Source organism: Bombus affinis, unplaced genomic scaffold, assembly GCF_024516045.1.
Source record: "Bombus affinis isolate iyBomAffi1 unplaced genomic scaffold, iyBomAffi1.2 ctg00000166.1, whole genome shotgun sequence".
Lineage (NCBI taxonomy): Eukaryota > Metazoa > Arthropoda > Insecta > Hymenoptera > Apidae > Bombus > Bombus affinis.
The window spans coordinates 3,221-291,578 of record NW_026108879.1 but is presented as its reverse complement, the minus strand read 5'-3'; the positions used below and the strand labels follow the sequence as shown (position 1 = coordinate 291,578).

Here is a 288,358-nt window from a genome sequence, read left to right as displayed (position 1 = left end):
CGGTGGGGGTTGCTTCCTGGGTCGCACTTTCTGGTGTGGGTAGAGCAACCACCGCCAGTAGTATCACGGTGACGAGCAGACGCGGTTGTCTTCTACCTTTCTCGCCGATTTCTTGGTTTTCGTTCAGTATCCGCTACGGCCACCCTCGAAACGACGTTCATCAATCGTAAGTAAATTGTCACTATTCTACGACACGTAAATTCCTCGAGACATTTGAATCTTCCTTCCCGGATTTTCGCCCCGTTTGTCACTTTGCCTCCTTTTGTCCTTTCGCGCGTCTTGTGTGATCAATGACGGGACGTGGAAATCAAGCGTAGATCAAAGTAAAAGTGAGGAAAAGTTTGTGTAACGATACTCTGCTCTATTGATATTTCTAGGTATGTGTGGAATTTCTGGCGCTCAATTCAAAAATAAAAGCTGCACGTTCGATCGGTAAAACAGTCGATCAACTCCTAACGTTCCGACGCAGTTACGTTGCACAAAGTGTACATTTTAATCGATAAACTTGCATGTATCGCGTAAATGATGTTTTTGTAAGAACGGTGCGTGCTTTTCATCGATTTTATTGGCTACGGGCAATCTGTTCCATAGAGTCTATTTAGATTAAACCACAGTTTTTTCGTCGCGTGAGACCAGACCGCAGCATCTAACAATGCGATGTCTATAGTCACGTCATTGCATTACACGCCCCCCTCGTCGGTTAAACGATCAATTTTAATTACGCGCACGAAATTGTGCCGCTAATTTAACGAGTAACTGACATGCCAGATCTCGTCACTAATCTTCTTGTTCGACACTCAATGATGTCTCCTTCGTTTTATTCAAATTGTATGCAAATACGCGTTGGATAGTTATCGCTCCGACGAAGTTACCGCGCGGACCACGACATCTATGTTCGATATCAACGTGAAAATTCAACGACACGAACTTTGAATCGGACACAAGAGGTTAGGAATTTGCAGTTTGCTTTGCATTTTTCTAACTAATATAACTAGACAGAAGCTGAACTATCTAAGGATGATAGAGCGGATGACTATTTCTGGAAATTGAATTATTATTTTATCGCTAGATAAAAAGAAACATTCACTGGCGAACACTCCCTTACCCTCACGCAGGCACTAGCTGTACACACATGCACATATCTTAACCTAAGCCTACGTGTCTCGTAAGAACTGTACCATCTCGTTGTTGTCTGCTGATTTTAAAAACTAAACAGAAGCTGTATTCCTTTAAACTATTTACAATGTAACATTTATCCTAACTCATACATTAACGCTACAATTAATAAATTCAAAGAACGCCGTTTCGGGATAGCAGAGCGTAGGTAGAGATTTCTACCAAAGCTATTAGTCGAGAAATTCTGATTAATTAACATTACAAGTGGCAATTTCCTAGAGAGAAACAAATCAGAATTATTTTGTCGAGGACTGTTACGTGTTAGAGTACGTAGGGGTATTTTGTAATTTGCATTTATCCGGTATAACTTAATATATGGAAATTTATATTTTTATTCGTGTTTTTAAATTTTGTTCATTATATTTGTCTTAATCTTGTTTCGATTAAGATTTTCATTAGAATATTTCTATACGAGTCTACCGTGTTATCTGTTTGACAGATTCAATAACAAATTAGGATTGTTCTTTCGAAATAGAATTGTGACACGTTGAATAGGAAATTTTCTAACTTGCATCCTTGTGGTGAAAAATTTATATGCTTTTCAATCTGAAAATTTTACTTAAAGGAAACTCGCCTTTCCTTTAGAACTTATGCTTTTCGTTGAATTTTGATCGATTTTCATTGTGAATTACTACGCTAATTTTGTGCAGAGAAACAAACACAGATTTGTTCTTTTGATAGAGATCTGTTTTATGTTAAATGGAAAATTCCTACGTAAAGGTTTCGTCCATGGCATTTTCCTACCGTCTTGATCGTTGAACCTCGATCGATAGAACGTCTCTAACGATATTTTAACATTCCGGTTATTTTGATAATTGAACGTTCCACGGGAGAATGATTCTCCATGACTTATTATCGTGTTTGGCCTCCTTGCTTCCGTGACGATCAATATTTGGATCGTGGCTTGCTTAGGATGCTTAAGGTTAGATTAACTCGTATTTTTATGCGTCCCCAGCTCGCGTTATCGGATCGCGCACCTTTTACGACCAATTTCCCGTTTCTTTCCGGCATTCTGCACCCGATCGCCACATTTACGGCGTCGAATCGATGAAAATGTAACACAAAGGTTGCAAAGATGGACAACGAATTACGTAACACAAAGGTTGCCAGCACCGACGAAGAATTCCGTGATGCATTCAGACAACGCGTAAGAAACCGACTCGTTCTCTCTCAGAAGCACTTTCGATTAATTTAACATCGAACTGGTCTATGAAAAGCTTTCAGAAATTACATTATTTAGGAAACCGGTGGTGAGATGCATTCGCGATTCGAACGAGATCAAAGGAATTTTCTCGAATCTTCTAATTCGATTTTAGAAAAATACGATCGCGAGCTGCCTTTATTGTTACATCCTTGCGTTCGTAGTGTCGCACGTATATTCTAAAAGTGTCACAACTGAAAACTATGAGGAAAGAACACGATAAGTTTCTTATTCTCTTTTGATAAAAAACAGCTTTATAATTCAGTACGCCGTCGATCAGCCTATTACCTCAATTGCTTTTTGACTCTGGAAGTAAACATACGTTTCCCCATTCTCTTCGCAAATTTTCGAAATTTATCTTGTTTCATTCGTTTATTCATACGGGCAATACTCTTTGGTTTAAGCATAATCAACACGAACATACATTTATCAACGTTTTACGGTTTTATCCACTTTACCCGGAAACACGTGCGTATCTCGAGAACAATAAAACAGATATTACACGATTTCGAGGGGTTTATCATGGTGATGTTTATTTCACCCCGAAGAGTCCTTGAAAAGCCCAATATTTTCTTATTCCACGTTCCTGCAACCACCATACAACATCAAAACATTTTCAGAACATTACCTGCTTCTACTACTACGTACTTTCCGCATAAAATATTATCGAAATATTAAATCTCAAACTTGATATATCGACATTATTGGCGTTATCCATTTCTCCGGTAGACTTTATACATCATTGATGGTTCTAAAAAGAGCTGTTTATGCGAGTACGTGTGTATGCACCGAAATACTATCCCTGAAACGACTAGTCGTTTCTAGATGTTTAATACAACTTCGCATCCTTCTTAAGAATTAATGTCCGGATATGGGTTTATGCAAAAAATATAAATAAGAAGCGCTTCAACGTCAGTTATGAAAATATGAAAAAAAAAGAATATAGTTCCCATTTAAAAAACACAAGCGTTACTTTCACAGGGCTTTTCAAAGTTATTCCAGCATAAAATAAATATCGGCATAATATGACCCCGTCAAAATTGTATAACATTTGCCTGAAAATCAATTTTCTTGTCTCATCTATAGTTTTCGAAATATTTCCAGATAAAACTGACACACTGTATAATTGGAATATGGCGTTTGTCATACGTGATACAAAGACGAAGACGAATGTCAAGCGTTTTAAATGTATTCTTATAAACGTGGGCAACGATTTACAGAAAAAGCGTAGCTGGCGCGTGAGCGAGTGGCGTGGTCACATATACGTTTAACACAACTAAATATCGGATGTATAGAATAAGGGAAATTTTCTGAATGTCCCCGGAGAAACATCGAGCTCCGATAGCTGCAGAATTTCCCAGCAATTTATAATATAGTCGTTTGCAATTTTGAAGACAAATGTAGTAGCATTGGCAATGAATCTATGCGGTTCCAACGTAAACAACCCGAGAGACGTTAAAAGTAAATCGTAGTTTTAAAAAATTGCTGCAGCGGAGTCGCCAATTTTAGAAACAACAAAACGAAGAATTCTATGTAGAGAGAACAGTGTTCGAGATGCGGGACAAACAGAACGGTATAGAGTTCTCTGTTAGAGGATTTTAAAAATTTGCCGACGGTCTAGCGATAATGGCGATATTCTTGTAGCTGCTTCGCAATTTGGAAGATTAGGCGTAAATATAATTATTAAGACAAAGTACTATTTTTATATTCTCATTTTATATCTCCGATTTTCTTTTAATCTCTCTTTGGCTGTTTTCTTATCTAAACTCTGTTGAAAGGATTGAAAGTGAATTAATAGATGACGTACGCTAAGAACTCTACTCAAAATCTCAGTCTGTATCGTAAAATCATTTGCAGTGTACATGGAATCGAATAACAAGTGATACAATAATAATATAAATATCAGAATTGATGAAAATTGAGATCAAGAAATAGAAGTATAAAAAGAATATTAATTATGTTACATCAGATGGACGAGAGACTTCATCGTCTAACGTTTTAAATGAAATAACAATTCTTAAACGTTTCGATAATTTCTTAGTGATTCTTCAATTTTAATCAAGTTATCATGTTTCTGTTATCTCAATTTGTATACATGTCTGACATGTTAGTGCACGTTCCATTCGAGATCGGAAGCGGAAAATTACTTTGCGCGCGATCCAAATCAAACGTGAATCTGGCGAATCGGCCAGTTAAACGTACGTTGAACTTAATTATAAATAGGTGCAACGTCTTTCGTCGTTCGATGTTCTGCGTTAGAAATTACGACGATGCATGCATTGAATTTTATTCGGCTTTTTCGGATAACAACGTTTATACGCGTGTTTCATATTTATGGAATTTTGATTACGCCTTTATGGGTACCTACGTGAGCTATACTCTCATTAAATCAAATGGGTGCCGTGTAAACCAAACGAGATTAGCTGAACGTCGTTTTGGAGCAAAGAGACTTTAAATTGCGATTATTTCCACATAACATGCAGAAAATCGTTTTCCCTAAGTCTAATCCTTGAACGAGGTGGCACGAACTTTCGTAATATCGTGACTGTTTAAGAACACGATAATTTTTTCCTCGAGAATGAATAATACAATCGTGTTGTTTGATTTTCTACATTGTGATCGATAAACTTCGCAAATGTTGGACGATAATTTTGAGCTAAATTAATCGACATCGATAATATGGTGAACGATAATGTTACGATCAGCGTGCAAACCACTAGTTTGTTCGATTTCTTTCTCGTAGAGTTTATTGGATGACAAACCTTTTAATAATTCACGTTTCCTTTGTCAGAGATGGAAGAAAGGTTGTAATAAAACCTTTTCGCATCATCTTTTGGATTCTTCTTTTCTGGCAGATTTAAATGATAATTTAATATTATTTGTCGTTGTTGATTTATACGTCAAAGTTCAGAAGCACGTAAGCTTGTTTCGAATAGAACATAATATAACTGGGAAATTAGAAATGGAAACCAGGCCAATTTTATTCTACGTTAAAGCTATCGTGCAATATCGCGATACATTTTTTTTCAATAATTAATATGCAGTAAAAGAGATGGTTTCTGTATGTGTGAAACATTGTGATACACATTTTACATAAACAATTTCAATTTCGTATAATATACATATCCAAAAAATATACATCGCTGTCCATGAGTACTAGGACACGTACAGAAAGTTAAGTAAGCCTCGGAAACTTTATTTTAACACTTTCACATCCTGTAGCATTAACGTGTTGTCCAATGCAGACCAAGTGTCCGGTGACACCACGTTGGTATTACGAGCAAATCGATCCTTTGCGTAAACTTTACGAATTTGAAACTCCGGTTGCTGATTAAAATTACTAGGAAATTTGTACACGTTGATAATATTTATGAACGAGGTCGTATGTTGAGTTCACAAGACGACAATAAGTTACAGTGATATTCATCATTTACCAATTTCAAAATGTACCTTTCCTACCTTATTTGACGCATCTAACAGTCATCTATAACAGTCTCGCGTTCCCTTAGCCTATCACGACAGCAACCATATCGAAGATAATATCGGAATATGAGTCGCGTGTTCGTTTTCACTGGCAATAAAAGGGCAGGAATTACCTGGTTTCAGAAGAAACAAACCGTATCAAAGCCTAGGATTTTTTTTCTTATTTTTAATCTCGTTGAGGATGTTACGCCGCGCAACACATCTGCACGCCATCCCGCGCGGCTTGCCAACCAACGGTCTACCTGTCGTCCTTCTAACACTCCATAGGCCCAAGGACCCACTATAAAGTTGCAATTCTAGCTGCATTGTTCGCACACATGGTCTAAGCACATCTGTTTGCCAGAAGACTTTCTAATTCCAGAAGTGTTTTCGGCCGGTTTTTAGAAAGGTCCTTGGGTTTATTATGTGCTCTTAAGAATTACGAAGAAAGCGGAGATATACCTAACGGAAAATCTGAGTTTCCCTATAAACAATGTCGCCTAGGACCCAAGTTCGTAGGAGGTTTCTTCCTCCTCTCTTCCTTCCTAACATTGGTCCCAACCAATCGACATCGCGGATTATTTCCCTCACTTTACTAACTGAAAATGTAAGCAACGAATCCGCGTTCTTCGTTCAAAGGGCACACCCATACCAAGCTTTCCTCCGTATTCACATTAGAATAAGCTTCAGAGATTGATCGTCTCTCACGGTGTCTAGAGTTCCCACAATCCCTATAACTCTCACCGTTCCTGTATCTTTCTGAGTTCCTTCATCATTTCTCAAGGTGCCTACACGGCCTAGAGTCTTCTAAGGCTCTCACTTATCCAGAACTCCGACAGTTCCTATAACTCTCAAGGGCCTAGAGCGCCTAAAGCTCTCCTTCTCTCATCCAAGACTAACCCTTCTCTCGTTATCTGTATCTTAATCAACGGCGTTACTACTTTGTGTGATTGTATAAAGTGTTGGAAATATACATTATTATAACTCTGACTCCCAGTGTTATACCGCATTAACCACCCCGATTATCCTAACCGAAATACGGGGATCGAACTATTCGTGGTGTCGATTATTCCAATCGTAACGGGAATTTACGACTCCCGTTGACGCGTATTCCAACGACCGCGTCTCCCCGCGATAGCTCGAAAAAACAGAGGAGTATCGCATTTATTAGTCGTTGCCACGTTCTATGTAGCTTATTCGTCGGGAAATTTTGCTGTAACAGAGCGCGAAACGCGTTATCAGAAGCGTTAACGTTAAGTAAGAAATAAAAACGAGTTACGGTTTCTTTACTGTTTAGCGACTTAATTTGCTGCGGATGAAACAACTTTGTTCAAGTATATATTCTAGGAGGAAAGAAGTTTTCTATAAAAAGCAAAGTTTCAACAAGGGGAAACTGAACGATCTACGATCCTGAATGGATTTAATAAGTTTCGTACGGGTGGTAAAAGAAAAGAGCAAAAGGATAGTAACCCTAAATCTTGAGATAAACTGGTAATGTCGGCAAAAATCCCCTTTGTATACGTTCCACGCGAGAATTTCATAGATTATCCTGCGAAATGAGAATTAACGTGCGCCGAAATCTAGAAGAGCAACAAAACAGCGTAGGAAAAAACGAAAGAATACAAAAAGCATTTGAAGATAAATATACCAGGTCCGGAACTTACGTTCAGCTTTGATTTCCTCTAATTGAGTATGTTGAGTATGGCGATTTGTACAACTTCAATTTCGCTACCCGTTACAGCTGGTTTATTTCCGACCTAATTTCCAATGTCAACAGAAGCTACGAGAATAAAAAAGCGAAACATTTTTAGTTCAGTTTTTTCCTCTAGCTCAATTTTGCGAAAATTCGTATCGTTCTCGAAAAAAATAGAAACTATTACAAACAATTTTTATTATTTTCTTTCGAATAGAACGGGATCAGGTTCGGTTCTGTTTGATTCTAGTACCATTTGCACGCGCAAAATCCACCCTTTACGAGCTTCGGCCGAGATTTTGCCTTCAAGGCAACTCTCGAATTACGCGACCGGTTGTAAAACAACACTTCTCCTGCAACCGTGCCTTTTTCTGCAGAACGATTCGTAGAAGCAAAACTTTTTCAACCTTTTTTATAGATGGTTTTCGCGTTTAATTCTCAGGGAGCGTGAATTTTAATGTCGACATCTTCTTGACCCTTTTCAACCCCTTCAAGTGACCCTCTTGCCAGCGAAACGTTCGTCAGAGGTTAAGAATCTACGCGAATCCGTGGATTCGAACAATAAAAGCGAAAGCCACTCCTCGAAGGAACGTCATTTCCAACCAGCCGTCCTTTTACATTCCGATTTTTGTTTTAACGTTGCGCCTTAATTATCGCGATTTAATTTATTTCAGCGTTACCTTGTCGTTCAAGCTGGTCCAGTTTCGAAATGTTACGGCTTGCCAGGGTTGTCGCGTGACGTTCGAATCTATAGCTTCGATAAGAAAGTTTTTTTTAGCAGGAACATGAATGATTCATCCTGTGACCGCAAGAGTCATCATTCTCGCCACGACAATTGCGGTTGAGTGATTAAAACGGTTGAATGAGTTCCAGCGAAAATTCACGAGAGAAGATTCTGAGGATTTATGGCAGTTCGGAATTCCGTTCGTCCAGAGAGAATCAACGTTCTCACGATCCGACGTCTTTAGGATTCTTCTCGCTATGGAACGTGCTGACTTTCAGGTCGTTGAAAATTTCACTTGGCACAAACAGCCGAATTCCGGATGGTAATTTATTGAATTTTTGACGCGAGCGAATCTCCAATATTTTCGTCCAGACATTTTCATCCTTTGGTTATCGAACTAAAACTTTCGAAATTTTGTTGCTCTTTTTCTACTAGTTTAAAGCATACGAAATGTCATGTATTCAAATGAAGATCTAGTTGGACATGATTTAGGACAATATACTTTTTCAACGACTTATCTTGTTTCTCGTTATTCCACTAGATGTTACAGGGTCCTCTAGCTATTATTAATATTACGAGGGAAATTTTACAACTTACAAAGTACCAGTATAGATAAATACTCTCGCATAACAATGACAAGTTTGATAATAAAACGAATGAAATTTTACGAGTACTTAGTATCTAGTGATAATATGCACGACCAACAAAATTTATCTCATACACGCGAAATGTGTATATACGTATAATATATAGTAATTATAACAGCCAAATTACTGTACGTGGTCACAGTCCAAAAATCGTAAACTGTATTATTCACAGGTAAGGGAAACTGTTGGTAAAAAGTTTCTACTGATAAAAATTTCGTTCACGGAGGTAACCACGTATCTGTGTCCACGTATTTCATGTTCCTGGATATGTAGTTCACCGGTACATGACGTCTATGAGGAAGCATCGCTACAATACAGTCCGATTTTCCCTACGTGTTACTCCTCTTTGTCTAATTCAACGCGTTCTTCTTTCGTTTTATTTCGTCTCTCCACGACGTCTGTCGTCTCGATTTTTGAGCAAGTCCAAGGATATCGACGTTAGATCGCGAGATAAAGGTTTCTGGACAGAAAAAGAGTATCTTGTTTAATTTACCCTCGATGATTAATCCATTCTCTGTCTGCAAAATGATTAATGGCCACGAAGAGGAGAAACTTTTTTCGTTCGCACTTAGACAGTGTACTTTCGTTTGCTATGATGTTGATCGGATAACTAAAACACACAAAGTTGCGAAATGGAATTGTGCAGAATGTTGATGATTTATCAGAAAGTTCGTTTGTTGATCGTTTACCACGCCGTACTCGATAAGTTAATTCCTCATCAGTTATGGATCGTTCGGAACTCCGTCAATTTTACTTTTTTTATAGAAAAAAGGCAGATCCGTCTTAGGATCTAACAGACATTTTTTTCACTACTTTCGCAAATTAATTCTGCAGCTATAATCAAGCAAAAAATGTGGTATAATATAAATCCAGGTTGTTGGAAGCTTTATTAAAAAGGTATAATAAAAATACGAAACACGAAGTGGAAAATACTTTGACCTTTAATATGCACTTTTATATTAAAAAGAAAGGTACATCGAACAAATATTGATACACGTGTTTTGAATTAATACAGAGAGTTGATTGATACATTGAAATGAAGCACGATTAAAATGAGTTTTACGAGGAAATAAATTTAATCTTTTATCGTTATTAGGTTGGTATCGAACGGTGAACATTTTGAGATGGAGTATCTACACCAAACAAATAGTCTAATAGTCTGACTAGTGATTATAAAACTATTCTCATTTTATAGCACAGTAATCGCAAGTCCATTCCGTGACTTTTATTACAACTTTTCAGTCAAATAAATATTTTTTCCTTGATTGTAAACATATCGTATTACAACATAATGCGCTAGAAACGTTTGGTTATTGAATTTTAGGACACCCTGTACATAAACAATTAATACGCTTGTCGCTAAAATTATTTCGATATCAATTTATTTCGATATTAATTTCGTAAATCAAATTTCGCCATGCGATTGTACATATATGGAAATATTTGTATTTAACAATGCAAACTGGCGCTGTTGTAAAGATTGCTTTTATAAAAAGAAATGAACGTGTTTTTTCTGAAATTCGAATTACGGAACATGGAATATGGTGACACAATACAACGTGGGGGGAAAATAATTCTATGGGTCGAGGTTAATAAACATTGTCATGGAAGTGACAGCATAGGAGAGATGCGTAAATATACGTAATTCGATCCGAACAAAGGGAATTCGTTGGATAAAATAGAGATATAGTCGAGTAGTTTTTCGTACGTGATCGAAAAGTTATAAATATTTCGCGTCAGCTTAAGCTCCAGCTTGCTACCGGATTTGACGAAGATATCGAAACGTTCCCTCAATGAAGTTGCCGCGATGTACTTCGAATTACGATGGAAATGCAAATCGATCGACAGTCTAGCAACTAATTTAAACGTGGATTTCTTTCTTCCCCTTTAAACATTACCATTAAACCTGAATTTGATAGATTAATGTTACACGAGTGATGTTGTAGTTTCGTCAGAGTCGAAAGACTTTTGTGGAAATATGGTTTTTGATCAATCTTCTTCCAATTTTCGAAGGAACCCTGTTGGAATAAAGCTGAGTCTCATTTATATTTAAAAGAGATTTTCACGGAGAGTAGGCGAGATCTAAAGATTTTCACAGCAAAGCGTATCTTGGATCACCATAATTCTCCGTCGAAACGCTTTCGCCGCGAAAAAGAAAAAAAGAGCTGATTTATCAATCAGAAAACGTCAACTTGGTCGTCTTTTTCGAAGCTTATACGATCCATTGTAATCCTACCGAGCGAACTTCGCTGTAGTATGTATTTGAAACTCGAATAAAGTTCGGGATGCATGATAAAAAAAAAGCACTTCACCGTTCTCTTTCGATGTATGCCTTCATCCCTTCTTTAGAATGGGATTTATTAATTTCTTTTTATCCACGAATCTTTCTAGAACGAAATAACGAGACGTGGAAAACCATTCCATCGTCCTTTTCCGATTTACAGTTGCTTCTCTCCTTTAAAATAAGATTTATTAAACTCCATGAGTCTTCGTAGAACAGAATGGTAAATCGCAGGATAAATTATATCGTAGAATAAATTATAGCGCGGACTGTTCGATTCATATTACATAGATTTTTCATTCTGAGTAGCGATAAAAATCATCGAGCAGCGAGGAGAAATTGAGTTTCATCGGCTGTAGCGATTCGTACGACGATTAAAAATATGAGGAGAAAAAATATTATTTGTTATGAACAACGTTAATTAGAAGCATATTTTTCATTTCATGTCTGATCGGTGATGTAATCATTCGTGTTCTTTGGTTGTTCCCGAGAAATGTTAAAGGGACGCTGTCGAATGAGATTAACGATGTCAGGAACGACGACGATCGTATCTTCAAAGGACGACACCAATTAACATAGACTAAGGGTGTAAGTTTCATCTAATTACATCGTGCTGCGTACAAGAATTAAAGGAATTAGTAGGTTATTTTATCGTGAAGAATTTGGATGCAACATTCTAATTGAAGATTACAACATTAGAAATTCAATAATTGGATGGTTGAAAGAAAATTTACAATTTGAAAAGTTAATTACTCATCGTTTTGTAAATTCGTTGCTGTTACTTTTCTGGAAATTTCAACGATATAAATGACGATATAAAGTAACGACTTTAAAGATACAACTTTAAAGTTGGACGCTTCGAACTTCGACTACTTTGGCACTGTTTTGCAGATTAAATATTCTCAACTGTTGTTTGTTCATTGTTAGAACTCGTTACTAAAACAATTAATCCTCTGTTCTCTGGTTTATTTTTAATATACTAATTCATTACTACGAAACTCTCGATTATTTTAGTTATTCAAAGTGCTGCAAATTTACTAATTTAGGTCAATAACAATATTCTTCGCTTCGACAAAACTTTCATCACAAGATTTTCTGATATAATACAATTGTATGCTGATTACTTTTCAAATTATTTGTTTCTTAATTAAATCTAGCTGTTACAAACCTTTGTCTGAATCAAAATCTTTGTACACGTCACGAGACATGGTTACACAGTTCATCAAATCAATAGTAATATGAGACTCTCGATTGGTATTAAGAGTGGAACAATATGAAAGGCAAAGTTCATCGGTTACAGCTATCTAGATGCTTCGACAGAATCGATTTTGGTGGAAACTGGTATCCAATAGTTGGCTTTATGTTCTTCCGGATCATCAGCTCGATACGTGGGAGAAAATCGCTCGATTAAAGCCTATTTGAACTCTCGAATTCGATAACTAGCTATTACGACTGTCAACTTCGAATTAAGTTGCTTCTCCCACGACTTTGATCTTTCGACCATTTTGTTTCCAATCGTTGGTTCGTTGGATAAGCGATACTAATGATTTTTTGATGAGAAGTTCGATAATAGGATTGCAGGTATGCAGCTATCGACGATAGCTGCAGACGAAGGCTGAATTTATGATGTCGAATAGTTGAAGCGCCGATCTGATGGAAGTTTGCCGAAGCGATTAGAATTTCGAAAGCATTACAAAGCGGTTAGTTATCTCTCTATCACTGAGAAATATGCAATTTTAATAATTGTAAAAATAAAAAATCTGGAACCTGTTGTTTTATCATTTTTGTCATATTGAATTTTATTGCGTTATGGTACCCATTTTTTAAGGCTAATTTTATTACTAGTACGCTTTGTATCAAATTTTTGGAAAATTTTATTGGATTGCAAAAAGGGATCGTATATGGCGCAATAAGGTTGATGCACAACTGTAGCATTAAACATTTCTCCTATGAATCTAATTTTATTACTATCGTGCATCGAATGTTATTACAAAGTTTACAAATTTTCATCGTTATCGCATTTGAAAAAGAACCGTACAGGTGTAATAAGCTTGGTGTATCATACTAACGTCAAACTTTCTCTTTTGAAGTCAGCATCTTGCAATTACGCTTTGCTTTAAATTTGTTTAAATTCCACCGCAGTCGAATGCAAAGAAAAATCATATACAAGTTATAATATGATTGTTGCATCGTTTGTTCTACTCTTAAGAGGAAACATTTCGAGTACTACGTTTCCAAATTGCGACAGTTGTTTCTAACGAATGAATGAAGATGACTTAACTGAACGATTAATAGACGTATTACGCGAACCTGCACATTCCCGCAGGAGATTGTCGTGTTTGTTCAGACACGAAACTTCTGCAAGGCGCGACTCGTTTGTTTGGCTTTGACGTTTGCATTCACGTCTTTGTGTTGTGCAACGTTCCCAGCAAATGGTCGCGGAAAAGATTTATCAACTAACATAATCACTGACTGGTTCGAAGTGATACAAACCTTATGATACAACATTTGGCAAGATGAGATGTCCAAAAAGATTAAAAACATTATTTTTATCATATTCGTTGGAATTGTAAGGTACATGGCAAACAAAATGCTTGCCAATTTTTTTTTTAATTCTATTATTAATCAACACAAAGAAGAATCGTGCTTTTGAAGAAAATTTTTCATTTCTGGACACTCTATCGTTTCATTTTTTAGATTATAATGCATTTTATGAGTTAGAAGCTAAACCCACGATATAGTGCAATCGAGATTATACAGAATGATCTATATCTTGACTTATAGTCAAACAACTGTTACTAATGTTACGAAGTCTTTTGTAATAACTTCATCGTTTAATTAAACATCATTTTTCTACGATTTAATTCCAAATATATTTATAAGAATTGGGTATTCTAATGAATACTCTGTTTAAAAAAATGTGGAATGTATCGAAGAGAAATTAGAAACGCTCGAACAATCCATTGTTTTCCTGAGAGAAGAAAGGCACGGGCAATATTCGTTGCAGCTCTTCGATTTTCGATAAAACGTCAAATCACCTTTGTATCCTACAGAAAATATTTCAACGATTAAATTTGCATCGAATTCGAAGCCGATGGATATTTCCGCATGATCGAACAGTTTAACGAACAGAAACTACACACTGCAAAACACTTCGTAGTAATTCATCGTTGGCTCGCAGTGTTTCACGCGTTCAACAACGGGTGAACAAGGCGATCTTTCACAACCAGATACACTTTTCCCCTTCTTGTTGGCCCGTGTCATCGTCACGAATTTCCAAAAATGATTTATAAACTTACCTCGCCTTGTCAACGAATTATTCATCGAAAATCCATAAAGCGTCCAAAATATGGAAGGATCCAATTGGAAAAATCGCGTTTATTATTCCACTTCAGAAACATGAACGTCGTTCCACGAAGCTCCGCCATAACACCTGCTGTTGTCAACCTTTTCAGGAATATATCGTTACGTTCTTTCGTTTCCTTCCATCCATTGTACATTAATTTTCCTTTGGCCGAATAACCAACTTTCTTCCCATATATTTCGTTTCTCGATTATCCAACTTTAAACAGTCGTCTCTGGCCTGTTTTCTCTCTAATTGCCGAGTAGCCGTCGGCGTGATTGCAATCTGTTCCGGTCGTTTTAATACGAAAACGTCGGAAATCCGAGCGTTGAACGTGATATTAAAATTTCTTGGTTCACCACTCGACTATTTCCCTCCTCTTCGTCGAATAGCAAATACCAACCGACCGACGAAGAATACGCAATCAAAACGACCGGGCGAGTGTAAAAAAACGTCTAGAAAGGTTGCCATTCGAATAAAAGCTACCAGGCGAGGCTTGGTTATCCCATGTTTCCATCCTTTGGGAACGTTATTTTATCCCGTTGCCTTTTTTCTCTTTCTCTCTCTCTCTCCCCGTCGCCTAGAACGATGAGACGGCATGATATCAACGACGAAAAATGGATCTGTCGGGTGTAGGACGAACCTTTCGAACCAACACTTTGAGACAAACGTTTCGCACGAATGAGGGGAAGGAACGTTCAGAAGGAACAGTTGGAACGAATACTTGGAACGAACACTTGGAACAAACGGTAGGTTGTTTTCACGAAAATAATCGGCCACCACGCTTCAATCTTGTTCTACAATCGTGCACCAAGTGTTCTTCCTATAATTGAATATCTCGTTCCGTTGTATCGGTGTATCGAACATCTTGAAGAGGCCAGGAGTTCTCTGGTTCTCTCTAACTCGCTACCGTAACACGATTGAAATATGCAGAATACGGTGTTCAGCGGTGGGAACAAATATTGGACGCTCGAAGTTTGGTATCCTCTACAATAGATGGAATGTAAATGACACGAATGTACCTATCAAATAAATTCCAAACTGTTCGGTATTTAAGCTTCAAGAGCACCAATTCATCACACCGGCGCGCAGCGTTGGATTTTATTTGTCAGTTCGAAACAATACGTGCTTTGTTTTCCTTACGCTGCTTTGTTCTTTTTATTCATCCTCTTTGTTTCAGTAGCCCAAAGTAGGGTTTTATAGGTGGGTAATTGGAGTATTATACTCTTTCTTTCTCAAACAACAGTTCGTTTTGTTCGAAGTTTTTATTCTTCTTTGGAAGTAGGAAACGGATTAGGGAATGTTTAGTAGTCAAGGGAATGTTTAGAGATTGCCAGGAACAGTCGGTACTCTCTTCAATTTCCTAAGGAACTATCCGCACGGTTCCCCGCCTTTATTTTATCGAAAGCTGAGGCACGTTTCTCAAACGAACACGACGGAGATCCACCAGGAAATAAACTTTGAAAGAGCAAAGGAACGCGACGGATCTTGGGACACGTCTTACTAAAGGATTCACTATGATTTCGTGTCGCTTTTACTGGCGGATATTGACGATGAATACTAATGCAACTATTTGATCGAATCGTGTAAAATACCTTTTGTCCGATCATCTCCATCTAATGTATTTTAATATACCTTAAAATAATAAAAGCTTAAAAATGTTCCAACGTTCAATCAATTAGGATGCAATTCGTCCATAAAAATTACGATCAAGAGATTTGCTATGATTTCAGTAAAGTAAAGCATTTCAATTTTATTATCTCAGCTTTCTCGCGCAATAATTTGCAATTTTACAATTAGTCAACTGACTGATATCCTTAAGTTTATTTATCAAAGCTGCTGGTATAGACAATTACATAGTTCAAGTTTAAAAAATGTACGTAATATCGTTATTTTTCTCTGCTTTTCAATTTACGGAGTTCATCAGCATGGTTTTCAAGCGATTAATGCAATAAAACATACTTTAAAAAGTTCTTTATCTTCAAACCGCTCGTAAACTACGAGTCAGATAAAGGAGGTACTTCTAAACTCACGCGAAGATTATTAACGCTGTTTCCAGCAGAATTATCCAAAATCCGGAAGTATGTCAACGTGATAGTGTACTTTATCTGAGAAGAAGATTATTTTTTATTTCTATAACGTCAGAACTATCAGAAGAGCCAAGCGATCAATTCATAATTCTTCGTAGACAAATTTCGTAAATTTACAACGACGCATTTTTTAAAGAATATTGATTAATTTCAACTTTGGTTCATTTCTTTGTATTATATATTTTTTCATCCTGATTCCTTTAATACGAGTTTCATCTAATTCTATACGCGATCCTCGTTAACAGATTATTTGCGTTTATAATCTTCCAATTTCACGAGAACACACTAATCACCGTCTCTAGTCATTGATTTGCCATTAATTTATACATTTTGGAAAAATTGGTATACCATTACCGCAAGTGCACATGGCAATTCAAATGGTTCCGTACAATAGCGTATATTGCCTATTAAAGATGTTAATTTATATTTCGCCGGCAGGCTTCATTTAATTACTTAATGGAGATATTGAAACGTCATATTGACATGCAATCTCGGTACTGCGCCGAATATCTAAATTTTGTGGCGTACTAACCACATAAATGTTCTCTGGAATAATACCGCAGTCTAAACAACAGAACGTACACTGGTGGCAATGCGCAACCCTCTATTGGCAGTTATAGAGGGTGGATCAACGCCGCCGACGGTCAAAAGCAGCCACTTTCTCAACTTTACGATCCTCCCGCTCGATGTTTACTCATAGCCTGGTGAAAATAGCTTTAAGACTACCGGAGGTTTCAGTTCGATATTTTTATGGGGGCCACCCTCAAGAAAGACGAAAGTCAACCTTACCGTCACACTAATTACGCAAACATCGCTGATGATTCAGTTTCTTATCTAAAACTGTTCTTTCAGTAATCGCGAGAAATTTATTTTTACGGTTAATAATTTAGTAAACAATAGTTGTGGACTATATAACGATACATATATGTAGTATCTAAATGGGTCTTTATGTTGGGTAATGATGGATTATTATGGGTAATGATGTTTTGATTTAATAAATAATATTCGAAGCAACGAAATGATTACAATGCTGTCGTACGTCTTATTTTCATACGCGGCTTTCGACTTCCCGATTCACACTCTCCGGCTTCTACACTCGCTCGCTCTCGCTTCTCACTCAAACTGCACGCTTTTTGCATCCGTTCTCTCCGGCTTCTCAACTAACACTGCCTTTAGCGTTTCTGTGTCTTTTCTCGTCCTATCGGACACGTGTCCCGAAACGCCCGTGACCAGGGTCACGCAGCCCCTTTCCGCGAAACTATCCACTTGAAAGGACCGCATTGATGTACCCGACGATGCCGCGGCTTTCGCGACTTTGTTTACGGTTCGGCCGATATCTTAGGCCTTTTGTCCACGATATTACATATATATTCCGAACGAAGTTTGTTAAATGTTACATAGGAAAAATATGATAAATGCTTTTTTGGTGATTTTCTAACTTTTACGCTACTTGATGATCAAAAGGAAACGCTTTAATATAACGGTAGAATTTTAGTGAAAGTAACGATTTTTCGAATTCAAAGAAATCTCGTTTGGAAAGAATGTTTAAGGCACTGCCGAGATGTGACAGATGTACTACAAATTAAAATGCATTTCTAGATTCGTTAAATATCAACTAACAAGCCGCTTGTTATCAAAACGTTCGTGTTCACAAAGTAAATAACAATTGATTAAACTGTGTCATTAACTATTTAATCCGAGTTCTTAACACTTAACTCGATTCTTCGAACGAGCTTTTCGAGACGCTTTAATTAAACGAAAAACCAGTGTTCCGTATTCACGTGACTTTCTAGTTAGCTCTTTGTACAATCTAGAATGTATTAATTAAGCCAGAAAGCGTAGAATTTGCTTGTAACTTTTGTTGTAATGTAACTTCCTCGGATGTAGAGATGGCGTTTTTAATTTACCCCCGTCACGATGCTAAACCGTAAACTCATTTCGCTCGCGTTTCCCTCGTCCATTGTTAAAGGTACGTAAATACCACTGTAATAAGAAATTTAATTCAATATGCCATTCTCCCACACGTTTCATTATGTTTCGAGCTTTCTATTTTCGCTTAAAGATTCTACAATGTCAATGATGTCCATCAAATTTTGATAAACTGGTTGAGAAAATGAGACGTTTAAAATTAATTTATCGACGATAGAAATGATATTTGCTGAGGGATAACCAGACAGAATTATTGGGGCGGCTTATTCGATTTCTCGAAAAACATACTGCCAAGATGTTTCTATATATATTACATATTACATACTAGTTCGTTGTCCGACGAATACAAAGAAAAAGTCGAGCAAACCTAACTAATCCTTCTATTCGTTATGGTGTAGCATAGTCAAGCTCGTAAGAGGGGTTAAGAAGCTTAGGTTAGTTCAACTTTAAGCCTATCGACATATTTCCTCAAACCAAATTGTTTTTTTTAACGGCATGGTATCTCCGTGTCTTTTGTGATTCTTTCGAGAAGATATCATCGTCTTACTGGGATTAAGTTTGTTTAACGTCCTCGGAACTCCATTTTATCATCTAGCTTTACAGTGAACGCGTCAATCGAGAAAGGATTGATGGATTGAAAAAATTGCACTTGCGTGCGATGAACGGCGTTGACGCTTGACGGCCAAATATCGTGATATTTTTCAGTTTAAAAGGACCAACATCTTTCTCAATTTCCCGTAAACCTCTCTTTTTTCGATATAATATTCAAAATATTCGGACGTTGTGTTGTCACGAATTACTCAACATTTTTATCCTTAAATATATGATCTTTTAAGATACATATAAAACGTCTGTGTCAACGATTTTGTGCCATAAAATCATTGAGAAATAGTTTTACAGGCCAGTCTCGTTTTTTTTACTCGCGATTAAAAAAAGAAGCTACAGTCATTTGAATAAAAATTATTTTATATTACAATTTTGAATTACGTATCTGAGAGATATAAATAGGTTACCTGATGACAAATTGTATTCGAAAATTGTATTCGAAATCCCAGAATTTCCGGAGTTTTTCTTCAATCAAGCTCCAAATAAGCGAATTAAAATATAGAATATTAAAACCAGCTGTGCCACCGTAATTATAATCAGTCCGGTCAAAGAAGCACCATTCATTCGACAGAATTATTAAGCTCCAGAAAAACTTGCACGAGTTCAGAGTTTTGAAACGTTCCAAGTGATATGGCGATCACAGTTCTCTCAGATGATGACGGAAGAATTCAATTTGTTAAATTTGATACACACTGTAATCATTTTACCCATTTATTACAATTATCCTAATACGATGAATAACAAGAGATCAGAATTCAGGGGACTAGTTCAAAGGATAGGTTCCAGTACAATGGATATCGGCGAAGCTGGATGAGATTAGTAGTAGAAACCGATATTAGTCAGACGGAGGACAAAAGCGCTGACAGTGCCGTTTAGCAATGAAACAGAGGATTCTTTGTACCCAAGGGAGAGTGGACACACGAAGACTGTAAATACTCGAAGACTGGATTACCTTCTCCTTTTCTTTCTTATACTGCAATTTCATAGAAACCGAGTCTGTAAAATAATCTCGGTTCTCCCATGCTGCTCTTATCTTCATATATTCTGCCGACCACAGATAGGAAATTTTGTTGCACACGCATATCGTCCGACTATAAAGATAGGTAATGCAGTGGAATCTCACTTGTCCGAGTAGGGACCATGGGATTTCGGATAATCGAGCAGTTCCAATGAAAAAGGTTCACCAGCTAATCCTCTCTATTTCTTTTTATTAGTTTGGGTAATAGGAACTGTCCACCTTGCACGATTGAACTAATGATACTTTACAAGTGATCGATAATAATAAATTATAATTTTAAATGTAAATTTTGGAAATTGCATGTTATGCAATTATCTTATATCGCGTAAAACTGTGAAATTGTAAAAAATACATGTACAATTTGCAGCTTGTCAATTGGCTAATAGCATTAGGTTGCTAAATTATTCTGTATGGAAGAAAATTGCTTCCGCATCGCGTTCTTCCGCATCTTATTTACTTTTATTTTACTCGACAAGAACAATAATGCGGCGAGCAATAAACTCGATTGTGAATAAGTCTTCAAAATGAACTCTCTTTTAATCGAATATTGATTGAAAAGTGTAATCTTCTCTGATGATTTGGAATTATACAGTCGCTGGAAAAATAAGACTATTTCTTTTCTGTTTCATCTCTATTCATGTTTCCAATCTCCATGGTTACTGACCGTTTACTTCGCGCGTTTACACTTAATATAATATTTAAAACAGTACTATTTTTAACTATTTTAACAGGAAGAAAGGAATCAAGGATTTTACTAATCGATTTGACCGGTTGTCCGCAACTAGCAATTATTTACAAATTTAGCAAGTGCAAATGAAACGAATAACGTTGCTTCGATTCGACCATGTGTCCGATGCATGATTATTTTGCCAACGCCCCAATTAGTAGCCCCCATGCGATTTCACGATTCTTCTTCTACGAAATCGAAATCCATCATCGGAAGTCGTTAAAACGTTGCTAATCTTGTGCGGTTCTTGATAGGAAATCCGAGTTTTTTCTCGCAATCTGCTCTCATCCATACCAACCACGTACAATCCAATTCAATTTTCATAACTCGCGTCTTTGAAATAATTTTACAACTCGCGGGTATTGTATCTGGTATAAAAGAACCACGTAATAAGAAAACCTCTGCGAAATAACAATGTATTGTTACATCAGCGGGACGCACGTGCATCGTTTCGCTGGTATTGGAAAGAATCGTAGTTTGATTATTTCATTTGTGCCTGTATGGAGAACCATGAAACGAAGTAGAGCGGTGCAATGCAATGTTTTCAGAATTTTCCGCCGCAGTAATTAATCGATTTTCACCGGGTTTTATTAAAACTTGTTAGGTAACATGCGTGGTACCGTGCAACGCATTCTACACGTGCCTTTTTAAATGATACACGAGCAATTAATTATCAAAATATCCAGGAAATGTGGTGCTGTGAAGATTTCCATGGAAATTAACTTGCGTACAGGTGATACCGGAAAGATTGAAAATATCAATTCGACGAATTAATACCAACGATGTAAATTATTTTCCCAATCGAGTTCTATGTTTGCTTATTTAATTGAAAGTTAACTCGTGTGCCTCATGACGATCGTGATAATTCTAAATCCACAACTTTTCCGTTCTTCTGTGTGTAAGGATTCGAATATTCCATCATTCGACAAAAATGAATTCTGCTCTGTTATTTTGAGGGCTCTTCGCCCAAACTATATTTCTCTATTATTAGAAAATTTATCGAAAGTGAGAGAGGAATTATTATCAATAAGCGCGCCCCCGTTTCAATATACTATAATAATTTTTCCATATAGTTGAAAGTTCTTTTTTCTCGGTTGAAGCTAAAATAAAATTCAATTATCCAAAATTTAAACCGTAACAAAGTTAAATTGCAATGTAGAAAAAGCTCGAAAAATAAAAATTCTCTATTAGTTCCTCTTCTAAAACAAATAGGCGCGATTGTATTAATCGATAAAGCGAAATTTTTATGCCCCGGGGAATGACGTCGCAACGCCAACCAACTTGAAAATCGATAGTCGAAGCTTAATGACGCCAATGATATTCCACCAACGTACGTAGCACCGTCCACGAAACTTCCTAGTTCAATTTACGCACGAAAAAGACTGCTATATTCTCGAACGAACGAAATCGATATTTCCAAGCGTGAATCACATCAACCAGAGAAACTGTATCTATGCAGAATTTTATTAACTGCAGCCGTGAGTTGAAAGATAGAGAGAAAGAGAAAGAAAGAAAAAGAGAAAGGAAGAGATTGTCCAGAAGTATTTTACCCGTTTTAAATTGTAATTTCCATTCACGTTGCTAGATTGAACAACAGGCTTTTAGTAACAGCTGCCATGGACGCTAGTAAATTGATTAAACGAACGTTTTCTTCACGCATTCCCGTACCTTCGTATTCCTGGAGTTTCATCTCGTTATTTTTAATGCGAATACTTACAGCTCGCCAGATTGTCGAATACTTAACCATCGAATAACGATCGAAATTTATTTTTCCACGTAAAAGTGGCTTGGAAAAAATATTCTTTGTCCTCGTTATTGTTGTTTCCTACTATATTACATTCTTAAAGTTTTGAAATTCCACTCAAAACGTACACGAAACTTTTTTCGAAATTAGCAGGTTCTGTTCTTTATGCAATCATATTTCGTCAGTGTTTACGATGTACTTTTGCCAAAATTACGAGACGCTAAGTGGTCTCTCCGCTTTATTATGTATTAATTCATGAAAAATGTGGACACACATTATACACAAGCTTTAGATAGCCAGGCCACTGTATATATCTTGTTTAATCCTATCACGGCCGCTATCGCACTTAGCCTCATTTAATATGATCCTAAATGTCTTGGGCTTCGATTTACGAGGTGCTAGCTCTGTCTTGTCGCGTATGGATCCGGTCGTCGTAACGGGTCATCATCGGGAATAAATACCATTGTAACGTGATATCCAATCTGGCCAGCTTGTGATTGAAACCGTGTTATAAAAGGGTTTATAGTCAACCGGTTTTTATTAAATTATTTTTCCTTTTCCAGACGCGTCTCGTCAAATTCGTTTGGCCAAACTGTATCTCGCTTCAAGGTTCACGCGTATACGTACACCACGAATAAAAATATAGAGCGATCATAAAATGAGCGAGAGCTGAGATTTACACGTTTCGATTGCACGTTTCCTTGCAGATGTAAGGATTTTGGTAAGTGTTTTTTTAGAATGCGAGCAATATGAATTCGCGAAGAATGATATCACGATGAATTGGAAAAATACTAGAAACATACAAGAATGTTAGGTGTATTTTGAAAAACAGTTCACGAGTTCCAGGTGGGAATTTTCGTGAGTCTATCTATTAAATTGTTTTCTAATGAAGAACGTATTTCATTCGAGACAAACTTTTATATTGTCTGTGCGTAACACATTATCGTAAATTGTGACTATACCGATAAGAGTCACTTTCGAAAGCTTTGATTTAGCATTCCGTTGATACACTGTTTGACTGCTGTTACGTCGCGTGAAAAGGTCCGCGCGACGTACTTTAATGTCTGACCGTCCAGACCCAAACGTCATTAGAGAACCCTCAATAAAACTAAGGCCCACCATAAACCGATTCTCATTAGCTTGCAGAAACCTTGAATCCTGCAAGCATTTTCGGTTTATAGCGGGTACTTAAAAGGTCCTTAGGTTTATTGAACGTTCTTAAATATTACGGAGTAAGCTGGTAGTTATGACGGGAAAAATTGTTAATTATATGACAGGGAAAATCAGGCATTTAGAGATTAGAAACATCTGGGTTTTCCCACGAGTCATGCCGTTAGGATGCTTCCATATCCCAACTTCAACCGTTAACGTCTTAGCTAATGGTAACGGGGATCTGTGTCCTCATGTTCATAACGGAAAGTACGAACAACGAATCAGCTTACTTCGTTCAAAACCTCCATCGTCATTGACACAGGTAGACGTACGAGTCAGTCGTTCGTAGTAGTACGAGTTAGTCGTTCGAGTAGTACGAATCAGTCAGTCGTTCGAGTCAGTCGTCAGTGCAAGCCACCCAAGTCAAACAGTCGGAGTCAAGCAGTCGACGTCTCCTCATTCAGTCTTTCGGTTGATCCTGTTGATTCGATTCAGTCAAAGTTGGATCTGATCAATCGCCACATCTACTACGACCCACGAGCCTTCCTCTCTCAGATTGGCAGTCAGAATCTGAGCAAGATCCAGGCAATCTTCAGACTCAACGACGTTACTATTGTGTGTGATTAAACGAAGCTGTTGGAGAAAAATATAATCATAACCCTACCAATCACGGAGTTATATTAATTCAACCACCCCTATTATCTTAACGGAAATCAGGGGATCGATCTACTCGCGGCGTCGATCATTAGAATCGTAACGGGAATTTACGACTCCCGTTGACGTGTTTCCTCGCGATTGCGTCTCCCCGCGATAGCTCGAAAATACATGGTCCTTCGAGCCGGATCACGTGCCAGTGTCAAGTAAGTGTCCACACACAGTGCCACGTGTTCCCTTTGAATCCAACAGCGGAAGTGTATCACTCCATTAAGGTCAGCGACGTCAGGAGCAACACCTTCAAAAGATATACACACTGGTCGAGGCACGCAACCAGGCAGCGTCCCGACGTAACTGAGTAATCAATTTAAGAAGATTTCAAGTCGATCCACATCCCGAATCATGCCGACCCCAGCTAAGATCAACAACTTGAGGAAACGACGTGATAAATTGTTCGAAGGCACGTTAACGACTATAAGGGACCGCATCGATAGATACGAACAGTCAGGCATGCAAGATCTTGCATATTTGAGATCATCTCAAGCCCTACTCAAAACCGGGTGGAAACGATTCCTATCACTCCAGGACGAGTTGGACGACATCGAGGACGAGGATATCGTTCAGGAACGCGTAGCGTCGGAACAGTACAGTTCCCTGGACGAGAGAATACAGCATCTCCGGGAAGGAAAGCCATCTTCAATCCCGCCGCCATCAAAGGGCACCGATTTTCCCGAAGCGAAAATGCATTTACCAGAAATGCGGCTACCAGCATTCGACGGGAAATTCGAAAATTGGAACGCATTTTTTAACACATTCAACTCGACTATCGACATGAACTCTCACCTAACCACCTTACAAAAATTCCATTATGTGCGGGCTTCCTTAGTAGGGGAAGCCGCGAGTTGTGTGAATTCTCTAGTTTTCCATGAGGAGAACTATCCGAAGGCGCTGAGCCTTCTCAAGCAGAGGTACGATTGTCCGCGACGCATCGTGTCATGCCATGGATTTGCAATCATTGACTACTCAAAGCTGACGCATTGTTCTCCAATGGCCCTAAGAGACTTGGCCAATGTCGTAAGACAGAACCTCGACGCACTAAGCAGTTTGGGACAAACCGTACATCCGAATAGCCTCATTCTTAATCTCATCAGCTCCAAACTACCCGATTACGTCAGGCAACAATGGGAGCTAACCTTGACCAACAAGGAGGTGCCTCAATACACCGATTTGCTAGATTACCTCGAGAATCTAGCGCTCACAGGCATCTCACCTTCCGATATCAAACAAATTAAAACACCGGACCAATCCAAAAGAATCCGACAGCGTAAGACACGAGGACAGACATTCACCGCATCCCGGGTCAAGAATTCCTGCCATTCTTGCAAGGGCCAACACTCCATTTGGCATTGCGACGCCTTCAGAGCCAAAAGCGTCAGTGAACGCTTGAAGGAGGTCAAAAGTGCACTCCTGTGTCTGAACTGCCTGAGTGCGGGACACACAACTCGGGATTGTCATGCCGGGTCTTGTAGGGTGTGTGGAGGTCGCCATCATACAATGCTACATCGGGACAGGCAAAAGGTAAGGTCGACTTCCTCCAATTCAGATCAAGGTTCCTCCCCTTCCAGCAGGAGATCATCGACATCCCCGTCAAAGACTCGGAAGGTCGCAAGGAAGCACAACCCAAGGACTTCACGGACTTCAAGTCCATCAACCAGTCCGAGACAGACACACAATTGACGCCAGGCACGCCGAACCCCAACAAGGACCGATCAAACCCGACCATCAGATCCCAAATTATTGTGCAATGACCTAGTAATTACAGCACAAGTTAACATGCTGACCGACAAACGGCAACCTATTCGTTGCCGTGCGTTGCTCGATACTGGATCCAGCATGAACTTCATTACTAGAAGACTAGCCGATTCCCTTGGAATAAAACAAAAGAAGTGTTCGGTCCCAATTGGGGTTCTCGATACTTTAACGACGACGGCAAGGCGATACATAACGGCTACGATCACGTCAACCGACGGCAGCTATGAACGTACAATAACGTTCCTCGTCATTCCGGCTATCTCGACCCTGATCCCAAGTCAACACATCGATCGCTCGACATTGGAAATACCAAAGAATATCAATCTGGCCGATCCACGATTTCATGTGCCAGGTCCGATCGATGTCTTACTGAGTTCAGGTACGACACTTGCTTCGATGTGCGTCGGACAGATTAATCTGACGCGACCAGACGAGCCGGAACTGCGTTTACAGAAAACCCGATTCGGCTGGGTAATCGGGGGGAGTCCAACTTACCAAATCGCGACAAATGCATTCCACGCCTCCACAACGGCTCTGCAAGCTGATCTCGCGCGGTTTTGGGAAATCGACGAAGGACCCCCGATTCAACATCTCTCAGAGGCAGAGCGACGATGCGAAAAACACTTCCGAGATCACGTCCGACGCACCAGCGAAGGACGATACATTGTCGCCCTTCCATTTCACAGCCAGCTCCCATCCCTTGGATCAACCAAGGCACTAGCGATGAGACGACTCGCATCACTCCACCGCCGATTCCAACGCGATAACTCATACGAAATCGCGTACAGTAATGTGATCCAAGAGTACATAGACTTGGTTCACGCGACGAAGATCGACCCTGGTCACCTCGCTAATCACGAGTATTATCTGCCACATCACAGCGTGATCAAGGAATCAAGCGACACCACTAAGCTCCGGGTTGTGTTCGATGGATCAGCGGCAAGCAACACTGGAGTATTGCTAAACGATACTTTGCTCACCGGACCAAAGTTGCAGGAGGATCTATTCGACATCCTACTTAGATTCCGGTCTCACCAGTATGTTCTAACTGGCGATATTGAAAAAATGTATCGCCAGATATTGATACGCCCAGAAGATAGGAAATATCAACAAATTCTGTGGCGCAATTCCGACGGTGAGATCGACTCCTATCAACTTAACACCGTGACGTTTGGGTTGTCAGCCGCTCCATACTTGGCCATACGGTGTCTGAAACAATTGGCAGACGACGAGGGACACCAATTCCCGCGAGCATCACTGGTATTAAAGCGAGACTTCTACGTAGACGACGCCCTCACCGGAGCTGATACGAAGGAAGAGGTACTGTCGATTCGGAAGGAGCTCACCGACCTTCTGCAATCAGGCGGCTTCAATATTAGAGGATGGGCGTCCAACGATTCGGACGTACTGAAGGGGCTATCCGAACAAGACAAATGCCGGAAGCTACAATTAGGTGAGTCTCAGACCCTAAAAACCCTCGGGGTTTTTTGGGAGTCCCAAGTTGATTCAATCCTCTATTCGGTCGATACCCTAGCTGATCTCCCACGCGTTACAAAGCGATCAATAAGTTCGGTGATCGCCAGAATTTATGATCCATTAGGATTGCTAGCTCCAGTGATAATTCGAGCAAAGATTATTTTGCAACATATATGGTCATTAAAGATCAACTGGGATGAATCACTTCCCGCGGATTTGCATACGGAATGGAGCCGGTACTACACCCAATTAGCGTTGATAAACAACGTCCGGTTTCCACGAAAAGCTGTAATACCAGCAGCGACTAGGATGGAACTCCACGGGTTTTGCGATGCCAGCGAGAAGGCTTACGGAGCCTGCGTCTATCTCCGCACCATTAGTTCCGACGGCTCCATCCAATCCCATCTACTCACCGCGAAGTCAAAGGTCGCTCCGCTCAAAACACAGACGATCCCACGACTCGAACTGAGCGGAGCACTCCGTCTGGCTACCCTGATCGCATCAATCCAGAAAGCCCTGACGATCGAGATCTCTCGGATCGTATACTGGACTGATTCCACCATCGTGCTCCAGTGGATCAAAACCTCGCCGCATATGTTAAAAACATTTGTGGCGAACCGAGTAGCCGAGATCCAACTCAAGACTAACCTCTCCGATTGGCGTCATGTACCCACCGCCGACAACCCAGCGGACCTCATCTCACGAGGTCAGACGCCCAAGGAGTTCCTGCGCCCGTCCATTTGGAAAAATGGACCATAATGGCTCCAGCAAAACGAAGAGCATTGGCCAACATGGAACCCAACTACGTCGGGCGAAATTCCTGAGCAACAGAGGTCACCCTGCCTGGCAGCGAACCCAGTCGACCATACGATATTAGAAAAATACTCGTCATGGTCAAAACTAACCAGAGTCGTCGCTCGCTGCTTTCGATGGAGACAGAAGCAAAGCCGGGCAGTATCTCTAACAGTAGATGAGCTCATTTCGGCAGAAAATAGATTGCTTAGACTCCTACAAAACATCCATTTTTCGAAGGAGATTCGCTCACTACAAAAAGATCGGACCACGTCCGTGGGAGGGAAACTCCAACGCCTAAATCCTTTCCTCGACAATGAAGGGATAATACGAGTCGGAGGATGACTCACTAACTCACAGATGCCCTTCCACCAAAGGCATCCGATCATTCTGCCAAAATCATCAGTGACTGAGCTCATTATCGACCAGGAGCATCGACGCAACCATCATTCCGGAACCCAGGCCACACTATACGCTATTAGACAACGTTATTGGCCTGTCGACGGCCGAAGCCAAGTATGGCGCACCATCAAGAACTGCGTCCGTTGTTGCCGAGCCAATCCACCATCAGTAGAATATCTGATGGGAGACCTGCCGGAGTCACGGATCACCGAGTCGCGGCCCTTTACGAACATCGGGGTTGATTATTGCGGCCCGTTCTATGTCAAGGAGAGAAGGGATCGTAATCGCCGAAGGGTAAAGGTGTACGTCGCCATATTCATATGCCTGGCTACCAAAACCGTTCATATCGAATTAGTGAGCGATCTGACAACCGACGCATTCCTTGCCGCGCTCCGCCGGTTTATCTCTCGGAGAGGACATTGTGCGACCATCCTTTCGGACAACGGAACTAACTTCGTCGGAGCAAACAGGGAGTTGAAAGAACTTCACCTCCTATTACAATCCGACGACCATCAAGAAAGGGTGCAGACCTTCCTCACCGATCGGCAGATACAGTGGTCATTCAACCCTCCGAATTCACCACATTTTGGCGGTTTATGGGAAGCCGCGGTGAAATCATTTAAACGGCATCTTATTCGCACCGTTGGCACGGAACTCTTGACCTTCGAGCATCTCAATACTCTGGTTATTGAGATCGAAGCGATGTTGAATTCCCGTCCACTTACTCCCATCTCAACAGATCCTAACGATCTCCCAGTCCTCACTCCCGGACATTTTTTGTTAGGCGACACATTTACCAACATTCGGGAACGAGATCTTAGGACAATCCAACCAAGCCACTTATCTAACTGGCAACGTATCCATCAGCTTAAGCAGGAATTTTGGAGTCGATGGCACCGAGAATATCTCAACGAATTAACCAGCCGTAGCAAATGGTACAAGGGCAAACATGGCATTCGTGAGGGCACAATCGTAATTCTCCGAGAAGACAACGTTCCACCTATGCATTGGCCCTTGGGCCGCGTCATTAAGGTCCACCCAGGAGCCGACGGAATTATACGGACAGCCACGGTGAAGACAGCGACGAGCATCCTGGATCGCGGCGTCAAACGATTGATTCCACTACCCTGTCAACCGGAATCGGAGGAACCCGGACAACCACGAACAGCGGAGAACGCAGACGAAAGTTCCCCCTGATACCATCCATGGACTTTTGATCGGGATTCTCTCAACGGGGGGAGGATGTTACGTCGCGTGAAGAGGTCCGCGCGACGTACTTTAATGTCTGACCGTCCAGACCCAAACGTCATTAGAGAACCCTCAATAAAACTAAGGCCCACCATAAACCGATTCTCATTAGCTTGCAGAAACCTTGAATCCTGCAAGCATTTTCGGTTTATAGCGGGTACTTAAAAGGTCCTTAGGTTTATTGAACGTTCTTAAATATTACGGAGTAAGCTGGTAGTTATGACGGGAAAAATTGTTAATTATATGACAAGGAAAATCAGGCATTTAGAGATTAGAAACATCTGGGTTTTCCCACGAGTCATGCCGTTAGGATGCTTCCATATCCCAACTTCAACCGTTAACGTCTTAGCTAATGGTAACGGGGATCTGTGTCCTCATGTTCATAACGGAAAGTACGAACAACGAATCAGCTTACTTCGTTCAAAACCTCCATCGTCATTGACACAGGTAGACGTACGAGTCAGTCGTTCGTAGTAGTACGAGTTAGTCGTTCGAGTAGTACGAATCAGTCAGTCGTTCGAGTCAGTCGTCAGTGCAAGCCACCCAAGTCAAACAGTCGGAGTCAAGCAGTCGACGTCTCCTCATTCAATCTTTCGGTTGATCCTGTTGATTCGATTCAGTCAAAGTTGGATCTGATCAATCGCCACATCTACTACGACCCACGAGCCTTCCTCTCTCAGATTGGCAGTCAGAATCTGAGCAAGATCCAGGCAATCTTCAGACTCAACGACGTTACTATTGTGTGTGATTAAACGAAGCTGTTGGAGAAAAATATGATCATAACCCTACCAATCACGGAGTTATATTAATTCAACCACCCCTATTATCTTAACGGAAATCAGGGGATCGATCTACTCGCGGCGTCGATCATTAGGATCGTAACGGGAATTTACGACTCCCGTTGACGTGTTTCCTCGCGATTGCGTCACCCCGCGATAGCTCGAAAATACAACTGCTGTTCCACACGGTTGAAGGTTCTTCCATCTTCGAATGAGATTTCGCGTCAACCGGGAAAGATAGCGGCGTTCGAGCGAATCCCAGCGTGAAATTGTTGGATGATTAAAGTGGCCGGAGATCGGTTTACCGGCTCTCTGTCGAATTAAACGAGACACTTCGAGTTTAAGGGATGATTCAAAGTTTGAACAGTTTCATTACACCTTGTGTTCATCCGTTCTGAATATCTCGAGTGGGTAAAATAGTAGATAAGTGAATTCAATCGACAAAAGTTCAGTTAGTTGGATATTAAATAAAACTTCCTTCCAACAAATAGAGTCCAAGTGAATGAAATCCTGCTTCTATTTCTGCAGTTCTACTTCTGTTCCCAAAATTCTATTTCCAAAAAGTTTATTTATTTAAAAACAGAATAATATTTTCGAGTAATTTCTATATTGAAAACTCCAACTTTATGACACGTCGTTGAACCACTGGCGATGATATAAATTTTTAAAATCTGGGGCAGACTCTTACGTACGGCCTTAATTGTAGTTAGATCAATTAGTGACCTTGCTTAACGCTTTACGACCCTACTGAATTGTATTTCACCTACTACACTTATCGTAAATTGTCTCAAAGCTGAATGACGTCAGATTAATTGGCCCCCAACGACATGTTTTTTTGGAAAAAGGTGCATTATTGCCAACGTACACATTGCTAAGGCGATAAAATCGGGAGAGAAATTTCGAGAATGTAACGAGTCAACAATGGCTACCTTGGAACGATATCAATTGCGCTCGAGAGGCGATGAATCGTCAATTCGCGTGAACTATCATTTACAGGCATAAATTTGCTTAAATTCCTTTGCCAAAGAATTGTGTACATGTTCGTGTGTAAACACGAGTTTGCATTGTCTTTCGTGGATCGAGGGACGCCAATTATCAAGTATGCTTTTACTATTATGCAGCTCACAAAAGACCCTTGCCTATAGTGCCTGAAATACTCGAGAGTATTCCTTTTTCCACGACATTCGCGAGAATGCGCTCGCCTGGATTTATGTCGGCGCCTACTTGATTAAATTAACCGCATAAAATGCTCGCACAATTCCTTTGAATATCCTTCAATTGTGTTACATCCTTTAGGACATTTTCGTTCCAACCATTATTTTTATTGCTATGAAATTGGTTAAATATCTTAAGGTGAGATTGTCTCGTGTAACAACAACAAGAGTAGTGATTATTATGAATTTTCTTTTTAGTCTAACTATCGGTTACGCGGTAAATACTAGACCTTTTTAAGATATAAATAGATAGTTTTTAAGTACAGATGTAATTTGTTTGCTTTATTTTTAATTTAATGATAATTATTTTTCGGGTCATTATTATTTCCTTCCTCTACGTTAAGGCTGTCTCTATATAGTCGTCTTTGTCCGGATAATCCTCTCTAAATTCCTATAATCTTGGTGCTTTTGCAACACTAAACTCAAAGGAAACATAGCGACACATCTACTATCGATGCCATTAACAACCAAAGTTTCACTCAAGCTCCTCCTACTCATATTTTCTACGATACTGTACCTATTCGCGTAGGAATTTAGTAACGCACAATTGATACTGTTTTCTACGGAATTAAGAAATTTCAAGGTTCTCTTCTCTGATGAAATTTCCACATTGACTTTGTTAAGGATTATGATGGAATGAAACATTTGGTCAAAGCGAAGAGAAGTATCGTTAGCTGGAAACTCTGCTATCGGAAGCGATACCGGTGGAATTATAAGCATCAAAGCCACTCATTACGGTGGAATTATGCAGGCACGATAGAAAAAGGTATTACCACGAAAATCCACGTGTTCGGTTAACGAGGTCACCCAGCACCGCCGTTAACGTTTTTCACACGGCAGAAATGCACTCCTTTATATTCTCTTTCTTTCCGTGAATCGTGAATTTTTATTGATGGCGGTTTTATATAGCGTACGTGAAGGTATAAGCAGCGAAAATCTCATTAGATCGCTGTTGGTCCATAGTATCCAAGTCGTTTCAAGTTGCTTGTTAAAGTGCGCGCAAGAATATCGTCATCTCTTTGTTATCCTCTTATACATATACCGTTAGCTCAGCTTGAAAATAGATAAAAATCCATAATTGTTATAAAACTCCGTAAGTGCAATAATTAAAGTTCCGATAATTCTAATTAAATTTTGCCTATTCTCGCCTATTATCGAAAATGAGAGAGGAATTATTATCAATAGGCGCGCTATCAATAAGCGAGACTCTACTACGTGCGCACGTAGTGTACTCTTGATTTTGAATTATTACCGAATAATGTCGTACCTTTGAGAAGCAAATAATAATCAGTTAGAAGATTTCTAACGAACGTCATTAGAATTTTACAGACGATTCGACGAAATAGTATCTTGTGTTGACAGAAATTTTGTCTCGAGGTTTCAATTTTATCTCGGATAATGTATTTTTGAAAAACAAATAATAACCGATCAGAAAATTTCTACTATTAACGTCAATCGAATTTTATAAATCAATTCGACGAGATAGTATTCCGTGTTATCAGAAATTTACAGGAAATTTTTCAACTGTGACTCGACGTACGTAAGTCCGTAGCCAATGGAAACGTTTAGACGCTGAACAACGAGCCGCGATACGCCTCGTGAAATCGCTTACGCGTGTTCAGATTTCGTTGTTTGTGCAATCGGTACACGTAACAGACTTATTGAAGTCAGGCGCTAGAATTTCCTCCATTAGAAGAGCTGATGTGCCTGCCTTATGAAATCCATAATGTTCAATGGGAATGTCTGTCTTTTATGATGATCTTATTGCACTGTTTGAAAGCGGTATGATTAAATCGATAATATGGAAATTCTCATGAAATAGGAAATTCTTGTGGCTTTCGAAACAATTTCGATTTAGGATCGCCAGGAGTTCCGCGGCTCGGGTAATTAGCAATTGAGTAACGTGTGCTAGAATTAAGTAATCAGCCAGCGTCTCGGACACAATGCGAGCCTGGTGCAATTAAACACGCCTTAATGAAGAATAAGTCGCGAACGCTATGCTACAGCTAAATTAAATCATCAAGCTGGATATTTCTCCGTATTCCTGCTAACGTCGTTGTGTTTAATCGAGCTGATTTTGCGCAAGAGAGCGTGTAACACATTACAGAAGAAAAATAAATATTTGATGTCGGCGAGATATCGTGGACAATAAAAAAAAAAATACTATCGAGAGAGCGGAAGGCGTTAATAGTAAAAACGTGGAGGAGATATTGCGTGAAAAGGCTTGGAGCCTTTCATAGGATGTTCTTCGTTGCTCAAACACTACCAAACAACTTCTTTATACACTGTGAAACTATCATCTTCCATATTCATCTGATTGTTCAAAGGAAATATATGAAATAGCTAAACAAATGACGAAATTTATCGAGTACTCTTTTTCATGTATATACATGTCGGAGATGGAAAAACACCGGAACCTCTCCTTGGATTCTCGGGAATACCGTAATGTCGTAATTTAGATTAAACAAATGTCGCTCCGATTGTTCGAGGTTTATGATAGTGAGCTTGGGCTCGAGGCGACAACCAGTCGCCGAACGTAGCCGCGGTCAAGGGATGAACGTTTTGTCTAACAAAGGCATGAAGTAACTCTATAGCTCTCCTTAAAAGAAATACTTAGGACGGGGCACGACGGTAAGCATTTCAACGATTTCTGTCCCGTGGCTCGCCACACGCAGACTCTATTCTTCGAGTAAGATGATTACCAGATGTCGACGCGTCTCCACAGTACATGTTCAGCTAGCCCGAGGACCTGCTATAAATCTTAAGATCTGTTTAACTAAAGTCCTTCAAACCGACAAACAGTCCTCGTCCCAACTACGAGAAAATAGGAGAAATCTATTTTCTCACGAACGACGCTTCCTCTTCTCGAACTTTCTTTTAAGGGCGACTAGCACCCTTCCCTAACCACCAACATGGAAATTGACCAATTAACAGTAACGCCAATTTCCCTCACTTTCCGAATGAAGGCAGAAACCAGTGAAGTTCGGTGACGATGTTATCGCAGAGGAAAACTATTGCTGAGTGTTGGTCGCCTAGTGAGGTCGCTTGTGGGTGGAAAGGAACGTTGAACGTGAAAAAAACCCCGACCTTCCCATTTTTACCTTGTGCAGTAATAATCATAAGGAACGTCTCGACTTGCATATATTTTATAACAATTAAGGGCCCTAATGGTAAAATATAAATGTTTAGTTTTATAATAGTTCCTTAGGATTATTGTGGTCCAGCTAATTATATTTGCATAGCTAATGGCCGCCTCGACCGGGGAATGGATTCTGAGTCACTGGACGTAACAATAGATAAATATAGAAAATACCTAAAATACAGTAATCATAATATAGTATTTGATGAGCGAAGAAAATCTCTACATTTTTATTCAAGTCTATTTATTCAATTGCGTCGATAAACATGTTGATGAGTTGCATAAACAACTATGATCGATAGATAACAAACTTGCACAACATTCTCTCACAGGTTTTGAAAAGAAAAACAAAGAAAAACGGAAGAAATCAAGAAAGTTCCAGGAATATCTCTTTCCTCTTCCTCTTTTCTTCAAATTATATCTTTAGCGGTTCTAATGGTTTCTGGTATCTTGTGAACACACATATACATTCCACGTTGTTCAGCACGCACGTGCGCATACAAGTTGGAAAGGTTACGCAACAAGTTTGTATTCTACGAAAAATGGAATAGGCACTGCCGTGTATCAGCGCAGCTAATCGAGCAGCTTCAGCCATTCGCAAGAAAAAATTAAAAAAAGAAGGAAAGAGAGATTCTCTGATGAGGGTCGGTTATGTAACTTGGACAAGCATTACACGAAAGAGTCCAGGGAATGCAGGTCGTACTTGCAACTGTGGAACTTGCACGAGAGAAAAAAGCGGTGCAATTTTGATGGGCCCATACGTGCTCAGAAATTGTGTAAATGGCAGGGATTCGATTGCACAAACGTGTTTATCACTTCTATGACTATTACGGTGAAGGAGATCAGCCAGAAGTGATCCAGTCGTTATATCGCCTCACGATTTCCGTTCCAATCGACCGCGAAGGCGTCCAAGATTAATGGACACTATAAATTAAATCTAACGGAGGAAATTGAAATAGTTAAACCATTCTATTTATCGTTTTGAATATATGATTAAGCGGACGTAAACAAATGTGCGTTTCAGTGGCGATTTTCCGTGTTTAGTGAATCTATTTTAGACATGTATCTATATTTCAAGGTATAACTCGAGGAAAATAAATTGATCCTTTAAAGATAGATATAAGATTTTAAAGTTGGCAATAAGAAGTTAAGAAATTAGGAAATTTGTTGCACGTTGCTGAAATGTGACAAAAATTGAGTTGTTGGTAGCTAATGACAGAATGCAAAGTCAACATGACACTTGTTTATTGATTGCACGGAGATGTGTATGTATATATGTGTTACTTCCACCCCGAGAAAGCGAAGAAGGGGAGAAAGTTACGAGAAAATCATTGGCTTCCCGCGTGCGCCATCGCGTCGTCTATGAAGATACGAAGACAAACAGACATGAGCATCCTGTCCAACTACTTACACCTCACACCAAGTCGAACATAATTTACAGTACGTTCGTCTGTTGATTTATGATTTAAATTACCCGTGAGAGAGTACATTCGAAGACACTTAACGGAAAGAGACGTCCTGTAGCGGAAGTTCGCCATATCTCTTCACCATGAATTTCCCCGTATTTTCAAGAATAAAATGTAAATGACTAATTGAGAAAATGAAACAAGTTCCGAGCACGTGTCTTGAGTAAATAGAATTTCGAAAAAAAAAATAAAAGTAAAAAGATATTCAATTCTTTGACGATTCTCCTAACGAAGTATGAGATTTTCAATTGTTGGCGTCGATAAAAAAAAATGGAACTAAATTGCAACTTACAGTTACATGTTGATGTCGCATGACAAACTTCCTTTTATAGAGTTGATGTTGCAATATGAATTTCGACGGTTGTTTCAAGTTTATTTGTAGACATTGGCAAAATGAAGTAAGTAGATGCTGTTTAGTGTAGGAAAAAGCAGATGTTTAGTGCAGATGGAACAGGAACTGCTAGATAATGTGGAAAGAAATATTCTAAAAAGTTCGAAATGATGCATGATATTTTAGATAAATATTTAAGTATATATGGAAATATATGTATTTTGATATGATAAAAGGTTTGTTGTGTATTACTGCATTATCGTATGAAGAATTTTTTGTCTTCACTACGATGATTAGAAAAATATGTAAAACGTATCCAACATAATTAAACAATTGGAAGCTTATAAAATAATATAAAAATAAATAAGAAGTGATATAGGTAGAAACAACATATATAAATACTGCTATCTTTTAAAATACTTGCAGTACAAAAATATGCTGAAACACGATATAATAAAAAATACTTTACTCTTCGATACAAAAGTAAAAATAAAAGAATGTAATTTTGCGTTTATGTACATCACTTTTCACAGCTCATTGTCCTTTTATTTACACCATCAATCGTTTCTTTCACCCAAGCACCAATTATTCACAATTATTGTTACGATATTTAGGAATATCAATGGAACTGCAACAAACAACATATTTGTGTTATATTTAAATTTATTATCAAACGAATTAAAATAATTTGTATGTAATTACTTCATGCCACCGTTCGTATGGACCTAATAAGGTTCAAAATTTGTGACTTTACTGTAGGAGGTTCTCCGAAGCCTTGAACATTTTGCCACGACGCCCAACCAACTGTAACAATGTTTAAACAAAAATTAAGTAATATATTCCAACATACAAGTAAAAACATATACATATGATTTATATATTTTTCATACTACGCGATATATGTAAATACAATAAATAACATAACCTACAAATTCTTCATTTCTATGCAGGGGAAAAGTTCAGTATAAAAGAATAATACAAACAAAAATATGATGATATTGTGTACCTTTTGCAAGAAATCTTTCTTCGTTTAAATCGCAGATCGCATTCAAACACAACACAGTCGCTTCAAAAAGTGTCCAAAGTGTAAACGCCACATTATATCGATATGATGAATGATAACATTGAGAATATCACGCAGCGCCACTATCGTAGGGAAAGGTAAAACAGCTTCATACGCATCAAACAATCAATTTGTATTGATTAGGAACCGTCCTGCCATCTTCCGTGTTCAGATGGAAACTAGCAATTAAAAAAGTGGCGTTATGCGGGAAATTTGAATTAAAATTTATTTTTACTATGTCAAAATATATTTAGAGTAATCTCGAGCGATTTAAATATCGCTCGAGATTCCAAAAATAAGATAATCTTGGATTTCATCGATAACGTTTTACAAATGCTTGCAAAAATAGTACTATATGGAAACTAAGAGCCTTAAAACGATATTCGAAAGAATCGGTAGACTTTACAAGTAACTTAACAACGCGATAATACAACGGATGGTTGGGAGCATTATTCTATTTATAATAATTGAACGACAAAGCGCACCTTCTTGGCACTAACGCTTTTGGAACAGGAGTACGAGTGTTTCTAGACGATTCGACGCTCTCTTCTCAATTGAGTTACGTTAACGATTCATGTGTGCCGATTTAGTTATAGAACTTAGAGTTCATTTCATGCTACCCTCGATCGTTCATGACCTCTATCATCATTTTATCACGCGCCGTTCGAGGCACACGTTTATCACGTGTAAGGAAATTCGTGGATTTTAATATTCTGATATCGTTTTGCGTATGCAAAGAAAAGTCGGAATCTTCCATATCGTGATGAAAGTCACGGACGTATTTGACGTGTGCAAAAATCTTTCTTGTTTGTAGACGATAAGTATTCAGCAAAAGCTATGCTAACTCACAGCCTCGAACAAGTGTTGTATTACTGCAAAAAATTGCAACACAGACTAAACTCGCGTCGGCGGAAAGTATGCGTGAATCACGTGTACCAAATGTCACGTTTATGCAACTGTAGAAAATATTGCATTATACTAGGTTTAAAAAAAAGTTTGAGACAAAACTATCATTAATTTCAGGAAAAATTTCCAACCTGTACAATGCACGTTTTATTTGGCAACAAGACAATATAGGAAAATTGTTCCAAAGCCAATGTTTCCTCGACTAATTTAGATCTTCCACGAATTCATTCAAATCATTCATCATCCCCTAACAGATAATAATATTCTTCATATACAACGATAACGACTGCCTTAATTTTAGCTATCTATATAAATCACAAGATACTCTGATTCATTTCTCCGATAATTACGCAAATCGTATGATTACAGATCTTCTGTCACATAAAAATGTGTACTTTTCAATAAACTAGACGCAGCAATAAACATACATTATAATCAAACTTAGAGAATCAATACTAAGAAATCGTATGATTCAAATCCACATCAGTGTGCGAACTATTTCCATAATTTATGCCGTATTAGACTGTACCTGCTGCAATTTCACAGGGTAATAACGCGTTACCATTCACCGACTGAATTAAATGACGCTGAATGTGAAGTACACGAGTCTGACCGCTCATGTTCGCTAAATATCATCGGAGAAATAGAAGAAACAAACGTGGACTTTGGTCGGTTAACGAACGAAGAAAAATGAGAAGGTCGATTTGTGAACGTTAGATACCGATCAAAGCAAATATTATTTCAATCGTCGCATAATTGCAAAAGAAATGATATTCAAAGCTTGCATCTTTTCATCCAAGTAGATTGTAAATAATTATCATTTGTTATTGCAATCCTGTTTTCAGTCCGAATCATGTATTATCTAATCTATTGCCTGCAATAAATAATACTTGGGTGACGTCGAAACTGTTACCCAGAAAGCAAGAGTAAAATGCTTAAGCCGTGCAATTATGAATTACGTGATACGTTACGGTAACAATTTATGAGGCATAAGGTCCAATGATGGAACGAGAGGAAAGAATGATTCTGGTATCAGTTCGTGTGAACTGAAGGCGTGTACAATTGTACACTTAAGAACGAAATTCTATGTTGTCATCGTTTCAAGAATTAATACGTTAATGGTCCAAATTAGACTAGTTTTTATAATACAATGTCTAAGTAATGTCTATAATAATGTCTAAGTAAAGCGATTATAGTTAATCGACCAAAATAAACGTAAAGAGCACTATAACGGTGATTCGAATTTGGTGGAACGTAGCTCGCGTCTGTCGAAATTATAGTTTAGACATTGTACGATGTTATATAATAAAGATTCTACCAGATTCCTCCATGACCGCTGTTGATATTTTCACGCAGATTTGTAAAATATTATGTAAAAAGTCGCATTGTCTAAGGTTGCAGTGGCCCAGTAAATATCGACGTTTTGTCCTCAAACGTAAATACATTCGACGTGTCCCCAATATGATTGCTGTATACTAGTAGTGGGGTAAGCGAATCGTTGATTGGCCAGTTTCAACAGAGGGAGCCTACCAGGTCCGGATCGATGTTGCTAAAAGCTGCAGCAAATGGGGGAATATCAGTCGCTAGTACCACCTCGATCTGACTAGAGACGACCGTTTTCACTTCACAATTTTACTTCGTTTTCACTTTGACTTTTAAACACTTTCGTATAACTTCAGTTACAGAACGTTAGGCGGATTTGCACGCAACATACAGTGAACAAAACATCAACAAACGCAGAGATTAGAATCAGACAATAGAGAGTCGGCAGTTATATTCGAAGGTCTTTGGTGGATAAAATTAATCTGGTAAACCGGTTGTACGAGAACTGATTCTGCAGAGGCAACTCCACAGATTGTCCGTGTGAAACCACGTTGTCGTGAGCGGTAAAGGGAGAGAAAAGGAGCTAAAAAGGGTAAGGAATACCTTACATATAAATATACATAACCAAAGCAGAGTTGAAGTGGTGGCGAGAAGGGAACACCAGTGTGCTGGAAAACGGTGAGGCAGCACCGTGACTATGTAAACTACTAGGATATACTTGTGGCAGCGCGTGCGCAGAGTCGGGCAACGTCTGTATCGACAATATTTATAAAGGTACATCGTAACGTGATAGATAGATCGTCGACGATCAAACAATCAAGTGAATCGAGGGTAAAAGAAGATTTAACCAAAGAAGAGGACAAAATCGGAGAACTGGGCTTTTCTTCGAGCATAGGCAAAGAAGCACGCAAACTGGCTCCAGAGGTGAGGATCAAGCAAATTGGAATGAGGGAGGACCTGTTGTCCATAATACGGCACACAAGTAGCGATCATTTTTCGGAAGGACTCTAGTCGAAGATTGAGCAGCAAAACGGGTAAAAAGGAGACTAGCAATAGACCACTGTTTCCGAGTATTTTATACAAATAGAGGGCTCTTGTTTGCTGGATATTTCAAGCAAAAGCGTTACCAGGATCACTTTCATTCTCTTCCTGTAATTATCGACTTCTCGACTGGTCTACCTGATGACTTGTGTTTTCCTGAAGGGAAACCAAAGACCCCAATTTGAATAGTTCACCGTCGGGTTATGCCCTGGGTTGCCGCTTGTCTCGACCTGTTGGCGGCACCGATTCTGGGTTACTGTCTGGCCGTGAGGAAACTTGCACTGCAAGCCGGCTTTTTCCAAGAAGAAACGAACAAATCGATCGTAACACAAGCGGTGAACGCGATCAATACGTCGACTATACAAAAGGAGACTGCGCCGTGCGCTGATACGATGGCACCAAGCGTCGAAGAACAGCGCCAAGGTAAATCGATTAAATGGAACACTAGTAATATGAGTTTCATCTAATTGATATTATTTACTCGTACAATCACAACATGTTCGATATATTCGATAGGTGACGATGTTATTGAATAGCAATTCAATCGGTAATCAGGTTGCGAAACATTCGATGGGAAACGTTATTTATTTCTTATCTATCGAAAACGAAAGCATCGGATTACTGTGCGTTATGCAATGCAACAGTCGTCATAAAAAATTGCATGGAAATGCAATATGCAAACGAAATTAAAAAATGCCACCTGCGGAAATACCGGATGAAATAATGGCTTTTTTCATCGTTTGTTTTTCTCATTGAAACGCATTACGCTTTTTCGCTCGTTCTCTTTGAATTTCTCGATTCGTGTCAGCTAGATCTTTAGCTATTACACCGAAATTACCACGAAACCAGGCCACGGTTTCACGAATCTGTGATCTCCACTTGTAATAGGAGTGGTGACTATAAATAAAACACGATTTAAATAGATATCCGTGTCGTATGTTCGAAACGCGTGCGACGAATGAAAATTCAGCATGTAACAAATAACTTAAAATTGATAAACTTGTTGTTTTCATTCAGAGCACGGTGGTTTCTTATCAAAAGTTTCGTTTCTTTTTTCTATATCTCAGTAACTAAACGATCGTACCAGGTCCCACGAGTATCTCATCTTATCAAACTCAAATGCTTTCGAATTTTATAAAGCTTCAATAATTTAAGCTCCTCTCTATCGTAAAATTCTGACAAGAGTTTTCGAGTACGATGAGTTCCAGAAATTATTTTGTTTTATCTAGTTCAAGTAGCTGTCAGTTCAATTTTTCTTTTTCCTTTTTTTTTTTTTTTTTAACGAAATTCTTTGGCAAATTTGGTGAAATGCGATGTAGTGGTAGCTGACGTTACAGCGCATGTTCCAATGCAACAAAATGGTTTTCTCCACAAGACCGATTATTGATTTTCTGCCACTGAGCTTGTTCTTATCCTGCGCATGACAGCATATGGAAATGACCGTGATGAATCTTCGCGAAGACGTAACGCAATTTTCATAATTAATTACTGTATTCTGACGTTACAAATTTCATTGCCATTTGTTCATAGATAAATAAATATTATCGACACGATATTCCATGGAATAATTTAGTATTCACGCATACGTTGGTAGCCGTAGCGTGGCGAGAGTACATGCGTTGTTACAATTCAACGCTTGAATAATAAATCGAGTGACGACACGTTTCAGGTCAACGTACCAACGGTTAAAGCTGGTTTCATGGGGATTCTCGATAGGTGATAGTACATCGTTCGGTATACGCGAATGATCGGTATTGATCGTGTATCGCGTGCAACAGTTTGGTAAATACGACACTCGAAGCTGCACTTTGAATTATAAAACAATATACATACATCGGTATATAATCCGATTGTTTGGGTTGAAAAACTTCCGTTTTCAATACGTTTTATTTTTCAAAGCGAAACGTGCGATTCGTTTGTATAGTCTATAAACGTGCATCGAAGCTCTTTTATCCACGGATCAAGGGGTCTAATTCGTAATTATTTTGTTGACACGCGTTAAGTCGAGAAAAACAGACACGCAAATAAAAATGAAGACAGATATCGCGAACGACGAAATCGTTTCGTGGCGTACGTGCTTTTGCTTATGGTAAAAAATCTACTCAGAGATTCGTTAAATTAGTCCAAATGTAATGACCTTTATCGCTTTTCGACCTTCGATTATTAGGCACAAGGGCATGCCGATTCGAAACAACACGCGATAACGCATATTTCTATCGCCATGTCGAATTTCGTGAACTCAGACAATTCGATAATTCTTACTCCATTTCAATTTTTTATATTGTAAACAACGAGTTAATTATAACGTTACAGACAGGTCGTCGTACGTATTTTCGTACTTGAACTTTAATCCTGTTTTGTACTTTCATTCTATACACCGCAATATATTGCGTACGATTACATATCGATTACGAACGACTACACGATATATTACATAAATTATCGCATGACATATAGAGTTTTAGAAAATATAGCAATCAAATACGTAGATCACGGATATTTATACGGTTCTGAGAAATATAGAAAAATCCAAATAATTACACAATCATATAAAACGTATATAAAAATATGAAGATGTTTGAAAAGTTCGCAACATTTCCGAGAATTGATAAGCTCTGTAATCGATTGCGATAAAATTTGAAGGGGTTAATTTATACCTTTTAGAGATTTCATAAATTTAATTTATATGAAGCAGTATTGTATTTTATATTCGATAGAATGTCAATTCTACGAAAATACATTTTATTTGAATTTCACTACGAACTTTTCAAATATATGAACTATAAAATTACTACATTTAGCGAGTGAAACAAATATTTCGCATGAATATCCGTATTCCAAAAATGAGAATAGAATAAGTCAGAATGTCGAACAAACAAAAAACAAAGTTTGTTGTTGAGATTAATACCGCGAAAGAAGCGGCAGTCGCAAAAGTGTAGTCAAAAGCTCTCGTGCATGAAGAGAGAATTCTAAATATAAAGTTCACCAACGCTCGGTTTTTAACGTGGAACCCAACAGGAAGGCGTCAGTACTCAGTTGAAATTCGCACTCTGAAGCTCGCGAATTCGTCTAGCCGGTTGTGTCATTGAAACGCATTTTTTATTATTGATTCGTCATTAGTTGATTGTCGAACAGTGTTGTTAACGATACATTGTAAAGAACATGTGTGTGATCGGTAAGGATTATTCTTCCATCGATCAATAGTGAAAACGATTTTAATCTAAATGTACGGGTAAAAAGCAGAATGCTCATGCAAATTGTTTCAACCGTTCGCGGAGAGACGCGATCGCTAGATAACGCGTCAACGAGAGTCGTAAATTCTCGTTACGATTAAACAATCGACGCCACGAACTGATTGATCCCCTATTTCTATTACGAGAATAGAGGTGGTTAGGTTTGAGTGTATATGTAACAACTATACTGGGTTGGTTGATAAAAGATTAATAAAAATAACGAAACAACAAGTTCAGTCAAAGATCAACAATTAAAAACGAAAAAGATAACAGTCAAGGTTTGTTTAGCGGTTTGCTTATAACGAGACCTATCGCACTTCGCAGCTTGAGACAGGCGTTATGTGTTAGATTCGATTCAATGTGTAACGTTCGACGTGTCACAAGGAACTAGCCGACTTTAGATGATTTCTTTGTCTCATTTTTAAGACGACCCCCACTCTACTTAGGTCACGCCACCGTTCGCGCCTATGATCACGTATGTCTATTCTTGCGTGGAAAACGTAACGGACGAAATTCGACGTTTCGAAAACTCGCTGCTTGGCGACAGCTATGCGCTCGTCGATACATTGTATATGATCCGGCGGTCAGATAAAGCGATCTGACTGCGACATTGTAGGGCCGCGAGCGACGGTTAGAAAATACAGCCTGTGGTAAGCCTCGTGGCGTAACATCCTCCCCCCGTTGAGAGGGTACCGATCAAATGATATGGTGTGGAGTCAGGTGCGTCGCTGGCGGATCTCCTTCGCTCCGTGTGGGTGGTCGGACTCGTTTGGATCTGGGTGAATGGGTAAGGGGACCAGTCTTTTGACGCCACGATCCAGGGTAGTTGTTGCCGTCTGCACGGTAGCGGTCCGTATGATTCCGTCGACTCCTGGATGGACCTTGATCACGCGGCCCAAAGGCCATTGCATGGATGGTACGTTATCCTCCCTGAGGACTACTACGGTGCCTACTCGGATGTCGTGACTGCCCTTGCTCCATTTATTTCGGATGTTCAGCTCGTTCAGGTATTCTCGATGCCAGCGGCGCCAGAAATGTTGTTTGACCCTTTGAATGTGTTGCCAGCTGGAGAGACGATTGGATGGAGTGTCCCGGAAATCTCGTTCTCGAAAGCTTGTTAGTGCATCTCCGATGAGGAAGTGACCGGGAGTAAGGACAAGAAGATCGTTTGGGTCAGATGATATTGGAGTCAGAGGACGGGAGTTGAGGATAGACTCGATTTCAATGATCAGTGTGTTCAAATTTTCGTATGTTAAGAGCTCGTTACCTGCGACACGTCTGAGATGTCGTTTGAAGGACTTCACCGCAGCCTCCCACAGCCCGCCGAAGTGAGGTGAGTTGGGAGGAATGAAGTGCCATTCGATTCGTCGATCGGCTAAAAAGGACTGAATCTTTACCTTATGATCGTCGGACTGCAGGAGGTTTCGGAGCTCTCGTAATTCATTGTTGGCGCCAACGAAGTTGGTGCCGTTGTCAGAATAAATTGTTACACAGAATCCTCGGCGAGCGATGAATCTTCGCAGAGCAGCAATGAAGGCCTCGCTAGTGAGATCGGTGACCAGCTTGAGGTGGACTGCTTTAACTGCAAGGCATACGAAGATTGCTACATATACCTTGATTTTTCGTCGGTTGCGATCCTTTCGTTCCTTGATGTAGAACGGTCCGCAATAATCGATTCCGACGTTAGTAAATGGACGAGATTCCGTTATCCGTGCAGCTGGAAGGTCGCCCATTACGTACTCTACTGGAGGTGGATTGGCTCGGCAGCAACGTACGCACTTCTTCAGCGTGCTCCAAACTTGACTACGGCCGTCGATAGGCCAGTAAGATCTCCTTAAGGCATATAAGGTAGCTTGAGTTCCGGAGTGGAGATTTAGGAGGTGTTCATGCTCGATTATGAGTGCTGTAACTGAGGATTTGGGTAGAATGATCGGGTGTTTTTGAGTGAAGGGCATTGGTGAATGACTGAGTCGGCCTCCGACTCGCAATATCTCGTCCTTGTCCAGAAATGGATTGAGTCGTTGCAGCTTCCCCTTCACTGCAGCATTTCGATCTGTGCGGAGAGTACGTATTTCATCTGGAAAATAACAGAGTTGTAACAATTTGACCAATTTGTTATGCGCATCGGTTAAATCATGTGTGGTTAGAGGTCCCCCCCGATCCTGTTTTTGCCTCCATCTGAGGCAACGAGCGGCAATTCTTATCAGCTTGGGCCAAGAAGAATATCTCTCCAGTAGACTGTGGTCAGGCGGAGTCACGGACAGACATGTTGCCTTCTTTTGCTCTGGTATTTCAGCTAATGGTACCGGGTTCCACGTCGGCCAGTATTTTTCAGGTTGTTGGAGCGTTTCCGGTCCATGTTGCCAAATGGTTGATCGCAGGAAGTCTTCGGGTGATTGGCCTCGAGATATGAGATCTGCAGGGTTATCGGTAGTGGGAATGTGGCGCCAATCGGAGGTGTGAGTCTTCTGTTGAATCTCTGTCACACGATTCGCGACGAAGGTTTTCAGCGTATGGGGTGATGTATTAATCCAATGTAGAACGATTGTAGAATCAGTCCAGTAAACGGTCCGAGAAATGTTGCTTGGTAAGGCTTGAAGGACTGTAGTGGCCAATGATGTGAGAAGAAGTGCTCCACACAGTTCCAGCCTTGGAATGGTTTGTGATTTGAGTGGAGCCACCTTTGACCTTGCAGTGAGGAGTCGTGTCCAGACATGACCATCCGGAGTGATAGTGCGAAGGTAGACACATGCCCCATACGCCCTTTCGCTGGCGTCGCAGAATCCGTGTAATTCAATTTCCGTTGCGGTCTTGATTATAGTTTTACGTGGAAACTTCACGTTATTTAGCAAAGGTAGCTGTGAATAATATTTTCTCTTTTCTGTGTGTACGTCAGCCGGAAGAGACTCGTCCCAGTCAAGTTTTAAAGTCCAAAGTCGTTGGAGCAACATCTTAGCGCGAACGATCACTGGTGCCAGTAATCCAAGAGGGTCGTAGATCTTGGCAATTTCGGAGCTGATTGTTCTCTTCGTAATTCGAGAGGCGGTAGGATTGATTTTGACGGAATATAGGATCGAATCGTCAAAGGAATTCCAAACAACACCCAGAGTTTTGAAAGTTTGCGATTCGCCTAGTCGCAGCTTATCGTTTATGTCCTGCTCGGAAAGTCCTCGTAGCAGTTCCCGGTCGTTCGCTGCCCATTTTCGAATGTTTAAGCTGGCTAGTTTAAGCAATTCTATGAGCTCCGTTCTCAGTGATTGTGCCTCGTCCTTTGTATCAGCTCCTGTGAGAACATCGTCGACGTAGAAGTCTCGCTGTAAGACCATCGCTGCTCGTGGGTATCGATGACCCTCGTCGTCTGCCAGTTGTTTGAGGCACCGAATGGCTAGATAGGGGGCCGCTGACAGCCCGCATGTCACTGTGTTAAGTTGATATATGTCAACTTCTCCATCAGAGTTGCGCCACAAAATTTGTTGGAATTTCCGATCCTCTGGACGCACAAGAAATTGTCGATACATTTTTTCGACATCGCCTGTAATGACGTACTGATGAGAACGAAATCTTAAAAGGATAAGAAATATGTCGTCTTGTAGTTTCGGTCCGTATGAAGTACGTCGTTTAATGAAACTCCGGTGGTGGTTGGTGCAGATCCGTCAAACACAACTCGGAGTTTTGTAGTCCGGCTGGATTCTTTGATCACGCCGTGATGTGGCAGAAAATATCCGTCGTCCGTGCAGTGGTCCGTGGTAATCTTCGTCATATGTCCTAATTCCAAGTATTCTTCTATTACGGCGTGTTAGTCGGCTTCGAATTGTTTGTCTCGTTGGAATCGACGGCAGAGGGAAGTGAGTCGCTTCATTGCCATGGCTTTCGAGGATCCAAGCGGAGGAGTTGTTTCGTTGAATGGGAGAGCGACAACGTATCGCCCGTCGTTGATGCGTTGAACGTGATTTCGAAAGTGCTCCTCGCACTGTCGTTCCGTTTCCGAAATGTGTGCGGTGGGCGGTCCCTCGTCGATTTCCCAAAAACGGGCGAGGTCCACCTGTAAAGCCGTCGTGGAGGCGTGAAATGCGTATGCTAATGAGTCCGATGACCCATCCGAATCGCGTTTTTTGCAGACGCAAGTCGGGCCCGTTTGCTTGACTGATATCAAGTTGGCCGACACAGAGTGATGCTAGTGTTGGTCCGGCGCTCAACAATATTTCGATCGGAGCAGGTCTATGGAATCTTGGATCGGCTAATTGGAGATTCCTAGGTATCTGTATCGTTGAGCGATCTACGGGTTGATTTGGGACCCAAGACGCGATAGTCGGTATGATTAGAAACGTCAAGTTGCGTTCGTATGTGCCGTCAATGGAGGTGATCGTGGCCGTGATGTAGCGTTTCGAGGTCGTCGATAACGTGTTGAGTGTTCCGATTGGGACCGAACATTTCCGTTGGTTGAGTTTTAATGAGTTAGCGAGTCTTTCGGTGATAAAGTTCATGCTAGAGCCGGTGTCTAGCAGAGCTCTACAACGAAATGGTTGAATTTCATTGTTCAAGATGTTGACCTGTGCTGTGACTAACAAATGGTGCTGCAATGATTCAGAAGGAAGCGAGGTCAATGAGTCCGTTTTCTGTGGTTCGGTCCCTAGCAGAGTCGTCTGATGACGTCATTGTTTTCCTTGTCGATTAGGACTGGACGATATAGTCGATCCCGAAGCCGCCGTTCGCGACAACCGAGATTCGCGTTTCGGAGATGTTCGCGGAGACGTTCGGGGAGACGCTCGGCGAGACGCTCGGGGAGATGCTCGGGGAGACGTTCGGGGAGACGAGGATGTGCGTCTCGAACGATGTGAGGAACGCGGGGTCGGTGAACTAGGCGAAGATCTACCGTTGGATGATCGGTCGCTCGACGATCGACCGCTTGATGTTCGGTTGACACGTGTTCGTGGTTTGCTACGCCCATGGTCTTGATGCAGATACGTGTGGTGTCGCTGTCTACAGATGCGATATGACCCCGCGGAGCATTGAGTAAGAGCGACGTCTAAACAATTGGTACAGAGCGACGCCCTTTTGGCGATTTCCAGGCGTTCTTTGGGCGACTTCGCTTTGAAGACATGACAATTCCATAATTCGTGTTGTCCGTGGCAGTTCGGACAAACCAACGTATTATGTGTAGTTATGAATGTATAATTTCGCGGCGCGTTCGGTCGCCGACGGTCGTGTTGATCGGACGCCCTTTTTTTTTTGACGGTTGATGCTGAACACGTTCTATCGCCATTCGTCCGTGTTTTCAGAAAATCTACCAAGTGCGTGTATGACGGCAGTTTCTTGTCCGGTAGTGTATGTTGCCATTTGCGAATGATGGCTGAGGGTAGCTTCGACGTGAAAAGCTTTAAGAGAACGGCGTTTGACGTGACTGGGTCCCCAAGTTTTTCTAACGCTTGGAGATTTACCTTGACTGTCTCGATAAGATCATCTATAGCTTCGGGTGTTTCCTTAGTTATCCTCGGATAGTCGAAATCAAGTCCCAGTGACGCATACAGATTTGACGGTGGCAGTCGAATTTTTCTTTAAGAACGTCAATGGCGATTGCGTAATTTGCCTCGGCGATGGCTAATGATTGTATGCTTCGCGCGGCCCATCCAGTCAGGGCTGATCGGAGATGATAAAATTTCTGAACCGGTGTTAAATGTTCATTTTGATCTATCGTTGACGAGAAGGAATCGTAAAATGACTGCCAATCCTCGAGGGCGCCGTCAAATGTAGGTATCCGAACCTCCGGTAGTTTAAGCGAAGCAGACTCGCGACCGGCGGCTGATTCACCGCTTGTCGATTGTGACGGCGTACTTCGTCGTATATTGATCGATTGTTTAGTTATTCGGCGTTGTAGTTTTTCGTATTCTTCCGCTAGTTCAATGCCGCGCGCGATCTCTCCCTTGTCTATAGCTACGATCTGGTTTTGTAAGCCACGGAGTTCCGTCTCGTAGGTTTCTAGACGATCTTTAATTTGTATCAAGTCGATCTCTTCCGGACAGCCTGATTGTTCGATGTCGTCCAGTTTTTTTGCGAAGCGTGTAAACTGGGCGATATAGTAGCCCCGGCGTCGACGCAAGGTGGCGAGTTCGTTTCCGGTTGCCATTATTTGTTATGTAATTGAGAGTGAACTCGTTTGAACTTACTTCTGTTGGCGATTGTCCACTTTGCGGCAGGAGGCTGTGTGGTTGCGTTTCAACCACCGAATTATACCTCTTCAAAGGTGACGACCCTTTACGTTACTGACCTCGCTGGGGTAGTAACGCTTCCGCTGCTAGATGTGTTGGGTTCACGTGGCACTGTATGGTAGTGGGTGTCACTGGCGTGCACTTTTCACTTGACACTGAATCCGGCTCGAAGGACCAAATGTTTCAACCGTTCGCGGAGAGACGCGATCGCTAGATAACGCGTCAACGAGAGTCGTAAATTCTCGTTACGATTAAACAATCGACGCCACGAACTGATTGATCCCCTATTTCTATTACGAGAATAGAGGTGGTTAGGTTTGAGTGTATATGAACAACTATACTGGGTTGGTTGATAAAAGATTAATAAAAATAACGAAACAACAAATTCAGTCAAAGATCAACAATTAAAAACGAAAAAGATAACAGTCAAGGTTTGTTTAGCGGTTTGCTTATAACGAGACCTATCGCACTTCGCAGCTTGAGACAGGCGTTATGTGTTAGATTCGATTCAATGTGTAACGTTCGACGTGTCACAAGGAACTAGCCGACTTTAGATGATTTCTTTGTCTCATTTTTAAGACGACCCCCACTCTACTTAGGTCACGCCACCGTTCGCGCCTATGATCACGTATGTCTATTCTTGCGTGGAAAACGTAACGGACGAAATTCGACGTTTCGAAAACTCGCTGCTTGGCGACAGCTATGCGCTCGTCGATACATTGTATATGATCCGGCGGTCAGATAAAGCGATCTGACTGCGACATTGTAGGGCCGCGAGCGACGGTTAGAAAATACAGCCTGTGGTAAGCCTCGTGGCGTAACACAAATGTTGCACGCAATATAATGCTCGCGTATATCTTTTATTTTCACTTTTACGTTCATTGTTTCCTAGAAACCTAAATATTTCATTCGACGAAAACAAAATAAAAATTTAAAACATCTTGCTCATAGCGCGCGAGAAAGAGTTCTTTTGTGAATCGAAGATGCGTCGGAGGGAAACGATAATTTTCTCACTAATTTCATTCTTACTGTTATACGATCACATTGTTCGATTTTCTATCGAATTATGTCACATACGTTCACATTGTTAACGATCATTCGACTGTTGGCTGGCTTAACAAACTAACTTGGCACCGGGTCAGATCTATCATAGCCGTTTGGGTGCATCTTCTAAAATTGGTCGTTATTATTATATTATTATACACATAAAAATAACCGGATGCTACAATGAAATGCCTTAGAAAATATCTGACTTCTATCGTAATCGCGTATTGGCGTTGTTAAATTTGTACACGATCTGTACATTTATACTCGCGTCTTTGTTGCACAATCCTTTGTCTCCTTGATGTTTATCACTGGCCATACGTCTACACATCAAGCATGTGAAAATGCAATTAATTACACGAGTATCATAGATTCTGTTGCTTTCAGAACCCAAGGATAATATCAAGGATAAAATCAATAAGGACGTCGGGGATGATGAAGTCTCCCCGAAAATTCTCAGGGGTTGTAATCGCGATGTGCGGTTTACCAGGTCGTGGAAAAAGCCAAGTGGCACAACGCCATTCGCGCAGACTCAACTGGAACGGCGATTCCACTAAAGGTTGGGAATTCTGTTTTGTTTACTGCCAATTGCTACACTTAAAAACGAAACCTGTTCATTAAATCATATTAGTCATCTTAAATAAGCGGCTTCGTAGTATTATTTCCATTCGACCAACAATTATCTGTGTTTCTTCTTTTTTTCTTTTTTTACTTCCTATTTTGTGGTTGTATTATGTGTACAAGTCACGTGTTTGATCATTAATTCGTTAGTTTTTCATTTTTCCCGTTTTTGTTTTCAACACGGTCGTTAAGAGGATTTATTACATACGCTAAATAGACTTGTTACGTAAATCAACATTTGCGGCGCTTTGAACAAATTTTAATTTCTATTTTGTAATATATTACATTGTGCTCTTCCTAGTTTTTACATTATTTCATTAACATTATTCATTAACATAAAAAGACATTATTTCATATTGTTCCTTTGTGAAATGCTAAATAATTGTTCTATATTTCATGTATAAATAAAACTATTCTTATATATTTTATACTGCATTAATTTCGTCATACCATTGTAGTAACGATGGTAATAATAAAAAATTTATAACTATTGATAAATAGTTATAATTAATTGCTAATAAAAAATAATTATTCAAATTATGTATTGCTACTAATCTTGGGGCGCCGGTCACCGGTGATCTTGATGATACCACGGCCAAGTTGAGTGCCGGCCACCGGTGACCCTGTCACGTAAAATAAGAAAGAAATTTAAAGGAAAGAAGAAAACTTTATTTTTTCCTCGTTTATACACTTCTGAACTCTAGCCGTGGCCGTTCGAGACTGAGGCTCTTACAATATTTTCTTACTCTCGGTGACATCTGTTTCTTCTTTTGTTTTTCATCCTTCATTATCCCCACTACCCTGTAGGCGTACGTGACTGTTGCTACGCTTCTAGAACATTCGGTGGAAGGACCGTTAGGACATAGATGAACCCTCAGGTACTCCGGCAATATACATTGTCGCCAAGGTCGCCATGTGTAATGTTCAAGTATCGGCTGTCTGGAGAATGTTTAGAAGTGGTCGCCTAAGGTGACGTCAGGGCAAAAGAGTTTGGGGTTACACTCCCCCCTCCTTAGAATGAACTTAGTCCTCGAAGATAGATGGATAGATAGATTCCTTTTCCTCTTTAAGATAGATGGGTGAAATTTTGCCTTGGGTGTTTCCAGGTCGAAGGTTACTTGTGAATCGTTGCTGGTGCTGGGCACAGGTAGAATCGGGGTGAATATGTTGATAGGTGCCGGGTTGATTGGCATCGGAGCGCTGGCTGATGGATTGTTATTTGTCGTGTTTCGCTTGATTTTACAACAGAATAAATGAAAATACAATTTCGGCATTCCTATTTTGTTGAGAAAGTATAAGCATATGAGAGCAATGGATAAATATCCTATAATTTGTAATATAGATATTCCCCGTGATTCAACTTGATCGATTCTACGAGCAAAAGTTAGTTGATTCGTTTGATCTTCGATTCAATCCAGAGTGTTTTTGTATCCGTAATTATCGTTAATAAGTTTTGTAGTTTTCTCTAGTTTATTTAGTAAAATAATCCAGTCTGAATCATTAGTTACATTGACTGTTTTGATTTTAATCTCGTAAGAAATTTCCTTGCTACTACCACTGATTCTCATATGGTTATTCTTGTACAATATGTCTACGGTTTTATTAGTTTGTAACAAAGATGGTTTCTCTAGTCTAACAATTCGATGTGTCTTTTCTTCGAAAATGCTCAGATCTATTGGTTTTTCTGGTATAGCTATAAAATGATTCTCAGCATTTAATGGGATAAAAGTTATATCTTCAATGTTATAAACTACCACCTTACAGAATTTGACAGTGTTTTCTGCGCTTAAGATTTCAGAGTTACAATCGTGCTTCACTCGACGGTCGTGAATCGGCTGAGTTTGTTTGCAAATGTAAAAGTCAGATATAGAACATTGCTTATCCAAGTAGTTTTGATCGACATTGATGTAATTTAGTCCTGACGTTAAAAATATCGGATGAACTACTAAAGGTGCTAAAAACACTTTGTTCGTGAGAGATGGTATGGGATATATTTGCTCTATATCCCATTCCATGTCCATAACTGTTGGTACAGAAATTACAAAGAAAACTTTGTTTTGTCGAGTAAACAATGTGAGTTCTGAGATATCTAAAACATTTTGGAAATTCTCTTCCTTTGGTATAAAAGCGTTTCCTACTGTTTTGCTACCTAGTACTTGGGCGTAATTGTTAATAAAAGTTCCGGGATCAATAATCTGTGGGCTTATTATTCCTTGTTTTCCTAAGATGATTAAATTGAATATTTCGTCGATTTGGAAATGTAAGTCAGAGAGTGAGCTTTCTAGAGCTATGACTTTTATTAAGGTGATCTCGTTTTTGTTAAGCGTTTTAAGTTCGTTTGTTACACCTGTGTCTACTTGTTTCAGTCGCTGGATGACGTCGTTATTTAAAATTCGTTTAATCAAAGCTGTCTGGTTGGCTACTATGGTTTTTAGGCTGTTACCTTCTTCAAAGAGTTTGTCTATATTTTTGTTGATTATATCTAGATCGTTCGCGGCTAGGGTTCCAAAAAGAGTTTTACTAATAGATTCGATAGCGTCTACTAGTCCTCGTCTACTTCTGAGATGAATGTGAGCTAAGGATCGTAATTCGATGCTAAGTGTTCTGACGTTATTTAGTTTTGCTTGTAAAGAGCGTATTTCTGGTAATATGTTACAGTCTTTTCGTGTCTCGCAATGATTCCTAACTTCGGCTACTCCCTTTTCAATATATCTTACTTGTTCCAATACAGCACTAATATCTAGTCCTATAATAACATTTATGTGTTCGCTATAAAGATATGCTTTGGATCTTTTCTCATGAAATATTCCATTATTGTCAATAGGGGTTATTTTTAATCCGTTAAGGGTGGTAAAGCCGACGGCAAGGGTGATCGTCCTGAAAAATAAGGTTTTATTCTGTTACCGTGGATTTTCTTAACTCGATCTCTAATGAGAATCTCATAATACGGTGTCTTGACTGATTTAATAACGTAGGGTCCTAACCATTCGTCGTCCAATTTATCCGACTTATGATCGTTGTGAAGGAGTATACGATCTCCTTCCTTAAATAAGGTTTGAGTTCTAATGATTTTTCTTGTTTGATCTCTCATGTACCTCTTTCTACTTTGTTCAAGAGTGTTCTTCGCTATCATTCTATATTTTTGCAATTGTTTTTGCCATAGTGCAAACATTTCTTCGTAAGTGTAATTGGAAGTTCGGGATACGGAAGACGGGAGGTTGGCTTTTCTTCCAAATGTTAGTTCGAAGGGTGAAAATCCAGTTGCATCGTGTATCGCGGTATTATACCCTAGGCAAATAAAGTCTAATACCTGATCCCATTCTTTATTAGAATCGTGTAGGCTCGTGCGAATCATGTCTTTTACTGTGGCGTGTTTTCGTTCTAAGGATCCGTTAGATTGAGGATGAAAACTAGTGGTCTTTATATGTTTGATTTTAAATGCTTCCTCGAATTTTTCCATTAGTTCGCTAATAAAGTTCTGTCCCTGGTCTGTTAGTATCGTTTTGGGTGCTGAGAAGATGTAAATGTAGTGGTGCAGTAGTGCATCGATAATCGATTCGGTTCGTTGTGTTTTCAGTGGTACTAAAACGAGATATTTCGTTAGGTCATCGTGAGTCGAAAGAATGTATTGATTTCCACGTGTGGTTTTAGGCATCGGACCAATTAGATCCATGGCTATCTTTTCGTTTGGCTCTACTGATGTCTGAGGAATTACGGGTTGTTCCTTGGGTCTGATTCTAACTAGCTTTTGTCGTTGACAAGCTTCGCAATTTTTTATAAAATCTTCTATCCTTTCCATGAGGCGTGGGATTTTGAATTGGTCTTTGATTTTACTATATGTCTTTTGAATATCCAAGTGTCCACTAATGTCGTTATGGTTTTCGCGTATAATGTCTAGAGCTTGTTCGTCAGTTATGGTTTGTATTGGTTCGTATGCAAAAGTTATTTCTTCAATTTGGTCATTAATAAACATGAGTGTTATTTTGATCCTAGCTTTTTCGGCTTCGGTAAAACTATTGTCTCCTATCCCAATTTTCTTGTGTTTCTTGGTTAGTTCAAAAATTTTTCGAATCCAAGTATCTTTGTCGAATGGACCTAATGTTTCTCTATTCAATTGATAGAAGGTGTGATCGTTTGGCGTGATTTTAAGTCGTCTCGGGTGTGTCGCGTCTTCTGACCATGCGTTAAAGTGTTCTACAATATTTTCGGAGTTTGCAGGTGTGTCTGGGACTGATTTGTCGGTAATTTGGTAAATTTTTCTGGAAAGTGCGTCGGCTGCTGTGTTCTCTTTACCTTTGCAATAATGAATATCGTACTCGTATTCTTCGAGTTTAAGTCTCCATCTAATCAAACGCGAGGAAGGGTCTTTGCAATTTTTGAGCCAAGTGAGTGCTTGGTGATCGGTTCGAATAACGAATCGTCTTCCTAACAGGTATTGCCTGAGTCTCTTAACTGCCCATACGATAACTAATAATTCCTTTTCTGTGGTAGAATAATTTTTCTCTGGGGGGTTGAGTGTCCGTGATATGTAACAACAAGGATGTCCGTCTTGTGATAAGATTGCGCCTATTCCTTCATTGGAAGCGTCTGTGGTGAGTGTGAATGTTTTCGTGTAGTCTGGGTATGCTAAAACTGGGGCTGAGCATAGCTTTTCTTTTAGTGTGTCAAAGCTTGTCTGTTGCGTTTCTGTCCATCTAAAAGGATTGTCTTTCTTTGTGATATCTGTTAATGGTTTGGCGAGTTTGGAAAAGTTTTTAATGAATTTTCTGTAGTATCCAGCTAATCCGAGAAATGACTTTACGTCTGTTTGTGTTTTGGGAATCTTAAAGTCTTTAACTGCGGAGATCTTTTTAGGATTTGACTTTATGCCCTCGTGTGTTATGACATGTCCTAAGTATTCTAATTCAGGTTTTAGAAACTCGCATTTGTCGGGTTGGATTTTTAGTCCTAACTCTTTTAATCTTTGCAATACTATAGCAAGGTTTTCATTGTGTTGTTGAATTGTACTACCGAATATTATTATGTCGTCAAGGTATACAAAGCAGTATTTGTTCAATAATCCTCGTAACGCGGTATCCATCATGCGTTGGAAGGTGGCTGGGGCGTTTTTTAAACCGAATGGCATGCGATTATAGTGAAAGTGTCCCTGAGGTGTGCTAAAGGCTGTATATTTCTTTGAGTCGGGGTCCATAGATATTTGATGGAATCCCGAAGATAAATCTAGAGCAGAGAAGAATTTGGCGTTGCCTAATTGTGATAGAATGTCGTCGATTGTCGGTAGTGGGTAGGCGTCTTGATCGGTAGGTTCATTTAATTTTCGAAAGTCGATAACTATACGCCATTTCTGTTTGCCTGATGCGTCTGATTTCTTGGGTACTACCCATACTGGACTGTTGTAAGGAGAATCTGATTCTTCAATGATATTTTTATCTAACATTTTTTTCATTTGTTTTTCAATTTCTGCTTTATGGGCCTCGGGAGGTCGGTACGATTTGGTATTGACGATTTTGTTTTCGCGTAGGGTAATAGTGTGTTTTGTTAGGTTAGTACAAGGTAGGGTATCGGATTCTAGGTCAAACACGTCTATGTAATGTAGGAGGATCTTTTCGATAGGAATACGAAGTTTGTCTTCAATATGGTCTAGTCTAATTATTTGTTTCATTTTAGCAATTTTATCGAGATCGTGTTCATAAGAAAGATCATTAGTGATTATAGTTGGTTGCTCACCAGTATTGCAGAAACATACTCTCGTCGGAACTTTATCCAGATAAATTGTTTCGATTTTGGTTTGCCCTGGGAGAATGGTTTTCGGCGCCTGGAAAAATATTTCGTTCCCGTTTAATTGTATCGATTCGTTGTTAATTCGATATGAGTAGTTAGAGAGCATAGGTAAACCAATTATTCCGTCTTCTATTAAAGGAAAATCGTCTGGCACAACGTGAAATGTGTTCATGATGTTAAAGAATTGAAAGTCTACTGTTTCGTCAGTTTGGAATTTGTCATTGCCCATGTAAAATGTTTTAGCTACTGTCATTTTAGGTTTAAATATGGCACTTGATCTTTTAACTAAATTTATTCCTGCACCGGTATCGATTAAATATCGTTTGATTTCTGTTCCCGATCGAACTCCAATGGATAGAAGTTTTCCTGTTGTTGCGTGTACTCGTACGACGTCTCTCGAGGTTCTGGTAGCGCTGTTTCCTCTTCTCGTCCCGCATTCTCCATGTTTATATTGTAGCTGCGCGGTGGCGGAAGATTTCGCTGGCTGGCCGGTTGAAAATTTTCGGCAGTAATTTGCGGTATGTCCTATTTGGTTGCACTTAAAACACTTCATTCTCCCTCCGTTGTTTATTTGAGTGCTTGTCGGCAGGCGATTGAGCGTAGTCATCGGACCGCTCCTAAGTGGGGGTTTGCGTTGTGACGATACATTCCCTCGGGCGAATGAGTGAGCTCTTATTTGCTGGCTGCACTGATTTCCGCGGTTTCGCTCAATTTCTCCGATTAATAGTTCTGCTTCGAACGCGGCATCTTGTGCTTCTTGTAAGGTGCGCGGTTTCATGCTTGATGTTCTGATTTCTATCTCGGGTTTTAAATTTAGTATGAACGTTTCGGTTGCGCGTTCGTTCTCTAGGTCTATCGCGACTGCTCGTCGAATAGGATCGCGGATTTCGTGTTGCAATGCGTATATAAGTTCATTAAGACCGTGTCGAAATCTTTTGACGTACCGTGTACTGATTCGTTAAAACTTTGCCGAGTTCTTTGTAATATATCTCGCGCACCGTTTGAAGTTACGTTAATCGATACGAACTTCCTCAGATTTTCGAATAAGGCGCCGTACGTCTCGATAACTGAATGTCTAATGCTTCTTTCGGCTTCGCCGACAATGCGTTTGGTTAAAATTAATTTCAATAAAGCACGCTTTTCCTTACATTCCGATCTAGCTTCGCTTACCCGCTTGATGAATCCCTCCACTCCAATGTCATCTTGACCGTTGAGGACTGGGATGAACTCGATGCTGGTTTTCGCGTCGAACATATGTCGTTCGTACGAGGCTGATTCTTCTTCCTCGTCCTCGGAGTTCGCTGGGTCGGAGGTTTCTGGAGTTTCTTTGATCCGAACGCGTTCTTCCGGAGATTTCACTATGCGGGTGTCCCGAGTAGTGCTTCTGCTGGCAGAACTAGTATCGTCTGTCATAATTGAGTTGAACTCAGACGTATCTACGGAGGATTGTACTCCTAGCTTGAGTTCGGCCACAGTCTTCCCTATTGGTTCTATTTCCTTGATCCGTTGAGTGCTTTCATCGCGAATTAGTTTATACAAATCATTTATAGCTGCCTTATGTTCTTCGTGCTGGCGCTGCATCATATCCAAAATTGCCCGCAGGTTTGGATCACCGCTAGTCGAAGCGACAGGTGTAATTTTCTTATCGTCCCTTTTGTCCATTTCAGAGTAATAGATCGTCGGAGTCTGACGTTATCGAATGCAATCGATCGATCCTTTTAGAGGAAATGGTTCTACTTACTAATAAAACCGTTTTTCGTAATCCAGGTTGCTTGATACACCTTTGGTCGGATGTCCCGTAGGCCAAAACCGTAATCTTGTTTTATCCAACGTTGATGTATCCTGGCAGGATCGCCAAAATGTCACGTAAAATAAGAAAGAAATTTAAAGGAAAGAAGAAAACTTTATTTTTTCCTCGTTTATACACTTCTGAACTCTAGCCGTGGCCGTTCGAGACTGAGGCTCTTACAATATTTTCTTACTCTCGGTGACATCTGTTTCTTCTTTTGTTTTTCATCCTTCATTATCCCCACTACCCTGTAGGCGTACTGACTATTGCTACGCTTCTAGAACATTCGGTGGAAGGATCGTTAGGACATAGATGAACCCTCAGGTACTCCGGCAATATACATTGTCGCCAAGGTCGCCATGTGTAATGTTCAAGTATCGGCTGTCTGGAGAATGTTTAGAAGTGGTCGCCTAAGGTGACGTCAGGGCAAAAGAGTTTGGGGTTACAAACGCAGCGTTGAGAGCTCTGGCCCAACGAGACGCGATGCACGAGTGCGCTACATGGCTCGCAGGCGGAAATTCCGTAGCTGTAAGCATCAATTAGACGCGTGACAAACGTCTAGTAAAGATGTGAAATTGAATAGAATCTGGAGATAAATTCAGTATCGAAAGGAGAACGCGTGCCGTTGCATTCGATCGAAAATAATCGCAAAAGTTCAAGAGATTTCAGTATCGAATCGAGAACAACAACACACGCGATTGTATTTGATTGAAAATAATTGAAAATAGTTGAGAAAGATTCGGTATCAACACGAGAACGAGAATACGCTCGGTTATGCTTGATTGAGAGTAATCGAAAAAAGTTGAGAAAGATTCAATGTCGAAACGAATGCAAGCACGCGCGATTGCATTTGATCGAAAATAATAGAACAAAGTTAAGAAAGAATTTTAATCGTTGCGCATTTGAAGAATCCGACCGGAAGAAGAAACACGTGTTTTTTTTGTTATTATGTAACCGGAGCTGCAAGAATAGATTAGAATATTAGAACGGTCAAGGGTCGTATTTATACATAGATCGCGCTAACGGTGGACGACGCGATTAAACCGAGGCTAGTCAAGCCGGTCTACCTTTCTCCGACCGAACCGAATATCGTCGTACGAGTTTTACCTTGCTTAATATTTTTAACAACATGTACCAACGTTCCACGATAGAAACCGCAATAGTTCATGGTGTTGAAAGTAGCTTAAGATCGGCTCGTTATTTTCTCGATATTATGCGCTTTAGAAATAGTCGAGAATTGAACAAATATGACACGAATTCAATATGAAGACTACAACGGTAAAACGTGTCTTCACGTTAAATTTTAAATTCTATGTGGAAACGTATCTTAGATATTATAGGAAACTAATTATTTAATTCTGAAATTAACGGTGCATTTTTCCTTCCAAATTATATCATATTGAAATATTCCTATTTATTCTAATTTATCGTATTCTTTCTATGTGGTCTTGATATATATGTTAACAATAAGAGAAACCAACATGTAAATTCATATATAAATTACTCGCCATAATTATTAGGACATCTACACGTTATAAGCATCGATTGGAACACTTTGACACTTTTCTTTATCTGCTATATCTTACATTACAAAGTACATATGCCGCGAATGAAATAACAGATTTATAACGAAATTACTAGAAACGAAAGCACTCCATTCGTATTAAATATCAATATGTGCCCTAATATTTATGGCCGGCGGTGTTCTTAATTGAACAAAGCGATAATTAATTTTGACGAAGGGCCTGTAGCAACATGAAGACACTTTCAGTATTTAAATTGCATTTATCGGGAGAGAAAAACAAAAGTATAGGTTTCATATTCAAATGTGTTTAAATAATACAAATATTAGCTTAGATCATGAATTTATAGCACGTGTCAAAATATGATATAGTTTTGGTTAATTTTGACTTGCATTCTGCTGGTTTACACAAATTATTGGAAAGCTACCTCCTTGTTGCAGCAATCTCTCCAAATATACAATACAAAGAAAGACAATTGAAAATCGATATAGTCTAATGTCTATTTAAATAAAATGCGTAGGAAGAAATATACTGAAATTTGAGTTTGCGAGTCGTCACAGTTAGTTGCATTTAAGAATTTTCCTGTTTGAAGATCCTGGACGCCACGTTGGTGATGCGAGCGCAGCGCGCCGAGGTCTTCGACTATTTTTCCGGGCAGCGGTTATCGCGTCCTCATTATCGAGTGCGTCTACGACGATCCGGTTGTACTGGAGCGAAATTACAAGGAGATATTGCGGTACAGCGCTTGCTATGTTGGCATGGATTCAATAACAGCCGAAGAAGATCTACGATTGAAGATAGCTCATTACATTCGATCTTACGAGCCAATGGATGAGAAGACGTATCCACGAATCCGTATCGACACCGGCAGCATGGATATCGAGTCCTGCATCGTGTCTGGCGATGTGGAGACAAATGTCCTTGGATATCTTGGAAGCGTCACTGTTGAGCCGCATACTCTTTATTTCTCTCGGGTTGGTAATCCATCAAATTTTACATTTGTCATCGTTTAATCCCCATCTCAAATGTTCTAATCCTAGAAGCTCAGCCTTAGCGTCTTTAGTCTTAATTATAAGAATTTTTCGACAAGTGATAATGATAACGATAATGAAGAAACGTGTTTGTTCTTAGATTACAAGCTGAGTCAAGGACAATTGAGCCAGGTCGTGGCGCTTGCAATTATTAAAAAGATTAACATACATAACTGAGCACTTCATTTAGCATGACGAGTCCTCAATTGTTTACACACAACATGTTTTAAAAGCATACGTATACGTATACGCATACGTAAAAACATACATATTGTATTTTTAAAATCTTGCTATCTTATCAGGGTTTGGTTCCAAAAGTAATTTCTTCTCGCCTGATCGTAATCTTATCATTGCTACGCCTCTCTTTTTGAACGTAATCAGAATATTCTACGATTTGGTAAAACTAAAGCTCTCCCTCTCTCTTTTGATTACAGCACGGCGAAAGCGAGTACAACGTATTGGGTAAGGTTGGTGGTGACGCAGTTTTAAGCGCACGTGGCGAGAGATATGCACAAGCGTTGGCCACCAAGTTCAACGCTATGCGTATTCCCGACCTGCGCGTGCTAACTAGTCGCCTTCGAAGGACTATCGCGACTGCTCGTGGCGTGGAATCGCCCCAAGAACACGTGACAGCACTCAACGAACTCCACGCCGGTATCTGTGAGGGGCTGTCTTATGAAGACATGCAGGAGCATTATCCGCAGGTAATTTCAGATCAAACGCGTCTTCCTCCTCGAAATTTCGTCACTGCTTGCATTGAATTACGTTTAAGGTGTTGTTGACCAAAGTGAAATAGCGAGTGAAGATAATTTATACTTTTAAGGATGATTCATCGAAAAATGTGTAAATTCGGTTTCACTTACTACTTGCCTAATCTTCTGGCTGTATTTAAACGAGCCTTCAATCGGTTGAATTTATCAATCCCTAGCTCTAAGAGCTTTAATTTATTTGTGTAGTAAATGGTAGATAGCTGTAACAGTTATCATTGTAGGTTATAGGGTATAACGGTATAAGCTTTTTGGGTATATAGAGTATATAGGGTTTATAGGGTATAAGCTTTTTGAATTAATCTAATTGTATCAGTATTATGTTAGAAACATGGTACTATAATTGACACATTTAACATTAGTATTTGATCAAAATTTTCCCAGTGATTGATTAGTTAATGCAGTTATAATTTGTATTTCAATAAGTTTGGGATCCTAGATATGGAATATTTATTATCTACTAGGTTTGTCAATTTAATTCTCTAAGCGAACAACTTTCAATCGTATCTTGGAAAATGAATAATAACATAAATCTTCACGGATGACTCAAGCATTGAATACTTGGCCACTGGGGAAAAGTATCGAGTGACTTAACGTCTGCGCTAACAGTCTGTAACTGATTAAAATTCAGTTGTATGCAAATTTATCCATTTACATCCACGAAATATTTGCTTGACTAATGAGAATGAGCGTTGAAGTTCAAAGAAATATTCCCAGTCAAGTACATAGCAGATAGAATATAATCACAATGTTTCACGTTGCTAGATCGAACTCAATCAGTCTGATTAATCTGAACGAAGTTTTAGAACATGGATAAATGAATATTATTGTTTAATCGAGCTATCGCGGGGAGACGCGGTCGTTAGAATACGCGTCAACGAAAGTCGTAAATTCCCGTTACGATTGGATTAATCGACACCACGAATAGTTCGATCCCCGTATTTCGGTTAGGATAATCGGGGTGGTTGATGCGGTATAACACTGGAAGTCAGAGTTATAATAATGTATATTTCCAACACTTTATACAATCACACAAAGTAGTAACGCCGTTGATTAAGATACAGATAACGAGAGAAGAGTTAGTCTTGAATGAGAGAAGGAGAGCTTTAGGCGCTCTAGGCCCTTGAGAGTTATAGGAACTGTCGGAGTTCTGGATAAGTGAGAGCCTTAGAAGACTCTAGGCCGTGTAGGCACCTTGAGAAATGATGAAGGAACTCAGAAAGATACAGGAACGGTGAGAGTTGTAGGAAATGCAGGAACCCTAGGCACCGTGAGAGACGATCAAACTCCAAAGTTTTATTCTAATGTGAATGCGGAGGAAAGCTTGGTATGGGTGTGCCCTTTGAACGAAGAACGCGGATTCGTTGCTTACATTTTCAGTTAGTAAAGTGAGGGAAATAATCCGCGATGTCGATTGGTTGGGACCAATGTTAGGAAGGAAGAGAGGAGGAAGAAACCTCCTACCAACTTGGGTCCTAGGCGACATTGTTTATAGGGAAACTCAGATTTTCGGTTAGGTATATCTCCGCTTTCTTCGTTATTCTTAAGAGCACATAATAAACCCAAGGACCTTTCTAAAAACCGGCCGAAAACACTTCTGGAATTAGAAAGTCTTTTCTGGCAAACAGATGTGCTTAGACCTTGTGTGCGAACAATGCAGCTAGAATTGCTACTTTATAGTGGGTCCTTGGGCCTATGGAGTGTTAGAAGGACGACAGGTAGACCGTTGGTTGGCAAGCCGCGCGCGATGGCGTGCAGATGTGTTGCACGGCGTAACATCCTCCCCCCGTTGAGAGGGCACCGATCAAAAACCTGTAGAGATAAAATTGATTAAATCTTCTATCCGCCTCCTTGTTGATTGTTGCTGCCCTGTGTACTGTGGCCGTCCAGAGGATGTAGTGGTCGCCAAGAGGAATTTGATGATACGGCTGGAAGGCCGGTGCGCTGAGGATATTTGTCTGTCCTGGAGACTGCTTCGTCGCTGCGTCGAAGGACCGTTGACTGCCTTGTAGTCTGGACCGCCGTGGTTCTTGGCATTGCCAAGAAAGTTGCCACTGAAGTTCACGGATCCAGAAATGTCGTGAAGAGCTCGGCTTACGAAGTATTGTAGGACACCTCAGACCTGGAGGTGTCGTTATACATCTCGCCGATTTCCCAATGGTAGATCATATCTGTATGGAGATGCGCTTTTCATCTGCCTTCTTCGATGTTTGTAGTTGCCTTGATGAGGCCGTCGTCGCCAGGGTAAGCTCGATGATACGACCGAAAAGCCGTTGCGTAGAGGACACCCGTCTGTCCTGGTGTCTGGTTCGCCGTTGCGTTAAGGGGCCGTTGAAGTTCACGATCCAGGATGTATCGTGAAACGGTTCGGCCCATGCAGTATCGTGGAACACCTCGACCCATGAGGTGTCCTTGAATAGTTTGCCCCAGGAGGTGTCGTTGAATGAAACTCCGGTGATGCATGGTATAGATTCGAACACGCCGCAGAGTTGTGTGTTTGATTGGGGGACTGAGCTCCCCCCGATGATCTGCCCCAATTGTGCTATCTTGTCCCACATGTCGTGGATTGTATCGTGGTAAGACCTGGAGCAGATTTCGCCTTTCTTGTATGGTATCTCTGCAACATCAGATTCGTGAAAGTATTGCATGTCATTTGGACATCCTCGTTGCTGTTTCGGCTGAGGAAGCGTGGAGGAGGTCATGGTTGATTGAGGGACGAGGCTCCCCCCGTAGACCCATCCGGATCGCGCCTTCTCGCTGATGGCTGGTAGCTGTACCGGCGTGGCCCAACAATCCGCAAGAGACAGAATCAGAGATTTGTCCCACGTAGTGCTCTGTGGGCTTAGTGGACAAGTGTTGAAATCAGCTGGCGCGTTCTGAAAACTACTAACAATTAAATGATTAGTCATAGTGGTAATAACGTGGAGATGATCCCGATTTGGGTTACTCGCAGGCGTGGCTCCTCGCCGCCGTGGCGATGGAGAATTCTTCGCGTTAGGTCGTGGAGAAAGACTCTCCGATATGATGTCCATGTCAGGTGTAACATGTAAAGTGGTGTTCTCCGTCGGCGGAGTATAACTGTTTTTGTCCTGGACGTGATTCAGTTCCTTCCTGTCTTGCAGATCTGGAGCATTCGGCTGATTCGAGACATCTTGTGTAGTTGAATCAGATGGTTGCGATGCTGACGATGGGAACGTGGTTGTCGTCAGATCGCGTGTGGGTGACACGTTATGAGTGTCACGCGGTAAGCTCAGCGTGGTATGCGACGAAATCGCCGTTTGAGTGGATGCGATGGTTTCCGTTGGCGGAATACGACCGTTGTTGTCTTGGATGAGAGTCGGTCCCTTCCGGTCCAGAGGGTCTCGAGCGATTGATTGATTCAAGACGTTGTGTAACGTCGAATCAGATGATTGCGATGCTGACGCTGCGAACGTGGTCGTCAGATCGCGGACAGTTGACATGTTGTGAGTATCACGCGGTGAGCTCCGCGTGGTATGCGACGGGATCGCCATTTGAGCTGGTGCGATGATTTCCGTCGGCGAAGTACGACCGTTGTCGTCTTGGACGGGATTCAGCTTTGTCCGATCCAGAGAATCTCGAGTGATGGACTGATTCAAGACGTTTTGTGGCGTTGAATCAGATGGTTGCGATGCTGACGATGGGAACGTGGTTGTCGTCAGATCGCGTGTGGGTGACACGTTATGAGTGTCACGCGGTAAGCTCAGCGTGGTATGCGACGAAATCGCCGTTTGAGTGGATGCGATGGTTTCCGTTGGCGGAATACGACCGTTGTTGTCTTGGATGAGAGTCGGTCCCTTCCGGTCCAGAGGGTCTCGAGCGATTGATTGATTCAAGACGTTGTGTAACGTCGAATCAGATGATTGCGATGCTGACGCTGCGAACGTGGTCGTCAGATCGCGGACAGTTGACATGTTGTGAGTATCACGCGGTGAGCTCCGCGTGGTATGCGACGGGATCGCCATTTGAGCTGGTGCGATGATTTCCGTCGGCGAAGTACGACCGTTGTCGTCTTGGACGGGATTCAGCTTTGTCCGATCCAGAGAATCTCGAGTGATGGACTGATTCAAGACGTTTTGTGGCGTTGAATCAGATGGTTGCGATGCTGACGATGGGAACGTGGTTGTCGTCAGATCGCGTGTGGGTGACACGTTATGAGTGTCACGCGCTGAGCTCCGCGTGGTGTGCGACGGGATCGCCATTCGAGTTACTGCGATGGTTTCCGTCGGCGGAGGTTGATCCTTGTTGTCCTGGATGGGATTCACTTCCTTCCGGTCCAGTGGATCGTGAGAGGTTGGCTGATTCAAAGCATTTCGCGGCAATTTGATACCAGTGGCTGATCCATTGTGTGCCGGTCTCGATGACCGGGGTTGTCGTGCTGTACGTTGGTTACGTCTTAGCCGATCGCATATATCGTTATACTGTTCTCTGATCTCGAGACCGCGCGTTTGTTCTTCCGGGAGTTTAAGCGACGCGGACTCGCGGCCGACGGCTGATTCGCCGCTTGTCGATTGTGACGGTATACTTCGTCGTGTATTGATTAATTGTTTGGCTACTCGGAGTTGCAGTCTTTCGTATTCTTCCGCTAGCTCACTGCCGCGCGCGATCTCTCCCTCGTCTAAAGTTACGATCTGGTGTTGTAATGCACGGAGTTCCTTCTCGACGGTTTCTAGACGTTCTTTAATTTGAAGCAAGTCGATCTCTTCCGAACAGCCTGATTGTTCAATGTCGTCGAGTTTTTTTTCGAGGCGTGTAAACTGGGCGATATAGTAGCTCCGGCGTCGACGCAAGACGGCAAGTTCGTTTCCGGTTGCCATTATTTTTTATGTAATTGATAATGAAATCGTTTGAACTTACTTCTGTTGGCGATTGTCCACTTTGTGGCAGGAGGCTGTGTGGTTGCGTTTCAACCACCGAATTATACCTCTTCAAAGGTGACGACCCTTTACGTTACTGACCTCGCTGGGGTGGTAACGCTTCCGCTGCTGGTTGTGTTGGATTCACGTGGCACTGTATGAGAGTGGGTGTCACTGGCGTGCACTTTTCACTTGACACAGTATCCGGCTCGAAGGACCATGTTTAATCGAGCTATCGCGGGGAGACGCGGTCGTTAGAATACGCGTCAACGAGAGTCGTAAATTCCCGTTACGATTAGAATAATCGACACCACGAATAGTTCGATCCCCGTATTTCGGTTAGGATAATCGGGGTGGTTGATGCGGTATAACACTGGAAGTCAGAGTTATAATAATGTATATTTCCAACACTTTATACAATCACACAAAGTAGTAACGCCGTTGATTAAGATACAGATAACGAGAGAAGAGTTAGTCTTGAATGAGAGAAGGAGAGCTTTAGGCGCTCTAGGCCCTTGAGAGTTATAGGAACTGTCGGAGTTCTGGATAAGTGAGAGCCTTAGAAGACTCTAGGCCGTGTAGGCACCTTGAGAAATGATGAAGGAACTCAGAAAGATACAGGAACGGTGAGAGTTGTAGGAAATGTAGGAACTCTAGGCACCGTGAGAGACGATCAAACTCTAAAGTTTTATTCTAATGTGAATTTTTTTTTTTTTTTTTTTTTTTTTATTTATTAGAATATTTACAATCAATTCTCGTTGAGAATTTTCAGTAACTTAATTTGGCGTGATACAATGACATGGATTATAATAGCTTTATATTGTTGATTCTAGTAGGACTAAGGGTTTAATCTAGTGGGTATTTTCTTTTTAGTCTGCGGATCTGGTCCGTCGTGTCCAGTAGTTGGGTGACTAGTGGGTTGTGGTGGTTGTTGACTCTTGTGCTATATCTGCTTCTGGACTTGTGTATTTCGTATCTTGAGGTCTCGGTGGATTGTTTCGTTGGTAACATACCAGGGTGCATTTAATAGGGATCTTAGCGTTTTCGATTGGAAGCGTTGGAGTATTTCAATGTTGGAGTTACTTGCTGTTCCCCATAGTTGGATTCCGTAGGTCCAGACAGGTTTTATTACGGCTTTGTAGAGGGTTATTTTGTTCTGTATGTTTAGTTTGGAGCGTCGGCCCGTGAGCCAATAGAATTTTCTTAGTTTTTCCTTTAGTTGCTTTGTTTTTTCCGAGATATGTTCTTTCCAAGTTAGCCTCCTGTCCAGGGTCATGCCCAGGTATCTTACGGAGTCCTTGCTTGGGATTATTGTGTTGTTAATGGTAACCTGGGGGCAGGTTTGTTTTCGGAGCGTGAAGGTTACATGGGAGGATCTTTTTCGTTTATTTTAAAACCCCATTTTTGGAACCACTTTTCCATGGAGTCGAGACTTCGCTGGAGAGTGTATGAGGCAATTGCCGGGTCTGCGTGGGTAGCTAATAGTGCTGTGTCGTCGGCAAATGTTGCTATTGTTACCTCGTTTGATATGGGTAAGTCGGCAGTGTAGATGGAGAATAGTAGGGGTCCGAGGACACTACCTTGCGGTATGCCGGATTCTATTGGGAATGTTACGGAAGTGGCGCCTAGACATTTAACTATGAATTGTCTGTTGGTAAGGTAGGATTTTAAGATGGAGTAGTATGGGTGGGGTAGGATTTTTTTAAGCTTGTAGAGTAGCCCTTCATGCCATACTTTATCGAATGCCTGTTGGATGTCTAGGGATACGGCTGAGCAGTATATTTTCTTTTCAAGGGTTTGGCTGATCATGTGGGTTATGCGGCGGATTTGCTCTACTGTTGAGTGTTGTTTTCGGAAGCCGAATTGGTGATCTGGGAGAGTTTTCAATTCTTCTAGGAGTGGAAGGAGACGATTCGTGAGCATCCTCTCGAATAGTTTAGACAGGGTAGGTAAGAGACTGATTGGGCGATAGGAGCTGGCTTCATATATTGGTTTACCGGGTTTGGGGATGAGGGTGATTAGTGAGATTTTCCACGCCTTAGGAAAGTGTTCTAGGCGGAGGATGGCGTTGAAGATTGATGCGATGAGTGCGATCCCTTTTATGGGGAGTTCCTTGATTGCTTTATTTCCTATTAGGTCGTGACCTGCTGCTTTCTTGGGGTTTAGGCGACTGATTGCTTCTATGATCTCTGCAGAAGTGAAGGGTTGAATAGGAGGGGACATTTGGAAGGGAGTGTGCAGGTATTCGGTGACGTCCGCTGCAGCTATGGAGGAATGGGGTTGGAATACTTCAGTCAGGTGTTCAGCAAATATGTTGGCTTTTTCTATAGGGCTACGCGCCCATCCACCCTGCGGGCGGCGGATTGGAGGTATTATTTGTGGGGGGGCGCGTGAGTTTCCTGGAGGCTTTCCATAGTGAGTAGTTTGAGTCGGTTGTGGGGGACAGGCTGGCGAGATATTTGTGAAAACGGTCGTTATTGTAGTTCTTTATGGTTTTGGATAGTTTTCTAGTTGCGTTATTTAGTTTGCGTTTGTCCTCCGGTGTTCTATGGGTCTGCCATATCCTTCTTAGTCTACGTTTTTCTGCTATTTTTTTTTAATATGTACTGGGGGTATTCGTGATTGCTGATGGACGTTTTTGCCGGTGTGGAGACGCGGATAGCGTTTATTATGCTCGCATTTAGGTATTCCGTGGCTGCTTCGATTTCGTCATTGGTTTTTAGTGAGGTTGAGGCTGAAGTTGTGCGGGTAAAGACTTCTCTAAAGAGCTGCCAGTTGGTGTGTTGGTTATGAATGGAGCCATTAGGTGTATTCTCGATGATGGTTGAACTGACTGTTACTATCACGGGGTAATGATCAGAGGAGAGATCGGCCGAGGAATTGATTTGGACGTGTCTTGGCGAGATATTTTTGGTTATGAAGAAATCAAGGAGATCGGGTATTTTGTTTGTGTCGGTGGGCCAGTGTGTGGGTTCGTATGTGGTAAGGTAGTTGAGGTTGTTGGTTATTATGCTGTTGAGGAGGTTTTTGCCTCTTACTGTAACCAGTCTGCTACCCCATTGGGTGTGTTTAGCGTTATAGTCTCCTCCGGCTATATATCTGTTGCCCAGGGTGTCCAGGAAGTGGTCGAAGTATTCTTTGGCGATGGAGTGTCTGGGAGGGCAGTATACAGCTGAGGTGGTGATTGTACCATGATAGTCTTCTATTGCTACGTTTGTTGCTTGGAGGTAGTCTTTCTGGAATGGTGGAAGTTCGTAGTGCTTGATGTTTGCTTTGATTATGATTCCGGTGCCGCCGTGGGCCTTTCCGCTGGGGTGTTGGGTATGGTAGAACTTGTATCCGTTTATGTTCAGGTAGTTTTTGTCGGTGAAGTGGGTTTCAGATATGAGCATTATGTCGATTAGCTGGTGTTTTAGGAAGAGTTCTAGCTCAAGTTTGCGTTGCGCTAGACCATTGGCGTTCCACAGAGCTATGCGTCTTGGTTTTATTTTGTGTCTGGGCGTATTAATTTTTCCATTATGATTGTTAATAGCGATAGCAAATTGTTTATTTGCTCTGATTGTTTCTCTATTAGCTTTTCAAGTCTAGAGACGTTGTCTGTGTTAGGTGAGGTGGGGGCACTATTTTGGGGAGGATCCCTGTGGCTATTTGGTTTATTTTGAGTGCCTTGTACCGCTTGGGCATAGGAGTTTGAGGGAGTGGTGAGTTTGATAGGGCTGGGTGTTTGATTGGTTGGGGGGATTGGGATAACGGTGGATTTCGGCGAGCTGGGTGTTTGGTAATTTTCCTCTTTTGTTCTAAGTTTGGGGTATTTGCTTGAGTACAGAGTTTTGTAGGCTGAGCAGCCTTTGTAGTTGGCAGGATGATCACCTTGACAGTGGATGCACTTCGCTGGGGTTTTCGGTGATTTCCTGCACTGGTCGGTGGGGTGTGTACCTGCACATTTGACGCAGCGGAAGGTGTGGTTGCAGTATTTCTGTGTGTGCCCATATCTTTGGCACCTTTTGCATTGGACTATCTCCTTTTTGGTTTGCGGTGGTTCAAATTTAACGATGACGTTCATTATGCGACTGATATTGTAGATTTCCTTGTTGTTTGGTTTCTGTTTTAAATCAATGAAAAATAGGGATAGCGGGTCTTTTGTGACTCTATGCCTTATGTTGCTGACATTGGTGACTTCGTGGCCGAGTTTCGATAGTTCTATTTTTAGTTCGTCGATGTCTGCGGAGTGGTGGATGTTTCGTAGCACCACCCGAAAAGGTCTTTCTTCTTTGAGTTGCTAGGTGTGGAAGTTGGCGTTCAGGGCCCTGAGTGTCTTGGTGAGCTTCCTGTAAGCTTCTGGATTCGTAGGCAGAATTTTTACCTGATTGTTGGTTATCTTCAGGTTATAGTCCTCCTTGGAGATATCTCTCTCTAAGGACTTGGTCATTGTCTGGATGTCGATGATATCGTTAATAAATATTGGTGGGGGAGGGGAGCGTCTCTGTGCGTGGTGGTTAAGTGGTGAGCCTGCGGTTTCCATGGCATCGTTGGTGGATTCCAAAATTGCGAACCTGTTGTGGGTGTTAATTTGCGTTGGTGGATGTCCGTTCGAGTTTGTGTCTGCTGGTTCGGTTTTGCGTTTTTTCGCCTTATTGGCGTCGTTGGCACGGGGGGATATGCAGAATTTCTGCCACGGGGGGAGTAGCGCGGGGTAGTGATGGGTTTGGACAGGCGAGCCTGGTCGTGATTGTTGGGCCATCATCGAGCTAGCTATTTCAATATGAATAACTAGTCGTGAGGCTATGCGGCAGGGATCGGGTTGGGGTTAGGTGCGTAGGCTTTTCTTCTCTCTGGCGGATAGGAAACACTTGGGAAGATAGGAGCACGTTGTGTTCACTTTCGACGGTTGGGCGACACGTGTTGTTTTCGAACTTCACTGGGCACTAGAGGCACGCCTGCACGCTTCGGCACTCGACAGCGAACTGATTCTAATGTGAATGCGGAGGAAAGCTTGGTATGGGTGTGCCCTTTGAACGAAGAACGCGGATTCGTTGCTTACATTTTCAGTTAGTAAAGTGAGGGAAATAATCCGCGATGTCGATTGGTTGGGACCAATGTTAGGAAGGAAGAGAGGAGGAAGAAACCTCCTACCAACTTGGGTCCTAGGCGACATTGTTTATAGGGAAACTCAGATTTTCGGTTAGGTATATCTCCGCTTTCTTCGTTATTCTTAAGAGCACATAATAAACCCAAGGACCTTTCTAAAAACCGGCCGAAAACACTTCTGAAATTAGAAAGTCTTTTCTGGCAAACAGATGTGCTTAGACCATGTGTGCGAACAATGCAGCTAGAATTGCAACTTTATAGTGGGTCCTTGGGCCTATGGAGTGTTAGAAGGACGACAGGTAGACCGTTGGTTGGCAAGCCGCGCGGGATGGCGTGCAGATGTGTTGCGCGGCGTAACAATTATAATTACAATACGAAGTTGATGTGTACTTATTAACCGTGTACTATAACGAAACTTAAATCATACCATGATTTGAATATTATATCGCAGGTCTACTTTATTAAAGCTTATGTTTAAAATCAGCCATTGTTCCCTGACTTTGCATAAGCTAGGTTTTAATGCTTTGAGGACCTCGATGTACGAACCATTCCATGACTTAGGCAAAAGTCTATATACTTTAGTATATAGTACATAGATAGCGTATATACCTTCTAGATCTCTAAATCAATGCTTTTGCGTAGGAATTTGCATGGCGCGATCAAGATAAGCTGCGCTATCGTTATCCATGGGGAGAAAGCTACATCGACGCCATGCACCGCGTGGAACCGGTTATTGCTGAATTACAGAGATCCAACAACATCTTGGTCGTGTCTCATCAAGCTATTCTGCGCTGCATCATTGGCGTTTTCACAGATAAAAAACCGGAAGAGGTGCCTTACGCTGAGGTGCCACTGCATACCGTCATCCGAATCAGCAGCCAGGGTTACAATTACAAGGTGGACTTCTTCAAGTTACCCATAGAGTGCGTAAACACGATTCGCGTGAAGCCGAATAATTGTAGCGCGGACAGAACCGCGGACGATGCTCTGCTCACAGTCCCAGCACATTTCGACATACCGGATCCTTGGCGAAGTCTTGGCAGCGGACCCACTCCCGTACAACAACACTGAGAAACCGCTCGGAGATCCACGATTACGTCGAAAATTCGATGTCTGTTTGTTTGTAACCCCTGGAGCTTTCAGCAGTGATGTCTTCTTGGAATATTTTTGCTTTTGAATTCAGGCAGGGGATGAAGATTTGAAATATCATGCAAGTATGGATTGAATATATTTTTAGTACGTATATATGTATAAGTAGATCGCTTTAAGGTATCTTTAAGAAATACAGATTCGATGAGACGGAAGATGATGATATCGGAGTCAATTCTAGATAAATAGATTGGATAGATCGCGTGAAAGAAACGACATGTAAATTCAAATAATCGTTATCGATACTGGAAATTTATTTCTGAAATATTCTCATGAATTTTCTCATGAATCCCGAGAAACTTAGGTCGTTTCAACTTTGACTTGTTTATCGTCGAGTTCCGTTACCTTCGCGGGATGTACTCCGATTGTCATGTTTTTCCTCGTTGATTCTGTTCCCATTGGCAATAATTTAGTATCCTGCTGCTGGAGCCCTCTATACGTTATGTTTAAGCAGTTTAATTTTAATAATCACATACAAGTCAAATGTTACATTAACTCTAATATGTCGCAGATGACTATCGCAAGAAATATTTTAATTGTACATCGTAAAATTCAGAAAGACAGGCAATCTTTTAAATTGTAGGAATGCGAAACATGTCTTTCGTATTAAATTCTATTTCAAAATATTGATATAATATATACAACGAACACACGAAAGACAGTTTTTTTAGTATTGTACTATTTATAGGTGATAGAATTTTAGATTTATGTATTTTCGTTTGCCTAGTTCCTAGCACAACGATTGTAAGCCTTGAGATTTGGACGATATTAGGATTTTTATTACTGTAAAGTACAATTGAAAGATACTATATCGTAGCGTTATATAAAGTTTGACTATAAAACGGACCTGATATCATTGTTAACAAAGAAATAACGAATATTGTATTTTTCGAGTGTGTATGAGTGTTCGAACGATAGATGTATATTTCTACGCACAAAATTAGCGGTATACTGTGCTACGGTCTCATTAAGAAATGTCAAACATTCGAGCAAAGTATTTTTCTCTAAGAAGGAAAGCGCGAGAAATAATCAACAGAGGCGATTAAGAAAGAAAAAAATCGATATCGAATGGTGCCTGCTTCTGTCGATATACTGTTACGTTTCACTTAGAGTTATATTCTATCTCGTGGACCGCATAAACATGCATAATATTTTATTAGGCATCACGTGGAAATCTCCGAGCAATCTATTTATCCAGAACAAGCTCGAGGATTCGTAAAATGTGAATAGAATAAAAAATAAATAAGCCTTACGGAACTAATTTATTCTGAGATGAACTAAGTACGGCAGAGGGCAAATTAATTTTCTATACAAGTATACAAATGGCACAAGTTATCTAGTCCATTCATTGCTGAACATTCTGGCGTTCTTTCTTTTCTCTTTTGCTATGCGGGAATCGACATAAAAAATTATACAGCGTTCTAAATGTTAAGTCGTATTAATACCTTTTAAACTCCTTTGTTTGTTTGTTTTTTAATTGTGTATTGTATTTTCGAGCTATCGCGGGGAGACGCGGTCGTTAGAATACGCGTCAACGGGAATCGTAAATTCCCGTTACGATTAGAATAATCAACACCACGAATAGTTCGATCCCCGTATTTCGGTTAGAATAATCGGGGTAGTTGTTGCGGTATAACACTGGGAGTCACAGAGTTATAATAATGTATATTTCCAACACTTTATACAATCACACAAAGTAGTAACGCCGTTGATTAAGATACAGATAACGAAAAGAAGGATTATTCTTAGATGAGAGAAGAAGAGCTATAGGAGCTCTAGGCCCTTGAGAGCTGTAGGAGCTGTCGGACTTCTGAATACTGTGAGAGCGGTAGGAGACTCTAGGCCGTGTAGGCCTAACATAACTTCCGCAATTAACATTCAATGACTCGTGTGTATGACTAGAATGATTCAATAGAAACAGGTACAGCTTTGAATAAGTTTGACTAGATAAAAAGTGATTATCAAGTAAACTGCGAACATGCATTTGTGAGAAACTTATGAACGTACGTAATATGCAAAAATATATAAAGTACGCAAAATAGAGTAGTCGTTAGAATATTTAGTAAAGCAAGTTTCTGCTTAGGTTGCATTCCTTCAGCAGTATCCATAAAAATATGAATTTGAATAAATATTCGCAGTTTACTATTCAAGACCCTGATGGAAGCTTAGACAAAGTCTTAACCACAAATCTTAAAAAATCAGCAAAAGTACAAATATTTCATAAAGTTTCACCATTGTTTCAATGAGAAACGACGAGATTCAATAAAATCCCGTCAGTATCCATTTTAAATGCCCGAGTATCCATTTGGCAGTATAATCCCCAGTATCAATTTGGCAGTATAATCTCTTTGTTTACTCGCCAAATGGAGGTCCAAGCTTCTCAGCATTCTGTCTTGAATCTCCTGGTCGTGAGACGAAGTACTTTTCCATAAACCAGTTCTACAATGCGCCATTCTCGGCTCGTTCCTCGAATAAATCCCCAGACGAAAGGCAGAGTAATTCGATTGAGACGACTTCGAGTTTACATCCCATTTCGTTTCGGGAACAACATTCTTCATGAACCCCACTGTAGCTCTGCGACAGGTGTCATAACCCAACAGTTGAATCTTTTTACCGTGAATCGCGTCGAATTGAGGCTTATTTAATTTGCTGTTAGTCACTCGGTTCATGATTGTTTCAACGGAGTCGGGTGTTCCGGGAAGATTCTCGAACACTTTGCGAAGGACTTCATTTGTCAGGTCTTCCTCGCTGCTGGACTCACCTGACGAAAAGTTCTAGGTGTTAACTTTGTGTCTGGTTGAATTAACTGTAAAAACGTAAAAAGGCAGAACGAGGCACGAAAACTGTTACATATCGATTCCGGTTTGTAAACCAATTTTAAAGAATTATTATTTTCTATGATAGTAACAAAAAATCAAAATCAGTAAAAATATCGATTTCCACGTCCATTATGTTTTGATTCTATACTTTGTACGGTTCTGCCTTCTTTACATTACAAAAACAATATTTAAAAAATTGTTTGCTAATATCATAACTACATCACAAGATATTTGTTTGTTTCATTATTGTAGTATCGGAAAAAAGGACAGGATTAGGATAATTTAGATTTGTAAAATTCTCCTAATACTATTTATTTAAGATAAATAAAAATAACAGAGATTAATTGGACAGAGAACGATAAATGTTCAACTTGAACTAAAACACAAAAGTCTTATTCCACTCAAATCACTCTGTAAATGAAACATTTAAGTGGGGTATAAATTACTCCGTTCTATAGTATTTCAGGGTTAAGGTTTCAATAAAAATTGATTTACGAATAAAAGAAAGATATGCTCGTGTTGCATCGTAGGTACTACGCGGTCGTAAATCCTATTCGCCGCCATGTAGCCGGAATGAAAGCAATACCATTAGCGATACTAACAGCCTGCCTTATTTGGGTGCTGGCGATTGTTCTGTCGATGCCTGCTGCTCTTTTCTCTCACGTGATGAACGTCGACATAACAACTAACTCCAGCATCCACATCTGTAACCCTTTCCCCGTGGAATTAGGCGAGTATCTCACACGCTGAAATATTGGACATTTCTCCGTGTTTTCATTTCACACCCACGAAGTCGTATTAATTTATTTCTCGTTCTGAAACGCAGGGGCAAGCTATAGGAGAGGGGTGGTGCTGTTCAAGTTCCTGGCCTATTACATCATTCCCCTATTCATCATATCAGCATTTTATTTTCAAATTGCACGACACCTTCAACTGTCCACCAGGAACATGCCCTGCGAATTATCTGCAATGCAACGGCTGGAGCAAATTCGATCACGCAGAAAGGTTGAGTGAATCGATATTATTATGAAATTATACAATTTTCAAGTAAATCTAATTTTGACACAAAAGTTCTATATTTGGTATACAAATATTTGGTATACAGGTATACCAGTGAAAAGGTGTAGAACAGAGATATTGAAATTGCTACCTGTATGATATTTTTATGAAATTACACTGCTTATATATGCAGTCAGCTTGGAAATAAATTTAAATTGTAATAAATTGTTACTTAGACTGTGATGTAAATTGAGTTATAGCTATAAATTATTTACTTTGAAAAAATTTCACGCTCATCATGTACCCGAGTAACAAGGTGCAAGAAGAAGCGGAATTAATTTAGCGCAAATCTCGAGTCGATGGTGCAATTGTTATAAACTATACTTTACTTACGCAATCTTCGATACGATCAATAATAAGATTATGTAATACGACCTTAAGCCAATATACGGTTAAGCATCGATGAAACAAGTCTAGTCCAACAACTAGAAGAAGGCGTTCCATAACTTCCGGGATAGAATGCTTTTGTGTTTTAGTTCAAGTTGAACATTTATCGTTCTCTGTCCAATTAATCTCTGTTATTTTTACTTATCTTAAATAAATAGTATTAGGAGAATTTTACAAATCTAAATTATCCTAATCCTATCCCTTTTTCCCGATACTACAATATCTATAATAAGATTTCGCAGGTATCTGCCTCAGATCGATCGCGACCTTAGCAGATTTAGTCATCGCTCAATTGATCCTGTAAATATGCTTTCAACGTCTCGACACCGTTGTCGTTAGATAATACGCCTTTGCCCCAACTTTTGAAATATTACGTTAAATAAATTCTCAAGTTCGATATTTAACTTCTTTCGCAGAAGTCTTTTTTATCAGAAAGATAAATGGAGATTAGCTGGAAGAAAACGTCGCCAAGAGAAATAGTCTTTTCACAGCCGAGGAACAAATCTGGGAAGAGTGCAGGCGTTCTAGCATCTACGAAAAATAAAGAGGCGATAACTCGTAGTCGTTCGAGCGAATGGATCATTTTGATTCGCATACAGCGTGTCTTGGTATGGATTGCCAGCGGATAGTAGTTAAATCGAATCTCTCGTCCAGGCGTAATTCTCAGCCGTTATCTAGAGGTGATTTGTCATCGCTGTATTTATAGGCCAATCGATTATATTATTTGTCCGAATTGTTCCATGAAATTGTATTAATCTCGAAACTCTATTTTCACGAAACATAGCTACCGTTATTACTACTACGAAATGGCTCTTTGTTATCAAAATGGAATAGAGAACGGTTGAATGCATTTGACGGATGAAAACATTGGAAAAGTAGAAGTAAGAACCGTGGTTATTGAAGGTTCTGTCGTATCTTCGCTAGACACGCTTCGATGCCACCTTCTATCGAATTAGTCGAAGTGAATCAGAATATCGAGCCGCCTGTGAAGTGATTTTTAAATCAGACAACAAAGACTTTCTGTTATCGAGTATTTTAATACACTGACTTGGTGTATTAGATCAAGCCATTGTACTCACGTTGCATAAAAAGGAATACATTTCGATTGAAATAATAATTGGTCGAAAGACTTGATCAAATATGCGAACGATATTCATCTTAAATTGTGTACGAAGTTTTCAAATAAATTATTGTTTTATATACAACAGAAACGAGGAAGACGTAGAGTTGGCTCGTTGAAGAAACTTCATTGGTCATTGATACGTCGATGTACTTTAAGATGATCGACCGTCACTTTTCATTCAAATACAATACGGAAAGTGAAATTGGATTACATGCTAAAGATATTGCCAGAGAATATCCCGATCTATAATGATTTATAATTAGCATTCTATCCCGGAAGTTATGGAACGCCTTCTTCTAGTTGTTGGACTAGACTTGTTTCATCGATGCTTAACCGTATATTGGCTTAAGGTCGTATTACATAATCTTATTATTGATCGTATCGAAGATTGCGTAAGTAAAGTATAGTTTATAACAATTGCACCATCGACTCGAGATTTGCGCTAAATTAATTCCGCTTCTTCTTGCACCTTGTTACTCGGGTACATGATGAGCGTGAAATTTTTTCAAAGTAAATAATTTATAGCTATAACTCAATTTACATCACAGTCTAAGTAACAATTTATTACAATTTAAATTTATTTCCAAGCTGACTGCATATATAAGCAGTGTAATTTCATAAAAATATCATACAGGTAGCAATTTCAATTTCTCTGTTCTACACCTTTTCACTGGTATACCTGTATACCAAATATTTGTATACCAAATATAGAACTTTTGTGTCAAAATTAGATTTACTTGAAAATTGTATAATTTCATAATAATATCGATTCACTCTACCTTTCTGCGTGATCGAATTTGCTCCAGCCGCTGCATTGCAGATAATTCGCAGGGCATGTTCCTGGTGGACAGTTGAAGGTGTCGTGCAATTTGAAAATAAAATGCTGATATGATGAATAGGGGAATGATGTAATAGGCCAGGAACTTGAACAGCACCACCCCTCTCCTATAGCTTGCCCCTGCGTTTCAGAACGAGAAATAAATTAATACGACTTCGTGGGTGTGAAATGAAAACACGGAGAAATGTCCAATATTTCAGCGTGTGAGATACTCGCCTAATTCCACGGGGAAAGGGTTACAGATGTGGATGCTGGAGTTAGTTGTTATGTCGACGTCCATCACGTCAGAGAAGAGAGCAGCAGGCATCGACAAAACAATCGCCAGCACCCAAATAAGGCAAGCTATTAGTAGCGCCAATGGTACTGCTTTCATCCCGGCTACATGGCGCCGAAGAGGATTTACGACCGCGTAGTACCTACGATGCAACACGAGCATATCTTTCTTTTATTTGTAAATCAATTTTTATTGAAACCTTAACCCTGAAATACTATAGAACGGAGTAATTTATACCCCACTTAAATGTTTCATTTACAGATGGCTGTTGTGCGTGTATTTATTACTGTTGAGAAATGGTTGTTATTTATACGTTCCGAGCTGTCTCGTGCAACAAATGTACCAACTGTAATATTAATATGTTGGCAAGATAGAAATCTTAGATTATATATAGATTTCTGTTTTACAATTTATTTATTATTTTATTTTATTTGCTTTATTACTAAATTTATTACTATTGGACAAGGGTGTTTAACGCCTTCTGTTTTATTAAACGTCACTAACGATACTAATTCAAATATGCAGATAGATCCTGATAATTATTTGACATGGAAGAAATCAAAATTATTTAGCAACGTATCGTTTGTTGGAAATAAGCGTTGTGTTAATAAAATGATATGTAATTTTCAATATAGCGTTAATTGGATTGTTTATAAATGCAGTATTGCAGGGTTAAGATTAAATGATGTCTGATTAAATGAATTCTTCAGTTATACTTTATTTTAACGTTGAACTTTCTTATTAATGTAAATTAATTGATTTTCTTAATAGCGAAAAGGAAATTGGACGTTTGAGATTTCATTTCGATTACTGATTAAAGAGTCGATTGGTCCATTAATGGGGCGGAACTTCACTAAAGTTAGGACGACCAGCCTATCCCTGAGACAACAATTTCCTCAACCGTAACTGGGTTTGACAACTTACCTCTCGGCTGATAACGCGGTCAGAGTGAAAACTGAGACACCGACTGAAATATCCTTGACGCACTCCGATAATTTGCAAACTGTCTGTCCCCACGGCCATGAATCGAATGTGAATATAACAGACGTGAGTGGTACACTCGTTAGGATCACCTGAAATAACCGAAAATTAAAATTAAAAATATACACGTGTATTTTATTGTATTGTATTTCCACGGTCAATTGTACTCGTGTTATTCAATCTACCCTTTATCGAAATTTTATTCGAATATTTTTCTGTACTTTTGCGAAATTTAATTGAATTCTACGAATATATGGGAAACGTTTTAAAATCTGTTTCGTTGAAAACCCTTTATCGAAATTTTATTTGAATATTTTTCTGTAATTTTGCGAAATTTGATTGAATTCTACGAATATATGGGAAACGTTTGAAAATCTGTTTCGTTGAAAACGACGCCTTCGACATTTCGATAGGTGAGAGCGATAAAATAAACAATACTTGATATTATATTTGTACGGCATCGAGCATATAGTAAAATTATTAGGAAAACATTTATCAGGATTCATTGTTATCGAGAAAATTAAAATAAAAACAATCCGCGATTATGATACAGAAAAATCTATTAAAATTATTCGTGATGAATTCACATCCCACGTCCTTTTATCATACTGTGTAACGTTCACTCAATTTGCGAAAAAAAGATTCCCTCATTAACTCGCTAAATTTCGTCTGTAATACGGACGTCTCTGATGAATTTCGAGATAAAAGGGGGATATTAACAGGAACGTTTTGTATTGAATATTATAATAAAAAATGTAGATTAAGCGAATTTTCTGCAATTTCATGCGGGATGTACAAATTTCGTCGTATGATCGAACACTCAATTATGGTGTTGCACTTTTTTCTCAGTGTTAATCGTGAAATACACATTTTCTTTTTGTTTAAGCATGATCGTTCGAACACTATAATCGAGAAAATATTTATTTATGATTTTCACAGATGATATCGTATGGATCGCATTAATCTTTGATTATTCTCCGTCCGGCTATAAATTGTCCATGGATCAAGATGTATAGCTACATATATCATAAAGTAAGCTCGATATCCACGAAAATAAGCGCGTTTATAATCGAACTCGCTATTGGTCCACGATTACGTGTCCAGAACAACGGAATTTTAACGTCTGATTCAAGGTCTCATATAGCATGTGCTTCTTTTAGAAATTATTTATGAAAATATTTGAATATTTCTAGATGTTCTGTCGCGCAACACATCTGCACGCCATCCCGCGCGGCTTGCCAACCAGCGGTCTACCTGCCGTCCTTCTAACACTCCATAGGCCCAAGGACCCACTATAAAGTTGCAATTCTAGCTGCATTGTTCGCACACATGGCCTAAGCACATCTGTTTGCCAGAAAAGACTTTCTAATTCCAGAAGAGTTTTCGGCCGGTTTTTAGAAAGGTCCTTGGGTTTATTATGTGCTCTTAAGAATTACGAAGAAAGCGGAGATATACCTAACGAAAAATCTGAGTTTCCCTGTAAACAATGTCGCCTAGGACCCAAGTTGGTAGGAGGTTTCTTCCTCCTCTCTTCCTTCCTAACATTGGTCCCAACCAATCGACATCGCGGATTATTGCCCTCACTTTACTAACTAAAAATGTAAGCAACGAATCCGCGTTCTTCGTTCAAAGGGCACACCCATACCAAGCTTTCCTCCGTATTCACATTAGAATAAGCTTCAGTGTTTTCCATCGTCTCTCACGGTGACTAGAGTTCCTGCATAACTCTCACCGTTCCTATATCTCTCAGAATTTCCTACCACTGTCAAAGATCTAACGCCTAACTTCTAACATTAAGTCTCATACCGTGCTACTTTCATATCTATATGATCGCAGCGTGATAAGTTATTAAGTGTTTATATCTACTCAATCGTGTATACTAAGTGTTGGAAATATATATTTTAACTCTGTGAGCCACAGTGTTATCATACCTGAATCACCCCTATTATCTTAATCGAAATACGGGGATCGAACTATTCGTGGTGTCGATCATTCTAATCGTAACGGGAATTTACGACTCCCGTTGACGCGTATTCTAACGACCGCGTCTCCCCGCGATAGCTCGAAAATACACTAGAGATTTTTATGAACGTATTACGTGTGTGATAGAAAAAATTTTGAAATTTCGTTACTAGACCATTATGATCATATTGATAATATATGTAACAAACTAAAAAACATGTATAGAAGTTACAAGATATTTATTTCAAGCATACAATTCACAGAAATCGCTATATCATATAAAAATATATTGTATTATACAAGAATAATTATACATTTCTAGGAGACTTAAATTCTTCTATATTATATGTGATAATAAAGAGTAATGTCTGCGTATTTGTACGATATAATACATTTTATCAATATAACCACGACAGTCGGTAAAGACAATAAAACTGTCATAATATATATCCAGACAAATTTTCTACGATGGGCCCTCAGATGCTTTCGTGCGTTATCGTACCTACTTACATTCTACGCGAAATCGATGACGGAGAAAGTACCGGATGTTCTGATGTTCGCTCGCGACAGATTTATACGCGCGATCCGACAGTCTGAATAAATTCGATATATTGCCGGGATACAAATGACATGGGGTCCTAGCAACATTTTCCGATTGACGGGAAATCGAAATGTAAAAAAAAGGATCCCGACGAAGGAAGGAAAGATTTTTCTCATCTATATTCGGAATATTCATGGATTGTTAGTTTTTACCATTCCAGCTTTGTCGCAATTTATTTCCAACTTATTGGACATTCATTTTGATTTATTATATATATTTAGACGCGGAATACAATGGGTAGCAGATGGCTTTTTCAAGATGTATGAATCATAACCACAAGAAGTACAATTAAATATTTATCCCTTCCGTGTTAGTAAGCTGATGAATCTTTTGATTGTGGCTTGCAAGAATAATAGTAGATTAGTTTAATTCTACCCAGTTAATTATTCATGTAGAAATATGTTTTTACAAAATTTATGCTATGAAATTTTGAATACATTTTATATTTTACGAGAGGAAACTTTCGACACGTCTTGTCCATCTGAACGTTTCTCAAACGTGCACGAAATCTTTTTCCATTTTATTCGACGTCAGAGATCCTTTTTTTTAACGTCGGTCTTAAATGATACATTAGAGATAATATATACACATATTGTACTTTCTTACCAAAATATCGCCCAGAGCCAACGAAAATATGTAGATAGTGGATGTATTTTTTGCAGCCGAATCTGCACCCAATGTAATCATCATCAGTCCGTTCCCAAATACACCCACTATCAGGATTATTAAAAATATCCCAGGTACTATGTAGGTTTCCGGGCGATGGATGTATGGAATGTACCCACTCTCCTGGACCAGGCTCGTCACATTCGAATTCAAAGCCATCTGTAAAAGAATAAATCCACGTCTATGCGTTATGTATGTAACTATGCGTTATGTATTTTATTTTCATTTTCAAACGTTGTATAAATAAATAAGTCTCTTTTATATTTATCATTCAAAATATTTTAGTTGGAAATGGAAAGGAATAAGCCTTGCGCTATAGTGTGATTTTTCATTTTCCGATACGCCGTTCCTTTTGTCCCATGCAAAACCCACGCGTCCATATCTGGATGCTCGATAACGAACCGCGGCACAATAAAAACTAATCAGATCGATCGCGTTGCTATATGACCTTTCTACCATTTTAAATTGATATAAACTCAACGACAGCGAGAACTTCGAACGCTGCACGGTACGGCATTTAGATGAGGATTTAGGACAAAAATCAGAATTTGCTGGCCGCGTTCGCACGCTTGCGGGCTACGTTTGCACGTCTGCAGGCCACTTTCTCAGCTTCTACAGTGCGGCGTTTGAATGAGGATTCGGGACAAACATTTTAAAAATATATATAATATGCAGTTTTCCAGAAACTTAATATCAGGGAATTCGATGTGAATAAAAGTCTGTTTACCAAATATCCCTTAGTATTTTCCCTACTTCCTGGTTCAGTTCAAATATTATAATTATTTATTGTTTTTGTCTAGTCTCTTTTCCTAAATTAAAAAAAATAAGATTTTTTGTCAGATATTATAAACATCTAGTAAAGAACAGAGTTTTTATGTAAAAAATTTTGTTGAGACAAGTGTGGTAAAGAATCAGCCTGCGTGACGCTGTTGAGAACTGTTCGACTCGAAAATGCTCGTCGATGCTATTTCGAAACTTCATATTCTGACGAGAAATCAATACAAAAGTAATTAGAATAGAAGCTACTATAATAGAAGCTACAAATTGTTTAGAAAGTCAATTTTCCATGGAAAAAGGTCACTATTGTTGACATGTATAGCAGCAGTCCTCAACTACCTAATGGTGAAATGAACGAATGGTTCAATATAAAAATTTACAGCTGGAAAGATAATTCCAGATTGACTATCATAATGTAAGGGTTTATAATGTAAAGTAGCAGCATTCAAAAGAACAAATAATTCTGAAGGCAAGCTGAATACGTAATTCCAATTTCTAAAAGTTTTTTCAGTTTCGTACCAATATAGACGACTGTTATCGAAAAAATTTTTCAGAAGTCGAACAATGAAAGTTGATAGAGTTGGTCAGTTTAATTTCCACGTGAATCGAATGTGTAATAGATGTCCTGATACCAATCGAATACTAACGATATCGCTTTAACGATACTTGAAAAGGAGTTCTAGCTCTTCTAATGAAGTAAAACGCAGATACACACGAATTAATGAAATCTCGTTCTACATCGTTTGATTTCCAAAGGAATTTCTTATCTTCTTAGGAAACAGTGTTTTATACGTAGTAACGATACCATCGATGAACGTATGTGTAAATTTCACGAGCTGAGTCGCGTATCTTGCACGATCGTATTCTTCGAAACTTTATGGCTCCCCATAACGATTCTCCCGTCTGTGAAACTACGTATTGTCTTGCTTCGTTACCGGCGAAGTTAAACGTGGTGTCGAAGTGATATTTCACGGATTTGATAAATAAGAGAAATGGAACGAAATCGATTGCGTTCGAAAGAAATTGCACCATCTGAGTTTAATTTATCCACGTCGCAGAAGCGCTGAAACCTCGTTATTTCACAAACATTTCCAACGATTTCATCACGCTTTCGTGATTTCGTGACTGGTAATATATTCCTTTCGATTCCCTGTTTGTAGAATTTTACGAAGATCTCTGCAGCTTCAGCGCGATGTTCCATGTCCCATGAATCAGACTAGATTTACGCCTGAACTTCGTGAACGAGTTTGAAGCGAATACAACGTGTGACGAGTTTCGTGCCATGCGTTAAAAGAGTCCAACTTAGTTTTCAAACAGTCAGTGAAACGTAAAGCAACCCTGGCCATGGTATAAAAGGATATACAGGGTGTTAAAGCTGTGGACGATATTTATAGGATTTTATATATTACATGTCAAACGTGAAGGTAATGAAAAAACGCTTATATAGAAAAATATTATTCGAGGCTTATTTTTTAATATACATAGTTGGTTAACGAATTATTTTCGAAATAAATATTTATCCAGGATAGTTATTCGAAAATCATTTTAAATTCACCGATAGCTGCATAGATCGATGAATCAGCTGATGAAACTTTCTCTTCATTCTATTCACATCTCGCGTTTCTCATTTTGAGTCAAATAGAAATTAAATATATAACAATGGTAATTCTATCGTCGTTTATTTTCTCAGGAACAAGGGACGTAAAGTTCGAGTAAAATAAAGAGAAAAAGCCGTAATTCATAAATTTTTACCGCAAAATTCAATTGTTTATGAATTGAAAAATAAGCTGTAAATCTTTTTGTGTGAGGTGATGGGCGTGATAGGTCTAGAATAATCACTCGTATCGTTAACAATAACAATTTATTAGTTTATGTTCGTGATATACACTCGTGCGTAGAACACGCGATACAATTATCGGTTCGCGGTTGCAAGTTCGAGCTCGGTGGGATACGTTTCGCGGTGCGATTCACGTCGGAACGATTGTACCAGATGTCGAGAAGTTCGGATTCGCTATTACGGCCAACTACCAACGGTCACTTCGGAATGGCGTCTCTCGCTCGTCTCGCGGCTCACGACAGAATTGAATGAATTTGTGTCGCGATGATGCTCCTTAGGAAAACTGTGCTTGGGTGTGTCTAAGGATACGAAATCATCGGATTCGTTGAGAAAAGCGTTAGTTCAGAGGGTGAGGGAAATGGACGTCGCTGTCAATTGGCTAAATCGTGAGTTGGTGGTTGGAAAGAGATGGCAACTGCCCTTGAGAGAAAGTTGCTAGCGAGGAGCGTCGTACGTGAGGAAAAGCAGATTTCCGTAGTGGGTGGTATGTGTAGGGACTATTGAGACAAAGGCTATCTGTTCCTTTAGAGAATCTTAGCTGCATGGATCCTAAGATTTATTGCGGGTCCTTAGGCTCGCTGTAAATATTCGGAGAGAGTGTATCGACATCTGGCAATCATCTGTTCGCAAGGTAGAGTCCTTGTGTAGCGAGGCACGGGAGAGAAACCGTTGGGAAGTTTGCTGTCGAGTGCCGCTACAGTACCCCCTTACCAGTGACAACGTTTATCTTTTTTTCTTACATCTCGCAGGTAGTTATGACCTATTATCTTATCGCAGACCCGCCTGAAAGCGATCAGGAAAGCGAACTCTCCTGCCCGCGCGCGTGGTGTGATGAACTCCTGAGTCATCTTCGCTTTGCTGTGCCTGCTCGGCGTTTTGCGTAGTCGTGGTTTTGCGCGGTATAAACGTAACGAGGGTTTCTGCGCTGGTTTCTCGTTGCTGTTGTTCAATGTCGTCGGATACAATAAAAGCGGGTTTCAAACGATCTATGGAGACTATTACGTTTTTATTGTTTATTTTGACGGTGAAGGTCTTTGTTCCACGCTGTATAACCTGGTAAGGTCCGTCGTAAGGCGGTTGTAACGGGCCACCGCTCGCGTCGTGGCGTACGAATACGTATGGTGATGTTTCGAGCTCGCGGAACACGAAAGTTTTCTTGTCGCCGTGTCGCGTAATCGAACGAGGCCTGATTTTCTCAATTCGCTCCTTTAAACGGTTCGCGAATTCCGAGTTGGGCTGTTGCTTTGTCGGTGCGAAAAATTCTGTCGGCAATCGTATGCCGGTGCCGTAAACCATTTCAGCGGCCGTCGCGTTCAAGTCCTCCTTGATAGCGGTTCTTATGCCAAGTAAAACAATTGGTAGGATTTCTACCCAGTTGCTCGTATTGTGACATTTTATTGCTGCCTTTAATTGCCGATGTAAACGCTCTACCATCCCGTTGGACGCGGGGTGATAGGCTGTCGTGCGTAGATGCTTAATGCCGAGCAACCGGCACAGTTCGTTAAATAAGTTTGATTCGAATTGGCGTCCTTGGTCGGTTGTTATTTTTGCAGGCACGCCAAAACGAGCTATCCATGTAGAAAGGAGGGCCGAGGCAACGGTTGTCGCTTCCATGTCGGCGATGGGGATGGCTTCAGGCCAACGCGAGAAACGGTCTATGCACGTTAGACAATATCGGTAGCCTTGCGAATATTGCATCGCGATAATGTCTATGTGTACGTGCTCGAACCGGCCTGCTGTTGTTTCGAACGTTCCGACGGGTGAGGATACGTGCCTGGTGACTTTGCATCGTTGACACGGGATACATTGTCGTGCCCAAGTCCGGCAATCTTTGTTTACGGACGGCCAAATGAAACGCGACGTCACCAACTTTTGCGTGGCACGTATCCCTGGGTGGGAAAGTCCGTGGAGCGAATTGAATACGTCGCGCCGCAAAGATTTCGGTACGTACGGTCTTACAATGTCGGCTGATACGTCGCAGTATATTTCTGCGTCGTAACCGGGAAAGCGTATCTTCTTTAACCGTAACGCGGTTGTACCGGAGTTGACGATATCGCTTAGTTCGTTGTCGTTTTCTTGCGCGGCGGCGAGAGTTTGATGGTCCACGGCCTTCCCTATTGCTTCGATGCGCGACAGAGCGTCGGCTACGTTATTATCTAGCCCCTTTATGTAACGTATATCTGTGCTGAATTGACCGATGTAGTCTAGGTATCGGAATTGTCGCGGCGAACACTTTTCTAACTTTTGTCTGAACGCGTAGGTAAGAGGTTTGTGGTCGGTATATACTACGAAGTTTCTGCCTTCTAAAGCGTGTCGGAAGTGTTTGATTGCGGTGTATATTGCGAGTAGTTCGCGATCGTACGCGCTATATTTTTGCTGCGCGGGGGTCAGAGATTTCGTAGCGAACCCTAGCGGTTGCCATTCGCTATTCGCGTGTTGTTGTAATACCGCTCCCACGGCGTAGTCGGACGCATCTACCGAGAGGCTGATAGGCGCACCTGGTATCGGATGCGCCAGCATCGTGGCATCCGCGAGAGCGCGTTGCGATTCGCGAAAGCTGTTATCCGCCTGTTCCGACCACTCTATGGGCGCGTTGCCCTTTTTCGCGCCTTTTAACAAATCATTGAGCGGCTTGAGTGTTTTTGCGGCCCCCGGTATAAAACGTCGGTAGAAGTTTATCATACCGAGGTACCTACGTAGCTGCTTAGCGTTCGCGGGTTTCGACAATTTTATAATCGCTTCGACGCGTTCGGGCGGCGGTTTAATTCCGTCGGAGTTTACCGAGTATCTGAGGAAAGTAATTTCGTGCACGCCGAATTCGCATTTCGTGGGGTTTATCACGACGCCGTAATTATTGAGGCGGTCGAACAGAATTTTCAAATGTTCGCGATGTTGACTTTCGTCGTCCGATGCTATTAGGAAATCATCGATGTACGCGTAGACGAAATCGAGCCCACGTGTGATTTCGTCGACGAATCGCTGACATGTTTGCGCGGCGTTCCGAAGCCCAAACATCATGTTTGTTGCTTCGAAGAGGCCGAACGGTGTTGCTATCGCGGTTTTTTCGATGTCCTCGGGCGCGATCGGAATTTGATGGTACGCGCGGACGAGATCGATCTTTGAGAAGATTCGCTTACCAAACAGATAATGCGCGAAGTCTTCGATATGCGGCGGTGAGTACCTGTCGGGTACGGTGCGGGCGTTCAACGCGCGGTAGTCGCCGCATGGTCGCAGGTTTCCGTCCTTTTTCGGCACTACGTGCAGAGGTGATGCCCACGGGCTTTTCGATGGTCGCATCACACCCTGCTCGATCATGAGCTCGAATTCCTCCTTTACCTGTTTAAGTCGATCAGGTGCGAGACGGCGGGGTTTGTTGTAGACCGGCGGGCCAGGCGTGGTTTCGATGTGGTGTACCACGCCGTGTCGAGTCTTCTCTTTTCCAAAAATCGGTGGGCGGGTGAGGTCCGGGAATTCTGCCAGGAGTTGGTAATATGGTGATTCGCCGATAATGGTCTTAACGGACACTTCGTCTGTCGTGTCGGTGTATCCCCTCGATGACATTCGAGTTGCCGTGTCGGTGAGGCTTTTGTTTCGCACGTCCACGAGCAACCCGTAATGGCTTAGGAAGTCCATGCCGATGATGGGGGTTTGCACGTCGGCTACCGTAAAGTTCCATCTGAATGCTCTGCGTAGGGACAGGTTTAGCTCCATCGCTAAAGTGCCGTACGTTGCGATGCGCGTCCCATTGGCAGCGAATAGTTCATACGGTGTTTTCTTTACGTCCGTGGATAGCCTGCTTCGGGGATAAACGCTGATATCAGCACCGCTGTCAACTAAGAATGAAGTCTTCGTTCTCTGGTCCAGAACAAAGATGCGGCGAGATCCTAAGCCGTTGTCGTTCGCCGCTTTTACGGACGGCTGGTGTCGTTTCCCGACTTCCACTTACAAGGGGCGTTACATTTCCTGGCGCGATCGCCAAACCTCGCATGATAGAAGCACATTCCGTCCTGGCGCGGGTTATCTCGCGAACGCGAACGGCGGCGGGGTCGGGTGAGAGAATTCGAGCGTCTTCGTGGTCGACGATGCCTGTCGATTCTCATAGCCTTCATTCCGTCTAGCGCCATATTTTGACCTGTTGAATGATACACTATAAATGTCGCCCACTTTTCCTCATCATCTTGTTACAAGTATCGTGTTAAAGATGTAGTCCTCAAAGTGTTTTTTTAATCGTCTACAATCCCAGATGAAAGGAGAACTATCGTATTACGTTCTCTTAGAGCAATTGAAAAATAACTCTCATACTTGCGATCGAAACATTCAATCTGCTAGTTTCAGACCCGTTAATGGCACCAGTACCATGCCCTCGACATTCGGAATATGGTAGGGTGAAATTGAATTACGGTTTTGGAATTTCTCGATCGCAAAGAGAAATGATCGTGATAGAAGGAGTATACCTTGTGTCAGACTCTATCAGTTGAAGTAAATTTACGGAAAACAGAATGCCACGGAAATGTGTCAAGTTTGACATAATCCAATCACATAGATTATTAGAAATATTATAATTATTAAAAATGTAACTCCCTCCGATAATGCACTAGTAAAATCATCTTGTTCCGGTATGCAAGCGATACACAATTTTATAAACTATACTATTATTATTATACTATTCTTTGCATAAGTAAAATACACAAAATTTGGCAAATATCGACAGGCATTTAGAAATCGCCCTACTACTATAGCTCGCACACGGAATTAAAAGGATTGTCATTGCATTCATAGTTGCAGTAGTATTTGCAATAATTGATATTAATGACGTTATGCGAATATTATCCGCCTTGTCGCTGAAAGTGATTATTCGAAATTGCTTCGGACTGAAATGCCGTGAATTCGTTGCGACAGAGAGTAACAGGTGTCATGTTGTAAATACAACGCAGCGGGACGCGACTAAATGTAATTTTATAATAACGACAATCCTGGTCGTACTCGCGACGAGCGAAATGGCGATTGCGATGCGCAGATTTAACGTTGTAAAAATACGTCTGTCATATACATATTCTATGGTGTGCCACGATCAACGGACTGAAACCGATTGCCGATGAAGTATGGCCGAAAAATGGACGATGTATGTATAACTACGTTTCAACGATCTATTCTAATGGGCCACGCAAATTCATTCACGTTCAAATTCGACCAGTCGTGCGAAAAACGCGATTTTATTCTTTTATTCTTAAAGGCGATAATCTGGTTTCATGTATAGAATCAGTACACAATAAAAGCAGCTGATATTACGATATTGATTTATCGTTTTCACGAGTGTTGGATTCTCTGTACCTGTTATAGGAAATTTGCCCAGTTTGATATTATACACGGATATACGATACAGAAAAATTAATAAACTAACTCGATAGTATTTCAGTCTTATGTGTATTGAATGATAAATTTGTTTTTTAGCCGATCTGGAACGAATACCTGAATCACGCTCTAAAACCAATTATATTCATACTAACATACTCCACTGTAATTCTGTTTTAGAATAGTAAAAACTTAGGTCGAATATGAGAGATGTGCTTATTTTGGAGGTTCTCTGTGTACAAACATTAGAACACTTTCCAGAAACTAATGGACAAATACCTTAGAACGAGCTAGCTTATTTCTTAGAACGAGCTAATCCGAGTGATAACAACGGTATTAAAATATATCGATTAATTTCAGGTATATTCTACGAGTTAAATAATGACGTTGATTCCAGCTCATACAATTGTTACGTTTCTGTTTTTATTCATTTTAACAAGACAATGGACAATGCGTTGGAATAAATATTTTTATATTTAATACGAAGGGAAGACATTTCTAACGAAAAAAGATGTATAATTTCAAATAGGATAATCGTATCGACGCAACGTGTATGTATAATGGTAATAACTATATTAAGATAAACCACAAATGAAATATCTTCAAGAGTGTTCTTACGCACCAGCGTATGGGAACATTTTAATCAATAAGATACATATGTATGTAGAAACCAATACCTATATAGAAGCTCCAATACATTCATAGCGTTCTGTACTGCAGATGATATTGCAATGGAAACCGAATGGTGGCCCATTAATTTCGGGATAACCAGAAATTGGTATTCGGAAAGTCCAAGCTATGGTTTAGGTTCCATTAATTATTTACTAGTCGGAACTTGTGAGTTTGAAGCGTGCTCTTTTAGAAAAAAGTTCCTGATGTATTGTCGATGTCGTGTTTACGGATGAACTAGCATTAAGTATCGATAGATGAACATACTATTTCCACGTTTGCAATGCGGAGATATTCCACAGCTTGTGTAACTTTAATTAATGTCTCAGCTTCGATTAAACTTTAAAGCGTTCTGAATGGAATATTCACGCAAGTTCGCAAATGTTGTGTCGAATTATAATGATTTGTAGAACCACGCACAGTGTCGCGAGACGTCGTCCTAACGAAGAAGATGAACGATACATCGCCGCGTCGAAGGAAATGGGGGACTGTTAAGAGGTAACCATTACAGGGAAGATCCGATCCGAAATTCACTTTACGTATATTTATCGACCATATTCTCTGTTATATTCTTTTATGAGCTATGGGATCGTTTAACTTCTCCCTAACGATCGTCTCTGTGTCACAGAAATTGCATCGATGGATCGTTTCCTTGGTGTGTAAAAGCTGAAAATTTTCTGATATGAAAGAGATATTCTCAATGCACGTTCGTAATACGTTGGTAATAAGCTCGTAGATAAAATACTACGATGCATTCAAGCTATTTGAGGCGAGTAAATGCACGATACACTATAGAAACATAATGGCGCTGGTTTCGTAGTTTTTCAAGGCAGGCTGTTTTCTTTGGTCTATAATTTATGGAATGTTCGCGCGGAGCTTCACAAAGCGGGACTCTAAGGCAGAGTTCGCGTGGCTAAAGGGTTTTCTAAAATGTAAATACCGCTTCCTGGAAGTAGACGAACATGCGAAACCACTTAGTACACGAGGTAATCTTTTGGGTATAAATTATTAATCCTTAAATGCATAGTGTCATCATTTGATAATACAACTTTTTTCTTAACATAGCAAACATATGCGAGGCATTGTGAACAGAGATAGACTAAAATATATTTCTTCTGAATGTAAGTTTATGAATAAAATTATTATACTACGCATAGTTCGATCCAAGTAACATAAAAATACTGTCAAATTAGTTTATTTCATTTGTACGTTTGATCATCCTATTGTCTTCGTCTCTTGTTACAGTCAAATGTTTTAAAAATTGTGTTATGCAATCAACGAGATAAATAACTGACTATATCTTCGCGATAATCGACCTGCAATTTGCTTATACCTTTCAGACACGTTATAGCCATCTTTGATAACAAAGTACTTTCCCAAGTAAAAAATTAAAAAAAATAAATGGCGTGAATTCGATAATTTTTCTATGATTTTGTGGTTTGATTATATCTAAGGAGAAGAATCAGGGTTTGACAAATCTATTGCGACCATTTCTCTAACTCTTTAGCTACAGAAGTGTTCCACTTCGCATTCTTCCTTCTGGTAACGCGAAAACTCATCACGACGGATATCTTGAGGTACGAAGTTAATGAGAAACTTTATCCACTTTGTGACAATCTCCAGAATATAACTTTTTCAATTAGGTACAGAATTTGAACTTTCAAATCGAAATTTCCGTTCATTAGTTCGTGTGCAAATGAACCGAACGGAAAGGGACAAGTGCCGTGCTGATGTTGAAGTTCAGCGTCCTACGAAAGTAATTCGTGAAAGTTGCGAACTGCCGAAGAAGTCGAAAAAGTTCTTAAAGGTTCGTGGATAATCTTAATTTAGTTCTAAAGCAGAAAAAACATTTGGATGCGATTAAAATTTCCGCGTGAATATAAAGGGTGATCGTTAGGAATTGATTTCTGCACGATGTCATAACGAAATTGAGAGAACATATAGAACCAAACCGAGCAAATACACCATTGAAATTGGCAAGCACCTGTCGCGTCGATATCGCGACACGCTTTTATAGGCTTTACCCTTTCATTAGCTTCCCAAATTGCAATATTCGCGAGATTGGAATCAAATTAGTGTAGTATCGGGAAAAAGGGATAGGATTAGGATAATTTAGATTTGTAAAATTCTCCTAATACTATTTATTAAGATAAATGAAAATAACAGAGATTAATTGGACAGAGAACGATAAATGTTCAACTTGAACTAAAACACAAAAGTCTTATTCCGCTCAAATCACTCTCGCAACTCTATAACTCTAACAACTCGATCTCTCTACAACGCTAGCAACTCTACAACTCTCGTCTTCGGCATCTGCATTCGCACGCTCTCGCTTCTCAACTCATACTGTACGCCTTTTGCATTCGTTCTCGCTAGCGTCTCAACTAACTCTACCCTTAGCGTCTCTTTGTCTTTTCTCGTCCCATCGAACACGTGTCCCGAAACCCCGTGGCCAGGGTCACGCAGACTCTTTCCACAAAACTGTCCACTCGAAAGGACAGACGACACATTGATGTACTCGACGGCGCCACGGTTCTCGCCACTTTGTATACGGTTCGGCCGATATCTTGGGCCTTTTGCCCACGATACTACATTAGAATTATATCTTCGACGATTATTAGAACGAGCGAAAATTTCTACGGATAGTGATCACAGAATTTGTCAATCAGCTGATAAACGTATTGAGCTAACATGATTTGCAACGGAAACCTTCCGTTTCCATATCAATTTCAAATCTATTTGGCTATGATCGCGCATCCCTCGATTGCCGCATTTTTATGGAAAACTCTGCTTCTCAAATGTACACAGGCGGGTCGAACGATGAACGGACTGTTCCATTATTCTTTCTAATAAAAAATTATTATTTTACTTTTGGAATGGACCATCGAATTCATTTATGAATAAAATTTGTGACCATGATTCTTTGTACACTTTAGAAAATTGTATGTTGACTTCCAACGTATTAAGTAGCACTCAAGTTTTGTTAATAGAATGTTCTCCTCTCGTGTCGTATTCTGGAGGGTGGTTTCATCCCTTGAACTCCAGTTATCGCGACTAACAAGAATGTGCAATTATAAATGTGACTGTTTTTCAAGCCCACAAAGTGCACCCTCGAGTTTCATCCAAGTTTTGTTATTGGGATCGAATGCAAATTTCGAATCTGTCAGATTTTTCTCTGTAAATCAGCTAAAATATCCGAAGCTATTCTCTCTAGTAACTTGTAATAACTAACCCTTACTCGAATCTCTGCCCTGGGCAATGTTCACTCCATCGATCAGCAACTTCAGTTACCGCTCATCCTCACTAAAATCTTTCCATGGCTCAATGCCTCGTGGGTGCACTTCCAGCTCCAACTGTTTTCTTGGACAGTGTCCACTAGCTACATCGATGGCGGAGAATAATCTGTCTCTCTAATCAGTCTCTCTGTAGACGCTGCCGTGTAAACTTGCAATTATTTCCTTGACAAATCACCTTCTGTGGACGACGTCCATTTCCTGGTTATTTAGTGGTTACTTTCACCAAAATTGTCGACCACTTGATCACTGCGAAACTTTCCGGGGGATTCTTAGTAGTTTCACCTACTTTCACAGACAGTGTCTATCCAAGATTGGTAAAATAAACAGACTATCGGGACCTTCTTTGGAAAGTAGAACGATTTTCGCTATCAGAGATGCAGATTCTATCAAGCAAAAGGGAGACACTCCGGAGAAAAGAAATTGACGCTAAAACATGTTCTAATAAACAAGTTCTAATAAAATATCAAAAAAAAAAAAATAACAAACAAAGCAATAAAAAACAAAACTGACACGAAATTCGAAGAATAAGAATAGATAAAGAATATCACCGAATAAAATACGAAAAAAAAGGTAGAAGAAAAGCCTGGATGAGAGCACTAAACTGAAGTTTTACTGATAAAGAAACAGGAACACCAAAGAGAGTAGTTCAATCAATAAAAAATAGCCTAACGATGCCAAAGATCAGTAATAAAAAAAGGTATACGAAGGGAGAGACGGAATTGCAGCACGTCTGTACTACCATTCGCGGTATGATAGCCCTGATATAGCGAAAACTTTTTACCTTGTTTTCGATTTAATCAAATTTTCAATCCCACTGAAAACTTTTAATTTCAGTTCATCCCTTAACTCGCACTACTTCGAGATTTTCTCGTTGATGGCTGTATACAGTCAAAGGCGGGGAAAAGCTAACCATTGGCAAAGGTTTATTTTTCGACAGAAAATATCTCGTTGAGACTATTCTTTTTAATCATTGCAACGCCGAGATTTCCAACGTCATTTTCTGGTAATAAATCCAGCTGATATCAACTACTGGAAGCACCGACGTGCACTAACACGTTCGTGATATTCATTTCAAAATAACGCGCGTGTGTTTTATTTTCCCTGAGCATATCATACTTTTTCATAACATCGTCGAACATTCGTCTGTTTACCGACGGAAGCAGGAAAACGAGGAAAAAATACGTAGACGAAAAGAAAAAATCTGTTTTAATAACGAACTATGAATACCTACGCAAAATTTTACGAACATGACATCATGAACGACCTATATCTTTATTTGTTGTTGAATAAAAATTAACGCTGCTGTAAACACGGTTATCATGAGATCTACAACTTCACGATCTTATTAAATATACTTCTTTTACGATATAATCGCAAAAACATTTACCGGGATTATGTATTATAATGAATATTGTGTAAATAAGGAAATTGAAATGTATCGAACAGAAATTAAAGATATTGAAATATAAGAGTCATGTACCGTAATGAATATTTTATTAAAATACGTTCAAATGTATCAAACAGAAATTAAAAATGCCGGAGGATAAGAATTATTTATTACGAGTATTTCATTTTACAAAATTGAAGCGTTTCAAACAATAATTAAATATGGGTGGAGAAGAAACATTTATAAGAGTTAGGTTTGGGTTAGATTTCTCTTACTTATCTCCCTGTCTGTCTGTCTCTCCCTCTCTTTTTCTTGGGTTTATCTTAGGGGTGCTTTAATTTGTCAATACAGAACCTTCCTTCTACATCTATCTTCTTCCCAATTAGCAATTTCATATTTCAGGTAAATAATTTCACGTCCGCGAAAGAATAGAGTTACTAAACTAACGAATTACATTACTGTCTCGGCAAAGGCGTTAAATTCTGTCGATTCATCGTCTACGAGGTACAAGCGGCTGAATGACAGCTACTTTATCGAGGGAATTGCGTTATAATGTTGTCGGCGACCGGCAAAGAGCTTTAATCCATTGATTGTCATTCGAGTAACTGAATTCGGAAACAAGCTCGTGGTAATTAAAAAGAATGTATCGCTAATGTATTTAAGATTCGATAAAAAAGAAATTTCATTTATCCTCGCCGATAAGGATAAAGGTAAATATCAAAAAGGGAACGCGTTTCAGACGACAAACTCGATTTTGATCGACTGGTCATTGAAACTTCCTGTCACGTTCTTGTTACTAGAGTTGACGTTTCGCCGTTTTAGTGCTTTCGTCCTATTATTTTATGTTACTAATTAGATCTTCTGGAAATGGCAATTATTGATATGAAAAGCGACCAGTTGACCGTCGTATTTGATTTTCTCATTAACGAGGTATTTATCGATCATGTAACAAATATCTCTTAGCCATATCGCTTTGACACAGCTGCTGATCTGTCCTTTGCACCGTGTGTAGGATTTAGTGCAATTAGCATAGTGCTTTATACGTCTCTATATAGGATCGATTTGCATTTCGTGGTACGATACCACCAGAAACGCATGTTTCGTACGTACAATTATTTTTAATTATTTTTATCAACGACAGGAAACAATCTACACATTTTGAAATTTCGTTGAAACCACAATGAAACACATTTACACCGATTGTATCGGTGAAATGTTAAAAGAATTTGTAAATGTACGTAGAAGTTTGAAAATATTTATTGCAAGCATACGCTTCATAAACATGCTCGAAGTATACGATTAGTTATCGAATCATGATAATAGTGTTTCATTACATCTCATTACCTCATTAATTAATTATTCAACAAGTTTCGTATAACATACGATAAAAGACTTTCTCCCCTATCTACGAAGAGAATTTCTCGATGAGCCTCTACTACGTAATGCTCGTTCTTTTGGATGGCGCGACTGTTCCACAGAAAAATTATACGGTTCCGTTGGAAACCGACGAAAGCAGCTGACGCGCCAGGCAGAGAGCAGAGGGAATGAAATATCACGGAGATGAACCTTGATTCTTCTGCTTAGTGGAAAGGTTATCGATCGAGAGCAGGATCAGAGGTCTTCGTCTCACGATTAATTACTCCACGAAAATATGTCAAAAGGAAAGGCGGGTCTTTAGAAGTTGGTCAAAAGTCAGGGCAATCGTATAGAAAGTATTGAATTATTATTTCCTTTGAAACGTATGTAAAAATATGTAGAGATAAAATGTTATGATAAAAATCTTATTAATTTTACTATTAAATTTGTTTTTATTTAATTTCAATATTCGATTTAGATTTTACGGGTGTTTCAGGGCGTATTATTAATTTCACAACTTGTTTAATTTTCTTACGCTAATTAATATCGATTAAATGTCCGTCTTTCTCGCCCTTTCGTAATTGTAATTTTAATCTAGATTCGCGATAAGTTGTTTTCGACGAGGTAAATTCGCGAAATAGTTTTCTTTGAAACTCCATAGTTATCCTCAGTGTTGACCCAATATTAATCTTATTCGCTTCGTGCCACGGTAATTAGCCTTCGCGTCTGGTTGCTCGTTTTGAGGATCGGGACACAGTTTCTCATTTTTAACGGGCACTTTGCGCGGTCAAGTCACGCGCGCCATTTCTTCTAGACGTGACCGATTCTTCACCAGACTTCTACTTCCATCTTTCTGGTGCCATCATGGCCAATGTGTTTCTTATTCTTCTCCAAAGACTTTCCACGTCGTCGTCATGAATTCCACGTTCGATCGATACTCGAGATCTCACGCTATTTTTCTTCCGTGCACCTCTCCAAATATCAGACACCTGACCACCGTTCGAAGAAACATGAACATCTCCATTCTGCGACTTCGATGCGAAATGTCAGTCAGTCAGAGCAATTTCGCTGGCCAGAAACACAAAACCAATTTGTTTAAATTTCCCACATTGTTTATTCGAAAATTAAACCACCTATTGCTTAATGTTCGTATCGGATATCAGTTGCCTGCATTATTCAACCAGTTTAACGTTACAATGCGCTTGTTAGTTCACGTTTGTAACAACTGTGGTCACATTTGCATACGATACGAGATTCCTCCCGGAAACTCTGGTTTTGGATCATTAAAGTTAACTCGATGCATACACAGCAGATAGAATGTTCCTTTGCCTTCAAACGAAATCAGACTTTCAATTCGTTTCATATAACAGTTTGTTGCGATATGAAGCTCTTTGCTTTCGTCGAAACGGAAGTAGATGAGATACGTTCAAGTCAGACACGTACAGTTAATGAAGTTTAATTGAATTACAGTATTGTCGTACATACTTAACACATCTTTGACCGGTCACGAGTTAACTCGTGTTTTCATGGCCAAATTGTGCACCATTACACGCAGATGATTGTTACACTTTTTATCATACGAAAAAGAAATATTAAAAGTTGAAATAAAAATATATAAAATTTATTAAAGTTTATTTATATTGTTTTACTTTCACATCCAATTACGAAACAATAACCGATGACATGAGATAAATTCTCAGTAAAATTTCCGGTCAACAATGTGTTAAATTTTATTTATTATATATCCTTGCAGTGCAATAGATTATTTACCTAATTATTGTAATTACACGTCTACTCTTTTGTGTAAACAAGCCGTATTTTCTAGTCGCTTATTTATTAGATCGATTAATCCCACAAAACAAAAAATAGACAAAACTGATGAAATTATGTAAAATAAGCGTCGATCAAAAAGTGCTTCGGCACTAAAATCTCAACAATTTCAAAAACTCCAGCTAACCATTGCGGCCTAATTCAACGATGTTTCAGCGATACCTATTTCCACTATCTGTTCGTTTATTTCTGTCCGAAATTGTAGTCGGTCGAAGAATATGGAACATTCGATAGAACTCAACTTATGGTCAAGAGCTACCAGGCTACGAACTGGTGCTTTAATTCTCAAATACAAGAAAAGGGATGGAATAATTCATAAGGGGGTTGCCGTTTCCTCAGCGTTTTGTGCGTCCGGAGTTTCCACGCGGAATAGGTCCTTTTCAAGCGGATTATTCCACAAGCTACCAAGCTAATGCAGCTTCCAAGCAGCTCGTACCTTCGTCTAGCAGTTCCTGGTACGCCTGGCCTGTAATCCGCCACTTGGGAAATATTGATCCGCCATCGAACATAAAAGGGACAAAAAGAAAAACGTGGAGAGAAGATCACAGATTTTCCTGCGGCGCGACGAAGAGATCCAAGTTGTCTTCCGCTAGACTCAACCAACCAATTTCTGCTGGCTCGACGAACGCGATTAAGGAAAATTAATTATCTCTGGTCGACCATATGAAACATTTGTTTATCCTCGTCGAGTTAAGCTTTCGTGGACTTTGATAATTAATTAGCGACATCCTCGAAGACATTACAGTCGATTAATCGGGATAATTGAGTAACCCGGCTTTCCTCGTATCATTATCTACCATTTTGGAATCCTTTCTATTCCACACAACTGGTATCTGCCTCAGCTCTACTTCAATTTCCTTGCTCTCGTCTCGACTTATCGTCCCGAATTTCCGTCTACGCTTGCCAATTTCCGTGTGTCTTCTGATTCAAGATGATCTTACGATCCTTTGCTTCGTATTAATTAAATTGGCCACGATAAGCGGGACAGCGTACGTGATATAAAGTTTTCATAAGTATTTTGACATTTTCAATAGGAAACTTGTATGTCCATATTGTACGCGCTACATGAAACATTTTGAAATTTCATTTCATTAGCACTGTAACATGACATGATTATTTTTCTTCTTTTTTGACAATTTGGAAGGATTAATTTAATAGACCAAGTGTAAAAAGATTTCGAAGAAATTGCAATTAGTCGAAAGAAGAAGAAAATAGCAAAGATCTTTCGATGTCTGTTACTTGATTCCATTGATCAACCAATTTCGATAAAATGTTCAACATATCTGTAACTGAACAACGTTATCCTCCTACGTACATGAACTATGAACTTTCGCGCATTTAGAGGAAATTTAAAAATGCAAAATTGCGCAAAATATACATACATATATATGTAAACTCCCTAGAGTTCATGTAGGATAGGGATTCTTTTCGTTTTACGGGTAGCACGACAGGCTGTGTTTCATGGACAGAACGATCTTCCTTTGTTTTACGGACGGCCATTTGAAGAAACACGTTCTTCCCAAACGAACGGACAGAGAGTTACATTAGAGACAGATAAGGTTACAGAATAGTTATTTAAGATTTTAAAGACTGAAGGAGAAATATTGGTAGCTAAGGACGTTGAAAATCGATTCTCGATTTTCAGGTAAACATTGTATCAAAGACTTGTTATTTCCCGTGTAGATAATTATCGTTATTTATTGTTATAGACGCATATTAATTGTTTATTTTTGTATTTTTAATTACTTCATAATAAAAAAACTCGATTTTCAGACTTCAGAATCGATCCCTGAATTATCCAATTATTGAACCTTATAAATCGACTTTCCCTACGCCATGTTGCTGAAAGTTAACCTACGCGTCGTCATGAACGAGAACGCAAAACAGTAGAAGATAGAGAAGATGTAGAATCTATCAGAAGACCAGAAGACGAAATATGCTGTATTTTCCCCCCGGAATATCAAGAAGAAAAGTACCATCAACAATTATTCAGTTTACCAATAGTGAAGAAGGTCGCAAACAGTCTAACCAAGGTAGGCCAATGTAGAAATATTAAACTCACAATAGATGACGAGACAGCAACATTGTATATCAATACGGATTCAAGCTTCGCATTCCGAGACATTGTCTTAGAGGAAGCAGAAATAACTCGCACAAGAAAAACAAAGACGGAAATTGACATGGTAAAACTTCTAGAGACTCTCCGAAAATGAGATAAGAGGGAAATAGAGGAAATAAACTTCAATATAGAACAATTTGAAGGAACTCGAAAAGCCACAGACTGGATATCGGAGCATGAAGAGGAATGCAAAAGATACAAAATAAAAGGTAATGAGGAAAAAGTCAAAGGTTTAAGAAAGTATCTAGGAAAAACAGCAGAAAGAAAGCAGTACCAAAGGAATCTGCTGAAAGCTGAAGGACACAACTGGGAAGATTGGAGGAAGCATTTCTCAAAACTTTTAATCCTTTGAGTGCTGTGGGCCCATATAGGTGTCTGGTGAAAGCTATCAGTAAGGACTAAGGATATATATACTCGTTTTCTGTAAGTGACTGGCATGGACTAACGACACATGTATGGGTTTCTCAATTGTTCCAAACACCTACGTAGAAGTAATACTACTACATTTGTGTGAAATAAATATAAATGCATTCCTTACGGCATTAAACAAATGCCAATAGTGTCTCCTTATTGTTGAAGTGATCACCACTTGTAAGAAAACTCTACATATGGTTTTGTTAGTTTTCTCAAGCACTGAGATTTTCACATACAATTAAATTATTAACTTGTGTTCTATTTACTAAATTTAGTTTTCTAGTTTGTTACCCAAATTCTAGTTAATTGTAAATTTCAATGTTTATAAGAAATAATTAAAAATAATTAAAAAATTTCTTCAATCATTTAATATCGCGCAAAAGAATTGCTATAACTTATAACGATTTGTGCTTTGAATAGTCAATCAACAGAGTTCAATCTACCGAAAAATTATTTCGTCCATAGCGATCGTCAGCGCTAGATACGCGCTGTAAGTACGGACGGCATAGGCCGCGAGTATTCAGCACTCAAAGGTTAAGAGTAAAGGTTGGTCGGTAATACGATATGCTTACAATTTTATATACCTTTCAGGTTCGTTCATAGAATATACAATAGAGAAAGAACGACTAATATTGGAAGTAAAAGAAGTAAAAAGAAGAATGCCTGAAGATGTGAGGGTGCACCTGATTGTCATTGGATTACCTATCGAAATCCAAGATAAAATCGAAAGAGAAAGTATACAGTCAACAAATAACCTAATGGGAATTTTGGGACAATATGAAGATTGGAGAAACTGATTCCATAAAAATTATCCGTGCAGATCGATACCCAGTAATGACATCCAAAGAAATTCGAGTATGCGAGAAAGAAGAACATTAAATTAAATTTCACCTCGACAGACTGTCCATCCTCCAATGGACTAAACGAGAGGGTAAATCAGACATTAGTAAACAGGATCAGATGTAAGATCAATTCGAAAAAAAGAGAAACTGGACAAAAATCGCAGAAGAAAGCGCAGAAGAGTACAATAACACCAGACACAGTATAACGGGATTTGCCCCAAATCATTTACTGTATGGAAAAATGATTGAAATCGTCCCTAAGGGAATAATGGAGAATAAGATAAACCTAAAAAGAGACAGAGGAGAAGCATTCAAAAACTCAACAAGAAATTTCGAACTCAACAAACAAAAATACGATAAAAAAAGAAGAGAACACGAATTTAAAATTGGTGATATAGGCTTCACCCACAACGGAAACAAAATGAATAGAAATAAGCTGGAAGAAATTAGGAAAGGACCTCTCAAAATTCTAAGAAGGATTTCAAACTTCATATATGAAGTGGATAACGGTAATCGGAGATCTGATGGGAATTTCTTCCACTCAAGTAAGCTGATCCCTTATAGAGAAGATAATTAACGATGTAATTATCAACACGAGGAGGGGAGATGTAAACTCCCTAGAGTTCATGTAGGATAGAGATTCTTTCTGTTTTAGGGGTAGCACGACAGGCTGTGTTTCACGGATAGAACGATCTTCCTTTGTTTTACGGACGACCATTTGAAGAAGCACGTTTTTCCCAAACGGACGGACAGAGAGTTACATTAGAGACAGGCAAGGTTACAGAATAGTTATTTAAGATTTTAAAGACTGAAGATTTAAGATTTAAAGATTGAAGAAGAAATATCGGTAGCTGAGGACGTTGAAAATCGATTCTCGATTTTCAGGTAAACATTCTACCAAAGACTTGTTATTTCCCGTGTTGATAATTATCGTTATTTATTGTTATAGACGCATATTAATTGTTGTTTATTTTTGTATTTTTAATTATTTCATAATAAAAAAAACTCGATTTTCAGACTTCAGAATCGATCCCGGAACTATCCAATTATTGAACGTTATATATATAATAATATAAAAAATAGTTAAAATATTCAAAGTACTATGATTTCTCTAATACTTGTTAGGTAAAACAATTTTCTACCGAGGTTCTTCTCTCTTAATTGCATTCTCGAAAATATGAATTTATATAAAAATCCGTAGTCTAGTCTAACTGATATAATATGTGTTGTTTAAATTTTACTACAGGCCCAGATAAAAAAGACGTAAAAAGTGACCTTTACTTCCTATTTCGAAATTCCAACCGTATTGCTATTTCTTCAAATTATCTTTACACGTCATCCAGTAATCTAATCTTTCTAACTTCCCCAAAAAGATGAAGTCGCTTGGCTGGATTTTAATAAAGTTATTATGTTTCAAGGAACGTGTGCTGATATTTGATCGTCATCAAGGAAGCCGTGCTTTGCTGTAATATTAATGAATCAGCGTATATTTATACTTGGGTAGATATTAAATGAAGATAATATATAGGATAAAGTGGAAGATAATATTTCAACAGATATCACAGAAATATAGTAGAAATATAGTACGATGATTATGATAATATGGACATGATACAATGGCTGAATGGATTTAATATGATTCTTTTAATTAATCGTGACGCTAGGTTTATCTCTGCATCGAATAATCAATTGGAACGTGGATATAAGGGTAAGAAAATTAAAATGGTGCGAGACAAGCGGTATGTAACTTTATAAAATTAAATCTGCTAAGGAAAATGTGCAATTTAACAGATAAAATAATTTATAATACACGCAACATGTTTATAAAATTTTTTTTATGAGACGTATTCAGATACAATACTTTCGTAAGCCCCTGTTTATTTGACAAGGTCTACAGCGTATTCACCGTTCTACTCTTTTCGCTAGATGCTGAGGGTACTCGATAATCGAGTGACTTTCGTGACTTCGAGTGATTTCACTCAACGTCCAACGAACAGCTCGAAGCCGAATACCAGGAATAGTAAGAAAGTATTTACCAATCATTTTAAAATCCTGGATAAATCACGTACATTTGTTAAAGATAAACAAAAGAACAGAATTAAATATTCCAGAGCTACAAGAGGCTCCGCCCTTTTTTTTCTTAACAAGCTCTTTACTATTCGTCATGAGAATTTAACAGCAACAATTTGTGTCTCGCGTGACTTACAAAATTTTAATAATAAGATCCAACTGTATAAGAGAGCTCTGGAATAATTTATTTCGGGTTTATTTGCATCTTATTTAAAGGGACAAAGTCCAAAGAGGGACTGATACTCTCTTTTTTTCCAGTTTCTTCTACACAGAAAGGAGGAGCAAGCTTACCCTTCGTACAATAAATAGAAGGAGCTACATACGTTTTTAATCGCGAAGATCGCGGTAAACTTACGAAATTTGGAAACGTCAAGGGTATCGTAAGGTTTCTGTGAATCCTTTTTATGGATTCCCGTGAGTCTCGATTTACTGCCGCTTTTCGTATTTCTTGTGCGTATTAAAGGACCTTGCACGACGCAATCTCAGCGGAAAATCTTAGCAATAAAACGTCCAGCTGTTAACCACAACTGGCATTGAAAAATTTGGAAATGTCGTAAAAGTCCAGATTGTCGAAGTAACACGTGCACGTTGTTCAAGTAACATCGTAAAAAACAATTTAGAGGAGACAATTATTATAATAGAATTTCTCGAATAATTAGTATGACGTGTGCCATGTGAATAAATAGTCGTGTTTGATGTGGTATTATTAGTTTCCAATCAAATTTAACTGTTCTTTTGGCAATCTACGTAAGAGATTCAAAGCAAACAAATCCATCGACTGTAAGTATTTATTAAACATTTCTAAACTCAAAATAAAAGAGGGAGAGAGAGAGAGAGAGAAAGAGAGAGACAGTAATGACTCGCCACTTTTTATTTTGCTAATCTAAAATAAATTTATTCAGCAGTTTACCAAGGCCCACCTTTACCTAGTTTGATGCAAATGAGAAACGGTAAGTGTTAGCAACACCATTTCCAAGAAACTTGAGGTACTATGTCAAACTTAGTTGACACGAGAAGCAACCACTGTACGCTTAACTGACGGTCACGGAATACATTACTTCTTGATACAATCTTCCTGCTTGATTTCCCTTTACCTTTGATTTTCTCCTACCTCTGGAAACCACTTTGGTATTTAATATTAACACAGTTCTTTAGATGGAACAACTAGCTCTCTCGATAAACTTAAATATAAATAGAGAACTTTGTTACGAATTTAATTTTAGAACAATTAGTGGAATGTTTGTCAATCTGCATTCAAAGTGAATAAAATTCGCGTTATGGAATTATTCCTTTCATAAATAAGCGAGTGGCTGCCGATTCAGATAAATTGAAAAATTAGTTGCGAAGAAGTAGAAAATGTTTTTTTTATTCCCGTAGTTTTCTTACGCCAGGCGAATTAAAATTAACAGAGTTTTCTTATCATGCAGATTTCTGCATGTTCATCTAATAAACTGGAAATTTGCCGCAAGCGGCAAGCCACGCCGATTCGCCGAAACTCTTATCGAACAAAATAACTAGAAACTTCTTCCCTCGCTCTACTTTCCATACATGCGCTAGTTTCTCTATACATATTCGTTTTTCCATTTTTGTTGCAAACGCTTCTTCGCTTCGATGATCATAGGTTGATAAATCAAAGGCTTTATTCGAGCTTATTCCAGTCGAATTTTTTCCTTAGTTTTAATCAAAATTCCCTTCCATCCGTATTAATTTTGTCACGTATAAGCAGCTGAGTTTAATTTCGCTCTTCGTGCACGAACTACAATTCGTGAAATACAATTTATATGACCATCAACTCGACGGTCCACATTTACACGAATTTTTTCGACCGTATTTTAAATGCCATGAAATATCGGACCTAGTCAGAATATAATTTCTATCAAATTATTCGCGTACATTGCAATATTATTCGCTGTATTTCTTTGCACACTATACGTAGTATCGGGTAAAATGCGATGGTCCATGAAAGTGTTCGGAGAATTATCAAACCACTTGTACGTGTGTCGTATAAAACATTTCGAAACTTTATTAGCATTGTAATGAGACTGTAATATTTGCAAAATTTTAAATGAGTATGAAATCTACTCGCAATCGTTTTGAGGGGTAGTTTCATGCATATGAATTTTCTGTTTGAAGAAACAAAGGATGATGTCTAATATAACGAAAAACGACTGTTCAAATACGTCGGTGCCTTTTATGAAGCTCGTAATCCCTTGCTCGTAAACATTTTCAGATTTCTGTCAAATTTTCCCAATATAATCGCCAGTCTTTCTTTTGATATAGGGTTAATCAAGTTTTAACATGTTTCGCGCAACACACATACTATATTGAGGAAACTCGTTAATGGATAATTTACAGAAGAATATTGTCTCTAAAGCGCGATGCAAAGAAAAGACAGTGGTTCGACGATAATTCAATACGAATTACTCGTGAAAATGGATGCACGTTGCAAATGACCACGTTGTTAATTTAAAACGACGTTAACAGCATCGTGATCACACATTGTCGGACCCAAGGCATTAATGTTTAAAATTAGAAAACCACTTGCAAGTCTGGCTATATATTCGCGTGTTAGAACACTCTGGCCGAGCAAAAAATGTTTGCCTATGAATTATTCGCCACTTCTTCTGCTGCACGTATTTGCGTACATATGTGTTGCGCTCTATTTTTTTACCCCGCACGACAAAATCTTTTTCGTATGGTTCATGAAAAATCACACTTCTTGTGAACTCATAATTGGCAGATTTCTCGGTCAAGTTGATCCACAAACACATATTTCTTAAAGATACGTATACAACAATTAAATGTAAACGGAGATTTGTTTCATCTTCAGAACGCCATAAATCATCTTAATCTCAAAATTATCATAAATATTGGAAAGAATACTCTACTTTGGTTATATCACATATTTTTCAATATTTGTCTGCATTTTTGTATCTTTAAATTTTTCACAAGTTCGATGATTCGTCATAAACGAAATATTTAATTGTCAGATCCTTTTGTATCCTTCGATTATCAAATTATTTTCAATATTCCGCACTACTTTTTATTCTATATATTAATTATCGTCAAATCTAAAAGTCTATCTAAAAATCTATCGTCGAGAATTATCTCGTAGTTTTTATTTCGGACCGATTTTCCGTTAAAAATTATTAAAGTAACTCCTCTGTAAGCTGCAAATGTGCTTGCAATTATTTCTAATGATATTAGAATTTTACGAACGCTTTCGTGTTTGGTCATCTTGTAAAATAAAGTCGAACGGACTTAACTCGATGTGTCCTGTTTATCGGTAACTCGATTCGTCAGAGATTTCGTAAATAATACCTTTTACTCTGCCTTCCTCTTTCCACCACTGTAGGACTTTGGCCTTCGTAGATCCGCTCCGCTTAAATTCGCCGCGTTTCACACGCGTTCAGTTCTGGCAATCCTACAATGCACACTTATGTGCTATTCACTCGTTACGTTGTCGCAACCCGGTGCTTCGTCGTTTCACGTTCCTTAGACCTTCAAGTCGACGAGATACTCTTCTTTGGCATTCAAACAAGAATCTATGGAACCAGAATATAAGAAATTAAAATGAAAATCAGCCGGCCGTAAAGAAATTCAGATTTCCATGAAAAAATTCGAATTTGTTTCTTTATTTACCACTGTGATAAAATGGTGGAGATTAGAAGGAAATCACTTAGCCGAAACATAAAATATGAAATGTCAAAGCTTGTTAATCTACGTATTACTTTTCTAACGTTTCTATCTATTATCGTGATTGCTATCGTACGTCTAATACTTTTTATTATTATTACAGGTAATTATTACTACAGGTAACTTTTTCAAATAGGGTGTTTAGAGTAGGTCGTAATCATTTATTGTTACAAGGAGAAAATCCACCGATGGATTCACTCCGAGATATCAATTCGTCGAAATCGACAGCGCGCCGTAAACTGAAGCGGAACTGGGATTCGTCGAGGATCCACGCTCCCTCGACGCAGTCGCAAAACACGATGCATCGTTTTGTCTACTCTTTCTCCTCTTTCGACGCCTGACATTGGCTGAAGGGCGCGCCTCCTCGAACCACCCGTTTTTTTTTCAAATCGTAATCAAAAACACACCTATTCGATCTAGGAAGAATGTTCACGTTAATCTATTTCTCTGTTCGACCTTTTTCTACCATATACTACAATCAAACACCCAATATTCCAATTGTATTTTTGTCAAATCAACAAATTCGGTAAGCAGATTCCGTACGATGAATTTCCTTGTATACTGAATGATGTAATTTAATCGGAGTTAATTAGAAATTCACGATAGACAGTCACGTTGAATTGTGGATAAATCATAACTGAAATATCTAATTATACAATCGGTTTAATTACATTATCATGGATGCAACATTCGTGCAAATGATACAATGAATTAGGAGTACACATAAACCGCGCGAGGATAAATATTCCGCGCCAATTTGGAATCGCTGAAGAGAGCTCGCGTTCATAAGTGGCAATGATTTCCCGTAGGAATGCATCTGTTGCATTTGGTCGTTCTGGATTAAATCAATACGACGCAACAGTAGCCAAACAGAGGCGTTATTTATTTTGCATCCTCCACCGTATTTTTCTTTCAGCATCGTCACCGATGGTCACTCCGGCGGATTAGCCACGCCAGGAATTTCTAGAATCGACCAGATTACGACTACGCAGCGCCGCGTTCCTTGTTGCGTTTGCGAATCCACTTGGAATTCAATTAGAATTCCTATGGTAAGTGACAACAACCAACAGATACACATCGAACCGTGACGCATACAGTTGTAGAATTTCAAGTTCCTCGTGCCGAAACGATTGGTAACCGTGTTCAGAAGAAAGAAAAGCACGCTAATTCTTCAGTCTGCAAGATTCGATAGTTACGATCGCCAGTTGTACACTGTTATACCGTGAATTGTGTACGAACGCGCGACGAAGATTTCAAGCATTTTGTGCTGAAATAATTGCTAATCGTACTGCACGAAGAAAAAGGAAATACGCAAATTTTTTGATATTTGAGTTTCGATAGTTGTGGATGGCAAAACGTTTGTAGATTCAATAACACGTGGCAAGGATTTCAAGTTTCTCCTGTCAAAACGATTGACGACCGAACGACGACGACGACGACAAAACGAAGGAAGGAAACAAAATTCCGGCTCTGAGTTTCGTTAGTCGCGAAACGTTCGTAGATTCGTTAACATGTGACGAAGGTTTTTAGTTTCTCGCGTAGAAATAATTGGCAAATGTGCCAAAAACATAAAACTTTGCTAATTTTTTAGTTTTCGAATTTCGTTGGTCGCGATCTTGGGACGTTCGTGAACGATTCATTAATATGTAACGAGGATTTCAAGTCTGCCACGTCGAAACGAGTAACACGAAAAAATAAAATTCCGCTAATCTCTTAATCTTCGAGTTTCGTTGGTCGCGATCGCAATTCGTTCGTACACGACTCGTATTGTGGATCGATGGTGAGATAGGAAATTGCGTTAATTTATATATTTGGTTAATTTATGCTTTCGTTGGAAATTTCGTAGCCTTTGCTCGCTATTAATCGACGAATTACTCTAATATGCTTCGCTTCTAAATTACTGTAAAAATTGCGCCGCATATACCAATGTAATTTCGGTCTATCGGGAGTGTCGATCAATTTTCCAGCGTGAATATAATTCTGCAAGTGTCGAATCATCTACCACGCAGAAATGGATCCTGTCGGTATACAGCTGCTACTGGAGGTCCGTTTGATCGATTACGATAAAAAGACGGACTTTTAATAAAATTATAGAGCCAGGAACAGGCTCTCCATTGAAAGGAGAAGATCTTCGTTCAACAAGCTTCGAGGTAAGCAGAGATATTGACTCGCCGTTGTAACAATTAATCCTATTAATTCTCGATTTGCTCGATGGTTCCTTTTCCTCACTGATACTTGCGATTTGTCCTTTGTATCGTGTTCACAATCGTTTCGTTAAAGTCCTGATAAATTTCAGTGTATTTAAATTCAACTTTCAACCCTTCAATTCCAAACGAAATATAAACAGAAGCTTCGTGGTTTTTATATATTCAACTCGTTTGATAGATATTTATTTTATCCTTTTTATCTCGGTTTAAAACGTTGATGTTTTTGTCGTCGGATTAACTAGATCAATTGACAGTGATACGTATGTTCACAGATTCGTGTTTCGTCATTTCCTGTTTGCTATCTATTTTTCCTTTTTTGTGTTCCATTCATTTTCTTTTCCAATTATATCGTTTCTACTAAACAAGCAAACAGAAAGGGAGAGGTAGAGAGAGAGAGAGAGATAATTTTGTGGTATTTTTGGAACAGCATCTTCTTCAGGTTATCCGAAATTTTACCACCCTTCCTTCTGTCACCAAGTTATGATTGACCCTGTTCCATCCAAACGAATAAAATGGGCGCCCCGCAATCACTGTCATCTTCATAACCCACATGCTTCAGCTACAAAAGGATAGTGGGTGGTCCAGATTTGCCGCTTATCTACCAATCGTTATGCCATCCTGTCTGGTTTGGTTAAGTAGGAAGCAAATAGGGATACCCTAAGCGGGTTTGGCGTTTCGTTGAAATCGCTATAAAGGTATACACGGTACAGTCTGGTCTCCGTGCCAACGCAAAAGGAAAATACAGCATGAAAGGAAAATACATTGGTCGATGAATGTCCCGAGGGAAGAGGAATAAGACCCGTCGACGCAAAATCTTAATGGATTTCGTGTCTATCTCAAAGAAAGCTTCTAATAATCGAATATACTAAATACCACTAACATTATGAGATATCTGAACGTGTTTCAGTGTTTATAAAAAAAGAAAACATTTGATACTTTATTTTATGTGCTCAGCAGTTCTAAAGTATATAGACTTTATAAGTATATAGACTAGGTATATAGACTAAGTATATAGACTAGTATATAGATATAAAATGTATTTTAATCAAAGAGTTATTTAAATGAACCTGCAAGCTTTTTATTCTTTATAATTGCCATAACTGCGTATAATAGAATATTACGATACAATTACATTGACATTTAGAAACCAATATGGAATAATTAATATAAATTATTAATAATTATATATAATGATTAATGGAATTATTAATTGCATATCTGCTACTATTTTGTAATTACGTATCTTCAGATTTTCCAATTTGCAATATAAATTAAATTCAAGAGCAAACTGGGTATATCCAAGCTTAATTTTCCCCTCCGTTTAAATTTTTTAAATATTTGAAAAATTTCTAATTATCGATATCTCGTTTACACTGTACAATTCATTATACTATACGCCCATGAAATGAAAGGTTTGAAGTTTTCCCAATAGAAATAAATGTTTGAGGAAGTATAATTGTATGAAACGTTAAGGATCGAGGATCTAAAGAGATCATTTAAATGTATAATTATTTATTGATTCTACAAGAAACATAGTTAGTGCTGTTTCCGATTTTTAATTTATTATTGCGTACATTTCTGTAAAATTCTAGTTAACCAAAAGCGTCCAGATACTTGTGAATGGTAGTGTATGTACTCTAGTAAGGAAAAAAAAAAAAAAGAAAAAGAATAAAGGAAGCTAACAAGGAACGAGGGAAAAATGAATCAACGTTTATTTTAAATTCTGTATGGTAACTTTTCAGTGCAGCCGCTCGAAGTTTCCCGCGATTAATTTACACGATGTCGAGTTAGTAGAACTTCGCCGCTGGTTCAAATCCATAACTTTCGGTATGACGGCTGTGGTTTTATCGCACTCGACGCGACAGTAGTTTGTACGTAGCCTATCTGTTGGAAATTATTGAAGAGGAATTAAAGCAATCCTGATGCGTGCAATGATTGAAACCTATGTTATTATCGAAGTTAAAATGTCTCGATAATAGTATTATGCCATTTTTCTCTAACGCTATGAAAAGACGCCTTGTTGTGTTTCATAGAGGTCGCGTGTACAAAAGAGAAACTAAAAACATAGGAGTTAATTGAAACGAAGTAAAACTGGGAAGTGTATCAAAGAAACCAAAATCTCGGTATATTTTTAATTATGTTAATTGAAGCTAATTCTATTATGAGCTACGAATGTTTATGCATATTTATATTTTTGATATAATTAAAGACATCAAGTTTAATTACAGTTTAATTAAAGATTTCGCTCACTGAACATTATAACGAGTACTATATTCTGAATATTTTATATTATACTTTTGTTTATTGCGTTTTCTTTACATACTCATTTTTGCATACTAATAACTTATAACAATAATAACTTATAATGTTACTGGTAAGTTTAATTATACAAGGAGACTTTGTAACTGCATTACAATGTCTCTATACAAATTAAAATGATACTATTTGCTCCGCGCGTTAAGAGTTATGCATAGTTACGAAGGAAACAATTCCGCGCTCAATTTCGGAATCAAAGTGACATGGTATGTACACGATACGACCTATCGGGTTCGATGATGCCATTTTCACGCTACAATCGATGCAATCAAGAGCATTTAAGTTGACCAGAGCGTCGTTGGAATACCAAACGATTCCGTTACCTTATGCCAACCACTATCCGTTAAATCGCAAACGTCGATTCGTAGTATTCTGGTCGAAATGGGACAGACATTATGCAATTCACTCACAGAATTTTTCGAGGTATTTGGTTTTTAGCAATCTTCATGTAGTTTCGGATTTTTTAGAGAAATTCTTGATATTTTGTTTCTTTTATTGCCATTGGTTAATTCGTAATAGATAGTTCAACTGACCAGAAATTTACGATATCACAACATTGTCGCACTTTGCGCGCAATCACCGTTATTCCCGATATATGGTAACTGATGTCCTCTCATAGAGTCGGGAATGGTATTCTAAAAGAAATTCTGTGTCTGCGCCGTTCTAGTCGTAATTCGACGAAAGTATGCATTTCAAAACAACAAATCTCATGAAAGAACAGGTGTTATTACGGTAACATTTTCCTCTCATCGAATTCCAATTGAAAATGTCAAATTTCTTTGCATGGCGCTTCCACAGGCATTCTTTTAGAAGTATATCCCTAATATTTTTTTTTTCTAATTTAGCAGCAATTGCTAGGCTGGATTAACGATAGGTATTAAACTCATAAATAAGACCTTTACTACGGTTCACGGTATGGTTATTGAATCCCCTGGTAAAACTTCGAGAAATATTGACAATACGTTTTATGTCTTTTTATAGTATTCCAATGGATATAATGTCCGCCATTTTTTTTCAATTTATGTGTCTTTAGGAACACCGGGAGACCATGATATATTCCAAAGTGATTTTATCCCACATATTTTTTCGAATTTAATTAAGTGATACTTTACATGCATAGAAATGGTATTTTACGATGGCTTAATAAAAATTTCCTTTTGGAACCATGAAAAAGTAGACGTTCTTTTAATATCCATTTCCTTTGGTTATATCACGTAAATAAGTGCCATCTATGCTGCAATTTCATCGTAAAAGCAAGCCAAACTTTTCAGTTGAGTATTCGACGAGAGAGTTGAAGATAGCTTCCGTTAGCTAACACTGCCTCCATCTGGTGGCCGTTACATACATTATTCCCAATGCGGGAGATTCTGATCGATGAAACCCAGAATCAGCGCGCTCCATTATCCCTCCTGGATAAGAACAATCGCACCTTTCTCTACCGCAAGAGTAAAATACCAACGATAAAACACGAATCTGAATATCCCACATGCCTTCCATGAAAAGTAAGCTTTGAACGCCATCTGATACACGCTTGATCCAGGAAAAACAAGCGAAATTTTTGCCAGCTTTTTGTTACTGACATCTACGAAACGACACACTTTAGCATTTGCTGGCTGTCCGTAATTTGTCGAATAACTTTCGAATTAACCATGCAAATTTTTCGCTCGACGTGATTTGCGTGCTAGTTTTAAAGTTACTCATTCGTACAGCGATAATACCTCAAAATTGCTCCTCGCTAAGTTTACTTACAAAATTGCTATCTCGCCATACAACAGATTAAACCGACAGATCTATAATCGGCTTATGTTTGTACCGTGATAAAAAAGTTTGCTCGTATAATCGGTTAGCCAAACGAACGAGGGCGTAAGGTCCTCGCGGCGCCTGTTTCGCTGTGGATTCGTTTAGTGCCGCAAGAGAAACAAACAGTTGCTTTTTCCGTCGCAGTAAATTCATTCGTTTCACGGATCACTGTGTAGCTATGCATATATGGCCAGGTGGGAAAAGCACGACACTAGTTTGAAATGGTAGGCAGTTTCTTTGAAAGAGCTATGCCCCACTCGACCGGAATTATAAAATCAGAGTCGAGTGTTTGCACCAAATATTTGGTCGGAGAACGAAATGGCAGGGAGGAGAGAAAGAGAGAGAGAGAGAGAGAGAGAGAGAGAGAGAGAGAGAGAAAGAGAGAGGGATGGGGAGAGGGGCGAGAAAACGCCTCCATTCGAGGCCACACGGTGTACACTTCACTGATCCATATTTCAGAAGACGGCCAACTTTCGTGTATTCAAAATTCAAACACATGTTCGAATCGAGTCGCGAAACTCCAATATCGAACCACCGGGACGATATTTCATATTCCATCAACAAGTCTTTTCGAATATTACATTTTTATTTGCCTCCTGGTGTTATGTAACAGCATGTTCTGTAATTCAAGTCGAGTGGTTTTCCCAGATACGAAAATTGTATTTGACGTCGTTCAAGGGAACACACTAACTTTAGAGTTTGAAACAGTGAATTTGTTTTTTGTAATTTTTGTGAAATTACTGATATCAGTTCAAATTTGTGACAAAATTACGGAAATAAATACGCGGGAAATTCTTAATTTTTATTCTAACATTTCTCTTAGATATTTTCGAAACTATGGTTCTTTACCCGGTCGTTATAACATCTACGGAACTATTGGTGAATTTTTTCAAGAAGGAATATATTTTACACAATGCACTCTACAATGTAGAACAGGATTTAAATCATTATTTATTCAGTTATTCACGACTTCCTTATTCTCTCTCCATCCTCTTTATTGCTTAATCCTTCATTGTGTCATCGGTATTTAACAATTTGCGTATTATGTGGTTGAAATAGCGGTTCAAGTAACCGCAAAATGAGTTCCATTTACCACTGTTGAAGGCGATTAAGAAATTTTAATTAAGGCCAACTACGATGGTACGTATGGACGTTTGAATATTCGCACAGTGGATAAATTCCCGGTGACGAGGACTCGTTCAAGCATGTCAACTCTTTATCTTAAACCGTTTTAATTACGATGGGACACGGAGTGGAATCCGCTAAGTCGATATGTGCAGATGGCATTGACGTGCACCTCAATACAACTACGATCACGTGAATGAAGTAAGTCTGTTCGTGGCTCCTTATTCTACTGCGAGAGTCCTTGCGTTTTGAGTATTCTCAGAAGAATCATAATGCAACGAAACGTAGCTATTACCACGCTTTTTAGCTTCAATAATTCTTATACAAGGTATTTTCTATTTTGTCGTTAAAAAGGTAAGGGAATTTTCAAGCGAAAATAAGAGAAATCTGTTGTAGCGAATTTCACAGTAAACGCTTTATTACAAAGTTATCAGCCACTATTGAACACAGTTTGAAATATAAAATATGCGCATGGGAACAAATTTGTTGTTGCAGAATATATAAAAGTAACAACGCAGGAAGAATTAACACAACTAATTAATAAGTTAGTTGTTGATATTTGATAATATTCTCGCGATATCTTCAATATAATAAATTTGATTTATTTATTTATGATTTATGACGAGTTGGTCGACTATTTTTACACATTTATGGGAATTTTCAAGCTGCAAAAATACACAGAATATAAAACATAAAAAATGTATTTGAGTATTTTATTTACAAGTTCATGTCAGGTCTTACTAACGAAATGTTGTTATTTGTTATATTTAATAAATAAAATAATTCTCTACCTCGGGTGCATTTTTTAAATCAATTTTATATCCATAAAAAATATGCATTTGCATAAATAGTTTACTGCTAAATTTTATGTAATATCTTTTTCTTATTTTCACTTGTAGATTATGCTCTCATAGTTTGACTAAAAAAATTTTACGTTTTACACACCCTACGTGCGATACATATATCACATAAGCGAATTATAACTCGGCTAACATTTCTCACACGTTAATTTGGAAAAATATCGGCGATCGTACAGCAATAGAGTCAATAGGGGATCTTTTCGCTTGAAAGATCGACGAGCAACTTTTTAATTCGCTACAATCTGCAGTTGTTTCAATATTTAACCGTATCGTGATACGTTTTAGTTCGTTTGTATACAATCTGTATGAAACAGAATCATAAAGCTTTTAATCCTGTTCAAGCAATCTAGTGAACCATAATGGCATGCATTCCTTTATTGTGAATTCTGCCGTAAAAACAATAGATGTTATGAATATTTCTCATACTCTTTCTCGATTTACGTGCACATGGATTAATAAATATCTATAATAATTGTTTCGAGAACCTAAACACCCACGGAAGATATCAATTTGGGCCAGAAAAAGAACTCCACCAGTGAAAAACAGCATCGATCTCAAAAAGTAAAATTCTAGCAGTAAAAAGAAAACAGCACACGCGTAACAAAAAGGACGATCTAACAATAAAAATAAATGTTTAAGTGGGCGTAACAATATCAGGAGGATTTTAGAAATGAGAGAGACACTTTGACGATTACGAATAGAAGAAATTACAATACCAGGAAATAGTAGAAAAACCAACGTAAAGATACAAAATCAAACGGATATCATCGATCAAAAGGCGCAGAGATTGCTAAAAGAGATTGCAACGATAAATGAAGGTATTGGAGAAGAAAATTCTATCGACGAAAGAGATAGAAAGAAAGAAAGAACGTGAAAAGGAGAGGGGCGAATTGCACGATGTCTTGACTCGGAAACGATCTGCAAATTCCTAAGATATTCTAGGGTTTATAGGGGCGTATGCCAGAAATCCAAGGACGACTTAAGGTACAATGGAATTGAACTATAAAGTTTTCAACGCGAAAGTACGATAGTACCATCTACGTATACATGTTACACATCGATATCATGTTATGCGTGTAACTGAATGTCGCTTGCATCCACCCATCACCTTCTGCCATTACAATTATATTAACTTTCCATGAATATCATCGCAATAAATCAAGAATCCATTTAATGCACCGTAGCTGTAACATTTCTATGCGAACTTATATTCAGCGATTCCTTATCGGTAGAATATATTAATTTCCATCGAGATCTGATCGATGGAATGAATTATGCTTGGTTACCGCGTGACGGCCACCTCGACATCAACGTGGTAAACGACGTCAATGGTGAAACTCGATCAGGTTGATCGAAATCGAAGGATCACCGATTCACAGGGGTAGCTTGCTATATCGCGACCGGTCGACGGCCGGTGGGGGTTGCTTCCTGGGTCGCACTTTCTGGTGTGGGTAGAGCAACCACCGCCAGTAGTATCACGGTGACGAGCAGACGCGGTTGTCTTCTACCTTTCTCGCCGATTTCTTGGTTTTCGTTCAGTATCCGCTACGGCCACCCTCGAAACGACGTTCATCAATCGTAAGTAAATTGTCACTATTCTACGACACGTAAATTCCTCGAGACATTTGAATCTTCCTTCCCGGATTTTCGCCCCGTTTGTCACTTTGCCTCCTTTTGTCCTTTCGCGCGTCTTGTGTGATCAATGACGGGACGTGGAAATCAAGCGTAGATCAAAGTAAAAGTGAGGAAAAGTTTGTGTAACGATACTCTGCTCTATTGATATTTCTAGGTATGTGTGGAATTTCTGGCGCTCAATTCAAAAATAAAAGCTGCACGTTCGATCGGTAAAACAGTCGATCAACTCCTAACGTTCCGACGCAGTTACGTTGCACAAAGTGTACATTTTAATCGATAAACTTGCATGTATCGCGTAAATGATGTTTTTGTAAGAACGGTGCGTGCTTTTCATCGATTTTATTGGCTACGGGCAATCTGTTCCATAGAGTCTATTTAGATTAAACCACAGTTTTTCGTCGCGTGAGACCAGACCGCAGCATCTAACAATGCGATGTCTATAGTCACGTCATTGCATTACACGCCCCCCTCGTCGGTTAAACGATCAATTTTAATTACGCGCACGAAATTGTGCCGCTAATTTAACGAGTAACTGACATGCCAGATCTCGTCACTAATCTTCTTGTTCGACACTCAATGATGTCTCCTTCGTTTTATTCAAATTGTATGCAAATACGCGTTGGATAGTTATCGCTCCGACGAAGTTACCGCGCGGACCACGACATCTATGTTCGATATCAACGTGAAAATTCAACGACACGAACTTTGAATCGGACACAAGAGGTTAGGAATTTGCAGTTTGCTTTGCATTTTCTAACTAATATAACTAGACAGAAGCTGAACTATCTAAGGATGATAGAGCGGATGACTATTTCTGGAAATTGAATTATTATTTTATCGCTAGATAAAAAGAAACATTCACTGGCGAACACTCCCTTACCCTCACGCAGGCACTAGCTGTACACACATGCACATATCTTAACCTAAGCCTACGTGTCTCGTAAGAACTGTACCATCTCGTTGTTGTCTGCTGATTTTAAAACTAAACAGAAGCTGTATTCCTTTAAACTATTTACAATGTAACATTTATCCTAACTCATACATTAACGCTACAATTAATAAATTCAAAGAACGCCGTTTCGGGGATAGCAGAGCGTAGGTAGAGATTTCTACCAAAGCTATTAGTCGAGAAATTCTGATTAATTAACATTACAAGTGGCAATTTCCTAGAGAGAAACAAATCAGAATTATTTTGTCGAGGACTGTTACGTGTTAGAGTACGTAGGGGTATTTTGTAATTTGCATTTATCCGGTATAACTTAATATATGGAAATTTATATTTTTATTCGTGTTTTTAAATTTTGTTCATTATATTTGTCTTAATCTTGTTTCGATTAAGATTTTCATTAGAATATTTCTATACGAGTCTACCGTGTTATCTGTTTGACAGATTCAATAACAAATTAGGATTGTTCTTTCGAAATAGAATTGTGACACGTTGAATAGGAAATTTTCTAACTTGCATCCTTGTGGTGAAAAATTTATATGCTTTTCAATCTGAAAATTTTACTTAAAGGAAACTCGCCTTTCCTTTAGAACTTATGCTTTTCGTTGAATTTTGATCGATTTTCATTGTGAATTACTACGCTAATTTTGTGCAGAGAAACAAACACAGATTTGTTCTTTTGATAGAGATCTGTTTTATGTTAAATGGAAAATTCCTACGTAAAGGTTTCGTCCATGGCATTTTCCTACCGTCTTGATCGTTGAACCTCGATCGATAGAACGTCTCTAACGATATTTTAACATTCCGGTTATTTTGATAATTGAACGTTCCACGGGAGAATGATTCTCCATGACTTATTATCGTGTTTGGCCTCCTTGCTTCCGTGACGATCAATATTTGGATCGTGGCTTGCTTAGGATGCTTAAGGTTAGATTAACTCGTATTTTTATGCGTCCCCAGCTCGCGTTATCGGATCGCGCACCTTTTACGACCAATTTCCCGTTTCTTTCCGGCATTCTGCACCCGATCGCCACATTTACGGCGTCGAATCGATGAAAATGTAACACAAAGGTTGCAAAGATGGACAACGAATTACGTAACACAAAGGTTGCCAGCACCGACGAAGAATTCCGTGATGCATTCAGACAACGCGTAAGAAACCGACTCGTTCTCTCTCAGAAGCACTTTCGATTAATTTAACATCGAACTGGTCTATGAAAAGCTTTCAGAAATTACATTATTTAGGAAACCGGTGGTGAGATGCATTCGCGATTCGAACGAGATCAAAGGAATTTTCTCGAATCTTCTAATTCGATTTTAGAAAAATACGATCGCGAGCTGCCTTTATTGTTACATCCTTGCGTTCGTAGTGTCGCACGTATATTCTAAAAGTGTCACAACTGAAAACTATGAGGAAAGAACACGATAAGTTTCTTATTCTCTTTTGATAAAAAACAGCTTTATAATTCAGTACGCCGTCGATCAGCCTATTACCTCAATTGCTTTTTGACTCTGGAAGTAAACATACGTTTCCCCATTCTCTTCGCAAATTTTCGAAATTTATCTTGTTTCATTCGTTTATTCATACGGGCAATACTCTTTGGTTTAAGCATAATCAACACGAACATACATTTATCAACGTTTTACGGTTTTATCCACTTTACCCGGAAACACGTGCGTATCTCGAGAACAATAAAACAGATATTACACGATTTCGAGGGGTTTATCATGGTGATGTTTATTTCACCCCGAAGAGTCCTTGAAAAGCCCAATATTTTCTTATTCCACGTTCCTGCAACCACCATACAACATCAAAACATTTTCAGAACATTACCTGCTTCTACTACTACGTACTTTCCGCATAAAATATTATCGAAATATTAAATCTCAAACTTGATATATCGACATTATTGGCGTTATCCATTTCTCCGGTAGACTTTATACATCATTGATGGTTCTAAAAAGAGCTGTTTATGCGAGTACGTGTGTATGCACCGAAATACTATCCCTGAAACGACTAGTCGTTTCTAGATGTTTAATACAACTTCGCATCCTTCTTAAGAATTAATGTCCGGATATGGGTTTATGCAAAAAATATAAATAAGAAGCGCTTCAACGTCAGTTATGAAAATATGAAAAAAAAAGAATATAGTTCCCATTTAAAAAACACAAGCGTTACTTTCACAGGGCTTTTCAAAGTTATTCCAGCATAAAATAAATATCGGCATAATATGACCCCGTCAAAATTGTATAACATTTGCCTGAAAATCAATTTTCTTGTCTCATCTATAGTTTTCGAAATATTTCCAGATAAAACTGACACACTGTATAATTGGAATATGGCGTTTGTCATACGTGATACAAAGACGAAGACGAATGTCAAGCGTTTTAAATGTATTCTTATAAACGTGGGCAACGATTTACAGAAAAAGCGTAGCTGGCGCGTGAGCGAGTGGCGTGGTCACATATACGTTTAACACAACTAAATATCGGATGTATAGAATAAGGGAAATTTTCTGAATGTCCCCGGAGAAACATCGAGCTCCGATAGCTGCAGAATTTCCCAGCAATTTATAATATAGTCGTTTGCAATTTTGAAGACAAATGTAGTAGCATTGGCAATGAATCTATGCGGTTCCAACGTAAACAACCCGAGAGACGTTAAAAGTAAATCGTAGTTTTAAAAAATTGCTGCAGCGGAGTCGCCAATTTTAGAAACAACAAAACGAAGAATTCTATGTAGAGAGAACAGTGTTCGAGATGCGGGACAAACAGAACGGTATAGAGTTCTCTGTTAGAGGATTTTAAAAATTTGCCGACGGTCTAGCGATAATGGCGATATTCTTGTAGCTGCTTCGCAATTTGGAAGATTAGGCGTAAATATAATTATTAAGACAAAGTACTATTTTTATATTCTCATTTTATATCTCCGATTTTCTTTTAATCTCTCTTTGGCTGTTTTCTTATCTAAACTCTGTTGAAAGGATTGAAAGTGAATTAATAGATGACGTACGCTAAGAACTCTACTCAAAATCTCAGTCTGTATCGTAAAATCATTTGCAGTGTACATGGAATCGAATAACAAGTGATACAATAATAATATAAATATCAGAATTGATGAAAATTGAGATCAAGAAATAGAAGTATAAAAAGAATATTAATTATGTTACATCAGATGGACGAGAGACTTCATCGTCTAACGTTTTAAATGAAATAACAATTCTTAAACGTTTCGATAATTTCTTAGTGATTCTTCAATTTTAATCAAGTTATCATGTTTCTGTTATCTCAATTTGTATACATGTCTGACATGTTAGTGCACGTTCCATTCGAGATCGGAAGCGGAAAATTACTTTGCGCGCGATCCAAATCAAACGTGAATCTGGCGAATCGGCCAGTTAAACGTACGTTGAACTTAATTATAAATAGAAATTACGACGATGCATGCATTGAATTTTATTCGGCTTTTTCGGATAACAACGTTTATACGCGTGTTTCATATTTATGGAATTTTGATTACGCCTTTATGGGTACCTACGTGAGCTATACTCTCATTAAATCAAATGGGTGCCGTGTAAACCAAACGAGATTAGCTGAACGTCGTTTTGGAGCAAAGAGACTTTAAATTGCGATTATTTCCACATAACATGCAGAAAATCGTTTTCCCTAAGTCTAATCCTTGAACGAGGTGGCACGAACTTTCGTAATATCGTGACTGTTTAAGAACACGATAATTTTTTCCTCGAGAATGAATAATACAATCGTGTTGTTTGATTTTCTACATTGTGATCGATAAACTTCGCAAATGTTGGACGATAATTTTGAGCTAAATTAATCGACATCGATAATATGGTGAACGATAATGTTACGATCAGCGTGCAAACCACTAGTTTGTTCGATTTCTTTCTCGTAGAGTTTATTGGATGACAAACCTTTTAATAATTCACGTTTCCTTTGTCAGAGATGGAAGAAAGGTTGTAATAAAACCTTTTCGCATCATCTTTTGGATTCTTCTTTTCTGGCAGATTTAAATGATAATTTAATATTATTTGTCGTTGTTGATTTATACGTCAAAGTTCAGAAGCACGTAAGCTTGTTTCGAATAGAACATAATATAACTGGGAAATTAGAAATGGAAACCAGGCCAATTTTATTCTACGTTAAAGCTATCGTGCAATATCGCGATACATTTTTTTTCAATAATTAATATGCAGTAAAAGAGATGGTTTCTGTATGTGTGAAACATTGTGATACACATTTTACATAAACAATTTCAATTTCGTATAATATACATATCCAAAAAATATACATCGCTGTCCATGAGTACTAGGACACGTACAGAAAGTTAAGTAAGCCTCGGAAACTTTATTTTAACACTTTCACATCCTGTAGCATTAACGTGTTGTCCAATGCAGACCAAGTGTCCGGTGACACCACGTTGGTATTACGAGCAAATCGATCCTTTGCGTAAACTTTACGAATTTGAAACTCCGGTTGCTGATTAAAATTACTAGGAAATTTGTACACGTTGATAATATTTATGAACGAGGTCGTATGTTGAGTTCACAAGACGACAATAAGTTACAGTGATATTCATCATTTACCAATTTCAAAATGTACCTTTCCTACCTTATTTGACGCATCTAACAGTCATCTATAACAGTCTCGCGTTCCCTTAGCCTATCACGACAGCAACCATATCGAAGATAATATCGGAATATGAGTCGCGTGTTCGTTTTCACTGGCAATAAAAGGGCAGGAATTACCTGGTTTCAGAAGAAACAAACCGTATCAAAGCCTAGGATTTTTTTTCTTATTTTTAATCTCGTTGAGGATGTTACGCCGCGCAACACATCTGCACGCCATCCCGCGCGGCTTGCCAACCAACGGTCTACCTGTCGTCCTTCTAACACTCCATAGGCCCAAGGACCCACTATAAAGTTGCAATTCTAGCTGCATTGTTCGCACACATGGTCTAAGCACATCTGTTTGCCAGAAGACTTTCTAATTCCAGAAGTGTTTTCGGCCGGTTTTTAGAAAGGTCCTTGGGTTTATTATGTGCTCTTAAGAATTACGAAGAAAGCGGAGATATACCTAACGGAAAATCTGAGTTTCCCTATAAACAATGTCGCCTAGGACCCAAGTTCGTAGGAGGTTTCTTCCTCCTCTCTTCCTTCCTAACATTGGTCCCAACCAATCGACATCGCGGATTATTTCCCTCACTTTACTAACTGAAAATGTAAGCAACGAATCCGCGTTCTTCGTTCAAAGGGCACACCCATACCAAGCTTTCCTCCGTATTCACATTAGAATAAGCTTCAGAGATTGATCGTCTCTCACGGTGTCTAGAGTTCCCACAATCCCTATAACTCTCACCGTTCCTGTATCTTTCTGAGTTCCTTCATCATTTCTCAAGGTGCCTACACGGCCTAGAGTCTTCTAAGGCTCTCACTTATCCAGAACTCCGACAGTTCCTATAACTCTCAAGGGCCTAGAGCGCCTAAAGCTCTCCTTCTCTCATCCAAGACTAACCCTTCTCTCGTTATCTGTATCTTAATCAACGGCGTTACTACTTTGTGTGATTGTATAAAGTGTTGGAAATATACATTATTATAACTCTGACTCCCAGTGTTATACCGCATTAACCACCCCGATTATCCTAACCGAAATACGGGGATCGAACTATTCGTGGTGTCGATTATTCCAATCGTAACGGGAATTTACGACTCCCGTTGACGCGTATTCCAACGACCGCGTCTCCCCGCGATAGCTCGAAAAAACAGAGGAGTATCGCATTTATTAGTCGTTGCCACGTTCTATGTAGCTTATTCGTCGGGAAATTTTGCTGTAACAGAGCGCGAAACGCGTTATCAGAAGCGTTAACGTTAAGTAAGAAATAAAAACGAGTTACGGTTTCTTTACTGTTTAGCGACTTAATTTGCTGCGGATGAAACAACTTTGTTCAAGTATATATTCTAGGAGGAAAGAAGTTTTCTATAAAAAGCAAAGTTTCAACAAGGGGAAACTGAACGATCTACGATCCTGAATGGATTTAATAAGTTTCGTACGGGTGGTAAAAGAAAAGAGCAAAAGGATAGTAACCCTAAATCTTGAGATAAACTGGTAATGTCGGCAAAAATCCCCTTTGTATACGTTCCACGCGAGAATTTCATAGATTATCCTGCGAAATGAGAATTAACGTGCGCCGAAATCTAGAAGAGCAACAAAACAGCGTAGGAAAAAACGAAAGAATACAAAAAGCATTTGAAGATAAATATACCAGGTCCGGAACTTACGTTCAGCTTTGATTTCCTCTAATTGAGTATGTTGAGTATGGCGATTTGTACAACTTCAATTTCGCTACCCGTTACAGCTGGTTTATTTCCGACCTAATTTCCAATGTCAACAGAAGCTACGAGAATAAAAAAGCGAAACATTTTTAGTTCAGTTTTTTCCTCTAGCTCAATTTTGCGAAAATTCGTATCGTTCTCGAAAAAAATAGAAACTATTACAAACAATTTTTATTATTTTCTTTCGAATAGAACGGGATCAGGTTCGGTTCTGTTTGATTCTAGTACCATTTGCACGCGCAAAATCCACCCTTTACGAGCTTCGGCCGAGATTTTGCCTTCAAGGCAACTCTCGAATTACGCGACCGGTTGTAAAACAACACTTCTCCTGCAACCGTGCCTTTTTCTGCAGAACGATTCGTAGAAGCAAAACTTTTTCAACCTTTTTTATAGATGGTTTTCGCGTTTAATTCTCAGGGAGCGTGAATTTTAATGTCGACATCTTCTTGACCCTTTTCAACCCCTTCAAGTGACCCTCTTGCCAGCGAAACGTTCGTCAGAGGTTAAGAATCTACGCGAATCCGTGGATTCGAACAATAAAAGCGAAAGCCACTCCTCGAAGGAACGTCATTTCCAACCAGCCGTCCTTTTACATTCCGATTTTTGTTTTAACGTTGCGCCTTAATTATCGCGATTTAATTTATTTCAGCGTTACCTTGTCGTTCAAGCTGGTCCAGTTTCGAAATGTTACGGCTTGCCAGGGTTGTCGCGTGACGTTCGAATCTATAGCTTCGATAAGAAAGTTTTTTTTAGCAGGAACATGAATGATTCATCCTGTGACCGCAAGAGTCATCATTCTCGCCACGACAATTGCGGTTGAGTGATTAAAACGGTTGAATGAGTTCCAGCGAAAATTCACGAGAGAAGATTCTGAGGATTTATGGCAGTTCGGAATTCCGTTCGTCCAGAGAGAATCAACGTTCTCACGATCCGACGTCTTTAGGATTCTTCTCGCTATGGAACGTGCTGACTTTCAGGTCGTTGAAAATTTCACTTGGCACAAACAGCCGAATTCCGGATGGTAATTTATTGAATTTTTGACGCGAGCGAATCTCCAATATTTTCGTCCAGACATTTTCATCCTTTGGTTATCGAACTAAAACTTTCGAAATTTTGTTGCTCTTTTTCTACTAGTTTAAAGCATACGAAATGTCATGTATTCAAATGAAGATCTAGTTGGACATGATTTAGGACAATATACTTTTTCAACGACTTATCTTGTTTCTCGTTATTCCACTAGATGTTACAGGGTCCTCTAGCTATTATTAATATTACGAGGGAAATTTTACAACTTACAAAGTACCAGTATAGATAAATACTCTCGCATAACAATGACAAGTTTGATAATAAAACGAATGAAATTTTACGAGTACTTAGTATCTAGTGATAATATGCACGACCAACAAAATTTATCTCATACACGCGAAATGTGTATATACGTATAATATATAGTAATTATAACAGCCAAATTACTGTACGTGGTCACAGTCCAAAAATCGTAAACTGTATTATTCACAGGTAAGGGAAACTGTTGGTAAAAAGTTTCTACTGATAAAAATTTCGTTCACGGAGGTAACCACGTATCTGTGTCCACGTATTTCATGTTCCTGGATATGTAGTTCACCGGTACATGACGTCTATGAGGAAGCATCGCTACAATACAGTCCGATTTTCCCTACGTGTTACTCCTCTTTGTCTAATTCAACGCGTTCTTCTTTCGTTTTATTTCGTCTCTCCACGACGTCTGTCGTCTCGATTTTTGAGCAAGTCCAAGGATATCGACGTTAGATCGCGAGATAAAGGTTTCTGGACAGAAAAAGAGTATCTTGTTTAATTTACCCTCGATGATTAATCCATTCTCTGTCTGCAAAATGATTAATGGCCACGAAGAGGAGAAACTTTTTTCGTTCGCACTTAGACAGTGTACTTTCGTTTGCTATGATGTTGATCGGATAACTAAAACACACAAAGTTGCGAAATGGAATTGTGCAGAATGTTGATGATTTATCAGAAAGTTCGTTTGTTGATCGTTTACCACGCCGTACTCGATAAGTTAATTCCTCATCAGTTATGGATCGTTCGGAACTCCGTCAATTTTACTTTTTTTATAGAAAAAAGGCAGATCCGTCTTAGGATCTAACAGACATTTTTTTCACTACTTTCGCAAATTAATTCTGCAGCTATAATCAAGCAAAAAATGTGGTATAATATAAATCCAGGTTGTTGGAAGCTTTATTAAAAAGGTATAATAAAAATACGAAACACGAAGTGGAAAATACTTTGACCTTTAATATGCACTTTTATATTAAAAAGAAAGGTACATCGAACAAATATTGATACACGTGTTTTGAATTAATACAGAGAGTTGATTGATACATTGAAATGAAGCACGATTAAAATGAGTTTTACGAGGAAATAAATTTAATCTTTTATCGTTATTAGGTTGGTATCGAACGGTGAACATTTTGAGATGGAGTATCTACACCAAACAAATAGTCTAATAGTCTGACTAGTGATTATAAAACTATTCTCATTTTATAGCACAGTAATCGCAAGTCCATTCCGTGACTTTTATTACAACTTTTCAGTCAAATAAATATTTTTTCCTTGATTGTAAACATATCGTATTACAACATAATGCGCTAGAAACGTTTGGTTATTGAATTTTAGGACACCCTGTACATAAACAATTAATACGCTTGTCGCTAAAATTATTTCGATATCAATTTATTTCGATATTAATTTCGTAAATCAAATTTCGCCATGCGATTGTACATATATGGAAATATTTGTATTTAACAATGCAAACTGGCGCTGTTGTAAAGATTGCTTTTATAAAAAGAAATGAACGTGTTTTTTCTGAAATTCGAATTACGGAACATGGAATATGGTGACACAATACAACGTGGGGGGAAAATAATTCTATGGGTCGAGGTTAATAAACATTGTCATGGAAGTGACAGCATAGGAGAGATGCGTAAATATACGTAATTCGATCCGAACAAAGGGAATTCGTTGGATAAAATAGAGATATAGTCGAGTAGTTTTTCGTACGTGATCGAAAAGTTATAAATATTTCGCGTCAGCTTAAGCTCCAGCTTGCTACCGGATTTGACGAAGATATCGAAACGTTCCCTCAATGAAGTTGCCGCGATGTACTTCGAATTACGATGGAAATGCAAATCGATCGACAGTCTAGCAACTAATTTAAACGTGGATTTCTTTCTTCCCCTTTAAACATTACCATTAAACCTGAATTTGATAGATTAATGTTACACGAGTGATGTTGTAGTTTCGTCAGAGTCGAAAGACTTTTGTGGAAATATGGTTTTTGATCAATCTTCTTCCAATTTTCGAAGGAACCCTGTTGGAATAAAGCTGAGTCTCATTTATATTTAAAAGAGATTTTCACGGAGAGTAGGCGAGATCTAAAGATTTTCACAGCAAAGCGTATCTTGGATCACCATAATTCTCCGTCGAAACGCTTTCGCCGCGAAAAAGAAAAAAAGAGCTGATTTATCAATCAGAAAACGTCAACTTGGTCGTCTTTTTCGAAGCTTATACGATCCATTGTAATCCTACCGAGCGAACTTCGCTGTAGTATGTATTTGAAACTCGAATAAAGTTCGGGATGCATGATAAAAAAAAAGCACTTCACCGTTCTCTTTCGATGTATGCCTTCGTCCCTTCTTTAGAATGGGATTTATTAATTTCTTTTTATCCACGAATCTTTCTAGAACGAAATAACGAGACGTGGAAAACCATTCCATCGTCCTTTTCCGATTTACAGTTGCTTCTCTCCTTTAAAATAAGATTTATTAAACTCCATGAGTCTTCGTAGAACAGAATGGTAAATCGCAGGATAAATTATATCGTAGAATAAATTATAGCGCGGACTGTTCGATTCATATTACATAGATTTTTCATTCTGAGTAGCGATAAAAATCATCGAGCAGCGAGGAGAAATTGAGTTTCATCGGCTGTAGCGATTCGTACGACGATTAAAAATATGAGGAGAAAAAATATTATTTGTTATGAACAACGTTAATTAGAAGCATATTTTTCATTTCATGTCTGATCGGTGATGTAATCATTCGTGTTCTTTGGTTGTTCCCGAGAAATGTTAAAGGGACGCTGTCGAATGAGATTAACGATGTCAGGAACGACGACGATCGTATCTTCAAAGGACGACACCAATTAACATAGACTAAGGGTGTAAGTTTCATCTAATTACATCGTGCTGCGTACAAGAATTAAAGGAATTAGTAGGTTATTTTATCGTGAAGAATTTGGATGCAACATTCTAATTGAAGATTACAACATTAGAAATTCAATAATTGGATGGTTGAAAGAAAATTTACAATTTGAAAAGTTAATTACTCATCGTTTTGTAAATTCGTTGCTGTTACTTTTCTGGAAATTTCAACGATATAAATGACGATATAAAGTAACGACTTTAAAGATACAACTTTAAAGTTGGACGCTTCGAACTTCGACTACTTTGGCACTGTTTTGCAGATTAAATATTCTCAACTGTTGTTTGTTCATTGTTAGAACTCGTTACTAAAACAATTAATCCTCTGTTCTCTGGTTTATTTTTAATATACTAATTCATTACTACGAAACTCTCGATTATTTTAGTTATTCAAAGTGCTGCAAATTTACTAATTTAGGTCAATAACAATATTCTTCGCTTCGACAAAACTTTCATCACAAGATTTTCTGATATAATACAATTGTATGCTGATTACTTTTCAAATTATTTGTTTCTTAATTAAATCTAGCTGTTACAAACCTTTGTCTGAATCAAAATCTTTGTACACGTCACGAGACATGGTTACACAGTTCATCAAATCAATAGTAATATGAGACTCTCGATTGGTATTAAGAGTGGAACAATATGAAAGGCAAAGTTCATCGGTTACAGCTATCTAGATGCTTCGACAGAATCGATTTTGGTGGAAACTGGTATCCAATAGTTGGCTTTATGTTCTTCCGGATCATCAGCTCGATACGTGGGAGAAAATCGCTCGATTAAAGCCTATTTGAACTCTCGAATTCGATAACTAGCTATTACGACTGTCAACTTCGAATTAAGTTGCTTCTCCCACGACTTTGATCTTTCGACCATTTTGTTTCCAATCGTTGGTTCGTTGGATAAGCGATACTAATGATTTTTTGATGAGAAGTTCGATAATAGGATTGCAGGTATGCAGCTATCGACGATAGCTGCAGACGAAGGCTGAATTTATGATGTCGAATAGTTGAAGCGCCGATCTGATGGAAGTTTGCCGAAGCGATTAGAATTTCGAAAGCATTACAAAGCGGTTAGTTATCTCTCTATCACTGAGAAATATGCAATTTTAATAATTGTAAAAATAAAAAATCTGGAACCTGTTGTTTTATCATTTTTGTCATATTGAATTTTATTGCGTTATGGTACCCATTTTTTAAGGCTAATTTTATTACTAGTACGCTTTGTATCAAATTTTTGGAAAATTTTATTGGATTGCAAAAAGGGATCGTATATGGCGCAATAAGGTTGATGCACAACTGTAGCATTAAACATTTCTCCTATGAATCTAATTTTATTACTATCGTGCATCGAATGTTATTACAAAGTTTACAAATTTTCATCGTTATCGCATTTGAAAAAGAACCGTACAGGTGTAATAAGCTTGGTGTATCATACTAACGTCAAACTTTCTCTTTTGAAGTCAGCATCTTGCAATTACGCTTTGCTTTAAATTTGTTTAAATTCCACCGCAGTCGAATGCAAAGAAAAATCATATACAAGTTATAATATGATTGTTGCATCGTTTGTTCTACTCTTAAGAGGAAACATTTCGAGTACTACGTTTCCAAATTGCGACAGTTGTTTCTAACGAATGAATGAAGATGACTTAACTGAACGATTAATAGACGTATTACGCGAACCTGCACATTCCCGCAGGAGATTGTCGTGTTTGTTCAGACACGAAACTTCTGCAAGGCGCGACTCGTTTGTTTGGCTTTGACGTTTGCATTCACGTCTTTGTGTTGTGCAACGTTCCCAGCAAATGGTCGCGGAAAAGATTTATCAACTAACATAATCACTGACTGGTTCGAAGTGATACAAACCTTATGATACAACATTTGGCAAGATGAGATGTCCAAAAAGATTAAAAACATTATTTTTATCATATTCGTTGGAATTGTAAGGTACATGGCAAACAAAATGCTTGCCAATTTTTTTTTTAATTCTATTATTAATCAACACAAAGAAGAATCGTGCTTTTGAAGAAAATTTTTCATTTCTGGACACTCTATCGTTTCATTTTTTAGATTATAATGCATTTTATGAGTTAGAAGCTAAACCCACGATATAGTGCAATCGAGATTATACAGAATGATCTATATCTTGACTTATAGTCAAACAACTGTTACTAATGTTACGAAGTCTTTTGTAATAACTTCATCGTTTAATTAAACATCATTTTTCTACGATTTAATTCCAAATATATTTATAAGAATTGGGTATTCTAATGAATACTCTGTTTAAAAAAATGTGGAATGTATCGAAGAGAAATTAGAAACGCTCGAACAATCCATTGTTTTCCTGAGAGAAGAAAGGCACGGGCAATATTCGTTGCAGCTCTTCGATTTTCGATAAAACGTCAAATCACCTTTGTATCCTACAGAAAATATTTCAACGATTAAATTTGCATCGAATTCGAAGCCGATGGATATTTCCGCATGATCGAACAGTTTAACGAACAGAAACTACACACTGCAAAACACTTCGTAGTAATTCATCGTTGGCTCGCAGTGTTTCACGCGTTCAACAACGGGTGAACAAGGCGATCTTTCACAACCAGATACACTTTTCCCCTTCTTGTTGGCCCGTGTCATCGTCACGAATTTCCAAAAATGATTTATAAACTTACCTCGCCTTGTCAACGAATTATTCATCGAAAATCCATAAAGCGTCCAAAATATGGAAGGATCCAATTGGAAAAATCGCGTTTATTATTCCACTTCAGAAACATGAACGTCGTTCCACGAAGCTCCGCCATAACACCTGCTGTTGTCAACCTTTTCAGGAATATATCGTTACGTTCTTTCGTTTCCTTCCATCCATTGTACATTAATTTTCCTTTGGCCGAATAACCAACTTTCTTCCCATATATTTCGTTTCTCGATTATCCAACTTTAAACAGTCGTCTCTGGCCTGTTTTCTCTCTAATTGCCGAGTAGCCGTCGGCGTGATTGCAATCTGTTCCGGTCGTTTTAATACGAAAACGTCGGAAATCCGAGCGTTGAACGTGATATTAAAATTTCTTGGTTCACCACTCGACTATTTCCCTCCTCTTCGTCGAATAGCAAATACCAACCGACCGACGAAGAATACGCAATCAAAACGACCGGGCGAGTGTAAAAAAACGTCTAGAAAGGTTGCCATTCGAATAAAAGCTACCAGGCGAGGCTTGGTTATCCCATGTTTCCATCCTTTGGGAACGTTATTTTATCCCGTTGCCTTTTTTCTCTTTCTCTCTCTCTCTCCCCGTCGCCTAGAACGATGAGACGGCATGATATCAACGACGAAAAATGGATCTGTCGGGTGTAGGACGAACCTTTCGAACCAACACTTTGAGACAAACGTTTCGCACGAATGAGGGGAAGGAACGTTCAGAAGGAACAGTTGGAACGAATACTTGGAACGAACACTTGGAACAAACGGTAGGTTGTTTTCACGAAAATAATCGGCCACCACGCTTCAATCTTGTTCTACAATCGTGCACCAAGTGTTCTTCCTATAATTGAATATCTCGTTCCGTTGTATCGGTGTATCGAACATCTTGAAGAGGCCAGGAGTTCTCTGGTTCTCTCTAACTCGCTACCGTAACACGATTGAAATATGCAGAATACGGTGTTCAGCGGTGGGAACAAATATTGGACGCTCGAAGTTTGGTATCCTCTACAATAGATGGAATGTAAATGACACGAATGTACCTATCAAATAAATTCCAAACTGTTCGGTATTTAAGCTTCAAGAGCACCAATTCATCACACCGGCGCGCAGCGTTGGATTTTATTTGTCAGTTCGAAACAATACGTGCTTTGTTTTCCTTACGCTGCTTTGTTCTTTTTATTCATCCTCTTTGTTTCAGTAGCCCAAAGTAGGGTTTTATAGGTGGGTAATTGGAGTATTATACTCTTTCTTTCTCAAACAACAGTTCGTTTTGTTCGAAGTTTTTATTCTTCTTTGGAAGTAGGAAACGGATTAGGGAATGTTTAGTAGTCAAGGGAATGTTTAGAGATTGCCAGGAACAGTCGGTACTCTCTTCAATTTCCTAAGGAACTATCCGCACGGTTCCCCGCCTTTATTTTATCGAAAGCTGAGGCACGTTTCTCAAACGAACACGACGGAGATCCACCAGGAAATAAACTTTGAAAGAGCAAAGGAACGCGACGGATCTTGGGACACGTCTTACTAAAGGATTCACTATGATTTCGTGTCGCTTTTACTGGCGGATATTGACGATGAATACTAATGCAACTATTTGATCGAATCGTGTAAAATACCTTTTGTCCGATCATCTCCATCTAATGTATTTTAATATACCTTAAAATAATAAAAGCTTAAAAATGTTCCAACGTTCAATCAATTAGGATGCAATTCGTCCATAAAAATTACGATCAAGAGATTTGCTATGATTTCAGTAAAGTAAAGCATTTCAATTTTATTATCTCAGCTTTCTCGCGCAATAATTTGCAATTTTACAATTAGTCAACTGACTGATATCCTTAAGTTTATTTATCAAAGCTGCTGGTATAGACAATTACATAGTTCAAGTTTAAAAAATGTACGTAATATCGTTATTTTTCTCTGCTTTTCAATTTACGGAGTTCATCAGCATGGTTTTCAAGCGATTAATGCAATAAAACATACTTTAAAAAGTTCTTTATCTTCAAACCGCTCGTAAACTACGAGTCAGATAAAGGAGGTACTTCTAAACTCACGCGAAGATTATTAACGCTGTTTCCAGCAGAATTATCCAAAATCCGGAAGTATGTCAACGTGATAGTGTACTTTATCTGAGAAGAAGATTATTTTTTATTTCTATAACGTCAGAACTATCAGAAGAGCCAAGCGATCAATTCATAATTCTTCGTAGACAAATTTCGTAAATTTACAACGACGCATTTTTTAAAGAATATTGATTAATTTCATCTTTGGTTCATTTCTTTGTATTATATATTTTTTCATCCTGATTCCTTTAATACGAGTTTCATCTAATTCTATACGCGATCCTCGTTAACAGATTATTTGCGTTTATAATCTTCCAATTTCACGAGAACACACTAATCACCGTCTCTAGTCATTGATTTGCCATTAATTTATACATTTTGGAAAAATTGGTATACCATTACCGCAAGTGCACATGGCAATTCAAATGGTTCCGTACAATAGCGTATATTGCCTATTAAAGATGTTAATTTATATTTCGCCGGCAGGCTTCATTTAATTACTTAATGGAGATATTGAAACGTCATATTGACATGCAATCTCGGTACTGCGCCGAATATCTAAATTTTGTGGCGTACTAACCACATAAATGTTCTCTGGAATAATACCGCAGTCTAAACAACAGAACGTACACTGGTGGCAATGCGCAACCCTCTATTGGCAGTTATAGAGGGTGGATCAACGCCGCCGACGGTCAAAAGCAGCCACTTTCTCAACTTTACGATCCTCCCGCTCGATGTTTACTCATAGCCTGGTGAAAATAGCTTTAAGACTACCGGAGGTTTCAGTTCGATATTTTTATGGGGGCCACCCTCAAGAAAGACGAAAGTCAACCTTACCGTCACACTAATTACGCAAACATCGCTGATGATTCAGTTTCTTATCTAAAACTGTTCTTTCAGTAATCGCGAGAAATTTATTTTTACGGTTAATAATTTAGTAAACAATAGTTGTGGACTATATAACGATACATATATGTAGTATCTAAATGGGTCTTTATGTTGGGTAATGATGGATTATTATGGGTAATGATGTTTTGATTTAATAAATAATATTCGAAGCAACGAAATGATTACAATGCTGTCGTACGTCTTATTTTCATACGCGGCTTTCGACTTCCCGATTCACACTCTCCGGCTTCTACACTCGCTCGCTCTCGCTTCTCACTCAAACTGCACGCTTTTTGCATCCGTTCTCTCCGGCTTCTCAACTAACACTGCCTTTAGCGTTTCTGTGTCTTTTCTCGTCCTATCGGACACGTGTCCCGAGACGCCCGTGACCAGGGTCACGCAGCCCCTTTTCGCGAAACTATCCACTTGAAAGGACCGCATTGATGTACCCGACGATGCCGCGGCTTTCGCGACTTTGTTTACGGTTCGGCCGATATCTTAGGCCTTTTGTCCACGATATTACATATATATTCCGAACGAAGTTTGTTAAATGTTACATAGGAAAAATATGATAAATGCTTTTTTGGTGATTTTCTAACTTTTACGCTACTTGATGATCAAAAGGAAACGCTTTAATATAACGGTAGAATTTTAGTGAAAGTAACGATTTTTCGAATTCAAAGAAATCTCGTTTGGAAAGAATGTTTAAGGCACTGCCGAGATGTGACAGATGTACTACAAATTAAAATGCATTTCTAGATTCGTTAAATATCAACTAACAAGCCGCTTGTTATCAAAACGTTCGTGTTCACAAAGTAAATAACAATTGATTAAACTGTGTCATTAACTATTTAATCCGAGTTCTTAACACTTAACTCGATTCTTCGAACGAGCTTTTCGAGACGCTTTAATTAAACGAAAAACCAGTGTTCCGTATTCACGTGACTTTCTAGTTAGCTCTTTGTACAATCTAGAATGTATTAATTAAGCCAGAAAGCGTAGAATTTGCTTGTAACTTTTGTTGTAATGTAACTTCCTCGGATGTAGAGATGGCGTTTTTAATTTACCCCCGTCACGATGCTAAACCGTAAACTCATTTCGCTCGCGTTTCCCTCGTCCATTGTTAAAGGTACGTAAATACCACTGTAATAAGAAATTTAATTCAATATGCCATTCTCCCACACGTTTCATTATGTTTCGAGCTTTCTATTTTCGCTTAAAGATTCTACAATGTCAATGATGTCCATCAAATTTTGATAAACTGGTTGAGAAAATGAGACGTTTAAAATTAATTTATCGACGATAGAAATGATATTTGCTGAGGGATAACCAGACAGAATTATTGGGGCGGCTTATTCGATTTCTCGAAAAACATACTGCCAAGATGTTTCTATATATATTACATATTACATACTAGTTCGTTGTCCGACGAATACAAAGAAAAAGTCGAGCAAACCTAACTAATCCTTCTATTCGTTATGGTGTAGCATAGTCAAGCTCGTAAGAGGGGTTAAGAAGCTTAGGTTAGTTCAACTTTAAGCCTATCGACATATTTCCTCAAACCAAATTGTTTTTTTTAACGGCATGGTATCTCCGTGTCTTTTGTGATTCTTTCGAGAAGATATCATCGTCTTACTGGGATTAAGTTTGTTTAACGTCCTCGGAACTCCATTTTATCATCTAGCTTTACAGTGAACGCGTCAATCGAGAAAGGATTGATGGATTGAAAAAATTGCACTTGCGTGCGATGAACGGCGTTGACGCTTGACGGCCAAATATCGTGATATTTTTCAGTTTAAAAGGACCAACATCTTTCTCAATTTCCCGTAAACCTCTCTTTTTTCGATATAATATTCAAAATATTCGGACGTTGTGTTGTCACGAATTACTCAACATTTTTATCCTTAAATATATGATCTTTTAAGATACATATAAAACGTCTGTGTCAACGATTTTGTGCCATAAAATCATTGAGAAATAGTTTTACAGGCCAGTCTCGTTTTTTTTACTCGCGATTAAAAAAAGAAGCTACAGTCATTTGAATAAAAATTATTTTATATTACAATTTTGAATTACGTATCTGAGAGATATAAATAGGTTACCTGATGACAAATTGTATTCGAAAATTGTATTCGAAATCCCAGAATTTCCGGAGTTTTTCTTCAATCAAGCTCCAAATAAGCGAATTAAAATATAGAATATTAAAACCAGCTGTGCCACCGTAATTATAATCAGTCCGGTCAAAGAAGCACCATTCATTCGACAGAATTATTAAGCTCCAGAAAAACTTGCACGAGTTCAGAGTTTTGAAACGTTCCAAGTGATATGGCGATCACAGTTCTCTCAGATGATGACGGAAGAATTCAATTTGTTAAATTTGATACACACTGTAATCATTTTACCCATTTATTACAATTATCCTAATACGATGAATAACAAGAGATCAGAATTCAGGGGACTAGTTCAAAGGATAGGTTCCAGTACAATGGATATCGGCGAAGCTGGATGAGATTAGTAGTAGAAACCGATATTAGTCAGACGGAGGACAAAAGCGCTGACAGTGCCGTTTAGCAATGAAACAGAGGATTCTTTGTACCCAAGGGAGAGTGGACACACGAAGACTGTAAATACTCGAAGACTGGATTACCTTCTCCTTTTCTTTCTTATACTGCAATTTCATAGAAACCGAGTCTGTAAAATAATCTCGGTTCTCCCATGCTGCTCTTATCTTCATATATTCTGCCGACCACAGATAGGAAATTTTGTTGCACACGCATATCGTCCGACTATAAAGATAGGTAATGCAGTGGAATCTCACTTGTCCGAGTAGGGACCATGGGATTTCGGATAATCGAGCAGTTCCAATGAAAAAGGTTCACCAGCTAATCCTCTCTATTTCTTTTTATTAGTTTGGGTAATAGGAACTGTCCACCTTGCACGATTGAACTAATGATACTTTACAAGTGATCGATAATAATAAATTATAATTTTAAATGTAAATTTTGGAAATTGCATGTTATGCAATTATCTTATATCGCGTAAAACTGTGAAATTGTAAAAAATACATGTACAATTTGCAGCTTGTCAATTGGCTAATAGCATTAGGTTGCTAAATTATTCTGTATGGAAGAAAATTGCTTCCGCATCGCGTTCTTCCGCATCTTATTTACTTTTATTTTACTCGACAAGAACAATAATGCGGCGAGCAATAAACTCGATTGTGAATAAGTCTTCAAAATGAACTCTCTTTTAATCGAATATTGATTGAAAAGTGTAATCTTCTCTGATGATTTGGAATTATACAGTCGCTGGAAAAATAAGACTATTTCTTTTCTGTTTCATCTCTATTCATGTTTCCAATCTCCATGGTTACTGACCGTTTACTTCGCGCGTTTACACTTAATATAATATTTAAAACAGTACTATTTTTAACTATTTTAACAGGAAGAAAGGAATCAAGGATTTTACTAATCGATTTGACCGGTTGTCCGCAACTAGCAATTATTTACAAATTTAGCAAGTGCAAATGAAACGAATAACGTTGCTTCGATTCGACCATGTGTCCGATGCATGATTATTTTGCCAACGCCCCAATTAGTAGCCCCCATGCGATTTCACGATTCTTCTTCTACGAAATCGAAATCCATCATCGGAAGTCGTTAAAACGTTGCTAATCTTGTGCGGTTCTTGATAGGAAATCCGAGTTTTTTCTCGCAATCTGCTCTCATCCATACCAACCACGTACAATCCAATTCAATTTTCATAACTCGCGTCTTTGAAATAATTTTACAACTCGCGGGTATTGTATCTGGTATAAAAGAACCACGTAATAAGAAAACCTCTGCGAAATAACAATGTATTGTTACATCAGCGGGACGCACGTGCATCGTTTCGCTGGTATTGGAAAGAATCGTAGTTTGATTATTTCATTTGTGCCTGTATGGAGAACCATGAAACGAAGTAGAGCGGTGCAATGCAATGTTTTCAGAATTTTCCGCCGCAGTAATTAATCGATTTTCACCGGGTTTTATTAAAACTTGTTAGGTAACATGCGTGGTACCGTGCAACGCATTCTACACGTGCCTTTTTAAATGATACACGAGCAATTAATTATCAAAATATCCAGGAAATGTGGTGCTGTGAAGATTTCCATGGAAATTAACTTGCGTACAGGTGATACCGGAAAGATTGAAAATATCAATTCGACGAATTAATACCAACGATGTAAATTATTTTCCCAATCGAGTTCTATGTTTGCTTATTTAATTGAAAGTTAACTCGTGTGCCTCATGACGATCGTGATAATTCTAAATCCACAACTTTTCCGTTCTTCTGTGTGTAAGGATTCGAATATTCCATCATTCGACAAAAATGAATTCTGCTCTGTTATTTTGAGGGCTCTTCGCCCAAACTATATTTCTCTATTATTAGAAAATTTATCGAAAGTGAGAGAGGAATTATTATCAATAAGCGCGCCCCCGTTTCAATATACTATAATAATTTTTCCATATAGTTGAAAGTTCTTTTTTCTCGGTTGAAGCTAAAATAAAATTCAATTATCCAAAATTTAAACCGTAACAAAGTTAAATTGCAATGTAGAAAAAGCTCGAAAAATAAAAATTCTCTATTAGTTCCTCTTCTAAAACAAATAGGCGCGATTGTATTAATCGATAAAGCGAAATTTTTATGCCCCGGGGAATGACGTCGCAACGCCAACCAACTTGAAAATCGATAGTCGAAGCTTAATGACGCCAATGATATTCCACCAACGTACGTAGCACCGTCCACGAAACTTCCTAGTTCAATTTACGCACGAAAAAGACTGCTATATTCTCGAACGAACGAAATCGATATTTCCAAGCGTGAATCACATCAACCAGAGAAACTGTATCTATGCAGAATTTTATTAACTGCAGCCGTGAGTTGAAAGATAGAGAGAAAGAGAAAGAAAGAAAAAGAGAAAGGAAGAGATTGTCCAGAAGTATTTTACCCGTTTTAAATTGTAATTTCCATTCACGTTGCTAGATTGAACAACAGGCTTTTAGTAACAGCTGCCATGGACGCTAGTAAATTGATTAAACGAACGTTTTCTTCACGCATTCCCGTACCTTCGTATTCCTGGAGTTTCATCTCGTTATTTTTAATGCGAATACTTACAGCTCGCCAGATTGTCGAATACTTAACCATCGAATAACGATCGAAATTTATTTTTCCACGTAAAAGTGGCTTGGAAAAAATATTCTTTGTCCTCGTTATTGTTGTTTCCTACTATATTACATTCTTAAAGTTTTGAAATTCCACTCAAAACGTACACGAAACTTTTTTCGAAATTAGCAGGTTCTGTTCTTTATGCAATCATATTTCGTCAGTGTTTACGATGTACTTTTGCCAAAATTACGAGACGCTAAGTGGTCTCTCCGCTTTATTATGTATTAATTCATGAAAAATGTGGACACACATTATACACAAGCTTTAGATAGCCAGGCCACTGTATATATCTTGTTTAATCCTATCACGGCCGCTATCGCACTTAGCCTCATTTAATATGATCCTAAATGTCTTGGGCTTCGATTTACGAGGTGCTAGCTCTGTCTTGTCGCGTATGGATCCGGTCGTCGTAACGGGTCATCATCGGGAATAAATACCATTGTAACGTGATATCCAATCTGGCCAGCTTGTGATTGAAACCGTGTTATAAAAGGGTTTATAGTCAACCGGTTTTTATTAAATTATTTTTCCTTTTCCAGACGCGTCTCGTCAAATTCGTTTGGCCAAACTGTATCTCGCTTCAAGGTTCACGCGTATACGTACACCACGAATAAAAATATAGAGCGATCATAAAATGAGCGAGAGCTGAGATTTACACGTTTCGATTGCACGTTTCCTTGCAGATGTAAGGATTTTGGTAAGTGTTTTTTTAGAATGCGAGCAATATGAATTCGCGAAGAATGATATCACGATGAATTGGAAAAATACTAGAAACATACAAGAATGTTAGGTGTATTTTGAAAAACAGTTCACGAGTTCCAGGTGGGAATTTTCGTGAGTCTATCTATTAAATTGTTTTCTAATGAAGAACGTATTTCATTCGAGACAAACTTTTATATTGTCTGTGCGTAACACATTATCGTAAATTGTGACTATACCGATAAGAGTCACTTTCGAAAGCTTTGATTTAGCATTCCGTTGATACACTGTTTGACTGCTGTTACGTCGCGTGAAAAGGTCCGCGCGACGTACTTTAATGTCTGACCGTCCAGACCCAAACGTCATTAGAGAACCCTCAATAAAACTAAGGCCCACCATAAACCGATTCTCATTAGCTTGCAGAAACCTTGAATCCTGCAAGCATTTTCGGTTTATAGCGGGTACTTAAAAGGTCCTTAGGTTTATTGAACGTTCTTAAATATTACGGAGTAAGCTGGTAGTTATGACGGGAAAAATTGTTAATTATATGACAGGGAAAATCAGGCATTTAGAGATTAGAAACATCTGGGTTTTCCCACGAGTCATGCCGTTAGGATGCTTCCATATCCCAACTTCAACCGTTAACGTCTTAGCTAATGGTAACGGGGATCTGTGTCCTCATGTTCATAACGGAAAGTACGAACAACGAATCAGCTTACTTCGTTCAAAACCTCCATCGTCATTGACACAGGTAGACGTACGAGTCAGTCGTTCGTAGTAGTACGAGTTAGTCGTTCGAGTAGTACGAATCAGTCAGTCGTTCGAGTCAGTCGTCAGTGCAAGCCACCCAAGTCAAACAGTCGGAGTCAAGCAGTCGACGTCTCCTCATTCAGTCTTTCGGTTGATCCTGTTGATTCGATTCAGTCAAAGTTGGATCTGATCAATCGCCACATCTACTACGACCCACGAGCCTTCCTCTCTCAGATTGGCAGTCAGAATCTGAGCAAGATCCAGGCAATCTTCAGACTCAACGACGTTACTATTGTGTGTGATTAAACGAAGCTGTTGGAGAAAAATATAATCATAACCCTACCAATCACGGAGTTATATTAATTCAACCACCCCTATTATCTTAACGGAAATCAGGGGATCGATCTACTCGCGGCGTCGATCATTAGAATCGTAACGGGAATTTACGACTCCCGTTGACGTGTTTCCTCGCGATTGCGTCTCCCCGCGATAGCTCGAAAATACATGGTCCTTCGAGCCGGATCACGTGCCAGTGTCAAGTAAGTGTCCACACACAGTGCCACGTGTTCCCTTTGAATCCAACAGCGGAAGTGTATCACTCCATTAAGGTCAGCGACGTCAGGAGCAACACCTTCAAAAGATATACACACTGGTCGAGGCACGCAACCAGGCAGCGTCCCGACGTAACTGAGTAATCAATTTAAGAAGATTTCAAGTCGATCCACATCCCGAATCATGCCGACCCCAGCTAAGATCAACAACTTGAGGAAACGACGTGATAAATTGTTCGAAGGCACGTTAACGACTATAAGGGACCGCATCGATAGATACGAACAGTCAGGCATGCAAGATCTTGCATATTTGAGATCATCTCAAGCCCTACTCAAAACCGGGTGGAAACGATTCCTATCACTCCAGGACGAGTTGGACGACATCGAGGACGAGGATATCGTTCAGGAACGCGTAGCGTCGGAACAGTACAGTTCCCTGGACGAGAGAATACAGCATCTCCGGGAAGGAAAGCCATCTTCAATCCCGCCGCCATCAAAGGGCACCGATTTTCCCGAAGCGAAAATGCATTTACCAGAAATGCGGCTACCAGCATTCGACGGGAAATTCGAAAATTGGAACGCATTTTTTAACACATTCAACTCGACTATCGACATGAACTCTCACCTAACCACCTTACAAAAATTCCATTATGTGCGGGCTTCCTTAGTAGGGGAAGCCGCGAGTTGTGTGAATTCTCTAGTTTTCCATGAGGAGAACTATCCGAAGGCGCTGAGCCTTCTCAAGCAGAGGTACGATTGTCCGCGACGCATCGTGTCATGCCATGGATTTGCAATCATTGACTACTCAAAGCTGACGCATTGTTCTCCAATGGCCCTAAGAGACTTGGCCAATGTCGTAAGACAGAACCTCGACGCACTAAGCAGTTTGGGACAAACCGTACATCCGAATAGCCTCATTCTTAATCTCATCAGCTCCAAACTACCCGATTACGTCAGGCAACAATGGGAGCTAACCTTGACCAACAAGGAGGTGCCTCAATACACCGATTTGCTAGATTACCTCGAGAATCTAGCGCTCACAGGCATCTCACCTTCCGATATCAAACAAATTAAAACACCGGACCAATCCAAAAGAATCCGACAGCGTAAGACACGAGGACAGACATTCACCGCATCCCGGGTCAAGAATTCCTGCCATTCTTGCAAGGGCCAACACTCCATTTGGCATTGCGACGCCTTCAGAGCCAAAAGCGTCAGTGAACGCTTGAAGGAGGTCAAAAGTGCACTCCTGTGTCTGAACTGCCTGAGTGCGGGACACACAACTCGGGATTGTCATGCCGGGTCTTGTAGGGTGTGTGGAGGTCGCCATCATACAATGCTACATCGGGACAGGCAAAAGGTAAGGTCGACTTCCTCCAATTCAGATCAAGGTTCCTCCCCTTCCAGCAGGAGATCATCGACATCCCCGTCAAAGACTCGGAAGGTCGCAAGGAAGCACAACCCAAGGACTTCACGGACTTCAAGTCCATCAACCAGTCCGAGACAGACACACAATTGACGCCAGGCACGCCGAACCCCAACAAGGACCGATCAAACCCGACCATCAGATCCCAAATTATTGTGCAATGACCTAGTAATTACAGCACAAGTTAACATGCTGACCGACAAACGGCAACCTATTCGTTGCCGTGCGTTGCTCGATACTGGATCCAGCATGAACTTCATTACTAGAAGACTAGCCGATTCCCTTGGAATAAAACAAAAGAAGTGTTCGGTCCCAATTGGGGTTCTCGATACTTTAACGACGACGGCAAGGCGATACATAACGGCTACGATCACGTCAACCGACGGCAGCTATGAACGTACAATAACGTTCCTCGTCATTCCGGCTATCTCGACCCTGATCCCAAGTCAACACATCGATCGCTCGACATTGGAAATACCAAAGAATATCAATCTGGCCGATCCACGATTTCATGTGCCAGGTCCGATCGATGTCTTACTGAGTTCAGGTACGACACTTGCTTCGATGTGCGTCGGACAGATTAATCTGACGCGACCAGACGAGCCGGAACTGCGTTTACAGAAAACCCGATTCGGCTGGGTAATCGGGGGGAGTCCAACTTACCAAATCGCGACAAATGCATTCCACGCCTCCACAACGGCTCTGCAAGCTGATCTCGCGCGGTTTTGGGAAATCGACGAAGGACCCCCGATTCAACATCTCTCAGAGGCAGAGCGACGATGCGAAAAACACTTCCGAGATCACGTCCGACGCACCAGCGAAGGACGATACATTGTCGCCCTTCCATTTCACAGCCAGCTCCCATCCCTTGGATCAACCAAGGCACTAGCGATGAGACGACTCGCATCACTCCACCGCCGATTCCAACGCGATAACTCATACGAAATCGCGTACAGTAATGTGATCCAAGAGTACATAGACTTGGGTCACGCGACGAAGATCGACCCTGGTCACCTCGCTAATCACGAGTATTATCTGCCACATCACAGCGTGATCAAGGAATCAAGCGACACCACTAAGCTCCGGGTTGTGTTCGATGGATCAGCGGCAAGCAACACTGGAGTATTGCTAAACGATACTTTGCTCACCGGACCAAAGTTGCAGGAGGATCTATTCGACATCCTACTTAGATTCCGGTCTCACCAGTATGTTCTAACTGGCGATATTGAAAAAATGTATCGCCAGATATTGATACGCCCAGAAGATAGGAAATATCAACAAATTCTGTGGCGCAATTCCGACGGTGAGATCGACTCCTATCAACTTAACACCGTGACGTTTGGGTTGTCAGCCGCTCCATACTTGGCCATACGGTGTCTCAAACAATTGGCAGACGACGAGGGACACCAATTCCCGCGAGCATCACTGGTATTAAAGCGAGACTTCTACGTAGACGACGCCCTCACCGGAGCTGATACGAAGGAAGAGGTACTGTCGATTCGGAAGGAGCTCACCGACCTTCTGCAATCAGGCGGCTTCAATATTAGAGGATGGGCGTCCAACGATTCGGACGTACTGAAGGGGCTATCCGAACAAGACAAATGCCGGAAGCTACAATTAGGTGAGTCTCAGACCCTAAAAACCCTCGGGGTTTTTTGGGAGTCCCAAGTTGATTCAATCCTCTATTCGGTCGATACCCTAGCTGATCTCCCACGCGTTACAAAGCGATCAATAAGTTCGGTGATCGCCAGAATTTATGATCCATTAGGATTGCTAGCTCCAGTGATAATTCGAGCAAAGATTATTTTGCAACATATATGGTCATTAAAGATCAACTGGGATGAATCACTTCCCGCGGATTTGCATACGGAATGGAGCCGGTACTACACCCAATTAGCGTTGATAAACAACGTCCGGTTTCCACGAAAAGCTGTAATACCAGCAGCGACTAGGATGGAACTCCACGGGTTTTGCGATGCCAGCGAGAAGGCTTACGGAGCCTGCGTCTATCTCCGCACCATTAGTTCCGACGGCTCCATCCAATCCCATCTACTCACCGCGAAGTCAAAGGTCGCTCCGCTCAAAACACAGACGATCCCACGACTCGAACTGAGCGGAGCACTCCGTCTGGCTACCCTGATCGCATCAATCCAGAAAGCCCTGACGATCGAGATCTCTCGGATCGTATACTGGACTGATTCCACCATCGTGCTCCAGTGGATCAAAACCTCGCCGCATATGTTAAAAACATTTGTGGCGAACCGAGTAGCCGAGATCCAACTCAAGACTAACCTCTCCGATTGGCGTCATGTACCCACCGCCGACAACCCAGCGGACCTCATCTCACGAGGTCAGACGCCCAAGGAGTTCCTGCGCCCGTCCATTTGGAAAAATGGACCATAATGGCTCCAGCAAAACGAAGAGCATTGGCCAACATGGAACCCAACTACGTCGGGCGAAATTCCTGAGCAACAGAGGTCACCCTGCCTGGCAGCGAACCCAGTCGACCATACGATATTAGAAAAATACTCGTCATGGTCAAAACTAACCAGAGTCGTCGCTCGCTGCTTTCGATGGAGACAGAAGCAAAGCCGGGCAGTATCTCTAACAGTAGATGAGCTCATTTCGGCAGAAAATAGATTGCTTAGACTCCTACAAAACATCCATTTTTCGAAGGAGATTCGCTCACTACAAAAAGATCGGACCACGTCCGTGGGAGGGAAACTCCAACGCCTAAATCCTTTCCTCGACAATGAAGGGATAATACGAGTCGGAGGATGACTCACTAACTCACAGATGCCCTTCCACCAAAGGCATCCGATCATTCTGCCAAAATCATCAGTGACTGAGCTCATTATCGACCAGGAGCATCGACGCAACCATCATTCCGGAACCCAGGCCACACTATACGCTATTAGACAACGTTATTGGCCTGTCGACGGCCGAAGCCAAGTATGGCGCACCATCAAGAACTGCGTCCGTTGTTGCCGAGCCAATCCACCATCAGTAGAATATCTGATGGGAGACCTGCCGGAGTCACGGATCACCGAGTCGCGGCCCTTTACGAACATCGGGGTTGATTATTGCGGCCCGTTCTATGTCAAGGAGAGAAGGGATCGTAATCGCCGAAGGGTAAAGGTGTACGTCGCCATATTCATATGCCTGGCTACCAAAACCGTTCATATCGAATTAGTGAGCGATCTGACAACCGACGCATTCCTTGCCGCGCTCCGCCGGTTTATCTCTCGGAGAGGACATTGTGCGACCATCCTTTCGGACAACGGAACTAACTTCGTCGGAGCAAACAGGGAGTTGAAAGAACTTCACCTCCTATTACAATCCGACGACCATCAAGAAAGGGTGCAGACCTTCCTCACCGATCGGCAGATACAGTGGTCATTCAACCCTCCGAATTCACCACATTTTGGCGGTTTATGGGAAGCCGCGGTGAAATCATTTAAACGGCATCTTATTCGCACCGTTGGCACGGAACTCTTGACCTTCGAGCATCTCAATACTCTGGTTATTGAGATCGAAGCGATGTTGAATTCCCGTCCACTTACTCCCATCTCAACAGATCCTAACGATCTCCCAGTCCTCACTCCCGGACATTTTTTGTTAGGCGACACATTTACCAACATTCGGGAACGAGATCTTAGGACAATCCAACCAAGCCACTTATCTAACTGGCAACGTATCCATCAGCTTAAGCAGGAATTTTGGAGTCGATGGCACCGAGAATATCTCAACGAATTAACCAGCCGTAGCAAATGGTACAAGGGCAAACATGGCATTCGTGAGGGCACAATCGTAATTCTCCGAGAAGACAACGTTCCACCTATGCATTGGCCCTTGGGCCGCGTCATTAAGGTCCACCCAGGAGCCGACGGAATTATACGGACAGCCACGGTGAAGACAGCGACGAGCATCCTGGATCGCGGCGTCAAACGATTGATTCCACTACCCTGTCAACCGGAATCGGAGGAACCCGGACAACCACGAACAGCGGAGAACGCAGACGAAAGTTCCCCCTGATACCATCCATGGACTTTTGATCGGGATTCTCTCAACGGGGGGAGGATGTTACGTCGCGTGAAGAGGTCCGCGCGACGTACTTTAATGTCTGACCGTCCAGACCCAAACGTCATTAGAGAACCCTCAATAAAACTAAGGCCCACCATAAACCGATTCTCATTAGCTTGCAGAAACCTTGAATCCTGCAAGCATTTTCGGTTTATAGCGGGTACTTAAAAGGTCCTTAGGTTTATTGAACGTTCTTAAATATTACGGAGTAAGCTGGTAGATATGACGGGAAAAATTGTTAATTATATGACAAGGAAAATCAGGCATTTAGAGATTAGAAACATCTGGGTTTTCCCACGAGTCATGCCGTTAGGATGCTTCCATATCCCAACTTCAACCGTTAACGTCTTAGCTAATGGTAACGGGGATCTGTGTCCTCATGTTCATAACGGAAAGTACGAACAACGAATCAGCTTACTTCGTTCAAAACCTCCATCGTCATTGACACAGGTAGACGTACGAGTCAGTCGTTCGTAGTAGTACGAGTTAGTCGTTCGAGTAGTACGAATCAGTCAGTCGTTCGAGTCAGTCGTCAGTGCAAGCCACCCAAGTCAAACAGTCGGAGTCAAGCAGTCGACGTCTCCTCATTCAATCTTTCGGTTGATCCTGTTGATTCGATTCAGTCAAAGTTGGATCTGATCAATCGCCACATCTACTACGACCCACGAGCCTTCCTCTCTCAGATTGGCAGTCAGAATCTGAGCAAGATCCAGGCAATCTTCAGACTCAACGACGTTACTATTGTGTGTGATTAAACGAAGCTGTTGGAGAAAAATATGATCATAACCCTACCAATCACGGAGTTATATTAATTCAACCACCCCTATTATCTTAACGGAAATCAGGGGATCGATCTACTCGCGGCGTCGATCATTAGGATCGTAACGGGAATTTACGACTCCCGTTGACGTGTTTCCTCGCGATTGCGTCACCCCGCGATAGCTCGAAAATACAACTGCTGTTCCACACGGTTGAAGGTTCTTCCATCTTCGAATGAGATTTCGCGTCAACCGGGAAAGATAGCGGCGTTCGAGCGAATCCCAGCGTGAAATTGTTGGATGATTAAAGTGGCCGGAGATCGGTTTACCGGCTCTCTGTCGAATTAAACGAGACACTTCGAGTTTAAGGGATGATTCAAAGTTTGAACAGTTTCATTACACCTTGTGTTCATCCGTTCTGAATATCTCGAGTGGGTAAAATAGTAGATAAGTGAATTCAATCGACAAAAGTTCAGTTAGTCGGATATTAAATAAAACTTCCTTCCAACAAATAGAGTCCAAGTGAATGAAATCCTGCTTCTATTTCTGCAGTTCTACTTCTGTTCCCAAAATTCTATTTCCAAAAAGTTTATTTATTTAAAAACAGAATAATATTTTCGAGTAATTTCTATATTGAAAACTCCAACTTTATGACACGTCGTTGAACCACTGGCGATGATATAAATTTTTAAAATCTGGGGCAGACTCTTACGTACGGCCTTAATTGTAGTTAGATCAATTAGTGACCTTGCTTAACGCTTTACGACCCTACTGAATTGTATTTCACCTACTACACTTATCGTAAATTGTCTCAAAGCTGAATGACGTCAGATTAATTGGCCCCCAACGACATGTTTTTTTGGAAAAAGGTGCATTATTGCCAACGTACACATTGCTAAGGCGATAAAATCGGGAGAGAAATTTCGAGAATGTAACGAGTCAACAATGGCTACCTTGGAACGATATCAATTGCGCTCGAGAGGCGATGAATCGTCAATTCGCGTGAACTATCATTTACAGGCATAAATTTGCTTAAATTCCTTTGCCAAAGAATTGTGTACATGTTCGTGTGTAAACACGAGTTTGCATTGTCTTTCGTGGATCGAGGGACGCCAATTATCAAGTATGCTTTTACTATTATGCAGCTCACAAAAGACCCTTGCCTATAGTGCCTGAAATACTCGAGAGTATTCCTTTTTCCACGACATTCGCGAGAATGCGCTCGCCTGGATTTATGTCGGCGCCTACTTGATTAAATTAACCGCATAAAATGCTCGCACAATTCCTTTGAATATCCTTCAATTGTGTTACATCCTTTAGGACATTTTCGTTCCAACCATTATTTTTATTGCTATGAAATTGGTTAAATATCTTAAGGTGAGATTGTCTCGTGTAACAACAACAAGAGTAGTGATTATTATGAATTTTCTTTTTAGTCTAACTATCGGTTACGCGGTAAATACTAGACCTTTTTAAGATATAAATAGATAGTTTTTAAGTACAGATGTAATTTGTTTGCTTTATTTTTAATTTAATGATAATTATTTTTCGGGTCATTATTATTTCCTTCCTCTACGTTAAGGCTGTCTCTATATAGTCGTCTTTGTCCGGATAATCCTCTCTAAATTCCTATAATCTTGGTGCTTTTGCAACACTAAACTCAAAGGAAACATAGCGACACATCTACTATCGATGCCATTAACAACCAAAGTTTCACTCAAGCTCCTCCTACTCATATTTTCTACGATACTGTACCTATTCGCGTAGGAATTTAGTAACGCACAATTGATACTGTTTTCTACGGAATTAAGAAATTTCAAGGTTCTCTTCTCTGATGAAATTTCCACATTGACTTTGTTAAGGATTATGATGGAATGAAACATTTGGTCAAAGCGAAGAGAAGTATCGTTAGCTGGAAACTCTGCTATCGGAAGCGATACCGGTGGAATTATAAGCATCAAAGCCACTCATTACGGTGGAATTATGCAGGCACGATAGAAAAAGGTATTACCACGAAAATCCACGTGTTCGGTTAACGAGGTCACCCAGCACCGCCGTTAACGTTTTTCACACGGCAGAAATGCACTCCTTTATATTCTCTTTCTTTCCGTGAATCGTGAATTTTTATTGATGGCGGTTTTATATAGCGTACGTGAAGGTATAAGCAGCGAAAATCTCATTAGATCGCTGTTGGTCCATAGTATCCAAGTCGTTTCAAGTTGCTTGTTAAAGTGCGCGCAAGAATATCGTCATCTCTTTGTTATCCTCTTATACATATACCGTTAGCTCAGCTTGAAAATAGATAAAAATCCATAATTGTTATAAAACTCCGTAAGTGCAATAATTAAAGTTCCGATAATTCTAATTAAATTTTGCCTATTCTCGCCTATTATCGAAAATGAGAGAGGAATTATTATCAATAGGCGCGCTATCAATAAGCGAGACTCTACTACGTGCGCACGTAGTGTACTCTTGATTTTGAATTATTACCGAATAATGTCGTACCTTTGAGAAGCAAATAATAATCAGTTAGAAGATTTCTAACGAACGTCATTAGAATTTTACAGACGATTCGACGAAATAGTATCTTGTGTTGACAGAAATTTTGTCTCGAGGTTTCAATTTTATCTCGGATAATGTATTTTTGAAAAACAAATAATAACCGATCAGAAAATTTCTACTATTAACGTCAATCGAATTTTATAAATCAATTCGACGAGATAGTATTCCGTGTTATCAGAAATTTACAGGAAATTTTTCAACTGTGACTCGACGTACGTAAGTCCGTAGCCAATGGAAACGTTTAGACGCTGAACAACGAGCCGCGATACGCCTCGTGAAATCGCTTACGCGTGTTCAGATTTCGTTGTTTGTGCAATCGGTACACGTAACAGACTTATTGAAGTCAGGCGCTAGAATTTCCTCCATTAGAAGAGCTGATGTGCCTGCCTTATGAAATCCATAATGTTCAATGGGAATGTCTGTCTTTTATGATGATCTTATTGCACTGTTTGAAAGCGGTATGATTAAATCGATAATATGGAAATTCTCATGAAATAGGAAATTCTTGTGGCTTTCGAAACAATTTCGATTTAGGATCGCCAGGAGTTCCGCGGCTCGGGTAATTAGCAATTGAGTAACGTGTGCTAGAATTAAGTAATCAGCCAGCGTCTCGGACACAATGCGAGCCTGGTGCAATTAAACACGCCTTAATGAAGAATAAGTCGCGAACGCTATGCTACAGCTAAATTAAATCATCAAGCTGGATATTTCTCCGTATTCCTGCTAACGTCGTTGTGTTTAATCGAGCTGATTTTGCGCAAGAGAGCGTGTAACACATTACAGAAGAAAAATAAATATTTGATGTCGGCGAGATATCGTGGACAATAAAAAAAAAAAATACTATCGAGAGAGCGGAAGGCGTTAATAGTAAAAACGTGGAGGAGATATTGCGTGAAAAGGCTTGGAGCCTTTCATAGGATGTTCTTCGTTGCTCAAACACTACCAAACAACTTCTTTATACACTGTGAAACTATCATCTTCCATATTCATCTGATTGTTCAAAGGAAAAATATGAAATAGCTAAACAAATGACGAAATTTATCGAGTACTCTTTTTCATGTATATACATGTCGGAGATGGAAAAACACCGGAACCTCTCCTTGGATTCTCGGGAATACCGTAATGTCGTAATTTAGATTAAACAAATGTCGCTCCGATTGTTCGAGGTTTATGATAGTGAGCTTGGGCTCGAGGCGACAACCAGTCGCCGAACGTAGCCGCGGTCAAGGGATGAACGTTTTGTCTAACAAAGGCATGAAGTAACTCTATAGCTCTCCTTAAAAGAAATACTTAGGACGGGGCACGACGGTAAGCATTTCAACGATTTCTGTCCCGTGGCTCGCCACACGCAGACTCTATTCTTCGAGTAAGATGATTACCAGATGTCGACGCGTCTCCACAGTACATGTTCAGCTAGCCCGAGGACCTGCTATAAATCTTAAGATCTGTTTAACTAAAGTCCTTCAAACCGACAAACAGTCCTCGTCCCAACTACGAGAAAATAGGAGAAATCTATTTTCTCACGAACGACGCTTCCTCTTCTCGAACTTTCTTTTAAGGGCGACTAGCACCCTTCCCTAACCACCAACATGGAAATTGACCAATTAACAGTAACGCCAATTTCCCTCACTTTCCGAATGAAGGCAGAAACCAGTGAAGTTCGGTGACGATGTTATCGCAGAGGAAAACTATTGCTGAGTGTTGGTCGCCTAGTGAGGTCGCTTGTGGGTGGAAAGGAACGTTGAACGTGAAAAAAACCCCGACCTTCCCATTTTTACCTTGTGCAGTAATAATCATAAGGAACGTCTCGACTTGCATATATTTTATAACAATTAAGGGCCCTAATGGTAAAATATAAATGTTTAGTTTTATAATAGTTCCTTAGGATTATTGTGGTCCAGCTAATTATATTTGCATAGCTAATGGCCGCCTCGACCGGGGAATGGATTCTGAGTCACTGGACGTAACAATAGATAAATATAGAAAATACCTAAAATACAGTAATCATAATATAGTATTTGATGAGCGAAGAAAATCTCTACATTTTTATTCAAGTCTATTTATTCAATTGCGTCGATAAACATGTTGATGAGTTGCATAAACAACTATGATCGATAGATAACAAACTTGCACAACATTCTCTCACAGGTTTTGAAAAGAAAAACAAAGAAAAACGGAAGAAATCAAGAAAGTTCCAGGAATATCTCTTTCCTCTTCCTCTTTTCTTCAAATTATATCTTTAGCGGTTCTAATGGTTTCTGGTATCTTGTGAACACACATATACATTCCACGTTGTTCAGCACGCACGTGCGCATACAAGTTGGAAAGGTTACGCAACAAGTTTGTATTCTACGAAAAATGGAATAGGCACTGCCGTGTATCAGCGCAGCTAATCGAGCAGCTTCAGCCATTCGCAAGAAAAAATTAAAAAAAGAAGGAAAGAGAGATTCTCTGATGAGGGTCGGTTATGTAACTTGGACAAGCATTACACGAAAGAGTCCAGGGAATGCAGGTCGTACTTGCAACTGTGGAACTTGCACGAGAGAAAAAAGCGGTGCAATTTTGATGGGCCCATACGTGCTCAGAAATTGTGTAAATGGCAGGGATTCGATTGCACAAACGTGTTTATCACTTCTATGACTATTACGGTGAAGGAGATCAGCCAGAAGTGATCCAGTCGTTATATCGCCTCACGATTTCCGTTCCAATCGACCGCGAAGGCGTCCAAGATTAATGGACACTATAAATTAAATCTAACGGAGGAAATTGAAATAGTTAAACCATTCTATTTATCGTTTTGAATATATGATTAAGCGGACGTAAACAAATGTGCGTTTCAGTGGCGATTTTCCGTGTTTAGTGAATCTATTTTAGACATGTATCTATATTTCAAGGTATAACTCGAGGAAAATAAATTGATCCTTTAAAGATAGATATAAGATTTTAAAGTTGGCAATAAGAAGTTAAGAAATTAGGAAATTTGTTGCACGTTGCTGAAATGTGACAAAAATTGAGTTGTTGGTAGCTAATGACAGAATGCAAAGTCAACATGACACTTGTTTATTGATTGCACGGAGATGTGTATGTATATATGTTACTTCCACCCCGAGAAAGCGAAGAAGGGGAGAAAGTTACGAGAAAATCATTGGCTTCCCGCGTGCGCCATCGCGTCGTCTATGAAGATACGAAGACAAACAGACATGAGCATCCTGTCCAACTACTTACACCTCACACCAAGTCGAACATAATTTACAGTACGTTCGTCTGTTGATTTATGATTTAAATTACCCGTGAGAGAGTACATTCGAAGACACTTAACGGAAAGAGACGTCCTGTAGCGGAAGTTCGCCATATCTCTTCACCATGAATTTCCCCGTATTTTCAAGAATAAAATGTAAATGACTAATTGAGAAAATGAAACAAGTTCCGAGCACGTGTCTTGAGTAAATAGAATTTCGAAAAAAAAAATAAAAGTAAAAAGATATTCAATTCTTTGACGATTCTCCTAACGAAGTATGAGATTTTCAATTGTTGGCGTCGATAAAAAAAAATGGAACTAAATTGCAACTTACAGTTACATGTTGATGTCGCATGACAAACTTCCTTTTATAGAGTTGATGTTGCAATATGAATTTCGACGGTTGTTTCAAGTTTATTTGTAGACATTGGCAAAATGAAGTAAGTAGATGCTGTTTAGTGTAGGAAAAAGCAGATGTTTAGTGCAGATGGAACAGGAACTGCTAGATAATGTGGAAAGAAATATTCTAAAAAGTTCGAAATGATGCATGATATTTTAGATAAATATTTAAGTATATATGGAAATATATGTATTTTGATATGATAAAAGGTTTGTTGTGTATTACTGCATTATCGTATGAAGAATTTTTTGTCTTCACTACGATGATTAGAAAAATATGTAAAACGTATCCAACATAATTAAACAATTGGAAGCTTATAAAATAATATAAAAATAAATAAGAAGTGATATAGGTAGAAACAACATATATAAATACTGCTATCTTTTAAAATACTTGCAGTACAAAAATATGCTGAAACACGATATAATAAAAAATACTTTACTCTTCGATACAAAAGTAAAAATAAAAGAATGTAATTTTGCGTTTATGTACATCACTTTTCACAGCTCATTGTCCTTTTATTTACACCATCAATCGTTTCTTTCACCCAAGCACCAATTATTCACAATTATTGTTACGATATTTAGGAATATCAATGGAACTGCAACAAACAACATATTTGTGTTATATTTAAATTTATTATCAAACGAATTAAAATAATTTGTATGTAATTACTTCATGCCACCGTTCGTATGGACCTAATAAGGTTCAAAATTTGTGACTTTACTGTAGGAGGTTCTCCGAAGCCTTGAACATTTTGCCACGACGCCCAACCAACTGTAACAATGTTTAAACAAAAATTAAGTAATATATTCCAACATACAAGTAAAAACATATACATATGATTTATATATTTTTCATACTACGCGATATATGTAAATACAATAAATAACATAACCTACAAATTCTTCATTTCTATGCAGGGGAAAAGTTCAGTATAAAAGAATAATACAAACAAAAATATGATGATATTGTGTACCTTTTGCAAGAAATCTTTCTTCGTTTAAATCGCAGATCGCATTCAAACACAACACAGTCGCTTCAAAAAGTGTCCAAAGTGTAAACGCCACATTATATCGATATGATGAATGATAACATTGAGAATATCACGCAGCGCCACTATCGTAGGGAAAGGTAAAACAGCTTCATACGCATCAAACAATCAATTTGTATTGATTAGGAACCGTCCTGCCATCTTCCGTGTTCAGATGGAAACTAGCAATTAAAAAAGTGGCGTTATGCGGGAAATTTGAATTAAAATTTATTTTTACTATGTCAAAATATATTTAGAGTAATCTCGAGCGATTTAAATATCGCTCGAGATTCCAAAAATAAGATAATCTTGGATTTCATCGATAACGTTTTACAAATGCTTGCAAAAATAGTACTATATGGAAACTAAGAGCCTTAAAACGATATTCGAAAGAATCGGTAGACTTTACAAGTAACTTAACAACGCGATAATACAACGGATGGTTGGGAGCATTATTCTATTTATAATAATTGAACGACAAAGCGCACCTTCTTGGCACTAACGCTTTTGGAACAGGAGTACGAGTGTTTCTAGACGATTCGACGCTCTCTTCTCAATTGAGTTACGTTAACGATTCATGTGTGCCGATTTAGTTATAGAACTTAGAGTTCATTTCATGCTACCCTCGATCGTTCATGACCTCTATCATCATTTTATCACGCGCCGTTCGAGGCACACGTTTATCACGTGTAAGGAAATTCGTGGATTTTAATATTCTGATATCGTTTTGCGTATGCAAAGAAAAGTCGGAATCTTCCATATCGTGATGAAAGTCACGGACGTATTTGACGTGTGCAAAAATCTTTCTTGTTTGTAGACGATAAGTATTCAGCAAAAGCTATGCTAACTCACAGCCTCGAACAAGTGTTGTATTACTGCAAAAAATTGCAACACAGACTAAACTCGCGTCGGCGGAAAGTATGCGTGAATCACGTGTACCAAATGTCACGTTTATGCAACTGTAGAAAATATTGCATTATACTAGGTTTAAAAAAAAGTTTGAGACAAAACTATCATTAATTTCAGGAAAAATTTCCAACCTGTACAATGCACGTTTTATTTGGCAACAAGACAATATAGGAAAATTGTTCCAAAGCCAATGTTTCCTCGACTAATTTAGATCTTCCACGAATTCATTCAAATCATTCATCATCCCCTAACAGATAATAATATTCTTCATATACAACGATAACGACTGCCTTAATTTTAGCTATCTATATAAATCACAAGATACTCTGATTCATTTCTCCGATAATTACGCAAATCGTATGATTACAGATCTTCTGTCACATAAAAATGTGTACTTTTCAATAAACTAGACGCAGCAATAAACATACATTATAATCAAACTTAGAGAATCAATACTAAGAAATCGTATGATTCAAATCCACATCAGTGTGCGAACTATTTCCATAATTTATGCCGTATTAGACTGTACCTGCTGCAATTTCACAGGGTAATAACGCGTTACCATTCACCGACTGAATTAAATGACGCTGAATGTGAAGTACACGAGTCTGACCGCTCATGTTCGCTAAATATCATCGGAGAAATAGAAGAAACAAACGTGGACTTTGGTCGGTTAACGAACGAAGAAAAATGAGAAGGTCGATTTGTGAACGTTAGATACCGATCAAAGCAAATATTATTTCAATCGTCGCATAATTGCAAAAGAAATGATATTCAAAGCTTGCATCTTTTCATCCAAGTAGATTGTAAATAATTATCATTTGTTATTGCAATCCTGTTTTCAGTCCGAATCATGTATTATCTAATCTATTGCCTGCAATAAATAATACTTGGGTGACGTCGAAACTGTTACCCAGGAAGCAAGAGTAAAATGCTTAAGCCGTGCAATTATGAATTACGTGATACGTTACGGTAACAATTTATGAGGCATAAGGTCCAATGATGGAACGAGAGGAAAGAATGATTCTGGTATCAGTTCGTGTGAACTGAAGGCGTGTACAATTGTACACTTAAGAACGAAATTCTATGTTGTCATCGTTTCAAGAATTAATACGTTAATGGTCCAAATTAGACTAGTTTTTATAATACAATGTCTAAGTAATGTCTATAATAATGTCTAAGTAAAGCGATTATAGTTAATCGACCAAAATAAACGTAAAGAGCACTATAACGGTGATTCGAATTTGGTGGAACGTAGCTCGCGTCTGTCGAAATTATAGTTTAGACATTGTACGATGTTATATAATAAAGATTCTACCAGATTCCTCCATGACCGCTGTTGATATTTTCACGCAGATTTGTAAAATATTATGTAAAAAGTCGCATTGTCTAAGGTTGCAGTGGCCCAGTAAATATCGACGTTTTGTCCTCAAACGTAAATACATTCGACGTGTCCCCAATATGATTGCTGTATACTAGTAGTGGGGTAAGCGAATCGTTGATTGGCCAGTTTCAACAGAGGGAGCCTACCAGGTCCGGATCGATGTTGCTAAAAGCTGCAGCAAATGGGGGAATATCAGTCGCTAGTACCACCTCGATCTGACTAGAGACGACCGTTTTCACTTCACAATTTTACTTCGTTTTCACTTTGACTTTTAAACACTTTCGTATAACTTCAGTTACAGAACGTTAGGCGGATTTGCACGCAACATACAGTGAACAAAACATCAACAAACGCAGAGATTAGAATCAGACAATAGAGAGTCGGCAGTTATATTCGAAGGTCTTTGGTGGATAAAATTAATCTGGTAAACCGGTTGTACGAGAACTGATTCTGCAGAGGCAACTCCACAGATTGTCCGTGTGAAACCACGTTGTCGTGAGCGGTAAAGGGAGAGAAAAGGAGCTAAAAAGGGTAAGGAATACCTTACATATAAATATACATAACCAAAGCAGAGTTGAAGTGGTGGCGAGAAGGGAACACCAGTGTGCTGGAAAACGGTGAGGCAGCACCGTGACTATGTAAACTACTAGGATATACTTGTGGCAGCGCGTGCGCAGAGTCGGGCAACGTCTGTATCGACAATATTTATAAAGGTACATCGTAACGTGATAGATAGATCGTCGACGATCAAACAATCAAGTGAATCGAGGGTAAAAGAAGATTTAACCAAAGAAGAGGACAAAATCGGAGAACTGGGCTTTTCTTCGAGCATAGGCAAAGAAGCACGCAAACTGGCTCCAGAGGTGAGGATCAAGCAAATTGGAATGAGGGAGGACCTGTTGTCCATAATACGGCACACAAGTAGCGATCATTTTTCGGAAGGACTCTAGTCGAAGATTGAGCAGCAAAACGGGTAAAAAGGAGACTAGCAATAGACCACTGTTTCCGAGTATTTTATACAAATAGAGGGCTCTTGTTTGCTGGATATTTCAAGCAAAAGCGTTACCAGGATCACTTTCATTCTCTTCCTGTAATTATCGACTTCTCGACTGGTCTACCTGATGACTTGTGTTTTCCTGAAGGGAAACCAAAGACCCCAATTTGAATAGTTCACCGTCGGGTTATGCCCTGGGTTGCCGCTTGTCTCGACCTGTTGGCGGCACCGATTCTGGGTTACTGTCTGGCCGTGAGGAAACTTGCACTGCAAGCCGGCTTTTTCCAAGAAGAAACGAACAAATCGATCGTAACACAAGCGGTGAACGCGATCAATACGTCGACTATACAAAAGGAGACTGCGCCGTGCGCTGATACGATGGCACCAAGCGTCGAAGAACAGCGCCAAGGTAAATCGATTAAATGGAACACTAGTAATATGAGTTTCATCTAATTGATATTATTTACTCGTACAATCACAACATGTTCGATATATTCGATAGGTGACGATGTTATTGAATAGCAATTCAATCGGTAATCAGGTTGCGAAACATTCGATGGGAAACGTTATTTATTTCTTATCTATCGAAAACGAAAGCATCGGATTACTGTGCGTTATGCAATGCAACAGTCGTCATAAAAAATTGCATGGAAATGCAATATGCAAACGAAATTAAAAAATGCCACCTGCGGAAATACCGGATGAAATAATGGCTTTTTTCATCGTTTGTTTTTCTCATTGAAACGCATTACGCTTTTTCGCTCGTTCTCTTTGAATTTCTCGATTCGTGTCAGCTAGATCTTTAGCTATTACACCGAAATTACCACGAAACCAGGCCACGGTTTCACGAATCTGTGATCTCCACTTGTAATAGGAGTGGTGACTATAAATAAAACACGATTTAAATAGATATCCGTGTCGTATGTTCGAAACGCGTGCGACGAATGAAAATTCAGCATGTAACAAATAACTTAAAATTGATAAACTTGTTGTTTTCATTCAGAGCACGGTGGTTTCTTATCAAAAGTTTCGTTTCTTTTTTCTATATCTCAGTAACTAAACGATCGTACCAGGTCCCACGAGTATCTCATCTTATCAAACTCAAGTGCTTTCGAATTTTATAAAGCTTCAATAATTTAAGCTCCTCTCTATCGTAAAATTCTGACAAGAGTTTTCGAGTACGATGAGTTCCAGAAATTATTTTGTTTTATCTAGTTCAAGTAGCTGTCAGTTCAATTTTTCTTTTTCCTTTTTTTTTTTTTTTTAACGAAATTCTTTGGCAAATTTGGTGAAATGCGATGTAGTGGTAGCTGACGTTACAGCGCATGTTCCAATGCAACAAAATGGTTTTCTCCACAAGACCGATTATTGATTTTCTGCCACTGAGCTTGTTCTTATCCTGCGCATGACAGCATATGGAAATGACCGTGATGAATCTTCGCGAAGACGTAACGCAATTTTCATAATTAATTACTGTATTCTGACGTTACAAATTTCATTGCCATTTGTTCATAGATAAATAAATATTATCGACACGATATTCCATGGAATAATTTAGTATTCACGCATACGTTGGTAGCCGTAGCGTGGCGAGAGTACATGCGTTGTTACAATTCAACGCTTGAATAATAAATCGAGTGACGACACGTTTCAGGTCAACGTACCAACGGTTAAAGCTGGTTTCATGGGGATTCTCGATAGGTGATAGTACATCGTTCGGTATACGCGAATGATCGGTATTGATCGTGTATCGCGTGCAACAGTTTGGTAAATACGACACTCGAAGCTGCACTTTGAATTATAAAACAATATACATACATCGGTATATAATCTGATTGTTTGGGTTGAAAAACTTCCGTTTTCAATACGTTTTATTTTTCAAAGCGAAACGTGCGATTCGTTTGTATAGTCTATAAACGTGCATCGAAGCTCTTTTATCCACGGATCAAGGGGTCTAATTCGTAATTATTTTGTTGACACGCGTTAAGTCGAGAAAAACAGACACGCAAATAAAAATGAAGACAGATATCGCGAACGACGAAATCGTTTCGTGGCGTACGTGCTTTTGCTTATGGTAAAAAATCTACTCAGAGATTCGTTAAATTAGTCCAAATGTAATGACCTTTATCGCTTTTCGACCTTCGATTATTAGGCACAAGGGCATGCCGATTCGAAACAATACGCGATAACGCATATTTCTATCGCCATGTCGAATTTCGTGAACTCAGACAATTCGATAATTCTTACTCCATTTCAATTTTTTATATTGTAAACAACGAGTTAATTATAACGTTACAGACAGGTCGTCGTACGTATTTTCGTACTTGAACTTTAATCCTGTTTTGTACTTTCATTCTATACACCGCAATATATTGCGTACGATTACATATCGATTACGAACGACTACACGATATATTACATAAATTATCGCATGACATATAGAGTTTTAGAAAATATAGCAATCAAATACGTAGATCACGGATATTTATACGGTTCTGAGAAATATAGAAAAATCCAAATAATTACACAATCATATAAAACGTATATAAAAATATGAAGATGTTTGAAAAGTTCGCAACATTTCCGAGAATTGATAAGCTCTGTAATCGATTGCGATAAAATTTGAAGGGGTTAATTTATACCTTTTAGAGATTTCATAAATTTAATTTATATGAAGCAGTATTGTATTTTATATTCGATAGAATGTCAATTCTACGAAAATACATTTTATTTGAATTTCACTACGAACTTTTCAAATATATGAACTATAAAATTACTACATTTAGCGAGTGAAACAAATATTTCGCATGAATATCCGTATTCCAAAAATGAGAATAGAATAAGTCAGAATGTCGAACAAACAAAAAACAAAGTTTGTTGTTGAGATTAATACCGCGAAAGAAGCGGCAGTCGCAAAAGTGTAGTCAAAAGCTCTCGTGCATGAAGAGAGAATTCTAAATATAAAGTTCACCAACGCTCGGTTTTTAACGTGGAACCCAACAGGAAGGCGTCAGTACTCAGTTGAAATTCGCACTCTGAAGCTCGCGAATTCGTCTAGCCGGTTGTGTCATTGAAACGCATTTTTTATTATTGATTCGTCATTAGTTGATTGTCGAACAGTGTTGTTAACGATACATTGTAAAGAACATGTGTGTGATCGGTAAGGATTATTCTTCCATCGATCAATAGTGAAAACGATTTTAATCTAAATGTACGGGTAAAAAGCAGAATGCTCATGCAAATTGTTTCAACCGTTCGCGGAGAGACGCGATCGCTGGATAACGCGTCAACGAGAGTCGTAAATTCTCGTTACGATTAAACAATCGACGCCACGAACTGATTGATCCCCTATTTCTATTACGAGAATAGAGGTGGTTAGGTTTGAGTATATATGTAACAACTATACTGGGTTGGTTGATAAAAGATTAATAAAAATAACGAAACAACAAGTTCAGTCAAAGATCAACAATTAAAAACGAAAAAGATAACAGTCAAGGTTTGTTTAGCGGTTTGCTTATAACGAGACCTATCGCACTTCGCAGCTTGAGACAGGCGTTATGTGTTAGATTCGATTCAATGTGTAACGTTCGACGTGTCACAAGGAACTAGCCGACTTTAGATGATTTCTTTGTCTCATTTTTAAGACGACCCCCACTCTACTTAGGTCACGCCACCGTTCGCGCCTATGATCACGTATGTCTATTCTTGCGTGGAAAACGTAACGGACGAAATTCGACGTTTCGAAAACTCGCTGCTTGGCGACAGCTATGCGCTCGTCGATACATTGTATATGATCCGGCGGTCAGATAAAGCGATCTGACTGCGACATTGTAGGGCCGCGAGCGACGGTTAGAAAATACAGCCTGTGGTAAGCCTCGTGGCGTAACATCCTCCCCCCGTTGAGAGGGTACCGATCAAATGATATGGTGTGGAGTCAGGTGCGTCGCTGGCGGATCTCCTTCGCTCCGTGTGGGTGGTCGGACTCGTTTGGATCTGGGTGAATGGGTAAGGGGACCAGTCTTTTGACGCCACGATCCAGGGTAGTTGTTGCCGTCTGCACGGTAGCGGTCCGTATGATTCCGTCGACTCCTGGATGGACCTTGATCACGCGGCCCAAAGGCCATTGCATGGATGGTACGTTATCCTCCCTGAGGACTACTACGGTGCCTACTCGGATGTCGTGACTGCCCTTGCTCCATTTATTTCGGATGTTCAGCTCGTTCAGGTATTCTCGATGCCAGCGGCGCCAGAAATGTTGTTTGACCCTTTGAATGTGTTGCCAGCTGGAGAGACGATTGGATGGAGTGTCCCGGAAATCTCGTTCTCGAAAGCTTGTTAGTGCATCTCCGATGAGGAAGTGACCGGGAGTAAGGACAAGAAGATCGTTTGGGTCAGATGATATTGGAGTCAGAGGACGGGAGTTGAGGATAGACTCGATTTCAATGATCAGTGTGTTCAAATTTTCGTATGTTAAGAGCTCGTTACCTGCGACACGTCTGAGATGTCGCTTGAAGGACTTCACCGCAGCCTCCCACAGCCCGCCGAAGTGAGGTGAGTTGGGAGGAATGAAGTGCCATTCGATTCGTCGATCGGCTAAAAAGGACTGAATCTTTACCTTATGATCGTCGGACTGCAGGAGGTTTCGGAGCTCTCGTAATTCATTGTTGGCGCCAACGAAGTTGGTGCCGTTGTCAGAATAAATTGTTACACAGAATCCTCGGCGAGCGATGAATCTTCGCAGAGCAGCAATGAAGGCCTCGCTAGTGAGATCGGTGACCAGCTCGAGGTGGACTGCTTTAACTGCAAGGCATACGAAGATTGCTACATATACCTTGATTTTTCGTCGGTTGCGATCCTTTCGTTCCTTGATGTAGAACGGTCCGCAATAATCGATTCCGACGTTAGTAAATGGACGAGATTCCGTTATCCGTGCAGCTGGAAGGTCGCCCATTACGTACTCTACTGGAGGTGGATTGGCTCGGCAGCAACGTACGCACTTCTTCAGCGTGCTCCAAACTTGACTACGGCCGTCGATAGGCCAGTAAGATGTCCTTAAGGCATATAAGGTAGCTTGAGTTCCGGAGTGGAGATTTAGGAGGTGTTCATGCTCGATTATGAGTGCTGTAACTGAGGATTTGGGTAGAATGATCGGGTGTTTTTGAGTGAAGGGCATTGGTGAATGACTGAGTCGGCCTCCGACTCGCAATATCTCGTCCTTGTCCAGAAATGGATTGAGTCGTTGCAGCTTCCCCTTCACTGCAGCATTTCGATCTGTGCGGAGAGTACGTATTTCATCTGGAAAATAACAGAGTTGTGACAATTTGACCAATTTGTTATGCGCATCGGTTAAATCATGTGTGGTTAGAGGTCCCCCCCGATCCTGTTTTTGCCTCCATCTGAGGCAACGAGCGGCAATTCTTATCAGCTTGGGCCAAGAAGAATATCTCTCCAGTAGACTGTGGTCAGGCGGAGTCACGAACAGACATGTTGCCTTCTTTTGCTCTGGTATTTCAGCTAATGGTACCGGGTTCCACGTCGGCCAGTATTTTTCAGGTTGTTGGAGCGTTTCCGGTCCATGTTGCCAAATGGTTGATCGCAGGAAGTCTTCGGGTGATTGGCCTCGAGATATGAGATCTGCAGGGTTATCGGTAGTGGGAATGTGGCGCCAATCGGAGGTGTGAGTCTTCTGTTGAATCTCTGTCACACGATTCGCGACGAAGGTTTTCAGCGTATGGGGTGATGTATTAATCCAATGTAGAACGATTGTAGAATCAGTCCAGTAAACGGTCCGAGAAATGTTGCTTGGTAAGGCTTGAAGGACTGTAGTGGCCAATGATGTGAGAAGAAGTGCTCCACACAGTTCCAGCCTTGGAATGGTTTGTGATTTGAGTGGAGCCACCTTTGACCTTGCAGTGAGGAGTCGTGTCCAGACATGACCATCCGGAGTGATAGTGCGAAGGTAGACACATGCCCCATACGCCCTTTCGCTGGCGTCGCAGAATCCGTGTAATTCAATTTCCGTTGCGGTCTTGATTATAGTTTTACGTGGAAACTTCACGTTATTTAGCAAAGGTAGCTGTGAATAATATTTTCTCTTTTCTGTGTGTACGTCAGCCGGAAGAGACTCGTCCCAGTCAAGTTTTAAAGTCCAAAGTCGTTGGAGCAACATCTTAGCGCGAACGATCACTGGTGCCAGTAATCCAAGAGGGTCGTAGATCTTGGCAATTTCGGAGCTGATTGTTCTCTTCGTAATTCGAGAGGCGGTAGGATTGATTTTGACGGAATATAGGATCGAATCGTCAAAGGAATTCCAAACAACACCCAGAGTTTTGAAAGTTTGCGATTCGCCTAGTCGCAGCTTATCGTTTATGTCCTGCTCGGAAAGTCCTCGTAGCAGTTCCCGGTCGTTCGCTGCCCATTTTCGAATGTTTAAGCTGGCTAGTTTAAGCAATTCTATGAGCTCCGTTCTCAGTGATTGTGCCTCGTCCTTTGTATCAGCTCCTGTGAGAACATCGTCGACGTAGAAGTCTCGCTGTAAGACCATCGCTGCTCGTGGGTATCGATGACCCTCGTCGTCTGCCAGTTGTTTGAGGCACCGAATGGCTAGATAGGGGGCCGCTGACAGCCCGCATGTCACTGTGTTAAGTTGATATATGTCAACTTCTCCATCAGAGTTGCGCCACAAAATTTGTTGGAATTTCCGATCCTCTGGACGCACAAGAAATTGTCGATACATTTTTTCGACATCGCCTGTAATGACGTACTGATGAGAACGAAATCTTAAAAGGATAAGAAATATGTCGTCTTGTAGTTTCGGTCCGTATGAAGTACGTCGTTTAATGAAACTCCGGTGGTGGTTGGTGCAGATCCGTCAAACACAACTCGGAGTTTTGTAGTCCGGCTGGATTCTTTGATCACGCCGTGATGTGGCAGAAAATATCCGTCGTCCGTGCAGTGGTCCGTGGTAATCTTCGTCATATGTCCTAATTCCAAGTATTCTTCTATTACGGCGTGTTAGTCGGCTTCGAATTGTTTGTCTCGTTGGAATCGACGGCAGAGGGAAGTGAGTCGCTTCATTGCCATGGCTTTCGAGGATCCAAGCGGAGGAGTTGTTTCGTTGAATGGGAGAGCGACAACGTATCGCCCGTCGTTGATGCGTTGAACGTGATTTCGAAAGTGCTCCTCGCACTGTCGTTCCGTTTCCGAAATGTGTGCGGTGGGCGGTCCCTCGTCGATTTCCCAAAAACGGGCGAGGTCCACCTGTAAAGCCGTCGTGGAGGCGTGAAATGCGTATGCTAATGAGTCCGATGACCCATCCGAATCGCGTTTTTTGCAGACGCAAGTCGGGCCCGTTTGCTTGACTGATATCAAGTTGGCCGACACAGAGTGATGCTAGTGTTGGTCCGGCGCTCAACAATATTTCGATCGGAGCAGGTCTATGGAATCTTGGATCGGCTAATTGGAGATTCCTAGGTATCTGTATCGTTGAGCGATCTACGGGTTGATTTGGGACCCAAGACGCGATAGTCGGTATGATTAGAAACGTCAAGTTGCGTTCGTATGTGCCGTCAATGGAGGTGATCGTGGCCGTGATGTAGCGTTTCGAGGTCGTCGATAACGTGTTGAGTGTTCCGATTGGGACCGAACATTTCCGTTGGTTGAGTTTTAATGAGTTAGCGAGTCTTTCGGTGATAAAGTTCATGCTAGAGCCGGTGTCTAGCAGAGCTCTACAACGAAATGGTTGAATTTCATTGTTCAAGATGTTGACCTGTGCTGTGACTAACAAATGGTGCTGCAATGATTCAGAAGGAAGCGAGGTCAATGAGTCCGTTTTCTGTGGTTCGGTCCCTAGCAGAGTCGTCTGATGACGTCATTGTTTTCCTTGTCGATTAGGACTGGACGATATAGTCGATCCCGAAGCCGCCGTTCGCGACAACCGAGATTCGCGTTTCGGAGATGTTCGCGGAGACGTTCGGGGAGACGCTCGGCGAGACGCTCGGGGAGATGCTCGGGGAGACGTTCGGGGAGACGAGGATGTGCGTCTCGAACGATGTGAGGAACGCGGGGTCGGTGAACTAGGCGAAGATCTACCGTTGGATGATCGGTCGCTCGACGATCGACCGCTTGATGTTCGGTTGACACGTGTTCGTGGTTTGCTACGCCCATGGTCTTGATGCAGATACGTGTGGTGTCGCTGTCTACAGATGCGATATGACCCCGCGGAGCATTGAGTAAGAGCGACGTCTAAACAATTGGTACAGAGCGACGCCCTTTTGGCGATTTCCAGGCGTTCTTTGGGCGACTTCGCTTTGAAGACATGACAATTCCATAATTCGTGTTGTCCGTGGCAGTTCGGACAAACCAACGTATTATGTGTAGTTATGAATGTATAATTTCGCGGCGCGTTCGGTCGCCGACGGTCGTGTTGATCGGACGCCCTTTTTTTTTTGACGGTTGATGCTGAACACGTTCTATCGCCATTCGTCCGTGTTTTCAGAAAATCTACCAAGTGCGTGTATGACGGCAGTTTCTTGTCCGGTAGTGTATGTTGCCATTTGCGAATGATGGCTGAGGGTAGCTTCGACGTGAAAAGCTTTAAGAGAACGGCGTTTGACGTGACTGGGTCCCCAAGTTTTTCTAACGCTTGGAGATTTACCTTGACTGTCTCGATAAGATCATCTATAGCTTCGGGTGTTTCCTTAGTTATCCTCGGATAGTCGAAATCAAGTCCCAGTGACGCATACAGATTTGACGGTGGCAGTCGAATTTTTCTTTAAGAACGTCAATGGCGATTGCGTAATTTGCCTCGGCGATGGCTAATGATTGTATGCTTCGCGCGGCCCATCCAGTCAGGGCTGATCGGAGATGATAAAATTTCTGAACCGGTGTTAAATGTTCATTTTGATCTATCGTTGACGAGAAGGAATCGTAAAATGACTGCCAATCCTCGAGGGCGCCGTCAAATGTAGGTATCCGAACCTCCGGTAGTTTAAGCGAAGCAGACTCGCGACCGGCGGCTGATTCACCGCTTGTCGATTGTGACGGCGTACTTCGTCGTATATTGATCAATTGTTTAGTTATTCGGCGTTGTAGTTTTTCGTATTCTTCCGCTAGTTCAATGCCGCGCGCGATCTCTCCCTTGTCTATAGCTACGATCTGGTTTTGTAAGCCACGGAGTTCCGTCTCGTAGGTTTCTAGACGATCTTTAATTTGTATCAAGTCGATCTCTTCCGGACAGCCTGATTGTTCGATGTCGTCCAGTTTTTTTGCGAAGCGTGTAAACTGGGCGATATAGTAGCCCCGGCGTCGACGCAAGGTGGCGAGTTCGTTTCCGGTTGCCATTATTTGTTATGTAATTGAGAGTGAACTCGTTTGAACTTACTTCTGTTGGCGATTGTCCACTTTGCGGCAGGAGGCTGTGTGGTTGCGTTTCAACCACCGAATTATACCTCTTCAAAGGTGACGACCCTTTACGTTACTGACCTCGCTGGGGTAGTAACGCTTCCGCTGCTAGATGTGTTGGGTTCACGTGGCACTGTATGGTAGTGGGTGTCACTGGCGTGCACTTTTCACTTGACACTGAATCCGGCTCGAAGGACCAAATGTTTCAACCGTTCGCGGAGAGACGCGATCGCTAGATAACGCGTCAACGAGAGTCGTAAATTCTCGTTACGATTAAACAATCGACGCCACGAACTGATTGATCCCCTATTTCTATTACGAGAATAGAGGTGGTTAGGTTTGAGTGTATATGAACAACTATACTGGGTTGGTTGATAAAAGATTAATAAAAATAACGAAACAACAAATTCAGTCAAAGATCAACAATTAAAAACGAAAAAGATAACAGTCAAGGTTTGTTTAGCGGTTTGCTTATAACGAGACCTATCGCACTTCGCAGCTTGAGACAGGCGTTATGTGTTAGATTCGATTCAATGTGTAACGTTCGACGTGTCACAAGGAACTAGCCGACTTTAGATGATTTCTTTGTCTCATTTTTAAGACGACCCCCACTCTACTTAGGTCACGCCACCGTTCGCGCCTATGATCACGTATGTCTATTCTTGCGTGGAAAACGTAACGGACGAAATTCGACGTTTCGAAAACTCGCTGCTTGGCGACAGCTATGCGCTCGTCGATACATTGTATATGATCCGGCGGTCAGATAAAGCGATCTGACTGCGACATTGTAGGGCCGCGAGCGACGGTTAGAAAATACAGCCTGTGGTAAGCCTCGTGGCGTAACACAAATGTTGCACGCAATATAATGCTCGCGTATATCTTTTATTTTCACTTTTACGTTCATTGTTTCCTAGAAACCTAAATATTTCATTCGACGAAAACAAAATAAAAATTTAAAACATCTTGCTCATAGCGCGCGAGAAAGAGTTCTTTTGTGAATCGAAGATGCGTCGGAGGGAAACGATAATTTTCTCACTAATTTCATTCTTACTGTTATACGATCACATTGTTCGATTTTCTATCGAATTATGTCACATACGTTCACATTGTTAACGATCATTCGACTGTTGGCTGGCTTAACAAACTAACTTGGCACCGGGTCAGATCTATCATAGCCGTTTGGGTGCATCTTCTAAAATTGGTCGTTATTATTATATTATTATACACATAAAAATAACCGGATGCTACAATGAAATGCCTTAGAAAATATCTGACTTCTATCGTAATCGCGTATTGGCGTTGTTAAATTTGTACACGATCTGTACATTTATACTCGCGTCTTTGTTGCACAATCCTTTGTCTCCTTGATGTTTATCACTGGCCATACGTCTACACATCAAGCATGTGAAAATGCAATTAATTACACGAGTATCATAGATTCTGTTGCTTTCAGAACCCAAGGATAATATCAAGGATAAAATCAATAAGGACGTCGGGGATAATGAAGTCTCCCCGAAAATTCTCAGGGGTTGTAATCGCGATGTGCGGTTTACCAGGTCGTGGAAAAAGCCAAGTGGCACAACGCCATTCGCGCAGACTCAACTGGAACGGCGATTCCACTAAAGGTTGGGAATTCTGTTTTGTTTACTGCCAATTGCTACACTTAAAAACGAAACCTGTTCATTAAATCATATTAGTCATCTTAAATAAGCGGCTTCGTAGTATTATTTCCATTCGACCAACAATTATCTGTGTTTCTTCTTTTTTTCTTTTTTTACTTCCTATTTTGTGGTTGTATTATGTGTACAAGTCACGTGTTTGATCATTAATTCGTTAGTTTTTCATTTTTCCCGTTTTTGTTTTCAACACGGTCGTTAAGAGGATTTATTACATACGCTAAATAGACTTGTTACGTAAATCAACATTTGCGGCGCTTTGAACAAATTTTAATTTCTATTTTGTAATATATTACATTGTGCTCTTCCTAGTTTTTACATTATTTCATTAACATTATTCATTAACATAAAAAGACATTATTTCATATTGTTCCTTTGTGAAATGCTAAATAATTGTTCTATATTTCATGTATAAATAAAACTATTCTTATATATTTTATACTGCATTAATTTCGTCATACCATTGTAGTAACGATGGTAATAATAAAAAATTTATAACTATTGATAAATAGTTATAATTAATTGCTAATAAAAAATAATTATTCAAATTATGTATTGCTACTAATCTTGGGGCGCCGGTCACCGGTGATCTTGATGATACCACGGCCAAGTTGAGTGCCGGCCACCGGTGACCCTGTCACGTAAAATAAGAAAGAAATTTAAAGGAAAGAAGAAAACTTTATTTTTTCCTCGTTTATACACTTCTGAACTCTAGCCGTGGCCGTTCGAGACTGAGGCTCTTACAATATTTTCTTACTCTCGGTGACATCTGTTTCTTCTTTTGTTTTTCATCCTTCATTATCCCCACTACCCTGTAGGCGTACGTGACTGTTGCTACGCTTCTAGAACATTCGGTGGAAGGACCGTTAGGACATAGATGAACCCTCAGGTACTCCGGCAATATACATTGTCGCCAAGGTCGCCATGTGTAATGTTCAAGTATCGGCTGTCTGGAGAATGTTTAGAAGTGGTCGCCTAAGGTGACGTCAGGGCAAAAGAGTTTGGGGTTACACTCCCCCCTCCTTAGAATGAACTTAGTCCTCGAAGATAGATGGATAGATAGATTCCTTTTCCTCTTTAAGATAGATGGGTGAAATTTTGCCTTGGGTGTTTCCAGGTCGAAGGTTACTTGTGAATCGTTGCTGGTGCTGGGCACAGGTAGAATCGGGGTGAATATGTTGATAGGTGCCGGGTTGATTGGCATCGGAGCGCTGGCTGATGGATTGTTATTTGTCGTGTTTCGCTTGATTTTACAACAGAATAAATGAAAATACAATTTCGGCATTCCTATTTTGTTGAGAAAGTATAAGCATATGAGAGCAATGGATAAATATCCTATAATTTGTAATATAGATATTCCCCGTGATTCAACTTGATCGATTCTACGAGCAAAAGTTAGTTGATTCGTTTGATCTTCGATTCAATCCAGAGTGTTTTTGTATCCGTAATTATCGTTAATAAGTTTTGTAGTTTTCTCTAGTTTATTTAGTAAAATAATCCAGTCTGAATCATTAGTTACATTGACTGTTTTGATTTTAATCTCGTAAGAAATTTCCTTGCTACTACCACTGATTCTCATATGGTTATTCTTGTACAATATGTCTACGGTTTTATTAGTTTGTAACAAAGATGGTTTCTCTAGTCTAACAATTCGATGTGTCTTTTCTTCGAAAATGCTCAGATCTATTGGTTTTTCTGGTATAGCTATAAAATGATTCTCAGCGTTTAATGGGATAAAAGTTATATCTTCAATGTTATAAACTACTACCTTACAGAATTTGACAGTGTTTTCTGCGCTTAAGATTTCAGGGTTACAATCGTGCTTCACTCGACGGTCGTGAATCGGCTGAGTTTGTTTGCAAATGTAAAAGTCAGATATAGAACATTGCTTATCCAAGTAGTTTTGATCGACATTGATGTAATTTAGTCCTGACGTTAAAAATATCGGATGAACTACTAAAGGTGCTAAAAACACTTTGTTCGTGAGAGATGGTATGGGATATATTTGCTCTATATCCCATTCCATGTCCATAACTGTTGGTACAGAAATTACAAAGAAAACTTTGTTTTGTCGAGTAAACAATGTGAGTTCTGAGATATCTAAAACATTTTGGAAATTCTCTTCCTTTGGTATAAAAGCGTTTCCTACTGTTTTGCTACCTAGTACTTGGGCGTAATTGTTAATAAAAGTTCCGGGATCAATAATCTGTGGGCTTATTATTCCTTGTTTTCCTAAGATGATTAAATTGAATATTTCGTCGATTTGGAAATGTAAGTCAGAGAGTGAGCTTTCTAGAGCTATGACTTTTATTAAGGTGATCTCGTTTTTGTTAAGCGTTTTAAGTTCGTTTGTTACACCTGTGTCTACTTGTTTCAGTCGCTGGATGACGTCGTTATTTAAAATTCGTTTAATCAAAGCTGTCTGGTTGGCTACTATGGTTTTTAGGCTGTTACCTTCTTCAAAGAGTTTGTCTATATTTTTGTTGATTATATCTAGATCGTTCGCGGCTAGGGTTCCAAAAAGAGTTTTACTAATAGATTCGATAGCGTCTACTAGTCCTCGTCTACTTCTGAGATGAATGTGAGCTAAGGATCGTAATTCGATGCTAAGTGTTCTGACGTTATTTAGTTTTGCTTGTAAAGAGCGTATTTCTGGTAATATGTTACAGTCTTTTCGTGTCTCGCAATGATTCCTAACTTCGGCTACTCCCTTTTCAATATATCTTACTTGTTCCAATACAGCACTAATATCTAGTCCTATAATAACATTTATGTGTTCGCTATAAAGATATGCTTTGGATCTTTTCTCATGAAATATTCCATTATTGTCAATAGGGGTTATTTTTAATCCGTTAAGGGTGGTAAAGCCGACGGCAAGGGTGATCGTCCTGAAAAATAAGGTTTTATTCTGTTACCGTGGATTTTCTTAACTCGATCTCTAATGAGAATCTCATAATACGGTGTCTTGACTGATTTAATAACGTAGGGTCCTAACCATTCGTCGTCCAATTTATCCGACTTATGATCGTTGTGAAGGAGTATACGATCTCCTTCCTTAAATAAGGTTTGAGTTCTAATGATTTTTCTTGTTTGATCTCTCATGTACCTCTTTCTACTTTGTTCAAGAGTGTTCTTCGCTATCATTCTATATTTTTGCAATTGTTTTTGCCATAGTGCAAACATTTCTTCGTAAGTGTAATTGGAAGTTCGGGATACGGAAGACGGGAGGTTGGCTTTTCTTCCAAATGTTAGTTCGAAGGGTGAAAATCCAGTTGCATCGTGTATCGCGGTATTATACCCTAGGCAAATAAAGTCTAATACCTGATCCCATTCTTTATTAGAATCGTGTAGGCTCGTGCGAATCATGTCTTTTACTGTGGCGTGTTTTCGTTCTAAGGATCCGTTAGATTGAGGATGAAAACTAGTGGTCTTTATATGTTTGATTTTAAATGCTTCCTCGAATTTTTCCATTAGTTCGCTAATAAAGTTCTGTCCCTGGTCTGTTAGTATCGTTTTGGGTGCTGAGAAGATGTAAATGTAGTGGTGCAGTAGTGCATCGATAATCGATTCGGTTCGTTGTGTTTTCAGTGGTACTAAAACGAGATATTTCGTTAGGTCATCGTGAGTCGAAAGAATGTATTGATTTCCACGTGTGGTTTTAGGCATCGGACCAATTAGATCCATGGCTATCTTTTCGTTTGGCTCTACTGATGTCTGAGGAATTACGGGTTGTTCCTTGGGTCTGATTCTAACTAGCTTTTGTCGTTGACAAGCTTCGCAATTTTTTATAAAATCTTCTATCCTTTCCATGAGGCGTGGGATTTTGAATTGGTCTTTGATTTTACTATATGTCTTTTGAATATCCAAGTGTCCACTAATGTCGTTATGGTTTTCGCGTATAATGTCTAGAGCTTGTTCGTCAGTTATGGTTTGTATTGGTTCGTATGCAAAAGTTATTTCTTCAATTTGGTCATTAATAAACATGAGTGTTATTTTGATCCTAGCTTTTTCGGCTTCGGTAAAACTATTGTCTCCTATCCCAATTTTCTTGTGTTTCTTGGTTAGTTCAAAAATTTTTCGAATCCAAGTATCTTTGTCGAATGGACCTAATGTTTCTCTATTCAATTGATAGAAGGTGTGATCGTTTGGCGTGATTTTAAGTCGTCTCGGGTGTGTCGCGTCTTCTGACCATGCGTTAAAGTGTTCTACAATATTTTCGGAGTTTGCAGGTGTGTCTGGGACTGATTTGTCGGTAATTTGGTAAATTTTTCTGGAAAGTGCGTCGGCTGCTGTGTTCTCTTTACCTTTGCAATAATGAATATCGTACTCGTATTCTTCGAGTTTAAGTCTCCATCTAATCAAACGCGAGGAAGGGTCTTTGCAATTTTTGAGCCAAGTGAGTGCTTGGTGATCGGTTCGAATAACGAATCGTCTTCCTAACAGGTATTGCCTGAGTCTCTTAACTGCCCATACGATAACTAATAATTCCTTTTCTGTGGTAGAATAATTTTTCTCTGGGGGGTTGAGTGTCCGTGATATGTAACAACAAGGATGTCCGTCTTGTGATAAGATTGCGCCTATTCCTTCATTGGAAGCGTCTGTGGTGAGTGTGAATGTTTTCGTGTAGTCTGGGTATGCTAAAACTGGGGCTGAGCATAGCTTTTCTTTTAGTGTGTCAAAGCTTGTCTGTTGCGTTTCTGTCCATCTAAAAGGATTGTCTTTCTTTGTGAGATCTGTTAATGGTTTGGCGAGTTTGGAAAAGTTTTTAATGAATTTTCTGTAGTATCCAGCTAATCCGAGAAATGACTTTACGTCTGTTTGTGTTTTGAGAATCTTAAAGTCTTTAACTGCGGAGATCTTTTTAGGATTTGACTTTATGCCCTCGTGTGTTATGACATGTCCTAAGTATTCTAATTCAGGTTTTAGAAACTCGCATTTGTCGGGTTGGATTTTTAGTCCTAACTCTTTTAATCTTTGCAATACTATAGCAAGGTTTTCATTGTGTTGTTGAATTGTACTACCGAATATTATTATGTCGTCAAGGTATACAAAGCAGTATTTGTTCAATAATCCTCGTAACGCGGTATCCATCATGCGTTGGAAGGTGGCTGGGGCGTTTTTTAAACCGAATGGCATGCGATTATAGTGAAAGTGTCCCTGAGGTGTGCTAAAGGCTGTATATTTCTTTGAGTCGGGGTCCATAGATATTTGATGGAATCCCGAAGATAAATCTAGAGCAGAGAAGAATTTGGCGTTGCCTAATTGTGATAGAATGTCGTCGATTGTCGGTAGTGGGTAGGCGTCTTGATCGGTAGGTTCATTTAATTTTCGAAAGTCGATAACTATACGCCATTTCTGTTTGCCTGATGCGTCTGATTTCTTGGGTACTACCCATACTGGACTGTTGTAAGGAGAATCTGATTCTTCAATGATATTTTTATCTAACATTTTTTTCATTTGTTTTTCAATTTCTGCTTTATGGGCCTCGGGAGGTCGGTACGATTTGGTATTGACGATTTTGTTTTCGCGTAGGGTAATAGTGTGTTTTGTTAGGTTAGTACAAGGTAGGGTATCGGATTCTAGGTCAAACACGTCTATGTAATGTAGGAGGATCTTTTCGATAGGAATACGAAGTTTGTCTTCAATATGGTCTAGTCTAATTATTTGTTTCATTTTAGCAATTTTATCGAGATCGTGTTCATAAGAAAGATCATTAGTGATTATAGTTGGTTGCTCACCAGTATTGCAGAAACATACTCTCGTCGGAACTTTATCCAGATAAATTGTTTCGATTTTGGTTTGCCCTGGGAGAATGGTTTTCGGCGCCTGGAAAAATATTTCGTTCCCGTTTAATTGTATCGATTCGTTGTTAATTCGATATGAGTAGTTAGAGAGCATAGGTAAACCAATTATTCCGTCTTCTATTAAAGGAAAATCGTCTGGCACAACGTGAAATGTGTTCATGATGTTAAAGAATTGAAAGTCTACTGTTTCGTCAGTTTGGAATTTGTCATTGCCCATGTAAAATGTTTTAGCTACTGTCATTTTAGGTTTAAATATGGCACTTGATCTTTTAACTAAATTTATTCCTGCACCGGTATCGATTAAATATCGTTTGATTTCTGTTCCCGATCGAACTCCAATGGATAGAAGTTTTCCTGTTGTTGCGTGTACTCGTACGACGTCTCTCGAGGTTCTGGTAGCGCTGTTTCCTCTTCTCGTCCCGCATTCTCCATGTTTATATTGTAGCTGCGCGGTGGCGGAAGATTTCGCTGGCTGGCCGGTTGAAAATTTTCGGCAGTAATTTGCGGTATGTCCTATTTGGTTGCACTTAAAACACTTCATTCTCCCTCCGTTGTTTATTTGAGTGCTTGTCGGCAGGCGATTGAGCGTAGTCATCGGACCGCTCCTAAGTGGGGGTTTGCGTTGTGACGATACATTCCCTCGGGCGAATGAGTGAGCTCTTATTTGCTGGCTGCACTGATTTCCGCGGTTTCGCTCAATTTCTCCGATTAATAGTTCTGCTTCGAACGCGGCATCTTGTGCTTCTTGTAAGGTGCGCGGTTTCATGCTTGATGTTCTGATTTCTATCTCGGGTTTTAAATTTAGTATGAACGTTTCGGTTGCGCGTTCGTTCTCTAGGTCTATCGCGACTGCTCGTCGAATAGGATCGCGGATTTCGTGTTGCAATGCGTATATAAGTTCATTAAGACCGTGTCGAAATCTTTTGACGTACCGTGTACTGATTCGTTAAAACTTTGCCGAGTTCTTTGTAATATATCTCGCGCACCGTTTGAAGTTACGTTAATCGATACGAACTTCCTCAGATTTTCGAATAAGGCGCCGTACGTCTCGATAACTGAATGTCTAATGCTTCTTTCGGCTTCGCCGACAATGCGTTTGGTTAAAATTAATTTCAATAAAGCACGCTTTTCCTTACATTCCGATCTAGCTTCGCTTACCCGCTTGATGAATCCCTCCACTCCAATGTCATCTTGACCGTTGAGGACTGGGATGAACTCGATGCTGGTTTTCGCGTCGAACATATGTCGTTCGTACGAGGCTGATTCTTCTTCCTCGTCCTCGGAGTTCGCTGGGTCGGAGGTTTCTGGAGTTTCTTTGATCCGAACGCGTTCTTCCGGAGATTTCACTATGCGGGTGTCCCGAGTAGTGCTTCTGCTGGCAGAACTAGTATCGTCTGTCATAATTGAGTTGAACTCAGACGTATCTACGGAGGATTGTACTCCTAGCTTGAGTTCGGCCACAGTCTTCCCTATTGGTTCTATTTCCTTGATCCGTTGAGTGCTTTCATCGCGAATTAGTTTATACAAATCATTTATAGCTGCCTTATGTTCTTCGTGCTGGCGCTGCATCATATCCAAAATTGCCCGCAGGTTTGGATCACCGCTAGTCGAAGCGACAGGTGTAATTTTCTTATCGTCCCTTTTGTCCATTTCAGAGTAATAGATCGTCGGAGTCTGACGTTATCGAATGCAATCGATCGATCCTTTTAGAGGAAATGGTTCTACTTACTAATAAAACCGTTTTTCGTAATCCAGGTTGCTTGATACACCTTTGGTCGGATGTCCCGTAGGCCAAAACCGTAATCTTGTTTTATCCAACGTTGATGTATCCTGGCAGGATCGCCAAAATGTCACGTAAAATAAGAAAGAAATTTAAAGGAAAGAAGAAAACTTTATTTTTTCCTCGTTTATACACTTCTGAACTCTAGCCGTGGCCGTTCGAGACTGAGGCTCTTACAATATTTTCTTACTCTCGGTGACATCTGTTTCTTCTTTTGTTTTTCATCCTTCATTATCCCCACTACCCTGTAGGCGTACTGACTATTGCTACGCTTCTAGAACATTCGGTGGAAGGATCGTTAGGACATAGATGAACCCTCAGGTACTCCGGCAATATACATTGTCGCCAAGGTCGCCATGTGTAATGTTCAAGTATCGGCTGTCTGGAGAATGTTTAGAAGTGGTCGCCTAAGGTGACGTCAGGGCAAAAGAGTTTGGGGTTACAAACGCAGCGTTGAGAGCTCTGGCCCAACGAGACGCGATGCACGAGTGCGCTACATGGCTCGCAGGCGGAAATTCCGTAGCTGTAAGCATCAATTAGACGCGTGACAAACGTCTAGTAAAGATGTGAAATTGAATAGAATCTGGAGATAAATTCAGTATCGAAAGGAGAACGCGTGCCGTTGCATTCGATCGAAAATAATCGCAAAAGTTCAAGAGATTTCAGTATCGAATCGAGAACAACAACACACGCGATTGTATTTGATTGAAAATAATTGAAAATAGTTGAGAAAGATTCGGTATCAACACGAGAACGAGAATACGCTCGGTTATGCTTGATTGAGAGTAATCGAAAAAAGTTGAGAAAGATTCAATGTCGAAACGAATGCAAGCACGCGCGATTGCATTTGATCGAAAATAATAGAACAAAGTTAAGAAAGAATTTTAATCGTTGCGCATTTGAAGAATCCGACCGGAAGAAGAAACACGTGTTTTTTTTGTTATTATGTAACCGGAGCTGCAAGAATAGATTAGAATATTAGAACGGTCAAGGGTCGTATTTATACATAGATCGCGCTAACGGTGGACGACGCGATTAAACCGAGGCTAGTCAAGCCGGTCTACCTTTCTCCGACCGAACCGAATATCGTCGTACGAGTTTTACCTTGCTTAATATTTTTAACAACATGTACCAACGTTCCACGATAGAAACCGCAATAGTTCATGGTGTTGAAAGTAGCTTAAGATCGGCTCGTTATTTTCTCGATATTATGCGCTTTAGAAATAGTCGAGAATTGAACAAATATGACACGAATTCAATATGAAGACTACAACGGTAAAACGTGTCTTCACGTTAAATTTTAAATTCTATGTGGAAACGTATCTTAGATATTATAGGAAACTAATTATTTAATTCTGAAATTAACGGTGCATTTTTCCTTCCAAATTATATCATATTGAAATATTCCTATTTATTCTAATTTATCGTATTCTTTCTATGTGGTCTTGATATATATGTTAACAATAAGAGAAACCAACATGTAAATTCATATATAAATTACTCGCCATAATTATTAGGACATCTACACGTTATAAGCATCGATTGGAACACTTTGACACTTTTCTTTATCTGCTATATCTTACATTACAAAGTACATATGCCGCGAATGAAATAACAGATTTATAACGAAATTACTAGAAACGAAAGCACTCCATTCGTATTAAATATCAATATGTGCCCTAATATTTATGGCCGGCGGTGTTCTTAATTGAACAAAGCGATAATTAATTTTGACGAAGGGCCTGTAGCAACATGAAGACACTTTCAGTATTTAAATTGCATTTATCGGGAGAGAAAAACAAAAGTATAGGTTTCATATTCAAATGTGTTTAAATAATACAAATATTAGCTTAGATCATGAATTTATAGCACGTGTCAAAATATGATATAGTTTTGGTTAATTTTGACTTGCATTCTGCTGGTTTACACAAATTATTGGAAAGCTACCTCCTTGTTGCAGCAATCTCTCCAAATATACAATACAAAGAAAGACAATTGAAAATCGATATAGTCTAATGTCTATTTAAATAAAATGCGTAGGAAGAAATATACTGAAATTTGAGTTTGCGAGTCGTCACAGTTAGTTGCATTTAAGAATTTTCCTGTTTGAAGATCCTGGACGCCACGTTGGTGATGCGAGCGCAGCGCGCCGAGGTCTTCGACTATTTTTCCGGGCAGCGGTTATCGCGTCCTCATTATCGAGTGCGTCTACGACGATCCGGTTGTACTGGAGCGAAATTACAAGGAGATATTGCGGTACAGCGCTTGCTATGTTGGCATGGATTCAATAACAGCCGAAGAAGATCTACGATTGAAGATAGCTCATTACATTCGATCTTACGAGCCAATGGATGAGAAGACGTATCCACGAATCCGTATCGACACCGGCAGCATGGATATCGAGTCCTGCATCGTGTCTGGCGATGTGGAGACAAATGTCCTTGGATATCTTGGAAGCGTCACTGTTGAGCCGCATACTCTTTATTTCTCTCGGGTTGGTAATCCATCAAATTTTACATTTGTCATCGTTTAATCCCCATCTCAAATGTTCTAATCCTAGAAGCTCAGCCTTAGCGTCTTTAGTCTTAATTATAAGAATTTTTCGACAAGTGATAATGATAACGATAATGAAGAAACGTGTTTGTTCTTAGATTACAAGCTGAGTCAAGGACAATTGAGCCAGGTCGTGGCGCTTGCAATTATTAAAAAGATTAACATACATAACTGAGCACTTCATTTAGCATGACGAGTCCTCAATTGTTTACACACAACATGTTTTAAAAGCATACGTATACGTATACGCATACGTAAAAACATACATATTGTATTTTTAAAATCTTGCTATCTTATCAGGGTTTGGTTCCAAAAGTAATTTCTTCTCGCCTGATCGTAATCTTATCATTGCTACGCCTCTCTTTTTGAACGTAATCAGAATATTCTACGATTTGGTAAAACTAAAGCTCTCCCTCTCTCTTTTGATTACAGCACGGCGAAAGCGAGTACAACGTATTGGGTAAGGTTGGTGGTGACGCAGTTTTAAGCGCACGTGGCGAGAGATATGCACAAGCGTTGGCCACCAAGTTCAACGCTATGCGTATTCCCGACCTGCGCGTGCTAACTAGTCGCCTTCGAAGGACTATCGCGACTGCTCGTGGCGTGGAATCGCCCCAAGAACACGTGACAGCACTCAACGAACTCCACGCCGGTATCTGTGAGGGGCTGTCTTATGAAGACATGCAGGAGCATTATCCGCAGGTAATTTCAGATCAAACGCGTCTTCCTCCTCGAAATTTCGTCACTGCTTGCATTGAATTACGTTTAAGGTGTTGTTGACCAAAGTGAAATAGCGAGTGAAGATAATTTATACTTTTAAGGATGATTCATCGAAAAATGTGTAAATTCGGTTTCACTTACTACTTGCCTAATCTTCTGGCTGTATTTAAACGAGCCTTCAATCGGTTGAATTTATCAATCCCTAGCTCTAAGAGCTTTAATTTATTTGTGTAGTAAATGGTAGATAGCTGTAACAGTTATCATTGTAGGTTATAGGGTATAACGGTATAAGCTTTTTGGGTATATAGAGTATATAGGGTTTATAGGGTATAAGCTTTTTGAATTAATCTAATTGTATCAGTATTATGTTAGAAACATGGTACTATAATTGACACATTTAACATTAGTATTTGATCAAAATTTTCCCAGTGATTGATTAGTTAATGCAGTTATAATTTGTATTTCAATAAGTTTGGGATCCTAGATATGGAATATTTATTATCTACTAGGTTTGTCAATTTAATTCTCTAAGCGAACAACTTTCAATCGTATCTTGGAAAATGAATAATAACATAAATCTTCACGGATGACTCAAGCATTGAATACTTGGCCACTGGGGAAAAGTATCGAGTGACTTAACGTCTGCGCTAACAGTCTGTAACTGATTAAAATTCAGTTGTATGCAAATTTATCCATTTACATCCACGAAATATTTGCTTGACTAATGAGAATGAGCGTTGAAGTTCAAAGAAATATTCCCAGTCAAGTACATAGCAGATAGAATATAATCACAATGTTTCACGTTGCTAGATCGAACTCAATCAGTCTGATTAATCTGAACGAAGTTTTAGAACATGGATAAATGAATATTATTGTTTAATCGAGCTATCGCGGGGAGACGCGGTCGTTAGAATACGCGTCAACGAAAGTCGTAAATTCCCGTTACGATTGGATTAATCGACACCACGAATAGTTCGATCCCCGTATTTCGGTTAGGATAATCGGGGTGGTTGATGCGGTATAACACTGGAAGTCAGAGTTATAATAATGTATATTTCCAACACTTTATACAATCACACAAAGTAGTAACGCCGTTGATTAAGATACAGATAACGAGAGAAGAGTTAGTCTTGAATGAGAGAAGGAGAGCTTTAGGCGCTCTAGGCCCTTGAGAGTTATAGGAACTGTCGGAGTTCTGGATAAGTGAGAGCCTTAGAAGACTCTAGGCCGTGTAGGCACCTTGAGAAATGATGAAGGAACTCAGAAAGATACAGGAACGGTGAGAGTTGTAGGAAATGCAGGAACCCTAGGCACCGTGAGAGACGATCAAACTCCAAAGTTTTATTCTAATGTGAATGCGGAGGAAAGCTTGGTATGGGTGTGCCCTTTGAACGAAGAACGCGGATTCGTTGCTTACATTTTCAGTTAGTAAAGTGAGGGAAATAATCCGCGATGTCGATTGGTTGGGACCAATGTTAGGAAGGAAGAGAGGAGGAAGAAACCTCCTACCAACTTGGGTCCTAGGCGACATTGTTTATAGGGAAACTCAGATTTTCGGTTAGGTATATCTCCGCTTTCTTCGTTATTCTTAAGAGCACATAATAAACCCAAGGACCTTTCTAAAAACCGGCCGAAAACACTTCTGGAATTAGAAAGTCTTTTCTGGCAAACAGATGTGCTTAGACCTTGTGTGCGAACAATGCAGCTAGAATTGCTACTTTATAGTGGGTCCTTGGGCCTATGGAGTGTTAGAAGGACGACAGGTAGACCGTTGGTTGGCAAGCCGCGCGCGATGGCGTGCAGATGTGTTGCACGGCGTAACATCCTCCCCCCGTTGAGAGGGCACCGATCAAAAACCTGTAGAGATAAAATTGATTAAATCTTCTATCCGCCTCCTTGTTGATTGTTGCTGCCCTGTGTACTGTGGCCGTCCAGAGGATGTAGTGGTCGCCAAGAGGAATTTGATGATACGGCTGGAAGGCCGGTGCGCTGAGGATATTTGTCTGTCCTGGAGACTGCTTCGTCGCTGCGTCGAAGGACCGTTGACTGCCTTGTAGTCTGGACCGCCGTGGTTCTTGGCATTGCCAAGAAAGTTGCCACTGAAGTTCACGGATCCAGAAATGTCGTGAAGAGCTCGGCTTACGAAGTATTGTAGGACACCTCAGACCTGGAGGTGTCGTTATACATCTCGCCGATTTCCCAATGGTAGATCATATCTGTATGGAGATGCGCTTTTCATCTGCCTTCTTCGATGTTTGTAGTTGCCTTGATGAGGCCGTCGTCGCCAGGGTAAGCTCGATGATACGACCGAAAAGCCGTTGCGTAGAGGACACCCGTCTGTCCTGGTGTCTGGTTCGCCGTTGCGTTAAGGGGCCGTTGAAGTTCACGATCCAGGATGTATCGTGAAACGGTTCGGCCCATGCAGTATCGTGGAACACCTCGACCCATGAGGTGTCCTTGAATAGTTTGCCCCAGGAGGTGTCGTTGAATGAAACTCCGGTGATGCATGGTATAGATTCGAACACGCCGCAGAGTTGTGTGTTTGATTGGGGGACTGAGCTCCCCCCGATGATCTGCCCCAATTGTGCTATCTTGTCCCACATGTCGTGGATTGTATCGTGGTAAGACCTGGAGCAGATTTCGCCTTTCTTGTATGGTATCTCTGCAACATCAGATTCGTGAAAGTATTGCATGTCATTTGGACATCCTCGTTGCTGTTTCGGCTGAGGAAGCGTGGAGGAGGTCATGGTTGATTGAGGGACGAGGCTCCCCCCGTAGACCCATCCGGATCGCGCCTTCTCGCTGATGGCTGGTAGCTGTACCGGCGTGGCCCAACAATCCGCAAGAGACAGAATCAGAGATTTGTCCCACGTAGTGCTCTGTGGGCTTAGTGGACAAGTGTTGAAATCAGCTGGCGCGTTCTGAAAACTACTAACAATTAAATGATTAGTCATAGTGGTAATAACGTGGAGATGATCCCGATTTGGGTTACTCGCAGGCGTGGCTCCTCGCCGCCGTGGCGATGGAGAATTCTTCGCGTTAGGTCGTGGAGAAAGACTCTCCGATATGATGTCCATGTCAGGTGTAACATGTAAAGTGGTGTTCTCCGTCGGCGGAGTATAACTGTTTTTGTCCTGGACGTGATTCAGTTCCTTCCTGTCTTGCAGATCTGGAGCATTCGGCTGATTCGAGACATCTTGTGTAGTTGAATCAGATGGTTGCGATGCTGACGATGGGAACGTGGTTGTCGTCAGATCGCGTGTGGGTGACACGTTATGAGTGTCACGCGGTAAGCTCAGCGTGGTATGCGACGAAATCGCCGTTTGAGTGGATGCGATGGTTTCCGTTGGCGGAATACGACCGTTGTTGTCTTGGATGAGAGTCGGTCCCTTCCGGTCCAGAGGGTCTCGAGCGATTGATTGATTCAAGACGTTGTGTAACGTCGAATCAGATGATTGCGATGCTGACGCTGCGAACGTGGTCGTCAGATCGCGGACAGTTGACATGTTGTGAGTATCACGCGGTGAGCTCCGCGTGGTATGCGACGGGATCGCCATTTGAGCTGGTGCGATGATTTCCGTCGGCGAAGTACGACCGTTGTCGTCTTGGACGGGATTCAGCTTTGTCCGATCCAGAGAATCTCGAGTGATGGACTGATTCAAGACGTTTTGTGGCGTTGAATCAGATGGTTGCGATGCTGACGATGGGAACGTGGTTGTCGTCAGATCGCGTGTGGGTGACACGTTATGAGTGTCACGCGGTAAGCTCAGCGTGGTATGCGACGAAATCGCCGTTTGAGTGGATGCGATGGTTTCCGTTGGCGGAATACGACCGTTGTTGTCTTGGATGAGAGTCGGTCCCTTCCGGTCCAGAGGGTCTCGAGCGATTGATTGATTCAAGACGTTGTGTAACGTCGAATCAGATGATTGCGATGCTGACGCTGCGAACGTGGTCGTCAGATCGCGGACAGTTGACATGTTGTGAGTATCACGCGGTGAGCTCCGCGTGGTATGCGACGGGATCGCCATTTGAGCTGGTGCGATGATTTCCGTCGGCGAAGTACGACCGTTGTCGTCTTGGACGGGATTCAGCTTTGTCCGATCCAGAGAATCTCGAGTGATGGACTGATTCAAGACGTTTTGTGGCGTTGAATCAGATGGTTGCGATGCTGACGATGGGAACGTGGTTGTCGTCAGATCGCGTGTGGGTGACACGTTATGAGTGTCACGCGCTGAGCTCCGCGTGGTGTGCGACGGGATCGCCATTCGAGTTACTGCGATGGTTTCCGTCGGCGGAGGTTGATCCTTGTTGTCCTGGATGGGATTCACTTCCTTCCGGTCCAGTGGATCGTGAGAGGTTGGCTGATTCAAAGCATTTCGCGGCAATTTGATACCAGTGGCTGATCCATTGTGTGCCGGTCTCGATGACCGGGGTTGTCGTGCTGTACGTTGGTTACGTCTTAGCCGATCGCATATATCGTTATACTGTTCTCTGATCTCGAGACCGCGCGTTTGTTCTTCCGGGAGTTTAAGCGACGCGGACTCGCGGCCGACGGCTGATTCGCCGCTTGTCGATTGTGACGGTATACTTCGTCGTGTATTGATTAATTGTTTGGCTACTCGGAGTTGCAGTCTTTCGTATTCTTCCGCTAGCTCACTGCCGCGCGCGATCTCTCCCTCGTCTAAAGTTACGATCTGGTGTTGTAATGCACGGAGTTCCTTCTCGACGGTTTCTAGACGTTCTTTAATTTGAAGCAAGTCGATCTCTTCCGAACAGCCTGATTGTTCAATGTCGTCGAGTTTTTTTTCGAGGCGTGTAAACTGGGCGATATAGTAGCTCCGGCGTCGACGCAAGACGGCAAGTTCGTTTCCGGTTGCCATTATTTTTTATGTAATTGATAATGAAATCGTTTGAACTTACTTCTGTTGGCGATTGTCCACTTTGTGGCAGGAGGCTGTGTGGTTGCGTTTCAACCACCGAATTATACCTCTTCAAAGGTGACGACCCTTTACGTTACTGACCTCGCTGGGGTGGTAACGCTTCCGCTGCTGGTTGTGTTGGATTCACGTGGCACTGTATGAGAGTGGGTGTCACTGGCGTGCACTTTTCACTTGACACAGTATCCGGCTCGAAGGACCATGTTTAATCGAGCTATCGCGGGGAGACGCGGTCGTTAGAATACGCGTCAACGAGAGTCGTAAATTCCCGTTACGATTAGAATAATCGACACCACGAATAGTTCGATCCCCGTATTTCGGTTAGGATAATCGGGGTGGTTGATGCGGTATAACACTGGAAGTCAGAGTTATAATAATGTATATTTCCAACACTTTATACAATCACACAAAGTAGTAACGCCGTTGATTAAGATACAGATAACGAGAGAAGAGTTAGTCTTGAATGAGAGAAGGAGAGCTTTAGGCGCTCTAGGCCCTTGAGAGTTATAGGAACTGTCGGAGTTCTGGATAAGTGAGAGCCTTAGAAGACTCTAGGCCGTGTAGGCACCTTGAGAAATGATGAAGGAACTCAGAAAGATACAGGAACGGTGAGAGTTGTAGGAAATGTAGGAACTCTAGGCACCGTGAGAGACGATCAAACTCTAAAGTTTTATTCTAATGTGAATTTTTTTTTTTTTTTTTTTTTTTATTTATTAGAATATTTACAATCAATTCTCGTTGAGAATTTTCAGTAACTTAATTTGGCGTGATACAATGACATGGATTATAATAGCTTTATATTGTTGATTCTAGTAGGACTAAGGGTTTAATCTAGTGGGTATTTTCTTTTTAGTCTGCGGATCTGGTCCGTCGTGTCCAGTAGTTGGGTGACTAGTGGGTTGTGGTGGTTGTTGACTCTTGTGCTATATCTGCTTCTGGACTTGTGTATTTCGTATCTTGAGGTCTCGGTGGATTGTTTCGTTGGTAACATACCAGGGTGCATTTAATAGGGATCTTAGCGTTTTCGATTGGAAGCGTTGGAGTATTTCAATGTTGGAGTTACTTGCTGTTCCCCATAGTTGGATTCCGTAGGTCCAGACAGGTTTTATTACGGCTTTGTAGAGGGTTATTTTGTTCTGTATGTTTAGTTTGGAGCGTCGGCCCGTGAGCCAATAGAATTTTCTTAGTTTTTCCTTTAGTTGCTTTGTTTTTTCCGAGATATGTTCTTTCCAAGTTAGCCTCCTGTCCAGGGTCATGCCCAGGTATCTTACGGAGTCCTTGCTTGGGATTATTGTGTTGTTAATGGTAACCTGGGGGCAGGTTTGTTTTCGGAGCGTGAAGGTTACATGGGAGGATCTTTTTCGTTTATTTTAAAACCCCATTTTTGGAACCACTTTTCCATGGAGTCGAGACTTCGCTGGAGAGTGTATGAGGCAATTGCCGGGTCTGCGTGGGTAGCTAATAGTGCTGTGTCGTCGGCAAATGTTGCTATTGTTACCTCGTTTGATATGGGTAAGTCGGCAGTGTAGATGGAGAATAGTAGGGGTCCGAGGACACTACCTTGCGGTATGCCGGATTCTATTGGGAATGTTACGGAAGTGGCGCCTAGACATTTAACTATGAATTGTCTGTTGGTAAGGTAGGATTTTAACATGGAGTAGTATGGGTGGGGTAGGATTTTTTTAAGCTTGTAGAGTAGCCCTTCATGCCATACTTTATCGAATGCCTGTTGGATGTCTAGGGATACGGCTGAGCAGTATATTTTCTTTTCAAGGGTTTGGCTGATCATGTGGGTTATGCGGTGGATTTGCTCTACTGTTGAGTGTTGTTTTCGGAAGCCGAATTGGTGATCTGGGAGAGTTTTCAATTCTTCTAGGAGTGGAAGGAGACGATTCGTGAGCATCCTCTCGAATAGTTTAGACAGGGTAGGTAAGAGACTGATTGGGCGATAGGAGCTGGCTTCATATATTGGTTTACCGGGTTTGGGGATGAGGGTGATTAGTGAGATTTTCCACGCCTTAGGAAAGTGTTCTAGGCGGAGGATGGCGTTGAAGATTGATGCGATGAGTGCGATCCCTTTTATGGGGAGTTCCTTGATTGCTTTATTTCCTATTAGGTCGTGACCTGCTGCTTTCTTGGGGTTTAGGCGACTGATTGCTTCTATGATCTCTGCAGAAGTGAAGGGTTGAATAGGAGGGGACATTTGGAAGGGAGTGTGCAGGTATTCGGTGACGTCCGCTGCAGCTATGGAGGAATGGGGTTGGAATACTTCAGTCAGGTGTTCAGCAAATATGTTGGCTTTTTCTATAGGGCTACGCGCCCATCCACCCTGCGGGCGGCGGATTGGAGGTATTATTTGTGGGGGGGGCGCGTGAGTTTCCTGGAGGCTTTCCATAGTGAGTAGTTTGAGTCGGTTGTGGGGGACAGGCTGGCGAGATATTTGTGAAAACGGTCGTTATTGTAGTTCTTTATGGTTTTGGATAGTTTTCTAGTTGCGTTATTTAGTTTGCGTTTGTCCTCCGGTGTTCTATGGGTCTGCCATATCCTTCTTAGTCTACGTTTTTCTGCTATTTTTTTTTAATATGTACTGGGGGTATTCGTGATTGCTGATGGACGTTTTTGCCGGTGTGGAGACGCGGATAGCGTTTATTATGCTCGCATTTAGGTATTCCGTGGCTGCTTCGATTTCGTCATTGGTTTTTAGTGAGGTTGAGGCTGAAGTTGTGCGGGTAAAGACTTCTCTAAAGAGCTGCCAGTTGGTGTGTTGGTTATGAATGGAGCCATTAGGTGTATTCTCGATGATGGTTGAACTGACTGTTACTATCACGGGGTAATGATCAGAGGAGAGATCGGCCGAGGAATTGATTTGGACGTGTCTTGGCGAGATATTTTTGGTTATGAAGAAATCAAGGAGATCGGGTATTTTGTTTGTGTCGGTGGGCCAGTGTGTGGGTTCGTATGTGGTAAGGTAGTTGAGGTTGTTGGTTATTATGCTGTTGAGGAGGTTTTTGCCTCTTACTGTAACCAGTCTGCTACCCCATTGGGTGTGTTTAGCGTTATAGTCTCCTCCGGCTATATATCTGTTGCCCAGGGTGTCCAGGAAGTGGTCGAAGTATTCTTTGGCGATGGAGTGTCTGGGAGGGCAGTATACAGCTGAGGTGGTGATTGTACCATGATAGTCTTCTATTGCTACGTTTGTTGCTTGGAGGTAGTCTTTCTGGAATGGTGGAAGTTCGTAGTGCTTGATGTTTGCTTTGATTATGATTCCGGTGCCGCCGTGGGCCTTTCCGCTGGGGTGTTGGGTATGGTAGAACTTGTATCCGTTTATGTTCAGGTAGTTTTTGTCGGTGAAGTGGGTTTCAGATATGAGCATTATGTCGATTAGCTGGTGTTTTAGGAAGAGTTCTAGCTCAAGTTTGCGTTGCGCTAGACCATTGGCGTTCCACAGAGCTATGCGTCTTGGTTTTATTTTGTGTCTGGGCGTATTAATTTTTCCATTATGATTGTTAATAGCGATAGCAAATTGTTTATTTGCTCTGATTGTTTCTCTATTAGCTTTTCAAGTCTAGAGACGTTGTCTGTGTTAGGTGAGGTGGGGGCACTATTTTGGGGAGGATCCCTGTGGCTATTTGGTTTATTTTGAGTGCCTTGTACCGCTTGGGCATAGGAGTTTGAGGGAGTGGTGAGTTTGATAGGGCTGGGTGTTTGATTGGTTGGGGGGATTGGGATAACGGTGGATTTCGGCGAGCTGGGTGTTTGGTAATTTTCCTCTTTTGTTCTAAGTTTGGGGTATTTGCTTGAGTACAGAGTTTTGTAGGCTGAGCAGCCTTTGTAGTTGGCAGGATGATCACCTTGACAGTGGATGCACTTCGCTGGGGTTTTCGGTGATTTCCTGCACTGGTCGGTGGGGTGTGTACCTGCACATTTGACGCAGCGGAAGGTGTGGTTGCAGTATTTCTGTGTGTGCCCATATCTTTGGCACCTTTTGCATTGGACTATCTCCTTTTTGGTTTGCGGTGGTTCAAATTTAACGATGACGTTCATTATGCGACTGATATTGTAGATTTCCTTGTTGTTTGGTTTCTGTTTTAAATCAATGAAAAATAGGGATAGCGGGTCTTTTGTGACTCTATGCCTTATGTTGCTGACATTGGTGACTTCGTGGCCGAGTTTCGATAGTTCTATTTTTAGTTCGTCGATGTCTGCGGAGTGGTGGATGTTTCGTAGCACCACCCGAAAAGGTCTTTCTTCTTTGAGTTGCTAGGTGTGGAAGTTGGCGTTCAGGGCCCTGAGTGTCTTGGTGAGCTTCCTGTAAGCTTCTGGATTCGTAGGCAGAATTTTTACCTGATTGTTGGTTATCTTCAGGTTATAGTCCTCCTTGGAGATATCTCTCTCTAAGGACTTGGTCATTGTCTGGATGTCGATGATATCGTTAATAAATATTGGTGGGGGAGGGGAGCGTCTCTGTGCGTGGTGGTTAAGTGGTGAGCCTGCGGTTTCCATGGCATCGTTGGTGGATTCCAAAATTGCGAACCTGTTGTGGGTGTTAATTTGCGTTGGTGGATGTCCGTTCGAGTTTGTGTCTGCTGGTTCGGTTTTGCGTTTTTTCGCCTTATTGGCGTCGTTGGCACGGGGGGATATGCAGAATTTCTGCCACGGGGGGAGTAGCGCGGGGTAGTGATGGGTTTGGACAGGCGAGCCTGGTCGTGATTGTTGGGCCATCATCGAGCTAGCTATTTCAATATGAATAACTAGTCGTGAGGCTATGCGGCAGGGATCGGGTTGGGGTTAGGTGCGTAGGCTTTTCTTCTCTCTGGCGGATAGGAAACACTTGGGAAGATAGGAGCACGTTGTGTTCACTTTCGACGGTTGGGCGACACGTGTTGTTTTCGAACTTCACTGGGCACTAGAGGCACGCCTGCACGCTTCGGCACTCGACAGCGAACTGATTCTAATGTGAATGCGGAGGAAAGCTTGGTATGGGTGTGCCCTTTGAACGAAGAACGCGGATTCGTTGCTTACATTTTCAGTTAGTAAAGTGAGGGAAATAATCCGCGATGTCGATTGGTTGGGACCAATGTTAGGAAGGAAGAGAGGAGGAAGAAACCTCCTACCAACTTGGGTCCTAGGCGACATTGTTTATAGGGAAACTCAGATTTTCGGTTAGGTATATCTCCGCTTTCTTCGTTATTCTTAAGAGCACATAATAAACCCAAGGACCTTTCTAAAAACCGGCCGAAAACACTTCTGAAATTAGAAAGTCTTTTCTGGCAAACAGATGTGCTTAGACCATGTGTGCGAACAATGCAGCTAGAATTGCAACTTTATAGTGGGTCCTTGGGCCTATGGAGTGTTAGAAGGACGACAGGTAGACCGTTGGTTGGCAAGCCGCGCGGGATGGCGTGCAGATGTGTTGCGCGGCGTAACAATTATAATTACAATACGAAGTTGATGTGTACTTATTAACCGTGTACTATAACGAAACTTAAATCATACCATGATTTGAATATTATATCGCAGGTCTACTTTATTAAAGCTTATGTTTAAAATCAGCCATTGTTCCCTGACTTTGCATAAGCTAGGTTTTAATGCTTTGAGGACCTCGATGTACGAACCATTCCATGACTTAGGCAAAAGTCTATATACTTTAGTATATAGTACATAGATAGCGTATATACCTTCTAGATCTCTAAATCAATGCTTTTGCGTAGGAATTTGCATGGCGCGATCAAGATAAGCTGCGCTATCGTTATCCATGGGGAGAAAGCTACATCGACGCCATGCACCGCGTGGAACCGGTTATTGCTGAATTACAGAGATCCAACAACATCTTGGTCGTGTCTCATCAAGCTATTCTGCGCTGCATCATTGGCGTTTTCACAGATAAAAAACCGGAAGAGGTGCCTTACGCTGAGGTGCCACTGCATACCGTCATCCGAATCAGCAGCCAGGGTTACAATTACAAGGTGGACTTCTTCAAGTTACCCATAGAGTGCGTAAACACGATTCGCGTGAAGCCGAATAATTGTAGCGCGGACAGAACCGCGGACGATGCTCTGCTCACAGTCCCAGCACATTTCGACATACCGGATCCTTGGCGAAATCTTGGCAGCGGACCCACTCCCGTACAACAACACTGAGAAACCGCTCGGAGATCCACGATTACGTCGAAAATTCGATGTCTGTTTGTTTGTAACCCCTGGAGCTTTCAGCAGTGATGTCTTCTTGGAATATTTTTGCTTTTGAATTCAGGCAGGGGATGAAGATTTGAAATATCATGCAAGTATGGATTGAATATATTTTTAGTACGTATATATGTATAAGTAGATCGCTTTAAGGTATCTTTAAGAAATACAGATTCGATGAGACGGAAGATGATGATATCGGAGTCAATTCTAGATAAATAGATTGGATAGATCGCGTGAAAGAAACGACATGTAAATTCAAATAATCGTTATCGATACTGGAAATTTATTTCTGAAATATTCTCATGAATTTTCTCATGAATCCCGAGAAACTTAGGTCGTTTCAACTTTGACTTGTTTATCGTCGAGTTCCGTTACCTTCGCGGGATGTACTCCGATTGTCATGTTTTTCCTCGTTGATTCTGTTCCCATTGGCAATAATTTAGTATCCTGCTGCTGGAGCCCTCTATACGTTATGTTTAAGCAGTTTAATTTTAATAATCACATACAAGTCAAATGTTACATTAACTCTAATATGTCGCAGATGACTATCGCAAGAAATATTTTAATTGTACATCGTAAAATTCAGAAAGACAGGCAATCTTTTAAATTGTAGGAATGCGAAACATGTCTTTCGTATTAAATTCTATTTCAAAATATTGATATAATATATACAACGAACACACGAAAGACAGTTTTTTTAGTATTGTACTATTTATAGGTGATAGAATTTTAGATTTATGTATTTTCGTTTGCCTAGTTCCTAGCACAACGATTGTAAGCCTTGAGATTTGGACGATATTAGGATTTTTATTACTGTAAAGTACAATTGAAAGATACTATATCGTAGCGTTATATAAAGTTTGACTATAAAACGGACCTGATATCATTGTTAACAAAGAAATAACGAATATTGTATTTTTCGAGTGTGTATGAGTGTTCGAACGATAGATGTATATTTCTACGCACAAAATTAGCGGTATACTGTGCTACGGTCTCATTAAGAAATGTCAAACATTCGAGCAAAGTATTTTTCTCTAAGAAGGAAAGCGCGAGAAATAATCAACAGAGGCGATTAAGAAAGAAAAAAATCGATATCGAATGGTGCCTGCTTCTGTCGATATACTGTTACGTTTCACTTAGAGTTATATTCTATCTCGTGGACCGCATAAACATGCATAATATTTTATTAGGCATCACGTGGAAATCTCCGAGCAATCTATTTATCCAGAACAAGCTCGAGGATTCGTAAAATGTGAATAGAATAAAAAATAAATAAGCCTTACGGAACTAATTTATTCTGAGATGAACTAAGTACGGCAGAGGGCAAATTAATTTTCTATACAAGTATACAAATGGCACAAGTTATCTAGTCCATTCATTGCTGAACATTCTGGCGTTCTTTCTTTTCTCTTTTGCTATGCGGGAATCGACATAAAAAATTATACAGCGTTCTAAATGTTAAGTCGTATTAATACCTTTTAAACTCCTTTGTTTGTTTGTTTTTTAATTGTGTATTGTATTTTCGAGCTATCGCGGGGAGACGCGGTCGTTAGAATACGCGTCAACGGGAATCGTAAATTCCCGTTACGATTAGAATAATCAACACCACGAATAGTTCGATCCCCGTATTTCGGTTAGAATAATCGGGATAGTTGTTGCGGTATAACACTGGGAGTCACAGAGTTATAATAATGTATATTTCCAACACTTTATACAATCACACAAAGTAGTAACGCCGTTGATTAAGATACAGATAACGAAAAGAAGGATTATTCTTAGATGAGAGAAGAAGAGCTATAGGAGCTCTAGGCCCTTGAGAGCTGTAGGAGCTGTCGGACTTCTGAATACTGTGAGAGCGGTAGGAGACTCTAGGCCGTGTAGGCCTAACATAACTTCCGCAATTAACATTCAATGACTCGTGTGTATGACTAGAATGATTCAATAGAAACAGGTACAGCTTTGAATAAGTTTGACTAGATAAAAAGTGATTATCAAGTAAACTGCGAACATGCATTTGTGAGAAACTTATGAACGTACGTAATATGCAAAAATATATAAAGTACGCAAAATAGAGTAGTCGTTAGAATATTTAGTAAAGCAAGTTTCTGCTTAGGTTGCATTCCTTCAGCAGTATCCATAAAAATATGAATTTGAATAAATATTCGCAGTTTACTATTCAAGACCCTGATGGAAGCTTAGACAAAGTCTTAACCACAAATCTTAAAAAATCAGCAAAAGTACAAATATTTCATAAAGTTTCACCATTGTTTCAATGAGAAACGACGAGATTCAATAAAATCCCGTCAGTATCCATTTTAAATGCCCGAGTATCCATTTGGCAGTATAATCCCCAGTATCAATTTGGCAGTATAATCTCTTTGTTTACTCGCCAAATGGAGGTCCAAGCTTCTCAGCATTCTGTCTTGAATCTCCTGGTCGTGAGACGAAGTACTTTTCCATAAACCAGTTCTACAATGCGCCATTCTCGGCTCGTTCCTCGAATAAATCCCCAGACGAAAGGCAGAGTAATTCGATTGAGACGACTTCGAGTTTACATCCCATTTCGTTTCGGGAACAACATTCTTCATGAACCCCACTGTAGCTCTGCGACAGGTGTCATAACCCAACAGTTGAATCTTTTTACCGTGAATCGCGTCGAATTGAGGCTTATTTAATTTGCTGTTAGTCACTCGGTTCATGATTGTTTCAACGGAGTCGGGTGTTCCGGGAAGATTCTCGAACACTTTGCGAAGGACTTCATTTGTCAGGTCTTCCTCGCTGCTGGACTCACCTGACGAAAAGTTCTAGGTGTTAACTTTGTGTCTGGTTGAATTAACTGTAAAAACGTAAAAAGGCAGAACGAGGCACGAAAACTGTTACATATCGATTCCGGTTTGTAAACCAATTTTAAAGAATTATTATTTTCTATGATAGTAACAAAAAATCAAAATCAGTAAAAATATCGATTTCCACGTCCATTATGTTTTGATTCTATACTTTGTACGGTTCTGCCTTCTTTACATTACAAAAACAATATTTAAAAAATTGTTTGCTAATATCATAACTACATCACAAGATATTTGTTTGTTTCATTATTGTAGTATCGGAAAAAAGGACAGGATTAGGATAATTTAGATTTGTAAAATTCTCCTAATACTATTTATTTAAGATAAATAAAAATAACAGAGATTAATTGGACAGAGAACGATAAATGTTCAACTTGAACTAAAACACAAAAGTCTTATTCCACTCAAATCACTCTGTAAATGAAACATTTAAGTGGGGTATAAATTACTCCGTTCTATAGTATTTCAGGGTTAAGGTTTCAATAAAAATTGATTTACGAATAAAAGAAAGATATGCTCGTGTTGCATCGTAGGTACTACGCGGTCGTAAATCCTATTCGCCGCCATGTAGCCGGAATGAAAGCAATACCATTAGCGATACTAACAGCCTGCCTTATTTGGGTGCTGGCGATTGTTCTGTCGATGCCTGCTGCTCTTTTCTCTCACGTGATGAACGTCGACATAACAACTAACTCCAGCATCCACATCTGTAACCCTTTCCCCGTGGAATTAGGCGAGTATCTCACACGCTGAAATATTGGACATTTCTCCGTGTTTTCATTTCACACCCACGAAGTCGTATTAATTTATTTCTCGTTCTGAAACGCAGGGGCAAGCTATAGGAGAGGGGTGGTGCTGTTCAAGTTCCTGGCCTATTACATCATTCCCCTATTCATCATATCAGCATTTTATTTTCAAATTGCACGACACCTTCAACTGTCCACCAGGAACATGCCCTGCGAATTATCTGCAATGCAACGGCTGGAGCAAATTCGATCACGCAGAAAGGTTGAGTGAATCGATATTATTATGAAATTATACAATTTTCAAGTAAATCTAATTTTGACACAAAAGTTCTATATTTGGTATACAAATATTTGGTATACAGGTATACCAGTGAAAAGGTGTAGAACAGAGATATTGAAATTGCTACCTGTATGATATTTTTATGAAATTACACTGCTTATATATGCAGTCAGCTTGGAAATAAATTTAAATTGTAATAAATTGTTACTTAGACTGTGATGTAAATTGAGTTATAGCTATAAATTATTTACTTTGAAAAAATTTCACGCTCATCATGTACCCGAGTAACAAGGTGCAAGAAGAAGCGGAATTAATTTAGCGCAAATCTCGAGTCGATGGTGCAATTGTTATAAACTATACTTTACTTACGCAATCTTCGATACGATCAATAATAAGATTATGTAATACGACCTTAAGCCAATATACGGTTAAGCATCGATGAAACAAGTCTAGTCCAACAACTAGAAGAAGGCGTTCCATAACTTCCGGGATAGAATGCTTTTGTGTTTTAGTTCAAGTTGAACATTTATCGTTCTCTGTCCAATTAATCTCTGTTATTTTTACTTATCTTAAATAAATAGTATTAGGAGAATTTTACAAATCTAAATTATCCTAATCCTATCCCTTTTTCCCGATACTACAATATCTATAATAAGATTTCGCAGGTATCTGCCTCAGATCGATCGCGACCTTAGCAGATTTAGTCATCGCTCAATTGATCCTGTAAATATGCTTTCAACGTCTCGACACCGTTGTCGTTAGATAATACGCCTTTGCCCCAACTTTTGAAATATTACGTTAAATAAATTCTCAAGTTCGATATTTAACTTCTTTCGCAGAAGTCTTTTTTATCAGAAAGATAAATGGAGATTAGCTGGAAGAAAACGTCGCCAAGAGAAATAGTCTTTTCACAGCCGAGGAACAAATCTGGGAAGAGTGCAGGCGTTCTAGCATCTACGAAAAATAAAGAGGCGATAACTCGTAGTCGTTCGAGCGAATGGATCATTTTGATTCGCATACAGCGTGTCTTGGTATGGATTGCCAGCGGATAGTAGTTAAATCGAATCTCTCGTCCAGGCGTAATTCTCAGCCGTTATCTAGAGGTGATTTGTCATCGCTGTATTTATAGGCCAATCGATTATATTATTTGTCCGAATTGTTCCATGAAATTGTATTAATCTCGAAACTCTATTTTCACGAAACATAGCTACCGTTATTACTACTACGAAATGGCTCTTTGTTATCAAAATGGAATAGAGAACGGTTGAATGCATTTGACGGATGAAAACATTGGAAAAGTAGAAGTAAGAACCGTGGTTATTGAAGGTTCTGTCGTATCTTCGCTAGACACGCTTCGATGCCACCTTCTATCGAATTAGTCGAAGTGAATCAGAATATCGAGCCGCCTGTGAAGTGATTTTTAAATCAGACAACAAAGACTTTCTGTTATCGAGTATTTTAATACACTGACTTGGTGTATTAGATCAAGCCATTGTACTCACGTTGCATAAAAAGGAATACATTTCGATTGAAATAATAATTGGTCGAAAGACTTGATCAAATATGCGAACGATATTCATCTTAAATTGTGTACGAAGTTTTCAAATAAATTATTGTTTTATATACAACAGAAACGAGGAAGACGTAGAGTTGGCTCGTTGAAGAAACTTCATTGGTCATTGATACGTCGATGTACTTTAAGATGATCGACCGTCACTTTTCATTCAAATACAATACGGAAAGTGAAATTGGATTACATGCTAAAGATATTGCCAGAGAATATCCCGATCTATAATGATTTATAATTAGCATTCTATCCCGGAAGTTATGGAACGCCTTCTTCTAGTTGTTGGACTAGACTTGTTTCATCGATGCTTAACCGTATATTGGCTTAAGGTCGTATTACATAATCTTATTATTGATCGTATCGAAGATTGCGTAAGTAAAGTATAGTTTATAACAATTGCACCATCGACTCGAGATTTGCGCTAAATTAATTCCGCTTCTTCTTGCACCTTGTTACTCGGGTACATGATGAGCGTGAAATTTTTTCAAAGTAAATAATTTATAGCTATAACTCAATTTACATCACAGTCTAAGTAACAATTTATTACAATTTAAATTTATTTCCAAGCTGACTGCATATATAAGCAGTGTAATTTCATAAAAATATCATACAGGTAGCAATTTCAATTTCTCTGTTCTACACCTTTTCACTGGTATACCTGTATACCAAATATTTGTATACCAAATATAGAACTTTTGTGTCAAAATTAGATTTACTTGAAAATTGTATAATTTCATAATAATATCGATTCACTCTACCTTTCTGCGTGATCGAATTTGCTCCAGCCGCTGCATTGCAGATAATTCGCAGGGCATGTTCCTGGTGGACAGTTGAAGGTGTCGTGCAATTTGAAAATAAAATGCTGATATGATGAATAGGGGAATGATGTAATAGGCCAGGAACTTGAACAGCACCACCCCTCTCCTATAGCTTGCCCCTGCGTTTCAGAACGAGAAATAAATTAATACGACTTCGTGGGTGTGAAATGAAAACACGGAGAAATGTCCAATATTTCAGCGTGTGAGATACTCGCCTAATTCCACGGGGAAAGGGTTACAGATGTGGATGCTGGAGTTAGTTGTTATGTCGACGTCCATCACGTCAGAGAAGAGAGCAGCAGGCATCGACAAAACAATCGCCAGCACCCAAATAAGGCAAGCTATTAGTAGCGCCAATGGTACTGCTTTCATCCCGGCTACATGGCGCCGAAGAGGATTTACGACCGCGTAGTACCTACGATGCAACACGAGCATATCTTTCTTTTATTTGTAAATCAATTTTTATTGAAACCTTAACCCTGAAATACTATAGAACGGAGTAATTTATACCCCACTTAAATGTTTCATTTACAGATGGCTGTTGTGCGTGTATTTATTACTGTTGAGAAATGGTTGTTATTTATACGTTCCGAGCTGTCTCGTGCAACAAATGTACCAACTGTAATATTAATATGTTGGCAAGATAGAAATCTTAGATTATATATAGATTTCTGTTTTACAATTTATTTATTATTTTATTTTATTTGCTTTATTACTAAATTTATTACTATTGGACAAGGGTGTTTAACGCCTTCTGTTTTATTAAACGTCACTAACGATACTAATTCAAATATGCAGATAGATCCTGATAATTATTTGACATGGAAGAAATCAAAATTATTTAGCAACGTATCGTTTGTTGGAAATAAGCGTTGTGTTAATAAAATGATATGTAATTTTCAATATAGCGTTAATTGGATTGTTTATAAATGCAGTATTGCAGGGTTAAGATTAAATGATGTCTGATTAAATGAATTCTTCAGTTATACTTTATTTTAACGTTGAACTTTCTTATTAATGTAAATTAATTGATTTTCTTAATAGCGAAAAGGAAATTGGACGTTTGAGATTTCATTTCGATTACTGATTAAAGAGTCGATTGGTCCATTAATGGGGCGGAACTTCACTAAAGTTAGGACGACCAGCCTATCCCTGAGACAACAATTTCCTCAACCGTAACTGGGTTTGACAACTTACCTCTCGGCTGATAACGCGGTCAGAGTGAAAACTGAGACACCGACTGAAATATCCTTGACGCACTCCGATAATTTGCAAACTGTCTGTCCCCACGGCCATGAATCGAATGTGAATATAACAGACGTGAGTGGTACACTCGTTAGGATCACCTGAAATAACCGAAAATTAAAATTAAAAATATACACGTGTATTTTATTGTATTGTATTTCCACGGTCAATTGTACTCGTGTTATTCAATCTACCCTTTATCGAAATTTTATTCGAATATTTTTCTGTACTTTTGCGAAATTTAATTGAATTCTACGAATATATGGGAAACGTTTTAAAATCTGTTTCGTTGAAAACCCTTTATCGAAATTTTATTTGAATATTTTTCTGTAATTTTGCGAAATTTGATTGAATTCTACGAATATATGGGAAACGTTTGAAAATCTGTTTCGTTGAAAACGACGCCTTCGACATTTCGATAGGTGAGAGCGATAAAATAAACAATACTTGATATTATATTTGTACGGCATCGAGCATATAGTAAAATTATTAGGAAAACATTTATCAGGATTCATTGTTATCGAGAAAATTAAAATAAAAACAATCCGCGATTATGATACAGAAAAATCTATTAAAATTATTCGTGATGAATTCACATCCCACGTCCTTTTATCATACTGTGTAACGTTCACTCAATTTGCGAAAAAAAGATTCCCTCATTAACTCGCTAAATTTCGTCTGTAATACGGACGTCTCTGATGAATTTCGAGATAAAAGGGGGATATTAACAGGAACGTTTTGTATTGAATATTATAATAAAAAATGTAGATTAAGCGAATTTTCTGCAATTTCATGCGGGATGTACAAATTTCGTCGTATGATCGAACACTCAATTATGGTGTTGCACTTTTTTCTCAGTGTTAATCGTGAAATACACATTTTCTTTTTGTTTAAGCATGATCGTTCGAACACTATAATCGAGAAAATATTTATTTATGATTTTCACAGATGATATCGTATGGATCGCATTAATCTTTGATTATTCTCCGTCCGGCTATAAATTGTCCATGGATCAAGATGTATAGCTACATATATCATAAAGTAAGCTCGATATCCACGAAAATAAGCGCGTTTATAATCGAACTCGCTATTGGTCCACGATTACGTGTCCAGAACAACGGAATTTTAACGTCTGATTCAAGGTCTCATATAGCATGTGCTTCTTTTAGAAATTATTTATGAAAATATTTGAATATTTCTAGATGTTCTGTCGCGCAACACATCTGCACGCCATCCCGCGCGGCTTGCCAACCAGCGGTCTACCTGCCGTCCTTCTAACACTCCATAGGCCCAAGGACCCACTATAAAGTTGCAATTCTAGCTGCATTGTTCGCACACATGGCCTAAGCACATCTGTTTGCCAGAAAAGACTTTCTAATTCCAGAAGAGTTTTCGGCCGGTTTTTAGAAAGGTCCTTGGGTTTATTATGTGCTCTTAAGAATTACGAAGAAAGCGGAGATATACCTAACGAAAAATCTGAGTTTCCCTGTAAACAATGTCGCCTAGGACCCAAGTTGGTAGGAGGTTTCTTCCTCCTCTCTTCCTTCCTAACATTGGTCCCAACCAATCGACATCGCGGATTATTGCCCTCACTTTACTAACTAAAAATGTAAGCAACGAATCCGCGTTCTTCGTTCAAAGGGCACACCCATACCAAGCTTTCCTCCGTATTCACATTAGAATAAGCTTCAGTGTTTTCCATCGTCTCTCACGGTGACTAGAGTTCCTGCATAACTCTCACCGTTCCTATATCTCTCAGAATTTCCTACCACTGTCAAAGATCTAACGCCTAACTTCTAACATTAAGTCTCATACCGTGCTACTTTCATATCTATATGATCGCAGCGTGATAAGTTATTAAGTGTTTATATCTACTCAATCGTGTATACTAAGTGTTGGAAATATATATTTTAACTCTGTGAGCCACAGTGTTATCATACCTGAATCACCCCTATTATCTTAATCGAAATACGGGGATCGAACTATTCGTGGTGTCGATCATTCTAATCGTAACGGGAATTTACGACTCCCGTTGACGCGTATTCTAACGACCGCGTCTCCCCGCGATAGCTCGAAAATACACTAGAGATTTTTATGAACGTATTACGTGTGTGATAGAAAAAATTTTGAAATTTCGTTACTAGACCATTATGATCATATTGATAATATATGTAACAAACTAAAAAACATGTATAGAAGTTACAAGATATTTATTTCAAGCATACAATTCACAGAAATCGCTATATCATATAAAAATATATTGTATTATACAAGAATAATTATACATTTCTAGGAGACTTAAATTCTTCTATATTATATGTGATAATAAAGAGTAATGTCTGCGTATTTGTACGATATAATACATTTTATCAATATAACCACGACAGTCGGTAAAGACAATAAAACTGTCATAATATATATCCAGACAAATTTTCTACGATGGGCCCTCAGATGCTTTCGTGCGTTATCGTACCTACTTACATTCTACGCGAAATCGATGACGGAGAAAGTACCGGATGTTCTGATGTTCGCTCGCGACAGATTTATACGCGCGATCCGACAGTCTGAATAAATTCGATATATTGCCGGGATACAAATGACATGGGGTCCTAGCAACATTTTCCGATTGACGGGAAATCGAAATGTAAAAAAAAGGATCCCGACGAAGGAAGGAAAGATTTTTCTCATCTATATTCGGAATATTCATGGATTGTTAGTTTTTACCATTCCAGCTTTGTCGCAATTTATTTCCAACTTATTGGACATTCATTTTGATTTATTATATATATTTAGACGCGGAATACAATGGGTAGCAGATGGCTTTTTCAAGATGTATGAATCATAACCACAAGAAGTACAATTAAATATTTATCCCTTCCGTGTTAGTAAGCTGATGAATCTTTTGATTGTGGCTTGCAAGAATAATAGTAGATTAGTTTAATTCTACCCAGTTAATTATTCATGTAGAAATATGTTTTTACAAAATTTATGCTATGAAATTTTGAATACATTTTATATTTTACGAGAGGAAACTTTCGACACGTCTTGTCCATCTGAACGTTTCTCAAACGTGCACGAAATCTTTTTCCATTTTATTCGACGTCAGAGATCCTTTTTTTTAACGTCGGTCTTAAATGATACATTAGAGATAATATATACACATATTGTACTTTCTTACCAAAATATCGCCCAGAGCCAACGAAAATATGTAGATAGTGGATGTATTTTTTGCAGCCGAATCTGCACCCAATGTAATCATCATCAGTCCGTTCCCAAATACACCCACTATCAGGATTATTAAAAATATCCCAGGTACTATGTAGGTTTCCGGGCGATGGATGTATGGAATGTACCCACTCTCCTGGACCAGGCTCGTCACATTCGAATTCAAAGCCATCTGTAAAAGAATAAATCCACGTCTATGCGTTATGTATGTAACTATGCGTTATGTATTTTATTTTCATTTTCAAACGTTGTATAAATAAATAAGTCTCTTTTATATTTATCATTCAAAATATTTTAGTTGGAAATGGAAAGGAATAAGCCTTGCGCTATAGTGTGATTTTTCATTTTCCGATACGCCGTTCCTTTTGTCCCATGCAAAACCCACGCGTCCATATCTGGATGCTCGATAACGAACCGCGGCACAATAAAAACTAATCAGATCGATCGCGTTGCTATATGACCTTTCTACCATTTTAAATTGATATAAACTCAACGACAGCGAGAACTTCGAACGCTGCACGGTACGGCATTTAGATGAGGATTTAGGACAAAAATCAGAATTTGCTGGCCGCGTTCGCACGCTTGCGGGCTACGTTTGCACGTCTGCAGGCCACTTTCTCAGCTTCTACAGTGCGGCGTTTGAATGAGGATTCGGGACAAACATTTTAAAAATATATATAATATGCAGTTTTCCAGAAACTTAATATCAGGGAATTCGATGTGAATAAAAGTCTGTTTACCAAATATCCCTTAGTATTTTCCCTACTTCCTGGTTCAGTTCAAATATTATAATTATTTATTGTTTTTGTCTAGTCTCTTTTCCTAAATTAAAAAAAATAAGATTTTTTGTCAGATATTATAAACATCTAGTAAAGAACAGAGTTTTTATGTAAAAAATTTTGTTGAGACAAGTGTGGTAAAGAATCAGCCTGCGTGACGCTGTTGAGAACTGTTCGACTCGAAAATGCTCGTCGATGCTATTTCGAAACTTCATATTCTGACGAGAAATCAATACAAAAGTAATTAGAATAGAAGCTACTATAATAGAAGCTACAAATTGTTTAGAAAGTCAATTTTCCATGGAAAAAGGTTACTATTGTTGACATGTATAGCAGCAGTCCTCAACTACCTAATGGTGAAATGAACGAATGGTTCAATATAAAAATTTACAGCTGGAAAGATAATTCCAGATTGACTATCATAATGTAAGGGTTTATAATGTAAAGTAGCAGCATTCAAAAGAACAAATAATTCTGAAGGCAAGCTGAATACGTAATTCCAATTTCTAAAAGTTTTTTCAGTTTCGTACCAATATAGACGACTGTTATCGAAAAAATTTTTCAGAAGTCGAACAATGAAAGTTGATAGAGTTGGTCAGTTTAATTTCCACGTGAATCGAATGTGTAATAGATGTCCTGATACCAATCGAATACTAACGATATCGCTTTAACGATACTTGAAAAGGAGTTCTAGCTCTTCTAATAAAGTAAAACGCAGATACACACGAATTAATGAAATCTCGTTCTACATCGTTTGATTTCCAAAGGAATTTCTTATCTTCTTAGGAAACAGTGTTTTATACGTAGTAACGATACCATCGATGAACGTATGTGTAAATTTCACGAGCTGAGTCGCGTATCTTGCACGATCGTATTCTTCGAAACTTTATGGCTCCCCATAACGATTCTCCCGTCTGTGAAACTACGTATTGTCTTGCTTCGTTACCGGCGAAGTTAAACGTGGTGTCGAAGTGATATTTCACGGATTTGATAAATAAGAGAAATGGAACGAAATCGATTGCGTTCGAAAGAAATTGCACCATCTGAGTTTAATTTATCCACGTCGCAGAAGCGCTGAAACCTCGTTATTTCACAAACATTTCCAACGATTTCATCACGCTTTCGTGATTTCGTGACTGGTAATATATTCCTTTCGATTCCCTGTTTGTAGAATTTTACGAAGATCTCTGCAGCTTCAGCGCGATGTTCCATGTCCCATGAATCAGACTAGATTTACGCCTGAACTTCGTGAACGAGTTTGAAGCGAATACAACGTGTGACGAGTTTCGTGCCATGCGTTAAAAGAGTCCAACTTAGTTTTCAAACAGTCAGTGAAACGTAAAGCAACCCTGGCCATGGTATAAAAGGATATACAGGGTGTTAAAGCTGTGGACGATATTTATAGGATTTTATATATTACATGTCAAACGTGAAGGTAATGAAAAAACGCTTATATAGAAAAATATTATTCGAGGCTTATTTTTTAATATACATAGTTGGTTAACGAATTATTTTCGAAATAAATATTTATCCAGGATAGTTATTCGAAAATCATTTTAAATTCACCGATAGCTGCATAGATCGATGAATCAGCTGATGAAACTTTCTCTTCATTCTATTCACATCTCGCGTTTCTCATTTTGAGTCAAATAGAAATTAAATATATAACAATGGAAATTCTATCGTCGTTTATTTTCTCAGGAACAAGGGACGTAAAGTTCGAGTAAAATAAAGAGAAAAAGCCGTAATTCATAAATTTTTACCGCAAAATTCAATTGTTTATGAATTGAAAAATAAGCTGTAAATCTTTTTGTGTGAGGTGATGGGCGTGATAGGTCTAGAATAATCACTCGTATCGTTAACAATAACAATTTATTAGTTTATGTTCGTGATATACACTCGTGCGTAGAACACGCGATACAATTATCGGTTCGCGGTTGCAAGTTCGAGCTCGGTGGGATACGTTTCGCGGTGCGATTCACGTCGGAACGATTGTACCAGATGTCGAGAAGTTCGGATTCGCTATTACGGCCAACTACCAACGGTCACTTCGGAATGGCGTCTCTCGCTCGTCTCGCGGCTCACGACAGAATTGAATGAATTTGTGTCGCGATGATGCTCCTTAGGAAAACTGTGCTTGGGTGTGTCTAAGGATACGAAATCATCGGATTCGTTGAGAAAAGCGTTAGTTCAGAGGGTGAGGGAAATGGACGTCGCTGTCAATTGGCTAAATCGTGAGTTGGTGGTTGGAAAGAGATGGCAACTGCCCTTGAGAGAAAGTTGCTAGCGAGGAGCGTCGTACGTGAGGAAAAGCAGATTTCCGTAGTGGGTGGTATGTGTAGGGACTATTGAGACAAAGGCTATCTGTTCCTTTAGAGAATCTTAGCTGCATGGATCCTAAGATTTATTGCGGGTCCTTAGGCTCGCTGTAAATATTCGGAGAGAGTGTATCGACATCTGGCAATCATCTGTTCGCAAGGTAGAGTCCTTGTGTAGCGAGGCACGGGACAGAAACCGTTGGGAAGTTTGCTGTCGAGTGCCGCTACAGTACCCCCTTACCAGTGACAACGTTTATCTTTTTTTCTTACATCTCGCAGGTAGTTATGACCTATTATCTTATCGCAGACCCGCCTGAAAGCGATCAGGAAAGCGAACTCTCCTGCCCGCGCGCGTGGTGTGATGAACTCCTGAGTCATCTTCGCTTTGCTGTGCCTGCTCGGCGTTTTGCGTAGTTGTGGTTTTGCGCGGTATAAACGTAACGAGGGTTTCTGCGCTGGTTTCTCGTTGCTGTTGTTCAATGTCGTCGGATACAATAAAAGCGGGTTTCAAACGATCTATGGAGACTATTACGTTTTTATTGTTTATTTTGACGGTGAAGGTCTTTGTTCCACGCTGTATAACCTGGTAAGGTCCGTCGTAAGGCGGTTGTAACGGGCCACCGCTCGCGTCGTGGCGTACGAATACGTATGGTGATGTTTCGAGCTCGCGGAACACGAAAGTTTTCTTGTCGCCGTGTCGCGTAATCGAACGAGGCCTGATTTTCTCAATTCGCTCCTTTAAACGGTTCGCGAATTCCGAGTTGGGCTGTTGCTTTGTCGGTGCGAAAAATTCTGTCGGCAATCGTATGCCGGTGCCGTAAACCATTTCAGCGGCCGTCGCGTTCAGGTCCTCCTTGATAGCGGTTCTTATGCCAAGTAAAACAATTGGTAGGATTTCTACCCAGTTGCTCGTATTGTGACATTTTATTGCTGCCTTTAATTGCCGATGTAAACGCTCTACCATCCCGTTGGACGCGGGGTGATAGGCTGTCGTGCGTAGATGCTTAATGCCGAGCAACCGGCACAGTTCGTTAAATAAGTTTGATTCGAATTGGCGTCCTTGGTCGGTTGTTATTTTTGCAGGCACGCCAAAACGAGCTATCCATGTAGAAAGGAGGGCCGAGGCAACGGTTGTCGCTTCCATGTCGGCGATGGGGATGGCTTCAGGCCAACGCGAGAAACGGTCTATGCACGTTAGACAATATCGGTAGCCTTGCGAATATTGCATCGCGATAATGTCTATGTGTACGTGCTCGAACCGGCCTGCTGTTGTTTCGAACGTTCCGACGGGTGAGGATACGTGCCTGGTGACTTTGCATCGTTGACACGGGATACATTGTCGTGCCCAAGTCCGGCAATCTTTGTTTACGGACGGCCAAATGAAACGCGACGTCACCAACTTTTGCGTGGCACGTATCCCTGGGTGGGAAAGTCCGTGGAGCGAATTGAATACGTCGCGCCGCAAAGATTTCGGTACGTACGGTCTTACAATGTCGGCTGATACGTCGCAGTATATTTCTGCGTCGTAACCGGGAAAGCGTATCTTCTTTAACCGTAACGCGGTTGTACCGGAGTTGACGATATCGCTTAGTTCGTTGTCGTTTTCTTGCGCGGCGGCGAGAGTTTGATGGTCCACGGCCTTCCCTATTGCTTCGATGCGCGACAGAGCGTCGGCTACGTTATTATCTAGCCCCTTTATGTAACGTATATCTGTGCTGAATTGACCGATGTAGTCTAGGTATCGGAATTGTCGCGGCGAACACTTTTCTAACTTTTGTCTGAACGCGTAGGTAAGAGGTTTGTGGTCGGTATATACTACGAAGTTTCTGCCTTCTAAAGCGTGTCGGAAGTGTTTGATTGCGGTGTATATTGCGAGTAGTTCGCGATCGTACGCGCTATATTTTTGCTGCGCGGGGGTCAGAGATTTCGTAGCGAACCCTAGCGGTTGCCATTCGCTATTCGCGTGTTGTTGTAATACCGCTCCCACGGCGTAGTCGGACGCATCTACCGAGAGGCTGATAGGCGCACCTGGTATCGGATGCGCCAGCATCGTGGCATCCGCGAGAGCGCGTTGCGATTCGCGAAAGCTGTTATCCGCCTGTTCCGACCACTCTATGGGCGCGTTGCCCTTTTTCGCGCCTTTTAACAAATCATTGAGCGGCTTGAGTGTTTTTGCGGCCCCCGGTATAAAACGTCGGTAGAAGTTTATCATACCGAGGTACCTACGTAGCTGCTTAGCGTTCGCGGGTTTCGACAATTTTATAATCGCTTCGACGCGTTCGGGCGGCGGTTTAATTCCGTCGGAGTTTACCGAGTATCTGAGGAAAGTAATTTCGTGCACGCCGAATTCGCATTTCGTGGGGTTTATCACGACGCCGTAATTATTGAGGCGGTCGAACAGAATTTTCAAATGTTCGCGATGTTGACTTTCGTCGTCCGATGCTATTAGGAAATCATCGATGTACGCGTAGACGAAATCGAGCCCACGTGTGATTTCGTCGACGAATCGCTGACATGTTTGCGCGGCGTTCCGAAGCCCAAACATCATGTTTGTTGCTTCGAAGAGGCCGAACGGTGTTGCTATCGCGGTTTTTTCGATGTCCTCGGGCGCGATCGGAATTTGATGGTACGCGCGGACGAGATCGATCTTTGAGAAGATTCGCTTACCAAACAGATAATGCGCGAAGTCTTCGATATGCGGCGGTGAGTACCTGTCGGGTACGGTGCGGGCGTTCAACGCGCGGTAGTCGCCGCATGGTCGCAGGTTTCCGTCCTTTTTCGGCACTACGTGCAGAGGTGATGCCCACGGGCTTTTCGATGGTCGCATCACACCCTGCTCGATCATGAGCTCGAATTCCTCCTTTACCTGTTTAAGTCGATCAGGTGCGAGACGGCGGGGTTTGTTGTAGACCGGCGGGCCAGGCGTGGTTTTGATGTGGTGTACCACGCCGTGTCGAGTCTTCTCTTTTCCAAAAATCGGTGGGCGGGTGAGGTCCGGGAATTCTGCCAGGAGTTGGTGATATGGTGATTCGCCGATAATGGTCTTAACGGACACTTCGTCTGTCGTGTCGGTGTATCCCCTCGATGACATTCGAGTTGCCGTGTCGGTGAGGCTTTTGTTTCGCGCGTCCACGAGCAACCCGTAATGGCTTAGGAAGTCCATGCCGATGATGGGGGTTTGCACGTCGGCTACCGTAAAGTTCCATCTGAATGCTCTGCGTAGGGACAGGTTTAGCTCCATCGCTAAAGTGCCGTACGTTGCGATGCGCGTCCCATTGGCAGCGAATAGTTCATACGGTGTTTTCTTTACGTCCGTGGATAGCCTGCTTCGGGGATAAACGCTGATATCAGCACCGCTGTCAACTAAGAATGAAGTCTTCGTTCTCTGGTCCAGAACAAAGATGCGGCGAGATCCTAAGCCGTTGTCGTTCGCCGCTTTTACGGACGGCTGGTGTCGTTTCCCGACTTCCACTTACAAGGGGCGTTACATTTCCTGGCGCGATCGCCAAACCTCGCATGATAGAAGCACATTCCGTCCTGGCGCGGGTTATCTCGCGAACGCGAACGGCGGCGGGGTCGGGTGAGAGAATTCGAGCGTCTTCGTGGTCGACGATGCCCGTCGATTCTCATAGCCTTCATTCCGTCTAGCGCCATATTTTGACCTGTTAAATGATACACTATAAATGTCGCCCACTTTTCCTCATCATCTTGTTACAAGTATCGTGTTAAAGATGTAGTCCTCAAAGTGTTTTTTTAATAGTCTACAATCCCAGATGAAAGGAGAACTATCGTATTACGTTCTCTTAGAGCAATTGAAAAATAACTCTCATACTTGCGATCGAAACATTCAATCTGCTAGTTTCAGACCCGTTAATGGCACCAGTACCATGCCCTCGACATTCGGAATATGGTAGGGTGAAATTGAATTACGGTTTTGGAATTTCTCGATCGCAAAGAGAAATGATCGTGATAGAAGGAGTATACCTTGTGTCAGACTCTATCAGTTGAAGTAAATTTACGGAAAACAGAATGCCACGGAAATGTGTCAAGTTTGACATAATCCAATCACATAGATTATTAGAAATATTATAATTATTAAAAATGTAACTCCCTCCGATAATGCACTAGTAAAATCATCTTGTTCCGGTATGCAAGCGATACACAATTTTATAAACTATACTATTATTATTATACTATTCTTTGCATAAGTAAAATACACAAAATTTGGCAAATATCGACAGGCATTTAGAAATCGCCCTACTACTATAGCTCGCACACGGAATTAAAAGGATTGTCATTGCATTCATAGTTGCAGTAGTATTTGCAATAATTGATATTAATGACGTTATGCGAATATTATCCGCCTTGTCGCTGAAAGTGATTATTCGAAATTGCTTCGGACTGAAATGCCGTGAATTCGTTGCGACAGAGAGTAACAGGTGTCATGTTGTAAATACAACGCAGCGGGACGCGACTAAATGTAATTTTATAATAACGACAATCCTGGTCGTACTCGCGACGAGCGAAATGGCGATTGCGATGCGCAGATTTAACGTTGTAAAAATACGTCTGTCATATACATATTCTATGGTGTGCCACGATCAACGGACTGAAACCGATTGCCGATGAAGTATGGCCGAAAAATGGACGATGTATGTATAACTACGTTTCAACGATCTATTCTAATGGGCCACGCAAATTCATTCACGTTCAAATTCGACCAGTCGTGCGAAAAACGCGATTTTATTCTTTTATTCTTAAAGGCGATAATCTGGTTTCATGTATAGAATCAGTACACAATAAAAGCAGCTGATATTACGATATTGATTTATCGTTTTCACGAGTGTTGGATTCTCTGTACCTGTTATAGGAAATTTGCCCAGTTTGATATTATACACGGATATACGATACAGAAAAATTAATAAACTAACTCGATAGTATTTCAGTCTTATGTGTATTGAATGATAAATTTGTTTTTTAGCCGATCTGGAACGAATACCTGAATCACGCTCTAAAACCAATTATATTCATACTAACATACTCCACTGTAATTCTGTTTTAGAATAGTAAAAACTTAGGTCGAATATGAGAGATGTGCTTATTTTGGAGGTTCTCTGTGTACAAACATTAGAACACTTTCCAGAAACTAATGGACAAATACCTTAGAACGAGCTAGCTTATTTCTTAGAACGAGCTAATCCGAGTGATAACAACGGTATTAAAATATATCGATTAATTTCAGGTATATTCTACGAGTTAAATAATGACGTTGATTCCAGCTCATACAATTGTTACGTTTCTGTTTTTATTCATTTTAACAAGACAATGGACAATGCGTTGGAATAAATATTTTTATATTTAATACGAAGGGAAGACATTTCTAACGAAAAAAGATGTATAATTTCAAATAGGATAATCGTATCGACGCAACGTGTATGTATAATGGTAATAACTATATTAAGATAAACCACAAATGAAATATCTTCAAGAGTGTTCTTACGCACCAGCGTATGGGAACATTTTAATCAATAAGATACATATGTATGTAGAAACCAATACCTATATAGAAGCTCCAATACATTCATAGCGTTCTGTACTGCAGATGATATTGCAATGGAAACCGAATGGTGGCCCATTAATTTCGGGATAACCAGAAATTGGTATTCGGAAAGTCCAAGCTATGGTTTAGGTTCCATTAATTATTTACTAGTCGGAACTTGTGAGTTTGAAGCGTGCTCTTTTAGAAAAAAGTTCCTGATGTATTGTCGATGTCGTGTTTACGGATGAACTAGCATTAAGTATCGATAGATGAACATACTATTTCCACGTTTGCAATGCGGAGATATTCCACAGCTTGTGTAACTTTAATTAATGTCTCAGCTTCGATTAAACTTTAAAGCGTTCTGAATGGAATATTCACGCAAGTTCGCAAATGTTGTGTCGAATTATAATGATTTGTAGAACCACGCACAGTGTCGCGAGACGTCGTCCTAACGAAGAAGATGAACGATACATCGCCGCGTCGAAGGAAATGGGGGACTGTTAAGAGGTAACCATTACAGGGAAGATCCGATCCGAAATTCACTTTACGTATATTTATCGACCATATTCTCTGTTATATTCTTTTATGAGCTATGGGATCGTTTAACTTCTCCCTAACGATCGTCTCTGTGTCACAGAAATTGCATCGATGGATCGTTTCCTTGGTGTGTAAAAGCTGAAAATTTTCTGATATGAAAGAGATATTCTCAATGCACGTTCGTAATACGTTGGTAATAAGCTCGTAGATAAAATACTACGATGCATTCAAGCTATTTGAGGCGAGTAAATGCACGATACACTATAGAAACATAATGGCGCTGGTTTCGTAGTTTTTCAAGGCAGGCTGTTTTCTTTGGTCTATAATTTATGGAATGTTCGCGCGGAGCTTCACAAAGCGGGACTCTAAGGCAGAGTTCGCGTGGCTAAAGGGTTTTCTAAAATGTAAATACCGCTTCCTGGAAGTAGACGAACATGCGAAACCACTTAGTACACGAGGTAATCTTTTGGGTATAAATTATTAATCCTTAAATGCATAGTGTCATCATTTGATAATACAACTTTTTTCTTAACATAGCAAACATATGCGAGGCATTGTGAACAGAGATAGACTAAAATATATTTCTTCTGAATGTAAGTTTATGAATAAAATTATTATACTACGCATAGTTCGATCCAAGTAACATAAAAATACTGTCAAATTAGTTTATTTCATTTGTACGTTTGATCATCCTATTGTCTTCGTCTCTTGTTACAGTCAAATGTTTTAAAAATTGTGTTATGCAATCAACGAGATAAATAACTGACTATATCTTCGCGATAATCGACCTGCAATTTGCTTATACCTTTCAGACACGTTATAGCCATCTTTGATAACAAAGTACTTTCCCAAGTAAAAAATTAAAAAAAATAAATGGCGTGAATTCGATAATTTTTCTATGATTTTGTGGTTTGATTATATCTAAGGAGAAGAATCAGGGTTTGACAAATCTATTGCGACCATTTCTCTAACTCTTTAGCTACAGAAGTGTTCCACTTCGCATTCTTCCTTCTGGTAACGCGAAAACTCATCACGACGGATATCTTGAGGTACGAAGTTAATGAGAAACTTTATCCACTTTGTGACAATCTCCAGAATATAACTTTTTCAATTAGGTACAGAATTTGAACTTTCAAATCGAAATTTCCGTTCATTAGTTCGTGTGCAAATGAACCGAACGGAAAGGGACAAGTGCCGTGCTGATGTTGAAGTTCAGCGTCCTACGAAAGTAATTCGTGAAAGTTGCGAACTGCCGAAGAAGTCGAAAAAGTTCTTAAAGGTTCGTGGATAATCTTAATTTAGTTCTAAAGCAGAAAAAACATTTGGATGCGATTAAAATTTCCGCGTGAATATAAAGGGTGATCGTTAGGAATTGATTTCTGCACGATGTCATAACGAAATTGAGAGAACATATAGAACCAAACCGAGCAAATACACCATTGAAATTGGCAAGCACCTGTCGCGTCGATATCGCGACACGCTTTTATAGGCTTTACCCTTTCATTAGCTTCCCAAATTGCAATATTCGCGAGATTGGAATCAAATTAGTGTAGTATCGGGAAAAAGGGATAGGATTAGGATAATTTAGATTTGTAAAATTCTCCTAATACTATTTATTAAGATAAATGAAAATAACAGAGATTAATTGGACAGAGAACGATAAATGTTCAACTTGAACTAAAACACAAAAGTCTTATTCCGCTCAAATCACTCTCGCAACTCTATAACTCTAACAACTCGATCTCTCTACAACGCTAGCAACTCTACAACTCTCGTCTTCGGCATCTGCATTCGCACGCTCTCGCTTCTCAACTCATACTGTACGCCTTTTGCATTCGTTCTCGCTAGCGTCTCAACTAACTCTACCCTTAGCGTCTCTTTGTCTTTTCTCGTCCCATCGAACACGTGTCCCGAAACCCCGTGGCCAGGGTCACGCAGACTCTTTCCACAAAACTGTCCACTCGAAAGGACAGACGACACATTGATGTACTCGACGGCGCCACGGTTCTCGCCACTTTGTATACGGTTCGGCCGATATCTTGGGCCTTTTGCCCACGATACTACATTAGAATTATATCTTCGACGATTATTAGAACGAGCGAAAATTTCTACGGATAGTGATCACAGAATTTGTCAATCAGCTGATAAACGTATTGAGCTAACATGATTTGCAACGGAAACCTTCCGTTTCCATATCAATTTCAAATCTATTTGGCTATGATCGCGCATCCCTCGATTGCCGCATTTTTATGGAAAACTCTGCTTCTCAAATGTACACAGGCGGGTCGAACGATGAACGGACTGTTCCATTATTCTTTCTAATAAAAAATTATTATTTTACTTTTGGAATGGACCATCGAATTCATTTATGAATAAAATTTGTGACCATGATTCTTTGTACACTTTAGAAAATTGTATGTTGACTTCCAACGTATTAAGTAGCACTCAAGTTTTGTTAATAGAATGTTCTCCTCTCGTGTCGTATTCTGGAGGGTGGTTTCATCCCTTGAACTCCAGTTATCGCGACTAACAAGAATGTGCAATTATAAATGTGACTGTTTTTCAAGCCCACAAAGTGCACCCTCGAGTTTCATCCAAGTTTTGTTATTGGGATCGAATGCAAATTTCGAATCTGTCAGATTTTTCTCTGTAAATCAGCTAAAATATCCGAAGCTATTCTCTCTAGTAACTTGTAATAACTAACCCTTACTCGAATCTCTGCCCTGGGCAATGTTCACTCCATCGATCAGCAACTTCAGTTACCGCTCATCCTCACTAAAATCTTTCCATGGCTCAATGCCTCGTGGGTGCACTTCCAGCTCCAACTGTTTTCTTGGACAGTGTCCACTAGCTACATCGATGGCGGAGAATAATCTGTCTCTCTAATCAGTCTCTCTGTAGACGCTGCCGTGTAAACTTGCAATTATTTCCTTGACAAATCACCTTCTGTGGACGACGTCCATTTCCTGGTTATTTAGTGGTTACTTTCACCAAAATTGTCGACCACTTGATCACTGCGAAACTTTCCGGGGGATTCTTAGTAGTTTCACCTACTTTCACAGACAGTGTCTATCCAAGATTGGTAAAATAAACAGACTATCGGGACCTTCTTTGGAAAGTAGAACGATTTTCGCTATCAGAGATGCAGATTCTATCAAGCAAAAGGGAGACACTCCGGAGAAAAGAAATTGACGCTAAAACATGTTCTAATAAACAAGTTCTAATAAAATATCAAAAAAAAAAAAAATAACAAACAAAGCAATAAAAAACAAAACTGACACGAAATTCGAAGAATAAGAATAGATCAAGAATATCACCGAATAAAATACGAAAAAAAAGGTAGAAGAAAAGCCTGGATGAGAGCACTAAACTGAAGTTTTACTGATAAAGAAACAGGAACACCAAAGAGAGTAGTTCAATCAATAAAAAATAGCCTAACGATGCCAAAGATCAGTAATAAAAAAAGGTATACGAAGGGAGAGACGGAATTGCAGCACGTCTGTACTACCATTCGCGGTATGATAGCCCTGATATAGCGAAAACTTTTTACCTTGTTTTCGATTTAATCAAATTTTCAATCCCACTGAAAACTTTTAATTTCAGTTCATCCCTTAACTCGCACTACTTCGAGATTTTCTCGTTGATGGCTGTATACAGTCAAAGGCGGGGAAAAGCTAACCATTGGCAAAGGTTTATTTTTCGACAGAAAATATCTCGTTGAGACTATTCTTTTTAATCATTGCAACGCCGAGATTTCCAACGTCATTTTCTGGTAATAAATCCAGCTGATATCAACTACTGGAAGCACCGACGTGCACTAACACGTTCGTGATATTCATTTCAAAATAACGCGCGTGTGTTTTATTTTCCCTGAGCATATCATACTTTTTCATAACATCGTCGAACATTCGTCTGTTTACCGACGGAAGCAGGAAAACGAGGAAAAAATACGTAGACGAAAAGAAAAAATCTGTTTTAATAACGAACTATGAATACCTACGCAAAATTTTACGAACATGACATCATGAACGACCTATATCTTTATTTGTTGTTGAATAAAAATTAACGCTGCTGTAAACACGGTTATCATGAGATCTACAACTTCACGATCTTATTAAATATACTTCTTTTACGATATAATCGCAAAAACATTTACCGGGATTATGTATTATAATGAATATTGTGTAAATAAGGAAATTGAAATGTATCGAACAGAAATTAAAGATATTGAAATATAAGAGTCATGTACCGTAATGAATATTTTATTAAAATACGTTCAAATGTATCAAACAGAAATTAAAAATGCCGGAGGATAAGAATTATTTATTACGAGTATTTCATTTTACAAAATTGAAGCGTTTCAAACAATAATTAAATATGGGTGGAGAAGAAACATTTATAAGAGTTAGGTTTGGGTTAGATTTCTCTTACTTATCTCCCTGTCTGTCTGTCTCTCCCTCTCTTTTTCTTGGGTTTATCTTAGGGGTGCTTTAATTTGTCAATACAGAACCTTCCTTCTACATCTATCTTCTTCCCAATTAGCAATTTCATATTTCAGGTAAATAATTTCACGTCCGCGAAAGAATAGAGTTACTAAACTAACGAATTACATTACTGTCTCGGCAAAGGCGTTAAATTCTGTCGATTCATCGTCTACGAGGTACAAGCGGCTGAATGACAGCTACTTTATCGAGGGAATTGCGTTATAATGTTGTCGGCGACCGGCAAAGAGCTTTAATCCATTGATTGTCATTCGAGTAACTGAATTCGGAAACAAGCTCGTGGTAATTAAAAAGAATGTATCGCTAATGTATTTAAGATTTGATAAAAAAGAAATTTCATTTATCCTCGCCGATAAGGATAAAGGTAAATATCAAAAAGGGAACGCGTTTCAGACGACAAACTCGATTTTGATCGACTGGTCATTGAAACTTCCTGTCACGTTCTTGTTACTAGAGTTGACGTTTCGCCGTTTTAGTGCTTTCGTCCTATTATTTTATGTTACTAATTAGATCTTCTGGAAATGGCAATTATTGATATGAAAAGCGACCAGTTGACCGTCGTATTTGATTTTCTCATTAACGAGGTATTTATCGATCATGTAACAAATATCTCTTAGCCATATCGCTTTGACACAGCTGCTGATCTGTCCTTTGCACCGTGTGTAGGATTTAGTGCAATTAGCATAGTGCTTTATACGTCTCTATATAGGATCGATTTGCATTTCGTGGTACGATACCACCAGAAACGCATGTTTCGTACGTACAATTATTTTTAATTATTTTTATCAACGACAGGAAACAATCTACACATTTTGAAATTTCGTTGAAACCACAATGAAACACATTTACACCGATTGTATCGGTGAAATGTTAAAAGAATTTGTAAATGTACGTAGAAGTTTGAAAATATTTATTGCAAGCATACGCTTCATAAACATGCTCGAAGTATACGATTAGTTATCGAATCATGATAATAGTGTTTCATTACATCTCATTACCTCATTAATTAATTATTCAACAAGTTTCGTATAACATACGATAAAAGACTTTCTCCCCTATCTACGAAGAGAATTTCTCGATGAGCCTCTACTACGTAATGCTCGTTCTTTTGGATGGCGCGACTGTTCCACAGAAAAATTATACGGTTCCGTTGGAAACCGACGAAAGCAGCTGACGCGCCAGGCAGAGAGCAGAGGGAATGAAATATCACGGAGATGAACCTTGATTCTTCTGCTTAGTGGAAAGGTTATCGATCGAGAGCAGGATCAGAGGTCTTCGTCTCACGATTAATTACTCCACGAAAATATGTCAAAAGGAAAGGCGGGTCTTTAGAAGTTGGTCAAAAGTCAGGGCAATCGTATAGAAAGTATTGAATTATTATTTCCTTTGAAACGTATGTAAAAATATGTAGAGATAAAATGTTATGATAAAAATCTTATTAATTTTACTATTAAATTTGTTTTTATTTAATTTCAATATTCGATTTAGATTTTACGGGTGTTTCAGGGCGTATTATTAATTTCACAACTTGTTTAATTTTCTTACGCTAATTAATATCGATTAAATGTCCGTCTTTCTCGCCCTTTCGTAATTGTAATTTTAATCTAGATTCGCGATAAGTTGTTTTCGACGAGGTAAATTCGCGAAATAGTTTTCTTTGAAACTCCATAGTTATCCTCAGTGTTGACCCAATATTAATCTTATTCGCTTCGTGCCACGGTAATTAGCCTTCGCGTCTGGTTGCTCGTTTTGAGGATCGGGACACAGTTTCTCATTTTTAACGGGCACTTTGCGCGGTCAAGTCACGCGCGCCATTTCTTCTAGACGTGACCGATTCTTCACCAGACTTCTACTTCCATCTTTCTGGTGCCATCATGGCCAATGTGTTTCTTATTCTTCTCCAAAGACTTTCCACGTCGTCGTCATGAATTCCACGTTCGATCGATACTCGAGATCTCACGCTATTTTTCTTCCGTGCACCTCTCCAAATATCAGACACCTGACCACCGTTCGAAGAAACATGAACATCTCCATTCTGCGATTTCGATGCGAAATGTCAGTCAGTCAGAGCAATTTCGCTGGCCAGAAACACAAAACCAATTTGTTTAAATTTCCCACATTGTTTATTCGAAAATTAAACCACCTATTGCTTAATGTTCGTATCGGATATCAGTTGCCTGCATTATTCAACCAGTTTAACGTTACAATGCGCTTGTTAGTTCACGTTTGTAACAACTGTGGTCACATTTGCATACGATACGAGATTCCTCCCGGAAACTCTGGTTTTGGATCATTAAAGTTAACTCGATGCATACACAGCAGATAGAATGTTCCTTTGCCTTCAAACGAAATCAGACTTTCAATTCGTTTCATATAACAGTTTGTTGCGATATGAAGCTCTTTGCTTTCGTCGAAACGGAAGTAGATGAGATACGTTCAAGTCAGACACGTACAGTTAATGAAGTTTAATTGAATTACAGTATTGTCGTACATACTTAACACATCTTTGACCGGTCACGAGTTAACTCGTGTTTTCATGGCCAAATTGTGCACCATTACACGCAGATGATTGTTACACTTTTTATCATACGAAAAAGAAATATTAAAAGTTGAAATAAAAATATATAAAATTTATTAAAGTTTATTTATATTGTTTTACTTTCACATCCAATTACGAAACAATAACCGATGACATGAGATAAATTCTCAGTAAAATTTCCGGTCAACAATGTGTTAAATTTTATTTATTATATATCCTTGCAGTGCAATAGATTATTTACCTAATTATTGTAATTACACGTCTACTCTTTTGTGTAAACAAGCCGTATTTTCTAGTCGCTTATTTATTAGATCGATTAATCCCACAAAACAAAAAATAGACAAAACTGATGAAATTATGTAAAATAAGCGTCGATCAAAAAGTGCTTCGGCACTAAAATCTCAACAATTTCAAAAACTCCAGCTAACCATTGCGGCCTAATTCAACGATGTTTCAGCGATACCTATTTCCACTATCTGTTCGTTTATTTCTGTCCGAAATTGTAGTCGGTCGAAGAATATGGAACATTCGATAGAACTCAACTTATGGTCAAGAGCTACCAGGCTACGAACTGGTGCTTTAATTCTCAAATACAAGAAAAGGGATGGAATAATTCATAAGGGGGTTGCCGTTTCCTCAGCGTTTTGTGCGTCCGGAGTTTCCACGCGGAATAGGTCCTTTTCAAGCGGATTATTCCACAAGCTACCAAGCTAATGCAGCTTCCAAGCAGCTCGTACCTTCGTCTAGCAGTTCCTGGTACGCCTGGCCTGTAATCCGCCACTTGGGAAATATTGATCCGCCATCGAACATAAAAGGGACAAAAAGAAAAACGTGGAGAGAAGATCACAGATTTTCCTGCGGCGCGACGAAGAGATCCAAGTTGTCTTCCGCTAGACTCAACCAACCAATTTCTGCTGGCTCGACGAACGCGATTAAGGAAAATTAATTATCTCTGGTCGACCATATGAAACATTTGTTTATCCTCGTCGAGTTAAGCTTTCGTGGACTTTGATAATTAATTAGCGACATCCTCGAAGACATTACAGTCGATTAATCGGGATAATTGAGTAACCCGGCTTTCCTCGTATCATTATCTACCATTTTGGAATCCTTTCTATTCCACACAACTGGTATCTGCCTCAGCTCTACTTCAATTTCCTTGCTCTCGTCTCGACTTATCGTCCCGAATTTCCGTCTACGCTTGCCAATTTCCGTGTGTCTTCTGATTCAAGATGATCTTACGATCCTTTGCTTCGTATTAATTAAATTGGCCACGATAAGCGGGACAGCGTACGTGATATAAAGTTTTCATAAGTATTTTGACATTTTCAATAGGAAACTTGTATGTCCATATTGTACGCGCTACATGAAACATTTTGAAATTTCATTTCATTAGCACTGTAACATGACATGATTATTTTTCTTCTTTTTTGACAATTTGGAAGGATTAATTTAATAGACCAAGTGTAAAAAGATTTCGAAGAAATTGCAATTAGTCGAAAGAAGAAGAAAATAGCAAAGATCTTTCGATGTCTGTTACTTGATTCCATTGATCAACCAATTTCGATAAAATGTTCAACATATCTGTAACTGAACAACGTTATCCTCCTACGTACATGAACTATGAACTTTCGCGCATTTAGAGGAAATTTAAAAATGCAAAATTGCGCAAAATATACATACATATATATGTAAACTCCCTAGAGTTCATGTAGGATAGGGATTCTTTTCGTTTTACGGGTAGCACGACAGGCTGTGTTTCATGGACAGAACGATCTTCCTTTGTTTTACGGACGGCCATTTGAAGAAACACGTTCTTCCCAAACGAACGGACAGAGAGTTACATTAGAGACAGATAAGGTTACAGAATAGTTATTTAAGATTTTAAAGACTGAAGGAGAAATATTGGTAGCTAAGGACGTTGAAAATCGATTCTCGATTTTCAGGTAAACATTGTATCAAAGACTTGTTATTTCCCGTGTAGATAATTATCGTTATTTATTGTTATAGACGCATATTAATTGTTTATTTTTGTATTTTTAATTACTTCATAATAAAAAATCTCGATTTTCAGACTTCAGAATCGATCCCTGAATTATCCAATTATTGAACCTTATAAATCGACTTTCCCTACGCCATGTTGCTGAAAGTTAACCTACGCGTCGTCATGAACGAGAACGCAAAACAGTAGAAGATAGAGAAGATGTAGAATCTATCAGAAGACCAGAAGACGAAATATGCTGTATTTTCCCCCCGGAATATCAAGAAGAAAAGTACCATCAACAATTATTCAGTTTACCAATAGTGAAGAAGGTCGCAAACAGTCTAACCAAGGTAGGCCAATGTAGAAATATTAAACTCACAATAGATGACGAGACAGCAACATTGTATATCAATACGGATTCAAGCTTCGCATTCCGAGACATTGTCTTAGAGGAAGCAGAAATAACTCGCACAAGAAAAACAAAGACGGAAATTGACATGGTAAAACTTCTAGAGACTCTCCGAAAATGAGATAAGAGGGAAATAGAGGAAATAAACTTCAATATAGAACAATTTGAAGGAACTCGAAAAGCCACAGACTGGATATCGGAGCATGAAGAGGAATGCAAAAGATACAAAATAAAAGGTAATGAGGAAAAAGTCAAAGGTTTAAGAAAGTATCTAGGAAAAACAGCAGAAAGAAAGCAGTACCAAAGGAATCTGCTGAAAGCTGAAGGACACAACTGGGAAGATTGGAGGAAGCATTTCTCAAAACTTTTAATCCTTTGAGTGCTGTGGGCCCATATAGGTGTCTGGTGAAAGCTATCAGTAAGGACTAAGGATATATATACTCGTTTTCTGTAAGTGACTGGCATGGACTAACGACACATGTATGGGTTTCTCAATTGTTCCAAACACCTACGTAGAAGTAATACTACTACATTTGTGTGAAATAAATATAAATGCATTCCTTACGGCATTAAACAAATGCCAATAGTGTCTCCTTATTGTTGAAGTGATCACCACTTGTAAGAAAACTCTACATATGGTTTTGTTAGTTTTCTCAAGCACTGAGATTTTCACATACAATTAAATTATTAACTTGTGTTCTATTTACTAAATTTAGTTTTCTAGTTTATTACCCAAATTCTAGTTAATTGTAAATTTCAATGTTTATAATAAATAATTAAAAATAATTAAAAAATTTCTTCAGTCATTTAATATCGCGCAAAAGAATTGCTATAACTTATAACGATTTGTGCTTTGAATAGTCAATCAACAGAGTTCAATCTACCGAAAAATTATTTCGTCCATAGCGATCGTCAGCGCTAGATACGCGCTGTAAGTACGGACGGCATAGGCCGCGAGTATTCAGCACTCAAAGGTTAAGAGTAAAGGTTGGTCGGTAATACGATATGCTTACAATTTTATATACCTTTCAGGTTCGTTCATAGAATATACAATAGAGAAAGAACGACTAATATTGGAAGTAAAAGAAGTAAAAAGAAGAATGCCTGAAGATGTGAGGGTGCACCTGATTGTCATTGGATTACCTATCGAAATCCAAGATAAAATCGAAAGAGAAAGTATACAGTCAACAAATAACCTAATGGGAATTTTGGGACAATATGAAGATTGGAGAAACTGATTCCATAAAAATTATCCGTGCAGATCGATACCCAGTAATGACATCCAAAGAAATTCGAGTATGCGAGAAAGAAGAACATTAAATTAAATTTCACCTCGACAGACTGTCCATCCTCCAATGGACTAAACGAGAGGGTAAATCAGACATTAGTAAACAGGATCAGATGTAAGATCAATTCGAAAAAAAAGAGAAACTGGACAAAAATCGCAGAAGAAAGCGCAGAAGAGTACAATAACACCAGACACAGTATAACGGGATTTGCCCCAAATCATTTACTGTATGGAAAAATGATTGAAATCGTCCCTAAGGGAATAATGGAGAATAAGATAAACCTAAAAAGAGACAGAGGAGAAGCATTCAAAAACTCAACAAGAAATTTCGAACTCAACAAACAAAAATACGATAAAAAAAGAAGAGAACACGAATTTAAAATTGGTGATATAGTCTTCACCCACAACGGAAACAAAATGAATAGAAATAAGCTGGAAGAAATTAGGAAAGGACCTCTCAAAATTCTAAGAAGGATTTCAAACTTCATATATGAAGTGGATAACGGTAATCGGAGATCTGATGGGAATTTCTTCCACTCAAGTAAGCTGATCCCTTATAGAGAAGATAATTAACGATGTAATTATCAACACGAGGAGGGGAGATGTAAACTCCCTAGAGTTCATGTAGGATAGAGATTCTTTCTGTTTTAGGGGTAGCACGACAGGCTGTGTTTCACGGATAGAACGATCTTCCTTTGTTTTACGGACGACCATTTGAAGAAGCACGTTTTTCCCAAACGGACGGACAGAGAGTTACATTAGAGACAGGCAAGGTTACAGAATAGTTATTTAAGATTTTAAAGACTGAAGATTTAAGATTTAAAGATTGAAGAAGAAATATCGGTAGCTGAGGACGTTGAAAATCGATTCTCGATTTTCAGGTAAACATTCTACCAAAGACTTGTTATTTCCCGTGTTGATAATTATCGTTATTTATTGTTATAGACGCATATTAATTGTTGTTTATTTTTGTATTTTTAATTATTTCATAATAAAAAAAACTCGATTTTCAGACTTCAGAATCGATCCCGGAACTATCCAATTATTGAACGTTATATATATAATAATATAAAAAATAGTTAAAATATTCAAAGTACTATGATTTCTCTAATACTTGTTAGGTAAAACAATTTTCTACCGAGGTTCTTCTCTCTTAATTGCATTCTCGAAAATATGAATTTATATAAAAATCCGTAGTCTAGTCTAACTGATATAATATGTGTTGTTTAAATTTTACTACAGGCCCAGATAAAAAAGACGTAAAAAGTGACCTTTACTTCCTATTTCGAAATTCCAACCGTATTGCTATTTCTTCAAATTATCTTTACACGTCATCCAGTAATCTAATCTTTCTAACTTCCCCAAAAAGATGAAGTCGCTTGGCTGGATTTTAATAAAGTTATTATGTTTCAAGGAACGTGTGCTGATATTTGATCGTCATCAAGGAAGCCGTGCTTTGCTGTAATATTAATGAATCAGCGTATATTTATACTTGGGTAGATATTAAATGAAGATAATATATAGGATAAAGTGGAAGATAATATTTCAACAGATATCACAGAAATATAGTAGAAATATAGTACGATGATTATGATAATATGGACATGATACAATGGCTGAATGGATTTAATATGATTCTTTTAATTAATCGTGACGCTAGGTTTATCTCTGCATCGAATAATCAATTGGAACGTGGATATAAGGGTAAGAAAATTAAAATGGTGCGAGACAAGCGGTATGTAACTTTATAAAATTAAATCTGCTAAGGAAAATGTGCAATTTAACAGATAAAATAATTTATAATACACGCAACATGTTTATAAAATTTTTTTTATGAGACGTATTCAGATACAATACTTTCGTAAGCCCCTGTTTATTTGACAAGGTCTACAGCGTATTCACCGTTCTACTCTTTTCGCTAGATGCTGAGGGTACTCGATAATCGAGTGACTTTCGTGACTTCGAGTGATTTCACTCAACGTCCAACGAACAGCTCGAAGCCGAATACCAGGAATAGTAAGAAAGTATTTACCAATCATTTTAAAATCCTGGATAAATCACGTACATTTGTTAAAGATAAACAAAAGAACAGAATTAAATATTCCAGAGCTACAAGAGGCTCCGCCCTTTTTTTTCTTAACAAGCTCTTTACTATTCGTCATGAGAATTTAACAGCAACAATTTGTGTCTCGCGTGACTTACAAAATTTTAATAATAAGATCCAACTGTATAAGAGAGCTCTGGAATAATTTATTTCGGGTTTATTTGCATCTTATTTAAAGGGACAAAGTCCAAAGAGGGACTGATACTCTCTTTTTTTCCAGTTTCTTCTACACAGAAAGGAGGAGCAAGCTTACCCTTCGTACAATAAATAGAAGGAGCTACATACGTTTTTAATCGCGAAGATCGCGGTAAACTTACGAAATTTGGAAACGTCAAGGGTATCGTAAGGTTTCTGTGAATCCTTTTTATGGATTCCCGTGAGTCTCGATTTACTGCCGCTTTTCGTATTTCTTGTGCGTATTAAAGGACCTTGCACGACGCAATCTCAGCGGAAAATCTTAGCAATAAAACGTCCAGCTGTTAACCACAACTGGCATTGAAAAATTTGGAAATGTCGTAAAAGTCCAGATTGTCGAAGTAACACGTGCACGTTGTTCAAGTAACATCGTAAAAAACAATTTAGAGGAGACAATTATTATAATAGAATTTCTCGAATAATTAGTATGACGTGTGCCATGTGAATAAATAGTCGTGTTTGATGTGGTATTATTAGTTTCCCATCAAATTTAACTGTTCTTTTGGCAATCTACGTAAGAGATTCAAAGCAAACAAATCCATCGACTGTAAGTATTTATTAAACATTTCTAAACTCAAAATAAAAGAGAGAGAGAGAGAGAGAGAGAGAAAGAGAGAGACAGTAATGACTCGCCACTTTTTATTTTGCTAATCTAAAATAAATTTATTCAGCAGTTTACCAAGGCCCACCTTTACCTAGTTTGATGCAAATGAGAAACGGTAAGTGTTAGCAACACCATTTCCAAAAAACTTGAGGTACTATGTCAAACTTAGTTGACACGAGAAGCAACCACTGTACGCTTGATATAATCTTCCTGCTTGATTTCCCTTTACCTTTGATTTTCTCCTACCTCTGGAAACTACTTTGGTATTTAATATTAACACAGTTCTTTAGATGGAACAACTAGCTCTCTCGATAAACTTAAATATAAATAGAGAACTTTGTTACGAATTTAATTTTAGAACAATTCAAAGTGATTAAAATTCGCGTTATGGAATTATTCCTTTCATAAATAAGCGAGTGGCTGCCGATTCAGATAAATTGAAAAATTAGTTGCGAAGAAGTAGAAAATGTTTTTTTATTCCCGTAGTTTTCTTACGCCAGGCGAATTAAAATTAACAGAGTTTTCTTATCATGCAGATTTCTGCATGTTCATCTAATAAACTGGAAATTTGCCGCAAGCGGCAAGCCACGCCGATTCGCCGAAACTCTTATCGAACAAAATAACTAGAAACTTCTTCCCTCGCTCTACTTTCCATACATGCGCTAGTTTCTCTATACATATTCGTTTTTCCATTTTTGTTGCAAACGCTTCTTCGCTTCGATGATCATAGGTTGATAAATCAAAGGCTTTATTCGAGCTTATTCCAGTCGAATTTTTTCCTTAGTTTTAATCAAAATTCCCTTCCATCCGTATTAATTTTGTCACGTATAAGCAGCTGAGTTTAATTTCGCTCTTCGTGCACGAACTACAATTCGTGAAATACAATTTATATGACCATCAACTCGACGGTTCACATTTACACGAATTTTTTCGACCGTATTTTAAATGCCATGAAATATCGGACCTAGTCAGAATATAATTTCTATCAAATTATTCGCGTACATTGCAATATTATTCGCTGTATTTCTTTGCACACTATACGTAGTATCGGGTAAAATACGATGGTTCATGAAAGTGTTCGGAGAATTATCAAACCACTTGTACGTGTGTCGTATAAAACATTTCGAAACTTTATTAGCATTGTAATGAGACTGTAATATTTGCAAAATTTTAAATGAATATGAAATCTACTCGCAATCGTTTTGAGGGGTAGTTTCATGCATATGAATTTTCTGTTTGAAGAAACAAAGGATGATGTCTAATATAACGAAAAACGACTGTTCAAATACGTCGGTGCCTTTTATGAAGCTCGTAATCCCTTGCTCGTAAACATTTTCAGATTTCTGTCAAATTTTCCCAATATAATCGCCAGTCTTTCTTTTGATATAGGGTTAATCAAGTTTTAACATGTTTCGCGCAACACACATACTATATTGAGGAAACTCGTTAATGGATAATTTACAGAAGAATATTGTCTCGAAAGCGCGATGCAAAGAAAAGACAGTGGTTCGACGATAATTCAATAGGAATTACTCGTGAAAATGGATGCACGTTGCAAATGACCACGTTGTTAATTTAAAACGACGTTAACAGCATCGTGATCACACATTGTCGGACCCAAGGCATTAATGTTTAAAATTAGAAAACTACTTGCAAGTCTGGCTATATATTCGCGTGTTAGAACACTCTGGCCGAGCAAAAAATGTTTGCCTATGAATTATTCGCCACTTCTTCTGCTGCACGTATTTGCGTACATATATGTTGCGCTCTATTTTTTTACCCCGCACGACAAAATCTTTTTCGTATGGTTCATGAAAAATCACACTACTTTTGAACTTATAATTGGCAGATTTCTCGGTCAAGTTGATCCACAAACACATATTTCTTAAAGATACGTATACAACAATTAAATGTAAACGGAGATTTGTTTCATCTTCAGAACACCATAAATCATCTTAATCTCAAAATTATCATAAATATTGGAAAGAATACTCTACTTTGGTTATACCACATATTTTTCAATATTTGTCTGCATTTTTGTATCTTTAAAATTTTCACAAGTTCGATGATTCGTCATAAACGAAATATTTAATTGTCAGATCCTTTTGTATCCTTCGATTATCAAATTATTTTCTATATTCCGCACTACTTTTTATTTTATATATTAATTATCGTCAAATCTAAAAGTCTATCTAAAAATCTATTGTCGAGAATTATCTCGTAGTTTTTATTTCGGACCGATTTTCCGTTAAAAATTATTAAAGTAACTCCTCTGTAAGCTGCAAATGTGCCTGCAATTATTTCTAATGATATTAGAATTTTACGAACGATTTCGTGTTTGGTTATCTTGTAAAATAGAGTCGAACGGACTTAACTCGATGTGTCCTGTTTATCGGTAACTCGATTCGCCAAAGACTTCGTAAATTTTTTTTTTTTTTTATTTATTTATTGAAATTCACAATTTGTCCAATTTGGACATTTGGTGGAATTTTTTAACGGTTAAATTAGCATGTTGGTGGCTACCCCCAGCGGGGTACCATCCTCGTGTTTGTTAGGTTATGTCCTTTATAAGGTCTGCTGGGTGCTTCCTTTTTAGTCTTCTGTCCATATTTATGATTTTGTATGTTTCCGCAGCTAGCCGGTTTGGGTGTGTTGCTATTCTTGATTTATATTTCTCGAAATATCTGCTAATTTCTTCCTTGACCGTTGGCATTCCCAGGTCCCTTCGTATATCTTCGTTTCTGACGTACCAAGGTCCGTTTACTATTGTTCTGAGGATTTTAGCCTGTATTACCTCTATTTTGTTTATATGGCTCATTGCTGCCGTCCTCCATAATGGTATTCCGTACGTCCAGATTGGTTTTATGATCGTTTTATATATTTTTAATTTATTTTCTGTGCTTAGTTTAGATTTTCGGCTTGTTAGCAAATGCATTTGTCTCCTTGTTTTCTGTATTTTTTCTACTATTGATTTGATGTGTAGTTTCCAGGTGAGTTGTTGATCTAAGTGGAGTCCTAGGTATTTGACATGCTTTGTTTGCGTTATATGCGTGCCGTTCAATAGGATGTTTGGTGGTATCTTTTTTCGTAGCGTGAATGTAATATGGTTGCATTTATTGGGGTTTGCTTTTATTTGTTTTTCTTGTAGCCAATTTTCTATTTTCGAGCTATCGCGGTGAGACGCGGTCGTTAGAATACGCGTCAACGGGAGTCGTAAATTCCCGTTACGATTAGGATAATCGACACCACGAATAGTTCGATCCCCTGATTTCGATTAGGATAATAGGGGTGATTCAGTTAGTATAACACTGTGGTTCATAGAATTAAAGTATATATATTTCCAACACTTTACACAATCACACAAAGTAGTAACACCGTTGGTTAAGATACAGATAATGAAGAGAAGGATTATTCTTAGATGAGATAACGATAGGAGTTTTAGACCGTGTAGACACTTTGAGAGTGGTAGGAAACTCTGAGAGATATAGGCACCGTGAGAGCCGAAGAAATACTCTGATGTTCGTTCTGATGTGATTACGGAAGAAAGCTCGGTATGGGTGTGTCCTTTAAGCGAAGAACGCGGATTCGTTGCTTACATTTTTAGTTAGGAAGGTGAGAACAAGGATCTGCGCTACCCATTGGTTAAGACGTTAACGCTTGAAGACGGGAGATGTAAACATCCAATCGGCATGACTCATGGAAAAATCCAGACATTTCTATTCTATAAATGCCTGGTTTTCCCTATCATAAAATTACCAGTTTTTCCCGTTATAAATACCAGCTTTCTCCGTAATCTTTAAACACTCTCAATAAACCTAATGACTTGTTTAAGTACCACAGATAAACCCACAGGATTCAAGATTCCTGCAAGCTAATGAGACTTGGTTTATAGTGGGCCTTAGGTTTATTGAGGGTTTCTCTAACGGCGCTTGGGCCGTTACGGTCAGACAATAGAAGACGTCGCGCGGACCTCTTTACGCGACGTAACAAATTTTCTACTTTTATGATATGTTCATGTAGTATTTTGACTGCCGTTTCTGGGTTAGTATGCCTGACTAGTATAGCTGTGTCGTCCGCGAATGTCAATACTGTACTGTTCGTAGTTGTTGGTATGTTCGCCGTGTATATTGTGTATAGTATTGGGCCTAGAACGCTTCCTTGTGGTACCCCGGCCTTGATGTCTTTAACTTGAGAATATGTGTCCTTGATTTTTATTACGAAGGTTCTGCTGCTTAGGTAGGATTTTATTAATTGGTGTATTTGCTCCGGGAATTGTTTCCTAATTGTTTGTAGTAGACTTTCATGGTTAATTTTATCGAATGCTTTCTCTATGTCTATAAAGAGGGCTGTGCAGTATTCCTTGTTTTCTAGTGCTACTATTATTTCGTTTATAAGCCTGTGCATTTGCTCTATCGTGGAGTGTTTGTTTCTGAAACCAAATTGGTGATCCGGTATTAGTTTTTTTGTCTCTATTATTGTTTCTATCCGGCAATATGTTATTTTTTCCAGTATTTTGGAAAATACTGGAAGCAGTGATATTGGTCTGTAAGATGCAGTTTGGTGTGGGTCTTTGCCTGGTTTGTGTAACATTTTGATCTGTGCTAATTTGCATGGTTTGGGGAAGTGTTGAATTCTTAGAATTGCATTGAATATTATTGTCATTAGTTTTATTGTTTTTGGCGGAAGGTTTTTCAAGATTTTGCCATTGATTAGGTCGATTCCTGGTGCTTTGTTGTTTTTTGTTTTATCAGTTATGTTTTTAATTTCTTGTGCTGATGTTTTAGGTATGGTGTATTCCTTGTCGGTTGTGGTAATAGTGGTTTGTGGATCCTCCTCCGTATGACTTTTGAGGTTGCTGTTGTTGATAATGTGTGGTGTGAATGTGTTGCAGAGGTGGTTGGAGAATTCTTCAGCTTGTTCTTCGTTGCTCCTTGCCCATGTGTTATCTGCTTTTCTGATTGCCGGGACGGGTATTATTGGGTTCCTTATTTTTTTCGTGGCTTTCCATAGTGAATAGTTGGTGTTCTCGTGTGTGGAGAGTGTCCCTATGAACTTTGCGAATTCGTTATCGTTGTGCTCCTTTATTTTGTTTTTTATTTCCTTTGCAAGTTTGTTTAAGTGTTTTTTGTTTTCTCGGGTTCTGTATTTTTGCCATTTTGCTTTTGCTTTTCTTTTTTCTTTGATTTTGTCGAGTATTTCTTGCGGGATTGTTATTGTTTGTCTGCTGGTTGTTTCGGGTGTAGTTGTTGTCCTTGCTGCTTCTTGAATAGTTGCTGTCAATGTTGCTACTGCCTGTTCTATGTGTTCAGGAGTTTTCAACGGGATATTGCAGTTTATTTTGCTTTCTATTATTTCTTTGAAAGTTTGCCATTTGGTGGTTTTATTGCATAGTGTTTCTGGTTTGCTATAGTGTATTGGTTTGTTTCTGTATTCAATTATTATGGGTGTATGATCGGAGCTGAGCTCGAGGTTGGGTGTTATTTTTAGTTTATTTGTGTTTAGTCCCCTTGTAACTGCAAAGTCCAGAAGATCTGGTTTTTTGTTCAGGTCAGTCGGCCAATGTGTCGGTGTTCCTGTGGATAATATATTGAGGTTATTATTTCTAATGTATTTTTCCAGTGTTCTGCCTCGAGGTGTAATGTTTCTTGACCCCCAGAGCGTGTGCTTTGAGTTGTAGTCTCCCGCTCCGATGTACTTGTCCCCTAGGTCCTGGAAGTATTCTTCCCACATTTGTGTTGTTATTTTGTGTCGCGGAGGCACATATACTGCTGACAACTGGAAGTAGTTGCTGCTAGTTTGAACTGTAACAGTGGTTGCTTGTAAATATTCTTTGTTAACTTGGCTGTGTAGATAATGTTTGATATCGTTTCTGACTATCACTGCTGTCCCTCCGTGAGCTTTTCCTGAGGGGTGTTTGTATCATATATGGTGTAGTATGGTATTTTCAAGTAGCTTTTTGTAGTGAAGTGTGTTTCTGAGACAAGTAGTATGTCTATATTGTTATTGTATATGAATGTTTTAATTTCGAGGGCCCGTTGTTGTAGGCCGTTTGAGTTCCAGGCTGCTATTTTTAGAGTGTCCGTTTTTATTTTTTGCTTAGCACGTTTGTAATTAGTTGTAGCATGACTGTGATTTGTTGGGTTTTCTGTCTGAGTACTGCGTTTTGTTCGCTTATCATTCTGGTTAGCATTTCGGTGTTCTTTATGGATTGTTTGAGCAGTTCATTGATTTCTGCAGTGTCATTGTTACTATTGCTGTGGTATTGGTTGTGTGTATGTGTTGATTGGCTGGCTACTTGAGCATAGCTTAGACCACCAATGGTGTTGGTGCTGATAGGTTTGGTGTTTGTTGCTTGCTCTGTATTTGGTATTATTTCAGGTTTTGTGCTGTCCTGTTGGGCTTGTGTGTTAGTGATTGTCCTGCTTCGTAGGGGCGGGAACAGTTTACGTTGTAATTGTTTTCTTACTTCACATCCTTTATAGCTGGCTGGGTGATTTCCGTTACAGTTGTAGCATTTAACTTTTTCTATTTTTCCAGAATATGGGCAGTGTATAGTTAAGTGGTTTTTTGCGCACTTGACGCAAGCTGGGCTTCTGTTGCAATAATTTTTAGTGTGTCCGTATTGTTGACACCGCATGCATTGAGGTATATCTTTTTTGTGTCGCGGTTCCACTGTTACTATTGTGTTTAGTATTTGTTTGATATCATATATTTCCTTGTTGTTGTTTCTGGGTTCCAGTTCTATTAAGAATAGTGGTAATGGTTGCTTTGTGTCGAATCTTGTTATATTGTTTATTGTTCTTGTTTGATGACCAATTTTTGCTAACTCATCGTTTAGTTTATGTATGTTCGTTTTAGGATGCAATCCTCTTATGACAATTTTATAGCTCCTTTCAGTTTTTAGCTGATACGTGTGGTAAATAGCATTTTTTTCTTTTAATGCTTTTATAACTTTCCTAAATGTTTCTGGGGTGTTTGTTTGAATTTTTACTTGTTCCAGTTTTGTTTGCTTTATTGTGTAGTTGTTTTTCTCGTCTAGATTATTTAGTAGATCGATGAGCGGGTCTATTATTTGGGCCTCAACAAAAATTGGTGGTGGTTTTGTAATATGATTTGTTTGGATTGTGGTTTTATTTATGGGGTCAGCGTCTGTTTCTTCTGTTAGTGAGCTGAAGGAGTTGCTTAGTGGTAATTCTTGCAGCCATCGCTGCTTTTCTGTAGCTGGGTTTCCTACGGCACTCATGTCTGGAGTTGTTTTGCGTTTTTTGCTAGCCTTCGCTAGCTTCCAGCTTTCGTCCTGATAGTATCTTTCATAATCTGGATTGCTCTCTTCCTGTCCCCGCTGCTCTTTTGTTTCTTCTGTCTCCATGTTAATTTGTTTGTTTTTTTATATAATATGTTTCTCCTTTTGTTGCTATGTTTATAATTGGTATCTGCATTGCTATTTTATTTCCTCCTCACTATCACTTTGCAGCACTATTACTTTGAAGCACTTTTTCCCTGTTCACTTATACCTGGGGAGGACGACCGTCTAGACACGTCCGTCCTCCTCGGCTGCCCGAGCAGGAGTGATGAGGAAAAGTGGGCGATATTTATAGTGTATCATTCAACGGGTCAAAATATTCATACACAAAAAGATTTACAGCTTATTTTTCAATTCATAAACAATTCAATTTTGCGGTAAAAATTTATGAATTACGGCTTTTTCTCTTTATTTTACTCGAACTTTACGTCCCTTGTTCCTGAGAAAATAAACGACGATAGAATTTCCATTGTTATATACTTAATTTCTATTTAACTCAAAATGAGAAACGCGAGATGTGAATAGAATGAAGAGAAAGTTTCATCAGCTGATTCATCGATCTATGCAGCTATCGGTGAATTTAAAATGATTTTCGGATAACTATCCTGGATAAATATTTATTTCGAAAATAATTCGTGTAACCAACTATCTATATTAAAAAATAAGCCTCGAATAATATTTTTCTATATAAGCGTTTTTTCATTATCTTCACGTTTGACGCGTAATATATAAAATCCTATAAATATCGTCCACAGCTTTAACACCCTGTATATCCTTTTATACCATGGCCAGGGTTGCTTTACGTTTCACTGACTGTTTGAAAACTAAGTTGGACTCTTTTAACGCATGGCACGAAACTCGTCACACGTTGTATTCGCTTCAAACTCGTTCACGAAGTTCAGGCGTAAATCTAGTCTGATTCATGGGACATGGAACATCGCGCTGAAGCTGCAGAGATCTTCGTAAAATTCTACAAATAGGGAATCGAAAGGAATATATTACCAGTCACGAAATCACGAAAGCGTGATGAAATCGTTGGAAATGTTTGTGAAATAACGAGGTTTCAGCGCTTCTGCGACGTGGATAAATTAAACTCAGATGGTGCAATTTCTTTCGAACGCAGTCGATTTCGTTCCATTTTTCTTATTTATCAACTCCGTGAAATATCACTTCGACACCACGTTTAACTTCGCCGGTAACGAAGCAAGACAATACGTAGTTTCACAGACGGGAGAATCGTTATGGGGAGCCATAAAGTTTCGAAGAATACGATCGTGCAAGATACGCGACTCAGCTCGTGAAATTTACACATACGTTCATCGATGGTATCGTTACTACGTATAAAACACTGTTTCCTAAGAAGATAAGAAATTCCTTTGGAAATCAAACGATGTAGAACGAGATTTCATTAATTCGTGTGTATCTGCGTTTTACTTCATTAGAAGAGCTAGAACTCCTTTTCAAGTATCGTTAAAGCGATATCGTTAGTATTCGATTAGTATCAGGACATCTATTACACATTCAATTCACGCGGAAATTAAACTGACCAACTCTATCAACTTTCATTGTTCGACTTCTGAAAAATTTTTTCGATAACAGTCGTCTATATTGGTACGAAACTGAAAAAACTTTTAGAAATTGGAATTACGTATTCAGCTTGCCTTCAGAATTATTTGTTCTTTTGAATGCTGCTACTTTACATTATAAACCCTTACATTATGATAGTCAATCTGGAATTATCTTTCCAGCTGTAAATTTTTATATTGAACCATTTCATTTTACCATTAGGTAGTTGAGGACTGATGCTATACATGTCAACAATAGTAACCTTTTTCCATGGAAAATTGACTTTCTAAACAATTTGTAGCTTCTATTATAGTAGCTTCTATTCTAATTACTTTTGTATTGATTTCTCGTCAGAATATGAAGTTTCGAAATAGCATCGACGAGCATTTTCGAGTCGAACAGTTCTCAACAGCGTCACGCAGGCTGATTCTTTACCACACTTGTCTCAACAGAATTTTTTACATGAAAACTCTGTTCTTTACTAGATGTCTATAATATCTGACAAAAAATCTTTTTTTTTTAATTTAGAAAAAGGGACTAGACAAAAACAATAAATAATTATAATATTTGAACTGAACCAGGAAGTAGGGAAAATACTAAGGGATATTTGGTAAACAGACTTTTATTCACATCGAATTCCCTGATATTAAGTTTCTGGAAAACTGCATATTATATGTATTTTTAAAATGTTTGTCCCGAATCCTCATTCAAACGCCGCACTGTAGAACCTGAGAACGTGGCCTGCAAACGTGCAAACGTAGCCCGCAAGCGTGCGAACGCGGCCAGCAAATTCTGATTTTTGTCCTAAATTCTCATCTAAATGCCGTACCGTGCAGCGTTCGAAGTTCTCGCTGTCGTTGAGTTTATATCAATTTAAAATGGTAGAAAGGTCATATAGCAAAGCGATCGATCTGATTAGTTTTTATTGTGCCGCGATTCGTTATCGAACATCCAGATATGGACGCGTGGGTTTTGCATGGGACAAAAGGAACGGCGTATCGGAAAATGAAAAATGACACTATAGCGCAAGGCTTATTTCTGTCCATTTCCAACTAAAATATTTTGAAGGATAAATATAGAAGAGACTTATTTAAAGACCTGGGAAGATAAAAAGGAATAAGAAAACAGGATGGAAAGCGGAGTTAAAAGACAATTACACGAATATAATTCCAGTATATTGCATTCTTGAATCGTTTCACCAGCACCAATGTTTTCTTCTCCTTTAAAGGGTTTTCTAAGATGTTGGCGTTTTCAGATCAGGAAGATACAACGTCGCAATTTGCAATTCTAACGTGCAATCTTCAACGTATATTATACTTCGTTAATGAGCATTTTCGCTTACGTTCGTGTCTTATCTTTGCAATCGCGTACAACGTTTACCCGTTTGCGCTAACTATAGTTTCCCCTAATCTTCATGCTTGATCCCCAAGAACTCTTGTATCTCGTGTATACGCTGAGAGAAAATTTCATAGTTACGTCCCCTTTGTGCCTATCCAGCTTTCAGCTGATTGCAAAAGAGCTCGAAATTGGAAACGTCTGAAAATTTTGGCACGCAGCGTGAATTTCCTTGTAGCAATTAACAAATTTTACTGAAACGCGCCGCGTGGTAAACCACGAAAAAATTACGTTCAAAATGTCCTCGTGCTAATTTATCGTTGAGTATTATACCCTTTGGAACATTTGGAAATTTCGCTAGTAATGAGACTCGATTATCGTGATTAGATTGGTAAAACTTGGAACAGGCTAGAAGGTATCTATTGCAATTAACAATTACCTTAAACAGGTATTAATATTCAATAGCTAAAATTATTCTTTGCAATATAGTATTTACAGTTGCAATTTTGCATTATATTAATGAACTACAATATTGTTAGTATTATAAAACCGTGTTTACCATTAATTATATATTTAAGGTATACTTGTTTCAACATACAACGCTATTACTACTGTAGATTAACTATTCAACGAGCGAGGAAATAACTCGAAAGTTCAAACAAATTTGTGCTTTACAAAAGCATATATATGATCGAAATTTAAAAAGCAGACGTTGGAAAAATATTTTACATAAGGTGGTACACGGATATATATCCATCTGACGCGGGTGGCTCAACTACATTAATTCGAAAACAGGATGCTGAAGCGATGGAACCGTGATATTGCAACTTCGTCTGTAACTTGCTGGAAATAACAAACAGACGATGCAAAAGTGAATACACAAGATGTTCGTTCGCTTGAAAAAAGTATCGTGGAAAATATGCAGACGCCAAAGTATTTGAACGTGCCGTCAGATTGTCTTACATGAAGTTATTTTCGTTTTCATTACTCTCTTGTCGTGTTTAAATAGAGGAAAACACGGACCACGAACAAACAAGCCATATATTTTATATACTAATGGAATTTATAGGGATGCATAAATGTTATTTATAGAAATATTTTTCATGGAAAAAAAAACTAATATTGTAGTATCGGAAAAAGGATAGGATTAGAATAATTTAGATTTGTAAAATTCTCCTAATACTATTTATTAAGATAAATGAAAATAACAGAGATTAATTGGACAGAGAACGATAAATGTTCAACTTGAACTAAAACACAAAAGTCTTATTCCGCTCAAATCACTCTCGCAACTCTATAACTCTAACAACTCGATCTCTCTACAACGCTAGCAGCTCTACAACTCTCGTCTTCGGCATCTGCACTCGCACGCTCTCGCTTCTCAACTCATACTGTACGCCTTTTGCATTCGTTCTCGCCGGCGGCTCAACTAACACTCCCTTTAGCATCTCTTTGTCTTTTCCCGCCCTATCGCGCACGTGTCCCGAAAACGCCCGTGGCCAGGGTCACGCAGGCCTTTTCCACGAAACTGTTCACTTGAAAGGACCGACGACACATTGATGTACCCGACGATGCCGCGGCTCTCGCGACATTGTTTACGATTCGGCCGATATCTTAGGCCTTTTGTCCACGATACTACAATATTTCAATGAAATGTCGCTTGTTGGGTGTGCGAGCTTCGTTTTCCTCGTCGCTCTACCTGTGTTTTTCTATTTTAAAGAATACACATTGGATTTTTGCGGCATTGTTGGCGAATGATATTAAAACGTCGAGACAAAAATTTAATCAATAACTGAGGGAAATCGCACTCATCTCGTAAAAGGGACCTTTTTTCCCTCACGTGAAAAGAAATCCATCTGGTATCGAATGATACATCTTTTCTCTTTGCTTCTTTTACCTACAGTGGTTCGCCACGCTGCATATATTTGAATATTTATCGTAGACAACTTTTATGCATATATTGTCTGTGTTATATAAAACAGTTTGGAATTTAATTAGAACTATTAATGGGACATTATTATACGTACATAATATAAAAATGTATACATGACATAAAAATTACATGATAATAAAAAATTGCTTGAAAAATACTAAAATACTTAATACAAAAATTAGTATATATTATAAACACTTATTTTAAACACATAATGAATGTTAAAAATAGTCTGACTGAATATTTAGGCTTAACAACATGATGAATTATTTAAATAAATATTGTGATCGCTACGAAATATTAGTGGCACGCGACGATTTAAGTGTATGTCTTGTAGTTTCTATATACATTTACAGATTTCTTTCAAACCTTACCGATATAACTATAATAATTTCATATGAAACACATAATATTCATAAAAGTTTTCTATAAATATTCCAATTTTCCCAATAACTACATAGCCGAAATACAATTTAAATATATTCGTATAGTCTCCTTATCGCTGCAAACTACAAAGCTTCCGATTACAGGGTATTATCACGTGCCATTGGGCAAATAATTTGTTTAAAACGCGCACACAGGTGTCGAGGTAGTTTTCTTGAAATATCAAAAGAAATGGACAATTTCTTTGCCTATCTACCTTCCACGGGAATGTGCAGTCTTTTCGTTTTATTTCCAGTGATAAACACACACGTAAATTCACATTCGTCCACATACCAATTTAGCTAACCTCCATGGGAATACACGAAAAGTAGAACGTTTACAATACATTCAAATGACTGTATAGTTTTACGAGGGAGAAAGGCACGTTTATTGGTATCGTTTCAATTTTTGAACTAGTAGTTGATCGTCGAAATCCTACCGATTCTCCGGCTCGATGAAAAATTGTTATCCAATCATTCGATAGTTAGACGTGGAAGCAGCGTGAGGAAATAACGATGGACAACCGGCGCAATTTGTCGAAGAGCAATCGATCGAATTAAAATAAATAGAAATATCTGATTGATGAAATTCATGTTTAATTTCATTGACAAATAAAATCTTGTCTCTCTATAAAAATGTATACGCGTAACGAATAGAGTTAGCACGCGCGTTCAACGTTTGAAAATGAAAATAAAATACATAACGCATAGTTTGCTTTGTTATTCCGCGGAAAACTAAATAAATTTGTTGGAAAAATGTTGAAGAATTTCAAGTTGTCCTTAACGCGGTAAAAGGGAGTAAATTGCAGTGACTGCGGTTGAATATTCAAGAATGGAAAAGACGTGGATTTATTCTTTTACAGATGGCTATGAATTCGAATGTGACGAGCTTGGTCCAAGAGAGTGGCTACATTCCGTACATCCATCGCCCAGAAACTTACATAGTACCTGGAATATTCTTAATAATCCTGATAGTGGGTGTATTTGGGAACGGAATGATGATGATTGCATTGGGTGCGGATTCGGCTGCAAAGAATACATCCACTATCTACATGTTTTCGTTGGCTCTGGGCGATATTTTGGTAAGAAAGGGCAGGATGTGTATATATTATCTCTAATGTATCATTCAAGACCGACGTTAAAAAAAAGTATCTCTGACGTCGAATAAAATGGAAAAAGATTTCGTGCACGTTTGAGAAACGTTCAGATGGACAAGACGTGTCGAGAGTTTCCTCTCGTAAAATATAAAATGTGTTCAAAATTTCATAGCATAAATTTTGTAACAACATATTTCTGTATGAATAATTAACTGGGTAGAATTAAACTAATCTACTATTATTCTTGCAAGCCACAATCAAAAGATTCATCAGCTTACTAACACGGAAGGGATAAATATTTAATTGTCGATGCAACCCGCTTGAAAGCGGTCAGGAAAACGAACTCTCCTGCCCGAACGCGTGGTGTAATGGGCTCTTGCGTCTCCATCGCTTTGTTGCGCTTGCTCGCTGCTTTGCGGTCGGAAGATTTTTCTAGGTACAAACACGTCGTGGGTTTGTGCACTCCTTTCTAGGTGCTCAATATCTTCCGACACGATGAAGGCGGGTTTTAGATGGTCTACGGAGACTTTCACGCTTTTGTCCTTCACCCGTATGGTAAAGGTTTTCTCCCCACGCTGTATAACCTGATAGGGGCCATCGTACGGTGGTTGCAGTGGGCCTCCGATTGCATCGTGACGTACGAAAACGTACGGCGACGTTTCTAAATCGCGGAACATGAACGTTTTCTTTTCGCCGTGTTGTGAAATCGGCAGAGGTCTAATCTTGCTCATTCGCTCTCGCAGACGGTTTGCGAATTCCGCATTGGCCGGTTGTTTTGCTGGTACAAAAATTGCGCTGGCAATCGTATACCCGTACCATAAATCATTTCGGCTGCCGTTGCGCTCAGGTCTTCCTTGATAGCGGTTCTAATGCCTAGAAGAACTATGGGAAGGCTTTCGACCCAGTTGCTCGAATTGTGGCATTTGATTGCGGCTTTAAGCCGCCGGTGGAAGTGCTCTACCATCCCGTTGGACGCGGGGTGATAGGCTGTGGTACGCAAATGCTTAATGTCGAGCATCCGGCATAGTTCTTTGAAAAGATTGGATTCGAATTGGCGTCCTTGATCTGTTGTTATTTTTGCTGGGACGCCAAACCGCGCTATCCATGTGGAAAGAAGAGCCGAGGTAACGGTCGTTGCTTCCATATCTGGTATAGGAATCGCTTCGGGCCAACGTGAAAAACGATCGATACATGTTAGACAATATCGGCAGCCTTGTGAGTATTGCATGACGATAATGTCTAAATGTATATGCTTGAATCGTCCTGCGAGCTCCCCGAATGTTCCGGTCGGCGTTGATACGTGTCTCGTTATTTTACATTGTTGACACGGGATGCATTGCCGTGTCCATGTTTGGCAATCTTTGTTTAGCGCAGGCCAAACAAAACGCGATTTTACGAGTTTTTGTGTCGCGCGTATCCCTTTGATCTGACTATGATCACGGCAAAAACGACGGATTTGGATTAACGATCGGAACCGCCTAAGGTTGTCGGATCTATAATAAGCTCGTCTTTGGGTAAACACGATTTCTTGTGTAGCGGATTTACTGGGCTAAAAATGTGAAATACACATTTTCTTTTTGTTTAAGCATGATCGTTCGAACACTATAATCGAGAAAATATTTATTTATATATTGCCGGGATACAAATGACATGGGGTCCTAGCAACATTTTCCGCTTGACGGGAAATCGAAATGTAAAGAGGATCCCGACGAAGGAAGGAAAGATTTTTCTCATCTATATTCGGAATATCTATATTCATGGATAGTTAGTTTTCACCATTCCAGCTTTGTCGCAATTTATTTTCAACTTATTGGACATTCATTTTGATTTATTATATATATTTATACGCGGAATACAATGGGTAGCAGATGGCTTTTTCAAGATGTATGAATCATAACCACAAGAAGTACAATTAAATATTTATCCATTCCGTGTTAGTAAGCTGATGAATCTTTTGATTGTGGCTTGCAAGAATAATAGTAGATTAGTTTAATTCTACCCAGTTAATTATTCATACAGAAATATGTTGTTACAAAATTTATGCTATGAAATTTTGAACACATTTTATATTTTACGAGAGGAAACTCTCGACACGTCTTGTCCATCTGAACGTTTCTCAAACGTGCACGAAATCTTTTTCCATTTTATTCGACGTCAGAGATACTTTTTTTTAACGTCGGTCTTGAATGATACATTAGAGATAATATATACACATCCTGCCCTTTCTTACCAAAATATCGCCCAGAGCCAACGAAAACATGTAGATAGTGGATGTATTCTTTGCAGCCGAATCCGCACCCAATGCAATCATCATCATTCCGTTCCCAAATACACCCACTATCAGGATTATTAAGAATATTCCAGGTACTATGTAAGTTTCTGGGCGATGGATGTACGGAATGTAGCCACTCTCTTGGACCAAGCTCGTCACATTCGAATTCATAGCCATCTGTAAAAGAATAAATCCACGTCTTTTCCATTCTTGAATATTCAACCGCAGTCACTGCAATTTACTCCCTTTTACCGCGTTAAGGACAACTTGAAATTCTTCAACATTTTTCCAACAAATTTATTTAGTTTTCCGCGGAATAACAAAGCAAACTATGCGTTATGTATTTTATTTTCATTTTCAAACGTTGAACGCGCGTGCTAACTCTATTCGTTACGCGTATACATTTTTATAGAGAGACAAGATTTTATTTGTCAATGAAATTAAACATGAATTTCATCAATCAGATATTTCTATTTATTTTAATTCGATCGATTGCTCTTCGACAAATTGCGCCGGTTGTCCATCGTTATTTCCTCACGCTGCTTCCACGTCTAACTATCGAATGATTGGATAACAATTTCTCATAATGGTTTTAGCCCAGTAAATCCGCTACACAAGAAATCGCGTTTACCCAAAGACGAGCTTATTATAGATCCGACAACCTTAGGCGGTTCCGATCGTTAATCCAAATCCGTCGTTTTTGCCGTGATCATAGGCCCTCGAGTCAGCTACCCGAAAAGCCAACAATTGTAAACAAGGTCGAGAGCTCAGCGCCTGTTGGGATGTTTCGAGAACATCTTCGAAATTCAAATCCCAACGCCTTTCGTCAACTCCGACGCATATAAATATAGCGAACAGGGTAGCGACGCATTCTTAGTTATCGAGAGACACGAGCAGCAGCAATTAAGCGATACTTCTTGGCGCCGAACTATTAGTGACCGCGAACCGAGACAACAAGTGTATTGTATCTAATAAACTACGTAGTTAGGTATACTCTGGTGTTTGTGAAAACTAATCACTACCTTATCACCTCACGTCTATCGTTCGAACACTCATACACACTGGAAAAATACAATATTCGTTATTTCCTTGTTAACAATGATATCAGGTCCGTTTTATAGTCAAACTTTATATAACGCTACGATATAGTATCTTTCAATTGTACTTTACAGTAATAAAAATCCTAATATCGTCCAAATCTCAAGGCTTACAATCGTTGTGCTAGGAACTAGGCAAACGAAAATACATAAATCTAAAATTCTATCACCTATAAATAGTACAATACTAAAAAAACTGTCTTTCGTGTGTTCGTTGTATATATTATATCAATATTTTGAAATAGAATTTAATACGAAAGACATGTTTCGCATTCCTACAATTTAAAAGATTGCCTATCTTTCTGAATTTTACGATGTACAATTAAAATATTTCTTGCGATAGTCATCTGCGACATATTAGAGTTAATGTAACATTTGACTTGTATGTGATTATTAAAATTAAACTGCTTAAACATAACGTATAGAGGGCTCCAGCAGCAGGATACTAAATTATTGCCAATGGGAACAGAATCAACGAGGAAAAACACGACAATCGGAGTACACCCCGCGAAGGTAACGGAACTCGACGATAAACAAGTCAAAGTTGAAACGACCTAAGTTTCTCGGGATTCATGAGAAAATGAAAATTTCAGAAATAAATTTCCAGTATCGATAACGATTATTTGATTTTACATGTCGTTTCTTTCACGCGATCTATCCAATCCATTTATCGAAAAATATATTCTGAATTGACTCCGATATCATCATCTTCCGTCTCATCGAATCTGTATTTCTTAAAGATACCTTAAAGCGATCTACTTATACATAAAATATACATAAAACTTATACATAAATTATATACTAAAAATATATTCAATCCATACTTGCATGATATTTCAAATCTTCATCCCCTGCCTGAATTCAAAAGCAAAAATATTCCAAGAAGACATCACTGCTGAAAGCTCCAGGGGTTACAAACAAACAGACATCGAATTTTCGACGTGATCGTGGATCTCCGAGCGGTTTCTCAGTGTTGTTGTACGAGAGTGGGTCCGCTGCCAAGATTTCGCCAAGGATCCGGTATGTCGAAATGTGCTGGGACTGTGAGCAGAGCATCGTTCGCGGTTCTGTCCGCGCTACAATTATTCGGCTTCACGCGAGTCGTGTTTACGCACTCGATGGGTAACTTGAAGAAGTCCGCCTTGTAATTGTAACCCTGGCTGCTGACTCGGATGATGGTATGCAGTGGCACCAAAGCGTAAGGCACCTCTTCCGGTTTTTTATCTGTGAAAAAGCCAATGATGCAGCGCAGAATAGCTTGATGAGACACGACCAAGATGTTGTTGGATCTCTGTAATTCAGCAATAACCGGTTCCACGCGGTGCATGGCGTCGATGTAGCTTTCTCCCCATGGATAACGATAGCGCAGCTTATCTTGATCGCGCCATGCAAATTCCTACGCAAAAGCATTGATTTAGAGATGTAGAAGGTATATACGCTATCTATGTACTATATACTAAAGTATATAGACTTTTGCCTAAGTCATAGAATGGTTCGTACATCGAGGTCCCCAAAGCATTAAAACCTAGCTTATGCAAAGTCAGGGAACAATGGCTAATTTTAAACATAAACTTTAATAAAGCAGACCTGCGATATAATATTCAAATCATGGTATGATTTAAGTTTCGTTATAATACACGGTTAATAAGTACACATCAACTTCGTATTGTAATTATAATATTCATTTATCCATGTTCTAATACTTCGCCCAAATTAATCAGACTGATTGAGTTCGATCTAGCAACGTGAAACATTGTGATTATCGTCTATGTGCTATGTACTTGACTGGGAATATTTCTTTGAACTTCAACGCTCATTCTCATTAGTCAAGCAAATATTTCGTGGATGTAAGTGGATAAATTTGCATACAACTGAATTTTAATCAGTTACAGACTGTTAACGTAGACGTTAAGTCACTCGATACTTTTCCCCAGTGGCCAAGTATTCAATGCTTGAGTCATCCGTGAAGATTTATGTTATTATTCATTTTCCAAGATACGATTGAAAGTTGTTCGCTTAGAGAATTAAATTGACAAACCTAGTAGATAATAAATATTCCATATCTAGGATCCCAAACTTATTGAAATACAAATTATAACTACATTAACTAATCGATCACTGGGAAAATTTTGATCAAATACTAATCTTAAATGTGTCAATTATAGTACAATGTTTCTAACATAATACTGATACGATTAGATTAATTCAAAAAGCTTATATCCTATATACCCTAAAAGCTTATACCGTTATACCCTATAACCTACAATGATAACTGTTACAGCTATCTACCATTTACTACACAAATAAATTAAAGCTCTTAGAGCTAGGGACTGATAAATTCAACCGATTGAAGGCTCGTTTAAATACAGCCAGAAGATTAGGCAAGTAGTAAGTGAAACCGAATTTACACATTTTTCGATGAATCATCCTTAAAAGTATAAATTATCTTCATTCGCTATTTCACTAATCTACTGGCCGTGTCTGAATAAGCCTTTGGTCAACAACACTTTTTTTTTTTTTTGCGTGGGGAGGGGAAAATGCTATTACGCATGCCCAGTGACCCGCATCACTGGGTTATGTGGGAGTCGGTCGGATGTCGTTGCCATACCCACTAAAAACCCCTCCTCCTTCTTCCTCCGCTTGGGGGGCAGACAACCCCGGTAAAACCTGTCGGCAGTCATCAGGGTTGTCCTTTCGTGCCCCGTAGTATCTACTTCTTCGGGCCGTTACTGCTCATGTCGTCCTCTCAGCCAGTTCAGAATACTGGGCTGGTCTCCTTCTGCGGTTTTTCGTTGTTTCATGTCCTTGCCCTCATTGCTCCGCGTAGTTGTTGTTTCGCTCGTTCTCCTCCTTGCTTCTTCCCAGGCCCTCGCTGTCACCCTCCTGTGACACATGACGGTCTTGCAGAATTGCCTAAATTTATTCCAGCTCTCGTCCTTGGCGGTCACCGTGGCGATCAGATTGCCCACGTCTATCTTCCCGCCCAGAGCGTTCTCCAGCTCGATCCTTCTGTCCGTCCACTTCGGGCACGCGAAGAGGGCGTGCTCTGCATCGTCGTTCGGGTCTCCACAGTCGAGACAGTTGCTGTCGCTGTCCCTGCCAATCCTTTTCCTATAGACACCGAAGCTCCCATGCCCGGTTAGCAGCTGCATGGTGTGGTGATCGATGTCCATCTTCTTTTTGGTAAATAACAGCGCACTCGGTATTAGCTTCTTTGTGATATTTTCTTTTTTGTAGTTGTTCCACTCCTTCTGCCAGTCCTCTTGGGCCTTCTTGCGAATCGCCTCCAGTTCCTCCTTCAGCTTGCAGTCGTCATCCGTGCCACTCCTGGGCCCGTGGATCTTGTTCCTCTCGTAGGTCTCTCCGAGCATCTTTATCTTTATGTAAATCGGGAGATTCCCGGTCAACACGCAAAGTGCCGCGTGGGAGACGGTACGATGTGCCGTCGTTGTTATGCACAGGGCCGTTCGTTGTGCACGTTTCAGCTTTTTCCTGTTCTTATCGGTATTCGCTGCTCTAGCCCACACCGGTGCTCCGTAAGTTACGATGGACTCCCACACATTGTAGTAGAGCCTCCGAGCCAAGCTGGGCGGCCCGTTGATGTTGGGTAGAATTCCCCTAAGTGCTCCTATTAACTTGTCGGCTCTGTTACACGCCATCTCGATATGCGCACCGAACCTCCGACTGGAGTCAATGACGACTCCGAGATACCTGATGCGATCGACCGTTTCGATGTCCGAGGAGCCCAACCTGAGTTTCATCACTCTCGGCACTCGCAAGCTTGTGATGAACATGACCTCCGTCTTTTCTCTCGCCAGGGTGAGCCCGACACTCGTGCACCAGTCGTTGGCGATCCTTAGCATCGTGTTGACCTTGGCGGAGGCCTCTTCGTTCCTCCCGACGGAGCATGTGATGGCCAGATCATCCGCGAAGGCGGTTGCTCTGACCATAGGCATGTTGTCGAGTCTCTCGAGCAACCGGTCGTATACCAAGTTCCACAGGAATGGTCCGAGGATGGATCCCTGCGGGACTCCCGCCGCCACCTCGTGCTCCACCGTGCCGTGCTGGTTGCTCACGATGATCCTCCTTCCGGATAGGTAACTGCCGATTAGCCTTTTGACCTTCCATGGCAGCTTCCTCTTGTCAAATTCCTCGTATATGCTCTTCCAGCTGAGCGAATTGAAGGCATTGCTAATATCTAGGGTGATCATCAGGCATACTACCTTCTTCTGTCTGCAGATGTTGGCAAACTTCATCACCTGCGTGATGGCGTCTACCGTACTCCTCTTCTTTCTGAAGCCATATTGCCTCCGATGGAACGGGTCCATTCCGATGCATCTCTCGATGATCTTCTTAAAGCATTTTTCCCAGATCTTGCTCATGGTTGGGAGTATGCTTATCGGCCGGTACGCGTTAGGGAGACTGGGATCCTTACCCGGTTTCCTTAGCAGTATTACTCTGGCCGTCTTCCAGCAGACTGGGATCCTTCCTGTTTCAGTGATGCCGTTGAACGCCCTTGTCACGAGTTCGCTCCTGCGACTCGCTACCAGCTTCGCGATCTCGCCCGGCACGCCATCGACTCCTGCAGCCTTCTTGGTGTTCATTCTTCCGGCGGCATCGACGACATCGCCTTTTCCGATGGCGACGCTGAGGCTAATATCTCCTTCTTCTTCGGTCTCTGCCTTTTCGCGGCCCTCATAATGGGGGGGTCCGTGTCCCAAGGTGAATAGCCTCTGTAAGACTGCCTTCACCATGTCGATCGGCATGTCGTTGGTTGGTCCCTTGCTTTTACATATCTTCATGACCGTGCGATAGGGTTTGCCCCAAGGGTCGCTCTCCAGTATCTTGCAGTATTCTGCCCAGGCTGTTTTTTTGCTGCGGGCGATCTCCTTTTTTAATTGCCTTCGGATCTCCTTGTAGGCGTTGACGAGGGGCTCGGTGTTGCCGGCGTTCTTCTTCCTTTCTCTCGTCACCCTCCTGAGCGCTTTGTGCGCCTGCGCTCTCAGTTCCGCGATCATCGGGTTCCACCAGTAGTTCGCGTACTTGCGGGTCGCCGCCCTGTTCGACTTCCTTAGCATCCCTTCGCACGTACCTTCGATGCTCTTTTGCAGGGGCTCGGCCCCATCCTCTCCGATAGCCGCGTTGAGTGTCGTCGAATCTGCTCAGGAACTCCTCCGGCGATATGTCCTTGGTCACGTACCTGTAGAACTTCGATACGGTTCGGGTCTTCCTCGCCTTAAACCTGTGGAGCACGTACAGATGGTCCGAGGCCGAGTATTTGTCCAAGACCGCGCTTCCGGCGTGTATCTCGCTGACCTTATTGGATACGCTTATTATGTCAGGGAAGCTCGTCTTCCCGTTCATGAAGAAGGTATACTTTTCCTTGAGCCTCAGTGGAAACACCCGGTGGCTGCTTAGTGCCTCCATTAAGACTCTCCCTCTCTTGTCTGTGGTCGATCCTCCCCAACAGGTTGACTTTGCGTTGAAGTCTCCGGCCACGACGACCTTGTCGTGTCTTCTAGCAGCGCTCTTCGTCATAGTCGACAGCGTGTCTATGTACTCGGAGTATGCTAGCCTATTTATGTTGGGCGAACAGTATCCGCTGAAGCAGAAGACGTCGCCGACGCGGACGCCCACTATCCCGTCGCTCTTGACCTCTGTTGTTTCATCGGGCAGTTTGCCGTTGAGGAGTGTGACCCATATCGAGGCGTCTCCTTTGGTGTCATTATACCAGTGCGGTAGCTGCCTGTTCGGCTCGGAAATTATTATTATATCCGGCCTAAGTTCGATCGCGCATTGGTGCATCATGTCCTGCGTCAGCTTGCATCTGTTGAGGTTTATCTGCAGTATCCTCATTTATTCGCTTTCAACCGCCTTCTATACTCTGGACAAGCCAGGGATCCGGTTACGTGGTCAAATTTCACACCTTTCTCCTTGCTGCAGATGGAGCAGCAGGGTGCGTTGGCGCAGGCAGCTATCGTGTGGTCTTTGGCTCCGCACTTCCTGCAAATCTCCTTTCCAGGGCTTATCGCCGTGCATTTGTTCGCGATATGACCGAACATGTGACATCTGTAGCACTTTACCACATTGGGTAGTGCCTTTATCAAGGCTATCGTCAAGCCGGTTCTGATCTTTCGGCTCGCCCCCTCTTTGGCCAGGTAGGCTTTCGGCATCGTCACTATTGCCGATTGGGTGCCCCACGGCGCCATTTTTAGGGTCTTTACTTCGACCTCAGTGATGTCGCTTATGCCCAGATGCATTCCTATCACCCTGGCTAGTTCTTCCTTGCCTACGAGCGGGTCTATATCCCTGATCTCTACGGAGGTCTTGTCGCGCATTGGTAGCGCTCTCACCTTGCCTCTTAGCGCCGTGTTCATATCCGCCGCGGTCTTTTTGGCGTTGCTACCTGCTTTCAGCTCGATTAGAATGTCACCTGTTCTGGTCCTCCTAATTCCACAGCTCTCTTTTAGGGTCTCCTTTGCCCCCATCAGGTCTTTGTAGGCCTGGATCCACTCCTTGTCTTGCCCTACTTTGACGAGGATGGCTTCGGGTCTGTTACGAATCCTCTTCGGTCCCTCCGGCCTCTTTGGCTTGTCCAATGCCGCCCTTCCTGCGTTCGCCTTACTGACCACCGTCGGGGTGTCCGTTCTTTTTCCTCTCCTTCCGCGGACAGGGATCCAGTCATCCTTTACATCGCTGTCCGTGTAGTCAGTAGTCGCTTTTGCCGAGCTGTTGCCGGCACAGGCTCCTGCGTAGGAGGCCTCCATGGTCGTTGGTCTCTTTCTCTTGGTGTCGCCCTTCCCCTCGACGGGCGATCTCTCCTTCCTTTTTCCTTCCTTCTCCTCACTCCTCCCCGGAGGGGTGGTCATCCAGGTGGCCGTGACTGTCCTAGCGTTCCTCTTGAGCCTCATCTCGTCCAACATCGAGTGGAGCTTGGACGCTTTTTTACTGATAGCGTCCCTCCTTTCCTTGATGTCGGTATCCTTTTTGCTCATGAGGTAGAGTCTGCTACCTATGTATTGGATTTCGCGGAAGACTTCTGTGATGATTTCCGTCATCGTCTTCCATTCGCTCATTTTGATGACGATACTGTCCTCGTCATTGCTTTCGGTCTCGGCCGTTGCTCTGTTCGCCATGGCCTTCCTCCTGAGACTTTCCCTTGGCGCCGCCGCTTCGCTGCCGCTGTCCGACATTTCCGCCGGTGTGTCCAGCTCCGAGGTGCTGGCCGCTTCGTCCTTCGTTGCCATCGGCTGGCTTCTGGCCAGGCTTCTCGTTGTCTTGCCCGCCCTCCCCTCCACTGGGGACTTTCTCAAATATCTGGTGATCTTGTCACCTTTCGGGATTTTTTCCTTTGCGAATCGGGTCGCCTTTACGGTGGGTGGTGTCTTATCCTTGAGTGCCTGCATTGGCATCTCGACATCCTCGATGAATCCCGCGATGTCTTCATCAAATTCGAGGTATCTTCTTGTGCTTTTTTTGCACATCTTTCCCTCTGTGACATCTGCGGGCGTTTCTTGGTCCCCGGTCGTGTTTACCGAACGAGGGGAGGCCCTGGGATCGACCTTCCCCTCGCCGTTCGTCCAGTCGTTGGGTGACCGTCGGGTCGAGCCTGGGACGCTACTCGAATCCCCGACGGGGCCTGGAAGCTCCGAAACCCCCTGAGCCGTAAGTTTACTTACCTTGTAGTACTTGTCCATATTGTGTTTATGATTTTAATATACATATATATATATGTATTTTTGAGGTGTATCCTTCCGCGTGTATGCGATTCGTGTCCTAAATACTTGCCGATGTCGTCGTAAGGTCGCCAGTCGTCTGTCTGATGACCGGATACTTAAACTCGCAGTGTCCCTATCACTGTTCGACGCGGGGAGTTTTGACTGGCCCTCCACGGGGGCGCTCTCCCGCTCCTTGGTTACCCAGGTAGCCCGCCCGGTGGCGCTTCGGTCTCGCGACCCAAGATGGCCTTCGCTCTGCCCCTAACCTCACTTTCCACACACAGCACTTTCAATCGTTTCTCTCGCTTTCATACCAGCGAGCTCCCTTATTTCTTGTATTCCCACTCATTCCGGAGCACTAGAAACTTCACTTTCGTGCACTTTCCGCCCGAGTTCTTTAATTTACCCAGATATTTCGGTTATGCCTACGGAGCGTCGTGCACGTGTCCGTTCTGCTTGCCGCCATCATCGAGACCCCGAGGTCAACAACACTTGAAACGTAATTCAATGCAAGCAGTGACGAAATTTCGAGGAGGAAGACGCGTTTGATCTGAAATTACCTGCGGATAATGCTCCTGCATCTCTTCATAAGACAGCTCCTCACAGATACCGGCGTGGAGTTCGTTGAGTGCTGTCACGTGTTCTTGGGGCGCTTCCACGCCACGAGCAGTCGCGATAGTCCTTCGAAGGCGACTAGTTAGCACGCGCAGGTCGGGAATACGCATAGCGTTGAACTTGGTGGCCAACGCCTGTGCATATCTCTCGCCACGTGCGCTTAAAACTGCGTCACCACCAACCTTACCCAATACCTTGTACTCGCTTTCGCCGTGCTGTAATCAAAAGAGAGAGGGAGAGCTTTAGTTTTATCAAATCGTAGAATATTCTGATTACGTTCAAAAAGAGAGGCGTAGCAATGATAAGATTACGATCAGGCGAGAAGAAATTACTTTTGGAACCAAACCCTGATAAGATAGCAAGATTTTAAAAATACAATATGTATGTTTTTACGTATGCGTATACGTATACGTATGCTTTTAAAACATGTTGTGTGTAAACAATTGAGGGCTCGTCATGCTAAATGAAGTGCTCAGTTATGTATGTTAATCTTTTTAATAATTGCAAGCGCCACGACCTGGCTCAATTGTCCTTGACTCAGCTTGTAATCTAAGAACAAACACGTTTCTTCATTATCGTTATCATTATCACTTGTCGAAAAATTCTTATAATTAAGACTAAAGACGCTAAGGCTGAGCTTCTAGGATTAGAACATTTGAGATGAGGATTAAACGATGACAAATGTAAAATTTGATGGATTACCAACCCGAGAGAAATAAAGAGTATGCGGCTCAACAGTGACGCTTCCAAGATATCCAAGGACATTTGTCTCCACATGGCCAGACACGTTGCAGGACTCGATATCCATGCTGCCGGTGTCGATACGGATTCGTGGATACGTCTTCTCATCCATTGGCTCGTAAGATCGAATGTAATGAGCTATCTTCAATCGTAGATCTTCTTCGGCTGTTATTGAATCCATGCCAACATAGTAAGCGCTGTACCGCAATATCTCCTTGTAATTTCGCTCCAGTACAACCGGATCGTCGCAGACGCACTCGATAATGAGGACGCGATAACCGCTGCCCGGAAAAATAGTCGAAGACCTCGGCGCGCTGCGCTCGCATCACCAACGTGGCGTCCAGGATCTTCAAACAGGAAAATTCTTAAATGCAACTAACTGTGACGACTCGCAAACTCAAATTTCAGTATATTTCTTCCTACGCATTTTATATAAATAGACATTAGACTATATCGATTTTCAGTTGTCTTTCTTTGTATTGTATATTTGGAGAGATTGCTGCAACACGGAGGTAGCTTTCCAATAATTTGTGTAAACCAGCAGAATGCAAGTCAAAATTAACCAAAACTATATCATATTTTGACACGTGCTATAAATTCATGATCTAAACTAATATTTGTATTATTTAAACACATTTGAATATGAAACCTATACTTTTGTTTTTCTCTCCCGATAAATGCAATTTAAATACTGAAAGTGTCTTCATGTTGCTACAGGCCCTTCGTCAAAATTAATTATTGCTTTATTCAATTAAGAACACCGCCGGCCATAAATATTAGGGCACATATTGATATTTAATACGAATGGAGTGCTTTCGTTTCTAGTAATATCTAGTAAAGAAAAGTGTCAAAGTGTTCCAATCGATGCTTATAACGTGTAGATGTCCTAATAATTATGGCGAGTAATTTATATATGAATTTACATGTTGGTTTCTCTTATTGTTAACATATATATCAAGACCACATAAAAAGAATACGATAAATTAGAATAAATAGGAATATTTCAATATGATATAATTTGGAAGGAAAAATGCACCGTTAATTTCAGAATTAAATAATTAGTTTCCTATAATATCTAAGATACGTTTCCACATAGAATTTAAAATTTAACGTGAAGACACGTTTTACCGTTGTAGTCTTCATATTGAATTCGTGTCATATTTGTTCAATTCTCGACTATTTCTAAAGCGCATAATATCGAGAAAATAACGAGCCGATCTTAAGCTACTTTCAACACCATGAACTATTGCGGTTTCTATCGTGGAACGTTGGTACATGTTGTTAAAAATATTAAGCAAGGTAAAACTCGTACGACGAGATTCGGTTCGGTCGGAGAAAGGTAGACCGGCTTGACTAGCCTCGGTTTAATCGCGTCGTCCACCGTTAGCGCGATCTATGTATAAATACGACCCTTGACCGTTTTAATATTCTAATCTATTCTTGCAGCTCCGGTTACATAATAACAAAAAAAACACGTGTTTCTTCTTCCGGTCGGATTCTTCAAATGCGCAACGATTAAAATTCTTCCTTAACTTTGTTCTATTATTTTCGATCAAATGCAATCGCGCGTGCTTGCATTCGTTTCGACATTGAATCTTTCTCAACTTTTTTCGATTACTCTCAATCAAGCATAACCGAGCGTATTCTCGTTCTCGTGTTGATTCCGAATCTTTCTCAACTATTTTCAATTATTTTCAATCAAATACAATCGCGTGTGTTGTTGTTCTCGATTCGATACTGAAATCTCTTGAACTTTTGCGATTATTTTCGATCGAATGCAACGGCACGCGTTCTCCTTTCGATACTGAATTTATCTCCAGATTCTATTCAATTTCACATCTTTACTAGACGTTTGTCACGCGTCTAATTGATGCTTACAGCTACGGAATTTCCGCCTGCGAGCCATGTAGCGCACTCGTGCATCGCGTCTCGTTGGGCCAGAGCTCTCAACGCTGCGTTTGTCACGTAAAATAAGAAAGAAATTTAAAGGAAAGAAGAAAACTTTATTTTTTCCTCGTTTATACACTTCTGAACTCTAGCCGTGGCCGTTCGAGACTGAGGCTCTTACAATATCTTCTTACTTTCGATGACATCTGTTTCTTCTTTTGTTTTTCATCCTTCATCATCCCCACTACCCTGTAGGCGTACGTGACTGTTGCTACGCTTCTAGAACATTCGGTGGAAGGACCGTTAGGACATAGATGAACCCTCAGGTACTCCGGCAATATACATTGTCGCCAAGGTCGCCATGCGTAATGTTCAAGTATCGGCTGTCTGGAGAATGTTTAGAAGTGGTCGCCTAAGGTGACGTCAGGGCAAAAGAGTTTGGGGTTACACTCCCCCCTCCTTAGAATGAACTTAGTCCTCGAAGTTCCTTTTCCTCTTTAAGATAGATGGGTGAAATTTTGCCTTAGGTGTTTCCAGGTCGAAGGTTACTTGTGAATCGTTGCTGGTGCTGGGCACAGGTAGAATCGGGGTGAATATGTTGATAGGTGCCGGGTTGATTGGCATCGGAGCGCTGGCTGGTGGATTGTTATTTGTCGTGTTTCGCTTGATTTTACAACAGAATAAATGAAAACACAATTTCGGCATTCCTATTTTGTTGAGAAAGTATAAGCATATGAGAGCAATGGATAAATATCCTATAATTTGTAATATAGATATTCCCCGTGATTCAACTTGATCGATTCTATGAGCAAAAGTTAGTTGATTCGTTTGATCTTCGATTCCATCCAGAGTGTCTTTGTATCCGTAATTATCGTTAATAAGTTTTGGAGTTTTCTCTAGTTTATTTAGTAAAACAATCCAGTCTGAATCATTAGTTACATTGACTGTTTTGATTTTAATCTCGTAAGAAATTTCCTTGCTACTACCACTGATTCTCATATGGTTATTCTTGTACAATATGTCTACGGTTTTATTAGTTTGTAACAAAGATGGTTTCTCTAGTCTAACAATTCGATGTGTCTTTTCTTCGAAAATGCTCAGATCTATTGGTTTTTCTGGTATAGCTATAAAATGATTCTCAGCATTTAATGGGATAAAAGTTATATCTTCAATGTTATAAACTACCACCTTACAGAATTTGACAGTGTTTTCTGCGCTTAAGATTTCAGAGTTACAATCGTGCTTCACTCGACGGTCGTGAATCGGCTGAGTTTGTTTGCAAATGTAAAAGTCAGATATAGAACGGCATTGCTTATCCAAGTAGTTTTGATCGACATTGATGTAATTTAGTCCTGACGTTAAAAATATCGGATGAACTACTAAAGGTGCTAAAAACACTTTGTTCGTGAGAGATGGTATGGGATATATTTGCTCTATATCCCATTCCATGTCCATAACTGTTGGTACAGAAATTACAAAGAAAACTTTGTTTTGTCGAGTAAACAATGTGAGTTCTGAGATATCTAAAATATTTTGGAAATTCTCTTCCTTTGGTATAAAAGCGTTTCCTACTGTTTTGCTACCTAGTACTTGGGCGTAATTGTTAATAAAAGTCCCGGGATCAATAATCTGTGGGCTTATTATTCCTTGTTTTCCTAAGATGATTAAATTGAATATTTCGTCGATTTGGAAATGTAAGTCAGAGAGTGAGCTTTCTAGAGCTATGACTTTTATTAAGGTGATCTCGTTTTTGTTAAGCGTTTTAAGTTCGTTTGTTACACCTGTGTCTACTTGTTTCAGTCGCTGGATGACGTCGTTATTTAAAATTCGTTTAATCAAAGCTGTCTGGTTGGCTACTATGGTTTTTAGGCTGTTACCTTCTTCAAAGAGTTTGTCTATATTTTTGTTGATTATATCTAGATCGTTCGCGGCTAGGGTTCCAAAAAGAGTTTTACTAATAGATCCGATAGCGTCTACTAGTCCTCGTCTACTTCTGGGATGAGTGTGAGCTAAGGATCGTAATTCGATGCTAAGTGTTCTGACGTTATTTAGTTTTGCTTGTAAAGAGCGTATTTCTGGTAATATGCTACAGTCTTTTCGTGTCTCGCAGTGATTCCTAACTTCGGCTACTCCCTTTTCGATATATCTTACTTGTTCCAATACAGCACTAATATCTAGTCCTATAATAACATTTATGTGCTCGCTATAAAGATATGCTTTGGATATTTTCTCATGAAATATTCCGTTATTGTCAATAGGGGTTATTTTTAATCCGTTAAGGGTGGTAAAGCCGACGGCAAGGGCGATCGTCCTGAAAAATAAGGTTTTATTCTGTTACCGTGGATTTTCTTAACTCGATCTCTAAGGAGAATCTCATAATACGGTGTCTTGACTGATTTAATAACGTAGGGTCCTAACCATTCGTCGTCCAATTTATCCGACTTATGATCGTTGTGAAGGAGTATACGATCTCCTTCCTTAAATAAGGTTTGGGTTCTAATGATTTTTCTTGTCTGATCTCTCATGTACCTCTTTCTACTTTGTTCAAGGGTGTTCTTCGCTATCATTCTATATTTTTGCAATTGTTTTTGCCATAGTGCAAACATTTCTTCGTAGGTGTAATTGGAAGTTCGGGATACGGAAGACGGGAGGTTGGCTTTTCTTCCAAATGTTAGTTCGAAGGGTGAAAATCCAGTTGCATCGTGTATCGCGGTATTATACCCTAGGCAAATAAAGTCTAATACCTGATCCCATTCTTTATTAGAATCGTGTAGGCTCGTGCGAATCATGTCTTTTACTGTGGCGTGTGTTCGTTCTAAGGATCCGTTAGATTGAGGATGAAAACTAGTGGTCTTTATATGTTTGATTTTAAATGCTTCTTCGAATTTTTCCATTAGTTCGCTAATAAAGTTTTGTCCCTGGTCTGTCAGTATCGTTTTGGGTGCTGAGAAGATGTAAATGTAGTGGTGTAGTAGTGCATCGATAATCGATTCGGTTCGTTGTGTTTTCAGTGGTACTAGAACGAGATATTTCGTTAGGTCATCGTGAATCGAAAGAATGTATTGATTTCCACGTGTGGTTTTAGGCATCGGACCAATTAGATCCATGGCTATCTTTTCGTTTGGCTCTACTGGTGTCTGAGGAATTACGGGTTGTTCCTGATTCTAACTAGCTTTTGTCGTTGACAAGCTTCGCAATTTTTTATAAAATCTTCTATCTTTTCCATGAGGCGTGGGATTTTGAATTGGTCTTTGATTTTACTATATGTCTTTTGAATACCCAAGTGTCCACTAATGTCGTTATGGTTTTCGCGTATAATGTCTAGAGCTTGCTCGTCAGTTATGGTTTGTATTGGTTCGTATGCAAAAGTTATTTCTTCAATTTGGTCATTAATAAACATGAGTGTTACTTTGATCCTAGCTTTTTCGGTTTCGGTAAAACTATTGTCTCCTATCCCAATTTTCTTGTGTTTCTTCGTTAGTTCAAAAATTTTTCGAATCCAAGTATCTTTGTCGAATGGACCTAATGTTTCTCTATTCAATTGATAGAAGGTGTGATCGTTTGGCGTGATTTTAAGTCGTCTCGGGGGTGTCGCGTCTTCTGACCATGCGTTAAAGTGTTCTACAATATTTTCGGAGTTTGCAGGTGTGTCTGGGACTGATTTGTCGGTAATTTGGTAAATTTTTCTGGAAAGTGCGTCGGCTGCTGTGTTCTCTTTACCTTTGCAATACTGAATATCGTACTCGTATTCTTCGAGTTTAAGTCTCCATCTAATCAAACGCGAGGAAGGGTCTTTGCAATTTTTGAGCCAAGTGAGTGCTTGGTGATCGGTTCGAATAACGAATCGTCTTCCTAACAGGTATTGCCTGAGTCTCTTAACTGCCCATACGATAACTAATAATTCCTTTTCTGTGATAGAATAATTTTTCTCTGGGGGGTTGAGTGTCCGTGATATGTAACAACAAGGATGTCCGTCTTGTGATAACATTGCGCCTATTCCTTCATTGGAAGCGTCTGTGGTGAGTGTGAATGTTTTCGTGTAGTCTGGGTATGCTAAGACTGGGGCTGAGCATAGCTTTTCTTTTAGTGTGTCAAAGCTTGTCTGTTGCGTTTCTGTCCATCTAAAAGGATTGTCTTTCTTTGTGAGATCTGTTAATGGTTTGGCGAGTTTGGAAAAGTTTTTAATGAATTTTCTGTAGTATCCAGCTAATCCGAGAAATGACTTTACGTCTGTTGGTGTTTTGGGAATCTTAAAGTCTTTAACTGCGGAGATCTTTTTAGGATTTGGCTTTATGCCCTCGTGTGTTATGACATGTCCTAAGTATTCTAATTCAGGTTTTAGAAACTCGCATTTGTCGGGTTGGATTTTTAGTCCTAACTCTTTTAATCTTTGCAATACTATATCAAGGTTTTCATTGTGTTGTTGAATTGTACTACCGAATATTATTATGTCGTCAATGTATACAAAGCAGTATTTGTTCAATAATTCTCGTAACGCGGTATCCATCATGCGTTGGAAGGTGGCTGGGGCGTTTTTTAAACCGAATGGCATGCGATTATAGTGAAAGTTTCCCTGAGGTGTGCTAAAAGCTGTATATTTCTTTGAGTCGGGGTCCATAGGTATTTGATGGAATCCCGAAGATAAATCTAGAGCAGAGAAGAATTTGGCGTTGCCTAATTGTGATAGAATGTCGTCGATTGTCGGTAGTGGGTAGGCGTCTTGATCGGTAAGTTCATTTAATTTTCGAAAGTCGATAACTATACGCCATTTCTGTTTGCCTGATGCGTCTGATTTCTTGGGTACTACCCATACTGGACTGTTGTAAGGAGAATCTGATTCTTCAATGATATTTTTATCTAACGTTTTTTTCATTTGTTTTTCAATTTCTGCTTTATGGGCTTCGGGAGGTCGGTACGATTTGGTATTGACGATTTTGTTTTCGCGTAGGGTAATAGTGTGTTTTGTTAGATTAGTACAAGGTAGGGTATCGGATTCTAGGTCAAACACGTCTATGTAATGTAGGAGGATCTTTTCGATAGGAATACGAAGTTTGTCTTCAATATGGTCTAGTCTAATTATTTGTTTCATTTTAGCAATTTTATCGAGATCGTGTTCATAAGAAAGATCATTAGTGATTATAGTTGGTTGCTCACCAGTATTGCAGAAACATACTCTCGTCGGAACTTTATCCAGATAAATTGTTTCGATTTTGGTTTGCCCTGGGAGAATGGTTTTCGGCGCCTGGAAAAATATTTCGTTCCCGTTTAATTGTATTGATTCGTTGTTAATTCGATATGAGTAGTTAGAGAGCATAGGTAAACCAATTATTCCGTCTTCTATTAAAGGAAAATCGTCTGGCACAACGTGAAATGTGTTCATGATGTTAAAGAATTGAAAGTCTACTGTTTCGTCAGTTTGGTATTTGTCATTGCCCATGTAAAATGTTTTAGCTACTGTCTTTTTAGGTTTAAATATGGCACTTGATCTTTTAACTAAATTTATTCCTGCACCGGTATCGATTAAATATCGTTTGATTTCTGTTCCCGATCGAACTCCAATGGATAGAAGTTTTCCTGTTGTTGCGTGTACTCGTACGACGTCTCTCGAGGTTCTGGTAGCGCTGTTTCCTCTTCTCGTCCCACATTCTCCATGTTTATATTGTAGCTGCGCGGTGGCGGAAGATTTCGCTGGCTGGCCGGTTGAAAATTTTCGGCAGTAACTTACGGTATGTCCTATTTGGTTGCACTTAAAACACTTCATTCTCCCTCCGTTGTTTATTTGAGTGCTTGTCGGCAGGCGATTTTGCGTAGTCATCGGACCGCTCCTAAGTGGGGGTTTGCGTTCTGACGATACATTCCCTCGGGCGAATGAGTGAGCTCTTATTTGCTGGCTGCACTGATTTCCGCGGTTTCGCTCAATTACTCCGATTAATAGTTCTGCTTCGAACGCGGCATCTTGTGCTTCTTGTAAGGTGCGCGGTTTCATGCTTGATGTTCTGATTTCTATCTCGGGTTTTAAATTTAGTATGAACGTTTTGGTTGCGCGTTCGTTCTCTAGGTCTATCGCGACTGCTCGTCGAATAGGATCGCGGATTTCGTGTTGCAATGCGTACATAAGTTCATTAAGACCGTGTCGAAATCTTTTGACGTATCCGTGTACTGATTCGTTAAAACTTTGCCGAGTTCTTTGTAATTTATCGCGCGCACCGTTTGAAGTTACGTTAATCGATACGAACTTCCTCAGATTTTCGAATAAGGCGCCGTACGTCTCGATAACCGAATGTCTAATGCTTCTTTCGGCTTCGCCGACAATGCGTTTGGTTAAAATTAATTTCAATAAAGCACGCTTTTCCTTACATTCCGATCTAGCTTCGCTTACCCGCTTGATGAATCCCTCCACTCCAATGTCATCTTGACCGTTGAGGACTGGGATGAACTCGATGCTGGTTTTCGCGTCGAACATATGTCGTTCGTACGAGGCTGATTCTTCTTCCTCGTCCTCGGAGTTCGCTGGGTCGGAGGTTTCTGGAGTTTCTTTGATCCGAACGCGTTCTTCCGGAGATTTCACTATGCGGGTGTCCCGAGTAGTGCTTCTGCTGGCAGAACTAGTATCGTCTGTCATAATTGAGTTGAACTCAGACGTATCTACGGAGGATTGTACTCCTAGCTTGAGTTCGGCCACAGTCTTCCCTATTGGTTCTATTTCCTTGATCCGTTGAGTGCTTTCATCGCGAATTAGTTTATACAAATCATTTATAGCTGCCTTATGTTCTTCGTGCTGGCGCTGCATCATATCCAAAATTGCCCGCAGGTTTGGATCACCGCTAGTCGAAGCGACAGGTGTAATTTTCTTATCGTCCCTTTTGTCCATTTCAGAATAATAGATCGTCGGAGTCTGACGTTATCGAATGCAATCGATCGATCCTTTTAGAGGAAATGGTTCTACTTACTAATAAAACCGTTTTTCGTAGTCCAGGTTGCTTGATACACCTTTGGTCGGATGTCCCGTAGGCCAAAACCGTAATCTTGTTTTATCCAACGTTGATGTATCCTGGCAGGATCGCCAAAATGTCACGTAAAATAAGAAAGAAATTTAAAGGAAAGAAGAAAACTTTATTTTTTCCTCGTTTATACACTTCTGAACTCTAGCCGTGGCCGTTCGAGACTGAGGCTCTTACAATATCTTCTTACTTTCGATGACATCTGTTTCTTCTTTTGTTTTTCATCCTTCAACATCCCCACTACCCTGTAGGCGTACGTGACTGTTGCTACGCTTCTAGAACATTCGGTGGAAGGACCGTTAGGACATAGATGAACCCTCAGGTACTCCGGCAATATACATTGTCGCCAAGGTCGCCATGCGTAATGTTCAAGTATCGGCTGTCTGGAGAATGTTTAGAAGTGGTCGCCTAAGGTGACGTCAGGGCAAAAGAGTTTGGGGTTACACGTTCGTCGTATGGTCCGGAAGAAACAGCTCGTGCGATACGGCCTCTCCATATGGTTCCAGCCTTTTCCTGCGGTAGTCGCTAACCCTCATCATTAAAGTAATAATTAAATGTAATTCATTAGTTGTTGGAAGGGTCTAGGAGAGCTTAAATAATTGGATATTTTTTGATTTACGTTTGTATCGTTAGATGGAAACAATATAATAGTACGGCGTAAAATATAGTGAGCTAAACTACCCTTCTTTGTCAATGTCTCATTTGTCATTTTGAAGCATTCGAGAAAATTGAAATTACACTACTTTTCCTGTGATTCTTGTTTTTCATCGAAACATTCAACAATTCGCGAAACATTCAGTCATTATTTAACACGTTAAATGCCATAGGGGTTGTAACCCCAAACTCTTTTGCCCTGACGTCACCTTAGGCGACCACTTCTAAACATTCTCCAGACAGCCGATACTTGAACATTACGCATGGCGACCTTGGCGACAATGTATATTGCCGGAGTACCTGAGGGTTCATCTATGTCCTAACGGTCCTTCCACCGAATGTTCTAGAAGCGTAGCAACAGTCACGTACGCCTACAGGGTAGTGGGGATGTTGAAGGATGAAAAACAAAAGAAGAAACAGATGTCATCGAAAGTAAGAAGATATTGTAAGAGCCTCAGTCTCGAACGGCCACGGCTAGAGTTCAGAAGTGTATAAACGAGGAAAAAATAAAGTTTTCTTCTTTCCTTTAAATTTCTTTCTTATTTTACGTGACATTTTGGCGATCCTGCCAGGATACATCAACGTTGGATAAAACAAGATTACGGTTTTGGCCTACGGGACATCCGACCAAAGGTGTATCAAGCAACCTGGACTACGAAAAACGGTTTTATTAGTAAGTAGAACCATTTCCTCTAAAAGGATCGATCGATTGCATTCGATAACGTCAGACTCCGACGATCTATTATTCTGAAATGGACAAAAGGGACGATAAGAAAATTACACCTGTCGCTTCGACTAGCGGTGATCCAAACCTGCGGGCAATTTTGGATATGATGCAGCGCCAGCACGAAGAACATAAGGCAGCTATAAATGATTTGTATAAACTAATTCGCGATGAAAGCACTCAACGGATCAAGGAAATAGAACCAATAGGGAAGACTGTGGCCGAACTCAAGCTAGGAGTACAATCCTCCGTAGATACGTCTGAGTTCAACTCAATTATGACAGACGATACTAGTTCTGCCAGCAGAAGCACTACTCGGGACACCCGCATAGTGAAATCTCCGGAAGAACGCGTTCGGATCAAAGAAACTCCAGAAACCTCCGACCCAGCGAACTCCGAGGACGAGGAAGAAGAATCAGCCTCGTACGAACGACATATGTTCGACGCGAAAACCAGCATCGAGTTCATCCCAGTCCTCAACGGTCAAGATGACATTGGAGTGGAGGGATTCATCAAGCGGGTAAGCGAAGCTAGATCGGAATGTAAGGAAAAGCGTGCTTTATTGAAATTAATTTTAACCAAACGCATTGTCGGCGAAGCCGAAAGAAGCATTAGACATTCGGTTATCGAGACGTACGGCGCCTTATTCGAAAATCTGAGGAAGTTCGTATCGATTAACGTAACTTCAAACGGTGCGCGCGATAAATTACAAAGAACTCGGCAAAGTTTTAACGAATCAGTACACGGATACGTCAAAAGATTTCGACACGGTCTTAATGAACTTATGTACGCATTGCAACACGAAATCCGCGATCCTATTCGACGAGCAGTCGCGATAGACCTAGAGAACGAACGCGCAACCAAAACGTTCATACTAAATTTAAAACCCGAGATAGAAATCAGAACATCAAGCATGAAACCGCGCACCTTACAAGAAGCACAAGATGCCGCGTTCGAAGCAGAACTATTAATCGGAGTAATTGAGCGAAACCGCGGAAATCAGTGCAGCCAGCAAATAAGAGCTCACTCATTCGCCCGAGGGAATGTATCGTCAGAACGCAAACCCCCACTTAGGAGCGGTCCGATGACTACGCAAAATCGCCTGCCGACAAGCACTCAAATAAACAACGGAGGGAGAATGAAGTGTTTTAAGTGCAACCAAATAGGACATACCGTAAGTTACTGCCGAAAATTTTCAACCGGCCAGCCAGCGAAATCTTCCGCCACCGCGCAGCTACAATATAAACATGGAGAATGCGGGACGAGAAGAGGAAACAGCGCTACCAGAACCTCGAGAGACGTCGTACGAGTACACGCAACAACAGGAAAACTTCTATCCATTGGAGTTCGATCGGGAACAGAAATCAAACGATATTTAATCGATACCGGTGCAGGAATAAATTTAGTTAAAAGATCAAGTGCCATATTTAAACCTAAAAAGACAGTAGCTAAAACATTTTACATGGGCAATGACAAATACCAAACTGACGAAACAGTAGACTTTCAATTCTTTAACATCATGAACACATTTCACGTTGTGCCAGACGATTTTCCTTTAATAGAAGACGGAATAATTGGTTTACCTATGCTCTCTAACTACTCATATCGAATTAACAACGAATCAATACAATTAAACGGGAACGAAATATTTTTCCAGGCGCCGAAAACCATTCTCCCAGGGCAAACCAAAATCGAAACAATTTATCTGGATAAAGTTCCGACGAGAGTATGTTTCTGCAATACTGGTGAGCAACCAACTATAATCACTAATGATCTTTCTTATGAACACGATCTCGATAAAATTGCTAAAATGAAACAAATAATTAGACTAGACCATATTGAAGACAAACTTCGTATTCCTATCGAAAAGATCCTCCTACATTACATAGACGTGTTTGACCTAGAATCCGATACCCTACCTTGTACTAATCTAACAAAACACACTATTACCCTACGCGAAAACAAAATCGTCAATACCAAATCGTACCGACCTCCCGAAGCCCATAAAGCAGAAATTGAAAAACAAATGAAAAAAATGTTAGATAAAAATATCATTGAAGAATCAGATTCTCCTTACAACAGTCCAGTATGGGTAGTACCCAAGAAATCAGACGCATCAGGCAAACAGAAATGGCGTATAGTTATCGACTTTCGAAAATTAAATGAACTTACCGATCAAGACGCCTACCCACTACCGACAATCGACGACATTCTATCACAATTAGGCAACGCCAAATTCTTCTCTGCTCTAGATTTATCTTCGGGATTCCATCAAATACCTATGGACCCCGACTCAAAGAAATATACAGCTTTTAGCACACCTCAGGGAAACTTTCACTATAATCGCATGCCATTCGGTTTAAAAAACGCCCCAGCCACCTTCCAACGCATGATGGATACCGCGTTACGAGAATTATTGAACAAATACTGCTTTGTATACATTGACGACATAATAATATTCGGTAGTACAATTCAACAACACAATGAAAACCTTGATATAGTATTGCAAAGATTAAAAGAGTTAGGACTAAAAATCCAACCCGACAAATGCGAGTTTCTAAAACCTGAATTAGAATACTTAGGACATGTCATAACACACGAGGGCATAAAGTCAAATCCTAAAAAGATCTCCGCAGTTAAAGACTTTAAGATTCCCAAAACACCAACAGACATAAAAGTCATTTCTCGGATTTGCTGGATACTACAGAAAATTCATTAAAAACTTTTCCAAACTCGCCAAACCATTAACAGATCTCACAAAGAAAGGCAATCCTTTTAGATGGACAGAAACGCAACAGACAAGCTTTGACACACTAAAAGAAAAGCTATGCTCAGCCTCAGTTTTAGCATACCCAGACTACACGAAAACATTCACACTCACCACAGACGCTTCCAATGAAGGAATAGGCGCAATGTTATCACAAGACGGACATCCTTGTTGTTACATATCACGGACACTCAACCCCCCAGAGAAAAATTATTCTACCACAGAAAAGGAATTATTAGTTATCGTATGGGCAGTTAAGAGACTCAGGCAATACCTGTTAGGAAGACGATTCGTTATTCGAACCGATCACCAAGCACTCACTTGGCTCAAAAATTGCAAAGACCCTTCCTCGCGTTTGATTAGATGGAGACTTAAACTCGAAGAATACGAGTACGATATTCAGTATTGCAAAGGTAAAGAGAACACAGCAGCCGACGCACTTTCCAGAAAAATTTACCAAATTACCGACAAATCAGTCCCAGACACACCTGCAAACTCCGAAAATATTGTAGAACACTTTAACGCATGGTCAGAAGACGCGACACCCCCGAGACGACTTAAAATCACGCCAAACGATCACACCTTCTATCAATTGAATAGAGAAACATTAGGTCCATTCGACAAAGATACTTGGATTCGAAAAATTTTTGAACTAACCAAGAAACACAAGAAAATTGGGATAGGAGACAATAGTTTTACCGAAGTCGAAAAAGCTAGGATCAAAGTTACACTCATGTTTATTAATGACCAAATTGAAGAAATAACTTTTGCATACGAACCAATACAAACCATAATTGACGAACAAGCTCTAGACATTATACGCGAAAACCATAACGACATTAGTGGACACTTGGGTATTCAAAAGACATATAGTAAAATCAATGACCAATTCAAAATCCCACGCCTCATGGAAAGGATAGAAGATTTTATAAAAAATTGCGAAGCTTGTCAACGACAAAAGCTAGTTAGAATCAGACCCAAGGAACAACCCGTAATTCCTCAGACACCAGTAGAGCCAAACGAAAAGATAGCCATGGATCTAATTGGTCCGATGCCTAAAACCACACGTGGAAATCGATACATTCTTTCGATTCACGATGACCTAACGAAATATCTCGTTTTAGTACCACTGAAAACACAACGAACCGAATCGATTATCGATGCACTACTAGACCACTACATTTACATCTTCTCAGCACCCAAAACGATACTAACAGACCAGGGACAGAACTTTATTAGCGAACTAATGGAAAAATTCGAGGAAGCATTTAAAATCAAACATATAAAGACCACTAGTTTTCATCCTCAATCTAACGGATCCTTAGAACGAACACACGCCACAGTAAAAGACATGATTCGCACGAGCCTACACGATTCTAATAAAGAATGGGATCAGGTATTAGACTTTATTTGCCTAGGGTATAATACCGCGATACACGATGCAACTGGATTTTCACCCTTCGAACTAACATTTGGAAGAAAAGCCAACCTCCCGTCTTCCGTATCCCGAACTTCCAATTACACCTACGAAGAAATGTTTGCACTATGGCAAAAACAATTGCAAAAATATAGAATGATAGCGAAGAACACTCTTGAACAAAGTAGAAAGAGGTACATGAGAGATCAGACAAGAAAAATCATTAGAATAAAAAATAAAAAAATAATAATAAAAATAAAAAATAAAATAAAAATAAAACCTTATTTTTCAGGACGATCACCCTTGCCGTCGGCTTTACCACCCTTAACGGATTAAAAATAACCCCTATTGACAATAATGGAATATTTCATGAGAAAATATCCAAAGCATATCTTTATAGCGAACACATAAATGTTATTATAGGACTAGATATTAGTGCTGTATTGGAACAAGTAAGATATATTGAAAAGGGAGTAGCCGAAGTTAGGAATCATTGCGAGACACGAAAAGACTGTAACATATTACCAGAAATACGCTCTTTACAAGCAAAACTAAATAACGTCAGAACACTTAGCATCGAATTACAATCCTTAGCTCACATTCTTCTCAGAAGTAGACGAGGACTAGTAGACGCTATCGAATCTATTAGTAAAACTCTTTTTGGAACCCTAGCCGCGAACGATCTAGATATAATCAACAAAAATATAGACAAACTCTTTGAAGAAGGTAACAGCCTAAAAACCATAGTAACCAACCAGACAGCTTTGATTAAACGAATTTTAAATAACGACGTCATCCAGCGACTGAAACAAGTAGACACAGGTGTAACAAACGAACTTAAAACGCTTAACAAAAACGACATCACCTTAATAAAAGTCATAGCTCTAGAAAGCTCACTCTCTGACTTACATTTCCAAATCGACGAAATATTCAATATAATCATCTTAGGAAAACAAGGAATAATAAACCCACAGATTATTGATCCCGGAACTTTTATTAACAATTACGCCCAAGTACTAGGTAGCAAAACAGTAGGAAACGCTTTTATACCAAAGGAAGAGAATTTCCAAAATATTTTAGATATCTCAGAACTCACATTGTTTACTCGACAAAACAAAGTTTTCTTCGTAATTTCTGTACCAACAGTTATGGACATGGAATGGGATATAGAGAAAATATATCCCATACCATCTCTCACGAACAAAGTGTTTTTAGCACCTTTAGTAGTTCATCCGATATTTTTAACGTCAGGACTAAATTACATCAATGTCGATCAAAACTACTTGGATAAGCAATGCCGTTCTATATCTGACTTTTACATTTGCAAACAAACTCAGCCGATTCACGACCGTCGAGTGAAGCACGATTGTAACCCTGAAATCTTAAGCGCAGAAAACACTGTCAAATTCTGTAAGGTAGTAGTTTATAACATTGAAGATATAACTTTTATCCCATTAAACGCTGAGAATCATTTTATAGCTATACCAGAAAAACCAATAGATCTGAGCATTTTCGAAGAAAAGACACATCGAATTGTTAGACTAGAGAAACCATCTTTGTTACAAACTAATAAAACCGTAGACATATTGTACAAGAATAACCATATGAGAATCAGTGGTAGTAGCAAGGAAATTTCTTACGAGATTAAAATCAAAACAGTCAATGTAACTAATGATTCAGACTGGAGTATTTTACTAAATAAACTAGAGAAAACTCCAAAACTTATTAACGATAATTACGGATACAAAATCACTCTGAATGGAATCGGAGATCAAGCGAATCAACTAACTTTTGCTCGTAGAATCGATCAAGTTGAATCACGGGGAATATCTATATTACAAATTATAGGATATTTATCCATTGCTCTCATATGCTTATACTTTCTCAACAAAATAGGAATGCCGAAATTGTGTTTTCATTTATTCTGTTGTAAAATCAAGCGAAACACGACAAATAACAATCCATCAGCCAGCGCTCCGATGCCAATCAACCCGGCACCTATCAACATATTCACCCCGATTCTACCTGTGCCCAGCACCAGCAACGATTCACAAGTAACCTTCGACCTGGAAACACCCAAGGCAAAATTTCACCTATCTATCTTAAAGAGGAAAAGGAACTTCGAGGACTAAGTTCATTCTAAGGAGGGGGGAGTGTAACCCCAAACTCTTTTGCCCTGACGTCACCTTAGGCGACCACTTCTAAACATTCTCCAGACAGCCGATACTTGAACATTACACATGGCGACCTTGGCGACAATGTATATTGCCGGAGTACCTGAGGGTTCATCTATGTCCTAACGGTCCTTCCACCGAATGTTCTAGAAGCGTAGCAACAGTCACGTACGCCTACAGGGTAGTGGGGATAATGAAGGATGAAAAGCAAAAGAAGAAACAGATGTCACCGAGAGTAAGAAAATATTGTAAGAGCCTCAGTCTCGAACGGCCACGGCTAGAGTTCAGAAGTGTATAAACGAGGAAAAAATAAAGTTTTCTTCTTTCCTTTAAATTTCTTTCTTATTTTACGTGACAGGGTCACCGGTGGCCGGCACTCAACTTGACCGTGGTATCATCGAGGTCACCGGTGACCGGCGCCCCAAGATTAGTAGCAATACATAATTTGAATAATTATTTTTTATTAGCAATTAATTATAAATATTTATCAATAGTTATAAATTTTTTATTATTACCATCGTTACTACAATGGTATGACGAAATTAATGCAGTATAAAATATATAAGAATAGTTTTATTTATACATGAAATATAGATAGGTCCCGGGACGTAATAAAATAGAACAATTATTTAGCATTTCACAAAGGAACAATATGAAATAATGTTTTTTTATGTTAATGAATAATGTTAATGAAATAATGTAAAAACTAGGAAGAGCACAATGTATTATATTACAAAATAGAAATTAAAATTTGTTCAAAGCGCCGCAAATGTTGATTTACGTAACAAGTCTATTTAGCGTATGTAATAAATCCTCTTAACGACCATGTTGAAAACAAAAACGGGAAAAATGAAAAACTAACGAATTAATGATCAAACACGTGACTTGTACACATAATACAACCACAAAATAGGGAGTAAAAAAAGAAAAAAAAGAAGAAACACAGATAATTGTTGGTCGAATGGAAATAATACTACGAAGCCGCTTATTTAAGATGACTAATATGATTTAATGAACAGGTTTCGTTTTTAAGTGTAGCAATTGGCAGTAAACAAAACAGAATTCCCAACCTTTAGTGGAATCGCTGTTCCAGTTGAGTCTGCGCGAATAGCATTGTGCCACTTGGCTTTTTCCACGACCTGGTAAACCGCACATCGCGATTACAACCCCTGAGAATTTTCGGGGAGACTTCATTATCCCCGACGTCCTTATTGATTTTATCCTTGATTTTATCCTTGGGTTCTGAAAGCAACAGAATCTATGATACTCGTGTAATTAATTGCATTTTCACATGCTTGATGTGTAGACGTATGGCCAGTGATAAACATCAAGGAGACAAAGGATTGTGCAACAAAGACGCGAGTATAAATGTACAGATCGTGAACAAATTTAACAACGCCAATACGCGATTACGATAGAAGTCAGATATTTTCTAAGGCATTTCATTGTAGCATCCGGTTATTTTTATGTGTATAATTGTTGAGAGATGCTCAGTTGGTATGACCGCTAGTTGCCAAAAGGTTACTAGGGTTATGTTGGTACGACTCCTCACGACGCTCTTTTGTCTTAGGAGTCGACCACGTGTTAATTGCTAAGACGCATTGGGAGAGTTTAGACGTTAGCTGTGTGATTTGGTGTTTTGTACAAGAGAGAAAATAAAAGGTGTGATAACCAATCCGAGTGGATCAGCTTGGTTATCAACCCCAACCTATATAATATAACAGGTTATGGGCCCAGAGCAGTAAACTGCGGCAGGAGAGATATATATTTTTGAGTTTTGAATTTTTTTTGTGTGAAATTATCCGAGGAGAAAGCACACTATGTCCGACCAAGAAAGCATGGCCGATGTGGACAGGGAGATGAACCCAATCTTGAGGAAAGGAAATTACGAATACTGGAGAACAATGACGGAAGCTTCGTTGGTTTTTCTGGGCTGCTGGGATGCCGTACAGCCAGGATTTACGCCAGCGGAAATGATGAAGCCAGAATGTATAAAGATGGACAACAAAGCACGTGCGTATATTTTCCGGCATGTACGCCGCCAATACCTTGGAGATATCAGAACCCTGAAAACAGCAAGGGAGTGCTGGAAAGCATTAGAAAATATCCACGGGAGATCCACGGCAATGGACATTGTATTATGCATGCGAGAACTAGGAACAATGGAGAAGACCCCTAGCATGGACGTGTCCGAGTATTGCGGGAGGATACAAGATCTATGCGACAAATTATCCAGCGTAGGTATAAAAATCGAAGACCACGTTAGGGCGTGTTTTCTCTTAGCCGGCCTCGTGGCGGACCCAGATTACTCAACCTATCTCAGAACAACGAGAATCGATAAAGATCTGAGCGCGAGTGTTGTAAAATCTGATTTATTACTCGAGGAGAGGAGACTCGATGCGGCGGAAGGATCATCCGAAAGGGGCAGCGCAATGGCGACCCGGAAACAAGGGAAGTCCAAGCAGCACAAAGATGGCGCCAGGCCGAAGACAAAGGACGCACATGATCAGAAGTGCTACATATGTGGCAAAATGGGTCACATATCGTATCAATGCCGAGACCAAAAGGGAGACAAGGAGGAAAGGAACCAGAAGGAGAAAAGGAGGGATAGAGGATCGGAAGAAAGGCCAAAGTCTAAGGGACTTATATCGACTCTGGCTTTGTCTTCGATCAGCCATATGAGTAGGGGGATGATAAGTTACCTGGACTCAGGCGCCTCAAACCACATGACACCGGACAGACACCGATTCGTAGAATTCACGCCCGCGACGGGACAGATCAGAATCGGCAAGGGGTACCTGGAAGTCAAGGGAAGGGGAACAATCATCGTAAAGATGGCGGAGTCCTGTGGTGGCTGGACGCTATCCCTATCCAACGCTCTATGGGTGCCCGAGCTAGACGTAAATCTAATTTCGGTTAGACAACTAGCAAAAAAGGGCGTCACCATGGTGTGCACTAGGGATGAAGCCATTGGAACACACGATGACGGAGATGTCGTATTCAACTCAAAGGTTGGAGACGACGTATACTATCTGGAGACAATACCTGCGGAGGAGCACATGGCAGGCCTCTCCGTGGAGCATGATCAGGAGAAAGCTAGCCAGGATGAAGGAGACATTGAGGTAGTTGAGGCAAGGGCATACAAGGGTACCACATCGTGGCACGAGAGATTGGGTCACTTGCATGGAAATGCAATGAGAAAGATTCCTATAGAAAGTGTGAAGGAGGAGTCCAAGAGACAAGACGAGCTATGTGGAGTCTGCGTAAAAGGAAAGATGACAAGGGTGCCATTCCCGAAGACAGCCCACCACATGTGCCAACGTCCTCTAGAAATCGTACACAGCGATGTCAGTGGCAGAGCCCAGTGCAGATCGTTAGGTGGAGGTAATTATTTTGTAACGTTCATAGATGATTTCTCCAGGTACATGTACGTTAGGATCATCAGTAGGAAGAGCGAGGTATTCAGGTGCTTCAAGGAATACCAGATGGAAGTAGAAGCCCTACATCAATCGAGAATCTGTGCCCTTCAGACAGATAACGGAGGAGAGTATACAGGGGTTGACTTTGAGAACTATTTAAAGGAGAGAGGTATCTTGCACAGAAAGACTGTTCCGAGGAACCCTGAGCAAAATGGAGTTTCAGAACGGGCGAACAGGACACTGGTCGAGATGTCTAGATGCCTATTAATCCAATCAGGGCTCCCTGACTATCTGTGGGGAGAGGCGGTGAACACTGCATGCCATATCAGGAACCTATGCCCATCCACTGCTATCGGAGATAAGATCCCACTAGAACTGTGGAAAGGTAAGGGATGCGACATCCAAGGGGAGATCAATAGGCTAAGGGTATTCGGATGCAGGGTCTGGTACCTAAAAAGCCCAGGTGAAGGTAAATTCGACAGCAGGGCAGATGAAGGGATATTTGTAGGTTATGACAGACAGGTCAAGGGATATAGAATCTACCTACCGAAGACCAAAAGGGTAATAATTTCTTGTCATGTCAGGTTCGAGGAAAACGTATTCCCCTATAAGCGTATGAAAGTGGATGCAAAGAATATCAAAAGGAGATTCACCGAATGGATATGGGATGTTGAAAACTTCGAACTCCAAGGAGGAGGTAATACAACCGATATAGAGACTCAAAGCGACGGTGAAAACGATGAGGGACACAGTGACTACTTCCTGGATAGCCTAACAAATGAAAATAGTCAGCAAGAAGTTGTGAGTGCACCAATCGTACCTAGAAGATCAGCGAGATTGCACAAACCAAAGACGTGCAATAGGTGTGCCTGTGTTGCGACAGCTTGTAGAAAGCAAGGTTCATGTGAGTCAGTGAATGTGCACGATGCTCTGAAAGGGCCAGATGCTCAAAAGTGGATAGATGCAATTGCGAAGGAGTTAGAAAATCTAGCGAACAAAGATGTGTGGGATATAGTGGAGAGACCTTTAGATAGAAATGTGATAGATTGTAGGTGGGTGCTAGTCATGAAAAGAGACCCAGATAGGCATAAAGCTAGACTTGTAGCCCGAGGATTCTGGCAAAGGCCTGGAGTAGACTATTCCGAAACCTTTAGCCCAATGGTAAAGCGTAGGACACTAAGGATATTGCTTGCTCTGTGTGCGGAAAATGAGTGGTGTTACGAACATATTGATGTGGAGTGTGCGTATCTAAACAGTCCTTTGGATGAGGACATATATATGGAGCAACCTGATTTCTACAAGGTTCCGGGGAAGGATAGAACTCAGTATGTGTGTAAACTTAAAAAGAGTTTATATGGTTTGAAGCAAGCGGGGAGAGTGTGGTTTAAGTATATAAGTTGTATCTTGAGAGATATGAATCTGAACCCATGTGTGAGTGATCCATGCATGTATGTGAATAAATCCAAGGATCTCATTGTGGCTGTGTATGTGGATGATATCCTTGTATTCGGTACGGAGGCTATGATTCACACGTTTAAAACTAGGATTAAGGAGAAACTAGATGTGAGGATGCTAGGAAGCGATACTCAATTCCTATCCATCCACTTGAGTAAGCCAAACAGCACTACCGTGGTGTTCGACCAATCCAGGCAGATAAGTCAAATGTTGGAGCTGTTTGACATTACTCAGGAGGTTGGAGTGTCTACACCACTAGCCAAGGAGTGCGAGGCTGGTCTAGACATTGTAAATAGTGAACCAGTAGACAATAAGTTGTACGAACAGGCTGTGGGGCATATAATGTACATCGCCACAGTAAGCCGTCCTGATGTCGCGTGCGTAATAGGAAAATTAAGCCAAAGATGTGCGAATCCGACGGTGTCTGACTGGAAGGCAGTGAAACGTGTTTTTAGGTACCTGTTGAAAACTAAAGACTTAAAGTTAGTATACCAAAGGACAGGGCAACCTTTAAAGGTGTTTTGTGATTCACACTTTGCAGGCTGTGCAATAGATAGGAAGTCTAGAAGCGGTTATGTTTTTATACTTGCTGGTGGGGCGGTGTCTTGGTTGTCGAAGAAACAACCAATCATATCTCAATCGACATGCGAGGCAGAGTTTGTAGCGATGCAAGAGGCAGCTAGAGAGACTGTGTGGATGTCCTTATTACTAAGGGAGTTAGGTCAATCGTCATATTGTCCGCGTCCATGCAAAATTTTTTGTGACAACATTGGAGCGATCTCATGGTCCAAGGATGAAGTAGTGGCCGAGAGTTCTAAACATGTTCAAGTGCGTTACTTTTATGTTAAGAACTGTGTGTCGAAAGGGATACTGGATTATATCTACATATCTAGTTCTGAGAACGTTGCCGACATTCTTACCAAAGGGTTAAATAGAGTTAAGACCCAGTATTTTACCAAAGCTATGGGGCTTTTGGAAACTAGCGATCAAAGGGGAGTGTTGAGAGATGCTCAGTTGGTATGACCGCTAGTTGCCAAAAGGTTACTAGGGTTATGTTGGTACGACTCCTCACGACGCTCTTTTGTCTTAGGAGTCGACCACGTGTTAATTGCTAAGACGCATTGGGAGAGTTTAGACGTTAGCTGTGTGATTTGGTGTTTTGTACAAGAGAGAAAATAAAAGGTGTGATAACCAATCCGAGTGGATCAGCTTGATTATCAACCCCAACCTATATAATATAACAATAATAATATAATAATAACGACCAATTTTAGAAGATGCACCCAAACGGCTATGATAGATCTGACCCGGTGCCAAGTTAGTTTGTTAAGCCAGCCAACAGTCGAATGATCGTTAACAATGTGAACGTATGTGACATAATTCGATAGAAAATCGAACAATGTGATCGTATAACAGTAAGAATGAAATTAGTGAGAAAATTATCGTTTCCCTCCGACGCATCTTCGATTCACAAAAGAACTCTTTCTCGCGCGCTATGGACAAGATGTTTTAAATTTTTATTTTGTTTTCGTCGAATGAAATATTTAGGTTTCTAGGAAACAATGAACGTAAAAGTGAAAATAAAAGATATACGCGAGCATTATATTGCGTGCAACATTTATGTTACGCCACGAGGCTTACCACAGGCTATATTTTCTAACCATCGCTCGCGGCCTTACAATGTCGCAGTCAGATCGTTTTATCTGACCGCCGGATCATATACAATGTATCGACGAGCGCACAGCTGTCGCCAAGCAGCGAGTTCTCGAAACGTCGAATTTTGTCCGTTACGTTTTCCACGCAAGTGTCACGACCGGCATACTTCAAATCCGATGGACCGATGATGGAGATAGAGATGTGGCGGCCTTGGCGGCAATGTATATCGCCGAAGTGCCTAATGAGTCATCTGTATCCTAACGGTCCTTTCACCGAATGTCCTAGAAGTGTGACAACGGTCACGTACGCCTACAGGGTAGTGGGGATATTGAGGGATGACAAACAAAGAAGAAACAGATGTTACCGAAAGTCAAAATTGTAAGAGCTTCAGTCTTGGCAAGTCACGGCTGGAGCTCAGAACAAAATCGCAGTCAGTGTAAATTCAGAATACAAGAAATAAATTCTCTTGTTTTTTTTGTTACCTTAATTTTTTTCTTTTCGTTCGAGCCCCCCTGCTTTTTATTTTACATGACACAAGATTAGACATACGTGATCATAGGCGCGAACGGTGGCGTGACCTAAGTAGAGTGGGGGTCGTCTTAAAAATGAGACAAAGAAATCATCTAAAGTCGGTTAGTTCCTTGTGACACGTCGAACGTTACACATTGAATCGAATCTAACACATAACGTCTGTCTCAAGCTGCGAAGTGCGATAGGTCTCGTTATAAGCAAACCGCTAAACAAACCTTGACTGTTATCTTTTTCGTTTTTAATTGTTGATCTTTGACTGAACTTGTTGTTTCGTTATTTTTATTAAACTTTTATCAACCAACCCAGTATAGTTGTTCATATACACTCAAACCTAACCACCTCTATTCTCGTAATAGAAATAGGGGATCAATCAGTTCATGGCGTCGATTGTTTAATCGTAACGAGAATTTACGACTCTCGTTGACGCGTTATCTAGCGATCGCGTCTCTCCGCGAACGGTTGAAACATTTGGTCCTTCGAGCCGGATTCAGTGTCAAGTGAAAAGTGCACGCCAGTGACACCCACTACCATACAGTGTCACGTGAACCCAACACAACTAGCAGCGGAAGCGTTACTACCCCAGCGAGGTCAGTAACGTAAAGGGTCGTCACCTTTGAAGAGGTATAATTCGGTGGTTGAAACGCAACCACACAGCCTCCTGCCGCAAAGTGGACAATCGCCAACAGAAGTAAGTTCAAACGAGTTCACTCTCAATTACATAACAAATAATGGCAACCGGAAACGAACTCGCCACCTTGCGTCGACGCCGGGGCTACTATATCGCCCAGTTTACACGCTTCGCAAAAAAACTGGACGACATCGAACAATCAGGCTGTCCGGAAGAGATCGACTTGATACAAATTAAAGATCGTCTAGAAACCTACGAGACGGAACTCCGTGGCTTACAAAACCAGATCGTAGCTATAGACGAGGGAGAGATCGCGCGCGGCATTGAACTAGCGGAAGAATACGAAAAACTACAACGCCGAATAACTAAATAATTGATCAATATACGACGAAGTACGCCGTCACAATCGACAAGCGGCGAATCAGCCGCCGGTCGCGAGTCTGCTTCGCTTAAACTACCGGAGGTTCGGATACCTACATTTGACGGCGCCCTCGAGGTTTGGCAGTCATTTTACGATTCCTTCTCGTCAACGATAGATCAAAATGAACATTTAACACCGGTTCAGAAATTTTATCATCTCCGATCAGCCTTGACTGGATAGGCCGCGCGAATACAATCATTAGCCATCACCGAGGCAAATTACGCAATCGCCATTGACGTTCTTAAAGAAAAATTCGATTGCCACCGTCAAATCTGTATGCGTCACTGGGACTTGATTTCGACTATCCGAGGATAACTAAGGAAACACCCGAAGCTATAGATGATCTTATCGAGACAGTCAAGGTAAATCTCCAAGCGTTAGAAAAACTCGGGGACCCAGTCACGTCAAACGCCGTTCTCTTAAAGCTTTTCACGTCGAAGCTACCCTCAGCCATCATTCGCAAATGGCAACATACACTACCGGACAAGAAACTGCCGTCATACACGCACTTGGTAGATTTTCTGAAAACACGGACGAATGGCGATAGAACGTGTTCAGCATCAACCGTCAAAAAAAAGGGCGTCCGATCAACACGACCGTCGGCGACCGAACGCGCCGCGAAATTATACATTCATAACTACACATAATACGTTGGTTTGTCCGAACTGCCACGGACAACACGAATTATGGAATTGTCATGTCTTCAAAGCGAAGTCGCCCAAAGAACGCCTGGAAATCGCCAAAAGGGCATCGCTCTGTACCAATTGTTTAGACGTCGCTCTTACTCAATGCTCCGCGGGGTCATATCGCATCTGTAGACAGCGACACCACACGTATCTGCATCAAGACCATGGGCGTAGCAAACCACGAACACGTGTCAACCGAACATCAAGCGGTCGATCGTCGAGTGACCGATCATCCAACGGTCGATCTTCGCCTAGTTCACCGACCCCGCGTTCCTCACATCGTTCGAGACGCACATCCTCGTCTCCCCGAACGTCTCCCCGAGCATCTCACCGAGCGTCTCGCCGAGCGTCTCCCCGAACGTCTCCGCGAACATCTCCGAAACGCGAATCTCGGTTGTCGCGAACGGCGGCTTCGGGATCGACTATATCGTCCAGTCCTAATCGACAAGGAAAACAATGACGTCATCAGACGACTCTGCTAGGGACCGAACCACAGAAAACGGACTCATTGACCTCGCTTCCTTCTGAATCATTGCAGCACCATTTGTTAGTCACAGCACAGGTCAACATCTTGAACAATGAAATTCAACCATTTCGTTGTAGAGCTCTGCTAGACACCGGCTCTAGCATGAACTTTATCACCGAAAGACTCGCTAACTCATTAAAACTCAACCAACGGAAATGTTCGGTCCCAATCGGAACACTCAACACGTTATCGACGACCTCGAAACGCTACATCACGGCCACGATCACCTCCATTGACGGCACATACGAACGCAACTTGACGTTTCTAATCATACCGACTATCGCGTCTTGGGTCCCAAATCAACCCGTAGATCGCTCAACGATACAGATACCTAGGAATCTCCAATTAGCCGATCCAAGATTCCATAGACCTGCTCCGATCGAAATATTGTTGAGCGCCGGACCAACACTAGCATCACTCTGTGTCGGCCAACTTGATATCAGTCAAGCAAACGGGCCCGACTTGCGTCTGCAAAAAACGCGATTCGGATGGGTCATCGGGGGGAGCCCAACCTCGCACTCATTAGCATACGCATTTCACGCCTCCACGACGGCTTTACAGGCGTACCTCGCCCGTTTTTGGGAAATCGACGAGGGACCGCCCACCGCACACATTTCGGAAACGGAACGACAGTGCGAGGAGCACTTTCGAAATCACGTTCAACGCATCAACGACGGGCGATACGTTGTCGCTCTCCCATTCAACGAAACAACTCCTCCGCTTGGATCCCCGAAAGCCATGGCAATGAAGCGACTCACTTCCCTCTGCCGTCGATTCCAACGAGACAAACAATTCGAAGCCGACTAACACGCCGTAATAGAAGAATACTTGGAATTAGGACATATGACGAAGATTACCACGGACCACTGCACGGACGACGGATATTTTCTGCCACATCACGGCGTGATCAAAGAATCCAGCCGGACTACAAAACTCCGAGTTGTGTTTGACGGATCTGCACCAACCACCACCGGAGTTTCATTAAACGACGTACTTCATACGGACCGAAACTACAAGACGACATATTTCTTATCCTTTTAAGATTTCGTTCTCATCAGTACGTCATTACAGGCGATGTCGAAAAAATGTATCGACAATTTCTTGTGCGTCCAGAGGATCGGAAATTCCAACAAATTTTGTGGCGCAACTCTGATGGAGAAGTTGACATATATCAACTTAACACAGTGACATGCGGGCTGTCAGCGGCCCCATATCTAGCCATTCGGTGCCTCAAACAACTGGCAGACGACGAGGGTCATCGATACCCACGAGCAGCGATGGTCTTACAGCGAGACTTCTACGTCGACGATGTTCTCACAGGAGCTGATACAAAGGACGAGGCACAATCACTGAGAACGGAGCTCATAGAATTGCTTAAACTAGGCGGCTTAAACATTCGAAAATGGGCAGCGAACGACCGGGAACTGCTACGAGGACTTTCCGAGCAGGACATAAACGATAAGCTGCGACTAGGCGAATCGCAAACTTTCAAAACTCTGGGTGTTGTTTGGAATTCCTTTGACGATTCGATCCTATATTCCGTCAAAATCAATCCTACCGCCTCTCGAATTACGAAGAGAACAATCAGCTCCGAAATTGCCAAGATCTACGACCCTCTTGGCTTACTGGCACCAGTGATCGTTCGCGCTAAGATGTTGCTCCGACGACTTTGGACTTTAAAACTTTACTGGGACGAGTCTCTTCCGGCTGACGTACACACAGAAAAGAGAAAATATTATTCACAGCTACCTTTGCTAAATAACGTGAAGTTTCCACGTAAAACTATAATCAAGACCGCAACGGAAATTGAATTACACGGATTCTGCGACGCCAGCGAAAGGGAGTATGGGGCATGTGTCTACCTTCGCACTATCACTCCGGATGGTCATGTCTGGACACGACTCCTCACTGCAAGGTCAAGGGTGGCTCCACTCAAATCACAAACCATTCCAAGGCTGGAACTGTGTGGAGCACTTCTTCTCACATCATTGGCCACTACAGTCCTTCAAGCCTTACCAAGCAACATTTCTCGGTCCGTTTACTGGACTGATTCTACAATCGTTCTACATTGGATTAATACATCACCCCATACGCTGAAAACCTTCGTCGCGAATCGTGTGACAGAGATTCAACAGAAGACTCACACCTCCGATTGGCGCCACATTCCCACTACCGATAACCCTGCAGATCTCATATCTCGAGGCCAATCACCCGAAGACTTCCTGCGATCAACCATTTGGCAACATGGACCGGAAACGCTCCAACAACCTGAAAAATACTAGCCGACGTGGAACCCGGTACCATTAGCTGAAATACCAGAGCAGAAGAAGGCAACATGTCTGTCCGTGACTCCACTTGACCACAGTCTACTGGAGAGATTTTCTTCTTGGCCCAAGCTGATAAGAATTGCCGCTCGTTGCCTCCGATGGAGACGAAAACAGGATCCGGGGGGACCTCTAACCACACATGATTTAACCAATGCGCATAACAAATTGGTCAAATTGTTACAGCTCTGCTATTTTCCAGATGAAATACGTACTCTCCGAACAGATCGAAATTCTGCAGTGAAGGGGAAGCTGCAACGACTCAATCCATTTCTGGACAAGGACGAGATATTGCGAGTCGGAGGCCGACTCAGTCACTCACCAATGCCCTTCACTCGGAAACACCCAATCATTCTACCCAAATCCTCAGTTACAGCACTCATTATCGAGCATGAACACCTCCTAAATCTCCACTCCGGAACTCAAGCTACCTTATATGCCTTAAGGAGACCTTATTGGCCTATCGACGGCCGTAGTCAAGTTTGGAGCACGCTGAAGAAGTGCGTACGTTGCTGCCGAGCCAATCCACCTCCAGTGGATTACGTAATGGGCGACCTTCCAGCTGCACGGATAACGGAATCTCGTCCATTTACCAACGTCGGAATTGATTATTGCGGACCGTTCTACATCAAGAAACGAAAGGATTGCAACCGACGCAAAATCAAGGTATATGTAGCAATCTTCGTATGTCTTGCAGTTAAAGCAGTCCACCTCGAGCTGGTCACCGATCTCACTAGCGAGGCCTTCATTGCTGCTCTGCGAAGATTCATCGCTCGCCGAGGATTCTGTGTAACAATTTATTCTGACAACGGTACCAACTTCGTTGGCGCCAACAACGAATTACGAGAGCTCCGAAACCTCCTGCAGTCCGACGATCATAATGTAAAAGTTCAGTCCTTTTTAGCCGATCGACGGATCGAATGGCACTTCATTCCTCCCAACTCACCTCACTTTAGCGGGTTGTGGGAGGCTGCGGTGAAGTCCTTCAAACGACATCTCAGACGTGTCGCAGGTAACGAGCTCTTAAGATTTGAAAACTTTAACACACTCATCATTCAAATCGAGTCTATCCACAACTCCCGTCCTCTGACTCCAATATCATCTGACCAAAACGATCTTCTTGTCCTTACTCCCGGTCACTTCCTCATCGGAGATGCATTAACAAGCTTTCGAGAACGAGATTTCCAGGACACTCCATCCAATCGTCTCTCCAGCTGGCAACACATTCAAAGGGTCAAGCAACATTTCTGGCGCCGCTGGCATCGAGAGTACCTGAACGAGCTGAACATCCGAAACAAATGGAGCAAGGGCAGTCACAACATCCGAGAAGGCACCGTTGTAGTCCTCAGGGAGGATAACGTACCATCCATGCAATGGCCTTTGGGCCGCGTGATCAAGGCCCATCCAAGAGGAGTCGACGGAATCATACGGACCGCTACCGTGCAGACGGCATCAACTACCCTGGATCGTGGCGTCAAAAGACTGGTCCCCTTACCCATTCACCCAGATCCAAACGAGTCCGACCACCCACACGGAGCGAAGGAGATCCGCCAGCGACGCACCTGACTCCACACCATATCATTTGATCGGTGCCCTCTCAACGGGGGGAGGATGTTACGCCACGAGGCTTACCACAGGCTGTATTTTCTAACCGTCGCTCGCGGCCCTACAATGTCGCAGTCAGATCGCTTTATCTGACCGCCGGATCATATACAATGTATCGACGAGCGCATAGCTGTCGCCAAGCAGCGAGTTTTCGAAACGTCGAATTTCGTCCGTTACGTTTTCCACGCAAGAATAGACATACGTGATCATAGGCGCGAACGGTGGCGTGACCTAAGTAGAGTGGGGGTCGTCTTAAAAATGAGACAAAGAAATCATCTAAAGTCGGCTAGTTCCTTGTGACACGTCGAACGTTACACATTGAATCGAATCTAACACATAACGCCTGTCTCAAGCTGCGAAGTGCGATAGGTCTCGTTATAAGCAAACCGCTAAACAAACCTTGACTGTTATCTTTTTCGTTTTTAATTGTTGATCTTTGACTGAACTTGTTGTTTCGTTATTTTTATTAATCTTTTATCAACCAACCCAGTATAGTTGTTACATATACACTCAAACCTAACCACCTCTATTCTCGTAATAGAAATAGGGGATCAATCAGTTCGTGGCGTCGATTGTTTAATCGTAACGAGAATTTACGACTCTCGTTGACGCGTTATCCAGCGATCGCGTCTCTCCGCGAACGGTTGAAACAATTTGCATGAGCATTCTGCTTTTTACCCGTACATTGAGATTAAAATCGTTTTCACTATTGATCGATAGAAGAATAATCCTTACCGATCACACACATGTTCTTTACAATGTACCGTTAACAACACTGTTCGACAATCAACTAATGACGAATCAATAATAAAAAATGCGTTTCAATGACACAACCGGCTAGACGAACTCGCGAGCTTCAGAGTGCGACTTTCAACTGAGTACTAATGCCTTCCTGTTGGGTTCCACGTTAAAAACCGAGCGTTGGTGAACTTTATATTTAGAATTCTCTCCTCATGCACGAGAGCTTTTGACTACACTTTTGCGACTGCCGCTTCTTTCGCGGTATTAATCTCAACAACAAACTTTGTTTTTTGTTTGTTCGACATTCTGACTTATTCTATTCTCATTTTTGGAATACGGATATTCATGCGAAATATTTGTGAGAAATATTTGTTTCACTCGCTAAATGTAGTAATTTTATAGTTCATATATTTGAAAAGTTCGTAGTGAAATTCAAACAAAATGTATTTTCGTAGAATTGACATTCTATCGAATATAAAATACAATACTGCTTCGTATAAATTAAATTTATGAAATCTCTAAAAGGTATAAATTAACCCCTTCAAATTTTATCGCAATCGATTACAGAGCTTATCAATTCTCGGAAATGTTGCGAACTTTTCAAACATCTTCATATTTTTATATACGTTTTATATGATTGTGTAATTATTTGGATTTTTCTATATTTCTCAGAACCGTATAAATATCCGTGATCTACGTATTTGATTGCTATATTTTCTAAAACTCTATATGTCATGCGATAATTTATGTAATATATCGTGTAGTCGTTCGTAATCGATATGTAATCGTACGCAATATATTGCGGTGTATAGAATGAAAGTACAAAACAGGATTAAAGTTCAAGTACGAAAATACGTACGACGACCTGTCTGTAACGTTATAATTAACTCGTTGTTTACAATATAAAAAATTGAAGTGCAGTAAGAATTATCGAATTGTCTGAGGTTCACGAAATTCGACATGGCGATAGAAATATGCATTATCGCGTGTTGTTTCGAATTGGCATGTCCTTGTGCCTAATAATCGAAGGTCGAAAAGCGATAAAGGTCATTACATTTGGACTAATTTAACAAATCTCTGAGTAGATTTTTTACCATAAGCAAAAGCACGTACGCCACGAAACGATTTCGTCATTCGCGATATCTGTCTTCATTTTTATTTGCGTGTCTGTTTTTCTCGACTTAACGCGTGTCAACAAAATAATTACGATTTAGACCCCTTGATCCGTGGATAAAAGAGCTTCGATGCACGTTTATAGATTATACAAACGAATCGCACGTTTCGCTTTGAAAAATAAAACGTATTGAAAACGGAAGTTTTTCAACCCAAACAATCGGATTATATACCGATGTATGTATATTGTTTTATAATTCAAAGTGCAGCTTCGAGTGTCGTATTTACCAAACTGTTGCACGCGATACACGATCAATACCGATCATTAGCGTATACCGAACGATGTACTATCACCTATCGAGAATCCCCATGAAACCAGCTTTAACAGTTGGTATTTTAACCTGAAACGTGTCGTCACTCGATTTATTATTCAGGCGTTGAATTGTAACAACGCATGTACTCTCGCCACGCTACGGCTACCAACGTATGCGTGAATACTAAATTATTCCATGGAATATCGTGTCGATAATATTTATTTATCTATGAACAAATGGCAATGAAATTTGTAACGTCAGAATACAGTAATTAATTATGAAAATTGCGTTACGTCTTCGCGAAGATTCATCACGGTCATTTCCATATGCTGTCATGCGCAGGATAAGAACAAGCTCAGTGGCAGAAAATCAATAATCGGTCTTGTGGAGAAAACCATTTTGTTGCATTGGAACATGCGCTGTAACGTCAGCTACCACTACATCGCATTTCACCAAATTTGCCAAAGAATTTCGTTAAAAAAAAAAAGGAAAAAGAAAAATTGAACTGACAGCTACTTGAACTAGATAAAACAAAATAATTTCTGGAACTCATCGTACTCGAAAACTCTTGTCAGAATTTTACGATAGAGAGGAGCTTAAATTATTGAAGCTTTATAAAATTCGAAAGCACTTGAGTTTGATAAGATGAGATACTCGTGGGACCTGGTACGATCGTTCAGTTACTGAGATATAGAAAAAAGAAACGAAACTTTTGATAAGAAACCACCGTGCTCTGAATGAAAACAACAAGTTTATCAATTTTAAGTTATTTGTTACATGCTGAATTTTCATTCGTCGCACGCGTTTCGAACATACGACACTGATATCTCTTTAAATCGTGTTTTATTTATAGTCACCACTCCTATTACAAGTGGAGATCACAGATTCGTGAAACCGTGGCCTGGTTTCGTGGTAATTTCGGTGTAATAGCTAAAGATCTAGCTGACACGAATCGAGAAATTCAAAGAGAACGAGCGAAAAAGCGTAATGCGTTTCAATGAGAAAAACAAACGATGAAAAAAGCCATTATTTCATCCGGTATTTCCGCAGGTGGCATTTTTTAATTTCGTTTGCATATTGCATTTCCATGCAATTTTTTATGATGACTGTTGCATTGCATAACGCACAGTAATCCGATGCTTTCGTTTTCGATAGATAAGAAATAAATAACGTTTCCCATCGAATGTTTCGCAACCTGATTACCGATTGAATTGCTATTCAATAACATCGTTACCTATCGAATATATCGAACATGGTGTGATTGTACGAGTAAATAATATCAATTAGATGAAACTCATATTACTAGTGTTCCATTTAATCGATTTACCTTGGCGCTGTTCTTCGACGCTTGGTGCCATCGTATCAGCGCACGGCGCAGTCTCCTTTTGTATAGTCGACGTATTGATAGCGTTCACCGCTTGTGTTACGATCGATTTGTTCGTTTCTTCTTGGAAAAAGCCGGCTTGCAGTGCAAGTTTCCTCACGGCCAGACAGTAACCCAGAATCGGTGCCGCCAACAGGTCGAGACAGGCGGTAACCCAGGGCATAAACCGACGATGAACTATTCAAATTGGGATCTTTGGTTTCCCTTCCC

General features: G+C 39.9%; 7 protein-coding genes and 7 long non-coding RNA genes across 28 annotated transcripts; 9 read left to right on the top strand and 5 right to left on the bottom strand.

Annotated features, from left to right (window-relative positions):
* The first annotated feature begins 24,849 nt into the window (after positions 1 to 24,849).
* LOC126927598 (uncharacterized) lies at positions 24,850 to 26,260 on the top strand. Its single transcript, XM_050743652.1, has 2 exons — positions 24,850 to 25,977; positions 26,051 to 26,260. The coding sequence occupies exons 1-2, from the start codon at positions 24,850 to 24,852 to the stop codon at positions 26,258 to 26,260; spliced, it is 1,338 nt and encodes a 445-aa protein (XP_050599609.1).
* Positions 26,261 to 26,280: 20 nt separating this feature from the next.
* Positions 26,281 to 28,494, top strand: LOC126927597 (uncharacterized). Its single transcript, XM_050743651.1, has one exon. The coding sequence runs from the start codon at positions 26,281 to 26,283 to the stop codon at positions 28,492 to 28,494; it is 2,214 nt and encodes a 737-aa protein (XP_050599608.1).
* A 393-nt stretch (positions 28,495 to 28,887) lies between these two features.
* On the top strand, positions 28,888 to 30,126 carry LOC126927596 (uncharacterized). The gene has a single exon (XM_050743648.1). It carries the CDS (start codon positions 28,888 to 28,890, stop codon positions 30,124 to 30,126), a length of 1,239 nt encoding a protein of 412 aa, XP_050599605.1.
* A 7,483-nt stretch (positions 30,127 to 37,609) lies between these two features.
* Positions 37,610 to 41,388, bottom strand: LOC126927602 (uncharacterized). 2 transcript variants are annotated; one of them, XR_007715676.1, is made up of 4 exons: positions 40,394 to 41,388; positions 38,113 to 38,348; positions 37,809 to 37,910; positions 37,610 to 37,734 (listed from the first exon to the last, which is right to left on the bottom strand). It is a non-coding gene; the product is annotated as an uncharacterized LOC126927602 (long non-coding RNA). The 2 variants fall into 2 exon arrangements; XR_007715677.1 differs by having other exon boundaries at positions 40,606 to 41,388.
* LOC126927610 (uncharacterized) lies at positions 38,378 to 39,513 on the bottom strand. The gene is made up of 2 exons (XR_007715693.1): positions 39,207 to 39,513; positions 38,378 to 39,125 (listed from the first exon to the last, which is right to left on the bottom strand). It is a non-coding gene; the product is annotated as an uncharacterized LOC126927610 (long non-coding RNA).
* A 19,167-nt stretch (positions 41,389 to 60,555) lies between the features above and the next one.
* LOC126927600 (6-phosphofructo-2-kinase/fructose-2,6-bisphosphatase-like) lies at positions 60,556 to 197,165 on the top strand. Of its 4 annotated transcripts, XM_050743654.1 has the most exons (5): positions 60,556 to 60,641; positions 62,229 to 62,610; positions 63,102 to 63,371; positions 74,039 to 74,242; positions 194,807 to 197,165. In XM_050743654.1, exons 2-5 carry the CDS (start codon positions 62,395 to 62,397, stop codon positions 195,044 to 195,046), a joined length of 930 nt encoding a protein of 309 aa, XP_050599611.1. In that variant the 5' UTR covers positions 60,556 to 60,641; positions 62,229 to 62,394; the 3' UTR covers positions 195,047 to 197,165. The 4 variants fall into 4 exon arrangements, with proteins under 4 accessions (XP_050599611.1, XP_050599614.1, XP_050599612.1 ...); XM_050743657.1 differs by lacking the exon at positions 74,039 to 74,242 and having other exon boundaries at positions 194,618 to 197,165; XM_050743655.1 differs by lacking the exons at positions 62,229 to 62,610; positions 63,102 to 63,371; positions 74,039 to 74,242 and adding exons at positions 182,809 to 183,190; positions 183,682 to 183,951 and having other exon boundaries at positions 60,564 to 60,641; positions 194,618 to 197,165.
* Positions 81,064 to 85,532, top strand: LOC126927609 (uncharacterized). The gene is made up of 2 exons (XR_007715692.1): positions 81,064 to 83,221; positions 84,106 to 85,532. It is a non-coding gene; the product is annotated as an uncharacterized LOC126927609 (long non-coding RNA).
* On the top strand, positions 103,087 to 108,274 carry LOC126927603 (uncharacterized). 9 transcript variants are annotated; one of them, XR_007715684.1, is made up of 7 exons: positions 103,087 to 103,404; positions 103,533 to 104,087; positions 104,884 to 105,715; positions 105,790 to 106,019; positions 106,553 to 106,842; positions 107,061 to 107,154; positions 107,463 to 108,274. It is a non-coding gene; the product is annotated as an uncharacterized LOC126927603 (long non-coding RNA). The 9 variants fall into 9 exon arrangements; XR_007715686.1 differs by having other exon boundaries at positions 107,061 to 107,162; XR_007715682.1 differs by having other exon boundaries at positions 107,061 to 108,274.
* Positions 118,179 to 120,382, top strand: LOC126927608 (uncharacterized). The gene is made up of 2 exons (XR_007715691.1): positions 118,179 to 118,549; positions 119,691 to 120,382. It is a non-coding gene; the product is annotated as an uncharacterized LOC126927608 (long non-coding RNA).
* Positions 155,878 to 161,969, bottom strand: LOC126927605 (uncharacterized). 2 transcript variants are annotated; one of them, XR_007715689.1, is made up of 5 exons: positions 160,975 to 161,969; positions 158,694 to 158,929; positions 158,390 to 158,491; positions 157,649 to 158,315; positions 155,878 to 156,066 (listed from the first exon to the last, which is right to left on the bottom strand). It is a non-coding gene; the product is annotated as an uncharacterized LOC126927605 (long non-coding RNA). The 2 variants fall into 2 exon arrangements; XR_007715688.1 differs by lacking the exon at positions 155,878 to 156,066 and having other exon boundaries at positions 158,191 to 158,315; positions 161,187 to 161,969.
* On the bottom strand, positions 165,799 to 189,565 carry LOC126927599 (uncharacterized). The gene is made up of 2 exons (XM_050743653.1): positions 188,890 to 189,565; positions 165,799 to 167,329 (listed from the first exon to the last, which is right to left on the bottom strand). Exon 2 carries the CDS (start codon positions 167,205 to 167,207, stop codon positions 165,969 to 165,971), a length of 1,239 nt encoding a protein of 412 aa, XP_050599610.1. The 5' UTR covers positions 167,208 to 167,329; positions 188,890 to 189,565; the 3' UTR covers positions 165,799 to 165,968.
* Positions 197,166 to 223,720: 26,555 nt separating the features above from the next.
* On the top strand, positions 223,721 to 228,636 carry LOC126927604 (uncharacterized). The gene is made up of 5 exons (XR_007715687.1): positions 223,721 to 223,984; positions 224,113 to 224,667; positions 225,464 to 226,296; positions 226,371 to 226,600; positions 227,134 to 228,636. It is a non-coding gene; the product is annotated as an uncharacterized LOC126927604 (long non-coding RNA).
* Positions 228,637 to 246,445: 17,809 nt separating this feature from the next.
* On the bottom strand, positions 246,446 to 256,687 carry LOC126927601 (6-phosphofructo-2-kinase/fructose-2,6-bisphosphatase-like). 2 transcript variants are annotated; one of them, XM_050743660.1, is made up of 4 exons: positions 256,600 to 256,687; positions 254,683 to 255,068; positions 253,926 to 254,195; positions 246,446 to 247,043 (listed from the first exon to the last, which is right to left on the bottom strand). In XM_050743660.1, exons 2-4 carry the CDS (start codon positions 254,827 to 254,829, stop codon positions 246,615 to 246,617), a joined length of 846 nt encoding a protein of 281 aa, XP_050599617.1. In that variant the 5' UTR covers positions 254,830 to 255,068; positions 256,600 to 256,687; the 3' UTR covers positions 246,446 to 246,614. The 2 variants fall into 2 exon arrangements, with proteins under 2 accessions (XP_050599617.1, XP_050599615.1); XM_050743658.1 differs by having other exon boundaries at positions 254,687 to 255,068.
* A 9,463-nt stretch (positions 256,688 to 266,150) lies between these two features.
* LOC126927595 (uncharacterized) lies at positions 266,151 to 271,789 on the top strand. The gene is made up of 3 exons (XM_050743647.1): positions 266,151 to 266,732; positions 269,464 to 270,968; positions 271,704 to 271,789. The coding sequence occupies exons 1-3, from the start codon at positions 266,716 to 266,718 to the stop codon at positions 271,787 to 271,789; spliced, it is 1,608 nt and encodes a 535-aa protein (XP_050599604.1). The 5' UTR covers positions 266,151 to 266,715.
* Positions 271,790 to 288,358: the final 16,569 nt, after the last annotated feature.

Coding starts and splice junctions, on each gene's coding strand:
- LOC126927601 (XM_050743658.1), bottom strand. CDS start 254,902: ATGGATTCAATAACAGCCGAAGAAGATCTACGATTGAAGATAGCTCAT. Junction 254,196..254,686: donor ATACTCTTTATTTCTCTCGG/GTTGGTAATCCA, acceptor TTTTGATTACAG/CACGGCGAAAGCGAGTACAA. Junction 247,044..253,925: donor TGCAGGAGCATTATCCGCAG/GTAATTTCAGAT, acceptor GCTTTTGCGTAG/GAATTTGCATGGCGCGATCA.
- LOC126927598 (XM_050743652.1), top strand. CDS start 24,850: ATGCCGACCCCAGCTAAGATCAACAACTTGAGGAAACGACGTGATAAA. Junction 25,978..26,050: donor GTCATGCCGGGTCTTGTAGG/GTGTGTGGAGGT, acceptor CCTCCAATTCAG/ATCAAGGTTCCTCCCCTTCC.
- LOC126927600 (XM_050743654.1), top strand. CDS start 62,395: ATGGATTCAATAACAGCCGAAGAAGATCTACGATTGAAGATAGCTCAT. Junction 62,611..63,101: donor ATACTCTTTATTTCTCTCGG/GTTGGTAATCCA, acceptor TTTTGATTACAG/CACGGCGAAAGCGAGTACAA. Junction 74,243..194,806: donor AAGAGGTGCCTTACGCTGAG/GTGCCACTGCAT, acceptor AAACCGGAAGAG/GTGCCTTACGCTGAGGTGCC.
- LOC126927596 (XM_050743648.1), top strand. CDS start 28,888: ATGCCCTTCCACCAAAGGCATCCGATCATTCTGCCAAAATCATCAGTG.
- LOC126927597 (XM_050743651.1), top strand. CDS start 26,281: ATGCTGACCGACAAACGGCAACCTATTCGTTGCCGTGCGTTGCTCGAT.
- LOC126927599 (XM_050743653.1), bottom strand. CDS start 167,207: ATGCCCTTCACTCAAAAACACCCGATCATTCTACCCAAATCCTCAGTT.
- LOC126927595 (XM_050743647.1), top strand. Junction 270,969..271,703: donor GAATCAACTAACTTTTGCTC/GTAGAATCGATC, acceptor TTTACGTGACAG/GGTCACCGGTGGCCGGCACT.